The sequence below is a fragment of the Peromyscus eremicus genome, chromosome 15 (assembly GCF_949786415.1).
Source record: "Peromyscus eremicus chromosome 15, PerEre_H2_v1, whole genome shotgun sequence".
NCBI classification, from domain to species: domain Eukaryota; kingdom Metazoa; phylum Chordata; class Mammalia; order Rodentia; family Cricetidae; genus Peromyscus; species Peromyscus eremicus.
Genome location: NC_081431.1, coordinates 2,344,005 through 2,632,362, shown reverse-complemented (window position 1 = coordinate 2,632,362; position 288,358 = coordinate 2,344,005). Strand labels below are relative to the sequence as shown.

The 288,358-nt window shown below is 41.2% G+C and overlaps 2 protein-coding genes and 1 long non-coding RNA gene across 4 annotated transcripts; all 3 read right to left on the bottom strand.

Annotated features, from left to right (window-relative positions):
• Window positions 1–17,567: 17,567 nt before the first annotated feature.
• Sertad4 (SERTA domain containing 4) lies at window positions 17,568–28,518 on the bottom strand. Its single transcript, XM_059280306.1, has 4 exons — window positions 28,248–28,518; window positions 23,863–24,054; window positions 22,744–22,859; window positions 17,568–20,272 (listed from the first exon to the last, which is right to left on the bottom strand). The coding sequence occupies exons 2-4, from the start codon at window positions 24,035–24,037 to the stop codon at window positions 19,424–19,426; spliced, it is 1,140 nt and encodes a 379-aa protein (XP_059136289.1). The 5' UTR covers window positions 24,038–24,054; window positions 28,248–28,518; the 3' UTR covers window positions 17,568–19,423.
• A 25,411-nt stretch (window positions 28,519–53,929) lies between these two features.
• Window positions 53,930–58,467, bottom strand: LOC131925454 (uncharacterized). The gene is made up of 3 exons (XR_009383255.1): window positions 57,322–58,467; window positions 55,121–55,249; window positions 53,930–54,179 (listed from the first exon to the last, which is right to left on the bottom strand). It is a non-coding gene; the product is annotated as an uncharacterized LOC131925454 (long non-coding RNA).
• Window positions 58,468–78,411: 19,944 nt separating this feature from the next.
• Window positions 78,412–239,850, bottom strand: Syt14 (synaptotagmin 14). 2 transcript variants are annotated; one of them, XM_059280149.1, is made up of 8 exons: window positions 239,708–239,850; window positions 227,171–227,218; window positions 176,307–176,471; window positions 169,562–169,777; window positions 118,655–118,926; window positions 113,424–113,873; window positions 84,145–84,334; window positions 78,412–80,158 (listed from the first exon to the last, which is right to left on the bottom strand). In XM_059280149.1, exons 1-8 carry the CDS (start codon window positions 239,718–239,720, stop codon window positions 79,845–79,847), a joined length of 1,668 nt encoding a protein of 555 aa, XP_059136132.1. In that variant the 5' UTR covers window positions 239,721–239,850; the 3' UTR covers window positions 78,412–79,844. The 2 variants fall into 2 exon arrangements, with proteins under 2 accessions (XP_059136132.1, XP_059136131.1); XM_059280148.1 differs by lacking the exons at window positions 227,171–227,218; window positions 239,708–239,850 and adding an exon at window positions 172,956–174,339 and having other exon boundaries at window positions 176,307–176,404.
• Window positions 239,851–288,358: the final 48,508 nt, after the last annotated feature.

Here is a 288,358-nt window from a genome sequence, read left to right as displayed (position 1 = left end):
GAGTGAAAGTCTCAGACAGTGACCTGGGGACAGGGTGTGGCAGGAAGGAGCCCTGTGGGCAGAGCTGGCAGAGGCCGCGGCTGATTGGCTGTGTGGTTCTGGGTGTCTTCTGCAGCTCAGCCTGGAGTGTTTCCACTCCTCCCAAAGCCTAATGAATCACTTTGTGCCTAGACCCAATGGGGGCTGGTTTTGTGGAGAAAGGCCCTGGCTAATTCAAACGAAGAGGTGCAGAGCTTGAGAAGACTCATTCTCTGGGGGGCACTGAGAACAGGAAACAGATCTCTGAGCTTCCCAGGGTGCAGCTCTGGCCTCTAACCCTGACCATTTGCTTACCCATTGACTTTCCCATTGTCACCCACTGTGTGGGACTCTGCAGCTCCTATCCCTCCTCTCCACTGTCCTCAGAAGCAGAGAAGTCAGGGAAGGGGTGTTGTGTGTATTGTTTAGTGAAATGATGCCCAGAGAGGTGGCATCCTGGCCATGGCAGATGACTAACATTGGAGCTGGGAGACCATGTCCATTCCATCCTCCCTCTCTCTCCCTCCCTCCCTCCCTCCCTCCATGAACAGTTCTGAGCTTCCTAAGAGACTCCCTGGAGTCCTGAGCTGTCTGGGCTGCTGCACAGAGGTCGAAGGGCAGCCCTCCTCGGCTCTTTAGCCACTGTTACTGAGGCTTCAGTATCCTCATGTGTCAAATGAAAGACTTGGACCAGGCTTGTCTTTTTTTAACGATCCCTTGTGCTATTTGTTTACTTTATTTGCTGTGGACTGAACACAGGGCTTTGTGCAATGTGAGGCAACCACTTATCTGCTGAGCTAAATCGCTAATCCAGATCAATAATTCTTTTCTCTTTAATGTGTGAGAGTGTTTGTGTGTGAGTTTGTTATTTGCACGCGTACATGTGTATATCTGCATGTGTGTGTGTTCGTGTACATGTGTGGAGGCCAGAGGAGGATACCAGGTGTCCTGCTCTATTACTCTGTCTTTATCCTTTGGAGACAGGATCTTTCACTGAACCTGGAGCTAAGCGGCGACTAGCAAACCGCAGAGCTCCCCCTGTGTTGGGTATAAGCATTGCAGCTCAGATGGGAAGGGATCCTGGCAGTGGGGAGGGAGCCAAGGAATACCACAAAGTCACCTGCTCCAGGGAAAGGTTTCCCCAGTGTAACAGCTCTGCTCTGGCAAGGGAGGGTTTCCCCAGCAAAGCTGTTACAGTTCTGCTCAAGTCCCTCAGAGTGTAACAACTCTGCTCTGCTAGGGGAGGGTTTCCCCAGGGAAAGTGTTACAGTTCTGTTCTGCTCTGCTCAGTTGAAAGATGTTAGTTCTCTTCTCTGCTCCATTCCAGTGAAGGCCTCACCCAAACTTCATTCAAGAGATTTATTGGGAGGGAGGAATCCAAGAAACTGGCTGCCTCTGCCAGGGTGGGAAAAGGCAGCAGCAAACTGAACAGGCTCAGGGCTTATATAGGGCTTCTTAGGAGCAAAGTTTTTCCAGGGTGAAGATTTTCAGGGTGAGGAATTGGTCAGATTTCAATCCCTGAGTTTGGACAAGCTCAGAGATTGGCTGGATTTTGTGCTCAGGGACTGGTTGGTTTTCTTGCTCAGGGATTGGTTGGTTTTCCTGCTCAGGGATTGGTTGGTTTCTGTGCTGAGTTGGTCAGGGGCAGAGTGTGTTTCTTTGGCTCTGGTTTCAGGGTCAGGATGTGTTTCTTTGGCCCTTTTTCCCTACATTGTGGGCACAAGGGTCCTTGCACCCACAGAGCACTAAGGAAACCAAGAATGTTAAGCATGCAGGAGCCTCTCCTCAAAGGAGGAAATACCTGCTTTCCTCTCAGAAAGCTGAGCGTGGTTATTATCGATGACCTGGTGACATTTTGTTATCTGTAGAGGCAGATCTCACCCACTTTTTGATATCTATGGGGCAAACCTCATCCAAATCCCAGAATGTCTGTCCCAAACTCTCCCTCCTTAGACCTTTATCTTTAGCTCCCAGTCAGAAGAATCCACCCCTAGGAGATGTTACATGTACTTTATAGCCTACTGACCTCTCTGTGGCCAGAGACCACACCAGATTCTAGGCCTTTTAGCCATAGAACCCATCTTCATAGTCACATGTACTTTATAGCCTACTAACTTCTATGCTATCTCAGTCAGAGACCACACCAGATTCTAGGCCTTTTAGCTATAGAATCCATCTTCATAGTCACGTGTACTTTGTAAAGGAGTTTCTCTGTATCACACCTTTGACTGACGAATCTATTTTCTCCATTGTGTCTTCAACGTCAGAGATTCTCTGTTCCGTCTCTTGCATTTGGTTGGTTATGCTTGCATCTGTAGTTCCTGTTCGTTTAGTCAGAATTTCTAGTTCAAGCATTCCCTCAGTTTGTGTCTTCTTTATTGTCTTGATTTCAATTTTCAAATCTTGAACTGTTTCCTTCATTTGTTTAATTACTTTTTCTTGGCTTTCTTTGATTTCTTCCAATTTTTTGTTTGTTTTTTCTTCCATTTCTTTAAGGGAATTTTTTATTTCCCCTTTAAGGGAGGTTTTTTTTTTTTTTTTTTTTTTTTCCTCTTTAAGGGCCTCTATCATCTTCTTAAAGTCATTTTTTAGGATTGATTTCTTCTGCTTCTTCTACATTGGTATGTTCAGGTCTTTCAGATGTAGAATCTCTAGGTTCTGATGGTGTCATATAGGTCTTTATGTTGTTGCCTGTATTTTTGCACTGGTGTCTACTCATCTCCTCCTCTGCTAGGTGCAGGCGGTATCTGTGTCTGAAGGTGCCTCTCTTGTTCTAATTGATAGTCTTGGCCCACTAGGAGTTCTTGGTTGAATCGATGCTGTTGGATTCTGTTTCTCTGGGAGCAGCTTAGTCCAATCAGTGTTAGTGGAGTCTGTCTTAGGGAGCAGCTGTTCTCAATTGGTGCAGGGTGGGCTTATGGCTCCAGTGGTTGTTGGGTTCGCAGGGGCAGTTTTTTGTTTTTTGTTGTTTTTTTTTTGGTGAGGGAGCAGGGAAAGGTAGCTGCCTGGTCGCTGGGGCTCTGATGGCTGGGGCCTAGGGGCTAAAGACCTGATCTGCTGGTCCAGAGATGGGGCTTTACCTGTTCCCAGTCGGTGTAGGATGGGTTTATAACTCTTGAGATCTGGTTCGGTGGCTGGATGGCTCCTTCTCTTGTGTTCTTGGGTCGCATTTTGCTCGCTTGCCAACTCCTCAGCTGATCTTGTTTCCTCAGACTGCAGGCTTCTGAAACCTCTCCCAAATGGATCTCAGCTGAGCAGGTTGATCAGTAGGGCAATCTCACCAACATCTTCAAGTTGTTGGGCTTCGCAGGATTGGCAGCTGGGCCCCGGGTCGGCCTCGGGCAGAATGTTCGGTCCATTCTGGTCTCGTCCCACCCCAACGTAAGTTAAATGAAGTTAAAATATGTTAATAGTACTTTGTCTTCAATGCAGAAATTCTGTATCACACCTTAAACTTTATTATGCACCTGGAATTGGAATGATTGTTGCTTGGGAACCCTTTTCCAAATTCTACTGTGTTTCAATATGCCTATAACAAACTGCCTGGCATCAGACTCTTCAGAAGTTTGATCTAGGTTGATGAAGTCAATCTGAAGCAAGTTTTCATTCTCATCTCTTTGATGATCACTTGTCTGCCTGACTTAAAACCTGCAGAGATCTCCCTCAACCCTATCTTCATACCACCTGCCCAGTGCTGGGGTCATAGCCATGGCTAGCTTTTTATGTGGGTGCTGGGATTCAAACACAGGTCCATATGCTTGTATAACAAATCTCTTTCCCACTGAGCATCTTTCCAGGTAATTCTCAACATTTTGGGTTCACATACTCCACTAAGAATTAGGTCCTCTTTCTCCTTGTCCCTAGCCCCATCAAAAAGATGGTCTTTTCTATGAAACTGCAAGGTTTAAACATTTGTTTTGTTTGTTTTAAATGAGCTCTGTGTCTTTCAAATGATTAGAGTCTGTGCTGTGTCCTCATGTGATGACCTGGGTAACTCTGCTGGAAAGCCTGTATCTGTTCTTTCCAAGTTTTCCCCTTGGTAGGGCTTCTGTTTGTCTAACCTGTGAACTAAGGACCTCAGGGGCTGTCCAGAGAGTTGTCACCTAATGCAGGTGAGGGAGTTGTGTAAGCCTTGAAGAGCTTCTTGTGGGTGAGGGGTTTATTGTTTGTTTGTGGATACAGGGTCTCAGTATGTAGACCTCAAACTCAGAGCTCTGCCTGCTTCTGCCTCCTGAGTGCTGGCATTAAAGGCGTGCACCACCCTCCCCTCCCCAGCTAATGTATTTTATTTTTAGTTGTGTGTATGTGTCTATGTACACGTGTGGGTGGGTGTCTGTGGAAGCCAGAGGCACTGGAGTCCCTGAGCTGGAGGTACAAGTGGTTGTGAGCCACCAGATGTGGGTGCTGAGAACAGAACTTGAGTATTCTGCAAAAGCAGCCCACACTTGCTCTTTTCTAAGTCTAGGGTAGTAGTGATAGCACTACTTAACTGAATAGGTAGGCGAGAGCATCAAGAAGAAGGGCCAGTGTGCTGCTAGCAGTGTCATGTGTCCCACGTCATGCTCCTCCTTAGGCTGCTCATAAGTATGTGAACCCAGGAGTCCTTCCTCTTGGGATGCTCTGATGTGGGACATGCAGAGACAGCACAACTGATTGTATCAAAGGAGTCAAACAGCAGGGGCAGTGATGGCTCAGCGTCTGTTGCTGCTTGGCTAGGCTCGATGGCACTGAGGCACTGTGTCAGAGGGAAGCAGTAGAGGCAGGCATTGGTGACAGGGCATGCCAGGAGGCTCCCCTTCCTGCAGATATTTTCCCTGACAAGACTTGACTTGCTGCCCACATTCTCCTGCTCTGCTAACAGAGGATTAAAAGCTCCTGTCTGTTCCTAACAATGGTTTTCACCACCTAGGGAACACCACAGTCTGCTGCCAACACCTCTGCCCTCAGTGGTCCCAAGCCTGCTCTGCTCACTCTAGCATAGCCCTGTCATATGCAGTGGGGACGATGCAGGTGGGCATGGGCTAGAGCTGGCCCAGCCCAACATGTTGACCCCTGGACAACACGGGACAGTCACTGAGAACAACATCAGTTTCCAATGCCTTTCTAGGCTTCCATGGCCTCAAACTAGAGGGCTAGGCTGAGGGGTCCTGAGAAGTAAATTCATGATGGTACCCAGAGGAGAGATGGGAGGAGGATTATAGTTGGAGCTACATGACCCCATATCAGGGATTGTAGTGTTACACAGTGACCTTGTCCAGTGTAGGAGCCACTGCCTCCTTGTCATGCTCTAATTTATATGCATTGCAAAACAGACAGCAGGAGGCTGGAGAGATGGCTCAATGGTTAAGAGCACTGGTTGTTCTTCCAAAGGACCTAGGTTCGTACCCTAGCACCTTCATGTTAGCTCCCAACCTGTTCCAGGGGATCTGATGCTCTCTTCTGACCTCTGTGGGCACGACACATATGTAGTGCACAGCTACACATGTAAACAAAACATTAAAAATATAAAATAATAAATAAAAATGTTTTTAAAAAATACACAGCAGATTTCAGATTCTGGGAACCAAAAACAATACAACATATCTTATTTGTAGATACTGATTGTGTCTAAGTGAAGACATCTGGTGGATGTTTGGGTGAAATAAAATATATAATTAAAATTAATGTCACCTCCTTCTTGGAGCTTCTTTTAAAATGGAATTACTAGACAATTTAAAATTATGTCTGTCTTAGGATTTCTATTGCTGTGAAGAGACACCATGACCACGGCAGCTCTTACAAAGGAAAGCAGTTAATTGAGGCTGACTTACAGTTCAGAGGTTTAGTCCATTGTCATCAAGGGGAGAAGCATGATGGTGCACAGCTGGAGAGGTAGCTGAGATTTCTACCTCCAGATTGGCAGGCAGCAGGAAGAGAGTGCCTTACTGGGTCTGGCTTGAACATCTGAAACCTCCAAGCCCACCCCCATAGTGACACACTTCCTCCAACAAGGCCACACCTCCTAACTAAGCCATTTTCACTCAAATCACCGCAATATCTGTGGTCCAAATTGTCTTTCCACTGAACAGAGCTGGCTGACCTAGCAAAAGCAGAAAGCCCACTCAGAGGTCAGCTACGGAGTAAGAGCTGCTTCTCACTATGAAAAGGGCAAGAGCAGGGGTCTCTGAACACCTCATGGGAAAATGAGTCAGACCTAGAATTGAGCCAAGGCTGCTAACCCATCCTAAGGCTCTCCCCCATCCTCTCAACCCTGACAGGGTTTCTCTGTGTAGCAGCCCTGGCTGTCCTGGAACTCACTTTGTAAATCAGGTTGGCCTCAAACTCACAGAGATCCTCCTGCCTCTGCCTCCTGAGTGCTGGGATTAAAGGTGTGCACCATCACACCCAGCCTAAGGCTGTTTCCTATTTCCAGGGCCCCCGACCTCTCATCCCTAGGGCTTATTGATAAGAGTGGTTCCTGGGGGTGGGAGGCATGTGCCTCTCAGGGACCTTCACTGCGAGACTCACAGAGCAGGGGTTATGGTGCCCGTGTTTTCTGCAGGGAGTGCTGTCTTGGTCTCCAAGCTTGCCACAGACAGGCTCTTTCAGATACAGGGCATGTTCTATTATTTATTAACCCCGAGGAGGCCTGCCCACGCTAGCCTTCCAGCTGGTTAATTGGATTTCATGACAACTTTGTTAAAAGGAGCATTCTGAGGAGCCTGTGTCCCGCCCCAGGGGTCCTGTACAGGTTTTTCTAGCTCCTTGAAAGTGAAGTCACTGTCGTGTAACTCGGGCTTTAATCATGCCAGCCAGAGTAGCTCCAGCCCCAGTGGACGCTACGGTGGACAGACACTGCAGGTAATACTCAGGGATGGAAACATGGCTCTTTTGTGCCCGTGATGGAGAAAAATGACCACTGTGCTTGGTGCGCGGGGCATGCATGTGCTGATTATTTTTGTGGCATTTCTGCTCCAGGTACAGCCCTGGAGAAGGTCAGAGTATACACCGGTCAGAATCCAAATGCCACCGGCTTGCCTTTTCCTCTAGTGAGCATCCCCTACTAAACATTTTCTGGTGACAGCAGCTGCCATGGAGGCCAAAGCCTCTAATTTAACGATTGCTTTGAGAATTGGCAGCTAAACGCTTAGCCTGGACCGCTTTGCCACTGCTCAGGTTTCGGCCAGAGAATTCTGGAGGGTGGGATGGGGTGAAAGAAAGGACCCCCCCCCCGCTCATGTCTGGGGCCCCCAAGCAACACCTAAGGAGAAACACAAGGTTTGGCTTGCAAAGTCCACCAAACTGGATTTCTAAGGATAGGCAAGAATTCTGGGGGTTGTAGGGTATTTTCTAGGGAGCACTTAGAAGTGGGGGCATCTTGCGAGAACGAATCCTTTACAAGGAGGTCCTCAATGGAAGGAGGTTGGAAAACCTTAAACAAGGAGGCAAGGGGGCTGGAGAGGACTGTTTTTCTGGAGAACCTGAGTTTGGTTCCCCTCACCCACATCAGGTAGTTCACAACAGCCTGTAACTCCAGCTCCAAGGGATCAGCTCTTCTGGCCTATATAGGCACCCACAAACACAAGGCTCACACATACACATTGTTTTAAAGCTTAAAAATGAAAGCAAGGAACCAAAACCCTGCCCTGTGGCTTTTTTGCAGAGTTCTGACATGAGATGTGGACAGAGTGTGCCACTATAAACACATAAACTGGACCCCTGAAGAGTCTGTCCAGGCGTTTGGAAAGAGGACTGGAGAAAAGGGATGGAAGGCAGGCCTTGAGGATCTCTAGAGATGAGACTGGATGGAGCCAGTTCAGATGCTCTTCCCTGTGGACTCACACTTCCTAAACTGTCCTGAAACCGCTTACGACAGTGAGTGTCTGCACTGTGGAGAGGTGTGTCTGCATGGCGGCCCCACACTCCAGCAACAACGGGGTATGCTGTACAGATATCCTCCTGAGATGAGCCTCCTCTACTGATGAAGACCAGAGTTCAGAGAAGACGAGGCCTTGCTTCAGTCTTTAAAGTCATGTGAAGGCAGGGCTGGAGTGAGGTCTCTGGATCCCCAAAGTTATAGTTATATAATGCTTTTCTAAAATGACAGCCACTTGAAGCAAAAACAGACAAACAGGACTGTAGCATTAGGTCATGGAAACATGCCTATAGAGACTGTAGAAAGCTCTGTAGGACATGAAGACCATGAGAGGAAGTGGTGTTTGTTTGTTTGTGATATGAAGGCTGGGAGAGGTTATCCCAGGCTAAGTGAAAAGCAAGGGGAAGGCCAAGGCCGAGGTCAGCAGAGGAGGATGTGCAGGTCCCCACAGCCAGCAGAAGGTTTGGTTGGGAAGAAACCTAGGCTAAGGTTTGGAGGACACAAAGCCAGGTCCAAGAGGTTCCAAGCACCTGGGAAGCTCGTGACACGGGGCAGTCACCCTACAATGGCTAGGAGGCAACACCAGATGGAGGTTGTGCGGCTGGGCAAGGGTGAGTCCTGGCATTCTCCAGCAGCTGGTGCAGTGGTAGGGGTGGAAAAAAGTGTCTTCTTTCTCAACAGGAAGATAACTCAGGAGGGAACTAACAGAGCAGGGAGGGAAGGGGAAGGGGAGGGTGGGTAGGTTGGATGTCTCTGAGATGCCACAAGGAAGATATGGGCAGAGGATCCCTTCTGCACTGTCCTCAGCTACACCTATATTTGGGATTCAGTTTACCGACTGGGTACCCCTGCCCCTCAGGCCTGCCTTGGGGTTAGGGACCTTTGCCAGCGTCTCCACGCACCCTCAGCACGGCAGCGAGAGGCATTTCCCATTTCTCTACCCTCTTGTTCCTCTAATTTTATGATTGTATGAAAATAAGGTTCCCAAATTGCCTTTAATTAGCTTTAATAAGACAGCCTTTTTGCTAATTAAAACGATTATTAAGAAACCATTTATTGAGAATAAACACAGTGGTTAGGACCCGCGAGAATTCTGAACTCAACAACAGCAGTAGCCGACACCAAGTCCTTGCAAAGCGCCCAGGTCACCTGCCTGGCGGCTAACCTCGGACGGGATTCGCCTCAAGTTGAGGGCCAGGGGTTCCATCTTCTCCCCTTTTCCGGACTATCTGACACGCTAAGCTGGGAGTTTATAAGGCAAAACAGTCCTGGGGACGTTAGCACCCAGCATTCTCTGGGCTCTGCCCGCAAGGGTAGCCACTTGAACTGTAGTGAACCCTGCTGAGTCCCTGACTCCCCTGAGCTTACATCCCTACGGTGAGGCCGGAACGTGGTCCTGGGTGGTGACCTCGGGGGCCCAGGCCCCTCTTGAAGCTGCGCGTTCTAAGGCATCTGGAGCTCATTCTCAGAACCCGGGCCTGAGGGTAACTCAGAGCTTCGGGATGGCGGGGCCGGGCAGCTGTTCTCAGTCTCTCTCCCCCTTCTGGGGAGCCACCCAGTCAGCCTGTGGCAGTGGGGTTCACAGACGCCTGGCTCCGGAGCCAGGAGGAAGCGCGAGGCTGGGTAAGGCCGGAGGCGCCCCGGTTCCCGCGGCGGCGCTTCCTCCCCACCTTCCTGGGGCAGCGCAGCTGCGGGAGGCCGGTGGGGGGCTCGCCCCTTCGTCTTTCCCCGCGGGGAGATGGAGTTTGGAGAGGACTGGGACCCGCGAGGCCGGGGTCACCAAGGTCGAACGAAAGTGGCACAGCTTCCGCATCTGGGCAGTGTCCTCTTCGTGAGTTGCGGGTCCTGATGAGCCTGACTCCTACCTACAGTCCCCACAGGAGACCTCCAAGGGACCCGGAGGCCTGGCAGTAGCCTAAAAACAGTGCTTTGGTTTTTGTCAGTCTGTCCGTCCGTCCGTCTGTCTACCTAGTCTGTCCGTCCTTCTGTCTGTCTACCTAGTTCAGTTGAGCTTTCCCATCCGGACAGCTTTCTTCCTCCCGACTGTAGCAAGGCTCTAAGCAATAAGCGAGGTGAAGCGGGCTAGTGGGAAGCTTGTGAAGCGCTAGTCAGGAATGTGTCCTTGACCCCCCAGCCAGCGGAGGCGAAGGCCAAGCTCTAAGGCCTCAAACCCCACGGCTCGAGCCCCTGCTCTGACGCTGGCCTCTCGCTTTGGGTTAGGGTCGGGGTCAGGGCGCGCCCCGTGGTGTCCAGCTCTGCTGCGGATGCTTCAGTCAACAACGTTGGGGACCTTGGTCAGGCCAAATAGTCTGGAGTATGAAGGAAAGCCGGGCCTGGAGCTGGGGAAAGCTCCCTAGGTGGTTCCGAGGTGCGGACCCCGCTGAGAACAGGCGGTGAAAGTCAAAAGACTACGTTTGGAAAGGAAGGCACAACAAGGCCCACTTGGGCGCCAGGATGCCGAGTGGGTCAGTACCCAGTGTCTGCAGGTGAGGTTGAGGCACAGACATCCACATCCCAGGCCTGGGATGCGGTTCCAGGCAGGCGCGCACCCGCATGCATGTGCATGCACACGCGTCAGGGACACACGCCTGCACCCACTGTCTGCGCCCCGCGTGGCTGGCTGCTCCGGTACCCGACAGCAGGCGACCGCGCGCTCCTCCAGCCCGGGGCGCTTCGCAGAGCCCCCGCCCGGCCGCGCGGTGCTTGCTCTGGCTCTTTGTTATGTTAATTCCCTTCCCAGCTGGTGCCAGCTGCCTGCACAATGGGCGCCCTGAGCCCCGCCAGCCCTCGCCAGTCCTCACCAGCCCGTGAGTGGGGGCGGGGCGGACCCTGCGCCCTGTGTAGATGGGGCGGGCGCGTCCTGATGAGTGAGCGCTGCGGAGCGAGCAGCACCTCCCCCCACTCCGGCAAGACCGCGCCTCCGGGGCCTGCGGGGCGAGCTCTGATTCTTTCCAGTCGCCCGGGCTGCCTGCCCTCTAGGTGCCAGGGCTAGATGGAAAGTAAAAGGCTTCTGGGCGGCTCCGGAGCCATGAGGATGAAAGAGGACAGCCGCCTCCAGACCACACAGCTAATCCCGCCATAAACCTCGAGCAAATACCGGGAGAGGAGGAGCAGGCCCGCTACAGATGTGGAGTGCAGCCTCCGGGGATCCCCAAATTAAAACCCGAGCAGGAGAGGCACTTGGACCACCACCAAATGACACTAATTGGGTTATGGGACCATAATCTTAGCTGGTAAGGAAAAATCCAGTTACAGTCACAGCTGCAAGGACTGTCTTCATAAAGCAGCAGAGGGAACGTGGGCTATTTTATTACGCATAAACATGAGGAAGAGGCTCAGGGTCCCCTGCCTGCCTGGTGCAAGGAGGCGAAGAAGCTCTTGTGCCAGGAGCAGCAGCGCTGTGCCTGGCTGGCTCCGGGTGTGCCGGGCTAATGGGCGGGGGGAGGGTGGGGTAACGCATTGAGCTGGGGCGAGCGAATCCGCCTGCAGGAATGTAGTGCTACGACCGGAGAATAGTCATGGGCAGTGTGTACACACACACACACACACACACAGAGAGAGAGAGAGAGAGAGAGAGAGAGAGAGAGAGAGAGAGAGAGAGAGAGAGAGAGAGAGAGAGAGAGAATTCTAGAATAATGAATTAAGCTTAGAGCTATAACAATTGGAGTTGTAAATGAATTAATTCTTATAACGCTCACAGCAGGGGTCATCTCACTGTGCATCTACTTATTCCGTCACTGAACACCCAGATGGACAAACGACCAGTGGTTCCTTTAGGATTCTTTCTGCAGTTAACTTTCAGAGAGTGACCTATGCCACCCCCATTTTGTGTAGCCACCTTGACTAAAACCAGTGAAGGCTGAGCTGGCTACAGGTTCTTACTAGTTGGAGTTCTAGCCATTGGAAAATGGAATTTTTTTTCATTAGTTGTTGGTTTTCCAAACAGCGAGAAGACAGAGCTTGGAGATGGCCATCCTGGCTTCCCTGAGTGTCTTCTGCCTGCCACCCTCCATTGCTGGCTCCAGCCACTCTCAGGAGACACAAGATCCAGCCTACAACATTCCCTTACAGAAGAAAGGTTAGCAGACCCTTACCCAAGACTCAGCCACCCTTGGCCCCTAGCTGCACACGGCCTTTGGGGTTGACTAGGGATGGAGACTCCAGTGATGCTGTATAGCCACCTGTCCAGGATGGGACCTTTAGTCACAGGGCTGCCTGAGCCACCTGTGCTCCGGTAAAGCACCCCCAATAAATCCATTGATTCGGCCAGCTGGACGTTCCCCGAGGCATTGTTTCCTTGACTTGTTGAAGAGGCATTTCTGCAGGACTCTTCCAGGAAAACCTGCAACTGAATGAGTAGTGTTCTGGCTCCTCAATGTCTCCCAGCAGACACAAATTGCAGGTATTCGGCATGCCATTCCTGAGGCTAGTGGTGCAGGCAGAGGTCTGGCTTCTTGCTGAGCAGTCCCAGGGCTATCATGCTGTAGTATCACTGAACTCTTGTTGCTCTCAGGTCCTACCAATCAAGTGGTATACCCACCTTAGGGAAAACTAGATATCTGAGAAACAGGTGAAAATGTGATTTTGTGAATAGCATACTATTCTGACACCATCAGATGAATTTAAAGGTTACATAAAAAAGGGTTGAGAGTCTGAAGTAGGACCAATCTACTTGATCTGATATTGAAACTTCCCTCTTACAAGCAGAAAACACAGGGTTGGGGGTGTAGCTCAGTTGGTAGAGTGCTTGCCTAGCATGCATGGAGACCTGGGTTTGATTCTCAGCATGGCATAAACCATAAACCAAGTGTGGTGGTGAATGCCTGTCATCTCGGAGACAGGAGGATCATCTTCAGATACATAGTGAGTTTCAGTCTGGGTTATAAAAGACTGTCTCAAAAAGGAAAAAAGAAGAGTCACCACCAACAAACCAAAACAAACAGAAAATCAGACAATGCAGAATAGATCCTAGTTGCTTCCTAATAAGGCAGGACCCCAGAGTTGTTTTTTTTCTTCTTCTCCATGTAGCCCTGGCTGTCTGGAACTCAGTCTGTAGACCAGGCCGGCCTCTTGGCCACCATTGCCCGGCTGTTTTGACTTTTAGCATGCTGCTTTGGTTTCTCCTGTGAGGTCGGGCACACAGGAGAGTGACTGAGCTTAAATCATCTGAAGTGTTTAATTTAGCACCATGTTTTGGTGGGATTTTTTCTTCCTGAATAAAGACTATGTCTAAGGGAACCAACCATTTGATGTGGTAACAGAATTAACTTGAACTTTGGCAAACTATGTGACAAGTTAGGAATTAGGAGATTGTATCTTTTCCCTTGTAAGGGGCCCCTCTTGGCTGTAGTGGCGGAGTGTGGCTCTGCATCCAGGCTGTCAGGCCCCAAACTCTGCCTTACACTTCTGGCCTCTGCTCTATTCCAGCCTTACATGAAAGCCACTGCCTCTCCTCTGTGCCTGAACTGAGTGGGAAGGTGTCTTGGGGTGACACCTCCATCTCAGCACTGAGAGGTTTGGGGACATCTGCAGACTTGGTGAATGGCGTGAGCAGCTTTCCCAGCTCTGGAGAAGGAAGGCATGGGAAGAAAACCTAGTCCTCTGATGTTTTTTCCTGTCTCCTGAGATGTCTTCAGTTTCCTTCTGGGCACACGGGGAGCCTGTTTCTCAACTTCTTGTAGAGATGTTTGAATGCTGCCCCAGGTACACTTTAGAACAAGCCGTTCACCCCTGGACAGCAAGGAGACCAGAGAGAGTCACAAAGAACAGCTCACACACTTCACTTTGGTCACCGTGGAGGGCACCTGCAGATGTTCCCACAACCATCCAAGCAGGGTTCAAGTGACAGCCACATGTCTGATGCCAGGACTCAGCTGCTCCCGTGGAATGGCCTGGATGGAGCCCAGCCTAGCCTGGGCAAGCACAAGCCAAAGCGTGCTTGTGTGGTCCTTCCCACAAAGCGGACACCTGCCTATGCTCTTCACAACCAACATCTGTAACAATTCTTTTCCATGTGTGTTCTCCCTGGCCCCCAAAGATAAAAGCATCTAATCAGATTTTTGTTACTTTAAATCATGGTAATAGTTAAAAAAAAAAAAAAAAAAGATTGAGAAGTAGGGAAATTACATGAGAAAAGATTCATTCATCTTCATATTTTTATCAGTTTCATTGTGGTCAAATGCAGGTGTTTCGAGCTAGAATAAGTAGTTTGCATTTTCAAAATTAACAAATTAGGGGTGGGGGGAAACCATAGCCCAGCAGAGAGCTGTTTACAAGAGCTCAGCCACTTTTGGAAGGTTTGCGACCAGCAGCAGACTCGGCTGTGAGTCCCTCCTTCGTTTAGTCATCGTTCTGCGGCCCGTCACAGATACCAAAGGGAAATGCAGAGACAGGAAATTACAGGCTATTTTAGACGGCATGTTTTATTAAACTCACTTGCTGATGCACTTCATGGCAGGATGTGAGACTCAAGTGCTCATAACTTCATCTTTGCAAGTACTCTTCCTGAGTGAGTTCTCCCACTGATAAACAAGCAGTTTCTAAACAGTCCCACCCCGGGTCCTGGAGCACATCACTTCAAACAGGGAGATTTTAGTAATGCGAGGAGGAGAACACACCTTGCTCACACAATGCAACTGTAACTCCAGGAAAGCAGCCTGGCGCCTGGTGGTAAATAACTATGGCATCGGGCCGCAGCAGTGGGGCTGCGGAGACGGGGAAAGGCTCACCACACAAGCATGACAGTCCAGTTAGGGATACCGGCTCCCTATCAAAAGCCAGGTGTGGTGGTGTGTGGTGGTGCATACCTGCAATGCCAGTGCTGGGAGAGAGTGCAGACGGGAAACCCTGGGGCTGGCCGGAAATGGGAAGCTCCAGGTTCAGAGAGACACCACCTCAAAAATTAGAGGATCTTGGGATGATGGTCCAGTCAGTAATGTGCTTGCTGCACACACATACAGATCTGAGCACCCATGTGACAGCTAGGCATGGCAACACATGCTGGTAACCCCAGTACTGGGGAGGCAGAGACGGGGGGCCCTGGAGCTCACTGGCCAGCCAGTCTAACCAAATCAGTAAGCTTCAAGTTCAGTGACAGACCCTGTCCCAAAAAGTAAAATGGAGAGTGACTGGGACGAGACCACCTTAGGTGGCCCTGTAAATTCCCTGTGTGTATGTGACCTGCACACACATGTATACACACACACACACACACACACAGCACATGCACAGCAATCTTAAAAGGGGATTACCGAAAGTCATCCATTATAGCTTCTTCTCCACCTAACACCGATTTCATTGTTCTCTTTGCTGGATTGTTCTGTGGGACAGAGACTCCATCATTATACCGCCGACCCTTGGGTCAGCAGGGATGTGGTAACCTTAACTACAAGATCATTTAAGGATCTGTCATAGACATGGGTTTGAACAGCTCATTTCCTCGTCTGCTCTCAGCTGCATGAGGGAGATGGACACCTAACCGCAGGGGAACCCGTCTGCTGTTCAACCCTGACACTGGCATCTCCTAGTGCCCGGGTCTCCTTCAAGCTTTGCGAGTCTCAGAAAGGAAGCAATTTGTGCAGCCAATTGGTGCTACATGTTTCTGACTGGAGAGATAGTGGCCATGCTCTGCTGGAGTCTGCTTCCTGTAGGCTCCTGGTACCCAGCACTGCCACATCTGAAAACGGACATCCTCATTTGCATGCTTGAATCCTTGCGTGACAAAGTAGTGAGGAGAACCTCCTAAGTATCTATTGACTTGAAAGATCACATCAAAGATGCTTTGCTAGTAACGACAGGTTATTAAATGGTTCGTTCCACTGGTTTTAAGCTTTTCCACATCTTCCATGTTCCCCGCACCTGCAGCCTAAGACTGTTTCAAGGTGTAGTGCAGGTAACAGGGTTTTAAGAGTGGGGCAGTTGCTGGGGGTGGAGCGCTCCTTTAAAGCCAGCACTTGGAAGGCAGAGGCAGGAGGATCTCTGTGGGCTTGAGGCCAGCCTGTCTGCATAGAGAATTCCTTAAAAAAAAAAAAAAAAAAAAGTCGGGGCAGACAGTGCCTTTGTGGGATCATCTTCTACAACTACCCACTGTTGGAAAGGAAGGGACAGGAAGGACTGGGCTACAAACAGGAAGCCTGAGTTGCAGGAGAGTAATGCTGGGGAGCGGGATTTCTAGACCAGGTCTTGAGTATCCCAGGCTGGCTTCACACTGGCGTGCCGTTGCACTGCCGACCCTCTGGCCTCTGCCTCCCCAGCTGGGATTACAGGTGTGTGGGCCATGCTGTTGTGCAGTGATGGGGATGGAACCCAGAGCTGTGGACATACTGGGTGAGTTCTCTTCTGACCCAACAGCCCAGGACCACTTCGGTTATTTGGTTGGTTGGATTTTTCAATGTATCTTTTTTGTGATCTCATGCCTGTGTTCACGTGTGTACACATGCACATGTAGGTGGATGGTGGTGTGTGCACATGCATGTCTGCACGTGGAGGCCAGAGGTCAACCTCATGTTGTGCTTCAGGAGCTGTCCCCTTGGTTTTTGGGACAGAGTCTCTCAGTGGCTCAAAGCTCACCAATTAGATGAGGGGGACTCATCAAAAAATATTCCAGGGATCTTTAATACCAGCACTCAGGAGGCAGAGCCAGGTGGATCTCTGTGAGTTCAAGGCCAGCCTGGTCTACAGAGTGAGATACAGGACAGGCTCCAAAGCTACACAGAGAAACCCTGTCTCGAAAAACCAAAAAGTGAACACCACATCCAGCTTATTTATGTGGGAGATGGTGTAAGCTTCACAAAGAACCCAGTTAAGGGGTTCACTCACTATGGGGAGTGCCTTGGACACCTGGGAGATCTAGTTAGTGCTGCCTGGGTAGATCAACAGCGCGGACTCTCAGGAGCCACACAGGCAACGCGCATACACTCAAACTGACCACAAAATATCTGTAATCTGGGTGCCTGTATAGGGTCTTCTGGCTTTGTTTTGTTTGTTTTAGAAAAGGAGTTTCTCTTATTATTCTGGAAATGTCCTAAAACAAAACCCAGAAGACTAATAGTAACTGATTCTCATGCTGTGAAGGAGAGATTCTGCTGAGCAGAGCCTGCTCAGGTGAGCACTGACGGACACAGCCAACTCAAAGGGCTTTGTGAACAGCATCTGAGATCCCAACACTTGGGAGGCAGAGGCAGAAGCTGAGGGGCTTGGGGTCAGCCTGGGCCACATAGGAAGAGCCTGTCTTAAAATCCCACATAACACAGGATGGAAACACCCAGATCATCACACTGTCTGGAAATGCTGGGGTTAAAAAAGCAAAAGGGCAAATCTATTCTTTCATATTTAAATCTCTGCACAGCACTACACTTTTAATACAGTTGATATGTTTGACAAATTAATTTGCCTTCAACTAGACCTCCCCCTTTATCAAATAAAACGTTAGCTTCTAAGAAACATGGATGCAGGATTGAAGGGGAAACCACTCTCAATCCCCTGGCTGCTAAAACGGCTTATAGACGAGTCTTCGTAATCTGACATGTCACAAAGCTCGGGACTGGGCTCATTCTTAATGAGCTTTTCTATTTAAACACCCGTGTGGTCACCATGCACTGTTTCTAGACATTTTGAGGGGGTTTTGTTTTGTTTTAAATAGAGAGAAATATGGAAAGGGGAAGTAGCCATTAAAATAAAATTTGTAAAAACTTAATGATTTTTTATCATTTTAATAAATATATATCAAGAAAACCTCACTTTATTACAACACAGTCATGTACTAGCATCTATCACCTAAAATTTCAACACCAAAATGTTCATCAAATATTGAAAATAAAGGACAAAACATTACTAGACTATTCAGCCATAACACAGGAACATGTTTTAAAAATTGGTCCTTGCGGACAATTTCCCAAATGATCTACTCATACACTGTATGAATGAGACCTATTTAATATTAATAGCAATAATTAAAAAAGCTTCATCTTGGAGAAAGTGGGAGAACTTACCTATTTCCTCCATTTGGCATTTGGTTCCTGTGAATAACCGTTTTAAAAGGCCCAAGTCCTTGGCCTTGGAAATGGGAATACATTTTATGAAGAGGAGCTGGCTGGACTGGGCCAGAGTGCCACTGAGGACACGCAGCAATGTGCAAATTCAAGGTATTGTTTGAATAGTGTGTTGGCCAAATACACATCAACAATGACGAGCGAGTCCCATTTCTCCAAAATAACGTTCCGCAACCTACAATCTTTACATTCTTTAAGATAAAACATATTGATCACCACGTCATCTATTAACATTGTGCTTCTCAATCAACAGCGAAAGTCACATATAGAAACCACATGCTCTTAAGAGTCTAAACGCATGAAATGATGCAAAACAGGGCAAAGTATAACGTATGTAACGCATGCCACGGGCTGTGAACGTCACTGGACAAGAAAACAAAACAACCCAAAGCTCAGAAAGCCCAGACCCAGCAACAGTGCGTTGCCATGGAAAAGCCCAGGCAGCTTTCACTGTCCCAATGGCCTTCCCTACTGTCTCCTCCATCTCTACCCAAAATCTCAGATCCACAGCCACTGGGCGTCAAAAACAAAGGAGGAAGAGGATGGTGAATCAAAAGTTGAACACAATAGTTCAAAGTTAAGTTTCCAAACCGAATGGATCCACCCTGTGTGTTTTTTTCCTATGTGTTAAATCCCTGCTGTAGCTCTGATTTATCCTTAATTTTCACACTGGCAAAAATTAAGATAAAGTAAGGCACCCAAGATCGCCCTGTACACCACACCTCCCTATCAGCCCATCATCAAACTGGCCCTGTACACCACTTTCCTTGTCCTCCCATTAAGACCACCCTCTGCACCACCTCCCTACTCATCCCATCAAAGACAGCCCTGTACACCTCCCTACTCACCCCATCAAAGACGGCCCTGTACGCTACCTCTCTACTCACCCCATCAAAGACAGCCCTGTACACCACCTCTCTAGTCATCCATTACCATCATACGGAAGCTAGGAGCTCGCAGGGTATGGTAGGTGTGTTTCATTTCGTCTCATCCTGTCCAATACAAACATGTCACAACTCATGAAACCATGTCATCTGTTTTTCGGTCTTCAGTCTTCTACTCAGAAAGAAATACTGTATCACATTGAAGAAGCAGACAGCTCTGCTGGTTATAATGATTTGTTTACCAAGTAACTACCTAATTAACTGGCAAACAAGTTGAACTTGTCTTGGCTATCGGTGGGCTTTTTGGAGGGGCGGTGGGAATATAACAGGGGCATGTTGTCCTCAACCTAATCTACTGATTTTTTTTTTTTTTTTAAGAAAACTAAGCTATACTTTCAAACATGAAGTTGGCTTTCCTTGGCAAAATCACATTAGTAAGTGGCTTGTGGATGCCTATTGTACAGATGTTTTGTGCAATCTGCTCTCCAGGCAGTGAAACACCACAGTGTGTTCACTGCATAATTTTATCAGTTGTACAAAACTACAAAATCCATTCAAAATAAAACTTGGTCATGCTGTGTGTGCGTGCGTCCAGGTGCCGGTGGGAGGAAGGTCGGTCACATCTTACTTCCTTTGCTGCAGCACAGTTTGTTGCTTGGGGAAAGCTCCTTTTTCCTCAAAGACTTTTTCCAAGACTCACTCACGTGGTTTTTCTCGTTATATCCGGTCTCAAAATAATCATAAAATTGGCCTTTGCACTCAAAATCAAGGTCGCTCCCAAGAGGTTCTCGGCTGATGGCATCACCGTCTCTGTGGCTGTCGTGACTTACTTTCCCATCGTTGGATTTGGCCTTTTCCTGGACACCAAGGGACCTAACATTAGTGACAAAGATCTCACTGGCAGGTATCTGGCCATCGCTCTTATAAACAGGTGCACTGCCTATATCAAAGTCTACATGGTGGGAGCAACTAGCCAAGGGCAGAGGGGAAGAGGAGGAGGAGGAGGGAGAGGAGGGTGGGGAGGAAGTGGGTGGGGAGGAGGTGGGTGAGGAAGAAGAGGAGGATGGGGAGGAGGTGGGTGGGGAGGAGGAGGGGGGTGTGGCTGTGGCAGCAGCTGAAGCGCTCCCAACATCAGCATTGACAGAAAGGGGCAGATCCAGGCAGTGACCCCCACACTCCTGATAAAAACAGCAAGTGTGGAACTTTTCCCACTCCTCTTTGGCCACGCGGGGCCGTTTCCGGTAAGGACAGTCTTGAGCCAGGAACCACTCTTGGGCGGAGGTGCCACCAAGGGAGCAGGCAGGGAGGCACCAGCTGTTCTGCATGAGGATCTCCCCATGGATCCTCTTCATCAGGTTGTTGATAAGGACGGATCTCCGCAGGTACACTTCCGGGTCATCGATGAACCTGAGCTTCTCCAAAGACATGTACAGGATGTGCGCTCGCTCCTCAAAAATGGAGATGGTCTAAAAATCAGAGACAGGAGGAAGCTTAGGAAACGAAGTTGGTGAAAGTATCATCGCCCAGTTAGAGGCTAGCCACACTGCTGTGCACATCCCATAGCCCCGTTTCCTGACTCCCGGGTATGTCAGAGAGGATCCAGTCACTAGGTGGACCTCAGCAGGGCCCAGCCAGGAGGCTCGTCCAGTGAAGGAGATGCTGAGACAGTCGACCAGAGCTGTCAGAAGTCAGTCTGGCAGCTGCTGTGGGGTAAGGGGCAGATGACCTGAGGCAGCACAGGGAGGACTCAGGTTAGCCTGACTATTGGTGACAAGGAGTGCTCTGGTTGAAATCCATCAAGCTGTATTTCACATGTCTGTGTGCAGAGGCACACTCATGCATCTCACAGCAGTATGTTTGAAAGTTATTATCTATTTTTTAAAAGATTTACATTACTATTATTTTATTTTTTTTGAGACAGGACCTCTCTATTATATATCCTTGGCTGTCCTGGAACTCACTATGTAGACCAAGCTTGCCTTGAACTCACAGAGATCTGCCTGCCTCTGCCACCTGAGTGCTGGGATTAAGGCCTGTGCCATCCCTACTGGCTGAAAGATTATTTTTATGTGTTTTGAGTGTTTGCTAGCATGTCTGTCTGGTACTATGTGAGTACCTGGTTCCCACTGAGAGAGGCCAGCAAAGGGCACTGGATGCCCTGGAATTAGAGTCATAGACAGTTTGAGCTGCCAAATGGATGCTAGGGAGAGAACTCAGGCCATCTGCAAAGGTCATCTGCCAGTGCTCTTAACTGCTGAGCCATTTCTCAGCCCCAGGACATGCTTTTTAAAGATTCGAGATGCAGGTTCTAATGGGCACATGTCAAAGTTTGGACTGGGATACTAAGGAACACTTTTGGGGTTTCACACCTGCAACACGCCCTGTTCCATTAAGAGGGCAACTGCAGTTAATGAGGCTAGGTTAGGTAGGACCTGTTGGCTTGTGGAGCTGACAGGAAAGACAGATGCAGACAGAAACTAGGGATGGGGATGCAGTCCTGGGCTGTGTGGGGCTGTCACTGGGTGAAGGATGGTCCTTTAGAAATTGTTGCTATTGTTAACTTAAAACATGGCCATGCTATGCAGCCTAGGCTGCCCCAGAACTCACAATGTAGCCCAAGTAGGCTTTGAACTTTCTGAACTTGCTCTGCCTTTCAAGAGCTGGAATTACAGGATGTGCCACGCATCTGGCACATCCCAGTAGCAAATGGAAAGCTGATACAGACACAGCACAGAAACTAAACGCATCAACACGGCTGCCTCCTTACAAACAGGCAAAAGCAACTTCTAAAGGCTGAGGAGGGCTGGGGCCAGGGACCTGGCAGAAGCTGAACTGAAGAGCTCAGCATCTGGCCACCAGGCTCTAGCTACTCCTCACTGATAAGGTCAGTGGGGTTCTGAAGGGAAGGTATCACAGAGGAAAAAGAACCAACACTTAGATGCCCACTTCTCACCATTTCCCCACTGTGTTATTTTCTTACTTTGGTCCTTCCTTAGGAATTAATTCTGAACTTTAGCAAACTTGACCTGTGTCAGGATGTATCACAAACAGCATGCCTGTTCTATGCACATATCCAAGCGACAAGACACTGACCCTCAGGAGGTCAGGAAAACCCCTGGACAACCACCCTAACCAGCACACAGCAGCAGCCTCATGGCAGAGCTCAGACTAGGGTCAGGAAAGCCAAGCGCATCTTCCAACACATGATACCACAGAGCAGCCCTAGTCCTCAATGCAGCCCAGGAATATTAAACCACAGGCAAAAAGATGTGTGCTTCCTTACAGACTTTTTATTATTTCTGGGCAGAGAATCTCTTTTTAGTTCTTTCTTCAAGTACTTGTGAAAAGTAACACAGGCCCTGTCCTAGTTAGGGTTATTATTGCTTTGATGAAACACATGACCAAAGCAAGTCGGGGAAGAAAGGGTTTATTCAGCTTATACTTCCACACTGTAGTCCATCACTAAAGGAAGTCAGGACAGGAACTCAAGCAGGTCAGGAACCTGGAGGCAGGAGCTGATGCAGAGGCCGTAGAGGGGTGCTGCTCTACGTAGAGCCAGTGCTTGCTCCTCATGGCTTGCTCAGCATGCTTTCTTAATAGAACCCAGGGCCACAGCCCAAGGATGACACCACCCATAATGGGCTGGGCCCTCCCCCATTGACCATTAATTAAGAAAATACCCTACAGACTTGTGTACAGCCAGCTCTTACATGGAGGCATTTTGTTAATTGAGGCTCCTTCCTCTGAGATGACTGTGGCTTGTGACAATTGACATAAAACTATCCAGTACAGGCTCCCCCAAAAGTGATGTAGCGCCTCACAAAGAAGTTGCTCTCTTCTACTGCTTAGGTGGAACAATTTAATGTCTGAAAATGGTTCAAGCAAGTGCTACGAGGCATTGTAACTGTTAATAAAATAACTACTATTTAAAACGTACTTTATGGCTGCAGCTGCTGAGTGGTGGGTGAAGATCCTCCTCTTCTGCATACTTCCTCTTGAAGTATGTGACCTTGGATGTGCTTATAGGATTTGGAATTCCCCTGTAATGTGATCCTGCGGTAATAAATCAGATAGACAAATGACACCAGGCCTGCCAGAGGTGCGCCAAGCAAAATACTTTCATTTCCTTTCCCTCTAGTGGATAACTTGGCTACATCCCTGTCTGTACACGCAGTGATGAAAAACAAACATCTGTCTTCATAGTTGCTAGCAGACTGACTCCTGTGCGCCTGGGAAGGTAAAGATTTCTAGGCAGCCTTAGAGGGAAATGTCACCCACCTTTCGGTATTTACTAACTGCTTGGGATCTTAACTGTCTGTACAGGCAAACCGTAGACTCCAAGGATGGTAGGGGGAGTGTGGCCCACCTGAAGCGACACCAGCTTGACTCACACCTCACAGAGGTGGTGAAGCGTGCGCATGAATCACTTTCGGGGTTAATAAACAAACGCGCACACATACATTGAGTTATAATAGTTTTTCTTTTGAAACACAAAATTATAGATGAAAGCTTAAAATTTGTAGTAATTAAATTCTGTTTAACTCTGGAAATGTTAACACACCAACCAAGAACAGAGCAGGGCCTCCTCTGAGGGCTTTAAAATCTTTTCAGAAACTAGACTTTCATGAGGCTTTTACTTCAGTTTCTTTTTTAAAAGAAAAAAAGAAAGACCTATCACTGCATAAAAACTCAAAGGAACTTATTTGAGACCATTAGAATTAAAGCCCAGAAGAACATATTTCTATTTTCTTGTCAACCATGTGGTTCATGAAGAGCAGCAGCTTGAAGCTGTGGCAGGGGTGCAGACTCCTTTATGCCTCGTGGGACAGAGCTCTGCACGTGGGGCCTGTGAGCTGTACATCCCTGAGGACCACTCACTTCCACGGGACAGACCCTGAACCCCGACTCTTGGTATCTAGTTCAGTCCCTTATTAAGAAAAACACATTGTTTCAGGACCTCCACAGGACTGCAGAGCAGGTAAGGAGGCCTTCCCAAGGAGCCCAGCCCCGGGCCTGACTAGACACCACCTCCTAAGGAGAAGGCCAAAGGCAATACCTGCCAGTTGTGGGCTGGCTCCCCCGTCTCCCCGCAAAGGAACCTGCGCTGGCCCTGGGGGGCTTGCACCTCTGTAGCTGTCAGCCTCCCATAGCGTTTGGTACCCGGCAATTTCAGCAGCTCCTTCTGAGACAATGGGCTCACAGAATCTATTCATGGACAGAACCAGCGTCATCGCTGACAGCCCCGGATCTGGAAAAAAAAAGAGGGGTGTGTGAGGTGGGACAGACAAACAGCCCTGGTTAGGAGTCAGCCTGAGGATGGTCTCTGCATCACCCTGTGCTTGGGGAGGCTTTCACTTTCCATCCCGCCCCTTCATCCCAACCAGCAGATTGTTTTTCCAAGGACACTTAGCAAACTCTTGCTGCCATCAGCTAGGCCACCGCAACTGGCAGCCTGCATCTCAGGGAGGACCTCCAGAGCCCGCTCCTTATTGTTCTCAGCTCCCCTCCGCCCTCAGACAGTTGCTCTGCCTCCCAAACGCATTTTCCTCCTGACCTTACAAATGTACCTCTAAGAGGAAGGGCCAGGCCCCTGTGCCTCCTTTCTATTAATAAGGTGAAATCAATTTTCTATTCAAGCCCCTAGGAGTCCCCTTTGATGAAATCTGCTGATCAGTGGGGGGCGGGGGCAGGGCAGAAGTCCCTCGGGTCCTCCCAGCACTCTGCTCTCTTCCCAGTTCCTCGGCCACACTCTCTCCTCCCGGGGTGAAGCAGACACTCGGTAGTTGTTTCCACAGCCCCGATCGGCCTGAACTGGATCTGCCTCCAGTCAAAACACTGCGAGATGAAGACAGAAAATTGGCTCCCGTTTCCAGCCGTGAGTTGCAGTCCCACAGGAGCCAAGCACAACATCAACCAGGCAGCAGAATATTAAACAGGAGCCAGGGCTCCGGGCAGAGGCAGCCAGCAACTCTTTAAACTGCAAAGCCAGATGCAAGGCAGGAACTTTCCAAGAGTCAACACATCACCGCCCTACTCTCTGGTTCCCACCCTGACCTCAGAACTGCAGGGAGCCAGCCTAAGCCTCCGATGCTCTGTGGTACTCCCTGACCCTGTGTAATCCAGGCTACAGGGCCACTTCCATGGGACTCAGTGTTGACCCTCAAGATAGGGTCAAGAGTATGTTTCAGGGAGAAAAAGAGTGTGGGGCCACAGGCCGGAGAGCAGACCCAGCACCTCTGATTCCTGGTTCCTTTAGGGCAGTGGTTCTCAACCTTCCTCACTCTGTGACCTTTAACACAGTTCCTCAAGGTGTGGTGACCCCAACCATAAAATTATCTCATTGCTACTTCGTAACTACAATTTTGCTACTGTCATGAATTGTGATGTAAGTATCTATGTTTTCTGATGGTCTTAGGTGACCCCTGTGAAAAGGCTGATTGACTACCACTTAAGGGGTCGAGACCCACATGTTGAGAATCACTGTTATAGGCCCTCCAGCCCTGCATGGCTCACTTGTGTTATACAGGTCTGTCGCTGACGTGGGGATGTCAGGCCTGCTTGCTGAAGATGGATTTTCTTTTATAGCGAGAGCCCACTTCATTCCTCTGCCTTCAGGCTAGGGCAAGGGTGAACTTGTCCTTGTCTTACAGTCAAGTCCTCTGGCTACCAGAGCGACTACTGGCAGCAGACTCTCAGCCTCAGCCCTGCATCATGAGACAGGGCCGGGTCTCTACTCAATGGGTAGAACTAGGGTATAGCTGACTTGGGCTTTGGAGTTTACCTTTCCATTTTTCTTTCCAAAGAGATACCAGAAACACCTTAGAGAAAGAGGACGTGTGCACAGGACGTGTGTTGTGTTGTGTTGTGTTGTGTGAGTGTATGTATAAAACAACTCTCTATCAAGAAACGGTGGGCGATACCATTTATTTCATTCTTTTAGTCATCAACAAAGAAATGTGCCTTCATCAGTTTAACCAATTCAGCCCTTTGCTTTCTTCCCCCTCAAACTCTTCAGCCAAACAAAGAATCACTGAAACACTAGTTTCTTAACCTAGTCTAAAAGACATCTATATCCAGAGAAGCCAGAGCCGGGACAGACAACTTGGAATTCACACTCACTCCTGGGGTGGGTTCAGGAAAGAGGATCCAAGCCTTTCCCTGGTGGAACTTTTATTACATATAAACAAAAGCAGGTTGATAAACCCATGCCCCTAAAGAAGGAGAAGCCCTGCCAGGCTCCTGGCAGCAATTACCTTTGCTTAATAGGACATTAATGGGCCCTGGGCTGCTTTACCGTAGTCAGAGTTTGTTTATATTCTAATGACTTGGGGAGCAGCTTTTCCGTTGTTAAGACTCTCAGGGCTTCTATCTGTTAGCATTGTTCACAACATATGAAATCCATCGTTATGCATTTGAACTTGAAATGTGGCATAATAGTTTTTGGCGTGGCTGTTTCTTTTGTTTATAACATCTAATTTCAGCAAGTTTTTCTTTTTCAAATTAGAAACTGTTATACACAAGATCCTAAATGGGAGAGGCTGGGTTCTGCAAGTGATTTATTTAAGCTGGAATAAAACATGAATGAGCTGGGACTACTTGGGAGGGGGGAGGAGAGTCTGCAATTGAGCCTTCCTGGTCTATTTAGAACTCACACTGATGTTAACCAATTAGGGAGGCAAGAGTAGTGTGCATGAGACACTGGGCTGGATAGTGCTGGTTGAGCATGGGTCTTCTGCTATGGAACCCAGAAGTCCCAGTTCACAAGTTCATGCTGTTACTATGAAATACAGACACAATGGTGTATATGATAAAGATTGTGTTTTAAGATCAGAAATGAGAGGATTAAAATTGAGAGTGTTAATGCTCTAACTTGTAGCCCTCAGGCTGCTGTGCCCGTTTGGTCCCTGGGGTGATGCTGTGGAATGACCCCCCACCAAAGCACCCTCACAAGGCTGGAGGCCAAGAGTCAGTGTTTCTATCCAATGTTCCTCATACAGGCATTTCTATACCGTTTGGTTTTTCCGGGCGAAGCCATTATGGTGCTAAAAGGAGAGGCTGCCGTGGTTCAGTGGTGCCAGGAACCTCACAAGCTACGGAGAAACAAAACCGCACAGCAGAAGGATCATCCTTCCTCTTCCTGACACTGGGAATTACAGATCGTTTTATAAAGGAGCATGTAGACAGCTGGAAGACAGAGTCCAGCCCTGGATAGCATGGAGGGACCGCAGCTACGCAGGGCGGTCCATAGAACTGCAGAGCTCTGTCTTGGGGAGCCAAGAGATTTCCTCACCCACTGACTCCAAATCGTCCCAGACAGGATCTCAACAGTTTGTCCAATTCACCCAATGTTGGAGGTAGGAGCTGGATGGTTAGAACAAAACCCTTCAATGCTCCAAACCCGACAGGTGCCGCTTTTTGCAGGTCCCTGTGGTGATTCGGGAAGTGCACTGGCCAGCGGCGGTCCCAGGAGGCTAAGAGCTCTAGGTCCGGTGTTGGGGTTGGGAATGCAGGTGTGGGGAACTAAGGAGGTCAGAGGTTCCCTACTGGAAGCTTTAGGGTCAGCTCTCTCAGCCCAGGCCCAAGGTGGGGTGCTAGGGTGTGACGGGTCCCTTACCCAGGGTCTTACCCAGACGCACCCTGGAGACTGGTGCCATGCCCTTAAGCCCCTTTCCCGGACAGAGGGCACCGTCCGGCCAGACGCAGGCCGCAGGGAAAAGTAAACAGCCCAAGTGTCTGGGAACAAAGGCAAGTAGTCTTCCAAGGTACCGGAGCCCAGTGCCTCTCCTGAAGAATAAGGGCTATGATTATTCGCTCTCCTTCTAAAAACCAAGTTTCCTTCTATGGGAAATACTCGCCAAGGTGGGATTCCAAGGCTATGACTCACGGCGGCTGGCGGGGCCGCACTCCAGCCCGCAGCTGCCAGGGTCCTTCGCCGAGCCGCGGCCGCCTGCGCCGTGCGCGCCGCTGGGGCCAGGGTGGACCTTGGTGCCCCGTTCCTGCGGCCAGGCGCTCCGGAAAGTTGCGGGGCCAAGGAGGCTGGCAGAGGCGGGGGCGTGGGCCTCGTAGCCCGCGGGAAGGTGAGCCGAGGACAGCGCCGCCCGCAGCCGGGAGCAGGGCGGGCGCGGAGGTGGCGGGGGACACAAGGTGTCAGCTTCGGCAGCGGCGCCTTGTTCCACGGAGCGCGCGCCCCTGAGACCCGCAGGCCCTCCTCCCTACCCTCCCGGCCCCGGGCCGACCCTCCTGCCACCCGGGGACACCCGACTCGCCGATATGGGGGTCTCCGCCGACCGCCCGGGTCGCCTCGTGCACGCCGCTGCTCCGGGGAAGGGCGCGCGGCCCTGGAGAGCGCGCGCCGCCCCCGCGCCCCGCTGTGTCCAGCAGCGCCCCGGCCCCACGCGCGACCCTCCCTGCCCTCGCGCGCCCTGGGGTCGCGGCTCTTACCGCGCGCACCGCGCTCTAGCCGCCGCCGTCCTCCGCGCGGCCGCCGCTGCCCACGCGCCTCCCGGGCCCTGTCGGCGTGGCCCGGTGCGCGGCGGCCGAGGTCCCCGCAGGTCCCGCCGCCGCCGCCGCCGCAGACGGTTATGGAAATAAGCCGCTGTGTCTGGCGAGGAGCGCGAGAAACCCGTCAATCCTGTTTGCCATTTCCCCGCGGATTTCCGAGCCCGGCTCTGCTGGATGCCCCCGGGGCGAGAGGGAACCTGACAAGCGCGCTCCCCGCCTCCCTCCGCTCTGCCAGCTCGCAGGGCGCCGCGCCCCCGCCCGCCCTGCCTCCGCCCCCGCTCCGCCTCCGCCCTCGGGGCCGCGCGGGCTGCTCCCGCCAGCAGCCCGGACCCCACGCGCGCAGCCCGCCCGGGGCAGGGGCTGCAGTGCGCGAAGCATTCACCGCAAACTGCCCAGACGTCTTGTCTATTTTTTAAATTTCGGTTTAGTTTTCTTATTGTATGTGCATGTGATTAAAAAAAAAATTCTGTGCCTTTCCCACCCTTTGCTAAAGACTTTCTTCCCCTCTGTACAGCACTTGGAGATGAGAAACAGATGTCGGAGCTGGACTGAGCCTTTGCGCTCCCCCGCCCGCCCGCTCCCTTCCCCTGCAGCCCGGGTGTAACAAGGCAGTACTCGTCCTGCCTCCACGTGAACTGGCAGCTCCCGGGTGAGGATCCCCGCGGGGGAAACCTCCAAGAAAAACAAAAACAAAACTAGTGAAGAAGCTTGCCCTTGGTGGAGAGGCTGTGGCAGAAGTCACTTTATTTTGCAAATAGTGATTTCCCTAACCCCTTCTTGTGGTGGATTCAGTTAGAGCTGGCTTTTGTGTGGGGTTTTGTTGTTGTTTTGTTTTTGAAACAGGGTCTCACTGTGTAGACCAGGCTGGCCTTGAACTTATAGAGATCTGCTTGCCTCTGCCTCCCAAGTGCTAAGATGAAAGACATGCGCGACCAAGCGTGGCTCCCTTTTTTTCTTCAAAACAAAACAACAACACAAAACAAATTTAATTCATAAATCCTGTCTGGGGACCCTCCATGATGGAGAGGTCACTTGAGGTGCGAGGAATGTAGAGGCTTACAGGAGGTAGCCTAACAAAGCCTGGAAGGGCACTTGCGGAGGTGTTAGGAAGACTGGAGACTGCTGCTATGGCCAGATGCGCCTCTTTAAAACCGTGATCCTCCCGCCTGCAAGAGCCAGGCCTCTGACTGCAATCCAGGAGGTGCACCGACTGCAGGCCTGGGGAAGAAAGGCAGGAACCGGGATGAGGATCAGTGCCTGCAGATTGCACTCCGTCTGATTTGCATGTTTATTTCCTAGAATTGTAATTAAATTTGTGTAATAAATGTTTTCCATTTCATTTGTACACTCAAAATTTGGGTGACTGACATGCAGCTAAGTAAATTTTCTTTCTTTTTCTTTTTTTAAAGCAAATGTGCTTTATTTAATAAAGCAGCAAATATTAACCATCATTAGGACTGATCTATTTAGAAGGTGTTTCTATTGAACTTTGTGCATCAAAGACACAAAGATTCTTAGGGTATTGAGACGCCGAGAACAGTTCTGAAAACCGGAGGCTATGGCCAACTTATTTCAGTTTTTCTGAAACAGTCCAGGGTTGCACACCTGAAGCTGGGCATTGAGTATCCGTCTTGGCTTCATTCCAAACCATGTTAAATTACCCTGGCTCATGCCAATACAGACAGTTAGATGATGATTTCAGAATTTTAAAGATGATTTTTTTTTTTTCTTCAATCAGTGAGAGTCCCACCTCCAGGCTGAGGGTAGAGCCTACTTTCCATCTGAGTGAAGGGAGGCAAGGCAAGGCATAACTGCATTTAAAGCAGCGCAACATTTGGGAATCTAAATACGAACCTAAAACTGCTTATCCTGTTGCTCAAATAAAGAACTAAATGTGGGGCTTGGAGGCATGGCTTATTATTGTTTTTATCTCCCCATATTAAAGTTTTATAGCATTTAAAAGTCTATGGGGAATCCACTTATACACTTAGCTGTGTCAAAATACATAAAACCAAAAGGAGCAAATTAAGCTTAAAGTTGAGAAATAACATGAGACTAGGAACCAACATGAGCTGCCCTTCCTTCTTTGGAGCTTTGGCTCTGAAAAACAAGCCTTCCAGGGAAACTCCACAGCACCTTGGGGTGCAGAGACTCTTGGCTTTACTGGTCTAAGAATCAAACTCCTGCATTTAAACCCTGCACCCTGTGGATCTGCACATGAAGTTGACCCTGTCCCGTCCAGATCCCTGGGTTAGCATGTCTCACTGCCAGCTTTCTTGACTCACTTTTAATGCCAAGTTTAGTGTCTCTCAGTGTCCAACTGCTGTCAGCATGAACATGCGTACCACTGCAAAGGACAGTCAAGTGTCTATGGAATGTGAAACATCATTTTAAAATGTAAGTTGTGGCTATGGCCTAAGACCCACAAATCAATAGTGAAGTGTTTGGAATGAGTGAATGTGATATATAAACAACAGTCAACTGAACACTATGATGTCATCCTTTGGGGATATGTGTGCACATACATATGTTTGTGAACTTGCAAGAAAAATGTTTGAGTATAAAACTTAAAATACTTTGAGCTGCAAAGTCACTCACTGAGAGCTGTAGTTGTTTTTCAGTGTAAAGGTGTCAGTCTGGGAGTGTCCTGCCTTCTACAACACCCAACGATGCTGATGCTGGGGCCACATTCCCCTTTCCAGCACGGATTCCCAGTGCTCAGAGGCTGGCCCAAAGTTTCCACCTCAGAAGTGTGTTAAGTGGCTTCGAAGAACTCTGTCATTTCTTGGCAAAGCTGCCCTCGAAGCAGCCAGAGGTGTGGAAGAGATGAGCAGGACACCATCCCAGACTTACGGAGTTGCCAGTATGGTCAGCAGTAAAGAGGAGTGTATAATGGTGGAACTATTTAGTCCTCCAGGCATAGTAGATGCATGGGAGTTCAGTGACGGAGCTTGTAAGTGCTCAGGTTTTACTAGAGGGTACGAAAGAGTGAGCAGCAGATGAAACCAGATTACACTGTGCACTGGAGGATGGAATGGGTGTTAGTTCAACAGGCAGTGAGTGCCTTAAAGGGTTATGTCCAGGGGACAGCGATGTTGGAACACTCACCTGCTCTCAACAGTATAGCAAGGAAGACTGGGCATGCATTAGAGCTGTGGCCCCGGAAGGAGAAGAAGGGTGTGAAATGTCCCAGAGTGTGAACACCTAGCCTGTCACCACTGATTGTGAGGACAAGACGTACAGAGGATAGCTGAAGTTACTGGTCAAGTCACCACATGGCTAAAAGCAATGCCATGAGGAAGAACAAGAGACCGGATGGAAAGGATGTGTAACATGAGCTGTCCAGGGAGCAGACAGACGGAGGCGCACAGGGATAGCTGGTGTTCATCTAACTGAGATACTATGAGAGAAGGAGGTAAGAATGATGTGTGCTGGGCAGGGCGGTAGTGGCACACACCTTTAATCCCAGCACTCAGGAAGCAGAGGCAGGCAGATCTCTGTGAGTTCAAAGCCAGCCTGGTATACAAAGTGAGTTCCAGGACAGCCAGGACTGTTACACAGAGTAACCCTGTCTGGAAAAACAAAACAAAAACAAACAAACAAAAAAAGGATGATAAACACTTTTCTGTCTATTGGACATAATGAGTCAACTAAAGGTATTTTCTGAGAATTAGAGAAAGGCTTCGGTCAGCTTTTTAAAGACTCTGGCAAATGTATTTATTCAGAGTTGAAAATGGCAGTTCAGGTTTAATGAGTAAACGCTCTTAAGGGATGTTTATCTCGAAGTATACAAAGACCCCTTTGGCTTAGGCTAGGTGGTAGAATTTGGCAGCAGGCGGCCTCTCCTCCATGTCCTGTTAGCACAATACAGAAGCCATTCTGCGCTGTCTTGTTCAGAAGCCATCCTTACTCCTGTACCTTCACAAGCAGAAAGTGATTCATTTCATCAGATAATCCTGAAATAATCCCTGCAAAGATGGAAACTGTAGATAATGAGCTTTGCATGTTATCTCCCTCAGGGATATTTGTATTTTAATGGGAGTGTCATAACATTACAAAAACTTTAATCAAAGCAACTGATAATTAATTAATGGCATGATTTCAGATGTAAGCTGGTGAGGTGTTATTTCTGAATGCTAATCTTGTAACATAGATGGTCCCTTGCTCAGGATGTTGCTTTAGGAGACCTACATTAGTGATTACTCAGGAATGGTTTACAGTAAATACACTGATTAGCTGCAGAGAGCTGTTCTTCTAACATACTCAGTAACTTTTTTAGTGAAAAATATTCTATGGCACTTTTTTTTCTTTCTTTGATGTTATCAACACTATATTAGTTAGAGTGTGGTAACTGGGAACACCAACGTTCACCCCAAGACTTTAGGGGAACAGTGAGTCATCGGCCACGCCAGTCATTTGGGTGGGAGCTGGATGGCCAAGGAGATGGGAAGGAACCTTGCACCCCTTTAATCTCAGGACCTATGAGACAGAAACCAGTCTGGTCTGCAAAAGAAGTTCCCAGCCAGCCAGGGCTACACAGTGAGACTTAGTTTTAGAACAAACAAGATCAGCTCAGTGGAGGGCTAGGAATGCAGCAGTGTAGAGATCTTTGTAGAGTGGGTGAGGCCCTGGGTTCAAGCCTTAGTCTTGTCCCAAATGGCAGGGATAAAGATTGTGTGTGCATGAGCTTGTGTGTGTGTGTGTGTGTGTGTGTGTGTATGTGTGTGTGTGTGTGTGTGTGCGCACTTTGTGTTCTATATATGTGTGCACCTGTGTGCTCCAGTGTTTATGTGTTTATGTATGTTTATATGACACTGCACCAACAATTCTTTCAGGAGCTAGAGGACCTGTACATACCAACACTATTTTCTTGAACTCATAACCTTAAACATAGGTGATTGTTGAAGTCTTTATATTTGTTTCTTTCTTTCTTTTTTATTTTTTGAGATAAAATCCCAGAAAAGAGTTTTGGTAGTTTAAAAGAATATATGTTCGAATGAAGTAATAATTTCAGCTATGTGAAAATGTTTAGAAAACAAGTGTGGGCCTAATTATATTTATTAAATATTAAGTTATTGAATTTAAGTAGTGTGTTCTTTATTTACTAAAATAATTACTACCGGGCTTATTGAAATACATCTAACTTTTCACAAGCAGGTGCAAGGAAATTATTTTAATAAAATCATACAGGAATTTGCAAATTCATGCTCCTTCCTCTTCAATGAAGATATTAGCCTGGACTTGGAGCTCTTGATACAATGTGTGTGTGTGTGTGTGTGTGTGTGTGTGTGTGTGTGTGTAACACACATGTGCTGAACTGTGCCAATGACTAGCACTGGAGAGAAAGTGGGGGGGTGGGGGGGTGTACCTGGAGACAGCTTCATTTCAGAGTTTCTTTGTACTCCTAGCTTATGAGTAGCAGAAAATGTGCAGGCAAAGTTCAAAACAAAACCTGCTTATGCCACTGGGAAGATATATTTATTTCCACCATGTAAAAGGAAAAAAGCATAAAATCAGGGTAGAAAGATGGAGAGGGAGGAAGGCGGGGGTGGGGAGAGAGAACCTGGCGCAGACATCACCTGAGTGGGAAATCACACATCCTGCACACACACAGGCGCTCTGCACACATATGCACAGATTCATCTCTGACAATTTAATTGTTTAATGGTAGGACTAACAAGGAATCCTTTCTGAAGTAATGGCATATAAAGGCTTCCCAGAGAAGTTAATATCCTGCTGCATTTGATGGGTGTTTCCCATTTGTGCGGTTCTGCCTTAACAGACTCTCCGTGCTTGTGGAGGGGGTGGGCAGGAGGGGTGGCGGTGTCTGCATTCAGTAGCAGAATCTGGAGACCAACTTAGCCTGTCAACTTAGCCATTAAGGCAATAAATCCGAGGCCCCAGCTGACCCCAGATCATTGCTTGCATCGGTTGTAAGGTCCTGGCTTGCAGGTCTGAGATCTGACTTCCAGCCTAGGGCTGGGTGCTGCGTATACCAGCTATTATTGCCTGCTTGCATAGTTGTCTCTTGAGTTCTTGGTTCCCAGACTCAGGGTTTGGCAGCTGTCTGTACTGAGGTGGCAGGGCTTCATTGTGGTTAGTCAGGATGCCTCAGATGCTGTGGCTTGTGTTTGTGTCTTTCCTTGGGTTTGACCTTGCTCAGTGAGTGCCTGGGGAGGCAGGGAACAACAGGCATCAGTTGGAAGAGTATGCACCTGAGGAAAGGTTCTCACTGCAGACTCTGCATCAACCATGCTGCAGTTTCCACTCTTAACTATACTCTTTATTAATTACATTTTGACTCTGGTTACTTGGCGTGGGATTAGGTTGTTCTCCATCAGAAAAAATACCAGTAGAGGAGCTTGTGTGGTGGCTTGGTGCCCTGACCCTCCAGCCCTGTGCTGGCTCCTCTCGCTGAAGCCCTGTCTGTGTCTCTCAGTCAAGGAGAAGGCTTAGTAGGCAGAGTTGGAAGTGGCAGACTATTTATAACATGAGCTTTCTATCCCACAGTTCTGGCTTTTACTTCTATTATCATTACTTATTCATAGACTTTTATTCCCAAATATCATTACCCTTTACAGTAATAGGATCAGGAAAGCAACCACTTAAAACAAAACAAACAAATGTGGGCATCTAGTCTGCATGTAACGGGCGCATTTTCTCTGCTCCCTCAGCTCCCTCTCTCCCCGCCACCTGGGGAGTAGTTCTCACCAGCCACCAGCAGCTCCCTCACTGACTGACAGGGGGCTGGTGTAGGGAAGGCATGGCAACGGTGACAGTCTAAGAGAGCAGGAGGGAGCAATGAAATCTAGGAGAAAAATGGGGGAAAAGGGAGTGGAGGAAGGTGAGAAAGATAGGAAATTCACATTCTGAAACTGTCAGCAGAGGAAGACGCTTCTAGTCAGACCCATTCAGTAAATGGAAGGTGCAACCACATAGCCATTCCCTATCTGTTAATGTTAGCTGAAGATGCTATGTGCCATTGATAGTTACTATGTACCCAAGGTCTACTGCATATCACCAATAGCTACCATGTACCAAAGGCCCACTATGTGCTATCAGTGTCTGCAATGTCTTGAAGACCTACTGTATGCAACTGATAGCTATCATGTACCGAAAGACCTACCGTGCCATGGGTAACTATCATGTACCAAAGACCTATGGCATAGAGTCATAGTTACCAGGTGCAAAGATCTATTATGTACTAGTGATAGCTATCATGTACTGAAGACCTCTTGTGTAGCATTGTTTTTGTTTTTTGACACAGGGGCTCATGTAGCTCAGGCTGGCTTTATACTTGCTATATAACTTAAGATGACCTTAAACTTCTTATCCTCTTGTTTCCCCTCCCTGAGTGCTAAGCATAAGGGCATGTGCCACCACCCCACTTTATGCAGTGCTGGGGATCAAATCCAGAGCTTTGTGCATACTAGGTAAGCACTCAACAACTGAGCTACATCCCTAGTCTCCTATAAGTTATTTGATTTGCATAACTTTTAACAGTATGTATAGCTGTCTCCACTTACAGTTCAGAAAACTGAAGTTTAGGAAGGCTAAGTGGCTTATCCAAACTTGTATGTTTTAATTCAAGGGACCTGGAATGTTAACTTAGACCATACATTGCCTTGCATTTCACTACACCTCGTGGATTACTTATGTGTATGCCATCATCAGAAATGATTCAAATGTGACAGTGCCATGGAGCTATACACCTGTGCCTGTGGTTAGTGTGTGTTCTGCCTTGCTTTGCTTAGTTGACTAAGTACAAAGCCTTGGCTGTCAAGAGTTCAGAGTATTTTCATGGTGCAAACCACTTGCTTTTTTTCATTTTTTAAACCTTTGACAGACAGAAACTCTTCTGTGGGTTGGCTACTGGGACAAGAGACTGGAGTAAACACTCTCTCTAAATCTCTGGTAGACCTATGCCTCTGTAAAGGAGCAGGTTCTCGTGCATAATACGAAGATGTGTAAGAAGTAAACTGTCAGGGAAAAGCATGAATTTACCAAAGAGAAACATGACTACTGCACGCACATGGCTGTGGGTAAAGTCAGCAGTAGTGACCCCAGTTGTGGCATGGATGCTTCATGCTTTTATCCCTACGGCCTTCTCCCCTAAACTCATGACTTCATTCTAATCCCAAGAAGGACATTAGACAAGTCCCAGCTGAGGACTTTCCACAAAGTACCTGGAAGTCCTCCTCAAAACAGGTGAGTTGGAGGCCTGCCAGGCAAGAGCAGTCCAAGGAGACAGGATGAGTAAATGCCAGCCAGTGTCCCTGGAACAGGGAACATATGTCATGCTAATGTAAGATGTGAATAACAATAGAAACTGCCTGTACTCTCTTCTTGGTATTTCTGTAAATCTCAAACTGTTAAAGATTTTTAAAACATGATGCCACAAAAACATGCAAAAATGCATGATCACATGCTCGCATACACATACATACTAGACAGAACATATGAAAAGCCCATTCAATCAAAATCAGTAGCTTTTCTTCAATCAACAGCATTTTGTTTCTGTTTTATCTCTGCGATTTTATGACTGCTTTTCAAGTCTGGAGGCAGGACCAAGGGGAAAGCATCAAGTAATTCCCAACAGACAATTCTTGTTGAATAAATGGATGCCATGGCACTTTCTTGGCCCTAGGATGCACAAAGGATCCTCCGGTTTCAGACCTTCACTCTTACCAGAGTCCAAACTCAAGCCACTCACTCCAAGGACTGAGTCATATTCTTCAGAACCCAACAAGAGGTGCTGAATCGCTCCAGAATCCGATCAAATGGTTAGCTCATGGCCACACCCTGTCTGGACTGGGATTCGTGGGAAACTCCTGACCTTTTATACGCAGCAGCAGTGGCTTTGTCACCAGCAGAAATCTCATGTGGGTGCATGTTCTTGTCGACACTGCAGTTTGAATATGAAAGGTCTTCCACAGGCTCAGGGGCTTGACTGAATGGCTGGTCCCCAGCTGGTGTGCTGTGTGGAAGATAAAGCCTCACTGGAGGACATAAAGCATCTGGGGCAGGCATTGAAACTGAAGCTCTACAGCAGGGCTTTGGTCCTGATTCCTTGGGCTGTCTCTTCTTGCTCTTGCCACCACCCCTTCCCCACCTTCCCTGACACGACAGATTGCACCCTCAAACTGTAACCCAAAATAAATTCTTGTCAGGTATTCTGTCTCAGAAATAAGAAAAGTAACTAACACCATTATCTTGAGATTTGTTTACATGCATCACTACTCTCAGATTATAGCAGTTGTAGTAATTTTCTCTGTGTTGAGATAAAAGACTTAATAAAAGCAATTATATAAGTAAGGGTTTGGTTGGAACAAAGTTAAGGGGACAGTCCATTGTTGCAGAATATTTGTTTAACTATGTAAAGATGTGTTGCATTTGTTTAATTATGTAAAGATGTATTGCTCTTTACCTTGCCTGCCTAAGGCACTTGATTGGTCTAATAAAAAGCTGAACAGCCAATAGTGAGGGAGGAGGTATAGATGGGACTCCCAGGCAGGGAGAGAAGGTAGGAGGGGGAATTTAGGCTGGGGATGGGGAGAAAGAAAAAGAGAAGCCAGGGAGATACCAGGGGCCAGCCAGACACAGAGAAAGTAGGAAAGTAGGACATACAGAAGGAAAGAAAGGTAAAAAGCCCTGAAGCAAAACATAGATGAATAGAAAAAGGTTAAATTAAGTTAAAAGAGCTAGTGGGACAAGCCTAAGGTAAAGCTGAGCATTCATAATTAATAGTAAGTCTCCGTATCTTTATTTGGGAGCTAGTTGGCAGCTAAAAGAAATTCTGACTCCAGTCCATCATGGTGGCAGAAGCTTGATATCTGGTTGCATTGCATCCTCAGTCAGGAAGATGGGCACCGTTGCACAAGGACACCGCACGCTCTTCTTGCAGTCTCTTTCTTTTCTTTCTCTCTTTCTTTCTTTCTTTCTTTCTTTCTTTCTTTCTTTCTTTCTTCCTTCCTTCCTTCCTTCCTTCCTTTCTTTCTTTCTTTCTTTCTCTTTCTTTCTTCCTTCCTTTCTTTCTTTCTTCATGCTCTTCTTGCATTCTCTTTTTCTTTTTCCTTTTTTTTTGTTTTTTCAAAACAGGGTTTCTCTGTTTAGAACAGGCTATCCTGGAACTTGCTCTATAGACCAGGCTGGCCTTGAACTCACAGAGATCTGCCTGCCTCCACCTCCTGAGTGCTGGGATTAAAAGCTTGAGCCACCATCGTCTGACCTCTTTGCTCAGTCTCTTTTTCTAATGCAGTTTGGGACCCCAACCCATCGAACAGTACTGCCTATCCAGACATTCCAGGCTGGCAGGACTTCCCACCTCAATTAACCTAATCTAGAAAGTCCCTCACAAACATGCCCAGAGGCTTGTTTCCATGGCGATTCTAAATCCTGTCAAGTTGACGAGACAAAACATCACAGTGATTAAAGTATTCACCATTGCATATTGATATTTAATATGTCAATAGTGAGATACACATGCTATGGGATCACAAATTTAAAAATATTTCAGTAATTGCATTTTAATCTGATTGGCTTCCTTCCTTTAGCCTTCTATACTTTTTGTTTTAACACATTTGAAAACTTTTCAAATAAGGACTTCATAGTTTCTCTGGATTCCTGAGGAGGATCACAACACAGGACAGGCTGAAAGCCTCTGGTGTTGAGGAAAGAACTTAGCCTCCTCCTAACCTATGTGCTGTCCACCACATGGCTTCTCCCAACAGTGCCAATCCCATATGTAGTCACTGTTGTGATGTTATGCATGGCCATTAGATAAAGGTGACCTTTTAACAAAAGTTTTAAATGCAGCTTATTGCAAGGGGTATTTTTTTATCTAATGGATTTGACCATGCTTATATGAGCAAAGTGAAATGGAAAATTGAATCAATTTTATGGGTAATAATTTATGCTCATAGATTCCTGTTTTGCCTCCATCACCAAGATTATCAAAGAAAAGTTGTCTTTCATCTTGAATTATCAGTATAGATGCATCACAATGCCCAACTTTGTTTTGAACACTGGGAAGAAGAAGAAAAAGGTTCTTTCAGGTCTTCAGGGTAGGCATTTCAATTGTGCACGGAAATGGTCCCTAGATCCTAAAGATGTGTAGCCTATGGTAAGACATACCTCACTATTGATTGACATCTGTTGTTTAGTGCAAGATACAGTCACTGTTGATTGATATCTGTGGTTTAATGTGCACAACACATACACACCATCAACTGATATCTGTAGTTTACTGTGCATGAGACACACTCATTGTTGATTGACATCTGGTTTACTATGTGCATGAGGACACACCACTGATTGACATGTGTGGTTTACTGTGTATATGACACATTCATCATGGAGTGACATCTAGTTTACTGTGCACGATATACAAACTGATTAAAATTTCTTCCGTGTTATATAGACATTCTAAATTCTGTTTGTATCCACTGAGCCCTAAACCAATTGGACTTCTGCACAATCCTCAGGTCTTAGGACAGTGTTGCCTAGCTCAGAATCCTGGCACTCTAGCAGCAGGGACTATTTATATGACTCAAAGGCAGGCTTACTTTTGCCTGGAAGCAGAGAGCCTAGGGAATCCATATACAGTTGTGTGCCTTTCGTGGACTTTTAAAAAAACTTACAAACTGCTATGGCTTGGTTATTTTTTCTCTTTCCAGGGTCCATATAGCAGTGTCTTGGTCCCAGTATAGCAACATTAAGAAGTGGGAGGAGGAGCAGGGGAGATGCCTCAGTTGGTAGAGTGTTTGCTGACAGCATAACGACCTGAGTTCAATCCCCTATAACTCATGTAAATCCAGGTCTGATGTTGCATGGTTGGAATTCCAGAACTGGGGTGGCAGAGACCAGGAGGCTCTCTAGAGTTCACTAGTCAGTCTAGCTGAATGACCAAGCCTCAGTCCCAGTAGGAGACCCTATCTCATAAAAGAAGGTAGTTGTCTCCTGAGAAATAATATTTGAGTTTGACTATCTTCTGCACATATACACACTTGTATGCATTCTGTCTGTCTGTCCAAGAAGGGAGTTAGTTCTCATGAAAAGTTGGATGAGTTATAAAGAAAGATTTATCTTACAGCTCTGTATATTAGAGCAAGATGCCTGTGTCTGCTCACTCTGGTGAGGGCCAGAGTAAATTTGACTCCCAAATGTTCAAACTCCTTGCCATATATCTGGTCTCTCCTTTGGATATACATTTGTTCCTCCATTAAGTCACCTGCCTTCCCCCAACACAGGAGGCCTTCACCAGAGTGAGCAGATCTGAGATAAATCGTTTTTCTTTATAAGTTTCCCATCTTTGGTATTTTGTTGTAGTGATAGAACACGGATGAACACACAAACTAAATTTGAAGAGGAAAGACTGGAGCTTGTTAGAAACCAAGCAAGGAATGCAACTGGGCAATCTAAACGAGTCTTATCCTTTTCACCCCTAGTAGATAAGCAAATGTATTCAGTCCAAATAAACCAGTAAACACATTTTCTTCATATTATCTTCCCACATAACTTTTCATAATAACTACATGCACATGCACGATGCTGTAAAGAAGAATCTCATTCAGTAGAGGTGCACTATAACTATCTTGATTCTGGATAATATGTGCAACAAAGAAAGTTCTGTGGGGAGTGGATAGTCACTTAAAACAACCATGCATTGCCAGGACCGCTGTCATCTCACAGCTCTGGAGGCAGGTTGGGTCCTTTCGAGGACTGTCAGGAAGAAAAGCTACTCCACACCCTTCCTTGTGGTGGCTTGCTGCCAACTGTTAGTGCTCTTGGGGTTATAGAGGCAACATCAACCTCTGCCTCCATCTTCACAGGGTCGCAGTATCTGTCTGTCCCGCCGTCCTCACTCTGAGGAACCCTCCTGGAGTCCTCTGTGTTCCTGCCTAACCAGAGTCCTACTTGCTCCAGCTTTTGCTGGATCTTCCTTTATCATCATTCTGGAATTTACCTCACCTTAGTCCTGCCATTAGTCTCTGTTCTCTCCTACCTTTCCTTCTCTGACTCTTTCTCTTGTCTTAGTTAGGGCTTGTATTGCTGTGATAAAGCACCATGACCAAAAACAATTGGGGAGGAAAGGGTTTATTCCATCTTATACCTTGTAGTCCACCATCTAAGGAAGTCAGGGCAAGAACTGAAGTAGGGACCATGGAGGAGTGTTGCTTCTTGGCTTTCTCAGTTGGCTTTCTTTCTTTTCTTTTTTTTTCTTTTTTGGTTTTTTGAGACAGGGTTTCTCTGTGTAGCTTTGGAGCCTGTCCTGGAACTCAGTCTGTAGACAAGGCTGGCCTCGAACTCACAGAGATCTGCCTGCCTCTGCCTCCCGAGTGCTGGGATTAAAGGCATGCGCCACCACCGCCCGGCTCAGTCAGCTTTCTTATAGCATCCAGGACCACCAGCCCAGGGATGGCGCTGCCCACAGTGATCTGGGCCCTTCCAAATCAATCATCAACGATGAAAATGTACCACAGGCATGCCCACAGGCTAATCTAGTGGAGCATTTTCTCAATTGTGGGTCCCTCTTCCCAAATACTCTATCGTATGCCAAGTTGACAGCGAACTAGCCAGCATACCTTGTATCCTTCTTTTCTTTTTTGATAGTCTTATGTAGCCTAGGCTGGTCTCAGACTTGCTAAATAGCAGAGGATGATCCTAAACTTTTGTTCTCCCTGCTTCTACTCATTGAGTACTGGGATGACCAGAGTTTATCACCACATTCATTTGATGTGATGCTGGACATGTAAGTCAGGCCATGCCAGGCAAGCCCCCTACGAACTGAGCTATATCCCAATCCTATCTCTAGAATCTTGTTTGTTCTTCTTGCCTAGTTTACTTCCTTTTGGTGGATCACTATCTGTACTAGCTTCTCTAAGGACAGGCTTGTGTACTGGAACTGGATCCTGTGAACATTCTCCTTTGCCAGCTGGTTTAATGTTAGGCTTGTTAGGGAAGGGCTCTGAAAGGACACTGCAAAGCATAGCAGGGAAAAGGGCTTCTCTTCATAGGTGCCTGGGTAATACTTTCCCCATCAGTTCCTCCATCTCAATCCAGAGGGGCTCCACATCACCACACTCCAGTGGGTGGTCTCCTGTGGGCCTGCTGTGGCCCCAGGTACCCAACTGTCTCCGTTTTCTTTTCCTGTTGCTGTGATACACACCCTGGCAAAAGGAACACACAGGAGAAAGGGCTTATTTTAGCTCACAATTCCAGGTTGGGAAGCTTGAGGAGTTGTTACGGACATTAGTACCCAGGAACAGAGATCAAAGAATATCTGCCTGTGTTCAGTTTGCTTTCCTTACTCTTACACAGTTTGGGACACCCTGCATAGGGAATGGTGCCACTCACAGTAGGCAGATCTTCCAACTTCAATTAACATAATCATGAAAATCCCCACAGACATGCCCACAGGCAATCTTGGTCTAAACAATTGCTCATGGAAGCTCTCTTCCCATGTGACTCTAGTGTGTCAATTTAGACTAACCATCACAGCCTGTCAACTCTTCCACTGTCCATGGGTGGCATCACATCCTCTGAAATGAGGTCAGAACTCCAGCCTTTGCTGGGGGCTCTTCCAAATTCACTCCTTCCTTGTTTATATATTCTCATTTTCTCTCCCCTCCTCTCTTCTCTCCCCTCCTCTCTTCCTCACTGTCCTTCTCTCTCCCTCCCTCCTTTGATCTTCTCCAGAGAAAGCAGTTTCTCCCTACAGCTAACATTCCCATACTCCTTAGGGTTCCCTTATACATCTTAGTAATGAATCTCTGTTAACAGAGGCAGTGTTTTCTGTGTCAGTCAGGATACTCATTCTGGCTGCTACACTTTGTCTATCTGAAAATGTCATTATTCCATCTTTCCCCTGTTTGAATGCTTGGCTAGGTAGACATTTTTTGGGAAAAAATAATTTCCCCCCAAATTTGAATACTGTTGCATTTTTCTAGTTTCATTGTGTTACTGAGAAATTTGATATTGTTTTGATTTCTGATTCATTGTGCATTCCTTTTTTTTTTTTAATTCCTGCAAGCCTTTTGGATCCCTTCTTCAAAGGGTGCTGACATTTCACCATAGACCCAAAGGACTTTGATTCTCAGCCTAGAAACATCTGGAAATGCGTGTCACTCTTGAAGGTGGAGAATGCTCTCAAATCATTTCTTTAATAACTCTCTCCTTTTATTTTCTCTCCTTACTCTTTCTGGAATCCTAGTACATAAATATTAGGCTGCCAGTACTGGTTGTCTGATTTTCTAAATTTCCTCTCTATCTTTTTTTTTCTCCTAAGAGATTAACTTAATATTATTACACAATCCTCTGCTATTGTGTATTTAAGAGTGAGGCACAAGCCAGGCAGGGGGTCTACACAGCTAGTTCTAGGACAGCCAAGGCTACACACACACACACACACACACACACACACACACACACACACAAACTCTGCCTCGAAAAGCCAGAGGGGGGGTGAGGGAGGGAGAGGCACTGAGAAGGTGGTTGGAATCTGTGGTGGATTGAAAGAAAATGGCCCTCAAAGGGAGTGGCACTATTAGGGGATGTGGTTTTTGTTGGAGGAAGTTTGTGTTGAAGTGGGTGTGGCCTTTTTGGAGTGTGTCACTGTGGAAGAAGGCTTTGAGGTCTCATATATGCTCAAGCCACATCCAGTATCTCAGTCCACTTCCTGTTGCCTTCTGATCAAGATGTAGCTAGCATCATGTCTGCCTGCATGCCACCATGTCCCACCATGATGATAATGGACTAAATCTCTGAAAATGTAAGCCATCCCAATTAAATGTTTTCCTTTATAAGAATTGCTGTGGTCATGGTGTTTCTTCACAGCAACAGAAATCCTAACAAAGACAGAGCCTTTGAGTAATGGTGGAGCTTTGGAGAGGGTAGTCTTCATCCCAGTGTAGTCTGGGCAGGACAGGCCTAGTGCCCTCCACAGTAGGTATCTGTGTCTTTTCTCCTACATTGGTCAGTTTCCTCAAGATGAATCTTCCACTCTGCTGGAAGGTTTCAGACTGCGCATTGTGGTTGATATATTGTGCACCCCAATAAACTTATCTGGGAGTCAGAGAACAGAACAGTCACTATATTAAATATAGGTTTAGGCATTGGTAACACACACCTTTAACCCTAGCATTCAGGAGGCAGAGATCCATCTGGATCTCTGTGAGTTCAAGGCCACACTGAGAACAAAGCCAGATGTGGTGGCACACGCCTTTAATCCCAGCACTTGAGATCTCATATCTTGCTTGGGAAAGATACATCCTACATCCTACGAAGTGATGGCAGGAAGCAAAAAGATATATAAGGCCCGAGGACCAGGAACTAGAGGCTTTTAAACTTTTAGGCTTTTTAGCAGCAGTTCAGCTGAGATCCATTTTGGTGAGGACACAGAAGCTTCCAGTTTGAGAAAACAAGATCAGCTGAGGAATTGGCGAGGTGAGGCAGCTGTGGCTTATTCTGCTTCTCTGATCTTCAGCATTCACCCCAATACCTGGCTCTGGGTTTGTTTTTATTAATAAGACCTGTTAAGATTTGTGCCACAGAGCATCATCACTCACAGGAACCAGACAGACAAGGATTGTGAGGCCCTCTCCTTTGTTATTTGACTCTCATGGGCTGGTTGCACATTCTGGAAGCTATCAAACATTAGCAGTTGGGCATTAGCTGTTGATTGATGTTGAGATCAAGGTATTTCCTACTTTACTTATTCCACATTGTATAAAACAATGATTTGGGGTTGGAGGGATGGCTCAGCAGTTAAGAGCACTTGTTGCTCTTGCAGAGAATGTTGGTTTGGTTCTCAGCACACATGTAGTGGTTCACAACCATCCTTAATTCCAGTTCCAGGTTATCCAACACCTTCTTCTGACCTCCATGGGTACCAGCCATGAATGTTGCACTATAGTCGGACTTTTCTTTGTGTCACCAGCTCACAAATAATGAAACAAAGACTTATTATTAATTATGAAAGCTCAGCCTTAGCTTAGGCTTGTTCTCAACTAGCTCTTATAACTTAAATTAACCCATTTATATTAATCTACGTTCTGCCACATGGTGTTACCTCATCTCTGTACTGCCATTCTGCTCCCTCCAAGTCTGCCTGGTGACTCTGTGCACCTAGATTTCTTCTCCTCTTCCTCTCTCTCCCCAGAAATCCCACCTAGCCTCTCCTGCCTAGCTATTGGCCATTCAGCTCTTTATTACATCAATCACAGCAATACACCTTCACACAGTGTACAAATATCCCACAACATTGCACACATGTGGTCATGCACACATTCATACTTAAACAGAAAACAGTGGCTTTTTGGGCTAACCTGACCTAGGAGATTCCATTTTAAATGCAACTTTTGGCTCCATTTTGAGAGAGAAAGATGATTGCATTCCCTGGGTAGACCCAGAAACTGCACCATCTGTCAGACACCACAATTCACTAGAGAGTGATACATGACTTATTCATGGGAATAGAAAGGCATCTACCCTTGTAAGTTTACTGGGATAAGTTAGAACTGTATGGGCACATGGGTATATTAAAGCTGTATCATGGAAACCAGGCCCAAGAACTTTTCAGACCTGCACCAACCTGTCTTCTGATACCTGGTGTATGCATCAAGGATTGACAAGCAGTGGATTCCCTGACTGTCTCTGGAGTTCTGGCTTGGCTCAGTCCTCTGCTGCTGCTGCATCCTATTCGATTGCCCATCCACTCCCAGTTTCCTGCTCTGAATCTTGTTCTTTTACCTCACAACTGAAGTCTGTGGTTTCCCTCTCATAGCCTGCCCCCAGCTTCAGCAGCAGCTCCCTCTTGACACTAGTCTTATTTGTTATCAATATAGACTTACCTCTGAAACCCTTTTAACTCAATAGCCTCTCTAACTTGTATACATTCTGTAAACCAAATGTACATTCATATATATATATATATATATACATACATATATATATTTACTGTGTGTTCTGTGATAAGAGGTAATATTATCAATTAAAATTGAGATAAAAGAACCTGCATTCATCTTGCCCAGGTTCATTACCTAAGGTAAGCAGGTTATATAACAAATTGCTTTCATTAAAACTGCTAAATACTGTGAATTTATGTTATTCAATAAATGTGGAAACTATAGAAAGACACAAACATCTTTGTCTGTATTTCAAGCACAGCATATTTATGAGAGGGGATACTACAGGCAGGACCTTGAAGGTAATACTCAGCCACTAATTACTACTACTTTCAGCTTCTTGGTCTGTGGTAACACAGTGTCCTCCACATGCTCCTACTGCCATGATCTGAGCTGCTCTGCCCTGCCTTCCCCACTGTGGCAGATGGAAGCCCTCTGAAACCATGGTCCCAAATCTTTTCTCCTTTGTCTCCTTCAGGTACTCTGTCCCAGGAACATGAAAAGGACTAAAATCTTTCAGACCCAGACCTTCATTTTCATCATGGCCTCTCTATCCTTGGCTTCCTGGTGTTGACCTCAGTTGCTGGAACATGCTAAGAGATTCTGCTAACTGCAGAAAGGTTCTCTTTATTGGTGGAGGAGAAGGGAGTCTGATGTCCTAACTGCTCCTATACAGACTAATCCCATCCTTCCATCTGGACCGCACTCAGATATGATGCCAGGCATCTCCGAGCTTCTGTCCCTTCTCCTCACGGCTGGGTTGTCTTGGCTTTTATTAGTAAGCACCTCTCCTTATGTATCTACATCCTAAATTCTATGACACTGCTGCCCTCCTTCTCGTTGCTCTTACAGGGTTATGTCTTTTAGGCAATCTCTACTTTTGCAAACACATGAGTTCAGTCTGGCATGCTTGATCAGAAGTTCTTTTGTTTCTTAAAGTTTCCTCCCATGAGTCATGTAATAAAAAAACCCAATCTCCCACTTGGCCTGTGGGGTAGATCTAGATGAAAATGAAATGTTTTCTACATGCAAAACTTACTCTTGTGTTTTTGTTTGTCTTGATTCAAATCTTCTGTTCTCCCAAGATTCCCAAAGGTAAAAGATGTACATATTTTATAACATCTTTTTGGGGGTTTTGCAAGGTGGCTTAGGGATTAAGAGAGTGCGTAGATGAATTATTCTGTGTCCTGAAAGGTAACAGTTGGAAAGAAAAAGCTATGTATGCCCTTGATGACTCTCAGGGCATCGACCTTATACTAGTATGCACTGTTATTTATGGAGGAGAAAGTCATTCATCAATGTTTTCCCTGTTTAGAGAATCCCCACCAGCTGTCACTTCTGTAGTGTTCAGAGAGAAAGAGAAAGGCCTGGAAAGAGGTGTGGAGAGAGACAGACTATGGTTGGAACAGACATCAATTTGAACTGTTAGGTTTGGCTGTTCAGTTAGTTTCTGAACCATCTACAGTATGTGAATTTCTTACTCACCAGAGTCTAAAATAATTTTAAATCTCTCAATTATTTTTTATTTACAATGTTTTTTTTCTTGGCACATATTCCCATTTTTATGTGTGCATGTATGTATACATGTTTATGCATGGGGGGCATTGATGTCAGAAATCATCCGTGGTCACTCTTCTGCTTTATTCATTGAGACAGCCTCTCACAAACAAACCAAGCTAGCTTGCTCTCAGGATCTCATGTCCACCTTTTAAGGCTGGAATTTCAGGAAGGTCACTTCACCTACCCAGCATTTACATAAATTCTGGGGATCCTAAGTCGCATTTTCAGGTTTGTGAGCAAGCATGTTAACCACTGAGCTGCCTTCCCACCTTTCTTTGTGTACTTACAACAAATATAACAATTTTGAAAACTAAAACCAACATTAAAGTGTGCTGCTCTGCCACCTGAATCAGTATTTTATTGCTTCGAAGAGATGCAGATACCAGCTGACACAACACTTACTACTCAGTTCTGCCAAATGGTTTTTCTTTTTTTCACCCTGAATAAAAGTGGGCTTCAATGTCCAGAGAGAGCACGTCACCTTTCTATGGTTCCCTTCCCCCAATACCCAAGTGTGGTGCTTTGACTAACAACTGTCTCCTGTAGGCTCCAATATTGAGTCCTTGGTCTCCGGTTGTTGGCACTGTCTGGGAATCTTCTGGAGGTGCAGCCTCCTGGAGGAAGTTGTCACTAGGGTTAGGATTTGAGTATTTATAGTCTCACCTTACTTCTGGTTTGCGTTCTGCTTGTAGTTGAGATGTGAGCGTTCATCTTCCTCCTCCTGCCACCATGCCTGTCACTTTCTTCCTGCCATGATGGACTCTTATCCCTTCCAGATCCCAAGGCCAAAATAAATTCTTTCTTCCATAAATTGTTTGTGGTCATGTTGTTTTATCACAGCAATGATACCAACATTGGAGACCTGAACGCAGAACTCTGGACCAGAGGCCTTAATACACGACAAAACTATACCCCTTGCCTGGAGAGGAAGTATATAGTGCTTCTGGCTTAGAATGGATCAGGTATCAGGAGATTCCAGTGAGGAGCAAGACTTGACTCCCCAAAGGGACCCCTCTGTCAGTCCAGGAGCTGAAGAAGACTGTTAGTATCCAGGCTTGCACTGAGGTTAGGAAGGATAAAGATGAACTCTTCCCAGCTGACAGTAAATCAGAAGTCCCATTTGCAAATTTTGCAAATTAGCGGCACCTTGCAGTTTTGTCTTCTATGTAAAAACTGCTGTTTTAAATAATAATAGGTTATTTAAAAACTCTCTATGGCCTGGCAGTATGCTAAGTACTTGCCTAGATTATCTTTTTGTTCTGTTTCCACATTAGTGTTATGCAAAGACACTATTTCAGAGAGGTAATGGAGATTCCAGGAAGATAAACGCCTTGCTCCTGATGACCTGTTCAGAGTGTAGGAGGACAGGAGTCAAGATCAGCTAAGATCCCAGCCTCTGCAAGGCTGTCTCGCCCTTGAGGCGTTGTCTCTGTTCTGTTCTCCCATCTTTCTGTTATCCTCACCTGCTCCCTAAGCAGAAGGGAATAAACTATGTACAAACCATTTACCCTAGTTCAGAGATTTGCAATGTACTTGAAACTCATTCACTTTAAACTACTTCCAAAGCAGGAGAATGGAATGAGAGAGACAGAGGTCTGAGAAGGCTTCACACAAAGGCTGCAGAATATATGCCAAAAACCTGTTGGCAGAAAGGAATACTGGAAATCCCCTGGACAAACCAGCTGAAGCCATCTGTACAAGTGCAGAGGCATTCCAGTGTGTCTGATGGTGACCTGTGGCTCATCCTGATACTAAAATACACACCTTTGGGTGGAGACTTAAGATGCTAAAAAGATAGGTGATACATGAAGTTGTATGCTGAACTACATTTAACAGAACATGTATGGAAAAGCACAGGTTATGTAAATGAGCCAAAGGCCTCAAGCCTTTGTATAGCACCTGCTGTATGAACTGCCAAACTACTCCAGCCCATCCTCTCCCTGCATGTGTCTTCCTAACAAACAGTCTCTGCTAGTTCTAGGTGTCATCTAGTTGTCTGTCTCTATGACACAAGAGCCTGGGGGAACCTCTGGAGATGTTCATAAGCCCCAACATCTGCTGATAGCATCATGGTTACCAGAGTGCTGAGTAAAACCCTGGGTCCCTGCACCCAACAGGCTGGGCTCACCTACCATGACCGATAGCCCAATAACAACAAAAAGCAGAGTGAGATTTACAGAATGTGGCCATATTAGTAAGAGGAACAAATATAGGGATGTAGTGATGTAAACTCAATTTTCAGGGGATTGATATGAAGTTTGGTTTTAAATAGAAGAATCAGGGTAGGGGCAGAGGTCTACAGAATCAAGCAGTCCTGGTCAAGTTGGGTGGGTTGACTGTTCCTTAGCTCTGGTTCTGCAAGATAGTCTAAAAAATCCTGCCATTCCTCAGCGATCAGTCTGGTTTCTGCACAATGATTACCTCTACTTAGGAGCTCAGTCTCACAATCATGGATAATTGACCTCAGGTGTGCGTGTGTGCATGCATCTGTCTGTCTGTTTGTCCTGGGAGGGTCTGCTGTTCTGGAAATGCCAGGTGACTCAGGAATGAAAATGACTTACCTCTTTGCCTTCAGCCAGGGTAAAGGAGGTAGACACAAAATGAAGGCAGATGCCAGGCTTTCTTCCTGCTTTGGATCCTGTAGGCCCAAGTGAGGATTCAGTGTTTTTCAGCATAAGCAGCTTCTCAATGCCCATTTCCCTACCTCAATTAGGCATCTGAACTTTAAAAATGTTATTAAAATATAATTTATATAAGAGCCAACCCATGGAAGCATATGGTTTGATGACGACTTTTAGTAAACGAACTGAGTTCTGTATTCACCCCTGTATCCACTTGTGGAAGGTCCCCCCACCCCTAGCATCTTCCCACATGCTCTGTGAGTGTGGCCATGTTCTTGCTCTCAGCCCTAGACCATCCTTACAGCTTATGTGTACTCATTTGCCTGTTTAAGATGCTGCATGCCAACAAACTCAGGAAGGCTGTGGCATTACTTTACAACTGGCTTCTTTCCTGTTACTCCCCATTGGTCAACAAAGCTAAAGGCTCTCTCTGTAATTTCAAGGCTTACTACCACAGAAGTGTAGTATCTGGCAGGCTTGCAGCTCAACTGGAAAAAATAGAGTCCAGTAATCCACCTTCTCTTATGTAGTCATTCAATTTTTGATATAGGCAGAGACAACATAATGGGAGTCTTTTCAAGAAATGGTTTTAGAAGAATTGGACACTTGTATTCACCAGCCCCCCCCCCCCCCCCCCCGCCATTCCCCCCTCAAAGAGCTGAAAAGCCCTGCTCTCTAAACCACTCTAAACCCCTGCTCCAAACAAGAGCTTTAAACCACTGTTGGGAAAACAATGGAGCCACAGACTGGAAGAAGGTATTTGCAAGCCACACATTCCCCAAAGGACTAGCAACCACATTACATACATAAAGACTGTCTTAAAACCACAATTGTAAGGAAACAACCCAGTAAGAAAATGGGCAGAAGGTCTGAACATACAGTACACCAAACATCAACATGCTCAACACTGTTAGTCATCAGAGAAACGCAAACCAAATCCATAATGTGTTGCTGATGTGCTAGGCTGGCTAACATTAAAAACCAGCAGAGAACGACCTTCAAGATCAAGTGCTTCCAGGAAGGCAAAGAATTTGACACCCCTACACTGTATGGCAATGCAGTGGTATTGCTTGTGATGGCTAATCTTGACTGTCAACTTGATGGGACTTAGAATCACCATGGATACAAATTTCTAGGCATGTCTGTAAAGGACTTCCTAGATTGGGTTAATTGAGGTGGGAACACCTACCCTAAATGTGGGCAGCACCCTTTCCATTGGCAGGGTCTAGGACTAAAGGAACAGAAGGCAAGCTCATCACCAGCATCCATCTCTGCTTCCTGTGGAGGCAGTGTGACCAGCTACACCATGCTCCTTCTGCCATGATACTTAGAGCTGTGAGCCAAGACACAGTCTTCCTTTCTTACCATGCTTTTGTCAGCATTTGTCACAGCAGAAGAGAAATGACTAATACAGAGAGAAATAACTAATACTCTTTGGAAGTCTGGCCTTTTGTGATAAAGTTAAACATATACTTAGCACATGACCCACCAATTCTACTCCTATTTCTCTAAGAGAAATGAAAACTTATGTCCCCTTAGAATTGTAGGTGATTGTTTATATTTTATCTATAATTCTCTCAAGCTGGAAACAAGTGTCCATTAAATGGTAGTGGCTGCACACTCTGATATACCTATTACAGTGAATACTACTCAACAACAAAAAGGAACAAGCTTTTGTGTACGACCCAGATGAATTTCAAATGCCCAATGTGAAGAAAAAAGAAACCAGACTTAGAAGGTCATATGTTGTTTAATTCCATTTATATGGCATTCTTCAGAATAGGTTTTAAGATAGATTTATCTATCTATCTATCTATCTATTTATGTATGTATGTATGTATGTATGTATGTATATATTTATTGTCTGCATGGCCAGCATTCTTCAGAATAGGTTTTTTTAAAAGATTTATTTATGTATTTATGTATGTATGTATGTATGTATGTATGTATGTATGTATGTATGTATTTATTTATTTATTTATTATGTGTACAGTGCTTTGTCTGCATGGCCAGAAGAGGGCACCAGATCTCATTACAGATGGTTGTGGGCCACCATGTGGGTGCTGGGAATTGAACTCAGAACCGCTGGAAGAACAGCCAGTACTTTTAACTGCTAAGCCATCTCTCCAGCCCTATATGACATTCTTAAGAAGGGAAATCACTTAAAAAAGACCAGTGGGCTAGGGAGATAGCTTATGCAAACAGGAGGACACAAATTTACAAGTTTGATAACCAGAATCCATGTAAAAGAGTCGAGTACGGTGGAGTGTCTGGAGAGGCAGAGACAGGCAGAGCCCTGGGGCTTGTAGGCCAGCCAGTCCAGCCTTCTTGGAGTGCTCCAGGCCAGTGCCTAAGGAATGACACCTGAGGTCAACCTCTGGCCTTCACGTGTCTATGTACTTACATGCATAGGCACCTGCACACAAATGTATGTACACACACACAAGACTGGAGGTCACTGAGGGTTGAAACTGGAGAAAGAGGTTGAAAAAGGCACAAAGGAAACTGAGAGAAGCTGTCCTGTGTCTTGATTGCAGAGGACAATGACTGGAGTTGGGGCATTGGCTGACCTCAAAGAACTGGACACTGCCTTTAAGTCACCCTGTGATAGCCTGAAAGGATAACCTCAGGACTCTGCTCAACAGGAGCATTTACCAGTTAGCAACCCTACATTCCGGTAACCTTGACATATGGAGAAAGTATCTCTCTTTAGCTAATTATTAAGTATTCAATATAAGAAAAGGCAGCTTACCAAATTTAGCTTGCTTAGAAGACACATACAATTGTATTCCTCCAGCACAAATCTAAATACAGCCTTTCTGGCCATGTTTCTGGGCATGCTCACATTTCTTTCCCTCTCTAATATAGCTGTTAAGCATATGAGGTCCTTAGTCTTTGCTTCAGCTATGAGCACTTTTCACTCAAGCTTTCTGGTGTGCATATAGTATAATTCTGTTGCCTCACTTTACACCTTTTGTTGTGCCTGAGTGCAGCGTTTTGCAAATCATGTTAAATTTTGTTTGCCCAGAATAACAATAGAATGCTGAATATACATGTATATTCTATTCACATGCTCCCCCTAACTCTTATAGTAACAGAAGAGTCTAATGCACTCTGTCCTCCAAGGAAGCTTCTGGTAAAACAGGAGAAGCATTATGAATAATTAAAAATGTGATATTTACTCCAGGAGAAGGATAAATCTTTGAAAAGTCTCTGCCAGTGGAAAGCTTCACAGTCATATCTTATAACCTTCCAAATACATCAGCAGTCGTCTCTGTGTCAGGGGATTCCAGTCAACTGTTAATGAGATAAAGATGTTCAACCTGATCATTAGGGTGAGATGGGCTGAAGATTTCCTGTTGTATCTCATCATTCACCGTTGTGAGCAGCAAGTAGGTACCAGATGCCTAGCTAGTGCCCAAGCCAGAGATATTAAAAAAAAAAAAAATAAGAAAATTCAGGCTAAGGAACATATTATGAGATTTGACTTAAAAATTGTCAGACCTTAGGCAATTAACAGTTTTTTATTAGAGACAGATTTGTGATGCGATTGGTTATCTAACCTACCATTAGTTTACAATTGTGTATGTGTTTGTGTGAGTGGAGGCCAGAGGCTGATGCTGAATATCTTCCATCTATTGTTTCTGCCTTTGGTTTTGGAGACAGGATCTCTCACTGAATCTGAAGCTCGTTGATTTGGTGAGGCTGGTCCACCAGTGAACTTCAAGGATCTGACTGGCTCTCCTGGGGACTCCTCAAGTTCCAGGTTTTCAGGCACAAGCTGTGTACTGGGGAGGGTGGTGAAGTATGTACGGATACTGTGATCACCCAGCACGACAAGGCCCTGAGTTCTGCCCCCAGCATGGCAGGAAAACAAACAAACAACAAACAAATGCTACACACATGGATCCAACCTTTATCCCTGATAAAGCATCTGAGTATGAGGCAGACTCAGCTCCTAGTGCATACACCTTAGGCTGTCAGGATTACTGTGGCCTTTTGGTTTGGTGAGATGACTCTTTTGTCTTTATGCAAAATCCTGCTTTCTCCCTAACAGTGAGGGTGAACTACCATCTGACAAATACATAAACTACCTGCTCTAAGAAGTGGCAAATTGGAAAACTATTCATTCACACACTATTGAAAAGTTGCTTGGCTTCTCTATGAGGCTGAGCAGGTACGTGGTACATGTGAGTGATCAGACATGTAGCTGAAGAAAGAGCTTTCTGTTATTAATAGTCTGAGATGCATGACTCCAATTAGGCCTGAAACAAACACACAAACCTTTCCCATTATTCATAATCGCATTAGCAGTTTATTGCCATATAAATAGTTTGTGTAAACTCCATGATTTGCTATGATCCCACTGGACAAATTTTATAGCTTTCCTATGGTTTTGCACTTTGTCTTAATATCATTTTTGAGTACCCCTTTGAGCTTCTATTACAGCACTTAAAAATCCTCAGCACTTCTGAGCAGGCAGAATTCCTAACACAACAGAGACCTGCCATTATTCTGCTCTTTCTGCTCTTTCTCATTGGTTTTCTGGAGAGTTAATTAAGCTAGGAGCTGTGCTGACTGACACCTTATGTTTAAGTACATGGAGAGACTTTTGGATTGGACAGATCTCCATCTACCTCTAGCACGTATCTGTATCACAGGACTCTACACTGACCTCCAATATGTAACTATATCCCTCAAGTCTAATGTGCATCCATATCAACTTCACCATTCTGTGGAGTTGAGCTTTTCCTAGTTGTCTTCAGTTTTCCATTACACTGTTCAGTGGCTCTCACCCTTTTGCTACATGGAAACATGTCCATGTTTCAAGTCCTATGATCATACTGCATAGATCTTCCTAAAACAAAAGGAGTTAAAATGCTTCACTTTTTTCTGTTTACCTTTAACTCATTAAATATTTAGAAACTGAGACTAGGAACCACACCTTTTACTAGAATTCTGTGTAAGATTTAGCAATTCGAAGGTAGTTTTGTGTGTGTAAGTGGGGTATACGTGAGTACATACATCTGTGAGGAGGATGCTGGTGCCCCACACTTACATTCTATAGACAAATTTCTAAACAGTCTTATTAAATAAGAAACACAAAGTCAAATACAGAGGTAATAGCCAAAGAGATCAGAGAACTAGCGAAGAGCCACGACTACCTTAACTTACCACCTCACCGCTGTCGCTTCTCCAGAGAGAGCTTCTCCCTGTCTAACTTGTGTTTTTATTGTCTTCCTGTTCTGCCTTCTCATTGGCTCTAAGCCCAGCCACATCACTTCCTCATCACTGCCTGTCTATACAGACCTCCAGGTCTCTATGGTTGGTACTGGGATTAAAGGCTCATGTCACCACACTTGGCTATGTCCTTGACCACACAGAGACTCTGCCTGCCATGTGATCGGATTAAGGGCATGTGCTACTAGAGCCTGACTCCTGTTTATGGCTATGTGACCTCACTATGTGACCTCTGATCTCCAGGCAAACTTTATTTATTAACATACAAATAAAATCACATTTCAGCACACCTGACCAGTCTGAGATTTTTGGCACTACCCCGTCTTTGACAAGGGTTCCTGCATTAGTTGCTTCTCTTACTGTGATAAAATAACAGAGGCAAGTTTCCTTGTGAGAAAAACAGGTTAATTTAGCCCAGAGTTCTGGAGGTTCAAGGACACTAGCAATAGCTGAGCTTTAGTAAAGGCCTCAGGAAGGAAACACTGTCATGGCAAGAGTATATGTAGGAGGGTGAGGCCACAGTAAAGCTGTGCTTCCCAAACCCTCCCTCCCACGAGGATGCCCTCCACTGGCTGCAGGACCTCCAGCTCCTTTTCTATTTATTAATGTGTGTGTGCATGTGTGCGTGTCACATGCCACACATGCTACAATACATGTGGAGAACAACTCTTAGGAGTTAGTTCTCTCTTTCCACTGTGGATTCTGGAGATTGAACTCAAGTTGCCAGGCAAGTGCCTTTAAGTGCTGAGCTATCTTACCAGCCCAGAACCTCCAACTCTTAAAGGTCCTACCCACCTTCCCACATTGCCTCACTAAGGACCATGTATCCAATATACAAACTTTTGAGGGAAAATACTCAAATTGTATGTGAAGCAGAAGAGGACACTTAAGAATATATACATTGCCGGGCAGTGGTGGTGCACAACTTTAATTCCAGCACTTAAGAAACGGAGGCAGGTAGATCTCTGAGTTTGAGGCCAGCCTCGTCTACAGAGTAAGTTCTAGGACAGCCAGTGCTACACAGAGAAACCCTGTCTTAAAAACAAAAACAAAACAAACAAAACAGAATACATACATAAATACATATACATACACATACACTTATAGAAACATGCACACACACTTACACACACATGTACACACACATAATATACAATCTTCTATTTGCTCTTAGGTTTCACTGATCTGTGTGTAGAGGGAGAATGTCAGTCTTTCTCTTTTTGGACCCTCTATCTTTGCATCTATTACCCATTTGATGCCACTTCTAAGGCCACTGGTTATGCAGAATTTAGTACAGTTCTGTCAATGTCCACTGTCTCTGGGACATTGGTAGTCCATGAGGTAAGGGGTAGATTGCTCTGTTTTGTTATGTTACAGCTGTTTCTTGTACCTAAGATGCCTCTACTCTGAAGGATGTTTTTATACATATTCATAAATACATAGTTTCCACAGAATGGTTCAAGTTCAAAGGCAATTGGGTTGGGATGAATTATTCCTTTATAGCTGTTGAAGCCAATCACCTTTCTCCTGGACTTTATAGTTCTTGGTAGACAGCATGGCTTGCAGATTCATAAAATATTAAAATTGGGGCTTAGGAGATGCTCAGTTAGGAAAGTGCCTGCTGTTGAAAGTATGAGGACTTATGTTTGATCTCAGCATATATAAAACACCAGGTATAGTGATACACACCTGTCATCCCAGTGCTGAGGAGGTAGAGACAGGAGGTCCCATGGGGCTTGCAGGCCAGTCTAGCTCCAGGTTCAGAAAGAAGGAGGCCTTTCTGGAAGAAAAAAGAAAAAAAAAAGGTAGGATCAATAGAGGAGACACCTGACATTGACCTCTGGCTTCCACACTACATTTACATATGTACACACACACACACCCCCGTAAATGCTGAAGGCAGAACTTACTCTTGCTTTTGGAACCTGTGGTGGTTTGAATAGTTATGGCTCCCATGGACTCATGTGTTTGAATGTTTGGCCCATAGGGAGTGGCACCTATAGGAGGTATTACCTTGTTGGAGGGAGTGTGTCACTGTGGGGTGGGCTTTGAGGTCTCAAATATGCTCAAGCTACACCCAGTGTGGTAGACAGTTTACTTCCTGTTGACTACAGATCAAGATGTAAAACTCTCAGCTCCTTTTCCAGTACCATGTCTTCCTCAATGTCCCACCACAATGACAATGGACTAAACCTCTGAACTGTAAGCCATCCCAGTTAAGTGTTTTCCTTTATAAGAGTTGCCATTGTCACAGTGTTTTCTTCCCAGCATAGAAACCCTAACTAAGAATCCTTGGGAAAAAAGAAGAGACTCTATCTCAGCTGCACCAGGCTTTTTCTTTTGGGGCTAACAACCAGCTCCCAAATCATGACATGGAGACTCATTGTTAGTTTTGAATGCTTGGCCTAGCTTAGGCATGTTTCTGGCTAGCTCTTTACACTTAAATTAACTTGTTTCTCTTTATTTACCTTTTGCCTTGGGGCATTTTACCTTTTCTTTCTGTATATCTTACTTTCACTGCTTCTGTGTCTGACTGGCTGGAGGCTGCCAGGCTTCTTGCCCTGGGCATGTCTCTCATTCTCTCCTCCTTCTGTTGTTCCTCTCTTCTCTTCTCTTTTTGAACCTAGATTTCTCTTCCTATTTATTCTCTCTGCCTGATAGCCATACCTATCCCTCTCCTGTCTAGCTTTTGAACATTCAGCTCTTTATTAGATCAATCAAGTGCCTTAGGCAGGCAAGGTGAAACAGATGCAACATATCTTTACATAACTAAATACATATCCTTACATCGTTAAACAAATGCAGCATAAACAAACATAATACACCTTTACACCGTTAAAGTAATATTCCACAAAATGTAATACATCTTCACCCAGTGAAAATAATATTGCACAACATTCTGCTTCAGAAATTACCATGAAACTCATGGCCAGCCTGAGTCATGACCAAAATGAAGAACTAGGAACTTCTTCTTGCACCCCCTGGCTCAAGATTTTAGTGTGCAATGTCACAAACCACACTGCTACCTGTAGCTGAAAGTTTTCCTGTGTCCTGCCTGGCCCACAGTCAAGACAAATCTCTCTTACCCGCTGGTCCTGCAGCCGCTTGGACCCAAATAAACACACACAAGCTAATATATATTATAATAATATATATTAATAATAATTTTTAAACTATGGCCATGGCAGGTTTCTTGTTATCTAGCTCTTACATCTTAAATTAACCCATTTCTATAAATCTATACTTTGCCATATGCCTCATGGCTTACTGGTACCTTTATATCTTGCTTCTTCTTCTGGCAGCTAGCAGCGTCTCCCCCGCTCTGTCTTGTTCCTTCCTCTCTTTCTCTTTAGAATGTCCTGCCTAACCTTCTTCTGCCTCATCATTGGCCAAACAGCTTTATTTATCAACCAATCAGAGCAACACATTTTCACAACATATAGAATGGTATCACCCATAAGCTATCTATATTAACTTTCTGCTGCCGTATACTATGCTAGGGACCTAGCCCTGACAGACATCTTTGGTGACATCATCTTGGGCTCCTCAATATCTAGAATGTGATACACTTGCTTCTTTCTTTCTTTCTTTCTTTCTTTCTTTCGTTTAGTTTTTCGAGACAGGGTTGTGGAGGTATTGTGTTCCCCAAAATATTGTGCATCCTAATAAACTTATCTGGGGTCAGAGAACAGAAAAGCCACAAGATACTTAGGCTAGAAAATGTTAGCACACGCCTTTAATCCTAGCATTCCAGAGACAGAAATCCCTCTGGATCTCTGTGAGTTCAAGGCCGCATTGGAAACAGCCAGGCATGGTGACTCACACGCCTTTAATCCCAGGGAGTGGTGGTAGAAAGCAGAAAGGTTTATAAGGCGTGAGGACCAGAAACTAGAAGCATTTGGCCTGGTTAAGCATTTTGGCTGGTTAAGCACTCAGGCTTCTAGCAGCAGTTCAGCTGAGAGCCATTGGGATGAGGACACAGAGCATTCAGTCAGAGGAAACAGGACCACCTGAGGAATTGGCAAGGTGAGATAGCTGTGGCTTGTTCTGTCTCTCTGATCATCCAGTGTTCACCCCAATAACTGGCTTCAGGTTTGATTTTATTAATAAGAACTTTTAAGATTCATGCTACACAGGGTTTCTCTGTGTAGTTTTGGTGCCTGTCCTGGAACTCACTTTGTAGACCAGGTTGGCCTGGAACTCACGGAGATCTGCCTGCCTCTGCCTCTCGAGTGCTGGGATTAAAGGTGTGTACCACCACCACCCGGCTTACACTTGTTTCTTTTGTTTATAAGTTCCTCAGTCAAATGTACTTTGTTACAGCTCCTCGTTAGATGAGATATTACGTGACAAAATACCAGAAACTTCGTGTCTTAAAACAATACCCACTTGCTTTCCTGGAGTTGTATGGATCTGCAGCCAGTTTATGGGTAGAACAGTTAACTACACTGTTTTCAGGGTACTATGGGAAGGAGAGTGAGCCTCTGACTCTGACCCCACCTTTGGAATAGCAGTCCAATACTCATCCTATTCCTGGGCCTCCACACTGGATGTTGGGAACTATTCTCTGCATAGCAGAGTCTTCAGATAAACTGTCTTCAATGAACTACATCAAGGAGCCTCCCTCTGCCCTACATGATGAACTGCTAGACTTCACACCACTGACGAAATAGGCTGAGACTTTGGGAGCTCTGAGAGGAGGCAAATGTATTTTGCATGTGGAATATATGTAGATAATTTATGGGCAGAAGACAAGCTGTAGAAAATTGAAGATGGCTGTACATTTCTTGCTACTTTCCCATTGATATAGTTAGAATCTGTTTTCTTTCTGTTTGAGCTGAGCTGGTCCAGCTTATCTGACCGCTGCAATGCTGCAGAAGTGATGTTCTGGGCTTGTGAGTTTAGATCATGACACATGTTACAGCTTCCACCAAATGTATCAGACACTTGCTCCTGGAGCCCCATCTGTTGCCTTGTTAACAACAGCAAAACTGCCATGTTCTAAGGTGGCTCAAGATACTTGTGAAGAGCAGCTTTGTGTGGAGAGTGGGATGGGGTATCTGAGAAGGCTCAGGTGTTATGGTCGAAGTAGTGGGATCATTTCATCATGGAGCACAAGTAACGTAATTCCTTTCTCATCCTGCCCCAACTTCTGACTTACAGATACATAAGCAAAACAAATGGTTGTTTTTCTTTTAAGCCAATACATCTTGGGGTTTATTAATCAATAGATAATTAAGATTCAGCTCCCTTTCCTGTTGAGATCTCACTGCTGTTTTCTGGGATTAAGAAAAGTTCAACAGAAATGCTACTTCACTCTTAAGCCTCACTGGATTGTACAGGAGTATTCTCTCTTCTTCCCCCACTAAGGGGCTCCTCTGCCCATGTGTAGAGCAACAGGCACAAAGGGGCAGAATGGAAGCTTAGCTACCCAACTCCATGCTTTCATACCTATGAACTGCAGTTCAGCTGAAGAAGATTCTAGCAGTAACAGTGATAAAGAGAAACTTCTGCCCAAATGAAACATTCCATTATAAACAACTATGTTCAGTGAACACATAAAAATACTGAATTTAAATGTTCGTGTGTACACATGCTACAAGGGATGTAAGTATGTTCAGTTGTGTAGAGGCCAGAGGCCAATGTTGGATGTCTTCCTTAACTGCTGTCAGCCTTAATTTTTGGGAGTGTCCTTCACTGAATCTGGAGCTTACCAACTTAGCTAGACTGGTTGGGCAGCAAGTCCCTGGGATGCACCTGTTTCTGCCTCCTCAGCGCTAGAATTACAGCCTGTGCTTGTATCTGGCTTCTGTTTGAGTACTGGGGATCTAACTCAGGCCATTGTGGGTATGTAGCAAGCATTTACTGACTAAGGCATCTCTCCAAACTTTCACTGAAATGATTTTAGAGAATATTTAATGTATTGATAAACATTTCAATCTTCAGTAAATAGGAAAGCTAGGCAATGTTTTTTAGGCCTGTGGAGGTCACATAGTCCTTCAGTGCCTGAGGACACTAGACTGGATTTGGTACCATGTGTTTCTTGGTGACATCCATCTCTGGCCTTCAGTTCATGGTACTTTAGCAGGAGTTCTTCCTCTGAAAGAGACCAGGAAAGGATATACTAGGTTTGTATCACTGCAACAGTTACCTGGGAGAAGCCACTTAAGAAGGGACAGTTCCAGAGGCTTTAGGTCTTCATCAGTTGGGGCCATTACTTTGGGTGCATGGAAGCAAAACATCATGGTGGTAGCCCGGTAGTAAGGATAGAGGGAGGGGCTGAGGATCCCAATTTCCCATATCAAACTCAGCCTCTAACAACCTATCTTCTTTTTGCTAGGTCCCACTTCTTAGAAGCTTCAAAAACTCCCAGCAGCACTAGCAACCAAGCTTTTCATGGGTCTTTAGAGGACATTAAAACCTAAACAAGGGGATCTGATGAAGTGAAAGATGAGCCCTGCACAGATCCAATCAGAACTGCCGTTTGGAATGTTTTGGGATACATCTATGAGGCCGAGGCCTGAAAAGTCTGTGCACATACATTTTGAAGTGATTTTTGAGGGAAAACATTTTAAGACAAGCTCACAGTCTAATCTTCCATGGCCCACACACTCACACTCAGTTGGAAGGGGATGGGTCCTTTCCACACCGTACTTTCCTACTGCTCTGTGTGCAGACAGTAGTTTTCAATGTGTCCTTTCCCATGCAGTTGCACACAAAAGTCTGAGATCACCCACAGAACCAAGAAGCTGCAGTCTTCTTGGGTCCTCAGCACCTGACCTCCCAGATGCTTAAGACACTGCACTCTGCTGCTGCCAGGGGCAAAATCCAAATCAAGAAGAGATCAGACAAACTTCACTGGGAACACAGTGTGCTTGAAGTGGCAATGACAGTGATCCACCAATTGGCTTTGAGAAATGAAGACCGAGAACCACTGGCTTGCCCACAAGATTTTTCTTCTAAGCCCTAGGCATAGCTCCATTTCTTAGGGTGCTTTTCTTGAGGCAGGGTCTCAGGTACCCTGGGCTGGTCTTTAACTCACGTGCAGCAGAACTCTTGGTCTTCCAGCTCCCATCTCCCCAGTGCTGGGTTACGGGTGTGCACCACCTCCAGGGTTACTTTCATTTTGGTTAGCATTTCATTTTCCTATCATGATCCCCCACCTGACATCCTGAAATACAGACTATGAGTCATGTATGATTTCAGAGGTTTTTGGAATATAATCCTTCACTTAATATCAACACTGCTGCATTCAGAGCTCCAATCAATCCAGTCTGGCAGGCATTGTATTTCAAAACTATCACACAAAGACATTTCCCTTTCAAGACATTTCACTCTGTTGCTGTCAAAGAGAAACCCATTTAGAGCAAAATCAAAATCAAGGGAGCAGAAATAACTCTATTGGGAAGAAAATGAGTGTGTTTGTAGTGAGAATGAGAAGACAATGAAAGCATCCATTTGGAGTCAAGTGAAGACCAGAACACTGAGTAAAGCAGAACCAAAACCACTTTTACCTATTAAGGCTTCCTGCAGACTACTGACAACAAGGATAAGTCAAAGGATTTTTGTCTTGGCAATATTCTCAGTAACAGAACAGTCAATCAAAGACTCACAAAATCCCATAAGAATTTGAAAAATGGGTCAATGCCTAAAGCAAGGAGAGAAGGCTTAGGAGCTGAGGGATTGAACATAGCGTAAGAGAAGGGACTCCTGCCTGTTCTCTAAAAATGGACCCATGAACTGTGTCTTGTGCTTCTACTTGCAAGTTGGACACTCAAATGATTGATTCCTTTCTTCTGTCATGAGGGGAGAAAACACTTGGTGACAGGGAGGACAGGGAAGCCCTGGTCATAACCCCTGGGCCCATCTGGAGGCAGCCATTCTAGGCATATTTCTTTGCCATGTAAGTATGTGAAATTTTCTTTTAATATTAAAAGTTAAGTTTTTAAAGTTAAGGCTGTAACTGTGACTGGCAATTTACCTACATAGCAACTATGTAAGGAGAAACATTCTAGCAAAACATGCTGATTTTTCAGTAATGTGGGTAATTGCTTATTAATCAACTTTGTTGTAACTCATTCTTCTTTTACCTAGAAGTGAAGTGCCCGATTTGGAGTGAGTACAATGCCCTAGGTGTCTGAAGCTATCTGACCACTTACCTCCTGGTGCTCATGTGGTTTTTACTCCCTTAGCAAGTGAGACTGCTCTTCTGTGTGCTTTCAACCATAACACTGGTTACAGCTGACATTTCTATCTATTGTTTCATGTCCTTTATACTGTGAGGTAGGGAGCTGACAAGAAGGGAAAAAACTCAGTAAGTAGAGATAATAATAATAATAATAATAATAATAATAAATAATATAGAATTGTATATTAAGCACTTCTCAGTTTCTTAAAAGTCTATATTTGAAGCTGGGCATGGTAGTACACACCTGTAATTCCAGTTCCCAGGAGGCTGAGGCTGAAGGACTGCAAGTGTTAGGCCAATCTAGGCTACACAGAGAGATTCTGTTAAAAAAAATCAAGAGACTGGAGAGATGGCTCAAGTGGTTAAGAGCACTTGCAGGAGATCTGGGGTCAGTTTCCAGCACACATTCCAGGTGTCTCGAACCTGAATGTTAACTCAAGCCCCAGAGGATCTGACTCCCTCTTCTGGCCTCTACAGGCACCTGTACACACATGGTTCATATGCAGACAAGCAGATATATGTGTGCTCATGCACATGCCCACACATATATAGATACAATAAGTAAAATTAGAAAGACAGTCTTTGAAAAAGTCAAGTCTGTACCTTTTGGATACAGAGCTTGGCAAAAGAGATCCTTACTAGAGTAGTTCTTATAAGAATTATGTGTATAATTAATGTCATACTCTGGTTAATTCATGAGAAGTGTATGAGTTGATTTTCTTCACAGTGATGTTCAATCAAGCATACTAGCATTAATAATTAACAGCACCAAGGTCTCATAAGATTGCTGGCAGGTGCTAGAGCGCTTGAGAAACACTAATTCCTACCCCTTGCCAGCAAATTTTAATTTTCTTCTTGATTGTGGTAATCTAAGCATTGTAACTGATAGTTAAAGTAGACAATGCATTCAATTACATATATAATAATGTTTAAGGGGCTGGTGATTAGAATTACATACAGATTCAAACAATATTTCAAGAGCTGATTTGTTCAAAATATTGTTAAAGAACTCTTTAGGGGGCTGGAGAGATGGCTCAGCAGTTAAGAGTACTCTCTGCTCTTGCAGATGACCTGGGTTCGGTTCCCAGCATCCACATCGGGTGACTTATGACTGCTTGTAACTCCAGTTGCCCTAGGGAACCAATGCCCTCTTATGGCCACTGTAGGCACATACATATATATTTAAAATAAATGACACTGAAGAACTCTTTAAGGACTTGCAAGTTTCTATTGCTTCTTTCCCAATATTTCAGTCACAGTCCCTTGAAATGGTTTAGATCATTGGCAATACAAAAATCTCTTTTGGAATCTAGGCTTGTGAACAAGACATGCATTAGGCCAGGCAGGGGTGGTGCACGCCTTTAATCCCGGCACTCGGGAGGCAGAGGCAGGTGGATGTCTATGAGTTCAAGGCCAGCCTGGTCTACAGAGCGAGATCCAGGACAGTCAGGGCTACACAGAGAAACTTGGTCTCAAAAAAACAAAAACAAAAACAAAAACAAAACTATAGGTTAAAACTAAATAACTCAATGTGCGAGACTTCACTTTCCCCTTAATAGCACCATTTTGAACACCTACATTCCCTTATCTTGTACTTGGAGAGAACTTTGTGACTATGTCAATGTGCAGAGAATATGCAGACTTATGCAGACTTATGCAGATTCTGGGCTGAGGAACATCCCATACTTCTGCGGTTCTTCTGAGAACTTCTCTTGGAAATGCAGGCACAAAGAGTTTACACACAGAAGTACTACCATGGACTGCCTGCAGAATGAGGAATGCTGGACTTCTAAGCCTCTGCACTGGGGAGTATGTACTTGGCAGTATGGAGCTGGAGCAGTTTGATATATGGAGATAGGGTGCTGCTGAAACAAACCCTAAAACCCACAGCTCTGACTTTGGGACTGGGCATGGGAGAAGATGTAAGGCCTGAGCAGGCAATGCCTTAGTTGGACCCCAAGGACCTTTTAGAGTCCAGGAATGAGAACTGGAAAGAAAGTAAGGAACATGTTACTGGAGACAGCAAATCTTCATCATGTTAGTGGTGCAGATTTGTCCCTAAAGTCAACGTTACATTGTTCAAAGCAGTCACCAACCCAGGCCAGGAGATCTGCAGGCAGAATGCTGAATGGCTATGCATAAGATGAGGAATAAGGGAGAGACTGGTTAAACATGAGGGTCAGGACTCACTGGACACAAACATTACACTTCTTTTCATTCATAGTCTCTCCAGATGGTCAACGAAGTTGAAATGGAGCTGTGAGGCTACAGCAGCCACACTAAAGGCCAAGGATATGACTGCAGATCTGTTAAGAGCTCACACAGTCTTACCATGGTACACTCTAAACCTTTTCAGACATAACAAATCAAAGGAAGACCCTTTCTATTAAATAGCAGGACACCTGGACCTGCAGATGGCCATGTCTCATAGGTGTCCTGAAAGTCCCAGGCAGAAAGCTGCTGAGTGATTTGTGAATGTGGTTTTTGTCTGATAAAGTAGGATGGAATTGAGCACACAAATTCCCTATGGCTTTAAACGGTTTGTAGCTTGGACCAAGAAGAACACAGAATAACACGGAAAGAGGTCACTGCCTCCCTCCACCCTCAACTTGTACAGTCAGGAAGCTGACTTGATGTCGTTGTGCCACTACAAAGGTGGACAGCACGATATGGGAAGCAGGGACTTGCTGGGAGCCAGTCTTTTTGAGGAGGGCTTACCCAGGTCACTCTCTACTTGCCCTACTTTTGCATACGAGGTGTACATCAACAAACATGTAATTTGTCTCTCCAGATTACAGCTCCTCAGAACACCTCTCACGGAGCCTCATCCATACTTGGCTCTGACAGGAAATGCCAGTGTAGTCAAAGACCAGTAGTCCTGAAAAGGGGCTTAGGTGCATTTTGTGAGGACAAATGAACTGTTGTGGCCGGAAGGGAGACAGGCAGAGCACATTAAACACGGTGACTTGTGCAGTCTCTGCACTGTTCCTCTGGACCTGGATGGGACTCTGTAGTGACTGACAGTGTGAAAAGAACACTGCATTGAAACAAGGTGTAGGAATGCCACACACCCCTGCTTTGTTCTCTTGGGATGCTTATTCCTGGAGCTCCACTTCCGGAAGTGAGCAGACCAAGCAGCCATATGCTCAGCTACAGTCATCACCAACCACTGGACATGTGGGATACTCTCAAGATGAGGCCAGTCTAGTCATCAAGGTACCTCTAGCCTTTGAGCAGCCCCAGGTGATGCCATGTAAACTGAGAAACTGTTTCTGTTATACCATGCACAAAATGGAAGACTGGTTAGTCTCCTAGAGCCACTTAGCTTCTGGCAGCTAGATATGCAGCAACAGAAAACCAGAAAAGAGAATGGAAAAGATATTACAGTATGATAGCCACAAGGGAATACTGCTTAGCCACAAAAATGAATGAGGCAGAAAAAAATGCAACAAAACAGATGAATCTTCAAGGCCTTAGCTTAGTGGAAGTAGCTAGAGACAGAGCACAGACTACATGTTTCCACTAGAACAAGTAAGAACAGTCCAAGGTGAGCATGTACAGCAAGGCTGCCTCCTGGTAACCCAGGGACACAGGAACTGTCTTGTAGGTGGAATGGTGTGATTGTGCATTACCAAGGGGCTCATTTGTCAAAGGAGCAGAGGTAACACTGGTACCTGCCAATGCATGTGACATTTAGTTACTGTCAAGTCACTCAACACCAGAGAAACACCAAACAGCACAAATTAAAGGGATGAAACAAGAGTAAGGACAACAACAAATAGCAAACAGTTACTTATAATCTTCCCGTTGGCAGTGGGGAGGGGCAGCTTGCATAAGCACAGTATTCATCATGGAAGATCTTTATACTCGAAGAGAATTCTTGAGGTGTCAGTTTAGTTGATTCTTTCTTTGGTACTGGAGATTGAATTCAGAGGCTCACATATTCCAGGCAAGTGCTCCACAATGAGGTTGGTGTCTTCTAATTATTTTATAGGTGTTGGATATGTACTATGACATTTTCCTACTGAGCTTCATCCCTAAAATGTGTTTTTCAAAGCTACCTTTGTAACTTGTATCAGTTAAGCTTTATGCTTCAAGTATGTAACAAATCCCATTCAGACTCCAGAAAATATGAAATTTGGTGAAATCTAAATTCCTATCACTGGCCCATCCTTTTCTTGTGGGTTCTGGACCTACATACTCAACGTCTGCCATCATGCCTGAGATGTCAAAGTCTCCCAAAGCTGGTGACATGGTCTCAAAGAGGCTCACTGTCTCAAGAGAAACTGACACTCTGAACCTAATTGCCCAAACCTGGAACAGTTTTTGCTCAGATATTGCCCTCCTTGTACCCTAAATGCTACCAGCTACCCACACCAGGTTAGTTCTCTGATTCTTTCTCCTTCTCCCTTAGTTCCAGCCCTCAACAGTTTGCATGATGTGACTCAAAGGTCTTCCTTCCTGTGTTTCCTTTCTTCCAGTGTTTCTCTGACCCATCCTCCAAACTACAGGGGTGGGCTACCACAGCAACAAGTCTCCTCACACTGCTATCTAAACTCTTGAGGAATTTTCCTTTCCCCACTGCTCATGTGAAACAAAGCCCTGCACACACTGTTCTTGGCAATTTCTACAGCAGTTTCTCATCCTACCATTTTCAGTGGTTGATAAATGACTTATGGTGCCCATCAGTCAGTCAATCTCATATCTGCATGTCTGTGTTCAAACACTGTCTCATCCAAATTCCCTAGAAATTACACAGCTCTCTCTCTAGGTAACGTTCTTGCTACAGACCCTTGCTTAAACAATTCGTATGTGCCCCTCCCAAAGAACAACCCCACATCTGTGAAGATGGAGTGCCATTCACAGAACTGTTGATATTTTCCCTTGTTTGGCTTTCAAGACAATGAAACCACACACTTCTTTTGGAAGGAAATGTATCTCATTTTTGTTTAAATACCCAAGCCAAAACATAGTTCCTAACACACAGGATATGCTTAATAGTTATTTGTAGGACAGATTGAAACTCAAACAAAAATGGTTTTAAACAGTAGTATTTCATTGAAAATGGAAGTGATAAAAAGCTAGGGCTAGGGACCTAGGCACATAGCTCAGTGGTAGAGTACTTGTCTAGCATATGCAAGGCCCTGGGTTAGATCCTAGTAATAAACAAACCAAACAACAAGCAATCGAACAAAAACAAACACAAACCAACCAAACTAAATTGACAGCATAGATTGACATTTTAAATGATTAAAGTCTTCCAAAGGTTAGAACCAAAAGGTTTTAACCTGTCAGTCAAAAACCAAAAGGAAAAATATTCATAATGAGGGACCTAAAGGATGGGAAACTTGGGCAGTAGGATTTGTGGAAGGCACCAGTGTTGTACAGCACAGATATACAAAGAGGATACACTGAAAATGAGCATCCTTTCATCAAGCAGGAAAAGATGGAACTAAAACTACACAGATGCATATTAGAAAAGTGCTAGGTAATGTGCCCAGCCCACCCATCTAGTGTCGTAATTTCATGCTCATTCAGTTGCATTCTCAGGGGAAAACAGGCCTCAAAGCTTAAAACCTTACCGAGCACCCTGGCTTCTGTTTCAACATGGCCAGAACTTGGATATTTTTACTCATGCTTAAAAAGGAACAACAAGCCAGGCATGGAGACTTAGGTGGAGATGTGCAGATTCTTGGGGCCTGCTGGCCAGCCACCTAACCTGCTTGGTTAGCTCCAGGCATGAGACCCTCAAAGGACAGGAAAGAGAGTGGATAGCACCAAAGGAGCAATTTCCAGGGTTGTCATCTGGTCTTCAAAGACACATGCACACACGTGCACATAGATATATGTGTACCTGTACACACATGCATGCACAAAAATACACACAAAAGAACAACAACAATAACAAAAGCTTAACAAAATGGAAATAAACCATTACTTGATTTGGAAGTTAAACAACACATTTATAAATAATACATGTGCCACACAAGCCTCAGGAAAAAAAAATATCTGAACTAAATAAAAACTAAAACAGACATCAAAATCAGCAGGTTTGTGGGATGCAGTGAAGTAGTGCTTGCAGGCAGAGTTGCAGCTGCACATGCATCAGGAGAGAGGGAAGAGCCAACACCAGTCACAAATTCCCATCTTAGGACGGGAGAGAAAGAATAACAATTTAAGTCTACAGCAAACCAAAGAAAGAAAAATTAAAGCTGAAATAAATGACATTAAAATAAAGACATCAGTAGTAAAAAAATCAACAAAATGAAAAAAATTATTGTATGAAAAATATGTAGCTAGGCAAGGGAGGAGGGAGAGGAGGGAACAGGAGAGAAGCAGCAGGCACTGATGTTAGAACAGTGAGGTAATGTTAACAGTTACAGTTTCAAGAGTTTGATACTGGGAGGAAACGGATCAATTCCTTTCAGACACACATGATTAAAATTGGCACAAAAGGGGTAGGTAATGGGAACAAGCCTGCATGTACTAAAAACTGAGTAACAGCCTCCAAGAAGAAAAAACATCAGGCAAAAATGGTTTCACAGGTAATTTTTTTTTTTTTTTTTTTTTTTTTTTGGTTTTTTGAGACAGGGTTTCTCCATGTAGCTTTGCGCCTTTCCTGGAACTCACTTGGTAGCCCAGGCTGGCCTCGAACTCCCGAGTGCTGGGATTAAAGGCGTGCGCCACCACCGCCTGGCTTCACAGTTAATTTTACCAAACATTAAAAAGACAAATTGCTGTCTTATCAGTGAGCTCTCCGCACATTCTTCCAGACTCAGAAGTGGAGGAATCTGTCTCCACCCAGTCTCTGAGGTCCAGCACCGAAGCCAGACAAAGACATTACAAAGGACCAGGCACATCTCCAGAACACAGATGTGAAACCCTCAGCAATGTTAGTGTACTGACTCAGGTAATGTATAACAAGAACAGTTGACCACAACCAAATGAGATTTACTCTAGGCCTGCAAGGCCAGGTCAACACAGCAAATCTATCAATAGAATCTACTACTTCTATGGGCTAAAGAAGGAAACCCCATGTGACCATTAGCATCAGATATAGAAACAGCCTTTGTCAAAACCCAACAGCCATTCACGATGAAATTCATCAGCAAGCCAGGTTCCACATATGTGTCACTGTGCAATTAGTGAATCTTGTAAATACTTAAATAAATGGGAAGATATACATTATGTTCTACATATGTATAACCTTGTAACTAATGAAATCCTGTAAACAAATAAATGGGAATATATTTTATGTTCCTAGTTTCAAAGACTTGGTACTAGAAGTTACCAATTTTCTTTCATGTTCAATAAACTCCAATGGAAACTGCAAGAAACCACTTCATAGAGATCAGCAAACTGTTTCTAAATTTTATACAGAAGAGGCAAAACAAAAACAAAACAAAAAACCCACCTATAACAGAGAAGACAATACTGAAGGACAAAGAGTTCTGGACAGAAAAGCAAGATTTACTGAGAGCCCACTGTGAAGACGGCATGGTAAGGTACTAGGGAGGACAGGCACCCAGACACAGAAACAGTGGAGAGCACAAAAAGACACTGGAATGAAAGCAGTTCTTTGGAGGAGGGACACTGTCTCTAACATATGGCACGAGAAAAAAAACTGCACACCTATATGAAAAAAAGAAAATCAGGCAGACACAGTCAAACCTTTTATCTTCCCAAGTGGATGATAGACATAAACATAAAAAGTGGAAATAAAAGTAAACATAGGAGACAATCTATGTGACTGTGATTTGGTTGTGAATTTTAAGATACAGCATCAGAAGTACAACTCATGAAAGAAAAACAGGGATATAGTGAACTTGATTAAAGTTAGCACTTCTGCTCAGTGAAGACACCGCTGAGAATATGAGCTATATACCACCACCCAAGCAAAGGCACTTTCTGAGCACTGTGCCTAGTGAAGGTCCTGAGTCCAAAGTACACAGAGAACTGTTACAATTCAGCACCACAGCACTCAACACACACACACACACACACACACACACACACACACACACCCCTGTGTCTCCCTGTCAGGGAACTGCAGATAACAGTGAGATCTACTACTCAACTATTAGAATGGCTAAAATCTAAAAAACTGGCAAAATCAATGGCGTTCAGAGGTGTACAGCTACAGACTCTTAGGACTTTGGAGATTTCTCCACACAATGACAAAATCACTCAACAGTGCCTTTCTCAGACACCCAACCTGTTAAAGCAATTCATGGCTGTTATCTGTCCCCTGTTGTGTAGTTTTAATTACTTCCCATTTAGTGATTTATGCTTTTTTATAATTCATTCTCATGTACCAGCCAAACAAATATTTCACATTTTTACTAAGGTCTCATAATTTAAAGTTAGCAATGACTTTATTTTCAAATAAGAAACATTATGGAATATTTCGATAATCTTGGGAATGAAGAGTTGATTTAAATATTGTGTGGCATGCTGGAGGTCAAAGAAGTTACAAGCAACTTGCAATTAAAATGTAACCTTTAGAATAACATATTATAATGATAAATGTATCTTTTAATAGCAGAAAATGATAACTTACCGACTTTCTAGCAAGATCGCAGAAGTGCCAATTTTCTGCTGGAATTTCACCTTTTATCAATTGTAATTCTCTGAAAACAAGAAGTCATGACCCATACGCATATTTTTTCAAGTACCAAATAACTAATAAATCATCCCTAATTGAGGCATTGTTAGAATTCAGAAACTTTTTTTTTTTTTTAGAACATTGATAAGCAAATCTTTGGGGTGGGAGAATTAATCAGTGGATACTAGGAAAAGATACAAAGTACTTTGCTGTGGCTGAAGAGCATGTTATGAATACATTTGTTTTGTGCAGAAATGATTTTCCATTGTGTTTAATAGAGATGACTCCTTACAAAAAAAAAAAAAAAAGAAAAAAGAAACCAGACCTAGTAGGTATTGGTGCTCCACTATCTCAAAATGCCAAAGAAAAAAGAAAGGCTGGGGCTGGAGAGATGGCTCAGAGAGATTAAGAGCACTGACTGCTCTTCCAGAGGCCCTGAGTTCAATTCCCAGCAACCACATGGTGGCTCACAACCATCTGTAATGAGATCTGGTGCCCTCTTCTGGCCTGTAGTCTTACATGCTGTATACACAATTAATAAATCTTAAAAGAAAAGAAAAAGGAAAGGCTGGTCAATTGATGGAACTCAGGATTCAAAGACAATCAAACAGAAATGAGGTGATGTAGCAATTTGAATTTCTGTCAGACTGAAGCACCAAATGCTTGAGTGTTTGTTAAGCCAGTTGTTATTCCTCCTGGAAACAAAACAGACTCGGTAATGTAGCATGTAAAGAACCTAAACACAAGGTCTGTGGTAGACAATATACTTTATACTGCTGCCTTTAGAAAAAGGACTTGTTAACAGGAATCCAATGACAGGCTCACAGCCAAGGAAAGACAAAGCTGGGTAATGGGATCCATGCCACATTCCAGCTGAGGAGTTTAGCCCGTTAAAGCACTTATTCCATTCTTGATTTATAACAACTTTCAAGGAATCATTTTAAAATGTTTGCCTGGAGTCTTCTTTTCTTTGGAGGTCAGATTTGACTCACAGTGAAAAAAATATGATCCAAATATTTTGACAACAGTATTTGATAGCATATGTGATTCTTTTCAAACCTGATCTTGGGGACACACAGACCCACTTATGTATGTAACTGACATTAGCCCATTCTGCCTAACAGTCACGTTAACACTTGGATGGGAGTGAGAATTTGAGATGAGTTTTATGTATCATCATAGGAGAAGTGGGATGTTTATCCTTCCACGAGAGTGCTAAAACTGGAACACTTTTTTTTTTTTTACATAAATGTGAAGAAAAGTAACTTTTAATGCACACAAAAATTTATTCTCTGGAAAATTGAACTGCCATTAAAATCTCCTTGGACTGGTGTAATTTTAACATTTTTACACACAAGTCAGCAATTTCTTTATGTAATACAATTATACAAAAGGAAAAAGGCACCGCGATAGTCGGTGTAGAGAGTACAAAAGAAGGTATGAGAGTTAAAGGCAACGGACGCACAGCGCAACTCCAGCGACACGAAGGTGGTTCAGCCGTTCACTCTACAAAATGATGGCTCACACAGTTGTCAGCTTCTATTTTTGATCAAGTGCATATAAATATGTGACAACAACACAACACTGTTGATGACCGACCACATGGACATACTATGTACATGAGCGAAGTTCACTCACGGGTGAGAGTCACTAGCAAACGTGTTAGAGACAGCTGAGACCAAAGGAAACACCAGTAGGCAGCACACTTCTTCAGTTTGGTTGAGACAATTCTGCTCACAGAGCAGTTAAATGTCATCATTCGGTTACACCTATTATTAGAAAAATAAGTAAGAAAGCTCCGTAGAAACTAGACTATTAAGGAAGCTTCTTGCCTCAAAAACTGAAAGAAAGGGGAGGAAGAAAGAGAGGGATACTGAGTAAAAAGATCCACTGATTGAGTTTTTTTCTATAAAAATTACATTATTTTGAGAAGCAAAGTCCCAGGGCAGAAGTACCAAGCAGTGATGAACCTCTTGAGTTTTAGAAAAAGACTAGGTCCCAACAATTATCAGACTCTTAAAATTCATAACTCAAGCACTGGGTACAGTTCTGATACCTATCTTATTTCGGAAGTCAGGTACAAGTCCAGCCAACTTGCTGGGACATGGCAGTCACTGCCAGCTAAGGCAAAAGCTGTCCCCTCTGTATCAGTTTGAAAGTGCCTCAGAATTGCTGTACTGTTTTCACCAGAAAGTTATTGTAGTAAAACTATGTAGAAACAGAATAAGTAAAGTTTTAAACTACATTACTACTATAGTTTTTCTCTTGGTAAACTCAAATTATTTGGGGCACATTTCTATCTGTGCTTGAAATAACACTTCAATACCACGTCAGCATATTTGTCAAAGATGCCAGTGCGTTACAGTACATATCAGTATCCTCAGTTATTTATCCAACAAAACTGCCAAAATGTCATCCTCACCTTTAAAAAGGCCTTCCTCTAACTTTATGGTATTAGCTTCAGTTCTGTAATTTTGGAAATCATTTTCTTAAAGCAACTTGAGAGAGATCAGAAGGAGAGAATATGATACAATGGCCTAAGATTCTTCATTCCCAAGAAGCTGGCTTCCTTACAATTACCTGGAAACTACAAATCTTACCACTTCCACACTAAGACTTAATCTCTGGGTACTGAAACTGCTGCCAATAATTACAGATAAGAAACAAAGTATTATACCCCAGTACTGCCCAGGTAGGATTTCCTGGGAAGCTCATTCAGACCTAGACTCTTAGGCTTTCCTCTACACCAAATGGAACAGAATCTCCAGATAGAACCTAGAGAGAAATCTTAGGTACATTACAAATTAGGAGCCACTGTCTGTGGTTTTTTGGGAGTTTGCTGGGAGTCCAACCCATGTTTTCTCATCTTCTAGTAGTACTGCTGAATTCACAGTTTACTTTCCTACTCAACCCCAGTGCCCTGCACACACCTTTCTCTACACCTTGTATCTTATGAAAAGACACCATCCAATGCCAGTCTCAAGAGAACACAAGATCATGGGGGAAGACTTGTCCATCCAATTTGTAGCCCCTACAACAGCACATGGCACACAGCTGGGATTCTTATACATATATACTAAATGGAGAAAAGGAAACCCAGTCAGTGAACAAGGCTCACAACAGAAGACTTTCACAACGTAGTGCTGATTCTACCAGAGATTTCATTCACCAGCATTTGCTGTGTGCCTCCTATTAGCAAATGGGCTCCTAAAGTCTCTAGAACATAGCAATTACTAACAACAAAGGGGAGGGAAGCTAGGTGTGAGTTTTGTCTAATATTAACGAACTTTAACAAAAGAACATGAATGTGCACAGGAAGGCAGCAGTCTCTCCTCTACTCTGATATGACAGGTTAGTAGATAGTCTGTCATTTCACAGGGTAGAAAGGTGTATACAGATAATGAAAATACCTTGGTCAAGAAGAACAACTGAATTAATATATTTTCAGAATCAAGTACAATGTAGACACTGTACAAATCTCAAGTCCTTAAAAATTAAAATCACCCCAATTATGATACCAAAGTACCATTTGTGTCCTGAGAGGGCAAGCCTCCTCAACTGTCTTTTTGCTTTCTAAGCTCTACTCTTATCTCTGCCATTCAGATAAGCTGGGCAGGACTTCCCAGTACAATGCTGCTCTTTTCACCCATGATAAAGAGGGTGAAGATGCGATGTGCATGAGTGGGCTTGGAGTGATCCCAGTTCTACTGTGGTTTACTTAAAAGAGGGGCACCCTTAGGGGGACAGCTCGGCTTCTCCAGACAACAGCTTCTTCACAGATTAAAACACTGGTGATGTTACTTGCCTCTTACATATTGTGAGAGTCAAATAAAACAATACATTATTGTCTCAGTTCCTTACTAAGTTGTAGCCGTAACCATCATCAGTATTGCAGCTTTGGAGGGCACAAGTGATGTTTTAAGTGCTTTACTGCATGCCTCACCTTCTTTCAGTATCAGACTGGCTGGTGACAATGACACAGATGGCCACTTTCAACTGACAGATGAAGAGGAAGAAATGTATTATAAAGAAAGATGAAGAAACTTATAACAACTAGCAATGCCAATTTTTTTCTATGAATTCTCCAGTCTATGGAGCTAAATGGCAGCTTTCTGCAAATGAACTTTGTGTCCTGTCTACTGATACTTGAACAAGGATTTTGAGAAACCGGTTGGTGACCACTGGCCTTCTACCATTTATACTTCAAAAGCTCACCTATTTCTTAGTTTCCTCAAAAAGCTGTGATATCATTTGTATTCCTCATTGTCAAGAACAGCCTGGACTCTGTTTCTGCTTGCCTATTGATGCAAGTCAGACTCCCAAGCACTGGTCATGCTCCCAACTCAGGGAGGAAGAAGTAATGTAACACACAGAGCTGTGTTTTGCACAGATCAGATCAGACCCCCCCACCAACACCCAACTTCACAGCAGCAGCATAGTCATCCAGACAGTTTAAGTATTTTTTCTTTTTCTTAAAACATGGTCTAATGAATTACTTTTGTTAGTGAACACAACACTACTGAGAATTCACCAATGTGCAATGAGATAATATGCAATCGTATTTCAAATCAAAGGCAGCTGGTACTTAGGCTCCAAAATTACAGAAGCTTCTGAGAGATCAAATAATACTGTACTCCTGGACAGCAATCAACAGCCACATTGGGAAGGCTGAGAATACCCCATATTCCAGTCAACTGTTGAGTCTGGACATTTCATTTGATTTTAGCCGAACAGTAAGAGTGTAGACTGTCGTTTTCAAGTTCCCAAGTCAACATCTGTGGCCCAGATAATTTGGGGAAGTATTTGTGTTAAGTCACAGGAGAGAAAAGGATGCATATTTGTGTATATGTGGCAGAATGGCAGCATCTAGCTCCAAACCTAATATCACATTTAGAAATTTTACAGAGGAGGAAAAAGCAATCCATGACCTGGAGAAATGCCTTTCTATTCAGTTATGTGAAAAGGCAAGGCACCTTTACCTTTGCATGTACACAGCATGTTATGTTGTGTATGTAGTTATGTGCACACAATTTATAATCATTGAGGACTTGGAAAATGGGATGGAGGGAGGGCTGTTCCTGATGTTAAAAAAAGACTGAGATCATTTCCAGGCCATACATGGAGTGACACTTACACCAGACACCCCTGAGGATCTTTGGGGGGTACACACAGTTCTGGGCAGTCTCCAGAAAGGAGGTTTAACAAACAACAGGTTTTCCTCTCCACACAGTGAAAGCACCAAGCTGGTCTTATAGTGTCCAACTGAACTTTGTTACAAAGAAGACCAGTGACTTTATTAGGAAGACAGCAGTTGTTAGTCATGCAGGTGATTGTTTCAAAGCCAGCAAAAGCTCCCTGTAGCATGGAATGCCTGTACCCAGTCTTCAGTGTAATCTATAGCCTTCTTCACATTTTGCCTTACTATGTTCTTCATTCAATAACTTAAAAAAAGAACTATTTTGCTTCTTGTTCATGGTTTAATTTCTAACCTGACTCACTTTATTTAAAACAACAACAACAACAACAACAACAACAACAACAACTAAACCAAAAACCAATCCTGGAAAACTCACTAATAGAATGATAGAAGGACTTTTTTTTTTTTTTTTTTTAATTTTTGGTTGTGAACCTAGCCTTTAAGTGGCTGAGCCAACTCCTCAGCCCTGACACTTTTTTTTGAATGCAACTTTTTTTTTCACTCTGTAGTCCAGGATGGTCTGGAACTATATAGCCCAGGCTAGCCTCAAACTCACAGCAATCCTTCTGCCTCAGCCTCTCAAGTGCTAGGATTATAGAGATGAGCCACCATGCTGGGCTCTGAAATTTCTGCTTTTAAACTAACTCCACATTTCCTATTTGTATTTTTTTCCTCTTAAAATGCTGTGTTTGAAAGAATAGAGATGCCTTCTTTTAAGCTAAAAATGTAGAAGTTCATGGTCTTCTCTCTCTGTGTGTGTGTGTGTGTGTGTGTGTGTGTGTGTGTGTGTGTGTGTGTGTTTAAGGCCTTTCATACTGCCACATTTTAATAAATCAGTGTGTGGCTCTGCTAGTATGGTACTGATGAGTTCTAGTTCACAGTAACAGTCCAGAGTGCTCAGCTGGGATTGGAACCATGATACAGCTTTTCACTAATTGGTAAATAATACATTTTTGTCTAGTTTAACTAGAAATGAGAAAGAGCAAAAAGAAAATAATTTTATGTACACAAACATACTCTAGTACAGTATATGCATAGAATTTTATGTTAGGTAAGAAGAAAAATTAGAAGAAAATAGCTTATATTATATCCAATTGGCGTATGGTTTCTAAATATGAAAACAAGACAGGAAACTGCTCAGTCACATGTAGGCCAGCACAGTGCACAGCCTCACACGCTGCAGAGTGGGGTAACAACATGGCATTGCCAAGGACCTTCACATCTATGAGTGCTGAAGTCCAAATTTGCAAATACGGCTTCCCAGCTGTGTAAGCAAGGTCAACTTGCATGAAAAGGCACAGAGTGACATCACGCTGAAGATGTCACAAAACACAACACAAATCACTAGAGCACAAGGGATTCCAGAATGATCTTAACTGGATTAAAGCTGAGAACCACAAAGAAATGGTAGTGAGTGAGGACTCCAGGAGCTTCTGTTTTGGTGCTATCTGCTTTACTCCTGTTGAAGACTGGACACTTGGAACAGATAGTCAAAATTCCTTTTAACTAGAATGTCTTCCATTTTCAACAGCTATCTACAGTGTCTGCCACTTCACACAGCTGTAAAGACTGACCACTGAAAGCAATTCCAAATGAGAGCTTTGCTCTACCATTTTCTACACTAGAACACACAGTGTACAAAGGGCTTGAACATAAAGTTTCTGCAGTACAGTCAGAAAAGTTTATAAGGGACCAACGGGACATGGTCTCTTTGGATCAGAAAAAAGAAGGAAATAAAGAAATAAACTTCAAAGAAACCAGCCTTACACTTCCCTTCAGGGAATTTTGCACTTGGGTTTAGAACTATAAAGAAAGGCTGAGGCACAGAGAACATATCTGCAATGAAACTGTCATCAGTGTGAATGACCTTGAGATATGACTGTGATCACTGAGATCTGCCCAAGGACTGGCCATCATAATGCTTTGTGGATAGCATGTGGGTGATGATACATACTGCTGCAATGGAATTTCTGGTTTTAAAATCACAATGTCCATGAGATTCCTAGCTCTTTCACTAAATAAACTTTGAATCAAAAGCTGTTGTTCAGTCTCTGGAGGACTGCTGAGCACTACTGACACCTCCCCCCCTCAGCTCAGCACTGGACGGTCCTTCCTTTTGCAAGGGTGAAGCACTGTGGCAGGGTGCTGACAGGACTCTCCAGGGATGGCTCTTCTGATGGCGACCAGGAAACAACAGCAGTGCTGGTTTACAGCTGCCTTCCTCAGGACTCCAGCAGGGCATGCCACCTGCACACTTGTTGTCCCTTGGACTCCTTCATTGCAGTCCAGTGTCGGAGCTCCTCCTCCCCAGAGCTGTTCAGACCTAAGGAAATCCAGCCTATCATCTCCTTTCTTTTCATGCTGCGCTTGTTATACACAGACAGTATCAGAGTCACATCGGAAAGTTGAAACAAGGCCACTTGAAAAACAAAAGTTTCCTTGTACACCGGGTTTGGCTGCCCTCTGCGGGTGGATGTCTTGCATTTGGACATCTCTTGGCCCATGGAATTCAGCAGTGTTAACTTAACATATGTATCTGAAGGAAGAAAACCAACACACCACAAATATCATTTGAAATAAACTGACAATTTTCTTATGATAAATGCCACCATTAGGTAGTCACGCTTTATAAGGATATGGTGTATACCATGTTTGATGGAAACTGAACTAACTCAATTTTGATGTTAATGCTTATTAAATACATAACAAGTATAGAGAACGCTAAGTTGGATGAAATACTTGGATAGTAGTAACGGCTTAGCCTCACTATTTCTAGGAATGGAATTTAAAGGTATACCTCATAATCCTTCCTTCACCCTCCCACCCCTCACTGGCCTCCCACAACCTCCCCTGCCCATCACCACCCTATTTCACTCCACTAAGCAGGACATCATAGCATTAATAGACACTTAGCAAGCTCAATTAGCCACAACACTACAGCATTCCACTGTTTTCAGAGAGTAGGAATAAACAAACAAATAGAAATGAAGGCAGATGGAAGAGGAAAGGAGGAAGACAAGAATGCAAAGGTGACACCGAAACAGCTTAAGATGAAATGTCAAAAAAATCTCTGCATGGATGTGGTTTTTAAATATATATTGAAAACATTTAAGGGCCCAAATGAAGCCAAATGCTTTAAGGGGTCAATGTTTAGCAAACCAAATAAAACTTTCTTCCAGTTTCATGCAAGAGTACATTTAATGTGCTTTTTTGGGGGTATGGGGGTAGTTAAATACTATTGGGTTTCTTTCAGGCATAATTTAATGTAAAATTTTAAGAATGATATTTAATTATTTTCATCAATTACAAAAACACTGGCATGATGTTTAGTGTACAAAGTGAAATGTAACATTTCAAGGCCTTTTTATATAGGAGATATAGTCTCTCTTTAAAAGACTTTTCAAGTCTGTTAGACTCATGCAAATGATCTCAGCATGTTGATCCATCATGTGTACTTCATATCAAAATTTCAAAGATAATTGCAAAGTTCTCATGAGATCTATTTCTATCATAAATCAAAATACAAAGAAATAAAAAAACTTTTATCTTAAAAAGTTTTGCTCATTTGTTGATATTCTGAATACCACCATCCATAATCAGAGATAAAGTCTAAGTTAGTTTTGTTTAAAATACCACAGATAAAAATGTGCATTGTTTTGGAAACCAACATGGTGGACAGTCTCACTGCTGGCAAGTTTTAGGGCATTTCGTTTTTGCATGAAAAGACAACATCCAATTAGCCTCTACAGGAACTCACCTCGGATTATATAAACCTGTCCACCTATCAAGTGTTTTAGACAACAGAACAGTCCATCTGACAACAGGGGGTGGAAAGCAGTAAAAGAAATAATGACCAGATGTCAATCGTTGGGTGAAAGAGGGTCAAAGGTCAGAATTAAAGAGGAAAACTGCACTTGAGTGGAAAAACACAAAACTTTAGCATTCTTATTCAAGTAGAGGGTTGAACAAAGGGCTGTTTTATAAATTTCATGGAATGAAAAAAATTTAACATCATTGTGTAATCTTAAACAAAAATTACACTGTTTTAAGAGTGGGACATATTTATAATGGTATCTTCTTGGTCTAAAGCACATTGAACATATAGAATCATGCAAATTATCAGGCTATAAAAGATCAAATACAATCATTATAGGATCACTATTATTGTGTTACATTTTAGTTTTACCCATGCAATATTTAGTATTTCAAATAGTCTGATTACTTCCAATATAATCAAGAACTAAATTGTGCAAAATGAAATACAACTGTCAGAATATTTGCTCTTGTGGGTTGCTCCTGTTTCTTGTGGGGGTGGGGGTGGGGGGTTGGGGGTTGATCTGAGGTTACCTGGTTTATAGCAGTTCACAACTTAGACCCTGAGTATCAATGATGGAATAATCTTACAGTTTAGGACATAATGACATAATTGTCTTCAATTTTGCTTTGCAAATATCTTACACGTCTTTTATAAATGCTTTACCTTCATATCATTATTTTAAAAGTTGGCTTTATTTACTTACTAGTGACTTCTTAGCTAACATCACCAACCAACTTGAGGCTGAAGATCTCATTCTAAAGTAATGCCAATTGCTGTCACCCTTTTGCCCCGAGGACAGACTCCATGTTGTAGGTGCCCAACATTCTTAACATGTTTACTATCTCACCTTGCCTTGTGCTCCTTTTGCTCTGAATCTCTGCTCTCTATTTCTATATCACACTATCATTTCATTCTGCTACTTTTTGACATGTCCAATTAAGTATTTGTCAAAATTTATTGAACTGCCAGCTTAAGCGTGAGGCACAGACTAACGCCTGTCTCCTGGTGCAATGTTACACTGTCTTTGGGTCTGTGTCTTGTAGTCAGACAAGCACAGCTGTGGTTGTCATGGCCTCACAAGCTCACATGTCCAGCTGCAAACCTCATTCAGGTTCTCTCCAGCCCTTGGTGGGAAGATTCTTAGTGTATCTACATGAAGACAATCAAGTCAGACTCCCCAGCCTGCTTGTTCTTAGCATGTTCTTTCACACACTCAGTTTTCCTTTTGAAATGAGAAAGTGGATGGTACTAATTCTACTTTTATGTACCTCTGTCAGATCTGATTCTCACAATCACCCTGTTAAGAGACAGAAACTTAACTTTACCTATTAAGAAACAGACTTGTAGGATCAGGCCATTTGTCTATGGAGATCATAATTTTTCTTTTAAAATTTTTAATTACTATTTTATGTGTATGGGCATTTAGCCTGCATGTATGTCTGTGCACCATGTGTGTATCTGGTACCTGCAGAGGCCATAAAAATGAATGGGATTCCCTGGAACTAGAGTTATAGATGGTTGTGAGCTACCTTTCAGGGAAGGTACCTTTCAGGGAATTGAACCTGAGTTCTCTGGAAGAATAACCAGGGCTCTTCACTGCTGAGCTATCTCCTTAGCCTTGCCCTCCAGACTTCTCAATTTAGGGACAGATGTATTCTATGATGTATGAAGTAAGCTTCCCAACATTTCTTGGCACAAACTATTATCTTTTTATGATGTCTCACCTGCATTGAACAATGAATTTTTATGGCATTTAAAAAGTTCCCCTCTGCCTGGCACCCTGATTAGAGTATATTAAGGATGTCTGTGGGAAATCTGTAAACAAATTTAAGCTATTAATCATTCACAATTTCCTTTCAGAGTTTTAGTCCAGGGCACAAACAAGTTTAATTTATAAAAATTTAGAGGAGTTGTTCTGTCCCCATTGAGATCTGGCTCACAGACATCAACAGTTCTGGAGTAGGGGAGGGACAGTTTCTCTGCATTCCCAAACCTACTCCTGTCGTCAGTAGATGGAGAGAGGGCAGAGGAGAGAACACAGTCAGAGCAGACAGATGCCCTTCGCTCCCACTCAGTCCACCTAGGGCAAGCGCTGTCTTGACTTCATTTGTACAGGGAAGGAAAGGGCCTGCTGACTGTGTAGGGTGATGGTTTTTGTGTGTGTTTGTTTTTTGTTTTTGTGTGGTGCTGGTGCTAAAACCTAGGCCTATACATGCTAAGTACATGCTGTATCACTCAACTATATATATCCTTAACACCTATAATTTCAAAGAAGGAGAAAATACTTTCTTCATGAGGTGTTAACAGTAAAAGAAGGGAAATACAGAAGTAGATACATTAGTTCAGAGTACTGCACACAGACAGAAAACACAACATTAACCATTAGCTAACAAAAGCTACACACTTTTCTTAAATACTGCGAAGAGTAGTTACTTTTTAAAACCCTGTAACTTTTTCTGGCATTAAAAGATAATGGCTATAACAGGGATAAATTATTCTTCAGACACTATGAAAACTTAAAATTCCTGTCACCATACAATTAATATTTTGAATTTCACATTTTCTACTTCTCAAATGACTGGAAACAGAAAACATGAAACAGATTGGCTGATGATTCAGTGTTTCATTGTGATTGGTTAAGACTAAAATGATGCGACTCCCCTAAATGCAGAAAGCATTAGGATAAAAATCTTTCTTTCACTCACTGGGTGGTCTGTTTGCTGCCAGGTTTTTGAAGTGGCTGCCTTTGATGACTTCTGCGGACAGTCTTCCAGTGGTGGCGTTGTAAAGGAGCCCAATAAGGATCTCTGGAACGGAGCCATGCTCCAGAGATTGACAGGAGGATGTGCTTTCACCACAGGAGACCTCTGACAAGCTCACCTGTGAGTCACAGCCCTGTAGAGCAAATGTAAAACTGTTACAGTACTTTACAAAACACAGATTACAAAATGTATTGTTGGCTGGGTGTGGTGGTGTGTGCCTTTATTTCCAGAACTCAGGATGCAGAGGCAGGTGGATCTCACTGGTCTACATAACGAATTGCAGGCCAGTCAAAGCTACAGTGAGACCCTGTCTCAAACACCACCACCGACAACTACAACAAACAAAAGAAATAAAATGGCAATGCTGTATGTATTGAAATTACATCATGAAAAAGGGTGCAGGTGCACACCATACTCCCAAACACTCAATTAAAAATAGTCTGCAGACATTTTAGTCAAGTAATAGATGAAGAAATTTTTATATTACTGCATATTTGTAGGCAAATCAGAGACACTTCTTTTAAAACTCTATTTATTGTGTGCACGTGTACATACAAATGCACATGGCCAATATGTATTGAAAGTTACAGAGCAGCTACCAGGGCTGGTCTCTCTTTCCATCATGTGGGTCAAGGGATTGAATGAAAGTCATCAGAGTTGGCAGCAAGAGCCTTTACCCACTTAGCCATCTCAACAACAAGTTTCTTCAACTTATGCATGGTAATGAGATATTTCCTGAAGCTAAAAGATTATTTTCTAAAGAGTTATCAACCTCAAAACATAGGCCACTCTTGGCTGCACAGTGAATTCCAGGCCATCCTGGCTTACATGAGACCTGGCCTCAAAAAATCCTATAACTGATTTCCCTTTTGAAACTGTCATCACCATGGTGGAAATCACAGCCAGTGAAAGCCCTAGTCTTAATAAACAACAATAAAATAATTAGTCATCATAATTTAGAAGAGGAATGGGTAAGATTATCCATTAGATAATCAAATACAAAGGAAATTTGAACAAATTCACAGAACAACTGCAGTTGCACAAAAGTAAAATTTGAAAATATTCACATTGTAAACATATCAGCAACACACCTGAAAATGAAATTTATAAAAAGCAGCATTTGCCGGACAGTGGTGGTGCAAGCCTTTAATCCCAGCACTAGCAAGGCAGAGCCAGGCGGATCTCTGTGAATTCGAGGCCAGCCTGGGCTACCAAGTGAGTTCCAGGAAAGGTGCAAAGCTACACAGAGAAACCATGTCTCGAAAAACCAAAAAAAAAAAAAAAGCAGCATTTATAGACTAGGGCATGGTGGCTCATGCCTGCACCCCAGCACTGCTGAGAAGGCTGAAGAAGGCAGACTGCAAGCTTCAGACTAGCCTGGTCTACACAGTGAGTTCTGTGGTAGGCAAGGCTACATTGTGAGATCTTGTCTCAAACAAACAAACAAACTAGAAGCAAAAGCATTTGCTACAGCATAAAACATAAAATATCTAGAATAAATATAATAAACAACATGCTAGCCTGCAAGGCATCTGCAGAAAACATGAGCATTGCTGAGAAAATGAAAAGTACTCTACCAGATAAGCTCAGCAAATGTGTTAGAGGGCTGGTTTACAACATTCTCCCCTTATCATCTATAGATTAAATGTAATTCCAATAAAAATCTCAACAGATTTCTTTGCATTTTCTTGGCTTCATTAGCAATCAAGGGAATGGAAGTTCAAATCCTGGGATGACAATAAACAGATGAGCAAAAAGAATACCTATTGTGGTGTGGACACAGAGAAGGAGGAACTGTCCCATCCTTGATGGGAGTGTAAGAAGATGCTACTTTCAAAAATGCCAAAGATACATACCCCTGGCTTTGAAATCCTAAAATATATATCCTATATATCTGAAATTTGGATGAAATGGATACATTCTTAGAAAATGACATTTACACACACACACACATCTCCACTGAAGATGTATGCAGTATCACCAAGAGACAAGAAGGAATAATGCCCAGAGAGACACTCCTCACCCCAGACCCAAATGGCAGAACAGATAGATTTTTGGTAAGCTCATACAGTGGTGTATCTCATAGCAGTAAAAACCATTATAATGTTACAAATGTAATTGAAATGTTGGCCCTAGAAGGTCATCCATTAACGTAATTCCATTTGTATGCATTAAAAACAAGCCCAAACCAAACAACCTGGAGGACAACTAGCAAACTAAACCTAGTGCTTCATTAGTATGATGGGTGGTAAGACAAAGAAAAGCAAGAAAGTGATTAATATACACGCAAATTGTGGTTAATTCTAGAGGGGTGTGTTAGACCATCCCAGGGCAATGGCTTTGTTTTTATTTTACCTGTATATATTTGTGATAAATAAGTGATATCATTTCTGTTTTTTTTTTTTACCCATTTTGAAGTGTACTGAGTTTTCATAAGAAAAAAGGTTTAGAAAGGATTGCTTGATATAAGGAAACACACACACACACACACACACACAAAATGGTAAAATTAATATTCAGAATTTTATTTGAAGATTCCCAAAGAAATCCCATGAGTTAGAATAACAGAAATAGAGGAAGGAAATAATGGATGAAAAGATGAAAGAAAGGAAGACAGGAAGGGAGGGAGTAAAAAAGGAAGGGATGGAGGGAGAAGGAAAAGAGGAAGGCTACTCCATATAACAAAGTCATTACAGAAATTTTAAATTTCAAGCCATCTCTCTCTAAGCCAGAGAGATACCTCAGCTGGTAGAGACTTGTGTATGGGAGCTCAGTAACCTGAGTTTGACTCATGAATCCTATATAGTGGCAGGAGAGAATGACTTATGACAGTATGCAGCACACCCACACACAACTGTACGTACACACACACACACACACACACACACACACACACACAAATTTTTTAATCCTAAATTTTTTAATGTTTTGGATAAATCTTCAAATTTAAATCTACTCTTGGCTATGTAAGTGATAGAAAAGAATGAGCACATATCTGAACTACTTGGTCTAGCCTTCAGGAAGATAAAATATCATTTTTTAAATATACCTCAAAATTACAGAATAGGAGGAAAAGGAATACATACCTTATATTCCTAAATCATGGGTAAAGCCCCCATGGTTGGATATGTTTTTCTGACAGTTGGAGAAGAAAATACAATTTTAGTTTCAATCAGGCTATATCATCACTTCTGAAAATGGTGTCAAAAAACATGCTTGAACACACTTGCTGAATTTGTTACACTAGGCTGCATCTGTTACACCCGCAGCATCTGTTAGAACAAAATGTGAACCTAATAGGAAATGTGAACCTATAGCTGCCTGTCAGCCTGACCACAATGTCACCAGGAATGCTTCTGAAGGAGATAAACACCTCTCTGGCCATGTTATTGCCTTGAAAATTCCTACTGCTGAGCCCAACAGGATGAGTGATAAGATCCTCAATGATCACATTTTATTTGAGTCAGCCTTAGCGTAACACAACAGCACTTACATCGCAAAAAAGCTGTACTCTATAAGAGTTCATTCTGCATTCCACCTTAGAGAAAGTGGTAAGTTGATGGCTTCTGTATCAGTGCCTATCTGAGATGGGGAGTCTCCAAGGAGCCCACTGAGACTGAAAAATGGAGAAGCAGCACACAGAGTGAGGGGCAAGAGCAGACTTCACACTGCTCCTCATTCATTCTACCTTTGGTAATCTCTACAGACCCTGTCATGAATTTAGAACAGGGCTTTGCCTAGGTCCCAGTAACTGTAGGTGATTAATCCAGAGCCACACAAATTTGAACCAATACTAAGCTGGTGTAAATGAATGGTACCATAGGCTCCCAAAAGTAAAAAATCCCCCATCTTGCATAAGACTTTATTTTTAATATTTCCTCTTCTTCCTGGAATCTTTTTGCCAGAGGGTGAAGGATTATTATCAGTTCCATGAGGAGAGGAAAAAAAATCTTAAAATTTCAGACAGATAAGTGAACTCTATAAAGTATTAACTTTATCCAGAATCAATGCCCATGGCCTTAATGGTGCTTATATAGGTTTAAATCAAGTAAACATCTAGAATAGCCATTTGATGAACAATACAATTCCTACAGAGTAAACATACTGGGATTCCCATTGACACTAAGTAGATTCTAGCTTACTTGTAACTACTTACACTCAAAATTTTAAGGTTGAAACTGAACTGTATAATAATTAATGTAAATTTGAATAATCTCTGTTGAATTTATTCTCACTATGGCTGGAAGACAGCATTCAGATTCCAATTTTATTTATATATGAAAATTTTTCATTACACTGAAAATGGGTGATGGGGGCACCAAGGGCAATGCCAAGTAAGACAAGCGTGTCACCTGTGACAACCAGAGATGATTTCAGGAAAGAGTGAGCAGGCAGGCCTGCTGGGGAAACACCCACGGGAGCTGCAAAGGAGAGCAGCAGAAGGTGGTCTAAGCCTGAGTGGGGCTGGAAGCCAGTATGCCTAAAACTGGGCTGTATTGGTGTAATTCAGGTTGTAAGTGACCAAATGCCTAGACTCAAGAAACTCAGCTGGTCCAGGCTTCAACTTCCATCACAGGACCCAGTTTTCCCTCCTCTCTTCCTCAGGCTTGTCCCCTACACTTGGTTTCATTTTCAGGCACTCTCCTTATTGGTTGTCAGGTGGTTTCTGGCAGTTCTGTGAGTTCTGTTCAAAAGTGAACAGCTTTTGGAGAGCTTGAGACTTGCAGGACTGGATATTCAGGGACAGGAAGTCACTCCAAGAGTTTGGAAGAAAGTGTGTTATGGGTTGAACATGGTCCCCACTCCCAACTTATGCAGGAGTTTAAACTCCAATGTTATAAATTAATGATATAAGAGTGTGGTGTTTAGGGGTGATTATAATAGGTCATTCGGGTAAAACCCTCAAGACTAAATTCTAGTGTCTTTGTAAGGAGAGGAAAAAGACACTCCCTTCCCCACAAAACACACAAATTTGAACCATGATGTACTGTAGCCAAGAGGGACCCTCACGGAGCCTGGACCATGCTGATTGGTCTTTCCATCTCCAAAATTATGAGCTAAACACATCGCTTTTCTATACTAATGCCGTGAGCATTTTATTATAGTAACAAAATTGGACCAATGCAGTTGCAGACTGGTACCTCAAATTAAAATCTGGGTACTATGGCTATAAGAGAAAGATATGGATGCTTGACCACTAAAGCATGTTCAACTGAGTCATCTGCCCCTGCTTCCCTCTCACTTTGTGGGGACCATTACCCATACTCTGAGGAGGGTGATGCTCCAGTTGGGATGACCTCCTTCAGGCTCCTTGCTGGGCTGAGTGTGTGTGTGTTATTAGCCAAGCAAGAGGAAAAGATGGAAAAGAGCCTAGTGGTTCAGGGCTGTCATCCCAGCTTCTCAGGAGGCTGAAGCAGGGGGATAGCAAGTTCAAGGTCTGCCTGAGTTAAAGTGGGGCCAAGGCTTACTTGGGCAGTTTAGACCCCATCTTAAATGGTGGCATACTCCTTTAATCCCCAGCACTCATTATCCTCTACCTTACCAGTGCTGAGATTAGAATTGTGTACCACCATGTCTGGCTTTTCTAGTACTACTATAAATAAATTTAAGACCAAACATTTGGGTATAGTATTGTTAGAAGTATACTCCACAAGATGAACAATGCTTTTACTTTTCATTATAAATATTCTGAACTTCTGCCATGTCTTATTCTCTAATCCAGGGTTAACTCAAAATGCTTTTAATTTGTGTGTGTTGGGAAACATAGGTCTGGGTGGGGAATGGCCTCTTTTTTTTTTTTTTTTTTACCTCATCTCTACCCTGCAATTGCGATGTTTTAGCTTTCTGATCTGTCACTCAGCACACATGCTCCATGCCTGGGTGGGCTGCTCCTGCTGTATGCAGTGTTCCTCCCCAGGCTATACATGGTAATCCCTCTACCTATTCCAGGACTTAATGCACAATCACACTCCTGACCCTTATCTTGAACTTCCATTTAAACAGTACCTTGTCCCACATGCCTTTCCTATTGCTTCTCCCCCTTCCCCAGTACTTTCCAATGCTTGCACACCACATACCCACTGCAATATTGTTACATGCCCTCTCCCTTTCTTGGAGATACATTCCATATAGGATAAAATTCCTTTCTCATTAATGTATACCAAAAACCTAGAACATCTGGCAAATATGCTTGGCACTTTAGAGGTTTTTGTTGAACAATTTTCTAATTTCATTACAATGTTGTCAAAGAGTGAAGTTTTTACGATAGTGGTTCATGATATTTGGAGAATTCCCTGTGGAGTAGCATATGCTTGGCTTTTATGAATGTTCTGTGGCTATTTAAAGAAAACACATATTTTAGACTATTGGCAGAGGTTGGACAAGTGTACATTAAGTTGAATCTATTCTGTTGCTGAAATCATGTGTCCTTGCCAGTGCTTTCCTGCCTAACCCACCTCTGCTTATACAGACTTTTCTACACATTTAATAGTCTCTTGGCTCACCACTGTCTCTTCTATTTCATTCCTTCGTTTGAACTTAATGTGTTCCTTACAAAGGTATGCTATAGTCATTATTTGAACAATGATCTATGAGTGGAAAATCTCTTGGTTGCCTGGAAATACTTGGACTTTCCTCTCCATGTTGAGTGATGATTTAGATGGCATGAGAATGGGAGTTTCTAGTTACTCTGCACCCCTGCATGGTCTTTGCCTTCCTCAAGGCTGTTGAGAAGCCCGTGGTAGTAACTGCTGTTCCCTCACATGTTCCCTGTACTATTTTTCTTCTGTCTTTGGAGTTTCATTATTTGACTGCTGTTTTCCTGGATGTGGAGCAATTTCAATATTCCTACTTGGGCTCATGTTTTCTCCATCTAATGATCTGTCCATTTTCATATCTTGTTTCTCATTCTGAAGTTCTTCTCAGAAAATATGCTCAGCATTTTCATTCTACCCTTCAAATTCCTTAAGCCTTCTAATTCCTTAAAATGTACTCTTTTCATTTAATATGTGTGCATGTGTGTTCCTGTATGAGTGCACAGCCACAGTATATATGTAGAGGTTAGAGTACATACAACCCTGATGTCAGTCTGATCTTCCACTTACAAAGTCAGGGTCTCTTGTTCATTGCTCTATATGCCAGGCCATTTTCCCTCTCTACTTCCCATGTCACTGTGGGAGTACTGAGGATCTGAACTCAAGTCCTCACGCTTGCATGGCAGCACTCTACCCACTGAGCCATCTGATTGGGTTTTAAGGACTTACTCATTCTTGAGGTTCCAGTTGCTCATTGGTTGAGTCTCTTCTCACAATACTGTCATCTTCTCTCCATTTCTTCTCTTATCTCTTTATTCCTTCCTTGATGGCCTGCTGTTTTCTAGAAATGTCCCCAGAGTGTTAGGTGAATTATAGAGTGCCCAAACACTGTTCTTCTGGAGTTGCTGCTGTCATTCAGTAGGTCATTTCTTCAGGCTTAAACTTTTCAAAGTGTAAATTCACTTCCCATGGACTTACTTCTACGGGAATTTTGTATATCGTAAGTTTGGCTTCTTTAATGGCAATAAAAACAACTTTACTCAGGAATAAAAGCAGTGGGGACAGTACCCATCACAAAAACCAATTCATCAATTACACTGCAGCAATTAATACAATATTTATATTCTCAGGCTGTTCAGTAAATTTTTTGTTTTGCTTTGACTACATAGCTCAGGTTGGCCTGGAACTCACTATTAAAGGTCAGGCTCCTCAAACTCAAAAGGACCGGCCTTCCTCTGCCTCCCCAGTGCTGGGATTAGAGGTGTGCGCCATCATGCCCAGCTGTTCAATAAAAACATCCCATAATTCCAATTTATTTGTGAATGAATTTTATTTGTGACTTGTAGTAGAATATTATTTTAAGGTATGTTACTTTTATTTGTTGCATTTGTTTAACTCTGTGAAGCTGTATTACTGCGCCTGTGTAAAACACCTGATGGTCTAATAAAGAACTGGCCAACAGCAAGGCAGGAGAAAGAATAGGTGGGGCCAGCAGGCAGAGAGAATATATAGAGAGAAATCTGGGAGATCTAGGAGCCAGAGAAGGAGGGCAGCCACCCAGGAACACAGCAAGCCATGGAGTAAGAAACAAAGAATGGCATACAGGAATAGAAATGGAAAAGCCCAGAGGCAAATGGTAAAGAGGATAAGTTAAGAAAACCTGGCTAGAAACTAAGCCAAGCTAAGGCTGGGCATTTATAATTAAGAATAAGCCTCCATGTATGAATTTATTTGGGAGCTGGGTGGCAGGCCCCCCAAAAGAGTAAAAACCAACAACAGTGACTGCATTCTCATAGTTGCTGAAACAATAAAGTAACAACAAAATAGCTATTTGGAAATGCTCAGCCAGAAGCCTGTGGAGAGCCTGTTCTGTGCATGACACAATAATGTGGAGATGGGCTAGTTTCAAGGCAGAATAGGACCAAATGCTCGGGGGGGGGGGGGGGGGGGACCGGGGTTATGCAGGAAAAATCAATGTGTGAGAGAAATTCTGGCTTACAAAAGTATATCTCTGAGAATTTGAGGTTGGCTTTAGAGGGACATCAAAAGGAACAAGAAAGGCATGTCAAACAAGGACAGTTAAGCCTCAGAGTAGGTAGGTGAGCACTTCCACCAGACTCTGCACTGTAGCCTAAGTGCTGTTCTCACTGCTTCTTCACAGGCCAAGACTCTCAGGCAGATCCCATGTTACTTACAGCATCTGAACCTCACTAGGCACTTCTTAAGCTGAAGACTGGAGGGTGTGAATGCTGATGGACAGAGCATGGAGAGAAAGCTGTATGCATGTGCAGGAGCAAGAGAAGCATTCTGACTTGGCCTGGAACACTCAGATCTGTCATGAGAAACAGAGGAGGTTCACACAGCAAGGCTGAGTGTCCAGACAGGGATCCCAAGTCCTTAGCTATGCTATTAACAGATGCCTTCACTACAGAGGGTCCCCAAGGCCTACCTTCACATATATTTTACACCTCAAGGAAAAAAACCCTGCAACTTTTATTTAGTAGTAAAACAAACAATCTGTGTTTTGCACTTGTGAGGTGGCAGTAAGAGGATCAGAAGCTCAAGGTCATCTTCAGCTATACACTGAGTTCAGGGATACATGAGACCCATCTCAAAACAAAACAAAACAAAATAGAAAAAAATGTATTACAATTAGCCTTGAAGATCTGGACATGGTATAGCAGAAATAATCATACAGGATTCCTGTCACTAGCAGTTCTAGCATATTCAGGAACTAAGATTCTTGCTCTAAGGTTAGAATACTAGACTTGACTTCCTGTCCTATATGGTCCATTATATTCCTAAATGAAAAAGCTTCCTTTCTGAGATTTGCAACACAGGCTGGCTACTAAGTTAGTATAGCTCTGTCCTCCAGACATGACTTCATGGACACAATGGAGGGTGAACTCATTTAAACTGGGCACTGAATTTATACAGTGGGCTACAATTGGTTATTCCTGTACAGGTTGGTATATTCTTTTAAAATTTTATTTTTATTTTTAATTATGTGTGTTTGATATATGAATGTAAGTGCCTCAAGCTGGAGCTATAGGTGGTTATGAGCCACCTGACATGGTTGCTGGGAGCCAAACTTTGGTCCCCTGCAAGAGCAGTGTGTGTTGTTAGCTGCTAAGTCACATCTCCAGACTTTAGGTGGTATATTTTAAATGCACAGAGTATTTCTATTAATGAATGTTTTAAATGAGATTATCTGAATCCGTGTGATATGTTTTTAATATTATAAAGTGAATTCAAATGGCAATTAGACTATGATGTCTCTGGACAACTCCCAAACATTATTTATATTTTAGATGATACTGTTAACCGTAACTGTACTTTCTGGACTCTACTGGATTTCATTTTTAAAATATGACTTTAGTTATTTAAAATAGAAGATACAAGCAATATGGGACATGAGTGAATAATAGGAGAAGCAGCATAGTGTAAGGTAAGCAAATGTAGGACACAGGTTTCTAAGTCTACACATTGCACACTGGGACTCTAGTGAGTAATTAGCATCTTCATGCTTCAGTTTACCTGAAAGGTGTGGAACAGCGGTATCTACTGCCTTTGTCATTACACTACTTGCCAACATACTAGAAAGTAGCAAAACATTTGTATCAGATTCAATATGCTACCCTTTCTACCATGGAATAAACATTTTCCTGACATTTACTTAACTAACAAATATTTGGAGGCTGCAGAATAAGGAGTTGAAATTATCATTTCTAATCCACCAGTGTAAATCAGCATTTCCTCTAAGTTGCACAATGAAAATTAAAGGAGTGGACAGGATTAAATATCAGTGGTGCAATGACACTAAAGTGCACTACTCACAGTTGTGCAATGGCAAGCTCCCAAGAGACTGAGCTTTTGTGCAAGCTCTAAAACTCTGCCTGTGTGACCTTGGTATGTTGTAAGATTTCACCAAGGTTCAATTTTCTCATCTGTAAATGCAAGGCAGCCATAGTACTTTCTGGAAATTTTTCTTCTAAATTTTTTTGTTTGTTTAAAGTAAGCCCATTATTTTCAGCGTTTAATATACATAAATACTATAAAGTACTATTTCTTTTAGTAAAATATCACTTTATTTGCTTTACACAGTTGGGTTATAAATCATATCTCATTTGACATAAAGGGATTTTATGCTTGAAAATGCCCCTACCACAGGAAATTGATATCTTGTTTCTGAATGGTCAAGTGATCAAAATTTAAATATTCTAAGATTGTGCTGCCCCCTGTTGACCCAGTCTCTTTAAAATATGTAGAGTCTTCTGAGAATGGAGCACTTTTGTTCCTTAGTATTATTATAGGTAAGTAACCCCATAGATGATCATCATAATAAAATGTAGATGGTAAAATCCTGAATACAGCTCTAGACAGCATGTGGTATTACTGCAATCAGTGGTGGATGGTGAGAACAAAGGAGCAGTAGTCATAGCTGCCCCATCCACAGAAGCCCATGGTCGCTGTTTAAAGTAATGCTGACACCTGCTGGAAAACAGGTGGTAGGCTCAACTCTGCAATGATCAATTCTCAATTCTTCCAGTAAACTGGCAGCATATGGATCTTGAGCTCCCCACATTAGAAGAACATTTGTATTTTTGGTGTTGCAAAGTGTTTGTAATGGTCTGAAAGAAAATGGTCCCCATAGGGAGTGGCACTATTGGGAGGTGTGGCTTTGTTAGAGGAAGTATGTCACTGTGGGGGTGGGCTTTAAGGTCTCTTATGCTCAAGCTACAGAGAGTGTGGACAGAGTCCACTTCTGCTGCCTGCAGATCAAGATGTAGGTCTCTCAGCTTTCTCCAGCACCATGTCTGCCTGCGCACCACCATGTCCCACCATGATGATAATGGACTGAACCTCTGAAACTGTAAGCCAACCCCAATGAAATGTTTTCCTCTATAAGAGTTGCCATGGTCACGGTGTCTTTTCACAGCAATAAAATCCTGAGACAGTGTTAAAATTGTATTTTCTATGAATTAGCTTGCAAATCTTGGGCATCCTCTTTCACTTGCACCCAATTGAAATTGGGGAAATTTCAATTTCAATGCAAGTGAAAATTGGGGAAATTTTCCTCTAGGAATCATTTTTTGAAAAGCAAACACATTTTTATTTATTTACTTTTCATTAGTTAAACCCATGAGGAGTATAGCATCACACAGATTCTGTGTCCACTGGTCTGTGTAGGAATGCTGTTTCAGAATTGGGCACGATCTGTTACACGGGCCTGAGTTACATTTCCCCATATCACTTGGGCTTTTTCTGCTTTACTACCTTTGGTCACTGTGCTGTTTTTTGTTTTGTTTTGTTTTTATCTACAGCAGCACATCTTTGCCCACATAGAACTGGGTTTCATCTCCAGCATAACCTTTATTTTAAGAAGAGCTGTGTGCTTTCTTTGGTTCCACTGCCATGCCCCACAACCTTCTAGGCATGCCTACTTTCTAGAAGTTCTGTTTTCAGCAGGCCTACACATGCTCTAAGATGGTGGAAAGAGTCTAGAAAGTATTTTAAAGCCAGGTGTGATGACATATACCTGCAATCCCAGCATTTGGGAGGCTGAGGAAGCAAGACTGTGTAGTTGAGGTCACAGTGACACTGTCCCAAGAAGCAAACACAAAGGGAGGAAAGCATCACAAACTCTTTGGTAGGCTTCACCTGCTAGTGAGAGACGAGAATAGCTTCATAGAAGTTCTATCTGTTATGGAGTCCTACTGAGCATTTGCCTACTATGGAGCACTAGGGAGTCCTGAAAGCACTTGCCTAATGAAGGTCTAGCTGCCTGCCGTCCTAACTTCGAATCCTTGTTCCTATCTTGCCCAGTTGTAAGATTATATGAGGCAACATATAGTGACTTCAAAATACATAACTATATGATTTTATTTCCATAATATATTGGCATCATAGCTATCTTTGCCTCATTCTATGCTTCTTGTGTACCATACTATGCATCCTCCCATGGGTGTATACGGAGGAAGTGGGGGGAGGTGTTTAGAAAGCAGACATGACAGAATTCTTCTATGCTCAGTCAGGCTTCCTCCATGGCCATACCATCTGTTATTTCTGATTCTCTGAATTTTTTGCCTTGGTTGGCTCCTCTGATCATCTCAGGTCTTCCTTAACGGGATAACTGGGGGGATCAGATTATTACATCCTACTTGCCAATCCCCATGCCAAAGTGAAAAGACTAGACATGAGTAAACTATACTTCCACAAAACTGGCCTTGATAGTGACACATCTCTACTCAAAATACTTGATGCCAGAACAGTAAAGTAAGCACTTCTCAAAGTACTCTGCTCTACACAAGCATCTTAAGCATCAGCAAAAAACTGTGAAATAAACTTTTTCAGCAATCTGAGCTAACAAAAAACTAGCAGTCTGAGAAGTGTTTTCACAAGGAAAATAACTGATTACCATAAGAACAATAAGCTTCACAGCACTTAAAATTTAGTTCCCTAGTTTGCCATCTTAAAAAGTGGGAGCCTCCCAAGCTGGGAAGACACTGAGCAGGAGAGATGGGTTGGAAAGACCAGCAGCCTTCTCAGAGAACTGTCCTGACTCAACTTGCTTCACAGTTTCCAGAAAGGGTCTATGCTCAAGGTTTGGTCTCTATCTTACTTGGCTTTGAGTTTGAGCTATATGACTCAAAAGCTGTATCCTTCAGGCAAAGGCTGGTTACAATTCCTGGGACTGTTTAAAGCTGTAACTACCAAGGGGGTATTTCCAGCTGAAGGTAATAGGAGGCACATGAAAATAAGAGGAAAATTTGTGGAATGAACTATTTTAACAAGCTCTAAAATCTTCAACACCTTTTTAGGGATCCAGAGGTCAATGTACACAGGTAAGGCTGTGCACATGCCCAAACCAAGGAAAGGTCCTCACTTCCAGCTGACCTGAGGCACTGTGCATTCAGGAAGTGAAAGCTAAGGCAGTTATAAACTGGCCTTAGGAACATTAAAGGTATATTACAACACACGTAGCTCCATAAAATGCTTGGAGAATTAATGATTCAAGGATTTTAGGAAATATCAGTCCAATCATTAGCTGACTACCAATGTAACCAGAGTCCAGCAAATGCACATGATAAACAATAGACTTTACAGAATTAATCTGTCTTCAAACAAAAAGTAGCAATAATGAGGGAAAAAAGCAACAATAAACTGGGAGATACATTTATAGATGTAGTCTTTTTTGTTTGTTTGTTTGTTTTTCGAGACAGGGTTTCTCTGTGTAGCTTTGCGCCTTTCCTGGAACTCACTTGGTAGCCTAGGTTGGCCTCGAACTCACAGAGATCCGCCTGGCTCTGCCTCCCGAGTGCTGGGATTAAAGAAAGGCGTGTGCCACCACCGCCCGGCTTTGTAGTCTTTTTATAACACTTAAATTTCCATTTTTTTTTTAAACAAGAAAAAGGTTACAAGACATAAAAACGAAACAAAACACCAAAACCTCAGCAGAAACTGTGGAAGACCAGAAATAGGCTTCAGAAGAGAAGTATATATCAGAAATTTTATTTTTCTTTTGTAAATAAAAAAATTAAATTATGTACATATTTGCGGGTTTGTGTACATGAGTGCAGTGCCCATGGAGGGTACAGGATCCCCTCAAGCTTTAGTAACAGGTGATTGTTAGCCACCCTGTGTAGGTGCTAGGAACTGAACTTGCATCCTCTACAAACACAGCCCGCACTTTCAACTTCTGAGCCATCTCTCCAGCTCCTAAATCAGATCTTTTAATCATGTTAAAAAAAAACGAAAATAGCTAACAGAAACCACATAAATACAGAACATTTATAAAGAGATGTAAATGACTTAAAAAAAAAAAGCCAAATGAAAACTTTGGATTTGAAAAGTATAACTGAGATGAGAAATTCAATAAAGAGATCAACAGCATTGAATTGGAAGGTTACATAATTGAGAATTTCCAGCCTAAGACTGAGAAAAAACAAGAGATTACTGCTTTAAAGGCCTGTGAGAGACATCATCAAGCATAACATATCCGAATTCTGGGAGGAAGGAAGAGAAGGTACAGAAGACATCTCAAAAAAATATGATTGAAAACATCCCAATTTGATGAAACGCATCTGTGATGGTTTGAATGATAATGGCCTCATAGGCTCCTCATATATTTGAGTACTTGGTCCCTAGTTAGTGGAACTGTTTGAGAAGGATTAGGAGTTATGGCCTTGTTGGAGGAGCTGTGTCACAGAGCAGGCTTGGAGGCTTCAAAAGATCCCCACCATTCTCAGTGTCTCTCTATTCACCTTATGCTTATGGATCAAGCTCTTATCCAGCACCAGCCTGTTTGCCTGCTGCCATGCTCCCCACCATGATGGTCATGAACTCTAACCCTGAAACTATAAGCTTCAAATAAACTTCTTCTCCTATAATTTGCCTTGGTCATGGTGACTTATCACAGCAACAGAAAAGTAACTAAGACAGAAGTTGGTGTCAGGAGTGGGGACTATGATAGGCCTGATCATGGTGTTTTTGGAGGAATATGGACAATTTTGGGATTTTGACTAGAAAAGTGGTTGAATGCTGTTAGCAGGGGATTAATGGGACATCCTAGTAGGAGCTTGGAAGTCAATACTGTTAAGAGAAATGTAGACTCTGGAGGTCCAATTTAAGAGGTTTCAGAGGGAACAATATTAGCAACTGGGCTAACATTCTTACAATATTTTGGCAAAGAATGTGGCTGCTTTTTTTGCCCTTGTCATGAGAATACATATGCTTGAGGCTAAAATGAAGCATTCTGGACTAATTTGTTGGCAGAGGTGATTTCAAGACGTCTATATAGACTCTGTTGCATGGTCATTAGAAGTCACTCTTATGCAGGTCTACAATGAAAAAGAGCAAGCAGGGCAAAAAGAACATACAAAATGTATAGTTTTAAGGAAAAGGAGCATCAAGAAATTTGATGGAGCCAAGGCCTGTGCTTCAGAAGAGAAGATTAAAGAAAAGGCCTGATGTGAAATGGAATTAAGAGAGTGGCACCCTCAGGGCAAGACTCCACCAAGCTAAGCTTCCAATTTGTAAAAAGGAAATGCCTGAGGAATTTTCTGCAACTAAAAAACACCAACAAATTGAAGTTTATATAAATGTGATTCAAGGAGGGGGCCAGCCTCTATTCCAAGCAGTCAGCCCAAACTGGCAGCATTGGCTATGTGGTTCTGGCTTTAGAATCAAGAAGGATAAAGGAAAGGGGTTATGGAATCTTCTTCTTTGGTTAGGAAAAGCAGCTAAGGCTGGGCACGTGGCAGAGGAGTCCCTGAATGGAGGTCCTGAGAGGTCACTGCATGAAACTGTGAAAGCAAAGTCTGCTTTGTGTTGGAGACTCCAAGATGTTAAAGGTGCCAGAATATTGAGATATCTGCCAAGTAGAGCTGCAGATATAGAGTAGAACTAGCCCACAAGAGAGAAGTGCATTGTATTCAGCAAATCTGGAAGGTTGGAGCCATCTAAGCCCTTCAATATCAGACATAGAACTACAGGACTTGGAGTTTGCCTTACTGGGTTCTGGTCTTGTTTTAGTACAGTATTTCCTCACTATGCCTCCTTTCCTCCCTTTTGGGAATGGTAACATATATTCTGTGCCATTGTATGTTGGAAGTCTGTAATTTGCTTTTACAGGGGGTTACAATTAAGAGATTACCTTGAGCCTCAGAAGAGGCTTTGGACTTTTAAATTGTATTGAGACTGTGAAAAAATATGGGGACTTTAGAAGTTTGACTAAACGTATTTTGCATTATGATATGGAGGCCAGGAGTGGGATGAGTTGGTTTGAATGAGAATGGCCCTATAGGCTCACATATTTGAATACTTGGTCCCCAGTTGGCAGAACTGTTTGGGAAGGATTAGGAACTGTGGCCTTGTTGGAGAAGTTGTGTCACAGGGGCAGGCTTGGAGGCCTCAAAAGCCTCAGAACCTATCAATGTTACCTTATATGGAAAAACAACTTTATAGACCTGATGAGAGATCTTTAAAAGGAGAACGTTTTCAATATTAGAGTGGGCCAGCATAGCACCTTTGTATGAGGCACACTGCTTTTCCTCCCTCCCCTTTGTAAGAGAGAGTCAGGAAACAAAGGCAAGGAGAGAATGAGGTCAAAATGCCATTGCTATTGGCTTGGAAGATGGAGAAAGGGAGCATGAGCCAAGAAATAGGTGGTTTTTAGAAGAAAGAAAAGGAAACACAAAGCAAGGTCCTTTCTTGCCATTTCCAGAAGGAATCTATTCCTGGCTCACAATTTGGGACTAATGTTCAAACTTACAAGGTAAGAAATTTTATGTTTTTCATAATTTGTTAAGGCAGGAATGGGAAAACAATATATAACTCTTTACTATCCAATTTAAAAGACATTGAATAAAGCAATAAATCTAGACATTTGTTAATAAACTTCTAATATATACAGATGTAATTTGTATGATAATAACAGCAAAAATGGAGAAGGAAAATTGATGGGGCACACACTAAGCACATTTTATATACTACTGAAATTAGGTTGGTGCTCACTTGAATTAGATTATTTTAAATTAAGATGTTAATTGTAATTCCCAGAAAATCCACTAAGAAAATAACTTGAAAAACAGAGTAGTAGAAAGGTAAATAAGACAGCATATTAGAAAATACCTAATACAAAATAAATCTGTAATGGAGAAGCAGAGAGACAAGGAGCAAGACACAGAAAACAAATGGTAATATGGCACTTTGGTAAACAGTAACCACACTGAATGTAGATGAACTAAACATCCCAAGCCCAAATCAAGGATTGGCAGAATATATTTCAAACAATAGGTCACAATAACATTACATCTATAAGAGCTCTTTGTTAGATTTAAGGACACAAATGAGGTGACAGTAAAAAATGATTGAAAATAAAGATATATCATGCAAGCATAAACAAAAAAGAGAACCAAAGTGGCTATGCCAGTATCAGCCCAAATACATACTGAGAAAATTTAATATGAAACATCTTATAATGATAAAAATGTCACTTAATGATGTAGCCCCCAAATAAAAGCAATCATTGAAAAACTGAAAAAACATTAGAGCCAATTCTATAGTAACAGTTGAAGCCAACAATGCTTCTTCTTTCTTACAAGAAAAGCAATAAGGCATGAGAAGACCTGAGCATTGTATACCAACTGTGGCTAACAGCTATCTGCAGAACACTGGAGAGACTTCTTTTCAAGTGCATATGGAATGTTTTCTGTGGGCAAATGAGGATAGAGAATTGGTTAGGCAAAAAAAAGAGTCTCAGTTAAATTTTAAGACAATTAAATTAGAAATCATTAACAGAAGGAAACTTGAGAAATTCACAAACATGTAAATTAACTAGCAAATCTGTAAATAACTATAATGGTTCAAAGGTGAAATAAAAAATAAATTCATATTTTGAGACAAATGAAAATGAAAACAAAACATATCATATGAGATGCCGCAAAAACTAGTTCAGAGGTTTATAGCCATGTGTGCCTTTATTAAGAAAGTCAGTTCTCAAATCATCAAAACTCTTTAACAACACAAAACACAACTTAGAAAATGAGTACACTAAGCCCAAAGCATAAGACAAGGATTTAAACAAAGATGGGAGTGAACAACTTTATAGGGACAACAGAGAAAAAAATAACAAAATAAAAACTGATTCTTTGAAAAGGCCAAGAAAACTGACAAACATCTAGCTGGAGTGGCCAAGAAAATAAGGGACAAAATTCCAACTACTACAATCAACTATGAAAAAAAGGGCCATTATTATGGACCTCTAGAAGTAAAAAGGTTAGTAAGAGACTACTACTTGAAATTCAATGAATTAGATGACTTAAATTGCAGAAATTCCTATAAGTGCATAAACTTCTGAAGTGGCTTAAAGGGAACGGAAAAATCTGAATACATGAGTAACAAAACTGAATTACTAAACCATACCAGAGGAAATCCAAATTTCCCAAGAAGCAAACCCCCATTCTAGACTTCACAAATAGCTCTAGCCATTGCAGAGTAAAGGCATTTCCCACAAAGAAACATTCAAATTGTAACACTGCTATAGCTGGTGTGAACTTATCTGAAAATAAGGTCTTTGCAGACTTATGAAGATATGTTTCAAAAGGTCAACATCAAAGAAGTTAGGATCCTGATCCAATATGACTAGCACTCTTGTTGGAAGAGAAAACATACAAAGGCATACAGGGAGAGTGCCATCTGAAGACACAATAAAGACTGGGATGACACATCTACAGGCTAGTGGTCACCAGGGATGCAGCCATTGCCAGCTGACTTCCGATAGAATCAGCACATGCCAGCACCAATTTCAAACTTCTAGAAAGAAAAAGGTTGTTGCTATAAGCTGATTGCATTTTGGTCTTTTGTGACAGCTGCACTAATATATCAGCAAACACTTAAAAATATTAAAAAACAAAACACAAGAGGAGAAAACATTTTCTAGTTCATTCCTTGAAAGTAAAATACCAGAACATGGCAAAGGCATCAGAAGAAAAGCATACTAAACACTTGTATCTTTTATGAGTACCAAAAAAAATCCTTAAAATACTAGCAAGCTGTCACGACAACATAGGATTTATTCAGGAATATAAGGTGAAACTAACAAATAGAAAACAGCAATAGGCCGAGAGACAGCTCAGTTGGTAAAGTACTTGCCTTACAAATGTTATGACCTCATTTTGATCACCAGAACCTACATAAAAAGCCATCATACTAGTATGTGCCTATGATCTCAGTGATGGTAAGATGAGAGGTAGAGATAGGCAAATCTCTCATAGCTTGAGATCCAGCTAGCCTGGCCTATAAAGCAAACTTTCAAACAAACAGGGGTAGCACTTGAGTACCAACACCAGTTGTCCACATGCTCACCACACACACATGCGCACTCCCCCATACAAACACTCAGTAGATTTAATACACCACCACAACAGAACAAAGGACAAAATCTGTATCTCAATAGATACAGACAATGCTTATGACAAAATGCTGTAACAACAGCAATCAGGAACCAAAGGGACCTTCCTCAACTTGTAATGGGCATGTATGAAAACCTCACAGCTAATATTCTTAGTCTTAAAAGAGTGAATGGTTCCCCCCTAAGATCAGGAACAAGACAGGGACATCTGCTCTTACTAATTCTATTCAGCACTGTACTGTAAGACTAGTCAAGGCACTGAATATGAAAAGAAGACAAAAGGTTGCAAAAAATATATAGATATTCTGCCCGAGACCAACCTGGGACCCAGCTGCTGATCCTGCAAAGCCCAACACCTTGGAGGTGTTCGTGAGATTGCCTTACTGATCAACCTGTTCAGCTGAGACCCATTCGGGAGAGGTTTCAGAAATTGGCAGCCTTCAGTCTGAGGAAACAAGATCATCTGAGAAGTTGGTGAGCAAGCAAAACTCGACCTGAGAAGGCAAGAGAGGGAGCCAGCCAGCCACCAAACCAGATCACCAACATCATAAGTCCACCCTACACCGACTAGGGAGGGACAGGTAGGGCCCCATCTCCGGACCAGAAGACTAGGTCTCTAGCCCCTAGGCCCCAGCCATCAGAGCCCCAGGGACCAGGCAGCTACCTTTCCCTGCTCCCTCACCAAAACAAAACAAAACGACAAAAACAAACAAAAAACAAAAACAAACAAACCAAAAACAAAACAAAACAAAAAACAGCCTCTGCAAACCCAACAACCACTGGAGCCATAAGCCCACCCTGCACCCATTGGGAACAACTGCTCCCTGAGACGGAACCCACTAACACTGATTGGACTAAGCTGCTCCCAGAGAAACAGAATCCAACAGCACCAATTCGACCAAGAACTCCTAGTGGACCAAAACTATCAATCAAAACAAGAGAAGCACCTTCAGACACAGACACCGCCTGTACCGAGTAGAGGAAGAGATGAGTAGACACCAGTGCAAAAATACAGGCAACATAAAGACCTATATGACAACATCAGAACCTAGTGATTCTACATCTGAAAGACCTGAACATACCAATGTAGAAGAAGCAGAAGAAATCAATCCTAAAAATGACTTTAAGAAGATGACAGAGGCCCTTAAAGAGGAAATGAAAAACTCCCTTAAAGAGGAGATAAACATTCTCTTAAAGAAATGGAAGAAAAAACAAACAAACAAAAAAATTGGAAGAAATGAAAGAAAGCCAAGAAAAAGTAATTAAACAGATGACGCAGTTCAAGATTTGAAAATTGAAATCAAGACAATAAAGAAGACACAAACTGAGGGAATGCTGGAAATAGAAATTCTGACTAAACGAACAGGAACTACAGATACAAACATAACCAACCGAATGCAAGAGATGAAGCAGAGAATCTCTGACGTTGAAGACACAATAGAGAAAATAGATTCGTCAGTCAAAGAAAACACTAAAGCCAAAAAAGTGGTAACACAAAACGTCCAAGAAATTTGGGACACCATTAAAAAAAAAAATCGAGTCTGGCAATTGTTAGAAGAGTATGGAAGACATTATTTTATTCAAGACTATCTCAAAAGGGGAGTATAAGAAACATTATATTGAAAAGTTCAGATGCTGTTTAACCTTGTTCAAAGGAAACTCTGGGAGTGAAGAGGCTTTGCCTTGTCTCCTTCAAAACACGCCAGGAGGAGCAAGTCAATAAACAGCATTCTTCCATGGCCTTCTCATCTGTTCCTGCCTCCAGGTTCTTGTCTTGAGTTCCTGCCCTGGGTTCCCTTCATTATGGACTGTTACATGGAAGTGTAAGATAAACCCTTTCCTCCCCAAGTTGCTTTTAGTCATGGTATTTTATCACAGCAATAGAAACTCTAACCAAGACAGCCACAAAACAGACTATTTGAAAATTAGTTCTGATTCAAATTTTGTTATATATGTTACTGACAAACAAAATGGCAAAATATGATTCATACATTTATTAAAACATGAATAAAGAAGGATATTTCTGAGAACCGTAATGAAGCTTCATAGGGAATCCTCCAGTTCCCTCAATTATTTCATAAGATGTAATTTAAACAAGTCTTCCTAGAGCACTAAAAGAAGTTGCAAGGAAATGAAAAGCAACTACCTACAGAAGCTTTTTAGTTCATGAAGTGCTGTTCTGGACAAATCTGTTAATATTTTCTTCTCACTTCATGTCATTTCACAGTGTAAGCTCCAGGACAGCCAAGTGGGACTATGAGATAAACACATCCTTGAACACAGGTAATAGGCCACTTGGTATATTTCCCCAAATTTCTGTTCCTAAAGGACCAATGAAATTGGAGATATTATTTGTCAGTTTCTGAAAATTTAGTTCTCATGTCTTTGGTAACACAATCTGTTTAAATAAACCAAATCAAAAGAAAACCTAATCTACTGAACACTGGTTAAAAAATTTTTTCATTGCCACAATGATATCAGCCCCTCTTAACATGTTTTTATTTTTCTCTTCTCAAAATATTCTCAGCTTCTAACTAATGCCATAATTTTAATATTTAAAGTAAATCTAAAATGTAAAAATTTGAAAGTTGCCAAAGGTAATGAAACAGTTAAGACTTTTTTTAAAGTACATATAACCACTTTCCATTCATACCCATCTCAAAATATTCAAGAGTGAATTTCACTACAAGTATTTTAGGTAAAATTATTTTTAGTAAAGGTGATTTTTAATAGTTTAATTGGTTGTAATTTGAGTAGGTAATTCTGGAAAGATACTTTACTCGGTTAGTGAATCTTTAAAGTTTTCTTAATTATGTCATTTGTTTCATATTAAATATTATGATCAGATACAACCAATGTTTTAGGACTCGCAATGACACAATGTAGTCCTGGATACCCAAGAAATAACAGAGAAAAACCATGATATGAGAAAAGGCAGATCCTGTGGAACAAGAACAAACCACAGCTATCCAGCCTTTAGACTCATGGTGTTAAAAAGACAGGCACTCAGGTCCGAACAAAACTGGTGTTAGGTCCTATCTTTATTTTCAACAGATTTAAATAAATACTACATCATGCCACTAGCTGGTGTCTTCTGGGCTCCCAGGTGTTATTTTTTCTAGTGTTGGTATCTTAAATTCACCTTTCCAATGCTTACCTGATATGACCTGGGGGGTGACCCCCCCACCCTCCACCCCCACCCCCCCCCCCAGCTCCTGAGCCTGAATTAATATCATTGTCTTTGTAGCCACAATGTCTGGTTCTGCACAGGGCCGGAAGCCTAGTGAGACAGGAGTTTCAAGGCTGCAGGGTAGGGTGAGCAGCAGAAGGAGAAAGCAGTACTGTACTGACATTATCTTAATTATTCTGAAGAAAAGCATGCTCTCTGGGTCTTTCATTACACTTAGGGTGTTCCTTGCTGAATATTCACTTGAAATTGGACTTTGGACAGATGTAAATGCCATTCTACACAACCTCTGGCTCTTCATGAGTAATGTTAACTGATGCTGAAGGATTTTCCTAAAAATGAAAGACATCTTCACATCTTTTCAATAATTTCATTCATGTGTTTATAAATTCTGCTCATGATCTTGATTTTAGGGATTCTGGGAAATATTTTTAACTACGAGAAACAAATTACTTGAAAGAAAAAACAGGTTCATACACTAAAGTTGTTTCCATTAACATTTCTTGATAACTCAAATCCCCTTTAGGCCAAATTTAGTATTGTTAGATATAATTTAGTATTGTTAGATATAATGACAATACACAACATGCTGAAGACAGACTATCAGGGCAGGTGCTGCATGTACTACTCTGGGTAAACTGAAGCCACAGCATCCATCTCAGAGAGTAAATAAGCTAATATATACATACTTAAAATTGTATCCAGCATATAGAACACAATTTGGGTTAAAGAAAATTAAAGAATTTGCCTTTCTTAGTCTTTTTCTACTACTATAATTTTCAGAAGTGGTGTTTAAGAAAAAATCTACTACAACCAAACCCTAGTTTTGACTGACAATGTCTTAGTATAGCATGAACTGCCCAAGATGCCTCTACTTTGAACTGTGAACTGTGCTGAAAAGGTTTAGTGAGGGAAACAACCTGTTTGAGTATTTTAAAAAAGATATATTTAACAGAGAAACGAGGAGCTTACAGCATTATTGGAAAAGTGGAGGGATTAGCTCTAGATGGTCCTGCAGGAATGGCCCCAGAACATGAAGAAACAGAACCATGTTGCTCTGCTTCCCAAGTAGGTGCTACCATGAACTGAACACACACTAGGGCAGTCATCACCCCTGCTGCTACCACTGAAGCTTAAGAACAGCTACTAGTATGTAGATAGAAAGAAGACAACTTTCCTTGGACTTGCTGGAGGAGTGAGAAGAGGGCACCTGCCTTACTTTTCCTTTGCCAACCATGGACAGATGCATGGTTTAGTTGCAGAATCTGATTAGCATCTAGAACTCTAGGGAATCTCAGACATGAGCCTCCTCCTAAGTTTAGGAAATAAACTAGAAAGAGCTAGGAAGATTGCCCACTGCCAAGCAATCTAATGTGACTGTGACTTTGGGAGAATCACGGTTATACTTGTCTACTTTGCCATCTGCAAAACGGGTATAAATGCTTTGAATATGCAATGTCTTTCATAGGCTTTGTATTAGGGGCTTTGGGTAAGCAAGCAACTGGATCATGAGGACTCTGACCTAATGAATGGATCAATTCCTTGATGGATTTTTATGATGGCTTTACTGGAAGGTGGTAAAAAGAAGGCTGGCTCTAGTTGGAGGAAGTAGGTCACTGGAAGTGGGCAAAGGAAAAATGTTCCCTGACCTTTTTTACTTCTGCATGCTGGCAGCCATGAGGTGAGCAACCTATGCAACATGCTCTTGCCTCATACCTCAATGGAGCCAGATGACTCTGGGTTGAAATATCTGAAACCATTATTCAATGTGGGATGTTCTGTATGGCAAATGTGTTGTTCTGATTGGTTAGTAAATAAAACACTGATTGGCCAGTAGTCAGGCAGGAGGAAGTATAGGTGGGACAAGGAGGAAAAGAATTCTGGGAAGTGGAAGGCTGAGTCAGAGACACTGCCAGCTGCCGCGATGACAAACAGCATGTGAAGATGCCGGTAAGCCATGAGCCACGGGGCAAGGTATAGATGTATAGAAATGGGTTAATTTAAGATATAAGAACAGTTAGCAAGAAGCCTGGTACGGCTATACAGTTTGTAACCAATATAAGTCTCTGTGTTTACTTGGTTGGGTCTGAGCAGCTGTGGGACTGGCAGGTGAGAGAGATTTGTCCTGACTGTGGGCCAGGCAGGAAAACTCTAGCTACAAATGTAAGTTCTTCAGTTGTCTTCTCAGGCACTGTCACCACAAAAGAACTGGAATAGACCTAACAAAGGGTTGTGCTGAGGACATATGAAACACATAATAGAGAAATAAGTTTCTCTTGCAATTTTGAAGCCTTGGTTTTAGTATGGGAAGTCTGATACCTTTCTGACCCTCATTTGTTTTGTTACCTGTGATCTTTTAGGATTTTTTTTAACCCTCAGGCCCTGGTAGAAATCTCCCTTTCAAGATATCTTTGACTTTATATGTATAAAAATGAAGAGAGTATGTGTGCTCTTTGGTAAATCATGATACTATCATTTCAACGACAAGTAAAGGAAGAAGAAGTATCACTATTTAGCTGTCATAGTAAACAAACTATTACTTTCATTCTTGTTTTGGCCAACTTGCCTGATTTGTATCAAGACTTCCCATGTTGTTAACCATCTCAGGTTCACTGATATTCAGTGATAACAGGCTAGAGCTGGGTTATTTAGGAAAGGCTTGGTTATAAAACATAGTATTTAAATAAGATTTAAAAGAGAATGTCCCAAGAGAGTAAATTTTCATGTTATAAAAGCCTAAATCTACTTAAGAACTCCTGATGAGCAAGTTATATGGAACATTAACCTATAGGTAACATTGATCCTTTAAAGTGAAGTAAACAAATATAGAAATATGAAGATACAGCTTTCCTAAACAAATTATATATTTGATTATACGATATCAGGTAATTTTATAATAGAATAAAACCCAAATTCTAGGCCTAAGAAAGAAAATAAAATAATCATTATATTTGCAATGGTTAGCAACACCAGAAAATATTAGGTATAATAAATCGGCATAAAAATGTTAGAATTATTCAAACTAAGTAGGGATACTGTTTAATCACAGGATAGCAACTCCTATTTACAGTAACTATAAAGGTTCCACACTCACTGTTTGTCACACTCAGCATCATCACAACCTTGCAAAGTGCCCAGAATGGGTAGCACGCCCACCTGGACTGCTAACAAGGAGGTAAGGGTGACTTAGCCTTTCCAACGGAGGAACACTGCACACCTAACACCTGTGAATGTGCATTTTCCTTCAATAGATCCAAGAATGGAATAAACACATGGGAAGACTTGCAGGAACATGTGCACGTCCAGTGATAGAAATTTAAATCTTCTTGAAACAAACAGGAAATGTAAAGACTAATTTATTATCTACAATATTCTTATGAACATGATTATTCTTTACCTGGAATAGGCAACAGGCATTTTCCTGGATTATTACAAGTCCTATGGAGTCTATAGCATGAAGAAGACAAAGACTGAACATCTACTAAATTTTTTTCTTTACTTCTAACCTTTAAAAATGAGATTCCCTTTGTACTTTTCTGGCTCATATTTTATAACAAAACAAACATCAAATGTAAATCTAGACCTCAATGCCTTGCTCTAAACACATATAAGCCTGGGAAAGTGATTATTACAGAGTGTCTAAAGGAGGTGGACTCCCTCAAGCTTTAGAAAGTGGAAAAGGTATGGAAAAACTAGAAAACAGTACATGTCCACTGTAAAAATGAAAGTGTAAACACTTAAAATTTATCCCATTTCTGGCTCAATGGATAAAGGCACTTGCCACCAAGGCTGATGACCTGAGTTGGATCCCCAGGACCCATATGGTGAAGGAGAAAATCAAGTCCTGGAAACTGTCCTCTTGACTACCACACAAGCGTTGTGGCACATATGCATCCACCTCACCTACCCACTCATATAAAAATACATACCATTAAATAAACAAATGTAATAAAGTTTATCCCATTTCTGTTCTTATCTAACTTCTTTCATAATGTTAGTAGAATCAGAATATCAGAGACAAACACAGCCTAAAGGTCACTGGTCTAAATCCTTTCATTTTAGTTATCAGAAACTTGATGTTCAAAATACTTTAGAAAGCTTATATAGCTGGTTGAAAAGGAAGTCACATCTTTCAACTTTCAACATATTTTCTATGTGCATTGGTCAAGGAGGCAAACTCAAGCTATAGCCACATCTCAATGCTGTTTTAATCTTTCCAGTAGCAAAAACTATCACAGAGTTATTAAAAAGTCATTTTTGTGTGTCCTGACTCAAGTTCTGAAAAACTATTTATGAAACTAAATACTATGTGTGTATTATGTTAATATCTATGAAATAAACTGTAAACTTTAAGCACATTTTAAAAGTAATTTGTAAGTTCAGGTGCTGGATTAAAACTTCTTTGGTGAAAGGTTAATATTCTTACAATAATAACAATAAACAATGAATGACTAAATATGGAAGTAATCTTTTTTCCCCCACAAATGTACCTCATAAACATGTCTTACAGAATCAAAGACCTCTCTCAAGTAAATTACAATAACAAGAATTCTCCATTTAGCTTATATTAAAAGTAAGCAAAGAGAACATTAGTATTATGGCACATACAGAAAATACATGAGTTCTATCGATACTATATTTTTACATTCAGTATAATAGTGTTATAAGTTGGCCTAAAAACTTAAATGTGCCCAGTTCTAAGATTCTGAAAGGTGGGAAGGGGAAAGCAAGGCTAAAGAGCAATGAGATGCAGCTACTAAATATGACAGGCACACTGGTACCTTCTAAGAGCAGAAGATAGACACCTTTCCATAGATGTACATTGTATGTTTTAGAAGCTACTTACCTAGCACTTTCTTGTAAGTAGCGCTTAGGAACTTACTGTACTGCCTGGCCAAAAATATTATAGAATCCATGACTACAGAGTAAATACACGCAATGAAGGAGACATTTAGTTTGAGCAGAGATAAAACTGTACTATTGTTTATGGCAAAGAATACAATTAATATAGAACTGGGAACAGATGACATCATCAAAGTAATATGAACACATAGTTTTTGATGCCAGTCTTTCTCTTCTCATTTAACTCAGTTATTATATAAGAGCCTGTTCTCCATAGAAAACTACTACTTATCCATACTAGATAGTAAAAAATTTTAAAAACTGGATTAATAATAGCAGAATATTTCATGTTTATAAAAATGTATACCCCTAAAATATTGTCTGCATGGTCCTCCTTTGTTTCTTCTTATAAAGCACTCTTATTTAAAAAGGCATTTACACAGTGAAATACAACTCAACTGTAAAGAAAAATGAAATTATTAAATATGCAGGCCACTGGTAGGAGTCCTATGCTCCAGTGATGGCCCCACATCCATATGCACATGTGAGCAGCACTAACTGGAATTAGTGGGTCATTTAAAAGAAGACATGCAGTTGGGATGGGGATATGTTGAGGGAGACATGGGAGGAAATTGGGGAAATACGATCATATTTTATTGTATAAATGTATGGAATTCTCAAGAACAAAAAATGTTTTAAAAGGCATTTCCCCAAAATTGCTTATTCTAAAATTTTTAAGTGATGTGTTAATTCTGTCAATAAAACTGAAATATTAAACCTACCATCATCTTTTCCTTATAAAAATCCTGCAAGGATCTGGTTGAAGTAGCTTGGCTGCATGGTGAATGGAAGCTGGCAGGTTCAGATATTGCCTGGTATGATGCAATGGGCCAGAGCCCAGGCTTCTGTCTCACATGGTCAAAGCTTAGAAACAACCGTGAAACATCAGACCTCTAATTTAAAATTTAAATCTATTCTAAAGTCTGCATATTTACATTATAAAATGTTTCTTTTCCAATATAACACAGAAAGGAATAAATATAAGTCATAATTTACACTTACCCAAGTCACAGATTTTCTCATACTGAAATAACTATGTGACATAATGCATCTCCCTGGTTTAAATAAACAATGCGGTCATTACTATCCTGTAATCTGCAATGCCTTGTGGGAATTTTGTTAATATATATATATATATATATATATATATATATATATATATATATAAATAAATATATAGTGTATGAATATAATTTGCAAAAAAATTAAAAAGCTTGAGGTCATAATTTTTCACTGAAAAATACTTCAGTCTTTCCTCAAAAAGGATGAAAAGTATAACAAGGACTTTTTTTTTTACTTTTAAATTAATTTTATGGTAGTTCTAGAAAAATAATTCTGTCTTGGGCAGCAGTATACACTCTTTTTAAGATGGGCTAGACAGCTCCTCCTGTGCGTCTAGTTTAACCTGGAAGGAAAAGGGTAACTTCTGTAGTGAGTCTGGACAATGCACAATCAACCATTTAATGCAGTCAACAGGAATGAATGCAAAGACCTGCATGAGAGCATAGAAGGAGAAAACGAAGCACATGGAGTAAATTGACACAAAACAAAAGGGCTCAGATAGATGTGTCTGGTTGCTACGGAAATGACACAGTATGGAAGAAGTGGGGTTGGTTATAGACTTCTGTGGCATGTGCTACATGCCATAAACAGAAACTGTATCCGGGTCATTTGATGAGATACTCACAGAAGGATTGTAAGAAGGTTCCAGTATCACCGGTAATGACATTTTCCCTTGAAGATTCAATTTTGTTAAATAAAAAATCTTTTCCCCCACAATCTTTTCTTTCTTCATACGATGGACACCATACAGTCTAAACCTAACTGCATAGTTTCCGATCATCTCCGATTCAACGTGGTTAAATTTGAATGTTTCTGTGAAGACAGGGCATGGTCCTCTCTGGATGCTGGTTTTGGCTCTCTGTTTCTTTATAGGTAGAAGAACAAGATGTACCTGCCACGAGTTGCCACCTGTCCTGTTATATGTTGGAATGTCTGTGACAGCTGTCACCGTTACCAGAAGCTTCTGTCTTTGTGAGTCATAGTCAAAAGTCACATCCAGTGTGCCATATTTAGCTTCTGGCTCTGGATCAAAAGGTTTAGGAAGCTGTGAGGAAGATCCTTGAGCTGACATGTCCTAAGAAAAGCAAATTTAAATGTTTTTAGTTTTTAACCCTATTACTTAATCTAGCATGTAAATAAATGCCCATTTCTTTTAGAGTATGATATAAAAACAATTTTCATTTGTTGTCATAGAGAAAGCATAAGTATCAGTCAACTAAAGGCCAAAGTTACCTTACTGGGCAGCATAATTTAAGTGGTAAAATACTTCATAATGAAGACATCTTTTGAGTGGAATATTCACTATTACAGTTTTGAAAAAATTGGATGTATATTTGTACAAACTAGAGTTTAATGTGCATATTAATGTCTTTGCTCCTGATGGAGGAGTCTTTAGAGAAGAGCAAAGTTCAATGCTACAGAAAAATGTGGCTCCATTTTCAAGGATGTCTAAGATGATTCCATCTAAAATAGAATATATACAGTAAAACTTAAGTCAGTAGAAAAAGGAAACCTGAATAGAAATGCAAAGGGCTTAAGACATTGTGCATCCAAATAGTCACTCTCCATACTATAGACCATGTTTATCTCAATTCAAAACAGAATTCAAAACAACTGTATTTTTCTCCATATTAATTGCCAATGACATGGCTAAATACACATTTCAAAAACTGAAGAAAGGCTAAAACTACACATGTTACTTATGACATGGTCAGAAACTGAGACTATTTTAACAGCAACTGTCTCAAATTCCTGCTAGTCTGAATTCCTGAGATGTCTGAGGATCTTATCTAGTTACTGACAATGCCTAAACCAGGGTTCTGACCTTGGAGCTAAACACTTTGACCTTTCAAGTACTGAATAAGATATAAGTGACTTTGGATTCAGAGCTACTGTGGCACTGAACAATGCTGACCTTGGTCTTCCTTCTCCTACTAGCTCAAAGGACACCCCACCCAGAAGCACACTGCACCCCAGAGGCTCTCTTGGATGTGCTTATGGTACACCATGGGCAGATGGAGGCACACAGAGCTCCTATGAGAAACATCTATCTCAACCTTGAAATGGAAGTTCTTGCTTTCCATTCTCTCTCCACAAGCAGCCACACAGGTACTATGTGGAATCAGTTTGAACCAAAAGAACAACAGGGCTTGAGGGAATGGTAGATTCACATAAGCAGCTGGCCCTGAATGAGGCCATTATGCAAAGCCTTGCTTATCTGATTGAGTGAAAGAGAAAGAAGCTTCTGAGTTTTTCAGTCAACTTAGCACTATGTTCCAAGCCCTCTGTTAGCTTGGAGTAGAAGGCTCTTCTTTAAGCAGAAAACAAGACAGGAGCCTCTGATACTGTAAGTCTTACACAATCTTTAGTATCACTTGTGGAAAACAGGACAAACTTTTACCGAAGATGTTTTTTAAATTCCTGTGTTTGGTATATGTTGTATGTGTTTGTGTATGCTGCATGTGTTTGATGACTGCTGTATGTGTTTGGTGTATGCTATATAAATTTTCTGTATGCTAAACATGTTTGTCTTAGGTTACATGTGTCTGGTGTATGCACGTGCATGCTGGGATGACCTCCAGTACACACAAATACAGAGAGAGGCCAGAGGAGGATGTTAGACAGAGGCCTGCTCTACCATTCTCCACTTTATCACTTTGAGACAGGGTCCTCCACCAAGCCTAGAGCTTGTCACTTTTTGATTAGGCTGGCTGGCCAGCAAGCCTCAGCAAGCTTCCTTTTTCTGTCCTCAGCAATGTGGTTGCAGGCACATGTAGCCATATATAGCTTTAAGTGGGTGCTAGAAATACAAACCCATTTCATAATTGTTAATTATAGATTACCAATGTATCTTTTGTATTTCAATTTAATGTTTTAAAAATAGTATCATGGTAACAAGGGTTTTTAGAAAAATAAAAACTGTATATTGTCCTAAACAGCTATTTCTAGGTTTTTGTTTTTGTTTTTTTTTCTGACACAGTCTAACAATTCTTAGAAACACAGGTAGAACCTTTACATACTATAGCTACTATTTACATTCTTCAAAGAGGCACTAAGAAAACAATCCTTCCCTTTCAGGGTGTTGGGGCTCCATTAGTTGCAGGAACCCTTCAATAAAGCTAGCTGATGAACCTGTTATATGAATCCTCTGATGCATGATAGATATTACAAGGATATGAAACAAACTTGGAAAAATACAAGTTTTATAGTAGCTTAGGCTATCAGAATTTCCACAACTAAACATTCATGTAATGTATACCTGATGTACTATATGAATTTATAAGAGACACAAGAGTGGGAAAAAACTGTATAGTGTTAACACAGCATGTACATTGCTTCTGAAATACACACAGTTGTGGTTACCTACAGATAAGCAAGCAGCTTGAGAGATACAGGCATAAGTCCTAAGGTAGCAACCTATAAGATATGCCAAAGATCCATGGACTACAAAGACTATGTGATAGAGTAAATGAGTACTAGGCTCACAGAGATGGAAAGCCCATGCTCTGCCATGTATCATCTATAGGTTCTACTTAGGAAATACAGAGGAAAATCCTAACCGTTTCTTTGGTAGCAAGTTTCTCTGATTGGCAAGTTCCAGTGGTGGACAGGTATATTTTCCCCTTTATCTCTCCCACAAACAAGAGTTCACTGCCAGCTGTGGGTACCTCTTTTCAAATCTCAATGCTGGTCCTGGCTTTCAGGTGATAAACAGAACTGCTGATGGGCAGACAGTGAGAAAGATGCATAGGCCCATACAAATCAGTGTGGGCTTGCCACCTAACCTATCTGTTCTGACATCCTATGCCAAGTTGTGTTAACCTACCTTATCTTAATTTGCTTAACTTCTGTTTTGTATCTGAAGTAGATGAAAATATACACACACACACTTAGGCATCTGGTTGTCATTTGAACATTTTACTTTAGTGATTAAGGCTTCTGGGACAGTTTGCCTTGTAGTATGTCCAGATGGCACTACTGCAACAAAGAAACCCTCAAACAACAACTCAGGTCAACAAGAATGTACAGAGTAATGTGGCTGTTACTAACTCACAGGGACCTAGGTTGGAACAGAGCTACCTGCTTCTCTCTGAAACTAGCATTTTTTTTTTAACTTCCTGAAGTAACTGTGAACAATGAATAAGATGACTAGGTGTCAGACACTATTGTGGTCACTGTTATAATCCACAGTCATTGTTAAGTCAGTGGCTACCTATATGGTTTTCAAACACACAAGTTCTCAAATGTGTCTAGGTGATAGCACACAAGAAAACTGGTGGCATCATGACACATTAGGCTTAAAGTATCAATTCAACATTTTACTCTAGGTTAGATACTATACAACAGTACTAAAACTACTAGAAAAGTAGTTATAGTGTTTTTTAAATTATAGGAGAAAACCCCAAACTGAGAAATTCTGTCCACAGCTTAATCACACTGTGTATTAGAAAACTACCTTCATTATTTAGACAGCAGATACAAAGCTATCAGCACAGACCATGTCAGAGTGATAGCATTGGTGGGAGGAGGGAGGGGGAAGCTGTAGAAGCTTGCAATGTAAAACTTGTAAAGAAAGCAAATCCTACAGATAGTTGCTGCATGTGAGGCTTGGGTTACCTTAGTCTTCATCCTAAGAATGAATGAGACAAATTCTTGTATTACAAAAAGGCTTTGAAACTACAATTATTTTGTTGCCATTTTCACATCAGAAAAGTAACAAACAAAAGCAGCTAGCCACACTAAATTTAGGAAACTGTGAAATTTCACCAGTAAAGCTAACCAGCATTTGTTCCTTTCATACACTATGAAATGAAAATACAGTAAGATTTGAAAGGCTTGTGAAACACTGAATAAAATATATTTTTTAAATTTTTATACACGTTTTAATCTGCATGTGTAATAGTTTGAAAGTAGAAAAATGAGCAGATTTGCTTGCTAACTATGAATAATACAGGCACGTCCATTATTATAGGTTACACCAAACTCATCAACAAATAATCGCGACAAATAAAATTCCCGTCAGTCAATGACCTCACAGGAACATGAAATGAGTCAAGTTGCACAATTTTCTGCATGCAAAACTGCATAATTTGTGTTTTTGTTTTCATTTTCCTGTTTTATAATGAGCATAATATTTTCTCATTAGTTTTAGGAGTTATTTTGTACTGCATCTTCAGTGAATTGTATGAAATTGTTGTCATTTTTTTGCTCAACTTGTGGTCATTATTCATTATGCGCTCCGAAAATATTCCAAGCTCTGCTTAGTCTGTCGACATCGTACATGTTATATGTAGCTAATAAACACAAATTCCATCGGAGACTGATTATTGTGAATCAAGTTAGGCAGAATCATATTGTTAGCCTTGAAGAACAAGGTGTTTGTATTTGGAGGGAAATATACTCTTCCCTTTGAAATAACTTGTAACTCCAACAATTTAATTATGATTTATGTTTTATCTTAATGTTTTACATGAAAAAGTTGTGCTTAATACTCCAAATTCAGGAAAGGATGATGTAGGTGGAGGACTAACAAAATCTTAACAAATAAAATAACAAAAATAACAAAAAGTTAGATAATAAAAAATCCAAAATAAAATGATAATAAAAAGCATGAAACATGAACAAAAAGGTGAATCATTCCAGAAGGTTCTCTATACAGTATTTAAGAAACAACAACCATCCTTAGCTCCCATCTCTTTGTTGTGGGAAGGGTGTGGGATATAGGCTGCAGCAGCCTCAGTGAGTTTGTTTCAGTAGGAGAAGCTACAGGGGCTGAGACACCATAGACCATTGTCATCAAGAGGCAAGTAACCCCCAGAGAACTCTTACTGGCAACCGCAGGCTGCTTCTGCTTACTTCAGGGCTGAGGACTGCGGTGCTGTCACTAGGGACATCATCTTCATATCCTTTATTGTGAAAACTCTCTGCCTCGTGTCCTGTGCTTCCTTCACTGGGGCACTTGTTGAAAGAACACCGTGGGCTATTGCTGCAGTGGGAAATTTCACACTTCCCATCCCCGATTTCAGAGGGTGTGCATGAGAGGTGAGGAGAACCACTGTCGTCTTGGTAAGGTGGTGGCTGCAGCTCATCCAATGGAGGTGTCCTTCTCATTCTCTGAATGCAGTTTCCTGACAAGGAGAAGAGTGTGGTCACTGTTTCCAATCAGCATCAGTCCAAAGTAACTGCAAATAACTTTAAAAAGTAAAATAAAAGCTTAACAGCATAACTGTTAAAATTCCTAAATGAGTTTTCTCTTTCCTTAGTCCAGGCACAGAAATAAAATCACCAGCTCCCCACTCTCCTCTGACCCAGTAAGATCAGGAAAAATAAAAGCCATTGATTGTTATGAAACATACAAACACATCTGGTTCAAACTGTTTACTGGATCCTCTCTCCCCAAACATTTCCAGTGCCATGTATAAGTCATCAATTCCCTTGTAACCTCTCAAAAGGGCATGAAAGCACGGTGGATAAAACATAAGAATGCGAGCCAGGCGGTGGTGGCACATGCCTTTAATCCAGCACTTGGGAGGCAGAGCCAGGCAGATCTCTGTGAGTTCAAGGCTAGCCTGGGCTACAGAGTGAGTTCCAGGAAAAGTGCAAAGCTACACAGAGAAACCTTGTGTCGAAAAACCAAAACCAAAACAAACCAAAACAAACCAAAACAAAAACAAAACAACAAAAACAAAAAACATAAGAACGCTGTTACTTTCTCACTTATGGGGATAAATCCTAATCAGCAGTCAACTCGGCATTTTTCCACATCTAATTGGTTTTAGAACCTAAATGAGCCATGTTCAGTTCCTGCTTGTTGTCTCTAAGCCTACCTGAATGCCCAGCTCTTCCCAGCCCACAGGAAGAACCACTTCTAGCAATGCCGTGAAGCCACATTTTCCCCCCTCTTTTAAATTATCTTTTAAATCTTTTGCTTCAATAATCTGTCTCACTCTTCAACTGAGAGTAAACATACCTATGAATGGTTGGGATGAAGGGATAAGGGAATCACATATAATACAAAATTTTTAAATAATCGAATAAACTTTGTTTTAAAAATATGGCCATTTTCTATTTTCTTTCTAAGAAATTAAATCCCTTTAATTCTTACCTGTCATCTACATAATGCCTATTGAACACTCCACTATATATTAAGTCTAGATGTTATGGTTCATGCATACACTGTCATCATACACATAAACGAGGGAGAACTATGAAACTGTATAGGACTATAGATATACTGGCTCGGCTTCCAATTTAAGCAGACAAGACTATAGACAGATCCAGAATTCAGTGCTGAATATTAAACAATGCTCCTACAAAAGAGACTCTGAAAAAGGTAGTTTAAAATAAAATTGCTATGGAGTGACGTCAGTTCAAATACTCAATACAGCATTTCCTTGAAATTTTCATAAAAATTAAAGCCCTCATTTAAAAAATATCAAATCCGTCATTCAAAAGAAAAAATTAATGCCTTAATTTTGAATTTACATAGCTGATCAAAGGCCTTAATTTTAAATAAAGTGTCTTACCTATGAGTCTAGTACAAACTTTCAAAAGTCATCAAAACAATGCAGTTGAAGTTAAGCTAGAGAGGATGTATTAATAACAGCCATGTGGCAGCCAAGAAACTAAAACAACTGCATGGCACAGTCCACACAGGGGAGCCCTGACCCCCCAGCAGTGCCCCAGCTACCCCTGCCAACAGGTTCAAGTGGAAGGTTTCAGCCTGGATGCCAGAAACACTTTGGTTTTCCTGATAAAAGCAGGGACACTCAATTGACATCTCTTTCTTCCTTCCTTCTGCTTGAGGTTCAGTAGCCACCTTGGGCCTGAGAAGTGAGAAGCATGAGAATAAAATCTGAGGATGGAGAAGCAAAAGCAAAACACAAAAACAAACAAACAACAGCAGCAAAAAACCTGAAAACCAAACAATAATAAAAAAAACACCAAGAGAGTCTGAGTATCAGAAATACTACTCCCAACTTTGATGACCAAGGAAGACAAATTAAAACACCAAAGTAAACATGATAGCTTCATTTTCTGCATATAGCTGCAAATGCAGCCTCAACTGACATAGTTTAACTCATTAAACAACTTTCCTCTCTCCTCTTTCTTGTACTTCATCTGCCAATGAGTTAAATTAGATAGTAACTATATACCCACTGGCACATAGTGGATCAAGAATTCCCCAGGTTTAAGTGCATATTCTAGGATGTGTGGGAACGTCAAGAAAATAAAATAAAAACTGAAAAAAGATGGGATAAATAATAAAAAACAGAAAAATAAATTTAAAAATATGTATAGATCAGAAAGCTTTAGCAAATGAAAATATGATTCACTAAAAACAGAAATAAAATTGATAAAATTGTTAGAACAGACTAGTTAGAAAAACTGGCAATGTAAGCTATTAATGTCAGGAATGAAAGAGTCCAGGATTTCCATTCCTACAGGCAATCACATGAGCAGGATAAAGTGTATACTAGAAGATGTTAGAAGACTATGGGGAGAGTGTCCAGGAAAATGGTGCACACAGGCAGTTTAGCTGAGAAAGAGCCCTGACCATGGTGCTGAAGAGCAGAAGGAAGCTAGCGTCTGTAGGATGGGTGGTGAGCATCCACTGGAGTCCATGTTGGGGGCCACTTGTAAGTAGGAAATAAAACAAACAGATGCATGAAGCCAGAGGAGAAAGCCTGTGTACAGCCTGATGATCAAAGAGAAAAATTCCCAGGTTAATGTAGTCACGTCTCTTACTGTAAGGTAAAGGAGTTAGAATATGGAAAGGGAAAAGACTAGAGACAACTCTTATGAGTTGGATAAGAATTAAAGAGAAAATGCATAGATACTGTGCTGGCTAGTTTTATGTTAACTTGACATAAGCTAGAGTCATTTGAGAGAAGGAAGCTTCAATTGAGAAAAATACCCCAATTAGACTGGTCTGTGGGCAAGCCAGTTGTGTATTTTCTTGATTGATTTCTTGATTGATTTCTGATGTGGGAGGGCCCAGTTCATAGTAGCTGAGGTTTTCCTGTTCCTGCCCGGCTCCCACTACCTGTGGTCCTGCTCAGACCCAAATAAACACACAGAGGCTTATATTAATTAAAACTGCTGTAGCTAAAAGTTTTCTCCAGTCCTGCCCAGCCTCACAGACCCTGCAGGTGCTGTGGGATGTTCTGTATGCTGTGAATGTGTTGCTCTGATTGGTTCATAAATAAAACACTGATTGGCCAGTAGCCAGGCAGGAAGTATAGGTGGGATAAGCAGAGAGGAGAATTCTGGGAAGAGGAAGGCTGAGTCAGGAGAGCCGCCAGCGAGCCGCCAAAGGAGCAACATGTAATGGGACACAGGTAAAGCCATGGAACATGTAGCAGCATATAGATTAACAGAAGCGGGCTGAGTTTAAGTGTAAGAGCTAGTCAATAGTTAGTCTAAGCTAATGGCCAAGCAGTTTTAATTAATTTAAGTTTCTGAGTGATTATTTTATAAGTGGGCTGTGGGACTGTAGGGGCTTGATGGGACCTGAAGAAAAACTTTCCAGCTACACATGTGCTGGTGGTTCTGGGTGCTATAAGAAAGCAGGCTGAGCAAGCCAGGTGATAGAACTCCTCCATGGCCTCTGCATAAGTTCCTGTGTCCAGGTTCCTGCCTGGCTTGAGTTCCTGTCCTGACTTCTCTGGATGATGGACTACATCACTCAGTTGTAAGATGGAATAAACCCTTTCCTCCCCAAGCTGCTTTTGGACATGGTATTTGGGTTTTTTGTTTGTTTGTTTGTTTGTTTTGTTTTGTTTTTAAAGATTTATTTATAGGGGTTGGGGATTTAGCTCAGTGGTAGAGTGCTTGCCCAGCAAGCACAAGGCCCTGGGTTCGGTCCTCAGCTCCGGGTAGGGTGGGGGGGGGTGGGGAATTTATTTATTTATTTATTTATTTATTTATTTATTTATTTATTTGTTTGTTTATTATGTATACAGTGTTCTGCCTGCATGTATGCCTGCAGGCCAGAAGAGGGCACCAGATCTCATTACGGATGGTTGTAAGCCACCATATGGTTGCTGGGAATTGAACTCAAGACTCTTGGAAGAGCAGCCAGTGTTCTTAAGCCCTGAACCATCTCTCCAGCCCTGGACATGGTATTTTATCACAGCACTAGAAACCCTAATTAAGACATGTACTCAGTTAACACAGTATAGATGTATGTATGTGTACATGCTTACATACACAGCCATGCAATAAACATTTTAAGGTTTTCCCTTGAAATTTGAAGAGTGTCAGTGAATCCAGTACCCAGATCTTGGCTTTTACCTCCTAGCTCAGGAATGACACAAAGGTACCTGTTATCACTATTTCTATTCAACAATGCACTGGAGGTCCTTCCTAACCAATGCAATAAGGCAGGTAGAAAACTATTGGAAAGAAATAAAACTGTCAGTACTTTCAGGTAACTATCATTACATAAAGCAAAAAAAAAAAAAACAAAAAAAAAAAAAACAAAAAAAACCAAAAAAAAAAAAAAAAGAGAAAGAGAAAGACAGAGGAAGAGAGGATTTATTATACTAAGTCAATTTAACAAGGTCTCAGCATAAGAGATCAGTAAGTGAGAAAGCAATTGGATTTCTACACACATGCAAAGGACAATTGGAAAGTAAAAATTTAAAGCAATCCCATATTTAATAGCACCAGAAAACATCAAATGTCTAAAACACAGAAATTGCATTGCTGTTATTCTTCCAATCATTGAGTACATAATTAGAATGTGTTCTTTCAACAACTGGTGGACTCCAAGCTTCAAATCTCTCAGCAGAGGCTAAACTGATTTAGGAGGGGCTAGTTACAACCAAGCAAAGCTTCATTTCTTCAGCAAGGCATCCCAAAAAAGAACAGAGACTTGAAACATGTTTAGTAAATGCTTTCACTAGTTTTGCTACTGCAAAAACTAATAGATTTGAAAATGGCAAAAAATTAAAATAAAAAAGGAAAGAAGAGCCATGGCAGATTATCATAACTTAATTAGAAGATGATTTCAACTGCAGTTGCCACTCCAGATGGAAGCTCCTTCTTGAGAAAATTAAGACAGCCCTGGCATTTGATATGCTGCACTAGCTAGCAAGTGCTTTTCTTTCACAACAACACAGAGATAACAAAAATTAACAGGTTGTTCCACTTGGCAAGACCAGCAACACCTCTACTGTCCCATTTCAGTTAGAATATTCTTTCTCCATGCATCCTCCACTCCACAGAGATCCTGAATGTGTGAACACCTCACACTCATCATACAGATGACAACAAAGCATTAGATAGAGAAGTAGAAGAGCCACTAATGGAGTGCCTTAAATGCCTGTGCTTGGCAGAATTCAGCACCAAATCTGTTTTTATTATTATTATTAAGAAATTTTCTATTCATTTTACATACCAACCACAGATCCCCCCTCCTCCCTCTTCCCACCCCCCCAGGTCTTCTCCCCCAACTCTCCTCCAAGGCAAGGTCTCCCATGGGGAGTCAGCAGAGCCTGGTACATTCAGTTGAGGCAGGTCCAAGCCCCTCCCCCCTGCACCAAGGCTGCACAAGGTGTCACACCTTAGGCACTAGGCTCCCAAAAGCCCGCTCATGCACCAGGAATGGATCCTGATCCCCCTGCCTGGGAGCCCCCCAAACAGTTCAAGCTAAACAACTGTCTCGCCTATCCAGAGGGCCTAGCCCAGTTCCATGGGGGCTCCATAGCTATTGGTCCACAGTTCCTGAGTTTCCACTAGTTTGGCTTCAGCACCAAATCTTAAGAAACAATGTGCTTGCCCGTTAAGTTCACAAGATCAAAGTGATGCAATGGAGTATTCCTCCAGTCAGAGAAGATTCCCTGAAGCTTGTGTTGTAGCCCACTAGCTTTCCTAGTGGCTGTACCCAGCAGGACTGCATAAGAGGTTGATTGGACCATGGGCCTGGATACCAGGTGTTTGTAAGGGTCTACACTTGACTGTAACTAGCAAGGGGGAGGACTTTTGCTCCACCCGTTGGCATTGTTATAAATAGATCTTTGGAATAAAGTTCTGGGCCTGTTTGGATAAGTATCTAGGCCCACTCGAGTCTATTCTGTGTTTTCTCTGTTTCTCTCCCCTCTATTTCTAACTAAGTCTCTTATCCCTCATTTCTCAAGAGTCCCAGAGGTAAATAAGTGTGAAGGCTGGTCCCCTACAAGCTTGTCTGTTTCTTCAGAGGACAACCAAGCATCCAGTCACCATCCATTTTGAAAGTGGAGTGATATATATTTGAACATACAACTCTGGCATAGTCATAAAAGAAACTAAAAAGCTGTTAGCTTTGAATAGTGTCCAAAGCAGGAAAATCTGTCCAGATGGCTGAGGGAAGAGTGGAGTAAGTCTATATTTGACCTTTGCAACCTAGACAACCAGTACACCACAGTACAGTAAGTATCACTGGAGAACCCTGACAGCAAAACTGCAGTAAAAACTATGGGTTTAAATTACCTTTTTACTTCTTGCACCTTTAAATAAATTTTACTAGAATATATTATGGATTATTTTTGTACTACATCTTAAAGCTCTAATTCCTTGTTGAGCTTATTTTCTTGATGGTCTGAGATAATCCCTCAGACCATCCTCTATACACAAAAAAGCTAATAACTAGACATGGTGGCATACACCTTTAATCTCAGAACTCCGAAGTCAGAGGCAGGTGGATCTCCATGAATTTGAGGCCAGCCTGGTCTACATAGCGAGTTACAGGCCAGCCAGGGATACATGGTGAGAATATGTCTTGGAAAAGAAAAAGAAAGAAGGGAGAAGGGAGGAGGAGGAGAAAGAGGAAGAGGAGGACGAGGAGGAGGAGGACGAGGAAGATGATGATGAGGAAGTAGTAGTAGTAGTAGTAGTAGTAGTAGTAGTAGTAGTAGTAGTAGCAGCAGCAGCAGCAGCAGCAGCTAATTTATCCTTACTCAACAAGACATCTCTTTGAGTGGAAAGAGATTCAATTCGCTGCCTCACTTCTCTGAAACAAGACAAACAGTCCTGGCTCTCAGCAAGTACAGTAGAAAATGCTTCTTTTACTGAGGAAGAACACAGGGTGTAGAATTAGAATCAGACAGACAGACCAGGCAGCAAAGTGACCTAATGTGTCTAGTACAAGGCAGACAGCATGTGCTCACTCACACATGAGATGGGGGTGTCAGCTGATCTTGTCAAGAGCAGATGCAGGTGGGTGCTGGAGTGACACTTTTTTTGCACTCACAGCCTCAGCAGGAATAACTGTGACTAGCCAACTGAGGGTAAGAAATCAACCAAGGTAATGATATATATGTCAACATCAATGAAAGTAGAATGCTCTGGTATTACAGCCCTTTTCAGAGGCGATCCTCAAAGACAACAGAGAAATTTAGATTTAAATCTTAGTTGTAGAATTTGTAACCATCCATTTGATTTTCAACTTCGATCAGAGTAAGAATGGTTTTCATTTCCTGAGTAGTATCTGACAAGGGTCTGACTGAGCATAAGGACTAGGACAGGAGTTCAGGGGTAAGGTTAAGACTGGACCATCTCCTGAAAATATTTACAAACCCAACAACTCACATCAGAAGTGTGCACCAAATAGGAACACTTCTAAAATTGACCCATACACAGCAAGACAAATAGAAAGTTTCTAAATTCTGTAACACCTCTATTTCTCTGCTTTGATTTATAATAAATAACTGTTTCATTGTTGAGTTTTCTATTGATTCCAGAAATAACATCTAAGGATTTCAACAACTGAGTTCAACATGACCCTTCTCCCACTCTAATACATAACCTGGTCATAATACATAACCTGGTCATGCTACTTCTCAGCCAAGAGCATTTCCTAGGGATCATTATCATGTACCCCTCAGGATCTAATTCAAACTTCCTATATGCTACAGCATCATGATTACAGTATTCATAAGGATGATTGTTTACTGTGTTCCATAAAAAGCATTTTGAAGAAGTTATCCTGTGACTAAGTGCAGGTTAATATATTTGGCTAAGGCCATATATTCATTTCATTCTATGACATATTAAACATATCCTTAAGTATATGCCTGGAAGATGTCTCATCTTATTGAGGTCATTGTAATCACTCAGAAACCTTCCCAAAATCAAGCTAAAAGAAACCTTTGAGCTAAAAAAATCTAGGGATGGGTTGAAGAGACATGATGATGCATGCTTATAACCCCAGTGTTGAAGAGATGGAAACTGGAGACCTTGGAGTTCCTTGTTGGTCAGCCAAATTGATAAGACCAGACCAGTGAGAAACCTTGTCTCAAAAAACAAAGTAGATTGCACCTGAGGGTTCCACATGAACACATACATGCACCTGCCCTCACATAAACATGCACACATACATACACATCTAGGGTAAAACTAAAAACTACATTTTAACATCTTCAAATAACACAAAGACAACTCAGTATCAATAGTGGCAATCATTTCTTTATTTTATTCAACTAGAATGAAACTGACAAATTTTTCCTTAAATTTAAGGGAGGATTGCTGTAAAATCACATCTGTGAATTTCATTCAATTTTTATCATTTACACTAATATATCTGTTTATCATTTTAGCTTTATGATCAAAACTCAAATTCATCCTGAAGATCATATAATAAATGATTAACAACATCAAGGGATTTCTGTTTTTGTTCAAGAAGAAAGTGGTACTGGATTTACCTTCCAGCTATATACAACCATAAAACTGGATTAAATGGGGGCTGTGGAGATGGATCACTGGTTAAAAAGCAGAGGACCCAGGTTTGAGTCTCAGCATTCACATGGTTGCTCACAACTGTCTCTAATTCCATTTCCAGATGATTCAATGTTCTCTCCTGGCCTCTGAAGGCATCAGACATGCAAGGGGTGCACAGGCACACATGCAGGCAAAAAACGCCCATGCATGTAATATAAAAAACTGGATAAAATGTATAAAGCAACTTTTTTTCTTTTTTCGAGACAGGGTTTCTCTGTGTAGTTTTGGTGCCTGTCCCCGATCTTGCTCTGTAGAACAGGCTGGCCTCGAACTCACAGAGATCCACCTGGCTCTGACTCCTGAGTGCTGGGATTAAAGGCATGCACCACCACTGCCCAGTTAACACAACTATTTTAAATCAAGAAACAGCATGCAGCAAGCTGGGAATAAGCCAAAGCTTTGCATTGGGCATCCTAATACATGAAATCTGGGAGGGTAACAGTATTGCTGTGCTCAGGAGACTCTGGGCCAGAGAGCTAATGGACAGGACACTCAAGTGGACCTTAGCAATCTATGAGGATGACCAAAAGTCTATGCCCTACCACAGATTGTACATGAAGCAGCACTCAAGGCTCACCAAGGAGCAAGTGTTATACATGCAGAGAGAATAAGAGCCAATAAGTCCTGCAGGCTTCAGAGTTTCTTCCAGTGACTGCTAGCTAAGCATGTCAATAAGTTAGGGTCTAAAATGTGTGTGCTGACTAGTTTTTTTTTTTTTTTTTTAGTTTTTGTTTTGTTTTGTTTTGTTTTTGTTAATGATACAAGCTAGAGTCATCTGAGAGAGGGAACCTCAATTGAAAAAAATGCCTCCATAAAATTGGCCCATAGACAAGTCTGTAGGGCATTTTCTTGATTGATGATTGGATGTGAAAAGGCCCAGCTCACTGTGGGTGGTGCTACCCCTGGACAGGTGTTCTGGATGGTATAAGAAATCAGGCTGAGTCATGGAGAGCAAGCCAGGAAGAAGCACTTCTTCATGGCCTCTGTTTCAGATTCTGCTTCCAGGTTTCTGCCTTGAGTTCTTGCTCTAACTTTCCTCGGTGAAGGAGTATGGCCTGAAAGTTGTGAGCTGAAATGAACCCTTTCCTTCCCAAGTTGCTTTTGATCATGATATTTTATCAGAGTGACGGAAATCCTAAACAAGACAATATGTTTTCCTGAGATACAACCTACTGAAAATAAAATCCAGCTCCTTCAGTGAGTTTTGATAAATCCCTTCAGTTGGGTAACCACCACCACATTGGAGATAAAGAATAAGTCCTCGTCCCTGACTGCTCCTGTTCATTCCTTTGTCTCCAACAAATCCATCCTCAGACCAATTTCTGCTTTTTATCACTATTTCTACACCGTTTCTAGGATATCACAGAATCAAAACCACTCTGAATAGCTGTATCTGATTTCTTTCCCTTTCATAAACACTGCTTCTGTAATTCAATTACATTGTTACATTTGTCCAGTTTATAAATTTTAATTGAGTAGTATTCCACTATAGGAAGTCCACAATTCATTTGTAGATGTAACCGTCTTATTAAATAAGAAACACAGAGCCAAATACAGAGTTAAAAGCCCAAAAGGTCAGAGCAGTAGCTAAGAGCTGAGACTTAAAAACCACTTTTCTTACCCTTCGCTGCTGCTATAGTCCTTCCGCTCAGAAAGAGACCTACTTCCTGTGTATCTGTCTTTTTATTGACTTTCTGTTCTGCCTTCTCCTTGGTTGTAAACCCAACCACACGACCTTCTCGTCATTGCCTGTCTATACAGACCTCCAGGTCTTCTATGGTTGGTATTGAGATTAAAGGCGTGTGTCTCCATGCTGGCTGTACCCTTGAACACACAGAGATTTGTCTGTCATATGATCTGGATTAAAGGTGTGCGACACCACCGCCCGGCTTCTGCTATGGCTTGCTATTAGCTCTGACCCCCAGGCAACTTTATTTATTAACATACAAATAAAATCACATTTCAGTACAAATAAATTATCACCATATTCATCTACTTAAAAATTTTCCAAGTGACTGTACCACTCTGTCTTCAAACTAGCCACATGTAAAAGGGCCACCCACTTCCTTTCTTCTTTAATACTGGCACTGGCAATATGCTCAATTTTGCTCCTTCCAGCTTGTTTAATGGAACCTCATTGCTTGACTATACACTTCCCTGGGCGACTAATGGCTTGAGCATCTTCTCTGTGCTAACTGTCCATTCACAAGTCTTCTTTGGTAATGCATCTTTCCGAATCCTGCACATCTTAGAGACAAGTTGATGACTTCTCCTTACTGATTAGGAAGAGGTCTTTGTGTGAGTCAGGGTTTCTCCGTTTAGCTTTGGAGGCCGTCCTGGAACTTACTCTGCAGAATAAGCTGGCCTCAAACTCAGAGATTCACTTGCCTCTGCCTCCTGAATGCTGGGATTAAAGGTGTGCACCACCACTGCCCAGTGTAAAAAGAAATCTTTATGAAAATCACTTACTGTAGACTACTATGTAACCCAGGCAGGCTGATATCCTAGGAGTCCTCCTGCCTCAGGTACTGATTCCATGATTACATGTATCTGAACCACCATACCATCCTTTTCAGAGAGTTTATAGCTCCCTGAAATAGATGTGTACTTTCGATACCTCACTGACACCATATATGGTATTTCCTAGAATTATACTTTTGTTTCTACTGCTCCAGCCCTGACATAAAACCTCTCTAGTCTATTAACAATTCCTTCCTTTGTGTCAACATTTTGCACCTAGTTCCCTAGTACTTAGCACATTTTGTAATTATTTTTAAAAGCAATTTTTCCAAATTTTGGAAAGACACCATTCACACTCATGGTTGTCCATAATTACAAATACAAGAGTGTTGATAGGGTGTGTATAAACTAGAATCTCTCATACTGATAAGAATGCACAGTGGCACAACTTGTCAATATTTTAAGACACCTACATGACCCAGCAATTTTATTTTCACGATATATGGAAATATACACCCGAATAAGGTTCTGTATACAGATATTCCAGCAGCTTATTCAAGGTGACCAAACAGTAGAAGGAACTGAAGTGTCTACCAAATGATGAGATAATCAACAGAAGGTAGGGCATCTACACAACAGAATCTCACTCAGCAACACAGAGAAATGAAGGCAAGAGCTGGTACATTATGCTAAGTGACAGAAGGTGTCACAAGAAGCTGCTTGCTGTGTTATTCCATCTATATGTAAGGTGAGGAAGGGGAACACATACAAAGACAGAAAGCAGACTGCTGGTTATCAGGTCTGGGTAGTGGATCTGATACCAAACATGGTTTTTGCTAGAACTGTACTTTTGTTTGAATGACTACTAGTGGTCATTAAGAATGTCCTGAAGATTGTACCATTCTCTAAGAATATTAAAATAAACGAGTGAATTTCATGACATGAAGACTGCACCTCAAAAATCTCTTAGAATATATATGTCTATTTGTATTAGGGTCTGAGGAGCGAAAACAATGCAATATTCTCACAATAGAGTCTCAACAGATAAAATTATGAAACACGTGCTAGTTTCAGGCAATATAAAGTAAGTAAGACAGAATCTTGCTATCACAAAGCTGAAAAATTGTTCAACTAAGGTGGGGGGACCCAACTGAAAGGAAATTATATAAAACACGACATTATATAGTATTGAAAAATAAATCCATCATGTGGGTACTACTTACATACAGATTCAAATCCCATATGAATATGAAAAACAAACTTTGGGTACCATAAGTCTATATAAAGGAGGCACCAAGGAGAGTTAGAAATGGATTGTTTCCTAGAGGGTGATTTCTTCCGATAGATCTTCTAGAACTTGGACCACAGTCATCCATGAGCAGCCTAGTTCAAATCTTTAAAACTGTGACATACATTTTGTCCAACATTAACAACAATGTAAGATAGGACCCAGACAAAGTAAAAACTGATAAAAAGATGTCAACCATGCACCCACACTACCTGTTTTATTTATTATTGTGTGTGTGCGTGTGTGTGCGCTTGTGCCATGTGTGCATGCCATGGCACTCACGTAAAGGTCAGAGGGATAACTTTTGAGAGTCAGTTCTCTCCTTCAACCCTGGGTTCTGGGGATTGAACTAGGGTTGCCAGGCTTGCTTGGCCAGTACTTTTACCTGCTGAGCCATCTCACTGAATCTATCAGAGCATCTTAAATTGCAGCTTTTACTGTGGCTCTATCTCATAATCAGTATTCATCATGACTCAGGATTATCATTAAAGGTTAAGTATAAAATGGCAAATCACAAAGATTTCTATATAATAATAATAATGAGACTAGTAATAGCAATTATTATTATCATTATTATATTATTATTCTCAGGCTTAAGGAATGAATACCCAGTACGTTGAGGCATACAGATAAATGAAAGGTAAAAGAATTAATAGAATATTATTATTAAATTATATGTAGTTCTTTTACTCTGTGTGTGTGTGTGTGTGTGTGTGTGTGTGTGTGTGTGTTTTACGAAATAAAGGTATTTTTTCACATCAGAGTTCCCAATAAAGCCAATCAATATTTTGCTATAATAAAGTTCAATTTTACTTGATCTAAATCAGAAAATAAAATCTGGTAAATAACAGAATATGAAAGTTCACACTGTAACTAATATTATAAAACATACCAAAGACTGAATATAGATCAGCTTAAGCCTGACTGAGCTATGTTTAGGTGAATGTATGTTCAAAGACAGAATTTTTTTGCTATAAATGAATTAGTTATGACTTTATGCTTGTTATTACATAAAATGAAAAACAATGTTCTTAGAGAAAAAAACATAGTTGCTCTGCCCTGTGAAATACACTTAGATTTACATGGGATGAAATCAACAGTGTGGCCTGTTGGAAGGTACACACTAATAAAGATAAAATGAGAACAACAAATTAGCTTCTGCTCACTACATTAACTATGGATGCAATCTCAATACTGAGAGGATTAAAATAATGAAGTTCCATTTACATTTTATATGAAAAAACTTCAGACATTCTGAGGACCTTTTATTTCTTCATTTTTATAACACCAAATAACCAGACATCTCAAAAATAGATGTTGAAATAGCAATTTAGGGTTATGAAGCAGCTAAGTGCCTCACAATGTTGATGTAATACAGCAATTATAGATCTTTGAAATTCAGCAAAAGGCTTTGTTTTCTTGTTATTCATAGAAAAACTATGCAACAAGAATATTTCTGTATTTTCAAATAAAAGGGCCCAAATTTTAGAAGATCTTTGCATTAATGTTTTGACCACTGAACTCAGCATTGAAATTTATTATTTTGTAACTAAAAATAAAATGAAGCACTAGGGGAGAAAAGGTTGGATAATGTTAGAATTTTGATTAGCAATCACAGCTGCACCAGAATTAGTTTCTATAGCAACAGGAAGAAATAATGTGTTGAATTGTGATGAAACACAAGATGATTCTTTATAGATTGCAACTCAAAAGAAAAGCTTTGAAGAATTTTGTCTTAAAAGTTATTAATCTTTTATCCACCATAATTTTCTAACAGAAAATAATCATTCCTGTCTATTTTTCCTAAACTGTTTTAACTCATTCAAATTTAATATGCTCCAAAATTGATTGAAAATATAATATACCTCAACAGTTAATAACTTGGGCAATTGTCTCATTTGCATTTAAAACAAAACCACATGTAACCACTGCTGGACCCTATGATGGTGCATTTCCTCCATAATCAATCCCTACCAGGAAAGGCTAAAAGTGAATAAACGATGGTGCTGTGGGGACATCAGAATGACAAGCAAACCCTATATTTTCAACATTAAGAGGCTAGGCCTCCTTTATGTCAATGGTACCTTATATCCATAGTGTGATTAAGAAACTACCCCTCTGTGAGTATTCCCTACTCCTCTCCTCTCCATCTTGAGAGTTCAAAAGCCTATTTCTAACAGTGTAAAGTATTATTTCATGGTACATTCTCTAGTTCTAGCTGGCTTTGGCAACTAATTAAAAGTATATGCTTGAACCTTTTATGTCCTTTGCCCTTTTAATGAGACCTATTACTGTGGCTTATTCCAGCCTCTGAGTTCCAGAGTAACTTGGAAGTTACCATGGATACCAGTGACAAGCATTCTCCCCAACTGCTTTCTGTGTCTCATCAGACACAAGAAAACTGACGTGGTACCAAGTCATCCAGACACCATGAATTTTTAATTCTCTCACTACTCATGCTTTAAAATAATATACTATATACATCTTTTAAATTAACTAAATCAGCAAATTAGTAAATTATTTTTTAATCTGAATAGGCATCAAATCAGAGTAGAAAATATAAGCTGTTATTAGTAAGGCTTTAAAATATAAGCATTAGAGTAACATTCTATATCCAAAATGAAATCTGAAAGTCAATAAATTTCAGTGGTGAAAACTTCTAACTCTGCTAAAGTCAACATCCCACAGGAGAGTGATGTGGCCAGGCTACACATCAAGAGAGCTCCCATATGAATGGATGGTTTCTCAGGGCTAGGTAACTGGCTTACAACAAAAATATCACTACATCTGGGCATGGTGGCTCACACCTTTAATCCCAGCACTCAGGAGGCAGAGGCCAGCCTGGTCTACAAAATGAGTTCCAGAACAGCCAGGGCTGTTACACAAAGAAACCCTTTCTTGAAAAAAACAAAAACAAACAAACAAAATATCACTGCAAAATGGAATAAATGTGTCTGAAAGTCTTTTTAAAATGTCAATACGACAGCATGGAAAGGTAAGGTAAAAAAGTAAAAATTTACTTTTGAAGTTAAATGAACACATTTAAGTCATAGTTTAAACTCCCATGAGACCTAACATTTACAATTTCAACACAGCAAGAGTTACCAAAATAATAAAGAAACAAAGACATCAACAAAGTATTATATATATCATTCTCTATACAAGGATATGTGACTAAGGGTAATATAGACAGGGTAAACAGAAATGTTCTTACTACCCTGTCTATGAACAGGAGAGCTCTTCATTCATAAGAATACGCAAATCCAAGAGTTGGGTGGGAATAGTGGCTAAGGTAAAGTGCTTTGCTTGCCTATAAAAGCTTGAGGTCCAGAGGGCAGGTCCTCAGCACCCATGTAAAAAGTTAAATATAGCAACCTTATGCGGGTAAGGCAAAGTCAGGAGGATCCTTGAGGATTCCTGGCCAGCTAGTCTAGCCCAAACTGTAAGTTCCAGGTTTAGGGAGAGACCTTATCTCAAATAATAAGGTGAAGAGCAATCGAGGAAAGCATCCAATTCTAATTTCTGTCCCCAACACATACATACATACACACATGCATGCAACTACCCTATATGCACACACATAAAAACTCTATACACTCACATATACAAGAAAAGGATACAAAGATTCAGTCTGACACTATGTATTCCACAGAGGTTCTAAGTCAAGCCTCTTAATGCCTCAGTTTCTTCATCTGACAGGGGAGAACATTTTTATCAAGGGATCTATCACATTACTAAAGAGAAACTGTAAGAATAGTGGTATCAGATCACCCAACCTGAATGAGAATTAGTTCAGCAAAAAATAATGTATATCCTATATTCTTATCAGGACCCACAAGCAATGGTTAATATGCACTATTTTCCATTACAGAAAACTGTATAGAGCAAGTCTGGAAAAATAAATGAATCCAACTATTCTTACTGAATTGACAAGCAGAGGAAATCTAGCAAAATCAGTTCTCTCATGATCATTCCTGGAGACCCAGCTACATACACAAACTAGGCACTGGGAAGAGTGCTTGGGAAGGCAGTGAAGGGACCTGTGCTAACTAGCCCCACATGACTTCAGTGGCCTAGGCTGTGCCCCATATTAAGTAGTACAATCCGTGTAAACTGAACAATCTCACTGTTCCCTGCCTTTTCCTCCTGTTGTTTCTTTAAATAGGCATTTACTTTTATATTAGGCATTACACAAGTCATTCAAACTCCACTTCAGAAGAGTAACCATTTGTAAGGATTTTCTAGGGCAATAAGAACCAATAAAGAACCCAGAGGAGGCTGGGTAGTGGTAGTGCACACCTTTAATCCCAGCACTCAGGAGGCAGAGGCAGGTGGATCTCTGAGAGTTCAAGGCCAGCCTGGGCTATAGAGTGAGTTCCAGGACAGGCTCCAAAGCTACACAGAGAAATCTGTCTTGAAAAAAAACACAAAAAAACAACAACAAAAGAACCCAAAGGAACCCACCCACAGTCAGCTCTGAAGCTAAATGTACCTTTAAGCATCCTGGGCCCTTGTTTATAAAATAAAGACAAAAGACAAAACACTGAGTAATTTTAACTACCATGAACTCCTAACACTAAAAAGGTTCATAGCCTTCTCAAAGAACATTACCAGCTGGGACTGAGTGTTCAAATACATGGACCTATGGAGCACATTTCTCATTTAAATCACAACATACACACACTCATTCTCAGCACAGACTTGCCACAAACCTTTGGGTGGGTGGAAGAGCAATACTGTTAAGAGTGGTGAGGTGAAGCACAGGGAAATGGTCTGTCTGCATTTGTCATATAATCTAAAATGTATCAGCTGTGAGCAGATGTAGTTGGATTGTGTTTATTTTGTTTGTTATTTAGACAATACTACTTTAGGTATTAATTTTATTCTCAATGGGAAAAAATGAGAAAGTATTCTAATTTACTTTATTGCAATGTTTGCTTTACTTCAGTGGCCTGGATCAACACCTATAAGACATCCATAGTGTATCTGAAAACAGAAAGTAAAAGGTTCAAGAAGGCACATTTATCAAATAGCAACAGGAAGAAAACAGGAGTGACTATACCATTATCAGAAAAATGGATTTAAAAAATTAACTACAGGTATGAAGAGATGGCTCAGGGGTTAATAGTGCTTGCTGCTCTTCCAGAGCAATAGAGTTTGGCTTTCAGCACCACACTGGGTAGCTTACAACCACCTGTAATTCCACCTCTCTGATCTGATGCCCTCTTTTGGCCTCCATGGCCACTCATACATAGATACACCCATACATATAAATAATTTTAAAAATGAACCATGCATAATAAGAGGCGTTGTCAAACATAAAGGGCCAATCCATTTGAAATGATATGACATTCATAAATACACATGCGCTTAGTGATAATGCATCAACAGTCACAAAAAAAAACCTGCCATAATCGAGGAATTTCTCTTCTAGGAAGACACCTAGATCTGAAAGCAAGAGCTCCAAAAGGTCCATAGCAACATCCATAGACGCATCAGCCACAACAAATGGTAGAAATCATCTAAATGTTCATCAACAGATAAATGAAATGCAATATTTTCTATAGGATGGATCAATATCATAAGAAGCAAAATTTTGACATATGATTAAAAAATAAATGAATTAAAACATCTAAAAACTAAGGCACAGCTGGGAAGAAATTAAAGATCTAAATGACTGGACAAACATTTTGTATTCATAGATCAAACAGTTTCAGCACTATTAAAATGGCTGTATTTTTCCAAGCCAATGTACAGAATCAACATAAATGGCATATTAATTTAACATGAACTCTTTGGAGAAATTGTCAAGCTGATCCTAAAAGCCACATGTTATTGTTTCGTGACAACCAGGATAGCTAAAACAAACATAAGAATGAAGACAAAAATAGAAAGACTCAACTTCACAAATTTTCATGAAGACAGTATGGTACTGGCATGGCAGACATTCAGACCAATGAAAGTTCAGAAAAAGACTGTATGCGTGCAGCCAGTTGGTAGACAAGGGTGCCAAGACATGCCAACAAGGAAACAGCAATCACTAACTGTGGTGTTGGAAAACAATGGAGCTGGAGACTTAGTGCTCATCCACCACATGTGGAAATTACAATACAAACCAAAGACCTAACCATAACAGCCTAAATTACAAAACAAAGAAAATACAGGGAAAGCTTCACTCCCTGATTTTGGGTGTTACATGTTGGGTATGACACACACAGCATAGGCAGCAGAAGAAAAAAGAGATAAAACTGAACTAACTTATCACAATTAAAAAATTTTAGGCATCAGACCAAAAAAAGGGGTGTGTGTGTTGGGGGGGAATATCAAATAACTCAAAAAGAACCCAACTGGCCAATAAGCACATGAAAAAATACTCATTAATATTGTTAGAAAAACACAATCAAACCCAGAAAGATGCTACTTCATACCATTACAATGGCTACTATTAAGAACAAGACAATGTCATAAAATAGAAAACAATGAGCCATGCAGAATATGTAGCCCTCATGCACTGATAGTAGGAGCGGAAAGTTGTTCAACTAATGTAGAAAGTTCTACAAAATGTTAAACACAGACTCACTACATGACCAGCCATGCCTTGGGAGAAAGCAGAAACTTAACCAGATCATTGTAGGCCAATGTCCACAGTTCATGTCAGCAAAGAGGGAAACACAGCACAGGTAGAGGAATGGATAAAAAGCAAAATGTGGTATGTACATACAGTGAACTATTAACTAGGTGTAAAAGGTAATAAAGTTCTATACATGCCACAACATGGGTGAACCCTGAAGACATTATGTTAATGAAATAAAATGGGTGCAATAGAATACATTATATATACTCTTTATTCTATGCGAATTCATTGAGACAGAAAGTAGCATAGTAGTTGCCAGTAACTGAGACAAGGGGAACACAAGGAGTTACTTATTTATTTATTTATTTATTTATTTATTTATTTATTAGAAAGTTCTGGAAATAGATGGTGGTAATAGTTGTACAACAATGTGAAGGCACTCAGGGTTACAATGTCAAATTTCTATATTTTGAATACTATACCACAATTATAAGAAACAAATAACTAATTAGAAAATAATGCAATTCTCATACATGCTGCAACTTGGGTAAACCCTGAAAAATCATTCTATTTCACTTAGATACAAAGACACAAAAGGATAAACAATAGATAGTTCCCAGGAGGGCCTATTAAATGAGATAAATTTATGTTATGTGCATTTTGCCATAATGAAAAATCAAAATAAGATCTTCTCACTAAAAAGACTTAAAATAAAATCCAGCTTTTAAGAGATTTGGTAGGAAAATGGAGACATCTGCCAAACTAGCATTTAAACAGAACTTGTACAGGAGTGAAGGGAGATGCTAATTCAGAGAAACTGAGTACTAGGAAAACATTATATCTCAAATATGTAGAAATGAAAAAACACAAACAAAACAGATTCAAAAAAAAGTGGAGGATTAGAGGCAGGGTACTTTTTATGGAGGGAACAGTGTTTGAAGAAGGAATTCTCTCCTTATGGAGAAGAAGGCATGAAGTCGCATGATAAAAACACAAAGTGGGTTTCATACATAACCGCTCTGGCTAATGCCAGCTGAGGTCAAATGAACAAGCAAAAAATACAAGAAAGCTACAGGACTGTCATGATACAAAGGAGAGGGGATGAATAAAAACCAAAGCTATTCTGAAATGAGAAGAAGTACTGTGAAACCACGTGGATCAAAATCAGCACTAAAAGGTAGTTAGGAAACAGTCCATGAAAGGTCACTGAGATCTCAACCAAAATAGCTTGAGCATTGCTTTAAAATTCATCTCTAAGGATTGGTGTATAAGAAGAACCACAAATCAGGCTGGAGAGATGGCTCAGAGGTTAAGAGCACTGGCTGCTCTTCCAGAGGTCCTGGGTTCAATTCCCAGCAACCACATGGTGGCATGGTGGCTCACAACCATCTATACTGAGATCTGGTGCCCTCTTCTGGCATGCATGTATACATGCAGGCAGAACTGCATAAATAATAAACAAACAACTAGATAAATAAATAAATAAATAAATAAATAAATAAATCCATTTTTTAAAAAAAGAAGAACCACCAAAAATCTGAAAAATTCTACAATATTAGACACTGCAACTGGGAAATAAATTAGAACCAAGTTAAAAAATAGACATAATCTCAAATGGGAACTTAGCAAAATACAAAAAAATAGTATTTAAATCAGCAATTAAAAATGAGAATGTTCAGCATATAATATAGTACAAATGGCAAACAATTTGGAAAATATAGCTAAATATCCATGTATATCCTGAATGTGAAACAAATCAGAGCTAGATCAAAGATGTACTGTCAGGAAGTTTAAAATTCTTAAGGTCAAATTTTTAGATTAGTATTTTTAATTGGAGTACCTGTAGAATCCAGGAAACTAGAAGACCATTGGTGGGGAGGGAAAAGAAAGATTGCAAGGGAGATGGGATAATAGAACACAGATATAGCATGAAGGGAAAAGGTAGACTAATGGGAGAAAAATGTAAGGGTATGGCAGAGGAGGGTAGAGTGGGGAGAACTAATCTAAGGATTTTGAAAAAGCTATATGGAACCCTACCACTTTAGAAGCTGTGTGTGTGTGTGTGTGTGTGTGTGTGTGTGTGTGTGTGTGTGTGTGTTTGTGTCTATCTGTCTGTCTGTATGTGCATATATACACATATTCAAGCAAGCATTTAATTGGAGTTGTTCATCCCAGAAGGTTTAAGTTGCTAAATAAAAAGCACAATGAAAAGTATCATATATCTCTCTTCTAGTTGCTGATCAGAGGCATCTTGGAGACCTTCAAAACAACCCAGACTATTACCGCTGTTCTTGATTGCCCATCAGAAATTGATGGTAAGACCCTATTGCCAATGGCATCACATATACTGATCACAGGACATGGAGACCAGGAAGATTCCTCTCTCTGGCTAGATTTTATAGTACTGGATGGTACTATGTGGTTATCAACAGCTGTGAATCCCATGAACTGCAATAGTGACCAATATGGCAAGATATGTTGGTGGGAGCAATAGTGGCACAAATGTTATGTGGGTAGCCAACCACTTTTTAGTTCAATTTTAGGTCCACTTCAGAGGAGGAAACACATTCCTGGTATTTCTGATCTGGCCAAGAACCCATGATTGGAGAGCTTAGAGCCCCTAAAGGTATACCTACTACTATTATTTTGCTAAATGAACACATTATCAGTCATCTCCCTACCATGAATTAGTGTAGTTCTCGGATTTTATTGAAAAGTTTCTTTGTGTGAAAATGATGGTGGTTAATGCAAAAACTGACAATTGCTCAAAGTGCGTAGCATAAGTTACGATGAAGTGCTCAGCTACAAATCTGACATCTATAACACACCCACTTCAGAAAGTTTAGGGACCACCTTGGAAAAGGAGGCAGACAGATTGTAAGAGACAGAGGTCAGAGAGGACAGAGCAAAACAGTGTCTTCAGGATATTACAGAACTGCTACATTCATGAATCCAAAGCAGCTGTGGTTACTTGCACAAGACCTACACATGTTCAAGCCAGTCAACATTCTAGCAGGGGGTGGGAAGGGGCTCATGGTCCTCACCCACAATCTGAGGAGCTATGGATAGTTGATGGCTTCTAGTGGAAGGAGAGGGAGAGTCAGTTTTCTAGCTCTTGGTAGGCTGACCCCACGCCAAAGGATGTTCCCGCCTTAGAAGTACACAGACAAACTGGAATCCATGGGGTCAATGGGTTATTAAAACAAAGAAAACATGAAGTTGGAGGCAGTAGGGAGGTGGTAGAGGATCTGGAAGCGTTAAGGGCTGAAGTTGGGGGTAATCTGCTCAAAATACATTGTCTAAAATTCTCAAAGAATTAATAAAAACATTTTTAAAATCAATGAAATAAAGTACAGTAAAAAGAAAACCAAGTATATGTGGCAGAAAAGGAAGAAAAACTTAAAAATTTTAAAATGACTAAAGTTTCAAAAGTTGAAATCATGAAAATGCTGAAGTCAGCTGTGGTAGCACAGTCTGTGAGCCTAGTACTTGGGAGATGAAGAGAAGAGATGCATGAGTTTCAGGCCAGGCTAAGCTAGATGTACATATAATTTCTAGGCCAGTCTCCAAAAGATGTTGGGACTCTTTCTTTAAAAAAATCAAAATAAAAATATCTATTATAGATAATAAAAACTAATATTTTTAGTATCCATGATCTCTTGTGAATCAATAAAATTACTATGAATTCAAAGGAAAATGGATCAAATTTGCTAAATCACAAATAAACAAATATACACATATTACTTATCAGCCCATAAACTATAAAAATTACAACACCCAGTACCAAACTCTAGAACTAGCTATTATTTCATAATCAAACAGCTATTACAGCTTTAAAGACAATGTATAGCTAGAATTATGTAAAATATGTCAAAGATAAGAACTGTACATAGAATTGTTTGTTTTTCCCCACTTAAAATGAGAAAGATACAGAATTTTATGAGACCAGAATGTCAAATATCATTTGAAACACTGCAATTCTAGAATAAAGGTGATTTTAAAAATGGGTTAGAAAATGCCTGAGCAATCAGCTACAGCCTGTGAAAGGCAATCCTTATCTACTTGTACACTGTTATGTTACATTTTTGTTTTCTCCCAGAAGTTCATAAAATGAGAAAAAATATCATTGACCTAGTACACCTACCAGAAAGCATCTTTTAGTTTTATGGAGTACAAAACAGCTTATTATACTGGCAGCCAACCATGTGCAGAGATCACCCCTGTACTGTTTCACACTGTAAACATCAAATCTCCTTATAAGCAGTTGGTTATTGTTTCTGTCTTTAACCTGCACTCATACACTGACAGATACTTAACATTCAGAACACACTCACATTCCTTACCCACAGGCTAACACAGCGCACACACACACACACACACACACACACACACACACACACACAGAGCCATGCATCATTCAAACCACTGTCCTCAAGCTGTAGCTCTAAGTCAGAGTTGCCACTAAAATGCCAGAGTCAGACCTGAAGACAAATAAAGTATATCTCATTTTTCTTTCTAAGTAACAGGTTGATATTTTCTGCCACATTTTGCCAAAAACATAAAGCTATTATAGTACAGATCTTTATACTACTGCAAAGGAAGAAACAAATAAGACAACAGTAGTCTGAGAAAACAAATTCTAAACAGTTAAAGAGACAAAGCAGAATGAGGTCCAAATAGCAAAGTTCACAGATAACACTAGATTATATGACATTTTGCCAACAACCAAGTGAACATAAAATTACAAATCCAAGCTGTGTGTCATACTGAGAACTGAGATTTTTTTTTGTTTAAGATTAAATTTTGATTATGGTTTTATACAACTAAGTATTTTCATTTAAATCTCTGGACTATAAGTTCTATTACTAAATTTCTAAAACTGATATTAATTCTAGAAAATGTCCCAGGTTTATAAAGGTGTGAATCCACCACACAGATCCTGGATGTCTGTCTCCTTCACAGTGGATGTTTGTTTTTAAAGAAATCGGGAAGACAACAGGTCAGTCTATTGAGATCTATCCTGAGGCAACTAAAAACATACATGTTTATCAATGGTTTGAAATGTGATACACATTGATGAGCCTCTGGTTAAAACTCTCAGAAGCAAGGTTAACTGTATATTCTGTTAATTCTTCACAGAAGAAGTCTCAAACCACTTATTTAATGAAACACTCTAGATATGAACAAAATCAGTGCTCACAAGGCCAAACTACTCAATCATGAAATTTTTTTTTTTTTTTTTTTTTTTTTTGGTTTTTCAAGACAGGGTTTCTCTGTGTAGCTTTGCGCCTTTCCTGGAACTCACTTGGTAGCCCAGGCTGGCCTCGAACTCACAAAGATCCACCTGGCTCTGCCTCCCAAGTGCTGGGATTAAAGGCGTGCGCCACCACCGCCCGGCTCAATCATGAAATTTTTGAATCAGAACGACTCGGTACACCAAATCTTCAATGATTACAGGTACATTCATTAACATGAATGTGTAATATAAATGGAGAAATTAACGAGGTAGAGGTTTCAACAGTATCTGAGATAATGAAAAAGATTCATTTAGCAGGCTTTGGGGAGATTATGTGAAGACATGAAGGCCATTTTGTGAAGAAAGAAATGAATTCAGGGACACAAAAAAGATTCCTTCTGGCTTTTGAGGAAAAAGAATACTTAAATATTCAAATGGCAGAATAGATAAAAGATATCTTCATCAACTGAAACCTTTATTGAACTAGGAGCTTACAAAAAGCACTGTTAGACAAAAGTGTTAGTAAGTATTCTGTAAGAAAACAGCAAGGAAACAACCACCAAGTAAAGTTAGAAAAACTAACACAGAGACATTTAAGTCACACCAGCAGTAGCAGGATGAAAAATGCCCAGAAGCCAGGCTCATGGGGTAATGGCTCTAACACGTTCAATTGCATAGAATGCATATTTCCCTTTCTTAAGATAACTTATTGTTCTTTAAATTTCCATACTGTCTGTATGCGTGTGCACAAATGGAGTCCAGAGAACAATCTTGGATGTCATTCCTCAGGTGTGGTTGGCTTGCCTGCCTGCCTGCCCTGCCTGTCTACCTGCCTGTCTGCCTGTCTGTCTGCCTGCCTGCCTGCCTCGTTCCCTCCCTCCCTCCCTTTCTCCCCTCCCTCCCTCCCTTTCTCCCTCCCTCTCTCCCTCCCTCCTTCCTCCCTCCCTCCCTCCCCCCTCCCTCCATCCCTTTCTCTCTCCCTCCCTTCCTAAAACATGTTCCCCCACTGGTCTGGGACTCATCAAATAGGCAAGACTGGCTAGCCAGCAAGCCCTAGGGATTCATCTGTCTCTGCATCCCAGCGCTACAATTACAAGTATGAGCCAATATGCCTGACTTCTTAAATGTAGTTCCAAAATCAAACATAAGTTTTCAAGCAATTTATACATTGAACTATTTTCTCAAACCCCAAATTTCCATACTTCTTACTTATAATTATAAACAGATAACACTCTAAAACTCTATAAAAATAATTATTAGCTAAAAGTTGTCTTCTTTTGCTTATGTATATCTGCATATAGCACCAAAGTTAAAAAAGAATAGTTATTTTCAAGTCAATTTTGATAGAAAAATTTTGTTTTAGAAAAATTAAAACTAAAAAAAAAATCACAAAATATAAATTACACACCTAGTCTATTTAATTAATTGTTTTAGACAGAGATTGGTTCACTTTGCTCTAGCTTTAAACTGGTGATAACCTTGGTCCCAGCCTTGAATGTGTTATTGAAAGTATGTATTACTATGCTCATAGTAAATATGAGCTTTTTTTTTTTTTTTTTTTGTAGTGCTAAGGATCAAACCTTGTACATGCTAAGCACATACTTTTTCCATTATGACCCAACTAGATTTTGTGCAACTAACTTCACACATTATGTCAGAAGTTATAATAGCAACAAAATGAAACTTCAAACATTCTACTTAAGAACATACCCTCTCAGAACATGAGAACTGGAGTGAGCCTTAGATCACACTGCCTAATCTGGCCTGCAAAAATAAATAAATAAATAAATAACAGAGAGCCTGTGCCACATTAAAAATAACAGTTTATAGAAAGTCATGTCTGCCAGATTGCTCAGTGCAGAGCAGCACAACTGTACACAGGAGGTCCAGCTACTCACCTGTGTTAAGAAAAGGGAGAAGAGGAAGATGTTTACAAAGTTTCCATGGTGATTCAAATGCAGCAGGAGTCAAAGCTAGGCTCAAACAGAGCTTCAGATCCCTCTCCCACCCTGTGGTGGCTTGAAAGAAAATGGCCCCTAAAGGGAGTGGCACTATTACGAGGTGTGGCCTCATTGGAAGAAGTGTATCACCATAGGGGAAGGCTTTGAGGTCTCTTTTTCTCAAGCTCAATGTGACAGTCAGTGAACTTCCTGCTGCCTTCTGGTCCAGATGTAGCCAGCACCACATCTGCCGTGCTCCCTGTTATAATGATAAATGGACTGTACCTCTGAAACTGTAAGCCATCATCTCAATTAATTGTTTTCTTTGTAAGAGTTGCCATGGTCATGGTGTTTTTTCACAGGAATAAAAACCCTAAAACACACATGTAACTGGATAGCACCCCCATCATTCTTCTTCCTACCTCTCAGTTGCCAACTCCCTCTTCTCCATCATGAACTGGATCTACTTGTATCCATTACTATATATGGCAGAGTGAGGAGCCCCCAGTGAAAGCATTGTAAGCTAAAACCATTTGCAAAAATATCTGAGCGTTAATTTCACAATAGAAGGAAGGCATTCCAGGGAGTTGAGGTCAGAGAAAAGTGGTAACCTGGTGCACGCAGATGGGAAAAAAATCTATCCCAGAAACTATGCTGGCAAGGTATTTTCTCCTCCTCAAAAACCATGCTGCACATGGTTGAAAGAACATGCTCTTAGAATTGTTAAAACTTCAGAGCTTAAAACTCTGAGAGGAATCCCCAAACAAGGTGTGATATAAACCCAGAATTCTTCCTTTCTCTTGTAGAAGTGTTATGCCACTGCAATAACTGCCTATCAGTGCAATTCAGAAGGAGGCTGACAACACAACTTGGCTTGCAGAACCAGAGAGAGAACAACTGGAAACAGAAGCCACACAAAGAATAGTGCTCTGACCTGATTGGAGGGACAAATTAGTCACTCTTGAGTCTCTTTGACATCAACAGAACAGAGTCTATGTGAGCATTATTTACACCATCAAGATTACCTGGAAACAGGTACCCAAACATCATGAGAAAAAGGGTAATTTGTATGTTCCATGGAACTGTCATGGACTATATTCATAATAACCTACTCTATTTTTTTCAATAAGTACAAAGAGCAGATCAAAGGCTACAAACCTAAAACAATAACAGGGAAATAAGATTGCTAACCACTCTCATTAATACATACTGTGCACATGTATTAACACATCACGGTGCATTCCAAAATGCCCTATTTTTTCATGTTAATAAAATTTTTTTAATCTTGGAGATAGAAATTTCAACTACCTTGGTTTGCTTTTCTGTTGCTGTAATAAAGCACCACAACCAAGGCAGCTTACAGCAGGAATTTATTTGGACCACCATTCCAAAGGATAAGAGTCCATTACGTTAGGGGGCCATGACAGCAAGGCCAAGCATTTCAGCAGGAGCAGAAAGCTAAGAGATCACATCCTGAACTAAAGAGTGCATGAAGCAGAATGGTGTTTTAAACTCTCAAAACTTATCTCCAGAACAAGGCCATGTCTCCTAAGCATCCCCAAACAGCCCCACCAACTTGGGACCAAGAGTTCAAATGCCTGAGACTTCAGGGGACATCTTTTCAAACCATCACAAACACTGTATACATGTATCAAATTATTATACTGTACTCATACATATCTTTAATTTAATAATAAAAATTTAAATAATTACTTATACTTTTAAACTGGGAACCAACATTTACATGAGTCTATTTTTGTCCATAAGCTGAAGAAACATGGCAATATTTATGCTGTATCTCTCTCTCTCTCTCTCTCTCTCTCTCTCTCTCTCTCTCTCTCTCTCTGTCTTTCTCTCTCTGTCTCTCTCTCTTGATCAGTGGTTCTCAATCTTCCTAATGTTGTGACCCTTTAACACAATTCTTCATATTGTGGTAACCAACAATTATAAAATTATTTTCACTGCTATTTCATAATTGTAATTTTGTTGCTGTTATGAGTCAGAATGTAAATACCTATGTTTTCCAATGGTCTTAGATAACCCCTGTGAAAGGGTCATTTGACCCCCCAAATGGGTTGCAACCAGACATATGCACATTCTTTATTGCTGGCATGCATATTCATTTGTCTTAGGTTAGCAAGGGTGATTTTATGAATTCTTGGCTTCCATATCATTTTGCCAATCACTAAGCAGTACAAAGCCTATGGAACTTCACATTGGTACTTATTAATTATAAATACTCTAGTCAGGTTGGCTTTGGCAGCCTTTGCCACTATTTATAGTGGTTTCTTTACAAATGTCTTAAAATCCTGTGGGTGAAGTTCAGTGTCATCTCAAGCTCTCTAGTTACCAAACTTTTCAGAACAAGACCTCTCACCCTATGGCCAGCAGCCCATGTTTCCAGGCCTCTACTTTGTATGTACCTCTAGAAAGAGACTCAAAAAAATCCTTCTGCCCTCCAGGAGTTCCAAACACTTACCAAGAAGTAGGATGTGGTAAGCTAAGGTTCCAGCTCCCTGTCTTGCTTTATGGACATGGGTGGCAGTGGAACACTTAAGAACATTAGAAGCAGTTCAGGCTCTGTGATGATTAGTGCTGTCCGCTTGACAGACCTAAAATCACCTGCAAGACATGCCCCTGGCCGTGCCTCTGGGAGATTATCATGACTGGGCTAACTGGAGTGGAAAGACCAGCCCAAGGTGGTAGGACTTGTCCCTGGCAGAGATCCTGGAGTATGTAAGTAGAGAAAGGGAACTGAGCAATAGCAAGCATGCCTTCACCGCTCTGATTCTTGACTGTGGGCATAAATGTGACTAGCTCTCTCAAGCTCCTACTGCTGCGACTTCCCCATTATGAGAGCTGCACCTTGGAACTGTGAGCCAAACTAAACTCTTTCTCCATTAAGATGCTTTTGCCAGAGTATTTTATAACAGCCACAGAAAAAGAAACCAAGTAGGCTCTCTCATAATATATACCCAGACATAGGTTAGATCTAGACTGTGCCTGGTAGCTCAACATTTTAGACAGAGGAGGAGAGGGAGAGGCATGCCTTTCATATTCCAGTCATAGTCCTGAGTCACCAAATCCAGAATAACAAAAGCCTCCAAGAACTCCCATTTGACATCTCAGTAAAAATACAGTAATATAGGGATAACTCATCTTCCCAAGACATTATTGTAATCTGCTATAGGTACAGATCTTGATAAATACTCCAAATCAAATGCCTACACAGAAACAGACATGTCAGAATATCTATGTGTTCTATATATTCTGAAGGATGACTGTATTCACAGTCTCTCTCTCTCTCTCTCTCTCTCTCTCTCTCTCTCTCTCTCTCTCACACACACACACACACACACACACACACACACACACACACACACACACGGCATGTGTGACAGATTCTGTTTTTAGGCTACAGGGAATTAGGAACACAACTGTCAAATAGAAATAATTGATTATCCCTTTTGTGGGCAAATCAGGATGAACAGAAAATTAAGGAATGCACAAAGCACATTAAAGACTCAAACTCAAGAAATTCTAAAACAAGAAATCAGAGAGGTTTTAATCAGAAAAATGAGATGCATAATTGTTTCAATTAAATATAAGATTTACCAATTTATTAAATTTGGGATTGATAAGCAATGTGCGAGATACTGGAAATTCACAATAAGTGCAATTATGTACTTATTCAGGAGTGGACCCTGTAAACATACAAAAGAAGGAAGATCTCTAGACATGGAGTGAGTTCCAAGATATAATAAATGAGGAAAGCAAAATGCACAAGAAAATACATATGTGTACATACATATACTAAACACAATATATAACTTTTCTATCTTATATATAGTAGAGAAGGGAAATAACAAAACACACACATGAATTTTGTAAGGAAGGATCAACCAGAAACTAACACAAGTAGACATCAGCACACCTGAATAAAATGTAGTGGAATTAGTTAAAACAACAACAACAAACGGGCCATTTCTAATATGTATTTTTACTTAGCTTTTATTTTTAAACTATACTAATGTTTTATATTGAAACACAGGACTGTTGATAAAGATAGAAAACAAACCCAACATGACTATAACAAAGGCATAAATTTAACTCTATTTATATCAAATGTAACAAAGCACAATGAAAGAAAAAATTATTTAGGTAGCCTTTAAGGAAAAAAGAAAGAAAGAAAAAGAGGAACCATCTCAAGTCCATAACCCAGGCTGGCCTTGAAGTTGTGCTCCTCCTGCTTCTGCCTCTTTAGTGCTGAGATTTTTAATAGTACACTTAGCTCTAATTTAGGCAATTACATTTTTAAAAGATTTATCTTTACATGTATGAGTATTTTGCTTATATGTACAATGTGGACCACATGTGTGCAGTGACCATGGAGACCCAAAGAGGGTGTCAGGTCTCTTGGAGCTGGAGTTACAGATGGTTGTTATCTGCTATGCAGGTGCTGGGAATCAAACTTAGAACTCTGGAAGAACAGCCAGTGCTTCTAATTGTGGAGCCATCTCCTTGGCCCCACACTAAAACCTTTATTTATTATCATTATCATTATTATCATTTATTACATTTGCCACAACTTGTGACATCAGTTCTCTCCTTCGAGCTTTCTGAGAACTCCAGGGACTGAATATAGACTGCCAAGCTTTCAAGGCAAGCATCCTTCCTTGCTGAGCTTTCTTGCCACTCCTAATTTAGGTAACTTTTGAACACAAATCTATTACAAATCCTTAGTAAGTTACCTTTTAATGACAGAATACCAAAAAATATTTCACTATCTTTAATGGTTTGTTGATGTTGACTGGCCCTTACATAACAATTCACAAACTACTTAGGATGGATAGCAGAAATGAGAAAAATCACTAAATACACACATTTTGAGGATAATGGTTTTATGGGTGAAGGTAGATACAAATATAGAGTGAGTAAAGAAGAATTCTTTGGTAATGGATTTGAATTGTAGTATTAAAATGAGCTCTTTCATTCACAGTTGTCAGAAGTAGTGACAGGTACACCCAGGCTTCGATACATTGCTACCTGCCCTCACAAAAAGCTTTGATGGTTCCTGAAAAATGGCTGATATTTGGGATCCAGAAGGAAAATATATTTTTTTATGAGAACACAATTTTTTCCTGCTAAAGAAAAAAATAAAGTAATGAAGTACTCAAAATTTGATGGGGTCATGTCAAAGGTAACAGGTGTCAGCATGAACAAACTTGTCAAAAGCCAAGACAATCTTAAGTTACGAATGAACACTAAAAAGAACAAGTAACACTAATTTAAAGAACAGATGAGCATGACATGAAATAAAAAGTGCTAATATATTTAGGCAAGAGTTGTCAGTGAATGCTAAAACAAAGAGGGGGACTTGAAAACAAACTATTCAGTCTCTAGTATTGCCTAGGAACTGTTTATTCCTGAGAATGTGGAAAGGGGTCTGTAAAATAAAGTAGTTTAATGGTCTATCACACACTTGAATCCCAAAGTCAATAGCACCAATAATAACTGATCAAATGGCCCCTGGTGTAGCACACTGTGGAACCTGTCATCCATCTAGAACTAACGTCAAGTTGTTCACTTCAAAAAGGTGAGCATCTTTGTCATTTATAGTATATAATATGCAATTTGAGTTCCTAGTTCTCAAGTTATCATCAATCAAGATACCTTAAAACTTCTATAATCCTCAGGAAATTTAACCATAATAGCATCCGCAGTAGAATGTACATTAAATTCTCCAAGTCAGGATAGGGAAAAGATGAATAAGCAACAAGGGGGTAAAGCTATACCTAACATCACAGGCCATGACATAAATACAACAGATGGCAATTAATAATGCAGGTTTTAACCCACCAGATGAATAACCCTCTGATAGAGGAATCTAATTAAGCAAGGCTTATGGGACCACAGACTATAAAAACCAGTTGCTTGTCTGTAATTTTTCTCATGTGCTGTCACAGTTCCTTGTAGCTAGAGTTCTGCCTGGCCCACAGTCAGGACAAATCTCTCAGACCCGCCAGTCCTACAGCCACGCAGACCCAACCAAGTAAACACATAGAGACATATTACTTATAAACTGTATGGCCGTGGCAGGCTTCTTGCTAACTGTTCTTATATCTAAAATTAACCCATTTCTATTAATCTGTAAGTTGCCACGTGGCTTGTGCCTTACCGGTATCTTACCATCTGCTTCTCATCGTGATGGCTGGCAGCGTCTCTCTGCCTCAGCCTTTCACCTCCCAGAATTCTCCTCTCTCCTTATCCCGCCTACATTATACTTTTTGTCTGGCTATTGGCCAATCAGCGTTTTATTTATCAGTCAATCAGAGCAACACATTCACAGCATCCCCAGCAATTTCTCCCAAAAAAGAACAGCTGTGGGGTTCTTTCCACAGCCTGTTGGTGGTGTGTTCTGTACTTTTTTTTTTTTTTCGAGACAGGGTTTCTCTGTGTAGCTTTGCGCCTTTCCTGGAACTCACTTGGTAGACCAGGCTGGCCTCGAACTCACAAAGATCCGCCTGGCTCTGCCTCCCGAGTGCTGGGATTAAAGGGTGTTCTGTACTTTTTGGGCACATACACCTGTAGATGATCAGAAAGATGATTTCTTCTTAAGCTGTACAATTTTGATGAATAGAAATATTAGGGCCGGGCGGTGGTGGCGCACGCCTTTAATCCCAGCACTTGGGAGGCAGAGCCAGGCGGATCTCTGTGAGTTCGAGGCCAGCCTGGGCTAACAAGTGAGTCCCAGGAAAGGCGCAAAGCTACACAGAGAAACCCTGTCTTGAAAAACCAAAAAAAAAAAAAAATATTAGGATACTTTTCATAACTCAGACTGACATAAGAAAATGACAATATTCTCAGCTACAAAGACAGCCTTTTACACATTTAGATGACTTTAGACTTTAGTGCAAATCCAAAATAGACTAGTTGCCCCTAGAGATGAATTGCCAGAGGGCAAGTTCTCAGGTGTCTCTTTGTTGAACCAAGGTCAGGCTAATAACATTAAGACATAACTCCCGGCCTGGGCAGTGGTGGTGCATGCCTTTATTCCCAGCACTCGGGAGGCAGAGCCAGGCGGATCTCTATGAGTTCAAGGCCAGCCTGGTCTACGGAGCGAGATCCAGGACAGGCTCCAAAGCTACACAGAGGAACCCTGTCTCAAAAGAGAGAGAGAGAGAGACATAATTCCCTGCAGCAATTGACTTTCTGCACATACTCCTAACCTAAGTTTATGATACAAGACTCAAGGTTCAGCCAACTAACTGTTTATTGTTGAAGTCCTGAATTTCAATGTCACTCTCTGTCAGGGAACACTGACCACTTAGAGCTATGTGCTTGCTTACTCACTAGCCAGTCAGTGTGACATTTCAAGCCTGAGAGAAATCATGTGATTCCTTATGTGTATCAGAAAAGCTCTGTCTCTTATTGTTTACTCAAGAAATGCTATGTGACCCTGAAAATATAACTCATATTTGTCCAGAGTTTTGCTGTTGAGGGAGATGCGTGCAGAGTGATGTGTACAGAGAGAGCTGTGTAGAGAAGATGTGTAGCTATGTAGAAGAGATGTGTAGAGAGATAGAGTAGTAGCTGTATAAAGATGTATGTAGGAAGAGATATGTAGAAGAGAGATGTGTGAAAGAGATGTGTGCAGAGAGAGATGTGTAGCTATGTAGAAAAGAGATATAACTGTGTGTAGAGATGTGTAGCTGTGTAGATGTGTGGCCTGTACAGAAGAGAGATGTAGCTGTATGGAGACAGATTTTTTTTTTTTAAAGATGCAGTAATTAAAAAAGTTACCAACAGAATGTGTGTACTTTCTTCCTAATATCCCTGATACAGAAAAAGTTTAGCCCTTGCCACATCTGTGGATGTTTTTGCATACCCTGGGTGTGGTCTTGGAGCAGATACTCCCTAAGGCCACCCAAATTAAAATAAAAGAAAACTGGCTATATTAATTCAAGAGGCAATTACTGGATACCTTTCCATGTGCCACTTTCTTGGATCAACTCTAGGAAAACAAAGATAAATAAGGCAAAGTATCTGTCATCTTCATTCTTCCCACAAAAAAAAAATGTAAGCACAATAAGCCCAATAACAAAGTAGCATGTACTAAATTCTGGTGTAGAAGATTATATAGTATTGGAGGTGGATCCAAATTAGTGGGAATCACCCCTTATATATGCAGATCCATATGATAAAGACACATTCATATGAAACAGGAATTATTTACATCAGACTGCCTGGTTTGAATCTTGGGTATATTGTGTTGGCTTCCTCATGTGAAGAATGGACATAACATAACAAGGGTATGAGGATTATATGTATCCCACTAAACACAAACATCTCATTAGAATACTTACTTTAGGACACATAAAGACTTTCATATAAGAGTTCATGGCATCATTTGTAACAGTAAAAAAACTAGAAGTACCAACAGGTGAATAGATAGACAATATGTATTTGCATTAAATGAAATACTAATTGAATAAGAAAGAACATTAAAAGCTGGCCCTCAAAAACATTATACTAAGTAAATGTAGCCAGACATGACAGGATTCATAGCATATAGCTTTCATTACATGGAATGTCTCCAACTAGCAAACTTATGAACAGTAGGTTTATGGCTCCAAATGTTAAAGATAAGAACAGGAAATAAGTATTCATGGGTGTGAGAGCCCTGATTAGTACCACATGCTGCAAAACCAGAATGATGCTGTAACACAGTAAAGTTATCCTGAATCATACACTTGAAATGGACACATTTTATATACATAATATAAAGCAGTTAAGTTGTTTTTAAAAATACTTTGTGAAAAATGTGTTTATGACAAGTTAGCAATTAGGGACTAGGGTAGATCAATGGTAGAGTATTTACCTAGCATTCATGAGTACCATGGCCAATAAACATAAATTAAGTAATTTTAAGACAAACTAGACAAATTTCCTTGTACTATACAATTTAATTATCAACTATAATCAAGATAAAATAAGTTTATCAGGAACGAACAAACATAAAATTTTCTAAATACGTGATAATTAATGAAGAAAGAATGTCCTAAAGATTTAGAAATTCTAAAGTCATGTAGAAAACGGTCTACCTCAAATGGGATTTAAAAGTAGGATAACTCCACATGCAACTCTGCATGGACTTCCACATTCTATATCCAAATGCTACCTCCAGTTAGCCAGGTAGTTAGTGGACTCCAAACGCTACTTCAACCACAACACTAAAAGATGAGAATCTGCATGTCATTTCAACTTTTTCTTGTTCCTGTTAATGTGATTTTTATGTGCAATACAAAAACATTTTTATTTTTAAAAACAAGTATCTTCATAAATGAACTATAAGAGTAGAGATATGCTATGTCTTTTTTCATTTTCCATTAGAATAGATCTTTGCTTATTGGTATTTACAAGCCAGTGAAGTGGCTCAGCAGGCAAAAGTACTTGGCCTTGCAAGACTTACTTGACTTTAATACTTGGAACCACACTAGAGGAAGAAAACTGACTCTCAAAAGTTGCCCTCTGGAGCCGGGCGGTGGTGGCGCACGCCTTTAATCCCAGCACTTGGGAGGCAGAGCCAGGTGGATCTCTGTGAGTTCGAGGCCAGCCTGGGCTACCAAGTGAGTTCCAGGAAAAGGCGCAAAGCTACACAGAGAAACCCTGTCTCGAAAAACAAACAAACAAACAAACAAACAAACAAAACAAACAAACAAAAAAAGTTGCCCTCTGATCACCACACACATAATGTGGCAGGCACACACACACACACACACACACACACACACACACAATAAATAAGTAAATAAATAAAATTTAAATTATTTTATTGTAATGAACATGTATTGACTGTACATATTAATGAGGTTCAGTATGATTTGCACTGATCAAACTCCTTGTTTGTCAATGTAAATTTACTGTCACTTCACAGACAGACAATGATCAAAAGGAAGTTTTTTTCAAAGCCTTCACTTCACAGGAAAAAACATTCCTTCAGAAGTGTTGGTAGTATTACTCTGGTTTTAAATTTCATTTAATCTGAAAGGGGGAGAATGGAAATAAATAAGAACAAGGAAGAATATGTCTTTCTTTCAAGTATACTAAACTTATAAAAATGTAATATGTTAACTTCAAAGTAAAGAGGATCCAAAATAAATGAACTCTCAATTAATTACAAAGTATCATATATAATATATATATATACTTTTTTACTTATATATACATATATTTTTTACAGAAATTTAATTAATTTAGATAAAGCATTTACTTTGCATTCACAACTGTTCTGAACAAATTTTGGTTTGACAAGGTCTTTACAATTCATTAGGGAACATAGTCTATTGACTAATTTATACTGTTAAAATTAAATTCCAAATTTTCACCATAATAGATATTTGTATGTGTTTTTATCTTTTTAAAAACATTTTTATTAATTCTTAGAGGATTTCATATATTTTTATCATATTTATCCTAATCCCTCCCCTTAACTCTTCCTGGATCCACTCTCACCTTCTTACCACTCCCCAACTTTATGTCCTCTTTTTAAAAGGTCTTTAAATTTAACAGCCCACTTACTCCAATTTGTACATCCATATACTTGTGGATATGGGGCCAACAACCCATTTAAAAAGTGGGCTATGGGATTCAACAGAGAGTATTCAAAAGAAGAAATACAAATGGCTAAGGACTATTTTTAAATATGTTCCTATTGTTAGCCACCTGAGGAATGCAAATTAAAACTACTTTGAGATTTCATCTTAACCCATTCATAATGACCAAAATTAAGAAAATAAAAGAGAGGTTGGAGAAATGGCTCGGTGGTTAAGAGCACTTGTTGCTCTTGCAGAGGACCCAGGTTCAACTCCTAGCTCTGACATAGTACATAGTAGCTTACAATCATCCATAACTCCAGTTCCTGTAGTGGGTAGCCATTCCAGCTTTGATCTGGAAGTTCCAACCCCCATTGAGGCTTCGGTAACTATCACCGCCTACAAGGCGGGGCCAAGAGAGGGCCCTGAAGACCTGAGATCTGGATGCACCGCTTTCTCTTGTTTCCTGGACCCTGGACACTGGACGTAGACCGAGCAAAGTTCTCCAGAGAACACTGCCGGACTGCGCTGTGTCTTTCCCAGACCCTGTTACCTATCCCTTCATTTGTAAGTTACGCCACTAAATAAATCTCCCTTTTAACTACGTGGAGTGGCCTTAATAATTTCACCAATAAGTTCCAGCATATCCAATGCCCTCCACAGGCACTAGGTACAACATAGTATATATACACACATGCAGGCAAAACACTGATGCCTTCAATTACTTAACAGCATTTTCTGACTAGCTTAACTTACACTTCATTTTCTCAAATGAAACATCTCTGAATGATTATGGATCTCAGTACCTAGATAGGGTTTAATTGTTTTATTGCATATTTCTGTTTCAGGGAACATATGTTTAACATTTACTTCAGTTTTATTATTACATAAAACAAGAGTTACCAGAAGTACAGCTTCCATCCCAGTCTCTACAAAAGGGGACAGATCCCTGATTTGCTATGGCTTTTAATCTTATGTGTATATGTGTTTGCTTGAATATATGTATGTGCACAATATGCATGCTGAGGCCAGACGAGGATTGGAGTTATGGACGTTATGAACCACCAGTTACGGAGGTTCAGTTGGGTGCTGGGAACTGAACCCAGATCCTCAAGAGTAGTATGTGCTCTTAACCACTGAGCCATCTCTCCAGCCCAAGATTTATTTACTTATTTGAGACAGAGTCTGACTATATAGCCTTGTTTGGCCTGGAATTCACTATACAGACCAGGCTAGCCTTGAACTAACAGAGATTGGCCTGCCTTTGCCTCCCAAGTGCTGGGATTAAAGGTGTGTACTACTATGTCCAGTCTCCAACTCTTGACTATCTAGAAAATATGCATAGCAGAATGCTGCACCCTCTAAAGAGAACTGTTGAGAACAATCTGGGCTATGTTATCATTGCTTTAAAACAGTGTGATCTATAGTGCTCTGATTCAGTAATTCCTCTAGCACAAAGGTATAAAACTCAGAGAGTGTGCTTCCTAGAAGACCTTAGCTAAGGTGTAATGTACCACAGTGCTAAGTTGACTGTCTCTACACTGGACATAGACCTGAGCCCTGTAGACTCGCTGACCATGGACCCTAGAGTTTTTACCTAGCCGCTTGTAAGTTTCTCTGCCTCACTTATCAGTGCTCTATCTTATCAGGCACAGAGTGCTGGAGATAGAGTGCTGTGGATAGCTTCTACCCCGTCCCCTCCCTTCCTCACAGGTCACTATCTTCTTAAGAGATTTTGTAGCTTCTCAATATGAGCAAATACAAATGCACTTCTTTCTCTTTCCTTGATTAAGAGTGACACAGTAGACCTATTCTACACCTTGATTTTCTCACCTAACATATACCAGGCAACTCTCAATGCAGTGTAGTCATTAAGTCATTCATGTACTACACACTGTTGCCTCCTGTTCTACACTCACATTCCCTCTAGGAAAAGACATTTGTTAATATAATTTGTGTTAGTTACTTTCTGTTGCTGTGATAAAATATTATGATCAAGGCAACTTACAGAAGGCTGAAAGACATAGAATTGGAGTCCATAATGGCAAACTGGAGGCAGCAGCAGGCATGGTGGCTGGAACAGGACACTAAGAGCTCACATCCTGAACCACAAACACAAAACAGGGAGCAAACTAGAAGTGGCTCATGTCATTAGACTCTCAAATCCCACCTTCAGGTAGTTCTTTCCTCTAGTCAGGCCACACCTTCTAAACTCCCTAAATATCACTACCAACTACGGACCAAATGTTCAAATACATGAGTCGACAGGGGACATTTTCATTCAAACCGCCACATAATTTACAGGACCTCCCTTGTTTTTCTAACAAGCAACCCAAAATCAGTGATTAGCTAAGGGGCTGAGCCAGCAAGTACTGCTTTACTTTCATTGTTTGTAAACCCTCTTTGGGGCTGTGTGGCAGCTAAGCAAGGAGCCACAACAAATCCCACTCTTATATACAATGAAGACTCAAGAGTTGGCCTTCTTATTAGCTCCTGCAGGTGCCTTGGGGAGGGGCTGCCTTCATGCTCAGGCCTTCCACAGATGTGGTCCCTGGCTGCTTCCTAACCCTAACCCTCCAGTAGCTCCTTGGTCCACTGCAGCCAGAACAGAACTATGCTGTGGGATGGTCTGTATGTCAAATCTGTTGCTCTGATTGGTCAATAAATAAAATATTGATTGGCCAGTGGCCAGGCAAGAAGTATAGGTGGGACTAACAGAGAGGAGAATTGAGAGAAGAGGAAGGCGGGAGGAGACACTGCCTGTTGCCACCACGACAAGCAGCATGTGAAGATGCCAGTAAGCCATGAGCCACAGGGCAAGGTATAGATTTATAGAAAAGGATTAATTTAAGATATAAGAACAGTTAGCAAGAAGCCTGCCATGGACATACAGTTTGTAAGCAATATAAGTTTCTGTGTTTACTTGGTTGGGTCTGAGCGGCTGTGGGACTGGCGGATGAGAGAGATTTGTCCTGACTGTGGGCCAGGCAGGAAAACTCTAGCTACAGAACTAAATAAAAGAAAGAAGATGAGGTAGAGGCTCCCAAATCTCTGTTTCCATGGTACCAGCAGGCACTCCCATAAAAAGGAAGATCAACTATGGAGCATAGAGATTTGGGGTTGGGAACATGCCCTGAATAGGGAACTTTTATTTGAAGCTCTTAGTTTCACAGACTCTTTGAATGCTCAGCCAATACCAGAAAAGAATATTAATCTTACTTATAAAAATAAGAGCTTTTAGTGAACATTTTTCAATGACTGGCAATATAAATGGTATCAGTGTGCTTGGGGAATCACATAATCATTGTATTTACTTACCATGTGAAAAAACTTGAGCATTAAAGCAACAGAGCTCAACTCTGACCCAGGCAACACAGCAACAGAGCCAAGTTCCCCTTCCTTTTCATTTTGGCAATTTGTGTGTTTCTCTTGCACATCTATCCAAATACATCCTTATGCCACACACACAGTCATGCACACACATGAGCACACACATACACTTACATACATGCACACATGCACTCACTCATACATATATACATGCACTCATATATACCCACATACACTCTCTCTCTCACACACACACAGAAATAAATATATTTAAGTGGGGTTGCAGAGTTGGCTTGGTAAGAGCACTTAAATGTGCAAACATACGATAGTAAGTTCAAATTTCCATCATGCACATAAAAGGTTAGGTGTAGTTAAATGTGCACCTGCAACCCCAGTGCTTTGAGAGCAGAGACAAAATTGCTTGGGCTTGCTGACTATCAGCATGGCTGCCATTCAGTGAAAGACCCTATCCCAAGGGAATATAGTGGAGAGTGATAAGAGCAAGATACCTTGGTGTCTTAGTAAAGGTTCTCTTCTGACCTCCACAACGTGCAAGGGGACATGCACTCCCCCAACATGTGCACATACATCACCACTCCCACATACATACACAAAGAATTAACAGGAAATATAGCAGAGTGGGCAAAACTTTACTCTGCCATGGTGATCCCTCCCTTCCTCCTAGGCTAGCATCAACCTCTGGGTGGACTTCTAGGCAGACATTTTCTGCTAGTTGCACAGAACCTTCATTAATGAATTTCTGTCAAACATTTAAAGAAGATTTAACATTAATCATTCTCAAACTTTTCCAGAAAATTGAAAAGGTAAGAACAATCCATCATTCTGTTATGTAATCATTATTTTAGATCAAACCAGAAAAGGACACATACACTACAACCCTGTAGGCTAGCACCCTTTGTGAACACTGGTACTAAAATCTTCATCAAAACCAGCCAATAGAATTCAGAAATATATTAAAAGAATTTAACTTAACAAGCAAGTTCCTATGATGCAAAGATAGTTCAATCAATATAATAATCCATACTAACATGTAGTGATATGTTGTGTACCCTAATAAACTTGCATGGGGATCGGAGGAAAGAGCCAGCCACTAGATTAGACATAGAGGCCAGACAGTGGTGGCACACACCTTTAATCCTGTCACTCAGGAGGCAGAGATCCATCTGGATCTCTGTAAGTTTAAGGCCACATTAGAAACAGACCCAGGCAGTGGTGGCACACACCTTTAATCCCAGTACTGGGAAGCACACACACCTTTAATCCCAGGAAGTGACATGGCACGGCAGAGAAAGGTACATAAGGCATGAGGAAACAGGAAATCTCTCTCTTTAGGCTGAGGATTTCCTAGAGGTAAGAACTAGTGGCTGGCTGCTCTGCATCTCTGATCTTTCAGCTTTTACCCTGATATATGGTTCTGGGTTTTTTATTAAAAGACCATCTAAGATTCAAACAACACTAACAGAAGTTATGATTTGTATAAGGCTCACAGATACTATGATTAGGTGCCATATGATGGACTTTTGGACAGCAATTGGCTCATAAGTGCTCTAACCTCATCAGTCAGTTTATAATTTGAGGCCATCATAGGGGTTCGATACTAGAAGTGAGTCACTGGGGTGTGCCTTGGAAGGGTGTATCTTGTCACCAGTGTTGTGATGAGGCTATGCCTTCTCCCTCATGTTGCTCTACCTCAAGACAAACCCAGAGATAGAGCCAAGTAATGACAGGGGCAAAATGAATCTTCCCTTCTTCAAGTTGCTTTATAGGTATTTTATCACAGCAATGGAAGGATAACACAACTACATCTCAAAACAGATTATCTCAATTGATTCAGAAAAAGCATTTGACAAAATTCAGCACCTTTTCATGATAAAAACACTCAACAAACTAGGAACAGTAAAAAACTATCTCAACATAATAAAGTCAAGCAGAAAATGCCCACATCAAACATTACACTCAGTAATAGAGACTAAAAGCTCTGAGCATAAAAAAAGATAAAGATGCCCACTTTTTGCCACATCTAGTCAATGTGGAAGGACTACCTAAATCTATTGAGCAAGAAAAAAAGTAAGTACCGAACATCTACAAAGGAAAGGAAGAAGTAAAATGCTTTCTTTGCAAATGGTACTATAGTCTATATAAAAACCCTGCAGGTTCCACACATTAGAAAATACAATTAGAATGAATAAATTCAGTAATAAAACAGAGTATAAGACCAACACTCAAAAAAAATGCAACTCTATACACCAATGATGAGCAACTAGAAAAGAAAATCGAGAAAACAATTCTATTTACAATAGTATAAGGAAGGATAAAATACTCAGGAATTAATTTAAGAGGTAAAAATCTTATAGTAAAAACTATAAAAATTTCTCAAATGAAATTAAGGACATAAATAAATGGGAAGACACACCACATTTAGAGGATTTAATTTTGTTAAGATGCTAATAAAACCCAAGGCAATCTGCAGATAATACCATTTCTATAAACTGCAAATGATGGCTTTCATACACACACACACACACACACACACACACACACACACACACACACACACACACCTAAACTTTGCATAGAATCCTAAATGACCTTCATTTCTGAAAAATAAAAGCAAAACTGAAGGATTTCGGATTTCTGGTTTCAAAACACACTATAAAGCTACAGAAATCAAATAGTGTGGTGCTGGAGTAAAGACAACCACAAATACTAATGGAATAAAATGATGGGTTCAGAAATCAGCCCTTATATATATGGCCAAATAATTTTTGACACACGTACCAACATCATTTAATGGGGATATGAGTGTTTTCAACACATGGTGATGGAACACCATGTCATGTAATACAATATGTAAAAACTAACTGAAAATAAATTATGTCCTAAATATAAGACCTAAAACCATTAAATTCTTAGACAAAAAGAGGGGTAGATACTGGCAATTCTGGATTTGACATGTCTCTTAAATATTACTGTAGTCAGAAGGTTTCTCCGGTCCTGCCTGACCTGCAGTCTCACAGCTGCTTATAAAATAATTACCCAGAGGCTTATATTAATTGCCAATTGCATGGCATATGGCAGGCTTCTTGCTAGCTAGCTCTTATAACTTAAATTAACCCACTTCTATTAATCTATGTTTTGCCATAGGTTCCATGGCTTACCAGTCTGCTGGCCTGTTGTTCCTTGGGCGGCAGGCTGGCATCTCCCCTCCCTGCCTTTCTTCTTCCTGTCTCTCTCTTCAATTTCCCATCTACCTATAATCTGACTTGCCATAGGCCAAATGGCTTTATTTATCAACAAATCAGAGCAACACATATTCTCAGCATACAGAAAGACATTCCACAGCATATTACAGCAAAGGCAAAGGCAACAGAAGGGAAAAAAGAGACACACCAGATATCATCAAAATCAAAAGATGTGGTGGTGGTGCACGCCTTTAATCCCAGCACTCAGGAGGCAGAGGCAGGCAGATCTCTGTGAGTTCGAGGCCAGCCTGGACTACAGAGCGAGTTCCAGGAAAGGCGCAAAGCTACACAGAGAAACTCTGTCTCAAAAAACCAAAAAAGAAACCTACTGGATAAGATATTTGCACAATTTTACTATAGAATCAATACCCAGAATATAGTGAGACTTCCTAATAACCCAAAAGGGTAAAGAACATGAATAGACATATCTCCAAAGAAGACATATGAGTAATTAATATGCATATGCAAAGGTGTTCAACCTCACTCACCTTTAGGAAAATGCAAATCAAATCTCAATGACATACCACCCCACACCCACCAGGATAGCTACTACCATTTGTGGTGGTTTGAAAGAAAATGCCCTCCAAAGGGAGTGGCACTATTGGGAGGTGAGGCTTTGTTGAAGTAGGTGTGGCCTTGTTGGAGGAAGTGTGCCACTGTGGAGGCAGGCTTTGAGGTCTCATATGTGCTCAAGCTTCGCTCAGTGTGCTACTCACACCATTTCCCACTGCCTGCAAGATGTAGGATTCTCAGCCTCTTTTCCAGTACCATAGCTGCCTGCACATCGCCATGACCCACCATGATGATAATGGACTGAACCTCTGAACTATAAGCAAGCCACCCCAATTAAATGGTTTCCTTTATAAGAGTTGCTATGGTCATGGTGTCTCTTCATAGCAATAGAACCCTGACTAAGACACCATACAAATGGAAATGAAAAGTATTGGTGAGGTTATAGAGAAACTGGAATCTTTTGCACATTGTGGGAGGAAATGTAAAATGGTTAGGCCACCATAGAAAACAACATAGTAGTTACTCAAAATCTTAAAAAGTAGAACTACCGTATTATCTACCAGTTTCCCTTCTGGGTATACTCAAAATAATGGAAAGCCAGGTCTCTTAATAGATATTTATTTTCTTCTGTTCATAGCACTGTTAGTCATAACCACTAAATGTAGAAGCAACTGAAGTATCTACCCACAGATGAATGGATAAGCAAAATGTGGCACACACATATAATAGAATGTTACTGAGTCAGAAAGAAATTCTGCAAGGGAAATAAACTAGTCACAAAACGTGGAACTATGTATATTTCCATTTGTATGAGACACTTGGGGCAGACAGTAGAATGGTGGTTTCCAGGAAATAAGGAAAGGGTCAATGGAGAGTGGCTGAAATGTTACAAAAGAAGAGTTCTGGGAAGGAATGCTGATGAGAACAGTGTGAACTTAACCACTAAACTGACTGAACAGCAAAAATGGTTAGGAAAATAAATTTTATGCTACAATACACAAATTAGACATTGGGAAGGAATGAAATTCTGATGCATGCTACAACATGGATGAACCAGGAAGACACCATCCTGGGCGAAATATTCCAGAAGTCCCTCTAGCACTCAAACTCCAAGACACAGAGAGTGGAAAATACTGATTGGTCATCAGGGCTGGAAGAGGAAAAGGGAGAGATATGTTTTAATGGTGCAGAGTTTCACTTTCTGAAGAGGAAAAGGTCCTGAAGAGGCAAAGAGATGATGGTTGTTGAACTGCATACTTGAAAACAAAGGGCTGGAGAGACTGCTCTGTGGTTAAGAGCACATTCATCTAGGAAGAGAACCTGGGTTTCTTTCCCAGCAGCTCACAATGATCTGAAACTCCAGTTCCACAGATCTGACACTTTCTTCTGGCCTCCAAGGGCACTGCACACATGTAGTGTACATACATGTGGGCAAATACTCAGACATTTTATTTTATATAAAATAAAATCTTCTTTCCCAAAAGGCTAAAGTGGTAAGTTTTAGATTATATAAGTTTTATCACAAGAAAAATAAGAAAAGCTTTACAAAGAATCCTACATTATTGGGAACAATCAATCTCAATACATAAGATTTCCAAAACAGTAACAATGCAGTAAAAACTTTTGAAGACTTTAAAACTGGTCGGTTTCCCCTATACCCCCTGAGACAGGGTTTCCCTGTGTAGCCTTGACTGTCCTGGAACTATGTAGACTAGGCTGACCTAGAACTCAGAGATCTGCCTACCTCTGCCCACCAAGAACTGGAATTAAATGCATGTGCCACCATGCTTGGCTAAATTGGTCATGTTTTTAAATATATAGATACAATAAAGTATTCTTCAGAAGAAAAATATTCATGAACAAAAACTTGAAATCAAATGTTTACAAGAAATCTAAGAAAACATGGTAATACATGCCCCTTTCACTATTCTAAGTTATAAATGTATTTATTTTTAATCATTAACTTGGTTGGGGACAGTGCTAGGTACTAACCAGGGCACTCTACCACTGAGCTATATCCCCATCCCTCTAAACATATTTTACTTTAAAGATTTCTTGAAAATACAGATACATATTTATTTTTACTTATCTTCTGTAGCATGAATCTTAAAAGTTCTTATTAATAAAATCAAACCCGAGGCCAGTTATTGGGGTCAATGCTGGTAGATCAGAGAGACAGAACAAGCCACAGCTATTTCACCTTGCCAGATCCTCAGCTGGTCTTGTTTCCTCAGACTGGATGCTTCTGTGTCCTCATCCCAATGGCTCTCAGCTGAACTGTGCTCCAAAGCCTGAAAGCTTAACCAGCCAAATGCTTAACCAGCCAAATGCTTCTAGTTTCTGGTCCTCACGCCTTATATACCTTTCTGCTTTCTACCACTACTCCCTGGGATTAAAGGCTTGCTTTCTGGGATTAAAGGCGTGATGAGTCACGATGCCTGTCTGTATCATTGAACACAAGGATTTTTGCCTCTGGAATGCTAGGATTAAAGGCGTGTGCTACCACTGCCTATCCTTTATGTTTAATATTGTGGCTGCTCTGTCTCTGACCCCAGATAAGTTTATTAGCATGCACAATATTTGGGGGAATACAATACCACAATGTTCTTGACAAAGAAATTGCAAAAATTAATAAAATAATCTTTATGAAATGTTCAAATGCATGCAGAAAATATGAGGTTATTTTACTTAAGTTTTAAACTATTTCAAACATAAACTTTATTAAATTATTACATTTTTATTTATTGAGTGTAGTGGGTTATGTGTGCATGTGCCACAGTATGCCCATGGCGGTCAGAGGACAAGTGGCAAGAGTGAGTTCTCTCTACTATGAGGGTCCCAGGGGTTGAACTCAGGGTAGCAGGCACCATTACCCACTGAGTCATCTTACCAACCCTCGAAACAAATGTTTAAGAGGAATAAAATAGCTATGCTTTAGTGTACCTATTTTTAAAACATTACATTTAACTGCACGAAGCTTCTGATGTAGCAATAAAGGAAAAGAATGGCAAATTTGTGCTTGTTTATAAACCGAACACACACTCAGGCTGGAAATTGTCTTTAATAGTTTTAAATTAATCTGCCCCCAAGATAATATGTAAACTTAATAATAGAGCTTTTTATCGTATATGGGTATGGTAATCTCAATGGTGAACTAAGAATGAAAAGCATAAATAAATCTTTTTAAATAGAATTCTACTATTCAATATAAAAATGGAAAGAATGTATTTTGAGTAGAACTCCAGGTGTTGGTTCATATCACTAAATGAATCACACATCCAAAAACTGGATTTGAATCTGATCCTTTTAAAATAAGCCAGATTACTTATAACATGCTTTTAGCTTGAAGAACATAGTAAAAGTAAAATTGGGAACAAAAGGAATTTAATAAATGATTTTAATGTTTACTTTTCCTAGAAAATTTTCTTAAAGATATCACTTCTCTTTTGTTAAAAATAGAAGATTAAAGCCGGGCGGTGGCGGCGCACGCCTTTAATCCCAGCACTCGGGAGGTAGAGCCAGGCGGATCTCTGTGAGTTCGAGGCCAGCCTGGTCTACCAAGTGAGTTCCAGGAAAGGCGCAAAGCTACACAGAGAAACCCTGTCTCGAAAACCAAAAAAAAAAAAAAAAAAAAAAAAGATTAATACAGCCATCTAGAGAAAAAAACTTGATCAACAAATGTACCACTGGATTTTCGTTTGTTATTTTCTAGAGTATCTGTCTTGCAGTTTTTCCATCTTGAAGGGGATCATAACACTAGAGCAGGAGATTAATTTGGGAGTAGATCTAACTGGATCAATTTTCAGTAACTTACTATGTGATTTTAGGTTAAAAATCAGTTACATCTATAAAAACGGAATAATCTTAGCTACTACTACTAAGTTGTGGTAAATGTTAAACACTAATGAATAATACTACTATGTCACATAAAAAATGTACATGTTAAATTTTTTCCCTTTCTCCTTGCCATTCTTTTTGGTTATTATTTCCACCCACACTAGTCAAAGCCCAGCCTTCATAAATGTGTGGAATAGCAACATGCAGAATAAAAGGGTCAGGGCTGAGAGCAGGCAAGAGCAACCCACTGTTCATACCTTCCTTGTGCTTATGAAAATGAGCTGCATCATTTCCAGAGTACATCCCTAGCACTGTCCCATGGAACCACCAGACCGTGAAGAGTTCCTTGAGCAGTGCAGTGTGTTTTACAACAAGCTCTTCCTTCCAATACATACAACAGAGGAGAACTGGACAGATACGGGCTGGAGGGAGAAGGTCCACAGTACACTACAAACCGTCTACCTTCTTCTCTTTCAAGCCAGCGAGTGGTAACGATAGGCAGGCAGAGATGCAGACTTTCTACCATGCACCCTCCTCTTACCAACAAACATTCTGACTTATTATGCTAGCCTAATTAGTACTTCAACTGAAAGTGAAATTTCTATTAGAAAAGGGGTTTGTTTGAATTCTCACCATGTTGATTGCTCCCCTCTCCCTAAAATTCATGTCTTTTCTACCATCTTTTCTCTGCCTCTTTATGTGACATTTTCTCTCCATATAGTCTCTATCAGCTTAATTCACTCTCAGGATTTCTAAGCATACATATTCTGAAAACCTCTTGATCTAAGTCTACTCACAACTGCAAGTTCAATAACCATTTTCAGTTGCTCTAACATCCTGCCTTGTTACAGGTATAAACACCAGACATTGCTATCCCTACTCTCTACTTCCAACAAAAAGTAGATCCCTCCCTGGATTCTACATTCACAGCAATGACCCCACTATTCTCTCTCACACATGATAAAAAAAAAAAAACCACAGCGTTTTTTGATGCTTTCTTCTCTTCTCCTGATGTTCAAAATATACTATGGTCCCACTTCTATACTCCTGTCCTCCAAATTCCTATTGCCACTACAGTGATTCAGGTTTTCTCCATTTTCTGCAGACATCTCTTAAGTCTCAAGTCTCTCTTCACTGCTTTTTCCTATAGTCTCCCTGCTGTCAGTCTTTCTACAGATGCCGTCTTAAAGCAAAGCATTCAGTGAGTTCTCTCTGGCTACCAAATTGGGCAGGTTCAGTCCTCATCTCCCTTCCCATTGGTGCCTCCTATTCCCTTATATACTACACACACTCCAGTATTTAAGACAAACAGCCTTCTCTTTGTTCCTGAAATATTTCCTCCATTATATACTTTACAGCTTGTATATAACTACAAAGTCTGCCCTAACATTGTCCTGTCTAAAAACTTATGGCAGTTGTTAAGGTGATGGCAAGTGTAAGAGCAACCAAAGCCTTGCTCCTCATTAGGAGGAGGCTACTAGGCATCTAAAATAAAAGGACCATAGAGGGCAATCAAGTATAAGAAGGGAAAAGAAAATAAAGAAAAAGATACTAAATTCCATCAGGAGAATGGAAGTATCCACGGTCACAGACTCAAACTCAGGCTTACTTAAGGCTATTCATGCCCATAACCATCGTGATTTTCATTACATCTCACCTTCAGCAATGCTGACTGGCCGTGTACTATCTATCAACTGATATTCATGACAACTCGAACAGGTTGATACTATCCACATTTTAGACACAATGAAGTATACTCCTTAGGTTTTCATGGCTAACAGATGACAAGATATGGGGAGAATGTCAGCCAGGATCAGATTCACAACCATTCTTCTTCAGCTCTATTGTTCATGTGCCAGAGGTGCATATAAATTGCAGGCTAGCTTTACTGGTTTGCATTATTTAGTTACCTCTGTAGGCACATATCTTGTGTGTACTACTACAAAGGCACTGTTTTCGAGTGGAGTCTATATCTAATATTTCTCTCTTTATACCTATAATGAGCCTTCTCTATATTGTAAAAATGCAGTATTTGGTTCATTCATTGTTACATCTGTATACTAACAGAAATAAAAATTGATAGACATCTTTAGTTAGCATGAAGCCAAACACAAATATACATCATTTTGCTCCTTTGACTACTTACAAATCGGGATAATACTTAAATCATCAATAGGAAAAGGCCCTAAAAGACAAATTCCAACTACAAAATCAAAGATAGTTGGATGTTTATTGATAATCAGTTTCATTAAACTGATGCCTATAAGATTTTTCTCTTCTGGCTATAAAGACAGGAGTCACTATGGGAAGCCATTCTATCAAGCAAATAAACAATGTGTTTAAATGTAAAAATAAATATGTTTTAACTAATGGTATAACCTTTTGTCTTTCTGTTATGGAAAGATATGAATGGACTTATACCTTCTGCCCAGATTTTGTTCTGAAGTCAACATCAACAAATAAAGTGAAACCAATTAATAACAAAATATTGAAATTACTGAAACCCTTGAAAAATCCCTCGAATTGCTTTTAAAGCATAGTATAATACTGTTCCCATTTTCAGAAAGTACATTGCACAGAGAGACCACCACATCATTCTTCGTGTGTCATCTAAGGCACCGAGTTTTTGTTGGAGACCAGCTCAGAGTCACAGCAACAGTCATATTCAGACCCTACCTGTTTCTGTAACAGGTGTAATGAGAACTGCCTGCACCTGAGGAACAGCGCGTTCTTACCCGAATCTCATTCGTGTCAGCACTGTGCACTGTGAGTAAGGACTCCAGTTACCAATCCAGAAAAAAGGTGGTCGTTTGGCATTTTGCTTTTGTGTGTTGGATTATGCTCAAATACAGAACCCTAAACTGTATCTCTCAGTGTGCAACCACAGATGCCTAGAATTTCATGCACATATCATCTAACATAATAGTGTTTCATTTAAAAAAAAAAAACAACAACTAACTTTCTTACCGTCCTCTATGGATGCTTCACTGCTGTACCCATCATACTCTGCAGACAAAGGGCTGTATTTTTGCCTTGTTTCCCAGGCATAGTTCTTTTGTCTAGAATCCACCAATGGCCACCTGGAAGTGTGTGTTCTGGATAAGGCCTCATGATATTTACCCAGCGCTTCATCTTCACTTTCAGAGGATGAACCAGGCTCATCTCTGTCCATGTAGGAATTATCTATTTTGATAACAGTGAGAGGAAATTATAATTTTAATATACTTACATATGACAAATTTATTTAAAACATATATGCACATATACACACAAACGCAAATGTGTGTGTTTGTGTGGGCATACACACAGGGTTAAACTAATTAGAACAATCTTTAAAATTACTGAAATGATTGATCATCCCTTACACTGAATTTAAAGTATATTGTAACACTCATGTGTGTATATATATGTATGTATGTAATGACACAAAATTTCAGCTTTAGAAAATATATTTTTCATGTAAGAATACCAACAGTTAGATTATTATGTGTTTATAGGAAATATCACATTGTATATTCTAATTATATAAATAATCTTAGTCACAGGGGTTTATAACCTTTTTAGGTACAAAGCAAAGTATAGTTGTCATGTTGTACAATTTTGTAAAGGATATGTTATATATAAATGAAATTATAAGTGCTGTCAATGAGTAAGACAATTAATGTCATAAGACAAATTTCTGGTTTTCATTTGGCCTATATTTTCAGAACTAGCAATACTCCATGCTAACAGGAAGCAGAGAAATGGGCAGACACAGACACATTGGAATTGCAACTGGTACAAGTTTTATACAGAGCACAAAACAAATCCAACATCAAACTCTGTGGACTTTGAAAATTCCATTTCTGCCGGGTGGTGGTGGCACATGCCTTTAATCCCAGCACTTGGGAGGCAGAGACAGGCGGATCTCTGTGAGTTTGAGGCCAGCCTGGGCTACAGAGTGAGTTCCAGGAAAGGCGCAAAGCTACACAGAGAAACCCTGTCTCAAAAAAAAAAAAAAAAAAGAAAGAAAGAAAGAAAGAAAATTCCATTTCTAGGAACTTGCCAAGTACATTTCTAATTAGATGAACATAGATAATATATATTTGTGAAGTTATGTTATAGGAAAAGAAAACAAAATATATAACCAACATGCCTATCAATGGGCCTTGGTTAGGCAAGTGATGACACATCCATTCAACATACGTACTAGGATTATGCAACCCTTTTAACATAAGTGGGTAAGCTTATAGTTCACAAGGAAAGGATAGAAGGTGCAGTTATATTTTTATTTAATAGATACTATACAGACTTCAACATGCAGTCTATATTATATATATAAATATATAAGTATATATACATATATATGTATGTGTGTGTGTATATATATATATATATATATATATATATATATAGAGAGAGAGAGAGAGAGAGAGAGAGAGAGAGAGCGCCAAGGATATACACCAAACTTGTAACAATACCAGTGAAAAGTTGAATACTAGGACAATTTTACTTAATCATACCTAAATTTTAAGAGGTATAACATTTATATTCTCTAACGAACAGTAGAGCAGTTAAGAGTTCATTACTGTCTGAATAGATATCACCAAACCTCTCTAATCCGCCAGCCACACTTACAGTGTGTAGAGCTATATATATAGCTGGACATTCCAACTTCACCATCATCAAGAATCTGACTAGACAGTGCTATGATAACTAGACCAAGCCCTTCTGACACCAGCTCAGAGCATGATGTCTTGTGAAATACCAGAGTGAGGCCTAAAGGCAAAGCATGCTGTGAGCCCCTCATGGATGTACCCTCATGCAGACCCTTTGCAGTCAAACTTCCTCTATTCCAGAATGCCTTCCATGAAAATCAGAGAAATTCTTCTTTCTTAGCCTCCATCTTCCATGTGAGAGCCTACTACACTGGTTCTAGGAATACAAGTTAACCTATGAGCCAAAAACACCTGCAATCTGTTCAAGGGACTAGTTAAGGTCAATATTTGACTCTTCTTTGGGATATTTGAGAGCCTTTGGTTTCTTAAGATGCCAGAGTGCTCCTCAATAAAAACAAAGCAAAACAAACAGAAAAGTGTACAGTGCTACTGTAACTGTATTTATTCCTGGGAGCCATCCTATTGTCACTTTCTAAATCACCTGTTACTTTATTTCTTCCTAAGTAATGAGGCTGCCAGAACTAAACAAGGCCACCAAAGCCCAATGAATCACAGCTGCTATGAGAATGGACTCTACAATGAACACATCTTCACAAACTGTATTTCTTTTTAAATAGCCTATGAGTCTAGGGTCAGCTTCTCCTATGCCATTAAAAACCTACTGTTCAATATAGAGCAGACCCCTTACAGATGAGTCATATAGCAAAATTGAAAAGTCTTCCATTATTTTCCAGGCTACTCAGGTTTTGCTATCTTATGAGAATCTAAATTTATAGAAAAACTACAGGTGTACATTTTATAAACAAAAGCCAGTATTTGGGGGGGGGGAGGGCTTCTGATCAGATCAGCAATAAAGAAGTGATGAAGGAGTGCTAGAAGCAATTATCGGAAGTATGCACAGCAAAGATGTTTTGAAAACTGTCACAAATATTGTAGCTGAACACTGTAAATACTTACTCAGAATCTTAATTCTATATAAAGAACTCATGAATAATAATATATTGCTCATGTACAGTCATTATGAACTAGAGCAGTCTCATGAAAGTTATAAGGTAAAGCTAAATGAATAAAAACATTCAGAAGCATGTTATTTAACAATATAGGAGCTACTGATTTCAAGAAACATATAAAATATTTTACATAGATCTTTATTGGGATATATAACCAACTCAAGACTTGGTTATAAAAGTAAAACAAAATTTTAAATATATGAGTATCACACCAAATAAGTTCTAATTAAAGTCTGAATAAATTTTCTAGTATTAAAATAAATTGTAATTAAAATTAGGAAATGGGTGTGGTGGTTCACACCTGTAATCTCAATAAGCGGAGGCTCTGGCAGAAGTACTTCAGGCTCAAGGCCAGCCTGGGTTATATAGTGAGTTTCAGGCCAACTGGAGCCACACAGTGAAACTCTACTCATAAGAACACAAAAAAGAAATATCAGGACTGCTGGAAATTGCTCAGATAGTGTAGGGATCACAAGCAATATCTGGTGGTATAAAATAACATGAATTATCTAAAAATGACTGAAAAAAATTTAAATGTCTCTAAAAATATCTCCAAGCAAGAAGATCAAGGAAAAAATTAAATTAGATATATAGACATGAAAAGGAAAGTTGAGAAATTTGAATGTTTTTCTAGTTTTAAAAAAAAAATCAAGAGAATATTTAATCACTCAAACCAACGTTAGGAGACCTCACCTTTTTCTGGTAATATCTTAGAATATTTGCCAACTTTACTCTTGGCTGTTCCTCTCTTAGCAGAATTAGCTTCATTTTTCTTTGTTTTTATGTCTCCTTTAACTTTGTAGGATTTTGTTGGATTTATTTTTTCTTTGATTTTCCCAGGAAACTTAATTTTACAATTTGTTGATGGAGCTGAACGTGTGTATTCCTTCACAACGGATTTTTGCGCCCTGTGTCTATGGTTTCTTGTGTTATCTTCTGGAGAACATTCGTTTCCTGAACATTCATTCCCTCTGACTCCATCACGTTTACTATGTTTTTTCGCTTTTTGTAAGTGATCAGAATGCCCGACATTAGGAAGATGTTTACTTTTAGTGACGTTCCCTGATTTCTCTTGCTCTCTTCCCACAGGCACATGCTGCAGTCTGCCTTTAGAGTCACCTGTAGCCACGTACTTCTGCTCAGACACAACACTTTGTCCACTGGGGTTCAGACGTCCTTTCACTTCTAGATAACTTACCTCCTTTAAAGCATTCTGGTCATTCCTGGAGCTTCCTACTCCAGCTATCTCACCTTTGTCAGGATGTTCCAGTTCATGACCCGTGGGTGCATCCCCCACTTTCTGCTTGACAGCTGACATCCCATCATTCACGAAGCCTTGCAAAGCAGAGTTACCAGCCTCTCCAGTTTCTGAGGCTGTCCACTGCCCATCACGCATATAATATCCCTGTTCATGCGTTTCTTGGTCTTGCTTTGGTGGAGCTGAAGTGTCACAACAGGTTATTTGCTTTGCTTTGTGCTCTATATCAGACTGTGTTTTCTGACAAGCATTGTTTTTGGAAGTATCCCACAAAACTGCACTTTTGGCTCTAGAAGACCCTGCAGCCTCTTCCACTGTGCAGCTTTCCTCCTCTGGGCACAAGCCATGCATCATACTTGCTACCTGCCCAGCAACTGAGTCAGTTAATGCATAGCTGACTTCCCCAACTGCAGTGCTCAAATCTTCTACAGCACTACTGATTGTGTCTACCAGGGAGGATACTGAAGGTAGATTCTGCTGAAAACTTTTGAAAAATGCCATTTTCCAGTTCCTTGTTCCTAAAAGGTGCAATAATGGAATTTTCTCTTCTTAAAATATCAACTACTTTGGAATGTGAATTTAACATTTATGTAAATGTTGCTATCATTAGCATGATAGTATTTCACACTGTGTCTTTTAATCTTTCTGTAAATGCAATATGCATTGGAAGAAATACGTTGAAGTAAAGACTCCTCCGGAAAAAATAAAAATCAAATCACTTGGCTTAAGTGTAATGACATCTTTTCCCACTCCATAGCTATCAAAACAGCAGCAAGACATTATTTTTCCCTCAAATACTATTGGGTATTTAGTCTATACCTGAAAGAAGAAGTATAAAAAGGATTTTTATTATGTACTTTAGTTTACTTACTAAGAGTCAGTATAAGGGAATAACCCTGTTAACAGACTATCGATATTTCAAATTAAGAACTGTATTTAGAAGACAATAACTAAACAGTTTTGCAAGGTGGTAAAAACAGGAGAACAGGTGAGAGCATCTGCTGAATGGCATTTCCAAGACACTGTAATGGACATATTTAATCTTATTTGATGTATGGTAGCTTTATAAGATGAATGCCATCTTTACTTTAACAAGTCAAAGAAAAATAATAGGATGTCTCTGAGATCTCAAGGTCACACTACTTGTACAGTGACAGTGAGGGGTTGTTTAACATTTTCACTCTCCCTGTGAGAGATAGACCTAATAGGGAAGCAGACACCAGAATCAAGTTGCTTCCTATTGTGCCAGTCCTAACAGACCTATATGAAATGTATATGGCAATGTCACTCTTCTCTACAAATTTTTCTTTTGGCTTGAAAAATTCTTTTAAGAGCCAGGCGGATCTCTGTGAGTTCAAGGCCAACCTGGGCTACCAAGTGAGTTCCAGGAAAGGCACAAAGCTACACAGAGAAACCCTGTCTCGAAAAACCAAAAAAAAAAAAAAAAATTCTTTAAAAAAATTTTAAAATGTTACATATATTCACAAATAATAACCTTATTGCTAGTACTTTTTTTTTTTTTTAAATTCATAGAGGCTGAAAATGGAGCTCACCAACAGAGTACATGTATAACATATGTAAAGGCCTGGGTTCAATCCTCAGCAAAAACCTTTCCACTCAAAATAAAAAGAAAAGTAAGTTCGTAAGAAATAATTTAATTTTCTCAGTTTACTATCTAATACAGTACATATTAATAAATGTAACTCACACCAACAAAAGCTTTTTGGAATTTGAAGACGTAAAAGAAAATCCAGGAGAGCTGAACCAGAGAATTACAGAAAACTGATGGGGGCTTGGTGGAGAGGGAGGGAGGAAGGAACAGAGGAAGAAGGGAAAGAAGGAGAGTATGAGGGAGAGACAGACAGAGAGAGACAGACAGGCAGATGAGAGACAATCAGACAGAGACAGACAGACAGACAGACACACAGATTTTTAAGCAGTAAAATTAAGTTGTATGTCACACAAATGAGTGACATTCAGGGCTGGAGTGGAATATGAGAAACACAAAACCAAGTCAGAACCACATCAGGTACCACAGTTTCTAACACACAAACCAAAATAATAATCTAGGTTATCAGAAAAGAAAAGCATTCTCTGGGATCTGTGCATAGAGAAGCCTGGCTCCTCTGCTCTCATTCTTTAAAACTCTCCAAAATTAACACCTTGGTTTTATCATTCTCAACATCCTCCATTTATATCAGCCACTATTTGAAACAACAAATAAAGAACTCTTACAACAATATTTTTAAAAGCTTCTCTAAAATAGGAAAATACAGTTTTAGAATCTTCAAGTTTCCTAGGATCTAGTAACACTAGAACACAATCCCTATGTGGTTCTGGGACAGAGCATGGTATGGAAAAATACCTCCTCCCAGCAACAATAGCATTCCTCAGCTGAGAATGAACAGACAGGTAAGACAAAGAAAGGGTTAGTGGCATCAAAAGCCTGATGAGGACACTGTGAAAGCTCTCCTGACAGCCAGGTTCACAATAGACCAGGCATTTTCTTTTCTGAAAGCAGCATCTACTCAAAGCATAAGCTCAAGACCATGCCTTATCAATGAAAATTAAAAACATTATTTTGCAATAATAGACAACCACCTTTATGTAGTAGCTTAACAATCTGTAGGCAACAGAAGACCTAAACATAATTACTTAACAGATATTTCATTCTTACAAAGTAGAGGTTCAAATGTTATATTTATCATGTACCAAAGTCAACCTTCTCACAGAACCTATTAAAACAAGAAATAGTACAGATAAAGAAGTGGCGATGTAATACTTACACATTTTATCTTGTGAATTCTTCTGTGTGTTGTATCCTGAACCAAGATCTGGAAACCCTCCAACATTTTCAAAACAGAACTTCTTATTAATATAGAGAAAAAGGAGCAGCATCAAGACAATAAACACCCCAACCGCTGACAAAAATCCAACTGCCTCTGGAGAGACTAGAGAAAAGAAAGTCACAGCTGTCAGCATCTGTTTTCTTAAGCTGCAAACAAGAAGGAAATTCCCAATATACACTAGATAGATTGCTATCTAATTCCAATTACTTTTAAACTGTCATAATTTAAGATAGTTTGTAAGAAAACCCACAAAATTTAGAAATAATTTTTCAATATATTCAACAGCATTCATTCAAAAATTTTTTAAATATTTCTAAATAAATATATTGAAAGAATTTTAAAAGAAAAAAAGTCTAAAACATAGGTAGTTAACAAATTTTAAATCCACGAAGAAAACATAGGTAGTTAACAGATTTTAAGACCATGAAGAATGTTATAAAAGTTTTAGTACTGAATTAAAAAATATTTCTCACGTATAAAATTATTAAATTCATGAGAGCATGGACGATTATTATTTCTCATAGCTTTTCTGAACCTTTCTTATTAAACACTGGATTCCCTATCTGGCATTTACATTCCAGTCTCTCCTTCCAATACACACCTCAGTCAAATGGGTCTAGTCTGCTGTCTCATGCTGAACATACAGTTTGGGGTTTGGCTTGTCTTCTCCCTCTTGCCTGGAATGCCCATCTTGTCTCTCATATCATTCCACTATACAATGGAATTCCTGAACTATATGCCACACACCAAGCATTGTTCTACACATAGCTCCTGTTTTTTTCACACATATGATGGAGGCAGTTAGAACCCACCCCATACAGGCTATGACTGGAAAAGAACAGGATCTCCACTTAGGAACACCAAGATCCAGCACTGAAGGGTCAAATGTGCTTCTCTGAAAGGTATGGCTTCTGTGACTATATCTTATGAACTAAGAGGACTTAGACAAGTTAAGGAGCATGAGATTTTGTTATGATAAGCTGTCAGACTAAATAGAATTTAGTATCAAGAGAATATACGTCACCACCCAAGAAGACCTGGACTCCCACCTCCAGCAATCTCACTGTCCTTTCACATCTCCATTGCCCAGCACAGTACCAGTCATCTGGAGTTAAACAAGAACTATGTGTTTGCATGCCTAGTATCTTACAAGTATGAGTAGATGGATCTTAAACATCTCAAACATTACCTGTGAAGAATGACCTACTTCCCCTCCACTGCTCAAAGTAGGATCTACCATGCGATCTCCCCCAAGATTCTTTAAGCAGAGCTCATTTGTTTAAAATGAGGTCACAAACAGATGAGTGATTAGTGCTTTTATCTGTTAGCTTTTCATTATTCATGAAAGTCAGGCGTACCATAAGTAGAACAGAGTATGACATTACAGTCTACTCAAAGCTGGGTCAGAGTGTTGCAGACATGACATTGTAAAGGAGGGGCAATGAAAATGGAGGGGCTGGCAGCAGCAAGTACATACAGTATATATCTTGTGACTAACTCAGTCTTCACAAAGATCCAATGACCATCCCCATCATAAACTGATCTGTAGAGACATGAACCACGTGTGCAGCTAGAATTTAAAGCTGCTAGAAGCTGTGCTTTCTACCAGTGCTCACACTGTCTCTCCTGTCTCCTCAACTCCTCTTCAGTCCTTTCCTATCCCCTGCCCCCAACTTACTCCTATATTGCTCTTTTATTTTCCTCCTTCCATTCTGTGAAATTAAACCTCGTGGGAAATTCAAGTCTAAACAACTAAGCATAACAAAAAGCAGTGAGCTCTGTAATAAAGACAGGAATATAAACTGCTGGGGTAGACCTGTGAGAGTCAGAGAACAAAAAGATGCATTTGAGTGTAGGTGAAAAGACTAATAAAAACTCTATAAATGGAAAATGGCAGATGGCCACTGAAGAATAACAGTCTTGGCTGTTGTATTGACCTCTCTGTCCTCATGTACCTAAGGGGGGGGGGGATGGATGAATGAGTGAATGGATGGATGAACAAGTAAGAGAATATGTGCTTTGGAACAATCAGAAATATATTATGAGAATAAAAAGTAAAGAAGAAAGAAAGCTTTAGATTGTCAAAGAGTCTTGGGTATCACCCTAAAGATTTTGAATTTGGAAAGCAACAGGGTTATAACAGGCATGTCTTGAAAAATTACACTGGTAATGAAAAAAATGGGATAAAGTAGGGACTGAATAATTGCATGATTATGATGAGCTCTTTTTTTTTTTTTTTTAAAGATTTATTTATTTATTATGTATGCCAGAAGAGGGCGCCAGAGCTCATTACAGGTGGTTGTGAGCCACCATGTGGTTGCTGGGAATTGAACTCAGGACCTCTGGAAGAACAACCAGTGCTCTTAACCGCTGAGCCATCTCTCCAGCCCCATGATGAGCTCTTAATGAAGCAGTAGCAGTGGTGGCAGAGAAAAGGGATGAATTCTAATTTTTGTTTGAAGAAAATAAGTAATGACCCAATCAACAGAACATAGAAGATGAGTAAGAGCTGAGGATAATTCTAATTCCATACTGAATGGTCAGGTAAGACAGTAGTGCCATTAACCAAAATGAAAAATATGAGAGGAAAGGCATTTGGTTTAACAGCATGGGGTAAAGAGGCATGTAGAAGAAGAAATTTTAGGGAAAATACTGGGTATGGTTTTGACATGATATATTAGAAATCTCAGCAGAATACTTCAGAGGAGAATATGAGCATGCTATTCTTGTGAAGGTAAGGTTAGTTATAAAAGACCCGGGGCTTCCCCCATTTGTTCCTCTTATACTGTATTAAGACCTTCAATCACAAAGTAAAACTAAGCCAACAAACTCAGATGTGAGGCTTTCTTAATCGTTAATCTATTCATTACAAATTTATTGATAAATACATGCTGTATATTTAGACAAATTAAAAAAAAATACTTTTCTCTAATAAGAAAAGGAAAAATAGGCCTGCTACAAATATTGCTACTCATACAACCCTAATTTTATATATTACTTTATTAAATGCCCATTTTCCTACACAGAAAATAATTTTAAATATTAATGTGGTTGTAGAAAAAACAAGTAACATTTTCTAATAGCAAATACTATAAATCTCCTGATTCCTATTTTTGTCATTATATCAAGGCCAAAATATTTATTATTTCAAATGAACAATACTAGCTCTGAGTGTATTAACATTTGCTAAATCTCACCTAAGCATAAAACTGCAATAGAAGATACACTAAAATCAGACTACAAACATGAATATTGTACATAATCAATAAAAAATTATACTTAGATCTCACTAATAATATTTTTCATTCAACTGGAATTTCCCCCTAAAATCTTATACTATGAATCTGACTGTAGACATTCTGCATATTTCTAAGAATATGGTCAATTAATGTATGCATAGATGTATCCTTTTCAAGGCTTCTAGATTGTCCATCAAAGGCAAGTAAACCTATTAAAAATGCCTGTTGGGAGCTGGATAGATGGCTCAACAGTTAAAAGCACAGGCTGCTCTTCCAGAAGACCCAGGTTCAGTTCCCAGCACCCACATAGTGGCTCGCAACTGTTTGTAACTCCAGTTCCAGAGAATTCAATATCTTTTTATGGCATCCATGAACACTGCATGGATAAAATCATGCATATAGTGCACAGATATACATACAGGTGAAACTCCTATAAACATAAAATAAATAAATAAAAATATTTTAAATTCCTGCTGCAGGGCTGGAGAGAGTGTTGTCAGTAAACCTGCTATGAAAGCATGAAGGCCTGAGTTCAATCCCCAACACCACATAAAAGGCTGGACATGTGGTACAAACTTGTAATCCCAGTGTTGGTGAGGTAGAGATAGGAGAATCCCTGGGACTTGCTAGTTGCTCCACCTAACCAAATCAGGGAGCCCCAGGTTTATTGATAGACCCTGCTCAAAGAACAAGGTGGACAGCTCCTAGAGAACAAATGACACCAGAGGCTGACCTCTGACTGTCCACATGTAGGCACACACACACATACACACACATAAAATGCTTTTAAAATGCCTGTTTCTCCTAAGGAAAACCTTCAAAATCTCTAAAGTACACAGTCAACAACTCATGCACGTTGGTATTATATATTTAAAGAAATAAATTTACTGACTGTAGTCAATGAATAAAAATTCATAAGTGCACTGTTTTCCCATAATTGAAACTTTCAATATTTTAATGTGTCAAACAATAAGCCCAAGACACATGATGAACAATGTTAGCAATTACTCAACACTTTTAGTAGACTTTCACTAGTATTGTCTCCTTTAATGTTCAATAAACACATTTGATAAGTATCACTAGTGGGACCCCAAAATAATCTTAAGTTTTTGAGGTTTCAATATTATTGGTCAGTAACAGACCTGGATTTGAGTTTGGTCAGGCACTGAGAATCCAAACTCTTAACCCAGCAGTTCTCAACCTTTGAGTCATGACCCCTTTCACAGAGGTCGCCTGAGACCATCAGAAAACACAGATATTTACATTACAATTCATAACTAGCAAAATTACAGTTATGAAGTAGCAATGAAAATAATTTTATAGTTGGTGGTCACCACAACATGAGGAACTGTTAAAGGGTTGCAGCATTAGGAAGGTTGAGAACCACTATTAACTAGAAGTCTCTTTGCTTGACATTTACCAAGCATGATGAAAATTGCTTTCATTTTAAAATAATTAGAATAATTTTAATGATAATTTAGCATAAAACAATCATTTTAGTCTCAGATTAGACAGTTGAGGTACAGGGCTTGCCAATATCACAAAATCCATGAAGTGGAAGAACCAGGGTTTAAACACAGACATTCTGACATTCTTGAATCTCTTGTCTTAAGCACCAGACAGTACTGCTCCCTAAATGCCAATCTGCATATAAAAGTAAGGGAAAGCTATTGCCCGAAACTACAAAGCTAACTACATATACGTATAGTTTAGTTTTTATGAAGGTTAAAAAATAGCAAAGAAGCTCAGCTTTTTCAAAATGAACATGCAAATTATAAAACCAAAATCAAGATACATTTTTAAATATTTAAAAATTAACTTTAGGACTATGCTTATCAACAGTGTATGTTTATGTCATATACCACACATTTAGTTAATAAAATAAATAAGAATTGATGGCACATATCTCAGCTTTCAGGCTGAGGCAAGAAGATCATGAGGTCAAAGCAGCCTTGCCTGAAGAGTGAGACCCTGAAATTGGCTAATTGATATAGGATTGATTGATTGATGAGAAAAAAATTTAAACTAAAGATATTCTATCAAAAAGGAAGATTATCATCATGGCACTTTAGCAGAGACTATAACTAAACTCACTGAGCTATCTGACCCTATGAATTTCTAAAACCCACAATGCAAAATAAATATTACAAAGTAAAGTGATTCTGCATGAGGAAAACCCAGAGAATTGGCATCATCCAAGTTTACATTACATATGCTAAACTCCTTTGGACAATTATCATTATATTTAGAAACAAACATATACTTAGAAAAAGCAAACTTTAAATAGATGGCACTTTCGCCCATTTTTAAGTTGCAATAATAGTGGTTAAAAGTCATGTTAATTTCTAGAGATAAGTTGGTCATTCAAAAAAAGATAAAGATTGTCTATGACAGTCAAAGCAAAGGTAAATCCATTCTGACTTACGAATACTTAATTTCTGTACTACACTATGCCACAAATGGACATTTTCTAGGTAGTTTCTGAGAAAAAAAAACTGAAATTGACATACAAATAATTAAGTATGAGGAAAGTAGCTGCTATACAAATGTTTCCAGTTTTCATTTACCTGTCACCACCATCATTCTCTGCTCTAAATAAAATTTGTTTATATCAAAGCAACAAATTCTAACTTTACAGACACATTTTACACCACTATTCTGCTTATTCATTGTATTTGCAATGCAAAATTAGACAAACAGTAACTATGATTTATGATTCAAATAAATTAAAAACAGAAGAGATAAGAACACAACTTACAACCTGCATGACAGGGTATTCGGTGAGTTGCCCACTGAGCATGGAACCTGAGCTCAACTCTGCACCATCGTGTATGCTTTAATAATTCATTTCATAGATGCCATTCTATCTCCTGACCAAAATGTCAACTGGTTAAGAAGCCAATTTTCACTTTAAAAAAATAACTGTTTTCTATTTATTTAAGTCTAAAATCTTTTACCATATTTTAATCATTTCTTCCTACTTTGGGCATAAAATAGACAATTACTGGAACATCAAGAAATAATTCAGGGCTAGAAAAAATTAATGTGTTTAAATTACCTTTGTAACATCTCAATTACAAAAATAATACATCCCTTGAAATGCTTATGATATAAATGATGCCAGGCTGGAATGGTGATACATAAGTCTACAAAATGAATATAATATATAGGCAACAACTCTGGACTTTGTTTTTTTTTAAAACTGTAAGCACTAAAAAGAATATTATTAATTATATAATCCATTGTAAACAACTAAAGACAAGAAAGATCCAGAGAGCATCCCTGTGAACTCTAAAACTTCAGGGAAAAAAAATGCCCTCTGCCAAAACAGCTACCTGGATAGTAGATCAACAGGAGCCACTCAATATATTTCATATGTCAAACTTTCAGAAGACTGAGCTATATTTCCTACAAGTACAGTAAAATAAATTGGAATTTCAATTCAACAAACTACTCAATTTCATCTTTAAAATTTCATAACAACAAAATACTCAAATATTTTGGAAAAAACCAGAAACCCAAACATTAATTATGGCCAGTTACTTAAGATTCAGATTTAATATTATACAATGCACTAATAACAACATATGTAAACAAAACAATTAATATACAAACTCTGTCCAACACTTTTTGGAAGAAATTTTCCTCTAAGGATTGTCAAATGTGATGCCAATCAAATTTATACTACAACAACCTACCTTCCTAACAATTGCATCTCTCTTATGAACAAATTAGGGCTAACTGTCCCAATTTTCTTCACTGTCTAGTAGCACAAATCTTAAAAGGTCTTATTAATAAAAACAAACTGGAGCCAGGTATTGGGGTGAATGCTGAAAGATCAGAGAAGCAGAACAAGCCACAGCTACCTCACCTTGCCAATTCCTCAGCTAATCCTGTTTCCTCAGACTGGATGCCTCTCAGCTGAACTGTGCTGCTCCAAAGCCTAAAAGCTTAACTAGCTCTACTTCTGGTCCTCATGCCTTATATACCTTTCTGCTTTCTGCCATCACTTCCTGGGATTAAAGGCGTGAGTCACCATGCCTGGCTGTTTCCAGTGTAGCTTTGAACTCACAGAGATCCGCATGGATCTCTGCCTCCAGAAGGCTAGGATTAAAGGTGTGTGTGCCACCATTTTCTGGCCTCTATGTCTGTCTAGTGGCTGTTCTGTTCTCTGACCCTAGATAAATTTATTAGGATGCACGATATATTGGGGAACACAATATCACCACAGTGATCTAAAGGACATCACAGGGCACCAGCTAAGGCTTCACCTCTCTGTTTTCCTCCATAGCTGATCCTCTAAAATAGGGTTTTGAAAACTCAATACCAACTGCAGGAGAATCTTCTACTTAGAGACAATTCCTAATGTCACTCACAGTTTCAGATAGGCTTATTTCAGGATTTAGTTTAAAACCACTAAATTATGGTAAACAGTAGGCAGTTTCTTTCAAGTCTCATAGAAATGCCATCTTCTTAAAAGTGAATGCTATGCCAGAGTTCTCTTCCTCAAGTGATCAAAGCATCTCTGCCTATCTGAAAGTGTATTTTCCACAAGTTGATGTGTTTTGAAGAAAGGCAGCTGTCTTAGTTACTTTTCTATGGCTGTGATAAGACACCATAACCAAGGCAACTGATAGAAGGATGAGTTTACTGGGGGCTTTCAGTTTCAGAGGGTAAGTCCACGACCATCATAGCAGGAAGGACAGCAGTAGGCAGATAGGCATGACATTGGAACAGTAGCTGAGAGCTTACCACTTTATTCACAAGTAGAAGGGAGAGAAGGAGGGAGGGAGGCAAGGAGGGAAGGGGGAAGGGGGGGTTGATTGATTGATTGATTTACTCCCAGTGACATGCCTCCTCCAACAAGGCTTATACATCTTAATTCTTCCCAAACATCTCTACCAACTGTGGACCAAGTATTCATATGGGGCCATTCTCATTCAAGACACACCTGATATTACACCAAGCTTTCTAACCTGGTGAGCTTTAGTTTGCCATGACACAGGCTCAGCATTCCATGGTGCTTCCTCTTAAATGCAGCAAGTTAAATGTAAACATTGTTTCCTTATATTCCCAGGGCACACAGGATAAAAACTGTGGTGCTCAGTTTGGGAAATATCTTTATCCCTTTTCCATTGGTATAATATCTATACCAAACACACTAAAGGCAAAAGTATTTAATTTTAAAGAAATATTACTCTAAAAGTTTTTCCAAAAGAGATGTAATCTTCCAATTCAGAAGCAGACAGCTGCCCAGCAAACACTGACAAGCATGTTAAGAGGAATGGTCAGTGCAAAGCACTGTGCCCTGGTCCTAGAGGCTACAAATATGCCACTAAAGCACTAAGAGCTTTACCAGAGCAATGCTGCACATTCAGGATAACCTGCAACCAAATCAGCATTAACCACATGCCTAAAGAGAAAAGACAAGCAATGACTCAGTGGAGTTGAGAAAGAGGGAATTTGGTGGAACACTATAACAGATCTCATTAGTATCCAGTGTAACTGTGATTCAGAGAAACATTACATAATTTATCATCAAGGAAGCTTTTAAGCATTTTTAATTAAAATAAAATGGGAGTGGGGGTATAGTTCAGTGGTGAAGCACATGTTTAGTATGCACAAGGCTCTGACTTGGATCCCTGACATCAAAATTAAGTAAGAAACTACTGAATTTGAAACCTAAGACTTTTAAGAAACTTTCATATTATGAACAGATACCTTCCTGCTTCCATGGGGATAGGTGTTTTCTGTTGATTTGAACCTCTGAGAAGTGCTAACTGTATACTAATTTATTCAAAACATCCACAGCAATAGAAAACTAGAGACAATGAATTTGATCCTGAACAGAGATTTAATAAAGGACTAGATAACTAATCCTGACTACTTGGAAGAGGTAACTGCTGAACTATGAAGGATATAGAATCTAAAAATATGAAGAACTTAGAATAAAAAAGAGAAAGAGAGCAAAGAAAGTGCAAAAATCTTTACAGTTAGGAAGTGATAGTGACTCACTAAGAGGGAGGAATAAATAGTGGGGAGTAGAAAGGACAAAGCAGAGGGCACTGGGGACAAATGGAAGTGGTAAGATCTCGGTGGTGTGAACAGACCAGGAGTGTCTGAGAAGCAGTATGAAAGTCACTGCAGAACCTGAGCAGGGAATGATGATGGAGGCAAGAGGTTCTTTCTGGAGCCCACCTTCCAGGCCCTTTCACATATCAACTGCTGAATGCACACTGTGTCCCACACTGATCTTTATTTTATTTTACTTTATTTTATTTTTTGTTTTTTTCAAGATAGGGTTGCTCCGTGTAGTTTTGGAGCCTGTCCTGGATCTCGCTCTGTAGACCAAGCTGGCCTCACAGAGATCCTCCTAGCTCTGCCTCCCAAGTGCTGGGATTAAAGGCATACGCCACCGCCGCCCAGCCCACACTGATCTTTAAATGCTCTTTCTTCATGTGTTTCACTAGTGCTACTGTTTCCAATGATAAAAACTACAATTTCCAATCATTGGCATTTTATCACAATCATTTAACGAAACATATGTTATTTATTCTACAAATACATAAAAAGGCTGCCATGCATGCAATACTTTACCAAATGATCTTCCCACAAAGAGTCATGCTGATATGCAAGTAAATGAAATATCAACTGTGAGATGTTACATGGATGCTTTTTTAAAAAAGCATGTGTAGGGGGGCACTGGAGAAATGACTTAGCAGTTAATAACATTGGCTGTTCTTCCAGAGGACTTAAGTTTAAGTCCCAGCACCCAAATGGTAGCTCACAAACATCTGTAATTCCAGTTTTGAGGGATCTAACAGCCTCTTCTGCCCTCCTCAGGCACCAGGCATACATGTTTAGAACAGACATACACACAGGCAAGACAGCCACAGACATAAAACAAAAAGCATGGCAGCTGTGTGGGAAAATATTAGTACAGGTTATTAAACACCACCTTCCAACTATATACAAAAAGATGCACCTTCAAAGAACAATCTTTATGTCTCATAAAGTAAAGATAACTAATTTTTCTCTTTGAAATGACCAGTTTTCTAAACAAGAAAACACATACTATGTCTGTCTTAAATAAAGCTTACAATGTCCTCAAACTTTCCTTTTATCAGTTAAGTTGGAGGTAGGAACTAGGTTGGAAATGAAGACCTGGAAGCCAAGCATAGCACCAGGACTCATGACTCAAGGCTCCTGGCATGTCATGGTCACACACCAGCATCAGTGCATTCCGCCTTGTGCCAGCATCTCTAGATCATATTTGCTCTTAATAGTGACAGATCTAAGCCAGAAGCTATAGAATTATTCTCTTTTTCTAGGCAGATACTGTTCTTTTGGCTCTGCATCTTGAAGTCAGGAAATAGCAATAGTTGGATACCTAAATGAGTTAAAATGGACAAAGAATGTAAGATTGTACCCCAAATTCAATGGCTTCCACTTTCGTTTAAAGAAAGCAACTCTACAGAGCTACGTTATTTAATACCTATACCAAGAGCCTGAAGGAAGGAACTGAGAATGTTCTCATTAATTTTGTAGAAAGTCAAATGAATACCAGGTTGGGCACTATGGCTAATTCACTGACTGAAAAAAAGATACTCTAGTTGCAATGTATTAACAAGATAATACACAAAAATGAAACAACCATCAATGTGGATGACTGCGAGCTTGTACTACCTGACCAGTACCCAAACACTGGTAAATATTAGTGAAGTTGTTGGCTCAATAAAATGTATCTGAACAAACCTTAAAATAAATATATAATACAAGTCAAATAGGTATCAGAAGTGTACCGTTTCTAATAGGTAATGAAATTCAAATTAGAGCAATAATGGAATTATATTTCAAAATAAAACTGAGAAAATAGGGGCTGGAGAGATGGCTCAGAGGTTAAGAACACTGGCTGTTTTTCCAGAGGTCCTGAGTTCAATTCCCAGCACCCATATGGTGGCTCACAACCATCTGTAATGAGATCTGGCTCCCTCTTCTGGCCTGTAGGAATACATGCAAACAGAACACTGTATACATAATAAATAAATAAATCTTTTAAAAAAAAAAACTGAGAAAATAAAAATGTCCAGTGAGCAACAATCAGAACACACACAAAAGGCACTGAACTAAAGGTGAATTTACACTCAAGAAGAAATGGTGAAAGCATTCAATTTTAGTTTGTATCAATCAGTAAGGTTCTTAGTGTGAAATGTTCAGATTAGAAAAGACAGAAAATGATCTGCCATCCAAAAGCTTGTGTAGCTAGAGTTTTTCTCTCTGGGTCCCGCCAAGCCCCGGCAGTCCCTTAGCCCACTTATAAAATAAACATACAGACGCTTATATTATTTAAACTGCTCAGCCATTAGCTCTGGCCTACCACTGTCTAGCTCTTACTCTTATACTCAGCCCATTTCTGTTAATCTATATGTCACCACGTGTTCTGTGGCTTTACCTGCTGCATCTACATGATGCTCCCTGGACGGCAGGCTGGTGTCTCCTCCTCTCCGCTAGTCCCGCCTATACTTCCTGCCTGACTACTGGCCAATCAGTGTTTTATTTATCAATCAATCATCCACAGCAAGCTTGATTGCAGCAATATTTAACTGTGGAGATTAAAAAGTAAAACATGGCCAGTCGGTGGTGGTGCACACCTAACTGCATCACTTAGGAGGCAGAGGCAGGCAGATCTCTGTGACTTCAAGGACAGCCTGGTCTACAGAGTTCCAGGACAGCCAGGGCTACACAGAGAAACCCTTCTAAAAACAAACAAACCAAAAACAAAACAACAACAACAACAAAAAGTAAAACATGAACATAAAAGGGAAAGGTGAAGATCCAATTTCAAGCAAATCCCCAAAAGCTAAATAACTGTAATGAGCACATTATAAAGTTCAAATTTACAAAGAAATTTTGAACATTTTTAAAACTGGAAAACACAATCATAACTACACAAAACCTCTAGACTCAGTAACTCACAAAAATTAAAAAACAAGGGATAGATGTGAATAATACAATGAGGAACAAATCAGACAGCAGAAGAAATAGAGAAAAGACACTTGTTGATGGACTGAGTTGATAAAGAAAAACATACTAGAAATTAGTCAGACTGACAGTCTATACATCTCAAAGAATTTCTATATAGTTGGAATAGCCATTCTAAAGTTGTGGAGCTTCACACTGGATTTTACACTCACACTACTGAATAGATTTTTATGTACCTACCCACCACCAAAAATGAAACATCCATGACAGAGTTACAACTAGAAAAACAATTAGCTTTATATTCTCTTTCATAACTCATGTTCACTATTTACATTCAGTCCTTCCTTGTCCCCTAATATTTAGTCTTTCTTACTCTCTTTCCTATATGTTACACTGTACCCACAAGTGTATTTTCTTACATATATTTTCTTACATATATACATATATTAGCTAGATTTCACTTACGAGGGAGAATATGCAGAATTTTTCTCTCTGAGATTGAGCATACAAATAAAAACATAAATTCATTCAGCCTTTTATATATATCCAAAGCCAGCCTGGGCTGTAAGAGACTCTATTTCAAAAAAACAAAAACATAGAAATAGCTGCCAAGTGTGGGGACAAAGCCTGTAATCTTGGCACTAAGAGATGGAGGAAGAATGATCTGGAGTTCAAGGTCATGCTTGACTACAAAACAATTCACAGACAAATTGGGCTACATAGACCTTCTAAAACAAACAACAAAGGTGTTGAGATGTCATGGGGAGGAAATGTTAGGCAAGAATAATTACAAATAGCTGAAAGGACCAAGCAGATGCCGTAACAGGCTGCTCAGTCTTCTCTCAGAGATCAGGCCTCAATTTCAGTTTCCTGAGACTTGAGCAAGCAGTTTCTGGGAGGGCCATGAACAAAAGACATAGTCCTTGTAGTAGCTCCCTTTCTGCATGCACTCTGACTGCTCAAAGTTCAGCCAGATGTTTACTGTCTGGGGCCCCTCACCAACGTAGAGTTATGTGCAGTACGTGCTTGGCCAGCCAGCCCCCATGGTGGCTGAAGGACAAAGCCTGGGACTTGTGCTGGACTGCCCCCAAAGTGATAAATTGTAACCACCAACCAGTAAATTCAAAGGTTACATACCCTCACCCAATTAAAAGAGAACAGAGATAAAAATAAACCAATCCGAGTTGCAACCGTGCAAAACTCCCCCAACCCTCCTGAAGGGCTTGTGGTTTTTGCCTTTAAAAAGCTAGCCACACAAAGAAAAAGCAAGTTCCTCCTGGCCTCACGACTACAAGTGAGTGCTTTGGATTGAGCTTCCCTGCCCACGGCTTGTAAACAAACAGAAATAAACCATGCTATCGCATTCTGTACCTAAGGTCTGTGGTGATGTCTTTGGGGCCCCAATCTGGGCATAACAATAGCCTGTCTTATAGTTAGGACTACTTTTTCTTCTAGGCAACTGTGAACAGAACTGCAAGTTATGACTCTAATACAGCTTTGTGCAGCAAGCCTCAAGAATTTATTATAGAGATCCAGCTGTATATAATAAGCTATACATTGAATGACCAAGGAGTCCTTCAAGAGGAAGCCATTTATCAAGGAATATTTGGTGTTATTTAGCATATTAATATTTATCAGCTGTCTTCTGCTATGAAATTCTTGTGCAGCCATATACTACTAGGCCATATGGAAAACAGTGTAAGCTTCTCAGACCTGTTGCTGATCCACTAGGTAACACTCCTGCAGGGCCTAGGAGACAGGCAGGCTGTAGATGCATAGCTTTGTTTCTTGTGCAAATGAAGCTCAGACCATCCCTTGCCTTCAGGCCTTGTAGCATCCCAGAGCTATTGACTCAGGACAATAGGGTTTTTTGCATAACCAGGTGCAGTAAAGACTGGAGCAGGATTCCTGGCCAGAGTGGAGTTGCACGGCTTGGACAGAAAGAACAAGGCAGTTTCTGTATATGGTAGACAGAGTCACATGGCCCAAGAGAAGAGAAAAGGGTAGAGATTCTGTAGATGGTAAGGCAGATCTTTTGTAGAGTTTTCTCAGAGCCAGGAGTAAGGAGCAAGGAAAGAAAGATGGAAGATGAAGGAACAGGGGACGAAGATGAGATAGAAAGCATAGGAGCTTAATTATTACTAGGGCTATGAAGAGACAGAAAAAGAAGGGACAAAGAGGAACTGAGTGTCAGGATGGAACTGAAGCTGTACAGACATAATTTTGTCTTAGAGAAATGAAGTTAATGGATGAAAAAGCACAGTGTACATAGATTCTTTTTCCTCAGATAACTCCCCTTCTGGGTGTAGTGTCTTCCCCAGGATCCTAGAAGGGATTTTCTCAGGGCAAGCCCTTAGAAAAGCTCTGTTAGCTTTGCCCTCTCCTTGACATATTACTCACCAACTACAATTCTGTCCTAATGACTCCCAATGATGTCTGTGTTCTACAGAGACAGTGAAGCCACTAACACCTTGCCACATGTACAGCTCTGGTTGCAATCTTGTTCTTTTCTCCCAAATAGAAGTTGTTTTACTGGAGATTTGGCTTTATTTTTGTTTAACTTCAACAGGTGACTAAAGCAGTTGTTAATGGAGTTGGCCACACTGTCCCCCTAGACTTTTTAGAATTGAGCTATCAGAGAGATAGATGGAAGAACAAAATAGGATGGAAATTCTGTGGGAAGTTTAATATGCAAAGACTTTTACAATTAGAGCAAGGGAATCAGTGCTCCTAAAACTCATCACTAACTAGAAATGGCTTTCACTTCTGTCCAAGATAAGATACACACATCCTCTACATACAGGACTGGTAATGTCTACAAGTGTTAACCCCTTTCTGTCTCAACTCTTCTTTCACTTCAAGTTTTCTTGAGAGCTATTTATAGGTTCTAGGAGGGGAGTGCAGCTACTCATGTATCCTTGATGGAAAAATGGTCCACGACTACCAGGCAAGGCACACAACTTTGGAAGAAAAACACATGAAGTGGTGAGGCAGGAAGGGCACACTGCCTAGCTAGTCAGATCAGCTGATCTACCACAGAAGATCAATGGGGTGACAAACATGGTGGACAAACAGCCCTAACATCCACCCCTCCAGGTCTTGGTATGTTACTTCACTGACCCACTCTTCTCTGCCTCCCTGCTATCCGGTATGTGTGTGCAGTTGTACTTGTTCATGTGTACATGTTGGTGGCCAGAGGTTGATGTAAGGTGTAATACGTCCTCCTCTATTGTTCTTTATCTTATTTTTTGAGACAGGCTCTGTAATGATATGGCAAGGGAGGCCCTGGCTGGCCCGGCCAAGGTGTCCCGAGGGTCACTGAAACCTGCGTGCAGATGCAGTGGCCATAGAAAGTCATTCACACCCCAGGCACTGCATCCATGTGGAAATGAGTTTATTCTAATAAAAAGATAGAAAGATAAGGGAAAAGAGCAACAGAAAGAAAAGGGGGGCAGGGTGCACACCTCATGGCAGGGAAGGGAAGAAGTGTGGAAGAGAGAGAAGGAGGGAGGGTTTTTTCCTTAAAAAGGACACAGGGCAGGTCCCTAAGGGACAGGTCAGAATACTTACAGGCTCTCTCACTGAACCCAAAGCTTGTGACTTGAACTAGACTGGCTGACCAGAGAACCCCAAAAATATGCCGATTTCTGCTCCCTCAGTGCTAGGGTTACAGTTGCTAGTTTTTAAATTTTGCTGGAGACCCAAACTCAGGTTCTCATGCTTACACAAAAGCACTTTACTCACTAAGCTGTCTCCCCAACCTTCTCTGTCCCTGACCTTGATAGTCTTTACCTTTCAAGACTGCTCAGGTGTGGACTTCTGGGATTTTAAGGTTGGATACAAACCTCTCCACTATGTGCGGTCATAGTGTTCAGTATAAGCTTTCTTTACAGGCTCCACCGCACTGGAACAAAATGGCCAATTTACATGGCTACCACCCTAAAAGGTAGCTCATAATGACGGGGCCCACAAACACATCCGAGTTCCTTTCCTGATGTATGACACAGAGTAGAATAATAGAGCACTTAACACATTTGTCATAATTTAGAAATAACTTTATTTCACTTTTAAAAAGTTTATAGAGCTGGGGAGATAGCTCAATTTGTAAAGTACTTGTACAAGCATGAAGATCTGAATTTAATTTCTCAGAACCCGTATCAAAAGGAGATGCTATAATCTCAGTGCTAAGACAGCAAAAGCAGGAAAATCCCTGCTGCTTGCTTGGCAGACAGCCTATCCTAATAGATGAGACCCAATCTCAATAATCAAGGTAGATGGTTCCTAAGGAGCAATCTGAGATTGATCTCTGGTCTTCATGTACACATCTGCACAAGCACCACAAACATGCCCACCTGCATGCACACACACAAACACGCACACTATAATCTATACCCCCAAATTTCACATAAAGGCAATTCCAAACCAATATCACACAGAGTCGCTGGGACTGTGTAGTGATATATTGTGTACCCTAATAAACTTGCCTGGGGATCTGAGGACAGAGCTAGCCACTAGATTAGACATAGAGGTCAGGCAGTGGTGGTATACACCCTTAATCCTATTACTGGAGAGGCAGAGATCTGTCTGGATCTCTATGAGTTCAAGGCCACACTGGAAACAGCCAGGTAGTGGCAGCACACACCTTTAATCCCAGTGCTGGGAAGCACACATGCCTTTACTTCCAGGAAGTGATGTCTGGGAGGAGAAAAGTATATAAGGCGTGAGGAAACAGGAAGTCTCTTTAGGCTGAGGATTTCCTAGAGGTAAGAACTAGTGGCTAGTTGCTCTACTAGTTGCTCTGAACTAGTGGTTAGTTGCTCTGCTTCTCTGATCTTTCAGCTTTCACCCTGATATCTGGCTCTGGGTTTTTTATTATAAGACCGTTTAAGATTTGAACAACAGGACTGACCTAGGTACTCTGCAAATATGTTAAAGTTGTGTAGCTTGGTCTACTTCTGGGATGCCTAACAGTGAGAACAGGGGCTGTCTCTGACTCTTTTAATGGCTTTTGGGACACTACTTCTCATACTGGGTCACCTTGCCCACCTTAATATATGGGGAGGTAGTCTTACTCCAACTTGATATGCCATGTTTTGTTGATACTCATGGGAGGCCTGCCCTTTGCTAAACAGAAACAGGAATATATTGGGTGGAGGGATCGGGTTGGGGACTGGGAGAAGAGGAGGAAGGGGAAACTGCAGCTGAGATGTAAAATAAATAAATTTATTAAAATAAAATGAGTGAGTCACAAAATGAAACAAAAAGATATGAATATGGTAAAAGAACTTACTGTGGTTAAAGACAGGGGTAGAAGGGAGATAATAGAGGGTAGGAGTAATCACAATGTATTATATACATGTATGAAATGGCCAAGGTAAAATTTTAATTAATAAAAATATTAAGAAGATTGTAACTGTAAGCATTACACCTTGGTTGGAAAGGTATCCTGGCAGTCAGGAGCCAAGGAATATCACAAAGTCACATCACACAACAAACCTCACATAAGAGATTTATTGCGAGGGAAAAACCCAGGAGGGTGGCTACCTCTGCTTGGGCAAGAAACAGCAGCAAACTGAACAGGATAGAGAGCTTATATAGAGTTTCTGTGGGAAGGGGTGGAACTTTTCAGGGTGGAGCTTTCCAGGGTGGAGATTGGTGGGATTCCATGTCCAGAGACTGGGCTTTTTACTCTGTAGGGTGGGGACAGAGTCCAGCAATTAGTTCAGTTAAAGTATTCTGTGGGTGGAACCTGGCAGTTAGAGGTCCTTGGAGGAGGGGCCTGGCCACTCCTGTGGCTTGAGGGGCTTACAGTAACTATGAACCATTCAATTTAAAGAAGTTTTTTTTTTTAAGTACATAAAACAGTTCAAAAACCACACTGTCATTAAGCATCCTCAACATCATCAGATAAATTTTTAAAAGATGCTTCATAACAAAATACTCTCAACAGGGAGATATTAGGTATGTACACTTCAGACAAGAAACTACAGATTGTGAACTCCTCTGTCCACACAAAGAGGCTACCTACTGATATTTTAAAATATTAATAGCTATCAACTATGGGAGATGGCATTATATGTCATTTCTTTTGAGAATAATTTTTCATATTCACTAAAGGGTTTTGGCTTTTTTGTTTTGTTTTGTTGTGTGTCTAACAACAACAACAACAAAAAACTACCAAAAGAATATTTATTTATTTATTTATTCATTTATTTATTTATTTATTTATTTATTTGTGGCGGGGGATGAGGCACACCTGCTACAGTGGACATGTGGAGGTAAGAGGACAACTGAAGGGAGTTGATTTTCTCCTTCCACTATATGTGGGCCATGAGGATCTAACTCAGGATATCATGGCCAACCCAAGCTAAGGCCCAGAGGCCCAGAGAGCTCCACACCTCAGGACAGAAGCTGGATTCAGACCCAGGGACAGGGTCAAGGCTGACCCAAGATAAGGAGCAATGTAATAGAGGAGGGGTTCCCATAAAGCAAGCATCTGGCCAGAGCTAACTCAGGATAGGGTATCTAGGTATGGAGAACAACAACAGATGGAGGTGGCAGGAGACCAGCCAGGGATGTCACTTGCATCATGACTGTTACTGCAGATTGTAGTAGACTCTCAGATGAATAAGGATAGCACCTGCAGACATCAATACTAGTATAAAGAGGAAAATGACATTTCAACCCTCAATTCATCAAGCCTGGTGACAAATACCTGCTGAATTATCTTGCTGGCCTAGCTATCAATTTTTTTTTTTTTTGTCAAAAAAATTAAGAATTTCTCATTGCTCAAAAAGAAAATGCCTCAAGCCTCATTTTGGCATTGCTTTGCATTTTCTTTTTATACTTGCTGGCTACCCAGCCTAGCCTATTTGTTGAGCTCCAGGCCAATGAGATACTCTGTTTTTAAAAGCAAAGCAAAGGGCTTCTAAGGAATGACATCCATGGTTTACTTCTGGCCTCCACGTGCATGGGCACTCACCTGTATCTGCACATACACACAGAACTGAGAGTCTACAGGTATACTCATTCATGACTACATATTGGGATTAGGATGGGGGAACATAAACTTAAAGAGACAATAGATGTGAAAAATGATTCATTTACTAAAACTGCTTTATAAGCAAAATTTGTATCAAATATGCCTCCAAGTAAGCGAGCTACAGGCGGCTGTAGTACACGCCTTTAATCCCAGCCACCGAGAGGCAGAGCCAGGAGGATCTCTGTGAGTTCGAGGGCAGCTTGGTCTACAGAGTAAGATCCAGGACAGGCACCAAAACTACACAGAGAAACCCTGTCTCGAAAAACAAAACAAAACAAAACAAAACAAAAAAATCATTAATTGTTTGGCAGCTGTAGTAAGCGAGCTACATATACATGTTTTGAGATGACAAAAAACACTGGTATCACTGAATATGAAAAAAAAAACACTGTAAATTAAAGTGAAAACATAAGCAAATCTTAGTGTTTAATAAAATCTGTACTTCAGACATTTAAAACAGCAGATTTTGCAAAGCAGTATGCAGAACACTGAACAGTCTTCACCTTAGCCATTAGATGGCACCATGTATCTTGTAGTCAACAGGACTTTGCTAATTTTCCCACATGCTTAGAATGAAATAAAATATATAGTATGTTTAACCTTTAAGTAAATATAATATACATATTTTATCAGTGTTAGGATTTGTTTTAAAGAATAATATAAGTAACTACATTTCAATTATCATTTTCAGAAGGTAAATGTCACCTATCCAGCAGATACCTTTCCTAAAGTAAACCTAAGGCAAAACTTTCCATATGAATACGTTTATTACTCATAAGCCTACACTGACTTCTAATTTTTAACTCTCAGGTTTCTCTGTCTTTTCTCTTTAGCTAAATTTTACCAAATCCCCTACTTTAATGCAGAACTATCATTTCCTAGATAGTTTTCCAATCTCTATTCTAAAATTTCTGCTCCAGATGACCCCATTCTGGTCATTACTTTCTCCATGTCCAATTAAGAGTCCTAAAGATCAGATGCAGCCTGGTACCCAATAATGTTGTAACAGCAGAGAAATACATGAAACGACACTCCTTAGGACACTGAACACAGGCAGTGAGGGCAGTGACCACACAACTAAGATGAACAGTAGGCTGTGATTCAGCAAGCTTCCTGTCTGGAGCGAGGACAATACTGTAGTGCACAGAGTGGAGTAACCCAAGAACACATTGACTTTTCTGAGCTGAGGGGATCAAAGGAGGCTGAAGCACACATGTCTGAGAATGGCCAGCAAAAAACTCTGCACATCAGGGCATGGTGCCAGTAAGTCCAACTCTCAGGAGGCTGAGGCAGGAGGATCACACATTCAATGCCAGCCTAGACTACAGAGCAAGGCCTTGTCTCAAAAACAGGATGAGGATATAGTTCAGTTAGCAGTGTGCTTGCCTAGTGAGCATAAATAAAGCCCTGAGTTCATTTCCACATAAATTGGACATAGTAGTTCATGCCTTTAAGCCAGAACTAAGGAGATGAAGCAAGAAGAGCAGCCTGAGAAATATGAGACCCTGTCTCAAACAAAAACCAAACCAAACCAACAACAGCAAATTACAAGGGGGTGGATACTCAGCTCAGTAGTTAAAAGCAAGGATCTTCACTCAGTTCTAACAATCATGTTAGACGGCTTACACTGCCTGTAACTCTAACCCCATTGAATCCAACATCATATTTCTAGAACCCATGTACACCCACACACATTTTATATATTCACACAGGCAAATGCACATAACATAAATAAAAATAAATCTTTTTTTTAAAGAAACAAAATGCTATCTAGATGTGTGAACTGAGTCACAAATAATATATAGTACAGTGCCTCTTAGTACATACTATATAAAGAAACAGAAACAGACTGGGAAAATAACTGCTTAAGTAGAGGGAAGAACTACCAACCAAATCTAGCACACAAGAAACAGTGACTACACCCCTGATTCAGAATTGTACGCAATCTCTAGATCTTATGACCAGTGTTTAAAAGCATCCTGCCTTGGAAAGTTAGGCTATGTGTTAGTAAACATCCCATCAATGTGGCAAATTATCTGAAATAATCAATTAAAAGGAAGACAGGTTTACTTTGGCTCACAGTTTCAGAGGCCTCAGTCCACAGTTACTTGACCATGCTGCTCTAGGCCTAGAATGGCAAACACAGCATGCCAGAGTACATGGCAATGGAGCTATGCTCACCTCATGGCAGCCAGGAATCAAAAACAGACTCAGGTAGGGATCAGGGTCTCATTATCTCCTTTATGGGCGTGTTTGCAATGATCTAACTTTTTTCCCACCAGCCTCAACCCACAGGGCTACAGGCTAGGCAATAAGCCTTTAATATGGAAACTCTTAAAGGACAGTTCCAATCAAACTATAGCAGACTATATGCAGATTTCACTTTTCATGGTTTCAAGTAACTATGATCAGCAATCTGTAGCATCAAACGAAATATCCAGGAAATAAACAATTCCTAGGTTTCAAATGGTACAACACTGTAAGCAGTAGGAAAAAGTTCTGTACCATCATCTGAAATGTCAATCACACCTATCTAGTGAGAAACAGCCTGCAATGAAGCACATGACCTGCTGGTGTTTTACAGGAAAAGACATCTCAATGTACTCAGGGTAGCCTTTTCAACAGCAATAATGAAATCATCACTAGCCATAGACAAAAAAGTGAACTGTAATTCATGTACCAAATTACTCAAAATAAGTATAAAGATGAACTTTATATATGCAAAAATAATAGGATTTTAAAGCCCCATTCACCACAGCGATGAAATACATTAACATGCAATGGGAATACTTAATAAAAATGTGTAAAGCTGTGGAACGTTATCAACACACAATAGAAAACAGAGAACTAACATTCTGAATGAGAAACAAATACACTTGGAAATTTAACTCATTCAGTCAAGATCCTCTTGGAGTCAGGGAAGAGGACATAAATTGCACAAAGGGATGCTTGGCGAAATTATTGCAAAGGTTGTCTAGAAAAATGGCCACCTAGAAAGATATCAGTCCTAAGACCAGAAGATTTGAACAGTATAAATGAGGAAAGCTATATTGTAACTCCAGATTTTACATCCTGACAGAAAACTGAGCTTCTTCACAGAGAGACTGTAAAAACTGTGACACATTACACATTGTATTTATCTACTCAGGAGGTTTATGCTAATCACGGTCTCAAAAATTTATCATTTTTTTCCAATAAAAGCCAAGAGTGGTGCTGCACACTTGTAATCCCAGCCCAAGGAAGGCTGGGATGTGAAGGTCATAATTTCTAGGCCAGTCTAGCCCATAGAATAAGACCTCCAAAACCCAAAATATGCAAAATACAATATATATTATATATAATATAAATATATATAAAAGAATGAATGCAAGATAACAGCCACAAAAACAAAAGCACTGTAACAATGGTTCTAGAAAATATCTACAGATCTATGCACTTTAGAAGCTAGCCCAAGAGCATATAATAATTTAGTGACAATAATGATGTTGGAAGCCAAGAGGAAATGGGCAAGTCACCCCATAACCCCCTTCTGGACAGCTGGCTGCCATTTCTCCTGCCTTGCTTCTAATACAAAAATATCAGGGGAGAGAAAACAAACCTGCCTTGGTAATGAGAACACTGTATAAAACACTCAGCCCTATATTATTGACAGATAACAACATTGGGCTGGCTATACATGGTAACAGTTCTGTAAGGATTCAATAACCCATCCCTGTTCCTCTTCTCTCCAAGGATCAAGACATTGACAGATGTAGATGTCTGTCAGTCAGAGGAGGAGTTTGCCTGGAGCTCCTCCCTCAGAGAAGGCCTGGGCAGGTAACAGCATCCTAATCTTTTGTTCAAGCAGCAATGTGTAGACCTGCTCCTTTTCAAAGCATGTTACAAAAGAGTGCACAGCAGATGGATAATGCAGATGGGTTGGAAAGCTCAAACAGGCTTCCAGTTTCTAAAGTTGATCTACAGTCTCATTCTCCCAAACACATAGTTATTAAACTCACAAAACTCACAAATAATCCATCCTTAGAAAAGGACAGAAGGGAAGGAGAAAGCAGTCCTTTCTGACAGTAGTACTTCAGAAAAAGTAGAATGTGATGGGGATAGGGGAGGTGTGCAGTCTTCATCACACTTGCTTCCAGTTTTACTTTTACTGGGATTACTGCAAAGTCTGCTATTCCTAAAACCTTCATGGTATGTTCTTCTTCTGCCCAATCTTGCACCCCACCTTCACATGCTAGAATAACTTACAGCAGCCTCGATCTGGAATATAAAATTAAAAATAACAGGCATGAGTCAATGAGAGAGACTCTCCCTCTGTGCTCACACACCAGTTCAAAGAATGAATCAAAGGGAAGAAGAGCCCATTACTCCTACTTTCTGTTAAACTGTAAATGGAAGAGCTATTTTAATTATAGGAGCAAAGGCTTTTTCTTTGCTAATATCAGATCTCTATAAATTCACAACCTAATCAAAATTCCTTGAAATAGGATTTTACAAAAAAAAAAAAAAAAAAAAAAAAGCAGCTTAAAATACATTCCAACAGCTGGGCATTGTTGCACATGCCTTTACTCCTAGTACTTGAGAGGCAGGTGGAGCTCTGTGAATTAGAAATCAACCTGGCATGGCCAGGCGGTGGTAGCGCATGCCTTTAATCCCAGCACTCGGGAGGCAGAGCCAGGAGGATCTCTGTGAGTTTAAGGCCAGCCTGGTCTACAGAGTGAGATCCAGGAAAGGCACTAAAACTGTAGCTAGAGTTTTCCTGCCTGGCCCACGGTCAGGGCAAATCTTTGTCACCCGCCAGTCCCACAGCTGCTCAGGCCCGACCAAATAAACACAGAGACTTATATTGGTTACAAACTGTATGGCCGTGGCAGGCTTCTTGCTAGCTATTCTTATAGCTTAAATTAATCCATTTTCATTAATCTATATCTTGCCACATGGCTCGTGGCTTACCGGGATCTTCCCATGCGGCTTGTCATGGCGGTGGCTGGCAGTCTCTCTGACTCAGCCTTCCACTTCCCAGAATTCTTCTCCTTGTCCCGCCTATACTTCCTAGTGCTGTGGGATGGTCTGTATGTCAAGTGTGTTGTTGATTGGTCAGTAAATAAATCACTGATTGGCCATTGGCTAGGCAGGAAGTATAGGCGGGACAAGGAGAAGAATTCTGGGAAGTGGAAGGCTGAGTCAGAGAGACTGCCAGCCACCGCCATGACAAGCCGCATGGGAAGATCCCGGTAAGCCACGAGCCACGTGGCAAGATATAGATTAATGAAAATGGATTAATTTAAGCTGTAAGAACAGTTAGCAAGAAGCCTGCCACGGCCATACAGTTTGTAAGCAATATAAGTCTCTGTGTTTACTTGGTCGGGTCTGAGCGGCTGTGGGACTGGCGGGTGAGAGAGATTTGTCCTGACTGTGGGCCAGTCAGGAAAACTCTAGCTACAAATGGCGCCCAACGTGTTGGCAAGAGTTTCCACCGAAAACCTGAGTAAAAAGATTCTAAAACGGAGCTAAAAACATCTCCTAGTTGTCTCTTTTAAGCTAGCGGCAGCCTGTGTGTTTGAGCTACTATGGCAGGTTCCTGGCATGCATGCTCGACCTGCAGTAAGGCAGGAATGAGGCCTCTGCAAGTGACACATTAAGTTGTATGATGGATTTAGCCTTTGCTAGTACAAAACAAAACAAAACAAAAAAAAAGAGGTTTCTGGGCTACACGCTGCTTTGATAGAAGCATAGACCCACTATTTCTGAGAGTTGATGGCTCCCAGAGCTGGCGGAAAACGTACTACCGCCATGTTGGGAAGCTGAAGTGGGCGGAACCAGCAGCCACAGCGCCAGCGCTGTTTCAGGCTTAGAAGGCTGCAGTTTAAAGCAATAGGCTCAAGCTAATATAAAGAAATAAGCCACATAAAGATGGCTACCACACAGAGAATCTGGATTATGTTCTCTCTGATATTCGTAACTAAAGAAAAACATTTGATTACAAAAGCTGTTGAGTTATGCCAAAATGTATATTTTAAAGGTACCTTGACTTCAAAATTTGGATATAAGGATATGTTGCTTTGGAAAGGAGGCTCTGATTTTGTTTCCACAGAAAGCCAGAGGCTATGGATTTGTTCAAGATTAAGATACATCAGGTTTGACCAGCCAAGACCCCCTGAAAGGTCTCCGATGACACTATGGCCCTGATGATCCAACATCCAGAATGGTTTCAAGGCAACTGGCTCAGACAACATACCCTCATGGACTATTCCATAATTCTAAAATTTTCTTTGTATCCCCATAAGATACAGCGCCCCCCTCCAGCAGGAAGTAGTAAGAGAAACTACGCCCAAATTCCCAAATATACCAAGCTGACTTTGGAGATATGTAAAGGTTAAAACCTTCCTTTTTAAGAAAAGAAAAGGAGAAGTGCTGTGGGATGGTCTGTATGTCAAGTGTGTTGCTGATTGGTCAGTAAATAAATCACTGATTGGCCATTGGCTAGGCAGGAAGTATAGGCGGGACAAGGAGAAGAATTCTGGGAAGTGGAAGGCTGAGTCAGAGAGACTGCCAGCCACCGCCATGACAAGCCGCATGGGAAGATCCCGGTAAGCCACGAGCCATGTGGCAAGATATAGATTAATGAAAATGGATTAATTTAAGCTGTAAGAACAGTTAGCAAGAAGCCTGCCACGGCCATACAGTTTGTAAGCAATATAAGTCTCTGTGTTTACTTGGTCGGGTCTGAGCGGCTGCGGGACTGGCGGGTGAGAGAGATTTGTCCTGACTGTGGGCCAGGCAGGAAAACTCTAGCAACAACTACACAGAGAAACCCTGTCTCAAAAAAAAAAGAAAGAAAGAAAGAAAGAAAGAAAAAAAGAAAGAAAGAAAAGAAAAGAAAGAGGGGGGAGGGAGGAAGAGAGGGAGGGAGGAAGGAGAGAAAGAGAGGAAGAGGAAAAGAGGGAAAGGAAAAGAGGGGAAGTACAAGAAAGAAAGAAAGAAAGAAAGAAAGAAAGAAAGAAAGAAAGAAAGAAAGAAAGAAAGAAAGAATGAAAGAAAGAATGAAAGAAAGAATGAAAGAAAGAAAGAGAAAGAGAGAGAACCACAAAAATTTACATTTTAACAGAGCAGTTAGAAAAAATCTGCTGGTCACTCAATATCTGTTATTAGCACTGTCTAGAAGTCACAAGACATATTGACAGAAAGATATCAGCCCTAAGACCCAGAAATTTAGAAAACAGTATAAATAGGAAAGGTATACTAAAACTCTAGATTTTGCATTTTGACAGAAAGCCAGGCTTCTTCACAGAGACAGTGTGAAGATGTGGCATATTTACACACTATATTCATTGACTCGGGAGCTTTACATTATCAACTTTCTCAAAAACATGTCATTTCTTTCCAAGAAAATCCTCTTCTTGCTACTTTGGATTCTAGCACAGTATGCTGTAACTACAATCATCTTCCATGTCACAGATGGAAGTCCTCCAACACCAGTCCTCCAAGTCACTGTGATTATTAGGAAATGGTACTCTTTGTCCCTCACTTCTGGTACTCACTAACTGAAAGACTTAGCTCTATAAATTTCCCCATACAAGTGAAATCAGGAGGCATCTGTCTTGAGACTGCCTCAATTTTCCAGGCTTAAGCCATATTCTCACTTCAGCCTCTCACATAGCTAGAACTACAGGTGTACAACACTACTACTGGCTTAAATATTTTTAAAAAGTAAACACTTTCTTCATTACATACTGCTTAGCCACAAGAAGGAAAGGAGGATAATACAATAAACTAACTTTTACATAATTTTGGTAAAACTTAAGAACATATTCTAAGACCCAAAGGATGCCTAGAGGCACAGACAATACCCAAACTTGTATATACTATGTCTTTCCGACATATGCTAAGAGGAAGCACAGTAAGAGATGAGCAATAACTAGCAATAAACACAACTATAGTATATAATAGTAAGACTGTAGCATTGTTCTCTTGAACACTGGGGCCATTGTTGAGTAAAAAGTGCAGACATTGCAAAACTGAAACCAATCTGAAATCTAGACTACTGGCTGGGCAGCATACAGTATGGACACCTTGGATGTGACGGCTATTCTTGGTTGCCAACTTGAATATATCCAGAATGAACTACAATCCAGAATTGGAGGGCATACCTATGAGATTTTTTTTTTTTTTTTGGCTTGGTTTTAAGTGGATGAATCCACTTCTAGTCCAGACCTGTGGGGTAGGAAGACACAAACCTTTGATCCAGATCTTGAGGTGGGAAGACACAGGCCTTTAATCTGGATCCTGAGGTAGAAAGACATACATTTAATTTGGGTCACACCTTCTGCTGGAAACCTGTATAAGAACATGGAAGAAGGAAGCTTTTGCTCTTTGCCTGCTTGTTCTCATCTTGCTGGCAAGTCTATTCCTTCACTGGCATTAGAGCCTACTTCTAGATTCCAGCATCTACTGAAGACCAACTGAGACATCCAAACTGAGCAACTTCTGGATTCTTAAACTTTCCATTCATAGCCAGCTATTGTTGGACTGGATCACAGCCTGTAAGTTATTCCAAATATATATATATATATATATATATATATATATATATATATATATATTCATATATGAGAGCAGTAGCTAGAGAGATATAATAGTAATATATCTATATGAGTGCATACACACATACACACACACACACACACATATATATATATATATATATATATATATATATATATATATATATATATATATATATGAGGGAGAGAGATATATTCATTCTATAAGTTCTGTTTCTCTAAAGGACTCTGACAAATAAAGATTTTGGTACCAGAAGTGGTTCTAGAGCAACAAAAGTATAAGAATGAATCTTCTAAGTGTCTGGAACAGGTTTTCCAATTTACCAGAAGCTACCAATACTAAACCTTCTCCAGTTACTGAAGCCTCTCCTGGGAGCTCGGGGACCACTAAAAACTCACGGTGAGAACTGTTTTACAAACTTAAGGACATAAATGCTTTTGATTACCCTATAGTTTGATCCACCAACTGTAGGTGGTAATGGATTTGGTGAGTCTGTAATAAAACTTTTGACAGTTTGGGAAAAATAAGGGAAATGATGATGCTGGTTGGTTGCTCTTAGCATCTCTGGATAGATTGACAAAGGATAGGAATAGGTTCAATAATAAAATTAGCCAACTTCTAGCATCTTGAATTCAGTGATAAAACCGATCAGCTCCAGATGCATATAAACAGTCTAAAGGTTTCTAAGGGTGCCCTGGAAGGGAATCTTCTCTCCAGCAGCCACAGGGCTCGAGTTGTGGAAAATCAAACTGAAGCCCTCATTATAAAGTTGGCTGAATTACAGAGAAAATCCAAGTCCCTGCCTCAGGGTGTTGGTGGTTAAAGTAAGGGCATTAATTGGTAAAGAATGGGATCCTATAATCTGGGATGTGGATCTGTGGGAGGATCCTATAGAACTGAGAACTTGGAACACTCAGATTCTCAAGGCTTTATTTCACCTGAGGAAGTAGCCTTGGCCACCTTCAGCAGAAAATGTACTCACACCTCCACCCCCTGAAATATTGCCTTTTTCACCTTTGATGGAGGAAATTAACCTTTCATTGTCTGCTAAACCAGCAGTGACCTCTGAAGGAAATGCCAGGCAAGACAATACTGATGTTCCTCAGGACCCAACAATAGTTTCCTCTAGACATCTAACCAGACTTAAGGAAAAGCTGGCTCCTGGGGGAGGTAGAAAGTGAAGTCCATGACAATGTATGCTACACTACTAAAAAGCTTAATGAGTTTGCTAATTCATTTAAGCAGAAGTCTGGGGAATATGTGTGTGAATGGATTTTAAGAGTGTGGGATAATGGTGGAAGGAACATAAAACTGGATCAGGCTGAGTTTATGGATATGGGCTCTCTGAGTGGAGATTCTAGTTTTAATATGAAAGCTCACACAGTTTAAAAAAAAAAGTCAAAAGTTTGTTTGAATGGTTGGCTGAAGTATTTGTCAAACCAATAGTCATGTTTAAATAGAGCTCAGTGGAAAGGTATTAGGTTTCATATCACTACTTACTGGTGCACAATTTATAATTTTCTTATAAATACATTTATTAACTGTTTACTTCTAGAATTTGCCATTTAATATTTTCTGATCTTATAATGGAAACTGCAGAAAGCAAAACTGAAAATAAAGGAGGACTACAGTATTTTACATTAAGTATTGATCTTAGGTGGAAGGCTTTCACTGGATTGCACATAAAGTGAACATAGAGGTTGATTTCTTTGCCAATATCCAAAGATTAATGATCAGATGTTCTCCTACTAGATGTCATTTGTTCAGAGATCTGTAAGAGGCTTCCCATAAACATACACTATCACTTAAATGAATGACTAAAAGTTAGAAGGCTCATGTTACCAACTTAGTTCTCATACATTCAAACTTGTAGCTCTCACATTACTGGTGAATAATAGAAACAATCAGTATATCTTCTAGAACTGGTGTACATAGACTACATGCATCTCATGCCTAGGAGTCTGTAAGTCCCTATCATCTCCCATAAAAATGCTAACATAAGAAAGATGCATTGGAATGCTAAGATTTGAAGTTTCCCCCATAGGCACACGCTCCAAATTCTTGTTATTTAGCTTGTGGCACTGCTGAAAGCTGTGGAGCCCTGGAGAAGTGGGCTTGACTCGAAGGAGTGAGACCCAGAGGGTAGGCCTTTGAAAGTTAATCTTGCTTCTGTTTAAGACCCATCATCTCCACCCACTCACTACTCTATTGCTGTATGAACAAGCTGCTGCTGAATGTTCCCACCACCACAGACTAAGAAGCTCTGCTCGGGCCTTCTCAAACATGGGAAAAGAAAGCCTCTGAAACCATGAACTAAAATGAATTTTTCCTCTCTCAAACTGTTATGTTTTGTTTATAGCAATGAGAAAAGTTACTAATAAAGAAAATTGGTACTGAAGTAGGGTTGTCACTGTGATTAACCCTAGCCATGTGATTTGTATGCCTCTGGAACAAAGGCTAGACAAGCCCTAGAGTGCTGTTACAGAGTTTAGTGGGTGATTCTGCTGAATCTGGAAGTCCAGAATGCCAATAGTTACAGAGACAGCAAAAACTATATTCAGGGGATTTCAAATGGGGACAAAAAAAAAAATCTGTCGGGAATGGGACTAGAGGCCATTCATGTCACATTCCAGCAAAGAATGTGGCTCTATTTGGCTTATGTTCTGGAATTGTGAGTAAGACTTAACTTTAAAATAATGAACTAATACAGCTGATGGAAGAAATTTCAAGACAGCCTAGTATCAGTCTGAAGCATGGTTAATGTTGGTTGCTCTTCGCTAGATTTATGTGAAGAGCTGCAGAAAGCAAAAAGTAGAGCAGAAGCAATTTGCTGTTGGAGGTTTTTACTCTTTTATGGGGGGCCCACCACCCAGCTCCCAAATAAATCACACATGGAGGCTTATTCTTCATTATGAATGCCCGGCCTCAGCTTGGTTTATTTTCTTGCCAGCTTTCCTTAATGTATCCCATCTAGCTTTTGCCTCTGGGGCTTTTGCCATTCTCTTACTTACGTAAATCTCACTCTGACTACATGACTTGCTGTATAGCTGGGTGGCTGGCCCCTGGAGTCCTCCTCCTTTGCTGCTCCTTTTACAATCCCTCTTCCCAGATTTCTCCTTCTATATATTCTCTCTGCCTGCCAGCCCTGCCTATCCTTTCTCCTGACTTGCTATTGACTGTTCAATTCTTTATTAGAACATCAGGTGTTTTACACAGGCACAGTAACACAGCTTCACAAGGTTAAACAAATGCAACATAAACAAAAGTAACACACCTTAAAATAATATTCTACAACAGCAATTTGAAAAAATATGCACTTTGGTGAGCAAAAGAGCTAGAAAGCATTTAAAGTTGTGAACAAAGAGGTGGTGGTTACTAAGGAGATTATCATCATTAGAGAAATCAAACACTTGGTTCTAGAACAAAAGAAAGATGACCCAAGGGAAAGCCCCTAGCTACTCCCTAAAGGCTCCAAAGGCATAAAAATTGAGTCACCTGAAAAAAAACTTTCATTCTGAAGAAGAGTTGCCTGAGAAAGCTAAGGCGTTCCCTTCATAAAAAGAGCCATCCAAAGGAACTAAGGTTAAGCTGCACAAGCTCTCAGAGATTGCTGCAGCAATGGTCAAAGAGGTTCCTGTTACATTTCAAGTTACCAGCAGAACTTAGCACAGTCCACTTTTGCAGTTAGGCAGATGTAAGAATGAAAGGGTCAACTGAGGCATGCACCAAGGATCCAGGAAAATGTCTGAGCTCAGGCAGTGTGGTACAGGAGCAGACCTACAAAGTGTAGTTGACAGGGCAATGAATGAAGCTGTGAAGGTGAAACCTAAGTTGCAATAGAGCCAGGATGTTGGAAATGCTAGAAATATGGCACATTTGCTGAGAAAAGCTGTAGGCACTAAGTACAGGTGGCCCAAGAGAGGGGCCAGGTGTGCCACAAATGAAAGTGCCATAGAGGCCAGGGCTTCCCAGTATGTTGGAGGTCAGAGCATTCCACTTTGTACATTAGATTCCAGACATGGTGCTAAAGGAGTTAATGTTTACCCTGCTAGGTTTTAGTCTTGCTATCCCACTGTTCCTCTCTATTAAAATGGGATTGTTTATTTTGTGCCATTGAATATTGGAAGGTGCAACTTTCTCTGATTTTACAGGGACTCACAATGAAGAAAGAAAGAAATATATATATATATATGTGTGTGTGTGTGTGTGTGTGTGTGTGTGTGTGTGTGTGTGTGTGTGTGTATACACATATACTAACTTATTGGCTACTTTATTTTATTTGGTCCTCACAGAAGTCTGTGAAATTGGTACAGATGGCATTAATAGTACTATGGTGTGGATGCTAACTATCTACCAAAGGCCTATGTGTTAAAGATTTGATACTTAGAAGAGCCCTCTGGAAAGTGTCAGAGACTTTGAATTATGAGACTTGTGGAGGTCCTTACATCACTGGGGAGGAGCATACCCTTACAGAGGACTATGTGGCCTGTCTGTATGTCCTTTCTTTCTGCTCTTATCAGATGTGTGGCCACACACTGCAAAGTACTCTCTAGCCAGAGGCCAATGGGCCAGTCTGACCCTGGACTTTGAACCTCCTGAACTGTGAACTAGCTAAAGCTTTTGCCTTTGAAAATTAGTTGAGCCGGGCGGTGGTGGCGCATGCCTTTAATCCTAGCACTCAGGAGGCACAGCCAGGGGGATCTCTGTGAGTTCGAGGCCAGCCAGGTCTACAGAGCGAGACCCAGGACAGTCACCAAAACTACATGATTCCAGTACTGGCTTGTTCGTTGTCTAGCTTGGATGAAGCACATTGGACACTTAATCCATATACCCTCAATTCTAATTTCCATAATTTGCTTCCTAGTAAATAATAGAAAGAAAGAAAAGCTGTTTCTTACTCTTTTCTCTGGATAACTGAGAATATAGCAAAAGTCAAGCTCAATCACTAAGCACAAAATTATAATATAGCTGCATAGGGCTAGCAAGGTGGCTCAGCAGATAAAACGCACATGTACAGCAAGCCTGACAACCTGAGGTTAGTCCCCAGAACCTACAGTGGCAAGAGAAAACCAATCATCTGTTGTCTTCTGACCTCCACACATATGCTATGGCACATACACATTCTCTCTCATACTCACTCTCTCACACACACAAATAATAATAAATGCTTTGAAAAATAATATCAATGTATAATTTTCAAACTGGCTATGAAAATGTATATATTTTCAGATACTTACCTAATTCCCCCCAAAAAAGAGACAGCTAAGAATAGCATCAAAAGAAGAAAGGACACAGGATCCACCTGAGGGGCAGAAGAAAGACAGGATCTGTCTACTTAGCTGAGAAGAGAATCTGAGGATAGAGATGGTAAAAGATGAAAACCTCATTTTCAACAAAATAGAGATGGTAAAACATGAAAACTGGATTCCTATTTGTGGTGGTTTGAAAGAAAATGGCCCACAAAGGGAGTGTCACTATTAGGAGGTGTGGCTTTGTTGGAGTGGATATGGCCTTGTTGGGGGAAGTGTGTCACTGTGGGGACAGGCTTTGAGGTTTCATATGCTCAGGATACTACCCCGTGAGTGAGTTGACCTCCTATTGCATGCAAGCCAAGATGTAGCCAGCAACACATCTGCCTGCATGCTGCCATGTTCCCTGCCATGATGAGAATGGTCTGAAACTGTAAATAAGCCACCTCAATTAAATGTTTTCTTTATAAGGGTTGCCATGATCATGATGTCTCTTCACGGCAATAGAAAACCCTAACTAAAACACTATTTATAAGGCAATAGCCATCAGCTTATTGTAAAAAAGGACAATGCACAGAAATGTCTTTTGTGGCTATAAACCTGGACAAGCAATACTTGGTTAAGCCTCTTCTGGAACTCTAATAAGGACAACCATTCCAGCTACTGTCTCCAAATTCTCTTCTCCTCTATGCTTACTCCTCTCTTATAGCTGCTTATCTCAATACAGTTGTGTATAAGCATAAGAAGGTAAAAGATCTGGACAGATGTGCTGTGGGATGGTCTGTATGTCAAATGTGTTGCTCTGATTGGTCAATAAATAAAACACTGATTGGCCAGTAGCCAGGCAGGAAGTATAGGCGGGACTAACAGAGAGGAGAATTGAGAGAACAAGAAGGCAGAGGGAGACACTGCCAGCTGCCGCCATGACAAGCAGCATGTGAAGATGCCGGTAAGCCATGAGCCACGTGGCAAGGTATAGATTTATAGAAATGGATTAATTTAAGATGTAAGAACTAGATAGCTAGAAGCCAAACAATTTAGATAATATAAGCGTCTGTGTGTTTATTTTATAAGTGGGCTGTCGAACTGCCAGGGCTTGGTGGGACCCGGAGAGAAAACTCTCCAGCAACACAGATGCAGTATCTAATCCAACAAACAAATTATAAACCTTCCACTCCCATGCTCAATTCTTTATCAATGGTTGCTCTCGGGTAGACAACATACTCACAATAAAGTGTTAACTGATAAGATTTTTAGTTATTTATATTCACATTTAAAAGAAACTGTAAATATTACTTAGACTTAAGAGGAAGCCAAGAATGGTGGTTCATGTTTCTATTCCTAGCATTTTTGAGACTAAGGCAGGACAGCCCTAAGTTTGAGGCCAGCCTGGTTTACATAGTGAGTTCTAGGCCAGTCAGTGCTACATAGAGAAATATTGTTTCAACAAAATTGAAAAAATTGTTGAAAAAGACCACCTAGAGAAGTTAAGAACAACATGAAAAGAATCACCACAAATGGTGCTGTGAAGTAATGAAGTACAAAGCACTTGACTAGTACACAGAACTTGTTCCATCCCTATAACACAACAACAGCGATAAAAAACCCAGGTGATCAATCTAAGTTTCATAAAATCTTGGTCCAAATAGAACTGATTAGAAAGCTTATCTGTACCATCATTTCCAAGCATGCCCAAAAGTTTATATTCAGTGACTTAAACAAATGACTTCTCTCTGATGAAGAAAAACTATAGCAGATAATAAATCTATAGATTTTAGTTAAGACAGTGTAGTGGTTTGAATGAGAAATGTCCCCCACAGTCTCAGACATTTGAACACTTGGTCCTCAACTGGTGGCACTGCTTAGGAGGTTTAGGAGGTGCAGCCTTGCTAGAGGTTGTATGTCACTGGGGGAGGGCTTTGAAAGTTCAAGGCCTTGTCCTACACTCAGTTTGCTCTCTTCTTTACATTGGTAGCAAAGCATGTAAGCTCTCAGCTTCCTGTTCCTGCCTTCATGCCTGCTACTTGCTACCACGTCTCCACTCTACCATCCTGGACTCATATCCCTCTGGAACCGCAAGACAAAATAAACTCTCTCTCTTCTTTAAGTTGCCTCTCATCATGATATTTTTATTACAGCAACAGAAAAATACTAAGTCTTTGGGCTTTCTTTCTTTTGTGTTTGACAGGGTATCACAGTGTAGCTTAGGCTGCCCTCAAATTTGCAAAAAATCTTCCTGCTCTAGCCTCCCAAGTGGAGAAATTACAGGCATGAACCACGACATGGAGCAAGTAGAATCAATTTTTTAAAACATTTAGTAGTGTTGGTTTTTCCCATTGAGTCATTTCCCAATGAGCCCTGTGCTCCATTTTTTTTTTATTCATTTCTTTATTTTTGTGGTACTAGCAATCAAAGCCATGACCTCACTCATGCTAGACAAGTGCTAAATTCATGCTAGACACTGAGCTAAATTCTCAATCCCCATTTTTTTTTTTGCGGGGGTGGGGGTAGAGTACGTTTCAAGACAGAGTTTCTTTGTATACCCCTAGCTGTTATGAAACTTGCTCTGTAGAACAGGCTGGTCTGAAACTTAAGAGATCTACCTGCCTCAGTCTCCCAAGTGCTAAGACTAAAGGTGTGTATTACCATACCTGCTCAATTCCCATTTTTATTTTTAGAGCATTTTTTAAAAGTTCTCCACTGATATCTTCTGTCTTAGTCACTGTTCTATTGCTGTGAAGAGACACCATGACCACAGCAACTCTTAGAAAAGAAACATTTAGTTGGAGGTTTGCTTATAGTTTTAGAGATTTAGCCATTATCATCATGGTGGGGAGCATGGGGACATGCAGGCAGATGCTGGAGCAGTAGCTGAGAGGTACACCCTGATCCACAGGCAGCAGGCAAAGAAAGACTTGGCCTGGCATAGGCTTTTGGAACCTCAAAGCCCACCCCCAGTGACACACTTCCTCCACCAAGGTCACACCTCCTAATCCTTCTCAAATAGTGTCATTCCCTGATGGCTAAGCATTCAAATATATGGGCCCATGGGAACCATTCTTATTCAAACCACCATATCTTCTATTCTCTAACTACTACAAAGATCTTTTGTCTTCTAGAGTTTCCAAAGGACTCTCATTCACACTGAAACATATGCTGCTAATATGCATAGATACCAGGTAAATGATGAACTACATAAAGATGGATTTGGTACACAGAAGAAACTAACAGAGCAGGAGTCCTGTGACAAAAAACTAGAGTAAGTCTCAAAAGTATTAACACTTATTAGCCTATAGTAACCTACCTGAGGTCTATTATTTTAATTTGGGGTTCATAAAATATCTGAACATCAAAGAAACAGAACACAAGGTGATGGGATACTCTTGAATAAAGAGAGGAACCTACAAGACAAAAATGATACTACATAAAAAGCACTTTTCAAAATGCATGTGTGTATGTTAGAATGTGCACATGTGTGCAGAACTCATAACACATCGAATGATATATACAAGTGGGGGAATAACTATGAACACAACTAATATAGGGAATTTTTCAGCTGTATGTCAGGCTGTACTACCTATCAAAAGTACTAGCACAGGAGAAAAGCCTACCAATGTCTAAAATCTGTCTTAAGGACACCCTCGCTATAAATCAGATAATTTACACAGGAAAGAAACTCTATGAGTGTAATGACTATTAAAAAGCCTTTAACAGAAGTCAAACCTCAGCAGGTGTCAAGGAACTCACAGGAGAGATGTAAGAACATCTTTGGTATGAGATCACACCTCAGAAAATATCAGTGATCTCATCTGGGAGAAAAAGACCTGTTTTGTATTCCAAAATCCACTCTTTTCTCTGAAGGAAAATACTTCATCTCCCTTTATGATAGGTGGTATAAAATAACTCAATCCTACACCCACCTGGCTAAAAAGGCTTTGCTATAAGCAAAAGAAGAAACTAAGGAAAATAGAAAATTAACAAGGGTCCTCACATAGATCTAAAACTGTTGTCAAAAAAAAATCAATCCAAATAAAGAAAAAGATCAGTCCATACATAAATGCACATGCGCGCGCGCACGCACACACACACACACACACACACACACACACTCTTAAAACAGTTGATCAAGACACAAAGCACAGGGAAAGAATTTGAAATTACAAGATAGCTTAAGCACTGATTCTCAACCTGTGGGTCACAACTCACTATCTCCAAAGATATTTACATTACGATTCATAACTAACAAAAAAATAATTTTATGGTTGGAGGTCTCTACAACATGAGGAACTATATTAAAGAGTTGCATTAGGAAGGTTGAGAACCACTGAACTGTCAAGAATATTGACAGTTTTTGTAAATCACAGCTTGTGAAGAGGAAAACAGAAGGTTGTTCATAGTTTAGGTAGCAAAAAGAGAAAAAAACAAAATGGGGTAGAATCCTGCAGGATGAGTAAAAAAAAAAAAAATCAGAACATTTCCAACTCCTCCCCTACAAAAACAAAACATATCAAAATCCCTATTATGTATTTTTACAAGCCCTTAAATTTATGCTGAAGTCATGTCTTTAAATTATTCAACTACCAGTACAGGGAACTTGTCCATTGAGTCATCATTAACAGATACACAGCACAAAAGACAATAACCAATAGGAATTTCATGTTAAGGTGGACTGGTGTAAATAGTAGAATACAACCTGGTGTACTTCCCAGGCTCACTGGCTTCCTAACATTCTCAGCCTGCTATAAAGAAGCCTCTAGCCATGTAACTGAATTACTGAGGGCAAAAGAATATTAAGGAATGTACACTGCCTCCAGGGTCCATAAAAGGCTCTGAGAAACAACCCTTTCCCTTTCTTTCCTTCACATTCCCTGCTTGATGAGGAACATAGTAGCCTTCAAAGCCACATGCTGGAGATGCCAGAGCCACAGATGCCAAGAACCTAGACCTGCACTACCATTGAAGCAGTATCCTATAGTCACTACAAACAGCTGGCTTGACTTTCTCAGAAGAATAATCCTCTCTCCTGCTTGAGTCTCTGGGGTTTGCTAAGTATACCAGCTAACTATACATGATATAATAAGCTGACTAGTTCCTAATGTTCTTGCTTAAATGAGAAATGTCTCTTCCAAGAGTTGAACACTTGGTCCCCATTTGGTAGCTCTGTTTAGAGATGTTACAGAACTTTTAGGACATGGAGCCTTGCTTGAGGAAGTGAGTCACTGGAAACGGGACCTGAAAATTTAAAACTTGACCCTGTTAGAATCCTAGCCACTCCCCCAGCTACATGACCACGAGCATTTGCTGGCAAGATGCTTAGTCATCCAAGGGCCTTATGACCTACTTATAATGCGCTGTGTGATCATGTAATTTGTGCGCAGCATGATCATGTAATCTATGCGCATGTGTAGTGTAGCTACGTAAGCCCATGTGTACTTGTGTGTGGGGAACCTATAAAAGTGGGTTTCACCTATTCCTCCCCCCTCTTCCTGCACGGTCATTCCATAGGCCTATGCACATTCCCTCTGTTCCCTTCCCTTAATAAATTTTTAGAGTGAGTTTTGTTGTACCTCGTGGCTTTTCTCGCACGGTAAACAGTGCCGCTTAATGAATAACATTGCGTCACTTAATAGATAACACACCCTACTTCCACTTCTCTTTCTTTGCTTCCTATATGCAGCTGAGATGTGCTCTCTTAACTTCCTGTTCCTGCAGCCATGCCTTCCCCACGATTATGGACATCTTGCCCTCTGAAACCATAAGCCAAAATAAACTCTTCCTTAGGCGCCTATGGTCATAGTAGTATTTTATCACAGTAACCAAAACACTCAGGGAAGCAAAACAGCCTAAGGATACCTGCTACTGAAGAAGAGTAGGGTGGCAAGAGAAAAAAAAAATCTGAATGACAAAAAACAACACGGATTCTAAGCTCTGATAAAAATGGATTTGAGCTAGAACCTGCATGTGGATTGTCAGGAGCCAAGTAGCCTAACTGATTCTCATGGGAAAAAGCTGTGTACCCAACCTTCCGTTAACAGTTTCAATAGCAACCATTTTTCAACAAGACCACAGTATGTACATTTTAATCTACTCCCTGAAACATAATGGTTTGCTGTGTGGTCCGTTGATCAGGCCCTGGAACAAAGAGACCTTTTCCTGAACCCTACCTTACCCTAACTTCCTCCTAGTAACTTTCCATACCCCTATCTACTTCTCCTAGCTCCTAGCATATATAAGCTTAATTCCCCTTGCAATAAACGAGACCTTGACGCAACTCAGACTGACTTTGTCTTCCTTTACGCGCCTGGTCTCCTTTCTCTCTCACCCCCATTGATCTTACAGGAGGTGCCTCCTCGGGTCTCATCAAATAACGTGGCCCGCGGGATGGGTCAGTGGATAGAAAAGAAAAGGTACCTTAAGAAAAGTGAAGTTATACAAAAATATAATTGAAGTGTAAACAGCTTTATTACAAAAACTATTAATCACAAAAATGTAACTTCTGAAACTCAACCAAAACTTAAATGTAACTATACTAGGACAAAGAAATTTGTGGAGGATAAAACAATGCTTTATTATTTTATTGTTACTATACTAAATTGTTATTATAACCTTGTTAATAATTTTCTGATTTGTACTTTTTCAGGCATTTATAGTCATTAGCTAATTTATGCATTCATATATATTAACTAGTTTACACTCACAAACCAGATGAGAAAGACAACACTGTCATCCATTCTACAACCAGATGAGAACTGTGAGGTACAAAGGGCCAAGCAACCTGGTGAGGTCACCCAGTCTAGGAAGCAGCAAGGAGCATTATGGGCACCCACTCCAAAGCCACTCATGAAATCACCTTTCACAGCCAAGAAAATGATGTCTAAATATTTTAAAAACCAAAGGAACAGGAGAGAACCCTTAGAATATACCTTAGAACATAAAGGCAGACAGAAAAAAAGAGACAGATAACACACTTAATTTTGTTTCTCAGTCTGGATCTGTTGTAGCTTTACATTTGAAAGTTCGTCTAACACAAACCAATCCTTATAAGGCTCCTGACCAAAAGAACACTTTCAGATGAAATTAAACTACCACTTCTGCTACAGCTCAGAGCACATAATATACCTTGCTTACTCTGTCAAAACCTCAACTCCCAATCTCAGAAAAAAACAAAAACAAACAAACAAAAAAACAACAACAAAAACACCACCTTCTATTAGAAACAATTGAGAAGATATATTTTATAAGAAAATATCCTTTTGGTTAAGTCATTGAAAAATCAAATCATTATCCCTAATGCAACCATTAATTGTCTCTGGGATGGCTGGTCCTGCCCCTCTCTGGATACCGCAGCAGGAGAGCTGGCCCTACCCCCTCAGGGGAGAGGCATCAACAGCAGTCCCCCTCCCTAAACACATACCCAGGAAAGATGGCCTCACCCCTTACCCTAGGCATGTACCTCACATGGGAAGCACACTAGAGCTGACCCTGTGATCAGGACACAGGTGAGTAGACCCTGCCCCACCATTGTCTGCCACATGGTGGCATGGGTGAGGGAAAGATGTCCTCCTCACCTCACCCACTACCACCTGCAGCAGGTGAAAGAGCTGGCCCTCAGGTCACAAGAATAGGAAAGCTAGCCCTGCCCTCACCGGCTGTAGCATGTAAGAAAGCTGCCTCTGCATCTTGTCTGGGCAGCACATTAGAGCTGACCCTGTTGTCCAGATGCAGGTGAGCCAGCCCTGAGGTAGTTAAAGTGACAGAGCTGATCTCCCACCCCACCCCCTCATCTGCCATGCAGTAGCATGGATTAGGGAAAGATGCCTTTCCCCTCTACCCCTTGCTACATGCACCCTGCCTGTGTAGTACACTAGAGCTGGCCTGTTGTGGGAATGGGGTAGCAGGTGAGCCAGCCCAGAGGGTGTGGGAGTAGGAGAGCTGACCCCACCTTCGAATGTCTACACACACACACACACACACACACACACACACACACACACACAGAGCAATCAGGAGAGAGGTCCCTACACCTTGCCTGGACAAAACAGTAGAGCTGGCCCTAGCAATAAGAGTGAGGGGGAACTGGATCAGAGGGTCTGAGGGTCAGAGAGCAGATGAACTGGCCCCTGCTCCTTGTTGTAGGCTGCATTGGGTTAGCTAGCCAAGGCAGTGTGAGCTGATCAACCCATCTACCACCAAGGCCCAGAACTAGGGCTATGAGTTGGCCCACTCCAACATCCACCAATCTATGAACCATTGGAGCATGTGAAGGGGATGAACCTACAGATCCAAAGCAGCAGGATCTCCATGACACAGGATAACAGGATATTCAAGAGGAGCCCCAGTGAGAGCATATTATTGGTGGTGTAGCAGAAACCAGAGGCCTTGAGCCAGACCAATGACTCCTGGCAATGAACAGTTGCAAGTAAAAATGAATGGACTAAAGGGTAAACTGTGTCTTAACGGGCCACACTACAGCTTCTACAAGATTCTTCTCTTTTTGGTTTTGTTTTGTTTTGTTTGGTTTGGTTTTTCTTTTAAATTTGGTTTTGATTTCAGGGGGAGGTTGCAAGGGCAGAGGGAAGATTCGAGGAGACTGGGAAATAAATGGGATCAAAATGCATGACATGAAATCCACAAAGAATCACAAAAGTTAAAAAAGAAAGAAAGGAAGGAAGGAAGGAAGGAAGAAAGGAAGGAAGGAAGGAAGCAAGGAAGGAAGGAAGCAAGGAAGGAAGAAAAGAAAATATACTTTTGGCTAAGTCACTGAAAAATCAAATAATTATCTCTAATAATTATCCCTAATGCAACCATTGTCTTTTTAAATTAGGTTCACTAAGGCAATTAACTGTTGTCTTCAGAGTTGGACTACACAATAATATGTTTTCATTTTTAGATTTAAATCTATAGTCATGTATGCACTTGGCCATCTTCGCCTTTCTACATAACTCAATTTCAGCGTGACCTCAACTGGCTCTCAATACCATATCCCCCCAATTTCCCATTTCCTATCCTAATTTCCAGATTTTGATATCCAAATGCTTTCTTGAGACATCATCAATCAATGTTTAGTGAGCACTTAGAACTCAACATGTCCAAAACGGAACAAGTGATTTCTGTGTACCCCATGTAGTCCACTTCTTCTTCCCTCAGTCTGCCCCATTTTAGTCAGCGGCATCACTATTCAGAGTGCTCCCAAAGCACAGGTCTTAGTCACTTATTGCACATTTCAACATGAATCCATGTTCAAGTTTTGTGGATTCTACCTTTAAAAACCACTCTGAGCCAAGCACTTCTCAGCACATGTACAGTTACCAATGGAATCCAAGCCTCATCATTTCTTGCCTGGAATCAAGAGCTTCCTAATGGTCTTCCAACATCGACTTTCATCCCCTTACTGGCCATGTATTAAGAGTAAATCATGGTACTGGAAGGATGGCTCAGTAGTTAACAGCAGATACTGTTCTTGTAGAGGATCATGTGGGGCAGTTCTGTGGGAGCCCATTCTCGGGTTCCTCGTGGCTTTACCCAGCAGGTCCGCGTAGAGGATGATTAGACCATGGGCCTGAGTGCAGGTGTCTGAGATGGCTGTGCTAAGGAAGGAGGTCTTTTGCTCCACCCCTTGGCGTCTCCATAAAAACCCTGGGGCAGAGACAGTCGGGGCCCGTTGGAATAGGTTCCAGGCCCTCTCGAGGCTATCCTTTATTTTCTATCTGTTTATCTCCGCAAGATTCTCCGCAATAAATCCTTCTATCTAATATTTCCTGCTGCTCGCACTCAAGAAAACTCTGGGGAACTGTGGGGTTGGTGGGTAAACGCCCCACACAGTTCATAACTTCTTATAACTCTAGCTCAATGCCACTGGCCTCTACAGGCACCTGATTGTGGTATATGTTTGCAACACACACACACACACACACACACACACACACACAATTTAAAAAATAACTATCAAGAGTAAGTCACTTCGATTCCCTGCCTAATTCCCCATTTTGCACCTCACTGTGTGCAGTTAAATACAAACCTTTGTAAGACGAATTGCTAAACCGTCTTATGAATAAAAAAAAAAAAACCCGGAGCCAGATACTGGCGCAAAAACTGAGAGATCAGAGAAGCAGAAAGAAGCCAGCCATGTTCTTACCACTTGGAAATCCTCAGCCAAAGAGAGAACTACTTCCCATATACCCATGCCTATATGCCTTTCTGTTCTGCATCTCACTTCCTCTCTTCACCCAGCTACATCACTTCCTCTTTCTGCCCAGCTCTGTGACTTTCTGTACAGACCTCCAGACCTCCATGGTTAACTACTGCTGGGATTAAAGGCGTGTGCCACCAGGCCTGGCTCTGTTCCCAGTGTGGCCTTGAACTCACAGAGATGCAGATAAATCTCTGCCTCCCGAATGCTAGAATTAAAGGCGTGTGTTACCACTGCCTGACCTCTATGTTTAATATAGTGGCTGGCTTTTTCCTCTGATCCTCAGATAAATGTTATTAGGGTGCACAAATAAAATATTACCACATTTCCCTTTTTTGTCTAAAATTATAACTAATATAAGAAAAACTATATACAATAAGTACAATAACTATATATAATATATGCAGGCAGTAAATACATCAACAATGTCTAGTCCATTTGCATTTGACAAATTCAGTGAAAATATTCCATTATCTATCCTATTTTGGTGAAGCCAAAATGTACCTAATTCACTTTCTATTCTAACTTGTATTACCAACCGATAACTATCTTTTGATGTCTTTCAAACTTACACACTTTACACCTCTAAGTGAGTTTCTTTTCTGCATTTCGTAACAAGGAAAACTATAACTATAGCTATCTAATCTTCAACTTCCTCAGAGACCTGAGAAGGAAATAATATTACCTAGTAAAACAGGAAGTGCAAAGCGACTTCAAAAAAAATGTGAGTTATGACAGAAACAGCCAACTGCCTGGACAGTCACCCGAGGTTTCTCTGCAACACTGGGGCATCCGTTCTTTGTCCTACAGGCCTAGCATATCTGACAGACTCATCTATGAAGCAGGAATTTCTAAAGAGCCTTCCTACTTTGTCTTTGTTTCATGTCCTGATTGTCCATTTTGGACAGCATACTGTCAGCAGTTGAGGCAAGGGCAATTTCTTGCCCAGTGGCTAACTTTTGCCACAGTGAAAGTAAACTCCATATGGAGTTTCTTCAATGCTCATCATCTTCTCTAAAGTAGATTGGTGCTGCCAGGAGCAGGCATGTCTCATTGTCATAAAAAAAGAAAAAATCTGTTATTAAAACATCTTAAATGCCATATTCTGAAGGTCTCTGAAGTGTTTGAAGGTGACCTGTCTATCTAAAATATATCTCTGCTTGACCTTGAAAACATACCTAATATGACTACAAGTTCAATTGTAATGGCTAACTATTAACTTACATTTCTTTATATCCTAAATAGTTGGTAATAACTTTTAAGGATTAGCAAATTGCATTACATTGTTAAATGAACTGTATAGGTACAATGCCTTGAAAAAGATTAGAAATATATGTACAGTATTTCCTAACAAAATCAATCTCAAATTTGTATCAATATACAAAATTTGTATACCATATACAAAAATCCAATCCAATGTAAAATATTTAAAACTAGTAGTTGCCTTTTAAAAGTAGATTCAATAATCTGCCTTTTTATCTTATCAAATCTTTAGCACAGGTCACAAGTCTTATACAATACAGACATCACAGACCTCCCCCACTTTATTTCATGAACCTTCCTGTGCTCACTCACTACTTAGCCATTAACCACACTTCTTTTAGGTCCTTAAAGAGTCACAGACCAGTTCTTGCCTCAGAGCATTTGTACTTTCCTGCTCAGTACCTGTGACTTTCCCCTATCCTTGTGTTTCTTCCTCAACAGGGAGACCTGTTCCTCAGCTTAAATGTTATCTTCTCAGGGGCTAGAGAAATGGCTCAAGGAGTAAAAGCATTTGTTGCTCTTGCAGAGAACCTGGGTTTGATTCCCAGCATTCATGTGGTGACTCACCACCACCTCTAACTCCATTTTCAAAGGAACTGATGCCTTCTTCTGACATCATGGGCATGAGACATGCACATTGTATACATACATACACACAGGCAAAACATTTATATTATAAAATAAAATTATAAAATCTAAAACAAAATTTTTAAGTTTATTTTCTCAGAAAGATCTCACCTGACTGAACTGTACTATCTGAAGTCAGTGAGTCTCTCTCTCTCTCTTCCTAGTCTCCTCTTCTCTCTCTCTCTCTCTCTCTCTCTCTCTCTCTCTCTCTCTCTCTCTCTCTCTCTCACACACACACACACACACACACACACACACACCATTGTATTCTACTGTTTTTACAGCAATTACAGATATTTTGAATTATTTGATTTGTTTATTGTCTATATCCTGTTATCCCAAACATTGTAAGCCACAAGAGACCATAACATTTGTCATTTATTAACCACAAAATTCCCAGCACTTAGAACAGTGCCTACAATTAGACAAATGCTAAAATATTAAATATGTATCAACACATGCAAGACAAGTAACACAAGAAACCCATCCTCTACTTCATAACCTTCAGGCTTTCAACACACTCTTGGTTTCCATCTACTACAGAAGGAAATTGTTGGATATATACAGCAAGCTTCTAAAACTGGCTGTCTTCCACTGCTGCCTTTCATAGGGCACTGGAATCCAATTCCACTATCTCTTTCACCAAAAAGTAAATGGCTATCAGAATGAAGAAGATACAATAAAGTGGACATACAAGTCAAAAAAAAAAAAAAAAGAAATTTAAAAGAAAAAAAAAAAGAGGGGTTGGGGAGATAGCTAAGTTAGTAAAATTCCTACCATGCCAGACACAAGGACATACATTCAGATCCCCAGTGCCCATGTGAAAACTAGAAATGGTAGGAAGGAGGTAGAGACAGGCAAAATCTCCAGGGCTTGCTGTCCAGCTATCTTAGACAAATCAGCAAGCTCCATGTTCAGTAAGAGATCTTGTCTCAAAAAATAAAGCACACAGCAACACAAGAAGATACCCAACATGGACTTCTGTCCTTCACATATACCTGCACACACACATGTACATACATACATACACACACACACACACACACACACACACACACACACTGATAACGCGCACACAATACACACATACACACACACACACACACACACACACACACACACACACACGAATGAGAGAAAGAGAGAGAGAGAGAGAGAAAGAGAGACCCAACTTACAATTACAAGGTCTTATACTAAGAGATGTAAGGGTTTACATTCTGCATATACAGCAGACTGTATTACTAAATAGCCTTTCTCTTCATATCTAAGCCTCCTTTGTTTATCCTACCTCAGAAGAAGGATAGGGTGGGGCTGGAGTCTTCTCTACACTTGGGAGAAAACAGAACACCACACAGCTCACAGCTATACTATAAATAGCCTGCCCTTGGCAACTCGGATCTGCCTATTCTGGACACTGTCCTAGATTGTCCTATGTCAGCTTTTCACCACTCTCCCTTCCTTGTCTACAAAACACCTTTCATCCTGAGTCTCACACTTCAGGCCCATAATTCTTGTTTCCCATGATGGAAGCAAAATAATCTGATATACTGTGGTGATATGTTTAGATGACAATGCTGGAAGATCTTTCTCTTTCAATGTAATATATTTGAAATGAATTTCAAAGATTAAATGGACCCTAATTTAGCAAATATTAAAGGGTGAGAAGCTATAGAGCAGTAGGCAGACATTTCTGAAACAGCACGTTCTTATAGTATCCTTCAGATCATTGGTATACTCTACAAACAGCTCAGACAACGCATTCTCCTAAGAAAAATGAAAATCCAAATGACACTGAACTACATTTTTCTACCACCAGATAAACAGCAGCAAAAAAAAAACCCAAAAATATCCAAAAGACACTGCTGACAGGGCAAGGAGTTCATTTATTTCTGGTAGGAATGCAAAAAGAGTATTGAGAACAATGTGGCTATTGTTCATTGTCAACTTGACAGAATATAGAATCAGCTAGGACGTAAGACTCCAAACATACACACCTGTGGGGATTATTTATTTTAGTTTATTTTGAGGTTGAAAATAGTTTATTATAGGTTGATAAGTGGGAGCTTAAGAGAAAGCAAGCAAGCAGAGCTCCTATACAGCAGGAATGTACCCCAGAGGCAGGGAACCTGGATTATTTAGGTCAGCCTCTGGACAGATCTGTGAAATATAATCTTGACTGGGTTACAGATGTAGGAAGACCCACCCTAATCATAGGTATCACCATTCCTTAAGCTTGGGTCTCCACCTGCATAAAAAGGAGCAAGCCAGCTGACTGCAGATGCAATGTGACCAGCTGTCTCAAGCTCCTGCCACCATGACTGCCCAGCCTTGATGGAATATACATGGAACTGTGAACCAAAATAAAGCATTTTTCCCTTAAGTTGCTTTTGCCAAGAGTATTTTATCACCATAACAAAAAATAACTAAGACAAATATATACAAGCTAAGTAATTTTACAATTTCTAACAGGTACATAATTATGACCTTTTAATCTTAAAAGCAATATTCCTCTTCAGAGTCTCCCTACCCACAGGTCTCCAGTAGTAAGTTCTCATACACATTTTTATAGAATGGTTTATACCTCTAAGCTGATGATATGTAGATGACATTCTGGACTCAAAGTTGCTGCTCTGTGGATTAAGTGAAGCACTTCGATTTTATTCCAGGTACAATGGAAATTGACAGAGCAATTCCAACCATCAAAGTGATATAGTCTAATTTACAATTGTAAAAATCATTGATGCTTATTATAAGAAGTAAAGCATGTAAGAAAAAAACAGAAAACTACTCTAGTGGTTCAAGACTACAATACCAACAACAGAACAGGGCAGGGGAAGACGGATTCAAAACACACTACAAGTGCAACTGACAACTACATATTACAAGTGGGAGACAAAAGACTGAAACATAGAAGATTCTTAAGTTAGGACCTACACAAGGAGGTAGTGCTACTTATCAGCTGAGATGAGCAGGGCTCATTAGAAAGTGAAGGCTCACTTAAGAAATTAAGGCATGTCTTTTAGATGAATCCATCTGCTATTCTATTGACATCCAAATAAAAATATCAAGAAGTTCGATAAAGGAGCAAGGACTTAAAGGCCATCCACATTAGCTTTAACCAAGGAACATGTAAAACTGGATAAAAACCAATAGAAGGAAAAGATGGTGAAGTGAAATTAGTCAGGTGCTACTCTCTCTTATATTCTGTGTTACAGATAAAGAGAACAGCCAGCAAAAGACAAAATACCCAAGTAAAAAGAAATTCACCATTGAGCAGGGCATGGTAGACACTCTTGAAATCCCAGCACTGGGAGGTGGAAGTAGAAATTTCAGAAATTTAATGCCAGCCTCAAACACCCAGTAAGTTGAAGGCCAGCATGGGATATATGAAAGCCTACCTTAAAAAAACAAAACAAAAGGGGAGGGTTGATTTGATATCGTTTTATCAGAATAACTGGTACTAATTTCCATGGTTCTAGTTTATATAACCTTCATATGTTCTGGTCTATGTAAGTCTAGCTTAAAATGCAAAGTGTTAGCCTTCAGTCTTAAATGTTTAAACATTTATGAAACATTTAGAATAGGATACTATTAAATGCTGAGGAAATAAAGATCTAAATATTTTTTTTTTTCATGAAGTGACTATAGTGTGAATAGGTTGTAGCTCAGTAGTTGAGTACTTGATTAGCACACATAGGAAGCCCTAGGCTCAGTCCTCAGTAAGCGTAAAATCAGGCATGGCACCAGCACACACCTGTAATCCTAACACTTGGCCAGTAGATGTAGAAGATCAGGAGTTCAAAAATCTTTCTCTGCTACACAGAAAATTCAAGGCAACCCTGAGCCACCTAAGACCTTATCTCAAAAGAAAATAAATAATCACAGAATGAAGATTCCACAGCACAAAGAAAAATGGAAAGGCTAGTTAAATACAAAGTAATGTGAGCAAGACTCTACATAGGACCCTAGCTAAGAGGAAGACCATTCAACCAAGTTAAGTGGTCTATTAAGATCACCAGCTATCCTGATAGCCTTTCCCCAGTGTTCCCACTCAGTTTCCTTCTAGCTATCTCTAGTCTTGTCTTGAATCCTTTTTCACCTGAGTACTGCTTCAGTTGCTTTTGATTCCAACTGAATTGCTTCTCAGCCTTTGAGTTATGATGAAGTGTGATTCCAAATGATCTGTATAGCAATTTCTGCTGTCTCATCAAGTAAAAACTTTTCAAAAATTTTAGTGAGACAAGATAACTATACAATTATTTAAAACTCTCAATAGGATTAAAATAATGTAATGCACAAAAATAAATAAAATACAACATAAGAGAAAATATTTACATAAAAATATACAAATTTGATAGTCATTATTTTTGATAAGATATACAAATCAAGAAAACTGACTTCAATTTCTCCCTTTCCAGTACCAAAGGAAAGACACAATAACCTACATGTTAATGAAAAAAGTAGATTGTCTTTAAATGACAGCACTACAGGCAGTGACCCACAAACTAATTAGCATAACCACATCAGTGATAATCACATGGATTCATCTAAGAAGGTTTAAAAAACTTTTTTTTTTCAATTCCAGAGCAGCTAAGGATTTTCCAGAGCTGTCAAAACTGAAAATAACTGACATTTTGCTGGCATGTCAGTCATACCATATGTCACAAACACTGCTCCAACCTCCTCAAGGTGAAAGGTCAGGGTAGGCTTTGGGTTTCTGGCCAAAGTCAGGAGTGCCAGCTCAGCTGAAGAGAGAAAAGAAAGAAATGCTCCTTGCTGAGACACAGGTAGGAGTGATCAGGGAATGAAGGTTCTTTTCTCACTCTCTCCGGGTCTGCTTCTTTCTTCACAGCACTTCAGAGCTATGATGACTCCTAATGAATTGGAATCTCTCCACATTTCTTAAAACCTAGAGAAAACCAGGTTCCTTGCCTTCCACCTAATATCTGAATTACCTTTCCTGGGCTACCTTGTTGAGCTACCTAGTTGCCAGCTGGCTCCTTCTAAGAAAGCACAGGCAGTTGTTGGTGTCATGTGGTTGTGTGGTCTTTGTATATGTTCCCAATATGAATTTCAACCAACTGTTCACATTACACTGATGGGGTACAGTAACAGAACAGAAGCCAGTTAGAAGCCAATATGCACCCAGTATCCAGATTCCAGAAGAGGACAAAAATCAAGCCCTCTGTTCTCTGCCTACTCACACCAAAAAAAAAAAAAAAAAAAAAAAAAAAAAAAAAAAAAAGATAAAAACCAGACTTTACTTTATTAATCCATCAAAATGAAATATGCATCCCTCGCCCGGCGGTGGTGGCACACGCCTTTAATCCCAGCACTCGGGAGGCAGAGGCAGGTGGATCTCTGGGAGTTCGAGGCCAGCCTGGTCTACAAAGCGAGATCCAGGAAAGGCACACAAAAGCTACACAGAGAAACCCTGTCTCAAAAAAACAAAAAAAAGAAATATGCAACGCTCAGTACCACATAGTAAACAATATGGACTCCAGTGTGCTCGAGTCCATAATATAGATAATGAGTGCTAATATCTACTAAATTATATGCCTTATATATTCAAATTATCATACTAAAATTTACTATATCCTAGGAAGTATTCATTTAGTATTAAAAACCCATGCAGAGCGTTGGCCTACCTTTCCTAATACAGATAAGTTCATGTACTCCACAGGTTCTCTCTCCACCTATAAAATGAAAAAGTTTATTAGCAACTAAAAATGCAGACAATGGCCTAAATTTTACTGTTACAAAGAATCATGCTAAATAAGCACCTAGAAATGATCTTAGGAAAAAGTTCCCTAATTATTTTCTTCAAGGTTAATGAAACTAAATATAACAGCCTTAATTTTTATGAATAATCCAGAAATTAAGGCTTTATAATTTTTGGAATGATGACTCTTCCTTTATTTGGTAGGCTATTCCAGTTGGAAAGCTTCTGGAAGGGGGAGACTATATCACCATTTCCTATGTGCCCCCTTCCTATCATCTGGAAAGAAACATTACAGGGGAGGACCCACTTTGTACCCAAGGCCTAGCATACACAGGTCAGATACTCTAAATGTCAACCCCATAGAAGCACCAGTTATATTACCACATAAGCTATAAGTGTGGCCCTTGCCCCATTCTCAGCTACCCATTCTTATAAATTTGTAAGAAAACCAAGTTAATAGATTACATGATAAAAATAATAATAATATAGCCCCACACCCCCCAAAAAACTGTTACTTCTTCGGAAGACTTTTTTTTTCCTAATTTCATTTTTCAACTTGGTGGTCAGCAAAACACAAATACAGGAATGTACACACATTTATAAAGCCCCATGCAAACAGTTATCACAAAGCATGCATCTGAGTTACAGCAAACTAAGGCCAGACACAGCAAGTAACCATCAACTCTGAAGTCTACTCATCTTCACAAATCTACACAAGGAACTACTCTCCTGAGTTCTGATAGAAAAGCTGTTTCATCTGCTTATAAAATTTATACAAATGGGGTTGCTGAGTAGACATTTTGAGTCTTACTATTTTCAGTACATTTGTGAAATCAACCCAATGTATTACTTGTGATTTATTCATTTTCATTGCTATACAAAATTCTACTGTGTTTAAATATACATAAATATGTATACAAGCCTATATATAGTTATATATACATAAACTTGAGTTCATAAGCATTTGGATTGGCTTGAGTTTGAGTTTGTATTAATTTTGCTATAAGCCATTTAAAGTATGTCTCTTTAATACACATATGTGTGGTGATATTTTATTTGTGCTGAAATGTGATATTTTATTTGTACGTTATATAAAATAAAGTTTGCCTGGAGATCGGAGGTCATAGTGAGCCATAAAACAGAAGTCAGGCGGTGGTAGCACATGCCCTTAATCCGATCACATGGCAGGCAGAGTCTCTGTGTGGTCAAGGACACAGCCAAACATGGTGACACATGCCTTTAATGCCAGTACCAACCATAGAGACCTGGAGGTCTGTATAGACAGGCAGTGATGAGGAAGTGATGTGGCTGGGCTTTGAGCCAATGAGAAGGCAGAACAGAAAGGTAATAAAAGTGCAGGTTAGACAGGAAGAAGCTTTCTCTGGGGAAGCTACGGTGTGGTGGTAAGCTAAGGCTAATCATGGCTATTCACTATTTCTCAGATCTCTTCGGCTATTACCCCTGTATCTGGCTCTGTGTTTCTTATTTAATAAGACTGTTTAGAAATTCGTCTACGCATATGCATGCCTTTCTCCTGGTTATATACCCAGAAGAACTGCTGGGTATATCTGGCAAGATAATAGCAAGTGATGGAACTTTATGGTATGCATACACAATGGAATGCTATAGAGTCTCTACAAAAACTACTTTGATATTTGGAAGAGTAGTGATAAGTGGTAAAAAAAACACTAATCTGAGTGAAAAAAAACCAGACACAGAAGACAAATTAAACCCAATTGGAGAAAGGCGTTTCAGTGATCTCCTGCACAGTATTATGGTTTTATGATAATTTATTACAGTCTTAAAAACTGATGAGACAGAAGATTTTAAACGTTCTCCACCACAAAAAAAAATAAGTAGGAAAAGTGGCAGATATGTCTTGATACAATATGTGTATATATAAAAACACAACATTATAGCTCATAAATATACTGATTACTCTTACTTAAGAGTAATTTTATTAATCACTATAAGTATGTATTTATTTCCCTCAAAAACATAATGCCACTACTCTAATGTAAGCTCAATAAAATTTTGTAGTGTTCTCTGTATGTTTAACCTTATCAACTATACTATGAATTATCTAATTTTTACATAATAATATTAAATTGTATAATCATTTTAGTTCATTATAGAAGCTTATTATGAACAGTTCAGTTACAAGAGACAGAATTCCTACAGCAATTATTTGAGAAATAAAAAGTGATATTGATTTAAAAAAAATGGGTCATCTAAGAAACAAGCAAAAAAAAAAAAAAACTAGAAAACAGTATTTCTATCACCAAAGTAGGTTAAATCTATAGTCTAATCTGGTTGTAAAAATGTCCCTGCTTCCTTGATCAATAACAATAATACTAAGCATCAGGAACACAGTCTTAGCAAGGAAAAAGAAACTAAACACAAAGCTAAAACTAAAGAATTATTATTCAACAAAACTCCACTGTCAAATATAGTATTAATTGTAATATTACCAATGAACTACAACAGATCACTTGCTGAAGAGCCAGAATGAAATATACCTGTGAATGCATCTTTTAAAACTAACATTAGTCAAACAAGTAGGTATTCACTCAATTTTAATGGGTTGTTTTCAAGATACTAGAAAAACCACGTGATAACAAGAACCATAATTTATATTGAGGTCTACGATGTTTTCATAGGTTACTTGAAGTATTTCTTCTATACAATAATAAAGCCACATCCTCTAAATGTCAACATTTGTAACTTAAATTTGAGTTACATACTTTACTCATGGAACCAGACTGCACCTTTTTAACATCTATTATTAAAGCAAGATTCTCTTGGGCTGAAGAGATGGCTCAGCAGGTAAAAACACATACTGCTCTTGCAGAGGACCAAAATTTAGTTCCTGGTACTCATGTCTGGCATCTCATAATTACCTTTAACAGTTCCAGGGATCTGATGCCCTCTTCTGGCCTATGTGGGCATCTACATTCAAATTTACACACACACACACACACACACACACACACACACACACACACACACAGTCTCTCTCTCTCTCTCTCACACACACACACACACACACACAAACACACACACACACACACCACACACACACGTGCACTCTACATATTATTTCAAAATAAATAAGCAAAACTAAATCCTTAAAACTAAACTCTCCACATACTTAATATAAATTGGTCGTTTTATTTCATGCACCTAGTCCTAAGTATAAAACAGTAATTTTTACAATGCTTAGTATTAACAATAACAACAAAACAAAACCCTACGGAATGACATGAAAAACTATCTTTTTAAAAAAATATATATATATATACATATATACACACATATACATATATATATACATACATATATATATATTTTTTACATTTATTTATTATGTGTGTATGTGTGTCCATGATCATGCATTTTTGCCACAGGACACATGTGAAAGCCAGAGGACAACATGAGGAGTGGGTACTCTCATGCCACCATTTGGGTTCTAGAAATTGAACTAAGGTTGTTAAGCATGGCAACAAGCCCTTACCCAATGAGCCATTTCTCACCTGCCCCTATCTTTGGTAAGTATTTGCTTTACCTATATTAAATAAAAGAACTTCAGTTTTTAAAAGCTGGTCAAATAATTACCACATCTTAAACTTAGTGAATTGACAACTGTCAAATCTGTCAAAATATTTATTTAAAAAAAAATCACACAACTAACATAAGAGACTAGAATTTGGAAATAAACTTAGCTAGCTCATTTTTGTTTGTTTGTTTTTCTTTTTTTTAAGATTTATTTATTTATTATGTATACAGTGTTCTGCCGGCATGTGTCGCTGCAGACCAGAAAAGGGCACCAGATCTCATCACAAGTGGTTGTGAGCCACCTTGTGGTTGCTGGGAATTGAACTCAGGGCCTCTGGAAGAGCAGTCGGTGCTCTTAACCACTGAGCCATCTCTCCAGGCCCTGCTAGCTCATTATTTTACAGTACAAACCTTAATGGCTAAAGTTTCCCAAGAGTGCTAATTAGTGTTTTAAAAAATTTAATCCCAGCACTCGGGAGGCAGAGCCAGGCGGATCTCTGTGAGTTCAAGGCCAGCCTGGGCTACCAAGTGAGTTCTAGGAAAGGCACAAAGCTACACAGAGAAACCCTGTCTCGAAAAACCAAAAAAAAAAAAAAAAAAAAATCAAATATTGTAGTTAATAATCAATGAAGTTAATTAAGAAGTTAAAATGGCTGGGCAATGGTGGCGCATGCCTTTAATCCCAGCACTCAGGAGGCAGAGGCAAGCGGATCTCTGTGAGTTCAAGGCCAACCTGGACTATAGAGTGAGTTCCAGGACAGGCTCCAAAGCTACACAGAGAAACCCTGTCTCGAAAAACCAAAAAAAAAGAAAAGTTAAAATGAACTTTTTTCATTTGTACAAAAAATAGGAAATTATGGAATTGCTTTTGAGTGCTGTAAGGTAATTTAAATAAAGTACATTTCAAGAAAACTGTCTTTGGAGGTAATATGAGCACTGGTCTTGAAATAATCATCTTAGCAACATGAAATTAAGACACACTGGATGACACTTCAGTCTTTAGTATCATTCTCCTCAGGCAAATCCATGTAGGAACAAGAGAAATAGGGTACAGTCCTCAACAGTGGCAAAGATAAGGGAGATAAGAAAGCAGGTGTGTCGGGGGCACATATGTGCTGATTGTGTACCTTCATGTGTTTGTATATGAATGGGCACACAACTGTGAATGTGCCTAATAAGTAACTAGGATATTTTTGAGAGGGGGATGAAAATCATTACAGATTACCTACTTATTTTCCTACATGTTTACAGAAGGGAAAATGTACCATCAAGTACATGCAGGTGTCAAAGATGGAACTAAAGCTGCAATTTACTTCTTGTAAGAGTTCTCTTTAAAATTCACTTTATAGGGTTCTGATCACTAGCCTAAATCACCTCCACATACAAGCTTCACCAATTTTTTTCATGGTCAGACACTGAAAAACTAGTGTCTTACGTTACATCTTATCTAAAGATTTTTTCCTAAGTTCATCCAAAAAAGTAGTCATAACCTTTAAGTTCTGTAAGTTCTTCTACTTCCTGTATATAAGCAAAAACTTTAAACGTTTCCAGTTTATGCTGCCAACTGCCCCAAATCACCTTAACCTATTTAGACCTCTGACTTTGAGATGTATTTTTAGACTAGTCCCCAATTTAAGCCATCCACTCATACTAGTTTTGGTCTCTGATCTTAAAAGCACAGTGTTATAAAAGATCATTCTTGATGGATTGAGGCAGGCTTCCATTCTAAGTCAACATCATCTATCTAGTACTGTCTTTATAAGCCTGTGTTTGTTTATATGGAAGGGTAGGTGAGAAAATGTAGTTATTGTAAAGTGGTAATAACCATCATCCCAGAACAAAAAATAGCTTTCATGTTGCATGCTCACTCTGCTAAGTTGGAATAGCTGCTGGAGGCAGATCAATGGCAATTCTGAAAATTTCCAAAACCAAATCCACAACTAATAGAAAAAATGACACCATAGCACAGCAGGTTTGTCTGTGACAGTCATAAGAGGGAGAAGTTGGGTATCTATGACAGAAATTCAATATTATGATGAGCTGCCCACAGTGAATACCAAAAACATGAAGTTCAAAGAGAATGTCAGCGTTTAGGCCTAGGAAACAGAGAAGACTCCTGAATGGTTTCAGCACCTGTTTTCACTGAATTTCAAAAACCTGCTTGCGTAAATATTCCAAAATAAATGGTAGCCTCTTTACACATGCTGTTCTTTAAAATTTTTTCTTAATGAAAAAAAGTAAAACCATTAGGCCTCTAAACTTCTAAAAGTTACCCTCCTAAATTAGCATTGCTGCTATATAATTACAGTAGAATTAAAACAATCTGAACAAGTTAAGTCCTTTCTACCCTTAACTCCTAGCCTAAACTTTGGGAAGCATACTCACCACTACCACAAAATCACACAGAATAGCCAAGACTCTTTTTATAGCAATAGCTTGTCAGGCCAACAAGACAGCTCAGTGAACAAAAGTACTTGCAGTACAAGCCTGACTAGCTGAGTCTAGTCACCAGAGCCTACAGTAGCAGGGATGAAAAAAAGTATAGCAGGGATGAACTATACCCACGTGTCCTTTGCCCCAAAGGTGTGTTCGTCTGCTCTCCCTCTCCCTCCTTTCTTCTCTCCCGAATACCCACATGCTAAATTTGAAAAATGGAGAAACAAAAGTTTGTTCAACATAGTATCTCATTTGACCACATAAATCCTTATGCATTTAATAATTTTTCTAAATATAAATTTTTCCTTATGAAATTAAATTTACTGACAAATTAATCCACTTTTCCAGCCACTGAACTACTCTTTAAATTTTAGTTTTAGTTAATGTTTTTGACTATTAGAAAGCTACTAACACAACACAGGAAATCCCTAATAAGTGTGTGTGCACAAAAAGCATGGTCTAGTAAATGAATTTTCTAGTTAACTGAAAATAAAACAAAATCCTTCTGAGTTGACTATGCCAGATCAAAATTTTTTTAAAACTATAAGTATGCATTACTGTATAGTAAGGTACAATGAAAATAATTTAACATTTCATTAATCTCTATCTCATGATAAGCTCAAAATACTTTTGAAATACAATATTTTTTGAAATACAAAATCTCAAAATATTTTGAAGATTAAGTCTACCATGGTCCTAAAATCATGAAAATAAGAAATTGTTCTGAATATATGTATGGCTCTTAGAAGTTTGTTAATGAATAACACCTTGCTAAATTATCATTACTTCTTCCTTCTTAAAAAAATAATAAATCAAAGGTTACAACTTATTAGATTCAAGTAAGGTATTACTAAGGGTGTGTGTGTGGGGAGGTGTCTATAATCTCAAAAATGTGAACTGAGGAGGTAAAACTAGTTAAGAAACTAAACAAATCATTTCTTTTGGCAGGGGGAGTGAGTTTTTTGTGTTTTTGGATTTTTGTTGTTGCTGTTTTTGAGACAGGGTTTCACTGTGTAACAGCCCTGGCTGTCCTGGAACTAGCTCTAGACCAGGCTGGCCTTGAACTCACAGAGATCCACCTGCCTCTGCCTCCCAAGTGCTGACAAATCATTTTTTAATAAGTGTATGAGCAGAAGTGTAAACACTAAGCAAAATAAATTTGTTTAAGATGCAGACATTAAAGGATTTAGGGAACTATATGATGGAATTAACATCCAGGTTTCTAACCTCAATGTCCAGCTAATGTTAAATGCCACTCAGCCAGTGAATCTGCATAAAATAAGGAGGTGTGGGAAGTATGAAGGGTAGATCTGAGGGACAGGTGACAACTTAAGGCCATTCTGAATGTTTTAAGGTGGACATTTTGGATTGCTTTGGTACATCCAAGTGAGGATCTCTAGCTACTACTTTAAAATGTAAGTGAAGATATCTATCTACTACAGAAAATTCTGCTAGAGACAGGCATCAAGACAATGGGTGTAATCTATGAAGACTATGTACAGAATTCCATGAAATAATTCAAGAAATGTGGATTGAGGATGTAAGATGCTCAGGTGCTACTTGAAAAAGACTTCATCCTCTACGAATTTATAATTGGACTACAAGTGTTAGAAAATTGTTCAATATGAGAAGTATGAATAGACTAGATAATAGCAACAGAGTTGAAAACAGAAACACAAAGAACTTAAGTTTAGATAAGCAGAGAAAACTAAGCAGTCAGGAGAAAATTTTAAAATTAGAAAATAGTCAACAAGAGATGGCTCAGCAGTTAAGAATACTGGCTGTTCTTCCAGAGGACCTGGGTTCAATTCCCAGTAGCCACACGGCAACTTACAATTGCCTATAACTCTACCTTCAGGGGATCTGACATCCTCACACAGACATACATGCAGGCAAAACACCAATGCACACAAAATAAAAGTAAATAATTTGAAAGAAAGAAAGAAAGAAAGAAAGAAAGAAAGAAAGAAAGAAAGAAAGAAAGAAAGGAAGAAAGGAAGAAAGGAAAGGAGGGAGGAAGGAAGGGAGGGAGGGGGAGGGAGAGCCGGGAAGGGAGAGAGGGAGAGGGAGAGGGAGAGGGAGGGAGAGAGAGAGAGAGAGAGAGAGAGAGAGAGGAGGGAGGGAAGGAAGGAGGGAGGGAGGGAGAGAGAGAGAGAGAGAGAGGAGAGAGAGAGAGGGAGGGAGGGAGGGAGGGAGAGAGAGAGAAAAAGAGAGAGAGGGGGAGAGAGAGAGAGGGAGGGAGGGAGGGAGAGAGAGAGAGAGAGAGAGAGAGAGAGGGAGAGAGAGAGAGAGAGAGTAGTTGACAAAGTTGGATTGATAGAGAAGTCTATGTCCTGGATAGCCAATGTCATGACAGGACAGCTTAAGTAAAACAATGATTCCAACCAGGAACCACCAGAGAGCTAGGACCTATAAGCTGCCCATTTTTGGAAATGCCTTTTAGAAAATGTACTTGTAGGACTAAAGCTCAGCAATTAAGAGCATCAGCCTCTCTTCCAGAAAACCCAGGTGTGATTCCCAGAAGGTACATGATTACTAATGACCATCTATTACTCTAGTTCCAGGGCATCTGATGCCCACTTCTGACCTTATGGGCACCAGACTCTCTCACATGGTATGAAAACACACATGCAGGCAAAACACCTATACATATAAAATAATACTAAAAAAAAAAATACCTTTAAGAGTACTTCCACTTAGAGGTAACTTCTTCACCTCCCAGTAGAATTTTCTTTGCTCAGTAAAGTATTACCATCAACCTAACTTTCTATGAAGACCTGCTTAGTAGTCATACCTCTGGCTGGTAAAGGAGGAGATGGTTACTTAGAAATAATTTGGGATTATAAAGTAAAGAGTTTTGTACAGAAGAGAAAATCAAAGTAACTGTTGGTACTAAACACAAGGTTAAACCACTGAATAGAGCTACTAAAAGCATGCCTAACTGCTACAACACCTATTGTCAATTCACAACACAATTTGGTTATGCAAAGGACTGAAGACACAAATAGAATGAGTAATCCAAGTAAAACAGTCTATAGTTTTGGTTGAATACAATCTCATTTGAGCCAACAAGAAGTTACACAAAAGGTTATTCTAATACTAAGCTACATTCATAGAATTAAGTACAAGCAAAGTAAAGTTATAAAAACTTCAGTACACAAGTGGAATGAAATTTTCTGCTATGGGATGGTCTGTATGTCAAATTGCTCTGATTGGTCAATAAATAAAACACTGATTGGCCAGTGGCCAGGCAGGAAGTATAGGCGGAACTAACAGAGAAGAGAACACAGAAAACAGGAAGGCAGAAGGAGACACTGCCTGCCGCTGCCATGACAAGCAGCATGTGAAGATGCCGGTAAGCCATGAGCCACGTGGCAAGATATAGATTTATAGAAATGGATTAATTTAAGATATAAGAACAGTTAGCAAGAAGCCTGCCACAGCCATACAGTTTGTAAGCAATGTAAGTCTCTATGTTTACTTGGTTGGGTCTGAGCAGCTGTGGGACTGGCGATAGACAGAGATTTGTCCTGACTGTGGGCCAGGCAGGAAAACTCTAGCTACAATTTTCCATCACTACATTTCAAATTTTAAAACAAGGAGCTTACAGTTGTTATCTGCAAATGGAAGAGAAGGTGTTACACACACACACACACACACACACACACACTTACAGTTGTTATCTGCAAATGGAAGAGGTGTTACACACACACACACACACACACACACACACACACACACACACACAAAGAGTGTATTCTAAGTATTGCTTAAGAAAGCAAAACTAGGATGGAGTTATGGGGTTAGACCAAAATTGCTGAATAGCAGACTTGGCAATACAAAACTTCAGGCCAAATATAAAGACCTTAAAACTATGACATTTATTACCTCAAAATTAGTTTTGAAGTTATCACCATTGAATGTTTTTACACAAAGGAAGCATGCATAGTTTATCTCTTAGTATACACACTATATTGTAACCATATACTTAAAATTATTTGTCCCATCAGAACATAAATTGTAAGAGGGAAGATCCCACAAAGTCTACTTCAGAACATTGTGTATACCTGGTATTCAATAAATGTTAGTTGAATTAACAGGTGAATGAAATGGATGTTTTAAGAACCATTTCATAAAGAAGACTGTTGAATGAAATACCCTCAGGACTCCTAAACTTCTAATCCAACCATAATACAGTCTTTATCTCTAGCTTTGTCTGCAGTCCTTTGCTAAGCCTTGTTGTGAACTGAAGAACTGGTGTTTGTAGTACTTAGGCATGCTCTTAGTAGCTGTGTTCAGTGGTTTCACCACCTCTGAGTCTAATACTAAATTATTGATTTCCTCCTCTGTATAAAACTTTTATCTTATAGTAAATTATTTTTACTAAGTAACTATGTCATCCTTTTATCAGTTAGAGGTATGATTACCAAGCAGGTCTTTAAAAGAAATATTAGCTTATGGTATTATCATACCAAGCAAATAAGATTCTACTCAGAGGTGAAAAAATTAAGGATGGTACGTATAAATAGCACCTATTTTAGTAAGTACTAAGAAGCATAATAAGACTGGCTTAACATGACACCTTGAAATGTATTAACTACAGTTTCCTTGCCAAATTAGAGAAGGCCTAAGTGCTGATATTTATATCATGGAAACTTTAAACAAATGTATAGGTATAAGAATAGGCTGGGAGAATAGCCCAGCACCAAAAAACTAGAGAATCTTTAGAAAATCTTATTATTTAAAGATACAAAAGACAGAGCAAAATGCTGTAACATTTAACTGCCAGAGGAAGGTATGCATGATTGAAGAAAAACTGGACAATAAGAAGTTACAAGTTATGAGATCATATTAGAATCCTGTCTGGGCCAATACTTCATTTTCTGCATAAAATTTTATTTTTATGACTTTACAAGAAATTCTCCCACAAAGTTGTTGGCAAAATAAAGCATTCTACATCAATCAGTAGATTCTGCTCCCTGACTTTCCAGCTCTAGTAAACTGTACTGGGAAGAAAATGAGTTGAATATGCTGTCCTGAATAACAGGAATACCAAAGATTACAAATAGATTTTATTCTCCATCATCTTAGCAAACGCAAGTACTTGAGATCATGTCAATGTGTCCTGTACTTAATCTCTAAAATGAAGAAAACATGCAACACACAGCTAAATCAATTCTGTACTTCAATGGCTGTGTCCCAGGTATGTATACTACCAGGGACCAGTCACCTATATGAATTACCGTGCCAAGTTTTACCCAAGAGGAACACATGAAATGTAGACAAGTGATGATTAGGCTATTGGTACCCTGCACATGAATGTACACGTCCCAGAGGCAAGTTTTGGAAATCTTTCTGCACTGAGTTCATCTGACATGGGAAACAAAATTCTGTGGGCACTCTACCTGTGTGATACTAACTGCACAATATTCTCTTTAAAAGCAAGGCAAATACACGCCACTCCAGCCCCATGTTCTCAGAAGAAAGGGAAATCACACATCAGTACCACCTACTTTATCCAGGAACTTAATTGGAATCAAGCTACTTGTGAAATATTTCTGTTGGAGTCTTCTGGGTGCGTCTGTCATAAAGAGACATTTACTTCTCCCTGGAGACGAGCAATTTTGAGGGTCAGATGAGAGGGTTAACCTCACGCAGATGTCCTGCTCCCCGACATCCTCAATAGAAGGGGATAGCGCGGATATCACCAGCCCAGAACGCCCGCTCCGCACCGACAGCAGCAGCACCTTGAGCGGGTCCGCCTGTCCCACTGTCAACGGCAGCCTCCGGTGGGTCCCCACGCCGCCTCAGTGCCTCAGTACCTCAGCATCTCAGCACCTCAGCGCCTCAGTACCTGAGTCTCCTCAGTACCTCAGCATCTCAGCACCTCAGCGCCTCAGTACCTCAGCATCTCAGCACCTCAGCGTCTCAGAACCTCAGCGCCTTAGTACCTGAGTCTCCTCAGTACCTCAGCGTCTCGGCGCCTCAGCGTCTCTCTCGGTACCTCAGCGTCTTAGTACCTGAGTCTCCTCAGCACCTCAGCGCCTTAGTACCTGAGTCTCCTCAGCACCTCAGCGTCTCAGTACCTCAGCGCCTCAGTACCTGAGTCTCCTCAGCACCTCAGCGCCTTAGTACCTGAGTCTCCTCAGCACCTCAGCGTCTCAGTACCTCAGCGCCTCAGTACCTGAGTCTCCTCAGCACCTCAGCGTCTCAGTACCTCAGCGCCTTAGTACCTGAGTCTCCTCAGCACCTCAGCGTCTCAGTACCTCAGCGCCTCAGTACCTGAGTCTCCTCAGCGCCTCAATCGCGTAGGCCAGTGCCCCGCGGGGACCGCACGCCGCGCCTAGGCCGGTGTCCCGCATCCGCCGCCTCCCTCACGGTCCGGACCCACAGCCCGCGTGCGCCTCGGCCTCCCAGGCCCTGCGCTCGCCCGCGGGGCGTCTTCTCGGCGCGTCGCTTGGCCTCCACTTACCTTCGATCGCCATGATGCGCTCGCCATGGACCGCACCAACAGCACGGAGAGCGCGGGGGTGGGGGGTGCGGGAGGAGGCGCCTAGGCCTCGGCCGAGAGGGGCGGGAGCGCCCCGGGGCCAGGCTGCTGGGCCTCGGGGAGCCGGGGCGGGGCGGCGGGGTGGGGTCGGAGCTCCGGAGCGGGCAGCGCAGGAAGCGGAACCTTCCACAGAGGCGCACCGTCAGCACGTGACACCGCCCCGCCCCCGGGCCCTCTAGGCCCCGCCCCTCTCGATAACCTAGCTTGGCCCACAACCGGGACTTAACCCACTCCCACCTACCTCCTCAGGCCCCGCCCCCGAAGTAACCCCCCCACAACCCCGCCCACTTCCCTTACCCAACCCCTCCCACCTCGCACAGGCCCCGCCTCCAGCCCTGGCCCAGGCCGGCCCCCAACCCTAGCAGGGTCTCTGTCAGGATTCCAAACAGGTGCAGGAGCTGAGCTTCGGAGAGCGGCCGGCCACCTCTGCAGCCAACCTCCACCCAGCTTCCCTTGGCGAGAGCCGCAGAACAGGCTGTCAGGACCACGGATAGGTCCCGGCATGGGAGATGCGCAGGATTCCCGCCCAGCGAAAGACTAGTTGATTTTGTTTGGTTTTGCCTGAACACTCACCTCTGATCTCCGCTTTGGAGTAGAGACGACTTCTTGGCACAAAAAAAAAAAAAAAAAACGGAAAGAGGGTCCTGGAGACGGCCTCTGTCTCTCCCTTCCTCCCTCTTTCCAACCTCATTCCTTGGTGCCCCCTTGGAAGTACAGGTTGGCATTTGTCTATACATGGCAAGCACACCTTTGAAGCCACACAAATGTAGGTGTTGGGCAGACATCGTGACAAAGGGCCTGATAAGCTTGTCACACATTTTTAAGTTTGCAAGCCCATGAGCATGTGAACAGGCAAAGGCCAACCCCGAACAACCAATAGCTAGCTACCTAATTTTCAGCCCCTCCTCTTTGCACGACTTCCCACTTCATTTGGTACTTTAAAGGCATGGAAAACAAAGCTGCAATAAGGGATAGGGGCTTGGTGGTTCTCCCTTGTGGAGAAAATGTTCACTCTGGAGCAGGTGGCTATATTAAGGCCTGACACAAAGAAGAACATATTTCCCACTTATTATGTAAGTGAGGTTGGACTGTAATCTAGAGCAGAAACTGTCTTTCACTGCTTTTATATAACCTGTCCCTCAGTCAGTTTATGCTCAATAGACATCATCCTTTAACAATTTTTACATTGCTTATTTACTGGGGCAGGACAAGCATGCAAAGGCCAGAGGACAGCTTGCAGAAATGTGTTCTCACCACCATACGGGCTCCAGGGATCAAACTCGGATTGTCAGGCAGGATTGGTGGCAAACAACTTTATCCTCTGGGACATTTCCCTGGCCCCATTTTTTAGCGTTTTGACTACTTCAGTGACTATTGATCCAGGCATTGTGCTGAGAGCTGGCTGCAAGGGTTGGAGAGGTGGATCCGTTGATTAAGGGTTCATTGAAGAAGCAAGAGAACTTGAGTTCAATTCCCAACACACACACACACACACACACACACACACACACACACACACAAAGTAATATGCCTGTTATCCTAGCTCTCAATCCTTAGAATTCATTGGCAAGCCAGCGTAGACTAGTTGATGAGCTCCAAGTTCCATTGGAGAGCCTATTTCAAAAACTAAGATGGATGGAAGCTCACAACTGTCTGTAACTCTAGTTCCAGGAGATCTGATGCCCTCTTCCAGCCTCCATGGGCACCAGGCATGCATGCAGTACATTATGTGTGTGTGTGTGTGTGTGTGTGTGTGTGTGTGTTCACACATTTGAGCAAAACATTCATATACATAAAATAAATAGATAAGTAAGGTGGTGAGTAACTGAAGAAACCACTCAACGTGTCTATCTTACACACACCTGTGCATGCTTCTACATATACATGAGGACACATGCACAGAAACACACACACACCAAAAATATCTATCTATAAGCAAGAATTGTTATTGAAGTATCAAACTAAACAACTGTTCTGCTAAAATAACTATAGGTTAATCTAAGAGCTCTCTCTCTCTCTCTCTCTCTCTCTCTCTCTCAAGTGAACATAAATTTCCTTGGAGTCCAAATAAAATAGCTTTAATTAATGATATTTTCTCCAGGAAACTACTTAAAACAGACTTGAACTTCAGGACATTAAACTTGAAACCACAGCTCTTGGTTTGTGGTCTCTGGCTGGCTCTAATTGTTTAGCCTTTTCAAGAATTTCATGTTGAAAGTCAAAAATCTTAGTAATCACTTCATCACCAATTTTACACAGGTATCAGCATATATAACCATGTTTTGTGAATCTGCATAAATCATGTTATCTCACCATAGTTTTCTCAGAAAGTGTGGATGTGTGTGTGTGTGTGTGTGTGTGTGTGTGTGTGTGTGTGTGTTAAACTTGAGCCAAAGCCACTTATTACTAACATTTTTCCCTCAGTTAAAATTCATAATTCCCAAGCCGGAGGGGGTGGGGGGGTGGGGGGGGTGGCGAATGCCTTTAATCCCAGAACTTGGGAGGCAGAGGCAGGTGAATCTCTGTGAGTTCGAGGCCAGCCTGGCCTACAAAGTAAGTTTCAGGACAGCCAGGGCTGTTACACAGAGGAAACCCTGTCTTGAAATATAAACAAACAAAAAAAAATCATAATTCCCTCTACCAACATTACCTTTTGTTTTTTTTTAAACCACTATGTTCTCCAAACACTTGTTGTAAAACATCTGAGATAGGGGCCTGAAGAAATGGCTCAGTAGTTAAGAGCACTGGCTGTCCTTCCAAAGAACCAAGGTTCAGTTCCCAGCACCCACAGAGCAGCTCACAACTGTCTGTAATTCCAAGATCTGACACCCTCACACATACATGGAGGCAAAACACCAACGCACATAAAATTTTTAAAAATTAATTTTAAAAAAGACCCTTTATAAGAAAAATAACCTTCTGAGATAGATAATAGAAAATACCAGCCTGGCAGTGGTGACGCATGCCTTTAATCCCAGCACTTGGGAAAAAGAGGCAGGTTGATTTCCAAGTCTGAGGCCAGCCTGGTCTACAGAATGAGTTCCAGGACAGTCAGGGCTACAAAGAGAAAGCCTGTCTAAAAAAGAAAAGAAAGAAAATATCTTTTAAATCTTAAAATAAGAAGTATTGCCTCAATTTCTGCCCAATGTTTCATTAGCTTCTGAGTTTGCTTAAGAGTTGTGATTGCTTGGATGTGCTTTGCCCCCACCAAACACAGTTGAAAATTTAGTCACCAACATAATGGTATTGTGAGGTTGAGACCTTTAAAGGAGTATGACCAGAAGGGTAGAGCCTCCATAATGAGATCAGTATAGTCCCTACCAACTCAGGTTAGTCATTGGTTATTCTAAGGACATACTCTTACAAACTGAGTTGATTCTTTTGTTCCTTTTCTCTGTTCCGATGTACCAGCTGACTGCTCTCACACATTGTCCCACCACGTGACAGAACATAAGGTCCTCACCAGATGTGACTACTGAAACTTACACACCCCAACCCTCAGAACCCATGATTCAAATTAAACCATTTTCTTTATAAATTACTCAGTCTCGGATGTTTGACTATTGCACAGACTATGAACTAAGACACAATCACTTAGGATTAGTGGCTTAACTTAGCTTCTTTCTATATTTTATAAAAAACAAAAAGTATGTGATGAATCAACGGTTCTAATTTCAAGAAGTATCATTTTTTAATTAAAAGTTTTACATTTTATTATAGATCTTGCCTAAAGACAATAGTTATTTTTAATTTTGACTGTGTACCTCCAAAATATTTAGACTATACACTTTAATACACTTGGACTTCTCATGAGCCTCTTTACTTTTATTATAATTTTAACTATTTTTATTTTTTGTTTTTGTTTTGCTTTGCTTTACAAGACTGGGTTTCTCTTAGCCCTGGCTGTCCTGAAACTCTGAGATCCGCCTGCCTCTGCCTCGCAGTGCTGGGATTAAAGGTGTGTACTACCACTGCCTGGCTCGCTTCTTTATTTTTAATTCTTTGCTTCTATAATGAATTATTTGTAAAATAGTTTAAAACATATCACTCAAGCAATTTTTCATCATGTGTTGGGAAAATAGTTAGAAACTAAGATCAAAAAGAAAATTAAAAGAAGCCAAAGCAATTTCTTTTCTTATGACGCTGAAACAGAGATGTTTTGGTATTGTAATTTTTAATCAGTCTTTCCATAAAAATATTTAAGATGATAGTTTAAGTTTCCAGTAACACCATAAAGTTTCATCACTCAGTAGTGTGACTGAAATACTGGTGGAAAAATTAAACATTAAAGATGAAACATGTGGGAATACCAGATCAAACAGAAGTGAAAAATGACCCAACCAATATTAAAGGAAGTTCCATGTGCTCAACTAAATAACCACTGTTCACAGCAGTATAACCTTGGTGGAAAAATATACTCCAAATACAAAAGTTCCCCACAAACTTTTAAAAAACAACCCCTGGAATCTTTGTTTATATAAATTATTCAACTGAAGTAAAAAATTGTAAATTATACACGTAGAAGTAAAGGCTACATGTGATAACATATAGACACATTTGGAAGGATGTAATTCATGTCACTATTCAGTGCTTTTGAGGCTGGATTTGCATGAAGGATACTTTGTAAAGATTTATTTTAATTTTATTTTTAATCATGCCTAGGTATGTGTGTCTGTGTGTGGGTTTGTGCATGTGAATGCAGGTGGCCTCTGAGGCCAGAGACACCATGATCCCCTGGAGCTGGAGTAACAGGCAGTTATGAGGCACCTGATATGGGTGCTGGGAACCAAACTCTGATCCTCTGGAAGGGCAGCAAGTGCTCTTAGCAGCTAAGCCATCTCTCCATCCCTGAGGGAGACATTTTTAAACTGAGCTTTTTTAGTTGCAGCTGTCTGTGAAGATGTGTAAGAGCCTAATGAAAAGCCAAGTAAAAACTACTAACTCCTTTGCTTCTTGGCTCACAATACCATGGAAACAGTTAGAATTCTGGTTACTAATCTGAATAACATTGTCTTTTTTCCAATGTTTCATAAGGTAAGAAAGCAGCAAACTCATCTTTACAAAATAATATTACCACTTTATATTAATTTTAAAATCAGTTCTTATAAATAAAAATAATTATCAGAGCTTTATCAATATGTCCAGATTATTTTGATTATATTTATGTTACAAACTTGAAATTTATTTGCCACTCTGAAACCATATGCTTTAACAGAATGCTCTCTCATGAATTAATTCTGGATTATGTGCTATTGTGTTGGTTGTGAATGAGAACAGCTCTCCTTTAACAAGCTTAAAGAAAATGGAAAGTTAACTTTAAATATGTAAGTATGAAAATATGGCTGAGCCTCATATCAGCTAGACTTGGGAGCCTGGATGATATTATTAGGACTTCACACCTCGAATCTTGATTTCTGTCTACATGTCGGCTTCATGTTGACTGATCACCACACACTAACTGCCTCTCAGTGGCTGAAAAAGAGATATTAAAAGAGTTACCACAAGTAAGTTTAGCCAACTTTCTGAGTCCCAAGACCATAAATTCCTCTAAGTAAGTGGGGAGTCATTATTTCAACTTAAGTGGGCTGCCCTGTTAAATATTTGATGTTCCAGAACAGTCCCCCATGGTCATGGAAGGGTGAGGACAGAAGATGTTATACCTGTATTAGGCACTTTTTTAAATCATCATGACCAAAATATCTGATATGAACAAGAGAATATAGTTTTATTTTGGCTCAAGAATTCATAGGTTTCAACCGGTAGTTACTTGGTCACAAAACCTCATGCTGAAGAAGTTCTCTACTTGTGACACACAAGAAGCAGAGACACAAACAAGAAGGGACCAGGGACAAAATACCATTAAGGACCTGTCTCCAGTTACCTACTTCCTCCAACTAGATCTCACTACCTGAAGTTCTCAGAACATCCCAAGATAGCCCCATCAAGCTGGGCACTAAACATGTAACACATGAGTCTGTGGGAGACATTTCATACTCACTCTGTATAAGATCTGTGTGACCCATCTTGCTGAACTCTTTAAGAAAGAAGAGAGCAGCCAGAAAGAAGCTGTTGGATAGAAAAGGCTTAAATGGTGACTAACAAGGTACTCTTTAGACATCCATCCCAACACGCACAACCTTCAAATTCTTCCAAGAACTTTCCTCTCAGCATACTTCATAGAAGTTTCCTTAGAGCAGAGACAGCCAAAAGAATTATCTACAACAATGAAAATAGTCTGTACTTATAGCCACATAGTAGCCAGGAGCCATTGGTGAATGAACACTTGAAATGTAGCTGGAACAAATGAAAAAAAAAAAAAAGGAACTTAGTTTTATTTAATTTTATTAAATGAAAAAGCCACATATAAATAGTATGTTATTCAAGGTTCTCTAGAAGAACAGAATAGATTGATGTGTATGTATATATCTATCTGTGGATTGATGGATAGATAGATGATAGATAGATAGATAGATAGATGATAGATAGATAGATAGATAGATAGATAGATAGATAGATAGATAGATGGAAAATAGGTAGGTATATAGACAGACAGAGAGACAGACAGACAGATAATTAAAGAGAATTGTGGTGATATATTGTGTACCTTAATAAAATTTGCCTGAAGATCAGAGACCAGAACAAGCCACTAGATTAAACATAGAGGCCAGGCAGTGATGGCACACACCTTTAATCCTAGCACTTGGGAGGCAGAGATTCATCTAGATCTCTTTGAGTTCAAAGCCACCCTGGACTACACGGGATTGTTAGGAAATGATATGGCTGGGCAGAGAAAAGTATATAAGGCTGAGGAGTCCTAGAGTTAAGAGGTGGCTTGTTCCTTGGTTTCTCTGATCTTTCACCATTCACCCCAATATCTGGTCTGTGTGGTTTTTTTTTTAATTAAAAGACTATTTAACATTCGAGCTACAGAGGATTCATTAGATTGGCTTATTTGATAGGGGCTGGGTAGTCCAAAAACTGCTGTCTATGCACTGTAGAAGCTGAGAAGCTGGTAGCTGCTCAGCTCACAAAGCTAGAGGCCTCAGCAGTCCCACCCTGCTGCCAAAAGCCTGAAAAGTTCCTGGAGAGTCACTGGTATTTAGTCCACATTGGAAGACCAGAGACACTGGAGGCTGATGCTGAGGGTGGTCGCAGTAGAGACAGGTGCACTCAGTCAGGAAGATGGGCAAGCAGACAAACAACACTTTTTTCTTAGACTTCTTCATATCTGGATCATCTTTTGAAAGGGGCTGCATCTTCTAAAGAAATATCTTCCCCGCTGGGTTATTCTTTTTGGAAACACCCTCACAGACACATCCAAAAGTGTGTCTCTTAGTTGATTCCTGATCCAGTCAAGTTGGCAATCAAGGCTAGCCACCACAATTAATGTACACTTTATTCTACAGTATAGTCACAAAGCAACATAAATGCCATTGTAGTATTCAGACATGCTTCCAAAGGTTATTTAGGTGGAACTGGTAGAAAGAGAGCAGTAATAATTTCCCATGTGTGGCAGTGCTGCCTGGTGACTTAGTACCCAAGGATTAATGCTGTGTGGAGGTAAAGACTGGGAAAGAAAAGAAAAATTAAATTAAATTAGAATAATTATTTCTTCCCTTCTGTTGCCTCTAGGAAGTGGTTTTTTTTTTTGTTTGTTTGTTTGTTTGTTTTGGTTTTGGTTTTGGTTTTTTTTTTTTTTGGTTGTTTTTTTTTTTTGGTTTTTTGAGACAGGGTTTCTCTGTGTAGCTTTGCGCCTTTCCTGGGACTCACTTGGTAGTCCAGGCTGGCCAGGAACTCACAGAGATCCGCCTGGCTCTGCCTCCCGAGTGCTGGGATTAAAGGCGTGCGCCACCACCGCCCGGCACCTCTAGGAAGTGTTTTTGTCAAGAACTGTCACCATTCTATAGACAGCACAGTAATAACCAAAACGAAGCATGGAACATTCTAGAATTATTTTATTAATTTAGATAAAACGGTAGGTTTTTTTTCAGTTAGTTTTCTGTTTTGTTTTGAGGCAGGGTCATGCTGTGTATCTAAAAGCAGCCTAGAACTCACTCATCAACCCAGGCTGGTCTCGAATGTTCAATCCTCCTGCCTCAGCCTCCTGAATGATGGGATGATAGATTTGGACATCACACTAGGTTTAAAGTGATAGTCTTTCCTCTAGCCCAGTGTAGTTGTAGCGGCATCACATAGGTTCTACCAAAGAAAGATGAGCTGGCTCAGGAAGTTACTTGCTACCCTCCGCTCCCTTCCGTTCTGCCTTCCAAGCCTTTCATGCAGACAGAAGGACCACCCACACTGCTCCTCCTGTTCCGCTGTAAACATGGTGTTATTCCTGTACAATCTTGGTTACAATGTTCTCATGGCTCAAGGAAGTGATTGCTGTTGGATAACTGCAGAGCAGAACACTGCAGGTTGGTTTGTCTGTCTGTCTGTCTGTCCTTTAGTTTGCTTTCCCCGTGATAGTGACAGTGTGGCACTAAGCCACAACCGTGGCCTCTATACTGTAGCTTTCTGAGAGAACAATAGCCCAGCATGGTCTATCCTGTGAGCGTGGAAGCATGAACAGAACTTCTAGACCAATTTAACACAAAGTGATCAAGAAACACATGCTTAGTGGGATATAGGATCCAGCAGCTAAATGTTCTTATTCATAACAAAGTACATTATCTTGTTCTAGGCAGGATATTTAAAGATTTTTCCCACAGCTGAATGTTTCTATGATAATGACAAGTGACATTTATATAATGATTTTCACTGAAAGGCCAAAAAAATGTACCATCAACCTTTAAAAATCATATAAATATGTCACCCACAGTAAATGTAGCCATCTATCACACAGTATGCAAGAATCAACTTTTAGAAGCCCCCAAGAGCATATGTATAGAAAGGAAATTGAATTCTATGCCTAAAATAAATTGTTAGATGAGAAAAAATTATCTGTTATTATGGAACAGTCATTCATTCTCTTTGGTTTATGTAACTACCGTGTGTGGGTCTCTCTTCATGAAGGTCATAGAAAGCAAGAAGAGCTTATTGTTTGTATCCAACACAAAATGTGAACCATTATTCTTTATATGAAAATAGATATTTGCGGGTTGGAGAGATGGCTCAGCAGTTAAGAACATTTACTGCTCTTGCGAAAAGACTGGAGATTGGTTCCCAGAACCTACATCAAGCAACTCACAACCTCCTGTAATTCCAGCTGTAGGGGATCTAATGCCCTCTTCTGGACTCCACAGGCACCTGTCCTCACACATGTATAAATTTACAGGCGCGCGCGCACACACACACACACACACACACGCATGCATAATTTTTAAGTCATTAACAATTGGATGCTCGGTGTATTTTAATATTTGTTTTTGTGCCTACGTAGGCATACATGTTTGTATCATGGGGCACATACATGCCTGTGTGTCTTCAGAGAACAACCTGGAGCGATGGTCCTCAACTTCTACCTTGTCTCTCTTGCTGTTTGTTGGGATTATAGACATGTGCCACATCATCTGGCTTTTACATGACTTCCAGGGATCCAGACTCAGGCTGTCAGGCTTGAGTGGCAAGTCTTGAATCTCTCCAACCCTCAATATAGTTTTGCTAAAAGATTGAATGAATCATAAAAGCCCAGGATACCATGGACCCTTCACATTAGTATTTATTAAGCTTTAATGTGGATACTGCACAACAATCAGATAAAATAGATGTTGAAATTGTAATAAAGAAGGGCCTGGAGAGATGGCTCATCAGTTAAGAGCACTGGCTGCTCTTTCAGAGGATCCAGGTTCAATTCCCAGCCCCCACATGGCAGCTCACAACTGTCTGTAACTCCAGTTCCAGGGGATCTGGCACCCTCACATATACATGCAGGCAAAACCCCAGTGCACATCCTCCCCCTCTTTCCTACTCACCAAACTTCATGTTCTTCCTCTGCCTCCCTTGCAAAAAAGAAAGAAAGAAAAAGAAAAGAAAAAGGAAAGAAAGAAAGAAAAGAAAGGAATCAAAACAAAACAAAAATAAGATTTAAAAAAACAATCTAGGGGGAAAGTGGGTAGCACAGAAAAAACATGAAGTTCGTTTTTGTGCTGGCCCGCTCCTCCTCCTGGGCATGGACCCTGCCCTGGAGCATGGCTGATGTACCCACACTCTGCTCTCCTAACACATAAACCAGTGCCTTTTATTTCAAGGGAAGACAACCTATTACAGGACTGTGGCACTTCCTAAGGACTCAAAGACTCAATTTACACAATCTTATGGTTGGAGTCTCCTCTATAAGATCAGGATTTGAATGTTTGGTACCCAGATAGGGGTACTTTGTGGAAACTTGGGAGAGGGGAACCAAGCTGTCGGTTACCAGGGCATGATTCTTGGCAGTGTATGTCCATGCCCACCTCTCTCTCTCTTTCTCCTCCCTCCTTTCCTCTCTCTTCCCTCTTCTTCCCTCTCTCAGCTCCCTCTCCTTCCTAGTTGGCCATGTAGCTTCTCCTTTACCACATACCCTACAGCCATGGTGTCCTGACCTGACAGAGACAAAATAAAACTCTTCTAAACTGTGTCAAGCATTTTCATCACAGTGTTATGGAAATAAATAACAGACATGCAATTTCAGAATTTTAAATTATGTGCTAAGACTTGGAAGTAAATTGTGAGACACTTAAGCAAAATTTATTTTCAATAACTGTGGTAAGTTTTCACTTCATGAAAATGCTCACTAAATTTAAGAAATGCTGCAAAACCTTATTTTTAAAAATGACACTTAGGGGCTAGGGAGATAGTTCAGTGGGTAAAATGATTGCTATGTAAGGTGTGGACCTGAGTTCAAATCTCCAGAATCACAAAAAGTCAGATACAGTAGCACCTATCTACTCTAATCCCAGTGCCCCCACAGTGAAATGGGAGATGCAGACAGGAGAGTCCCCAGATGCTTTGGGGTGGGCTAGCCTGACATACGCAGTGGCAAATAATAAGAGACCCTGTCTCAAGTCAAAGTCAAGATTGACACCAGAGTTTGCCCTATAACCTCCACATGCACTGTGGTATATGTATGACTGCATTCATACACAGGAACACACAGACACAGACATACAGACCACACACACACACACACACACACACACACACACACACACACACATTTTGAGAAATCATAAACGTCATTTTCTAGTAAGTACTTAAGTAATCTAGTGAGTACTCAAGTAATATTTAATCCCAAAATTACATATTTGGTTTAGCTTTTAATAGAAAAGGTGACAAACAAAGCAATAGATACTGCTATTACAGGCCTGTGTGTGTGTGTGTGTGTGTGTGTGTGTGTGTGTGTGTGTGTGTGTGTGTAGGGTTTGTAAGTGTGAGCCAACACTCATGGATAGCCTGCGGTAAGGGGGCACGTAATAGCAAAGTGTGCATGGAGGGGCTCACTGAAAGAAAAGAGAACTCTAAGAACGAGGAAGATTTATTGAAATTTAAAATATGATGTTGAAACAAATCATTCCTTAGAAGGGATGGAAGTGGTGCCAACACTCTGGGAAACAGTTTGGCAGTTTCATAAAAAGTTAAACACTCCACCTACCATATAATCTTGTCATTCTTTGTCTAGACATTTAGCCAAGAAAAAGCATATGCCCATGCAGAGACTGGTGCATGAGTATTCAGAGCTGCGGTGTTTGAGATTGTCCCACATGCTCACCAAGTGACTGAGCTGTGTTCACACAGTGGAACCACTTCCTAGAACGAACTGCCGGTACAGCCAGCATGATAGTACCTCAGCATAACTAAGCTAAGAGAAATAAAACAGGGAGAAAAACAAGTAACTTCATAATTCCCCTTAAAAAGGGCTAAAACACAAATTACACAATCCACAGCAACAGAGTCATTAGTGGTCACCTGGTGGGGGGAGGAGTAACCCAGACCACGGCACAGGAGAGAGGTCACTAAAGGACAGACGTGTTTGGGGGAAAGTGTTTGGTGGCTTGGATGAGAATGGTCCCCACAGGCGCTTATGTTTGAATGCTTGGTCACCAGGAAGTGAAACCCGAGGGTTAGGAGGTGTGGCCTTGTTGGAGGAGGTGTGTCACTGGGCAGTGGGCTTTAAGGTTCCAAAAGCCCATGTGAAGCCCAGTCTCTCCCTCTCCTTCCCTCCCCCTCCCCCTCTGCCTACTGCCTATGGATCAGGATCTAGAGCTCTCCACCCCACACTTGCCTGCCTGCTGCCATGCTCCTCACCATGATAATAATGGATTAAACCTCTAAAACTTTAAGCAGGGGCCGAATTACATGCTTTCTTTTGTAAGAGTTACCTTGTCGTAGTGTCTCTTCACAGCAGTAAGTAACTAAGACAGAAGTTGGTACCAGTGGTACACTGGGGTGTTTCTGTGACAGGCCTGACTGTGTTGTCTGGGGGAGGATTGTGGAAGGACTTTGGAACACTAGGCTAGCACAGTCATTGAGTGTTGAGAGCTCAGTGGGCTGTTCTGTAGGTGCTTGGAAGATAGGAATGTTGAAAAGAGACCAGACAATGGAGGCCTGCCTTGTGAAGGTTCAGAGGGAAGCAGACTATCAGGCCATTTGTGTGAAGAATCTGCAGTGTCTGGTCAGCTGGGGCTGAAGAATCAGCTGTGATTAGGAAGTGACCAGCATCATCGAGGTGAAGTCCTCTGGGAAGTGTTTCCTGAGAGTCAGGTGTGGTCCAGAGGTGCCCAAGGTTGTACCTCACACTGGCAGTAGAACTTGCTGGTCTGAGAGTCACCCTGGTGGTGAAGGCATGAAGGGGTCATGGAAAAGAGCTGAGGCTTAGCATTGTGCAGCAGGACTGGAGTCCCTGAAGAGTGCCCAGGAGAGGCTATTGGTGAAAGTGCAGCCCAGCTGCAGCAAGAGACCCTGGCAATTTGGGGTGCCAGTACCATGAATAACCACCAAAAATAGCAGTAGCCATGGAGTGGAGCCAAGCAGAGTCTGGAAGACAAGCTGTGTGTGCTGCAGAGGGAAGAGTGTAGACAAGACCCAAGCCCCTCGAAGCCCAGAGATGGTGCGTGGATCCCAGACAATGGACACTGAGTACTTTACACAGTTGGGTTTGGTTTTGCTTTGACTGGGACTGTGTTCTGCTTCTTTCCTCTTGAAGTCAGAAAGTATTTAACTTATTTTTGATTTTATCGGAGCCCACAGCCGAGAGACTTAAGATTTTTAAAGAGACTGAACTTTTTAAAGGGGTGAATTTGTAAGACCTGTGGGACTTTTTAAGATTGAAAATATTTTTATAATGTGAAAATATTTATATATTGTGTCAATATAAATGTGTGATCTTGAGGATGAACAAGAAAGGAAAGGTTGTGACTTAACAGTGTTGTGTTTGTGTGTCAAGTTGGCAAAGGGTGAGTTGTGGTTTTATGTTAACATAGCACAAGCTAGAGTCATCAAAGAGGGAACCTCAGCTGAGAAAATGTTTCCATAAGATCTGTTTGTAGGCAAGTCTGTAGGTCATTTTCTTAATCAGTGAATGATGGGGGAAGGCCCAGCCCATTATGAGTGGTGCCACCCCTGGGCTAGTGGTCCTGGGTTCTATAAGACAGCAGACTGAGCAAGCAGCAAGCAGCACTCCTCCACGGTCTCTGCATCAGCTCCTGCCTCCAGGCTCCTGTCCTGCTTGAGTCTCTGTCCTGACTTCTTTTGATGATGAAAATGATATGGCAGGGTAAGTGAAATAAACCCTTTCCTCCTCAAGTTGCTTTGGTCATTGTATTTCCACATAGCAAAAGTAATCCTAAAACAGTGTGTTATGTTTGGTTGGTTTATGGTTTTTTGGTTTTGTGGTATTATTATTATTATTTTGGCTTTTTGAGACATTTTGTAGAAGGCACAGCTTATAGATAACCCTAGAGAAACCAGAACTGTTAGACATGCAGGCTTTTCTCTTCAATGAAAGGGATGCCTGTTTTCCATCCAGAAGGCTGTGAATGGAAGTGTTAGTACCTGGTGACATCTGCTAGTCTGTAAAGCCAGCCTTCATCAAGTCCCCCAGGATTCTGAGCATTGTCTCTCAGTCAATAGAACCTATCTCTATGCTCATTACGAAACCTTCCTACATAGGCCCTTATCCTGAGCACTGTTTGTCTGTGGTAAAGGTCACAGGTGCTTTGCTAAAGAGATATGCTTTATAAGGGAGTTTTGATGTAGCCTTACCTAAAGTTTTGTTGTGATAATTGTCATATGGAAACTTTTACTGTATTTAAATGTGTAAGAAAAATAAACTGCTTGAAGAGTTTGTGACCTGGCACTGGCTAAGTCATGCTGATCTGAGTTTCATTTTTACCTCATGCAGATTGTTTCTCTGCCAGTTCTGATGCTTGCAGAGATCCCCACAAAGTTTTTGGGTAATGTACTCCAGCATAGAACTCACTATGTAGCCCAGACTGGCCTGGGACTGTTAACCTTCCTCCCTCAGTCTCCTGAGTCTTGAAACTGAGGCCTGTGCTTCCACACCTACGTGGCTTAAACATGTAAAACCTTGATTGTGGCAGTGGTTCATGGGTGTATACCTCTTTTAAACATATCAAATCACATACTTAAATAAATGCAAATTATTTTTAATTTTGCTTCAATAAACTAGCTGTTCTTTAAAAAATGAAAGAAGAGGCCAGGTGTAGTGGCACATGCCTTTAGTCCCAGCACTAAGGAGGCAGAAGCAGGTGGATCTCTGTGAGTTCAAGAGCAGCCTGTTCTACAGAGCAAGTTCCATGCCAGCCAGGGCCACATAGTGAGACCCTGTCTCAAAAAGAATGAGGAAAGAAAGGAAGGAAGGAAGAAACCAGTATTCCTAATTGCCTTAGTTCCCTCAACTTGACAATATTCTTTATAATGACCACATTTTCCCAATGCATATTATAAGAAATATATAATATACATTTTGTGTGTGTGTGTGTGTGTGTGTGTGTGTGTGTGTATGTGTGTGTGTCTGAAATGGCCAGCACCTACACTAACCTAGTTGATCAGTTCTCAGCTTACACAAGAAATCAGTTGGAGGACTGGGTAAGAACTCTGCCATATTGCATAGACTAGAGAATGTGCCTCCCTTCTTCTGCCTTAGTACTGATACTGATCTGAGCCATCTCTGACTTCTCCACTGTGCAAAGGGCTCCCAGTAGTGCATACCTCTCCCCACCTGCAGTTCTAGGCCCACCGTGATCTCTCATTAGTGACCAAAGCCCTCCACTCAGCGAATGAAAACACAGTCAAAGACCTAGGACAGAACATCCCAGGTGGGATGGACCTGGAGTTTCACTAAGATCAGTACGTGTAGTGTGCCTACTCCAGTTAATAAGATTCTAGGCTGCAATTTTACATACCTATTATCTATCACAAAGCAAACAGTGATTCTACTCATCTCTGCCCTGGAAGGAAACACCTGGAGTGAACTCAGCAGCAAGATGTTTCCAATTATATTCTATGAGGAAAAAAAGGTTAAAATGCTGATATTTAGTCTGAAAAAGAAATGACTCAGGGATTCTATGATAATTGCTTTTCAAATAATGGCTGTCAGATGAAAAGGGGTCAGGTTCTGTGTGGTCACAAGGTTAGAGACCAAACCAGTTGGTAGCTGGTGTATACAGCAGATCTGGACTCCTTGTAAGTGCCGGAACCCAGACCGGTACTGTTAGAAGTAGTATCTTTTGGGACAGTGTATATAATAATTGGAGGCTTTATCACAATAAACTAGATTGTGCTAATACTCTCTACTCTGCCTGTATTGGAACAGACTTCTAACAGACATAGTCAAGAAAGCATTCGGTGGATGGCAGATTTGGGAAGCAGCCACACTTTCTTCTCCCTTTACTTGGTGGGGGGGGGGTATGAGTGTGTGTTTTCAGCTCCCCAACTCATGCCTCATTTATCCTTTTACTCTACTCCCCAAATGTAACATACTTCTTGTCTCCTAATGGTCACAAAGTGAAGTGAAGAGCAATCAATGTCTGTCTGGGACTTTCTACCTCTAACTCTGGTTCTAAGACAAGCTAGAATTGGCCTCCATCTTGAAAAGGCTTGCAGGAATAAAGGAGCAGGACCGTGGAAAATGAAATGTGTTTCAAGGTTGTAAGGGCTAGATGAGGGGCGACTGTTCCCCAAATCTTGTGAGGTGTTTAGAAACGACATACTCAACGTGATGATCCGGGCAGAAGGCTGTAGGGTGGAGTATAGAGCTGGCTGAACCCTGAGGAGAAGATGCTGTGGTAATCCAAGAGTAAGAGAGAAAGCATGGGCAGAGGAAGCAACATGAGATGGGAGGAAGGGGTAGGCATGTAAGAGGAGCTTTGAAAACACTGCTGGATGTTATAGCTTCACCAGTTTGGGGAGCTACTTGTCCCACTCTAGCCATATGACTCTGAAAGGGACCGACGTTCCAATGTGTCTGCCCATTAGCCCTGATATCATGAAGAACACAGCTAACCTTTAGAAAGATTACCAACATCTCTCCAAGAAAACCAGTCAGGCTAGCAGGTGAGGAGGCCGTGGTAACACCAGGTGCCATGCTCCCTTTGATGCAGTCTCTCAGTTTGCATTTGCACTAAGAACTTCCAGGCACAAGTTCTTAACCTTTGCCAAGTAGGCCATCCAAACAGGAAGTGAAGCCAGGTGCCCCCTTCAGTGGGTTAAGCATGTAGGTCTTCTCCATAAACTCCTGTGTTAGAATGACCATGTGTTTTCTTTGCTCCTGAAATAAAATGTTTTAATTTTATTTAATCAGATGTTTCTTAAATATAAGCAAGGTCAAATTCAAAATAATGATTAAATAGCACAATTCTAATAGTCATAGCCAAATCATCATCATGTATCTAAATATTCTTTTATGCACAGGTATTTCTCAAAGTGTGGTCCTTAAAACTGCCTCTAGCTGGGCGGTGGTAGTGCACACCTTTAATCCCAGCACTTAAGGAGGCAAAAGCAGGCAGATTTCTGAGAGTTTAAGGCCAGCCTGGTCTATAATGTGAGTTCCAGGACAGCCAAGGCTACACAGAGAAACCCTGTCTCGAAAAACCAAAAAAAAAAAAAAAAATCCAAATTCATAGAAAATGTATTAGAACCTCTGGAGCGGAGACTTGAGGATCCATGTTTTAAAGACGGTCAGCTGTTAACAATGGGAAGGGAACACGAGCTTTGTTTTCAAAATATAATTGGAAAAAAATGTGTGGCATAAAAAGCATAATCTTCATAATGACTCTTGTACAGCTTAAGCTTAGGTCCCTCTCCATAAAGACCCATTTTAAGGGCCATAACCCTGGTGTTGGGAAGCAGAGACAGGTGTATCCCAGGAACTCAATGGTCAGCTGGGCTAGCCAAAAAGGTGAGCTTTGGGTTCAGCAAGAGACACGTGCACACTCACCACATGTGAAAATTATTAAAGTAATAACTGAAAGTAGGACATAATAAAGACATTTGTGAAAATATATGTTCTAAAAGAAAGAAAAGAAACCACTTCCTTTGTATCCTTTCTCCGTAGCTGTTCAGTAACTATCTCTTTCCAACACAGTAAGGAACCCTAGAGGAAAGGCAGATTTTAGGAAACAGGTGCTCAGTGTACAAGAGAAACCCTTGGGAGCCTAACAGTGAGAAAGGAAGAACCAGGGTCACCTGTTAATAGACACTGAGCACGGAAGGCAGAGTTCTGTGGCCAATCAGGAAGCTCCACAAGGAAGACTAGGCCGGACATACCTGCATGTAGATGCTGAGTAGTGATAGACACAGAAGAAAAGTTTTAAAAGTTATATTTTAGATTTATTATTTCCTATGTATGAGTGTTTTGCCTGCATTGTGTATGTGCACTACGTTTGTGACCGCAGAGGTCAGAAAAGGGGAATCTAGTTGCTTGGAACCAGAGTTCTGAATGTCTGTGAGCCACCAAGTGTGTCCTGGGAACTGAACCTGGGGCTGTTAACCACTGAGCCATCTCTCCAGCACCTCTAAGAATTTTTTTTAAAAGAAATAAAAAGTACAAGACAATGATCCACTTCTGTTTGCAAGAAAGGAAACACAGTCATGGCTTACAACACTGAGCTCTGGAAAGCACTCACTTTGTCATCTGATTGTGAATACTGAATAATGACCTAACAAAGACACAGTTCAGTGTTTCAAGGAGGATAACTGTGTGTGTGTGTGTGTGTGTGTGTGTGTGTGTGTGTGTGTGTGTGTGTGTTTGGTAGAGGATAAGCCAACCCCACCACAAGTAAAATAGATTATGACTAAAACTGAAAATTCACATAGTAATTACAAGTAAGTTATAATGTAAATACCAACACGACCAGGTGAGCAAGGGGTATGGTGGCCCTTAGGAGAAAGAAAATAAGGCTAGAAGAATAGAATGATGTTACGTATCTGTACAGCAAATCTTGCTTCTTTTTTTAAACTCTGTGTATATGTGACTTTGATTCTTCTTAAAAAGTGGGGATCTGTTAGCCTGAGTGAAAGAAATGCACAAGCTGAGATGTCTTACACTTGGTGTGTCAAAATTTGTACTCTCAAAATGCAAAACCAAGACAACACTAGAAAGGCACGAGAGGTTTATATGGTTGGTGATCAAACCCCCTGTGAGGAAAAGGGAAAGGAAATAAGCCCTCCACTCTCTGTGCAGGGCTGGCCTTGTGAGGAAGAAGTAGTAGTAACAGGGCCTCTGTCTATTATACAACTGAGAGAGTTCCGCTAGTCTGTTACAAAGCTCCAGAACAAAGATGGAGAAATGACCAGACCCTCCCCACCATCCCACAACCCCCTTCCTCTGTCTTTATCTTGGTCTCTGTCTAGAGAGAGCATTTCCTGTCTTGTCCATGTCTGCAAGTCCTCCAGCAGCCCATGGTGCACACCGTCTCCCTTCATGAGAGGGAAAGTAAAGGAAGAGCTCAGCAGAGTGAACCGCAGCACCCTTCTCCACCGTGGATCAGAGAGCACACCCGGCAGCCACTGTCTTCCTCTTGTACTCTCCAGATTTTACCCACACTGAGCTCTTACTGGACCTCCCCATGTCCTGCCTGGTGGCTTGGCCAAGCCTACTTTTGTCGGCAGCCTGAGCCCCTGACTCAGACTAGAGTGGCTTCTCTCATCCATAACGTCACATGAAAACTGGCATGGTTCCAAGAGGTCTGCTAGTAGCATAGGCCTGTAATCACAGCAGCTCAGGAGGCCAAGGTAGGAAGACTGCTGGTTAGAGACCACTCTAGGCTATGAAATGAGTTCAAGGCCTGCACAGACAACTTAGTAAGACCTTGTCCCATCCCCCCCCACACATGCCCCACCAAAAAAATAAATACAAGTCAAAACGGGGCTGGAGATAGAGCCTAACAGCACAGCATGCCTGGTATGCATGAGGTCCTGGATTTAATTTTTAAGCACTGTGTTGAGCTGGATTCCAGTGCCTCTTTCATGCTGGCTGCATTCTGATGATCATTTCAGTCACACACCACAGCTGTAACAGCAGGGCCACAGGACCCGATAGATTTCTAGGTCAACCTGGTTCTTGCATGCAAGTGTATTCAAAATGGCTGAGCATTCTCCTGGCTTTTATGCAGTCACTTGACTAAATGACGATTGGTCACCCTGGAAAGCTTCAGGAATCTCTACTGTGTCTATTTTCTAGGAATCTATTCACATTTTTAATCAGTAGGTTTGGAGTCTGAACATTGGTTTCATTTCCATTTAGTTTAGGGATTGAGGCAACTGCACACAGCTTTCTGCTCACACTTGCTTCCTTCCATAGACAAAGCACCTCTCTCTTCCTTCTCTGTCTCTGTCTCTCTCTCCCCTGCTCCCCGCCCAGAGGAGCCATACTACTTGACTTCCACAGCTCCCTTTTGGATCAAGTCCCCTTGGCAGACCCTACAATTCAACAATATGATGCTTGTGAGCTTTTTCCTCTCAGGCTCTGGCAGTTAGGGGTCAATAGGTGGCCTTTTTTTGCTTCAGAACTGTTATCTCATTGCTCCTGATGAGCATAACTCTGTGATGTAACCTCCTACCATCAGTCCCAGCTAACAAAGGAGAGCACATCCGATGTCCCTAGCTGTGCCAGGGTTCTAAGTCACACATCCCTTAAATTCTGGTAAAGAACGTGGCTTTCAGACCCTCCATTCTGCTGAACTTATTCCCACGGCCCATCTCCCTCAGCTTTGAGCTGCTCTGCCACCATCTGTCTTAATCCTTCAGGCATTTCTACCATGCCTAGTGTGGACAGTCCCTCCCTATGGGTTTCTGAAAGCCACCCCTGAGCCATGTCCCTGAATCAAAGAAGCCCTGCTTATTTAGCCTTATTTTCTAGCCTCATTGGTCAAGCTCCCTGGTCCCTGCTAGCACATTCTAGCTAGTTCTTGCAGCTGCTCTGGGGCATGATCTTTCTTCATTTTGTGGGGACGTGTTTATGTCTGTTTAGGGAGGTTGTTAGTTGTTGTATTCTAGGCTGGCCTGGAATTTGTGTCAATCCTCCTGTCTCAACAGATGTGAGTCACCACGCCTGGATATTTTTCCCCCAAGTATAACATGTCTCTAACTGGGCATCTAGGATTTAAGTCAAGAAAGCAGCTTTCTTAGTGGGGGCAGCACCTCTTGTCTTGTTGGAGAAAGAACTCTGGTCTTCCCACACTGAGGACCTGATGTTAGGTCCTAAAAGATGAAGTCAGCTACTGCAGCAGACCAGACTCCTCAGTTCTCTTCATGAGGTCCTTCTGACCACAGAAATTCTCTAAAAGTTCTGTCCATGAACCTACTTAGTTACATACCTTTTATAAAAAGAAAATTCTTTTAAATATAAAAAAAACTGTTGGGCTCAGCAATGGTCTTTGTAAAGGGTACAGACATATTCTGTGTTGATCAAGGTTTTTCCAGTTCCCTACATGCCGTTACCCACCGTCATCACACACTGCAGCTGACATGTTCAGATCTGGAAGGAAGATCTCCATCTCCCTTCCTTGGCAATTTATACTACAACTCTGAGAAAAGCAGAGTATGTTGGTGCCAAGCATTCCCTCCCCTCCTCTACTGATTTTCACAGCTCTCTAGCAAATATGCATATAAATAGAAGACCTACAAATAAGATGTTTTGCCATAGAAATAATGAACCAAAAGCACCCCACTGTGCAGTCACAGGGGATCCTGACAATCTGTCTTCCAAATGTGTGCAGAGTGTTCTAAGTCAAGAATAAAATATTAGAACAGCTTTACTCTGTATTATTGGCTCTGCCTCCAAGGACTTAAATTGCACCTTGCTTTTCGGTGACAGGGACCTAACAACAACAGTAGACCACATGCTTCCTACTGGCCGGAATCTCTCTACTGTTATGAGCCCTGGGCCTTGTGGAGATAGGCTCTGAAGTTTCATTTGAAGTTGGACATAGTACTGTCACTTATCGACTGACCTAGGTCAGATTCTCTCTCTACTTCTCACGGGCATTCTTAAATCCACAGCACCAACAAGGAGGTAAATGCTCAGAGAGGCAGACTCACTGACTTTTGTGATCATAATTTCAATTCATTGCCAACACCAACTTGGCCTGCTCATTTCTCTCTGAGTTTTGTCCTGATGGGAATGAGCTTTCCCAAGGCCAGCAACAAATCAGTTACAGTTTCTCTTTTCTTTTACATTTTTGGGGAGGGGAGTATTGAGACAAGATCGCACCATGCAGCCCAGACTGCCCTGAAACATCCATCTGACTCAGCTTCCAACGTGCTGGGATTAAAAGTATTAAAAGCACTATAGGTTCTAACTCTTAAATACACAGGTGAAAAGTGAAGAGGTGGGAGAAAAAAAGGAAAATCAGTTACAGCTGAAGATTTTCGTCTGGTGAATGGATGCCCTCACTGTAGAAGGTAGCAATATGACTGGACATAGAGATCAAAGTGGCATATTTGCTGATTATAAACAGACATAAGGGCAAAGAAAAACAACAAGGCTGAACTGGGCTGAAAATGATTCTGAGTGGTAACTTGAATCTGTAGGAAGAAATAATTAAGTACAAGAAAGTTAACAAAAGCTATTAATATCTTTTAAAAAAGATTTATTTATTATGTGTACAGCATTCTGCCTGCATGTTTGTCTGCATGCCAGAAGAGGACACTAGATCTCATTATAGATGGTTGTGAGCCACCATGGGTTGCTGGGAATTGAATTCAATACCTCTGGAAGAGCAGCTAGTGCTCTTAACCTCTGAGCCAGATCTCCTGTCCTAAAAGCTATTAATATCTTAACGCATTCATTTTTAGGGGAATGTGTGTGCATCTGCTTGTCTGTATGAACACTACACACATGCAGTGCACACAGAAGCCTGAAGAGGGCACCACATTCCCTGAAACTGGAGTTACAGGTGGTTATGAGTCACCTGACATAGATGCTGGGAACCAAACCCAGGTTCTCTGCTAGAACAGTAAATGCTCTTAACCTCTGAGCCATCTCTCTAGTCCCTTTACATTTACATTTATTCTTACATGCCATTATTCTCAGGTTCTATAGACATAAAATTATATAGAGTAATATATCGCTGGGCACGTTTTAGAACAATATAGGAATAACATTTCCATATCTCATTGAAATAGTTATTATAAATACGAAGATGATTATGATAAGTATGGTAGGCAGTAAAGCAACCACTAAATACAGATAATAGGTAGATTAGAGAAGTACATAGATAACTAGAGAGAGAAATATCAAATCAAATAAAAACAAGTATCATTAAGAAATATGTTCATTAGAGAATATCCCTGCAGAAGAAAACAGGACAGAATGAGTAAGGAGTCAGAAAGGTCATGTGACCTACAAAGGCAAAGCTAAAATGACATGAATCCAGGCATAGTGTCCACAAATCACATCAGAGATCAAACCAAAATGTTAAATAGTCACATTTGTTTATATGTGACACATAATCTGTATAGTTAGCTATAATAATATATATTCATACTACCAAATAAGTCAATAACATTAAATGTAAATGGGTAACAAATAAAATAGACAAAGATGAGATATAAAATTAGATAAAGATGAGATATAAAAGCAAGATATAGGCTAGTGAGATGGCTCAGCAGGGGATGGTACTTGTTGACAAGTCTGCGGACCTGAGTTTGATTCCAGGAGCCCAGATGGTGGGAGGAGAGAACCAACTCCTGAAAGTTGTCCTCTGACCACCACATGTGTGCTGTGGCATGCACACACACACACCACACCGCACCACACACACCACGACACATACACCGCACTACACACACCGCACCACACACACCATACCATACATACCACAAACCCACACATCACTGATGGGGGAATGTCTGTACACTGTGAAAATGTGTTGCTCTGACTGGTTGAGAAATAAAGCTGTTTGGCCATTAATCAAGAAAATGCTCCAACAGGCTGGTCTACATGTCGATCTGATGGAGGCAATTCCTCAAACGAGGTTCCCTTTTCCTAGTCATCTCTAGTTTGTGTGAAGTTGGCAAATATTAACTGGTACAGTCTATAACATGGTAAGAGAATGATTATTAAAAAAGAAAAAAGAAAGAAAAAGCTGCTTGCAAAGAAAAGCCTGTCAGTGATCTTCAATGAAACACTTAAAGATGAATTAAGATTCAGTCTTCATAAACACTTCCAAAAAGAAGATGGAATTATTTCCAGCTTATTCTATGAGACCAGTAATATTATCTTGCTATTAAAATCACCTAAGAACACCATTAGAGAAATATAGACCAGTATGAATTTAGATGAATGAAATCTAGCAGCATATATAAATGATATTCCTGTAAAAATGATAAGCCAAGTTTCAAGTGCTTTTCTACTTTAAAAATGCACAGAATAGCAGGAATAAAAGGGAATTTCCTGTCTTAGGGTTCTAGTGTTGTGAAGAGACACCATGACCATGACAACTTTTATAAAGGAAAAACATTTAATTGGGGCTGGCTTACAGTTTCAGAGGCTTAGTTCATTATTGTCATGGTGGGAAGCATGGCATTGTGCAGGCAGACATGGTGCTGGAGGAGGAGCTGAGAGTCCTACATCTTGACTTGTAGGCATCAGGAAGTGGTCTGTCTTACTGTGGGTGGCTTGAGAATATATGAGACCTCAAAGCTCTCCTCCATAGTGACACACTTCCTCCAACAAGACCACACCTGCTCCAACAAGATCATATCTCCACTCCTTTTGGAGGCCATTTTCTTTCAAACCACCATATTTCACTCCCTGGCCCCTAAAGGCTTGTAGCCATATCATAATGCAAAAATGCATTCAGTCCAACTTCAAAAGTCCCCATAGTCTGTAATAGTCTCAAACTTAATTAAGTCTAAAGTTCAAAGTCTCTTCTGGGATTCATATGAAATCTCTTAACTGTAATCCTCTGTAAAATTAAAATTAAAAAAGCAGATCACATACTTCCAACATATAATGGCACATGATACACATTACCATTCCAAAATGTAGGGAAGGGAGCATAGTGAGGAAATGCATGATCAAAGCAAGACTAAAAATCAGCTGGGCAAACTCCAAACTCTGCATCTCCAAGTCTGATGTTAACACACTCTTCAGATCTCAAACTTTCAGCTTTGTTGACTGCAACACACTTCTCTTTCTTGGGCTGGTTCCATTCCCTGTTAGCAGCTTTCCTCAGCAGGTATCCCATGACTCTGGAATCTTTAACATCTTGGGGGGCTTCAAAGCAATTCAGGCTTCAACTTCATAGCTTCACACAATGGCCTCTATGGGTCTCCATTCAGGGACACTCCTGACACATGCTTGGCCTCAGCGGCTGTCCTTAGTCACAGAAGGTTCCAAAACCCCTTTCTTCTATCCTTGACTCTAAAACCAGAACCACATGGCCAAAGCTGCCAAGTTCTTCTCCTTACTGGGGCTGGAACATGGACCCCTGTTTAATTACATCTTCACCAGCTTTCTGTCACTGCCTAATCTTGGCTGTCCTGAAACTAGATCTATAGGCCAGGCTGGCCTCAAACTCAGAGATCTGCCAGCCTCTGCCTCGGAGTGTTGGGATTAAAGGTGTGTACCACCACACCCAGCTCTAAGCTTTTCTTCAATTCCTTTTCACAAGTTGGAAACATAGCTGGGTGGGATCTAGCCCTGAGGTCACCACTCCCTTTATTCCATTTCTTAATCTGTTTATTTCCTTGAACACAGGACTTACCTCCATTCCACTTCCTGGTGCTTCTTTTCTCCTCAAATATTTTTCCTTGCTCAGCTTGCTCCTTTTCATCATAAATCTTCATTAGAGTTAACACTAATAACCACACAACAGAGTCTATACTAGGCTGTTTTAAGATTTCCTCTGCTAATTAAATTAATCCAAAACTCTTCACTTTAGCCTCAGGCAAACTTTTCAGACAAGGGCAAAAAGGAGCCACATTATTCACCAAAATATCAGAAGACCAGTCTCTAGGCCACATACTAACATTCTTCTCCTCTGAAACCCCTTGAGCCAACAGTTCAAATCATTATCAGCACCACTGTCTTCTATGCTCCTACTGGTGTGGCCCATCAAGCAGTGCTTAAAGCATTCCACTGCTTTCCTAACCCAAAGTAACAAAGTCCAAATTCCTCCAAAGAAAAACATGGTCAGGCCTATCACAGCAATACCCCAGTCCCTGGTACCAACTTCTATCTTAGTTAGGGTTTCCATTGCTGTGAAGAGACACCATGACCACAGAAACTCTTATAAAGGAAAAACATTTAATTGGGGTAGCTTACATTTTCAGAGGTTCAGTCATTAACATCATGGTGTAACATGGTGGTATGCAGGCAGACATGGTGCTGGAGAAATAACTGAGTATCCTACATCTTGGCTTACATGGTGTGTCTTACTGGGTGTAGCTTGAGAATATATGAAACCTCAAAGCCCAACTCACAATGACACATTTCCTCCAACAAGACCACACCTACTCCAATACTTCTCATTAGTGCCACTCCCTTTGGAGGCCATTTTCTTTCAAACTACCACATTTCCTCAACCTGATAAAAGGTAAAACTTACATAGAAAGCATCATCCTTAATGGCAAAAGATGGGATGCCCCGAGAGAGGGATAAACCATCCTTGCAACTGCTGTTCAGCATTGTGTGACAGCTTCCAGCCATGGTGATGAAGCAAGAACATCCTCTGGAATTAAAAAAGAAAAGCTTCATTACAGAGAACTTGACGAAGTCTTAAGGAGTTCACAAAAAAAAAAAAAACCCTAGTACTAATAAATAGTTCAGCAAGGTTACTGGATATAAGATCTATACACAAAAATTAATTATATTTCTGCACACCTCTAGTAAACCATGAAAAAATTTTAATTCCATCTGGGGCTGGAAAAATGGTTCCTTTGGTAAAGTACAAGGTCCCACATTTGATTCCTACAACCTGTGTAAAAGCTTGGCAGAGGCATGTGCTCCCTAGTGCTGGAGAGGCAGAAATCAAATGATCTCTGAGGCTTGGAAGTCAAGCCAATCAGCTCCAGGTTCAGGGAAAAACTCTTGTCTCAAAAATAACCCAATGTCAATCTCTGGGCTCCATACACACCATGTACATACATGTACACACATGTGCATACATGTGCAAACACATGAGTACACAGGAAGTTCTATATGCAGAAGCATTACAAAGAATCCAATATTTAGGAATTTTACCAAATAAGTGGTAAAACTTACAATTTTTTTTTTGAGATTTTTTTTTGTTTGTTTGTGTTTTGTTTTTTTTTTTTTTTTTTTCGAGACAGGGTTTCTCTGTGTAGCTTTGCACCTTTCCTGGAACTCACTTGGTAGCCCAGGCTGGCCTCGAACTCACAGAGATCCGCCTGGCTCTGCCTCCTGAGTGCTGGGATTAAAGGCGTGTGCCACCACCGCCCAGCAAAACTTACAATTTTAAATCTATATAATAGCATGGAAAGAAATTAAGAAACATCTCTACAAATGTAAAAACATCCCATGTTCATGAACTAGACAACTCAGTACTGTGAAAAGGGAATGTTTCCTCCTGTGTCTGTCTACTGTCAGTGACTTCACTAGCATGGTCTTTGTAGAAATAACATCCTAAGATCCATAAGGAATTGCAAGGAAGCCAAGAATACCTAGAACACTTCTAAAGGGGGAAAAAGGACAAAATTGGAGGATTTAAACTTTTCAATTATAAAAGTCAAATCAGTACAGTGTCCTGGCATAAAGGACAAATCAGTGGACTGAATTTGAGTTCAGGAAAAATATGTGTACATTTTTTGTAGACTGAGTTTTTGAGAATAGGGAAAGCAAAGCCTCTGCCCTCAGCCTTCTTGCCCTGGGATTGCCACTGCTTGCCATTACACTGAGCTTTCAATGATTTTTGACAGGATGGTAAGACCATCCAATGGAAAGGAAAATCTTTTTAACCAAGGTGTTGAGGGAATGGGTAGCTGTTTGGGGGGGGGCTACCCCCCCCCCCACATTTCCCCAGAGTACTCTTGAATAGGAACAGCAGGAAATATTAGAAGGATTTTGAGTAGGGAGAAACAGATAGAAAATACAGGATAGCCTCAAGAGGGCCTGGAACCTATTCTAACGGGCCCTGACTGTCGCTGCCCTAGGGTATTTACAGGAATGCTACAAGGTGGAGCAAAAGACCTCCCCTCAGCACAGCCAAGTGTAGACCATCTCAGACACCTGCACTCAAGCCTGTGGTCAAATCATCCTCTCTATGCAGACCTGCTGACCACTAGGAACCTGAAAATGGGCTCCCATAGGTAGCCACATGCAAAAAAAAAAAAAAAAATTAGATCTTTACAGTAGTTAATTCAAAATGGACAAATGGACAAGACCTAAATATAGGAGAGAAATTTGTAAAATTCTTAGAAGAAAGCATATTGAAAAACACGATAGATTCTTCGACATGATCTCAGAACTGAAGCAACAAAGAAAAAGCTATAAATTGGTTTTCGTCCAAATTAAAACATTCCATGCTTCAAATAACAGTACCAAGAAAGTAAAAACATAGTCACAAAAGAAAGAAAATACTCATAAGTTATATATAATAGAATACCTTTATAAGACTATACAAAGAACACTTGCAGTTCAGTAATTAAAATGCCAATATTCTAATTTTAAAATGGACAAGGATCTAAACAAGGATTTCTACAAAGGAGATATAAAAATAATGGATCTCTATGAGTCCTAGGCCAGGCTGGTCTACAGTGAATTTCAGAATAGCCAAGGCTTGTGGAGGCCCACAAAGGTTTTCTAGTGAGAGCTGAGCTTGCTTTACCTAGCAGGGCTGCATTAGAGGATTGTTTGACCACATGTGTGGTTACCAGGTGATTGGAAGGGTCTGCCCTTGACTGTGCTGGGGGGAGGTCTTTAGCTCCACCCGTTGGCATTACCATAAAAGGCACCTTAGAAGAGACAGAAGGGGCCGGTGGATATTGATCCAGACCCTCCTGAGGCTATCTTGTGTTTCTATCTGTTTCTCTTCCCTCTATATTTCTATCTAAATATTTCTCACTCCTCCCTCAAGAGTACCCTGGGGAAAAAGTGGGAGTGGGCCTCCCACAGAGAAATGGGTAGGCCTCCGACAGGGGCTATACAGTGAAAGCCTGTCTTTAAAATAAAAGATCAGTAAGCAAACAAAAGAATGTTGACCACTAGTTTTCAGTACAAATAAAATCCACTGGAAAAAAAACAGGTCCTAGGCACTGGTAAAGATATGAAGCCTCCGCAACTTGGTACCCTGCTATTGAGGGAGGGGTAAAAATGGAGCCATGCCTTTATAACACACCCGACAGCCCCGTTAGTGATTCAGTATAGTGTTACCATATGCTCCAGCAATTCCGAGAGCAATGAAAACACCCACTCAAAGTCTGTACACTAATGACAGCATTGTTTATGAAGGGCATAGGGCAGAAAGGAGCCAAATACTCACTGATGGGCAACTAAGTAGTGTGGTACGAACATATAATACATGGTTGTCCAGTCTTCAAAGGACCTAGATGTAGATACTTTTACTGGGTGAAATGTGAAAACATTGTGCTAAGAGAAGCAAACCAGAAGCAAAAAGGCAAACACTGTATAATTTTGCTTGTTGGGATTACTAAAAGTTGTCACACATATGGAGACAGAAAGTTAAGTAGTGTTGGCAAGCAGGTAGCCATGGGGAATGGGCACTTCTGTTTAGTGGGTTCAGTTTTGGTTGAAGGTAATTGAAAGTTCTGGAGATGAATAGTGCAATGTGAATGTACGTGAAGCTATATAGTTGACCTCAATTAATTAAAATTATAAATTTTATGCTATTTATGTTCAATCACAAATTTTTTAAAAATTTCAAAAAGGAATGAAATATGAATTAATCACATATGAGGTAGAAGCTTTAAAACATGTAACATAACTCCATTCATAGAAACTGTCCAGAACAAGGAAACCCATCATCTCAGTGTTCTACTGCTGTGAGGAGACACTACAACCACAGCCAAGTCTTATAAAGGAAAGAATGTAATTGGGGCGGCTTACAGTTTTAGAGGTTCAGTTCATTATTATCATGGTGGAGAGCATGGTGGCATGTGGGCTGATATGGTGCTGGAGAAGTAGCTCCGAGTTCTACATCTGGATATGAAGGCAGCAGGAAGAGAGAGACAGTGGGCCTGGTTTGGGCTTATGAAACCTCAAAGCCCATCCCCAGTGATATATTTTCTCCAACAAGGCCATACCTCCTAATCCTTCTCAAGTAGTGCTATTCCCTGATGACTAAACATTCAAATATATGAGCCTATGGGGGCCATTCTTAGACAAACCACCACACAGGTGGAGACAGGAAGTAGTACTTAGGGCAGAGGCAGGGGCTAAGGGAGAAAGATGATGGGTGTGATGAGTAAATGCTATGGAGCTTTGGGAGGTGGTGGAAATGCTCCAAAATTGAGTTTGGTGGCAGTTACACACACTGGGAAGATGCCAAGAACCATTTATAGTTATCTGACTGTGTCCCAATGCCTGAATTCATACATCAACGATGTAATCCCAATGGAACAGTATTGATTGACGGGACAGCTATGTCCCGAGGGCTCAGCTCTCTTGAGTGGATTAGCTGTGTCCTGTGTAATTGGATTCTTTGTTCTAGAATGAGTTTATTACAAAAGTGAGAGAGTTCAGCTCTCACTCTCCTTCTCGTTCTGTTTCCTCTCTCTCTCTCTCTCTCTCTCTCTCTCTCTCTCTCTCTCTCTCTCTCTCTCTCTCTCTCCAATGCGCATGTGTGCTTCTGTGCCCTTCAGCCTTCTGCCATGGGATGATACAACAAGAAAGCCCTTACTAGAAGCAAGTCCCCAACAGTGGACTCCCAGTCTCTAGAACTGTAGAGAAAAACTTGAATTTCTCATAAATCACACAGTCCCCATCATTCTGTAACAGTATCTCAGAGTGGGATAAGTCATTGTCACACTGGCGTACTTTATAGATTGGAATTATATTTAAGCAAAGCTTATTTTTTAAATTGACAGTAAGACAATTTCTACAGTGCAGTAAAAAAAAAAAAAGTGTCAATGATACCAGAAGGGGAAGTGTGTTTAGAAAACCCTTAAGACTTATTAATGCCCTATCCCCAGAGGAAAAAGAAATATTTTTATTCATGGTGAAGATGTCTTGAGAAGAGCAAGAAGCCAGCTATCTGTAAAAGTCTCACTCAGAGGACTCTGGAGGAGAAAGGGACCCACAATGGCACAGCCACGGATGCCTCCGCTGCTCCCAGGGAGAGGCTGAAACTCATGGTGAGGGGAGGACTGTGTTCCTCTTGCTGTCACGACAGAACACTCACACAGGGAAGCCAAAAGAGGGAGGGTCTATTCCGGCTCAAGGTTTCAGAGACTTCACACACAGTGTCTGGCCTCTGGGGATTCTGGGAGCATGGGGAAGCAGAACTACATGGCAGTAAGAGAAAGCTCACCTTGTGGAGAACAAGAAGCAGAGACATGAGGAAGGAACTGGGAGTGGGTACCACCTTCAAAGGCACACTCCCAGTGATCTACTTCCACCAGCTAGGACCCACCTTCTAGAGTTTCTAGAACCTTCCAAACTGCACCATCAGCTGGGGACCAAGCTTCAACACTTGAGCCTGTGAGGCACAATTCATATCAAAACATTACAGGTGCTGGGCGGTGGTGGCACACGCCTTTAATCCCAGCAATTGGGAGGCAGAGACAGGCGGATCTCTGTGAGTTCGAGGCCAGCCTGGGCTACAGAATGAGTTCTAGGAAAGGCGCAAAGCAACACAGAGAAACCCTGTCTCGAAAAACCAAACCAAACCAAACCAAACCAAAACAAAACAAAACAAAACAAAACAAAAACCCAAAACCAAAAACCAACCAAACAAACAAACAAAAAACATAACAGGTGTTTGACCACACCTGGAGTGTGAAGGAGACTTGAGGGAGGTGGGTCCAAGCCTCTGAGGGCATTTTCAGAGGATGAAGCTGGGGGCTGTTAGCAGCCAGTGTTCCCAGACGATGGGTGCTTTGCCTCCTGCAGATCTGAAAAGAGCAGCCTCAGGTCTAGTTGTTCCCTGCATCCCTCAGGTTCACTTTATTCCTGGGGTTAGTTTCTCATGGCAACAGCTTCCCAGACTTTTTAATGGAGTATGGAGTTGTCAACTAAATGCCTAAAAGGGTGGAAATAATTGAGTTATTAGCAGGGGAGCAACAGGAAGAAGCACCTGTTAGTGCCAGACTTCCTGTAGCAGAGCCAGGAGAATGTACATAATCATAAAAGGTATATTTGTTAGATAGCTTTGCATGATCAGAGACTGCACAGTCCAACTGTGGCTGTCTGCATGCTGCAGAGTCATACCCATCCCCTGCAACTGCTCAGTCCAGGAAGACAGAAGCCCCAGAACATGAGTGGTCAATGATGCAGTTCTCAGAAGGTGAAGGCCTGGAAGCCTCCTGCAGTCACTGGTGTGGATCACACTGCAAAGCTGAAGAGCTGCACTGGCTGTCCAGGGCAATGGTGGCAGCAGCAGCAGCTGTCCTGAGCTCAGGAATCCTGGAGTCTGGGCACGTGGACTGCTGTCCTCCCTTTCTGCTTTTGATTTGTTGCAATCCCCAGCCATTGGGTGGTGCTGCCTGCGCTTGGAGTAGGTCTTTCCCCCTCCTTTACTATCCTCACACATCGATCTTCTTTGCAAGTGTACTCCTAGACTTATCCAGAGGCATCTCTTAGGTCTCTCAGTCCAAAACATTGGTGATGGCTGACCCTCACACATCTAGTCAGGGGTACCAAAAGGAAGAAATTGGGATTATTTTGGAAGAGAAGGACAGTTCTGAGAAGCAAAGCTCAGACACATGGGGCCTGGGAGGAGGGGCTAGGTGGGTCTGGAATCCAGACCTCTAAAAAGGGTCATCAGCTGTCTGAGTGGGAGGTGGGAAGGGGGCAAAACATCTCCAAGTGTGGCAGGAAGCACAGCTGCACACGGAATGAGGCTCAACAGGAATGTAAGCAAATAGGAAGTCCTTTCCTTCTTCAGGCTTTCTAGCATCCCTAGTAAAAGCGTCCCACAGAGAGCCAGCTGGCAGTGCAGAATCAGGCTTGCAAGGGCCCTAAGTCTCCCATCACAGAGTACAGAGGGTGGGTTTGGCACAAAAACACAGTGGCTTAATAACAAGAACAGCAGTGCCTAGGAGGACAGGTAGGCTGAGCAGAGACGTAGTGCATTGGGGACACGGGCTTTGAAATCAGACTAGGGATAAGATTTTTTTTTCTACTTACTGGTTGTATAAACTCAGTGATTATCTTAATTTTCTGTGTTTCATTTCCCTTGTTTATAAAATGGAGTTGATATCTGCCTCATGAGGTTGTTTTGAAAGAATGATTTCTATACAAATCATAGTGGTCTATACAATTTTTAGTAGTTGCTCTGTGAGCTGAGATTATTCCTAGGTGGAAGACAGACGGCCAGGAGACGCAGCGGCGGACTACAGCAGTGGTGCAGGTCTAAGCCCTGTGCCGTGAGCTGTGGTGGTGGTAAAAGTCATTGGTGAGATGGAAGCTTCTGAAACACGCAGAACTCAGTAACTAGATAGTAGGTTGACTTCCAATCAGAGCCAATGTTACTGGTCATCTCCGTCTGGGCCAGGTGTTTCCACAGCCTTGGCATCTTGTTCAAAGAACTGAAGCACACACAAAGCAGAGCAGCCAAGGATTTTTATTCTGAAGCAAAGGGAAATATGGAGTAGATATGCTGCAAGAGAACAGAAGTTCCTCAGAAGCATGCATTCAGCAGCTGAACAGAGCTCACTAATCTGGCTAGCCAGTTTGCCCCAGGGATTCTGGCTCTGCCTCGCTGGGATTACAGGCAGGCTACCACCCCCATCTGGCTTTTACTAGGGTCTGAAGACTCCCAGTCCTCACACTTGCACCACAAGTCATCTTCCTAGTTCCGATGTTTATTACAGTGGAGCAGGTCATCTCAGATTGAAATTCATAGGGGCAAGTCAGTGAGGCAGTACTTCTGTGACCTTAGATGACAGTCTTAGAAACAGCAACTCCTGATCGATCCCGTGAAGCATCCTTTATACTTTGAACATTCTGGTTTGACCCAGTTTGCGATATTCTCGGTCTTATTTGTCAGTCTGAGTCCTACAGGTGCACCAACAGGCAATGTGCTAAATGCAGAGCTAGGCACTTAGCCAGCTGCAGGTCCCTAACTGGATGTGATTCATTGGGGAGGTAGGTGCTTAGCCTGCTGCAGCTCTCTGGCTGTGGGTAAGTGGGAGGTAGGTATGCACCTAGCTGCAGTGCTCTCTCTCTCTCTCTCTCTCTCTCTCTCTCTCTCTCTCTCTCTCTCTCTCTATGTGGGTAAATAGGGAGGTAGGTATGCACCCAGCTGCAGCTCTCTGGCTGTGGGTAAGTGGCAGGTAGGTATGCACCCAGCTGCAGCTCCCTGACTGTGTGGTTAATCACTGCCTTGAAATATACAAGCCATACAGCTTCTTCTCTTGGATTCCAGAAAAATCACAATGGAACTTTTAAAATTTTAAATTTCACTTTTTAAATTTTCTGAAGAGCTCTCCAGTTCTGGGTCTATCTGAGCTGCCTCCTCTTTTTGCCCTGCACATTTAGTGAACTTCTCTCTCTCATCTCAGCATCATGGCCTCTTACTGCCTCACCACATTTAAAACTCCTTACTGATGTATTGGGACCATGCTTTCAGATGTTGCTTGCAAACAGCTGTTGACATGTGGGAAGAAGCAGGTCAAAACGTAGAAACACATGCAGGAATCATTAAGTATGGGCCAAATAGTGCCACTGTGATAGCATGTTAAAATTAGTCCAGGAGTGATAGCATGGTTTACTGGGCAAAGTGAGGACTTGAATTTGAATCCCCAGCACTCACATAAAAGTTGGGCATGGTAGTGGGCATCTAAAACCCCAGCACTGGGAGGCAGACAGCAGATGTCAGGGGCTGGGTAGCCAGCCAGTCCAGCCAAAATGGGCAATTCATGGTTAGGTGAGAGACCATATATACATATGAAATTGGGAAGAAATGGAGGCAGGAGTATTCAGGGGAAGAATTGGAGGAGAAAGATGTGCTGAAAGTCACAGGAAAATGTAATGGAACCCAGCTACTATCACAAAAGCTACTACTTCGAAAAGTTAAGGACTTTTCCAAAGGTCAAGCCATGGCTTAAAAAGTCTTGGTGATATTTTAGCTTTTGTATATATATTAGCTGGTTCCTAAAATGATTTTCTTTTGTGCTTCCAAGAACTCCTAACAGTGTATTTATCTAAAATACCTATCAAGCATCCAAGGCCAAATGATCTTCTGAACTAAGGTAACACCCTTATGGAAATGATGCCTGTTCCCTAGGTCAGGAGGACAGCTTTATTTCTTGTGCAATCTGAGACCCTCCTTTTCTATTACTAACATTATAGACTCGTAACTTCTTACCTAACTACCTCTAGGAATGTAGCTGAGCACATAGATCCCGTTCTTGATATGCTAACTGATCATTAGCTCTCAGTTGACCTCCTCCTTTAATCACTCCGTTTTCAGGTTGTAAAAGAAAGCCTGATGGTCACTGCCTGAGGAAAACTCTTACCTGCCTTTATGACCATGTAGGAATTCAAGCCTGGTGACCTGGCTGGAGGGGGAGGATTGTTATTGCTTGGGTTTATAACTGAATACCCTAGAGAACTTGTGATGGAGAACTGGGAGGGAGAAGGAGGATTTTGACTAGAGAACAAGAGAGAATGGAAGGGGGGCTGGAGAGATGGCTCAGAGGTTAAGAGCACTGCTTGCTCTTCCAAAGGTCCTGAGTTCAATTCCCAGCAACCACATGGTGGCTCACAACCATCTGTAATGAGATCTGGTGCCCTCTTCTGGCTTGCAGGGATATGTGCAAACAGAACACTGTATAAAAAAAAAAAAGTGAGGGGTTGAGGAGAGAGCTGAGTATGTGAAAAAAAAATAAACTTAAAAAAAAAAAGAGAGAGAATGGAAGAACTAGATGGGTAAGAACTGGAGAGGAATGAACTGAGATGGGGAAGAACTAGATTGAAGGGCTAGAAGAGAGTACTGGAGGAATGAGATGGAATATGAGGAAGAGCCAGATGGGAAAGAACAAGAAGAGAAAGACAGAGATGAGAGAAGAGCTAAGATGAGAAGGAACTAGATGGATGAAAACCTAGACGGGGCAGAACTAAGATGAGAAAATTAAGGTAGAACTTAGAGGGGACAGCAGATAAATGCAGAGAGAAATCAGGCAAGAAAGGAGCTAGGCTTGAGAGCAGAATAGAAGCTGTGTAGAGAGAGAACTGACACAGAATAATAAAGTGTATGGACTAAGGAGTTTCATGTACATAGATTCATTCATCAAAGATTCAATTATCAGCTGGTTGTAGATTTTCTCCAGACCCTGGGAGGGGACTCCCCCCATAGTACTCAATAGGAATGAAAGGTGAACTTGATCAAAACATACTATATGCATGTATAAAATCCTCAAACAATAAAAAAATAAGGTGGATATAGAGGAAGACACCAGAGGTTGAATTCTGCCTTCCACACTAATGCATCCCCAACCAACACATACAAAACAAGTAAAAATTAAAATATCTTTAACAAATGGAACTTAAAAAAATAATTAAAAACAACTCCAAATTTGTTTTTTTGTTTTGTTTTGTTTTGTTTTTTGAGACAGGGTTTCTCTGTGTAGTTTTAGTGCCTGTCCTGGATCTCGCTCTGTAGACCAGGCTGGCCTCGAACTCACAGAGATCTGCCTGGCTCTGCCTCCTGAGTGCTGGGATTAAAGGAGTGCACCACTGTTGCCCAGCTACCCCAAATATTTTTATGATAAGGTTGAAATCTGAAGGTTTTATTTCTGTTTCAGTTTGCCTTGAATTTCATGTTTTCCATGTCCTGTCCCTTGTCCACGGGGCCTTCTCTGTCCTTGACAGACTGTCAGAGCACTGTCTCTGTCTCCTCAGCTTTTATAATTCTCACATAGTTGTAATGTAGCAATGACTCTTTGAAGTCACAATACGTGCATGGTTATGTTTTATTTTTATTACACTTTGAGGCAGGATCTTACTCTGTAGGCCACCCCTGGAGATCACTATGTAGTTCAGAAAAGCCTAGATCTTGTGGTGAGCAAGCTTTCCCTCCTGCATGCTGCAATTAGAGGCAGGAGCCACCCTGCCAGCTGCATACATAGTTTTGCCTGTTCTATGCCACGAACATCTCAAGGCAGCATATTGTGGATTTTGACAAGTGTCTGCTGGAAGAATATATCTTGCCTTGCAAATTTTAACAGTCAGCTTAGGACACTGTAAGATGATTGACAGTGCTGAACTCCAAGTCTCCTAATTCAAAGGCTTTTTGTGCCACACACCCACATACGAACAGGTAGGCAGCCGGAGAGCTTTCCAGGAAACATCAGCTGGCCCAGACTTGGGGTGGGTTACCCAGTCAAGGAGACCAAGGAGTTGATGTGGTAGAATTTGCTCTCAGAATGGTTTACCCTGGATAGCCTGAGACCCAGTGACTCCTGCTGTCACAGCTGCAAACAACACCTTCCCTGTGTTAAAAGTGCAGGCAGTTAGTTACACTGTGCCCCTGTTGACACCGGTTTAACACAAACATGCATGGAAGTAAGACTGCAAAGGTGGGTTGGCTTTTCCCTGGGCAGAGCTGTGGGGCTAGAGGACTGTGCTCAGGACTCCTCTGAGGGTGAAGGCGGCAGTGAGCGTGTATTAGCACAGGTGTGACTCACCTTCACAGGCTTTGTGGATTAGAGGCAGAAGAGACGAAGGAGAAAGTCCTTGAACAGAGTAGAGCTGACACCAGAGAGAGAGAGAGGAGGCTTAATGACCAAGGTGACCCCACATGGACTGGCCTTTCAGGTCTCAGGGAGGATGATCATAAGGCCACTTCTTAGGGACAAGCTTGCTTTGAAACCGGCACTAGTGGCAGCTGAAGTCCAGCCTACGCTTGAGTTTCATTTTCAGCACTAGGGGTTGAACTCAGCGCCTCATGCATGCTAGGCAAGCACTCCAACCCTGAGCTATAGCCCCATTTGACTTTATTTTGAGACGGGGTCTTACTTTATTGCCCAAACCAATCTTGAACTTGAAATCTTTCTGCCTCTGCTCTTGAGTAGTGAGATTACAGGCCTATATACTACCAAGTCTGGCTTTCTGATTGCAATCAAGATTTGTATTTGTTTGACTTCTTTTTAAGAGACATGGTCTCCCTATGTTACTGTGAGGGCCCACAGAGGCTCCCTAGTAAGGCCTTACTCAAGGTCAGAAAGTCTGAGCTTGCTTTACCCAGCAGGACTGCATAATAGGATAATTTGGCCAGGGGTGTGGTTACCAGGTGTTTTGAAGGGTCTACACTTGGCTGTACGTTGTGCTTTGATCTTAAAAGGGGGAGATCTTTTGCTGCTCCCCTTGGTAGTGTATAAAAAGCCCAGTAGAATAAAACTTGAGGCAACTGGGTATTGACCCTGAGCCCTCCCGAAGCTATCATGTGTCTCTGTCTTTCTCATTGTCTCTGCCTATATTTCTATCTAATACTTCCTCATTCCTCTCTCCTCTGCCCAAGAACCCTTCAACAAGTTGGAGCTGGACTCCAACATGTTGCCCAGGTTGGCTCTGAAATCCTAAGTAACCCTCCTGCCTCAGTCTTCCAAGTGACTGGGACCACATGCCATCCCTGGCTACTATCTATGATAATTTTCCAGCAGGAACTGTTACCTAACCAGGGTATGACGGCACATGTCTATAATCCCAACACCTAAGAGGATGAGGCAGGAAGGAGATCTACAAAGCAAAAGCCTCTTTAAAAATTAAAAACAACAACCTCCTCAAGTCCCTGTAATTCTCCACAGCAGAGGCATCTGGTTTGTTGATGGTGACATCCTTGTGCTTTGCTGACAAAACCTCTCTCAGGAGGCTGTCCTCCTCACGTTCAAGGAAAAGGACACTTTCTAGAACTAACCCACACTACTCGTTACATTTCAACCTTCCTGAAGGCACTTAACTTCTTAACGTTGGTATATTACTCAGGGTTTCCCAAAGAGACAGAGCCCATAGGGTACATGAGGAATGTAATAGTGTATGGGGACGGGGCAGAAGGAGAATAAGAGGAAGAGAAAGAGAGGAGGAGTGGGTCTGGAGACCCAGGCAGCTGCTGCTGTAGTTTGAATGTGAGGCTTCTCAATAGTCTTCCTTCTTCCCCCAGAAGCATCAGACTTTCCTCCACCTGACTGAACAGGGTCGACCCACACTACCGATTTGCTTCATTCAAATCCCACTCGTTGAAATCCCTCACTCCAACATCTAGGCTCATATTTATTTAAACAACTGGATACCACAACCTAGCAAGGTTGATACATAAAACCAGCCATGGCAAGGGCTATGGAGCTTAAGAGTTCTACATACTCCTCATTGTGCTCAGCTCAAGAACACTGTGTGCAATAGCCAATAAAGACTTCACTAGACAGGCATGGTGGCAAACACCTGTAATTCCAGCTCTCAGAAGTCTGAGGCAGGAGGATTGTGAGTTTGGGCTACACAGAGGGACCCTGATTCAAAAATTGACTAACGGGCTGTAACTGGCTGCACAGCCATTTATGCAGCAGGTGCTATCCTGATGAGCACGGCTTTGCCCCAGCTGCTGCTTCAGGTCTGGGAATCATCCTGAGCAAAGCTGGTGCTGACTAAGTCTGATTATCTTAGAGCTCCAGCTAGAAAGAGCATTTCTGTTGGTTTCTTTTCTTGTCTCCCTGGGTGGTGCTGAAAGTTATTGTAGCCATAATCATCACAGCTATCAAGAAACCAGAGCAATCAGATGACTGGTTAGTTGTGTTATGGAACAGGGACTGCAGAATTATAAAACATCATCCTTCAAGATTCTCTTTTTCCTCATTATTCAGCTGGACACCAATCTAGGTAATGAGAGAGAGAGAGAGAGAGAGAGAGAGAGAGAGAGAGAGAGAGAGAGAGAGAGAGAGAGATAGATTTCCTTTCAGATGTTATCAAAGTTCCATATCAGTTGTTTTTGTGACATGGAGGTAGCCAGATTATTTTTGCTGAACTAGCTCTGGGAGCAGAGTGACAAGGTCAGCCTGAGTGTCAAGGCATAGAAGGGATGCTGTTTAAAACTGACAGGCCCAGCCTGGATCACATGACAAGTATCAGACTATCCAGAGCTATTTAGTAATACCTGTCTCAAGAACAGGAAAGGACATGGGAGAGGGTGGTAATGGGGGAGGACAGCAAACCCTTGGAGCTCAGTTTTCCTCGGTCACCAGCAGGAGAAGACATGAAGCTTGAGAGATTCAGTGCCCATGGCTTCTGTGAAGAAGGAAGGGCCGGGGCTGTGGGGATGGCTCAGTAGTTAAGAACAGTGACTGCTCTTCCAGAGGATCCAGGCTTGATTCCCAACACCCACAGGGCAGCTCACAACCACCTGTAACTCCAGTTGCCCTCTTCTGGCCTCTGAGGGCACTGAACTCACATGATACATAGACAGAGGTGCAGGAAAAACACTCCACTACATCAAATGATTTCTAAAATCTGAAGGAGGAAGGGGCCATATGCTAAAGATATGAGTGACCTTTGGAAGCTAAGAGCACCTCTACACCACAGTGGTCAGCAAGGAAATAGAACCTCAGTCCTTGGACCATGGGATGCGATTCTGCCAAGAGTCTGGGGGAGGTGGGAAGCAGATTTCCCCAAATTCTTCCAAGAAAAGCCAGCTGGCCTTGTTGGATCCTCTACTGCATACAGCAACTCTCACAGGGACACCTGCTGCAGAGCTGAGAACTGACAAGCAGATGCGGCTCTAACCTCTGTGTGTTTTGGAGTTTTGCTCAGGACAGAAGACAGAACATAAAGCTGCCCCGTGATCTGGCTGCCTTAAGATCAGACCTACTAAGTGGCTGAAAATGTAAACTCTCATTCTTTGACATGTGTTTACATAGAAGGAGAATTTTTAAAAATATGATCAAGTGCTGTTTATTTATGAAATACTTCAGTTAGAGATGTCTAGGGAAAGGGAGTCACCTGGCAACGTGTTAAAAAAAAAGTATTAAATATTATTATCACGGAGAAAAATAAGAATGAGGGGTCACCAAGGCATCCCCACAGCCACTTGTAGGAAAATACTTCCTACATTCTCCTCATCACCTGTTGGAAGAAGCAGCTTGGGTGAACTCCTGCTGTGAATGCCCTGAGGACTGACTCCCAAGAGAAAGGCTGGTTTGTTAATGCTCCGGGAAGAGAGGACTTCAGGTAAACAGAACTACACTTCTTGCTCCCAATGTGGATGTATGTGCTTATAGATAATTTAATATAGCTGGATTAGCTCCTATTTTGCATTTAGCAAGTTTCTTCCTTTGTATTCATTAGATATTTCCTCCACATTCATTCATTCATCTCTCCAAATTCCCAGAACTCTCAAACTACACCCTGAAGCCAAACCAGACTCAACTACACAGCCTCTGAGTGTGAGCAGAATGTGGGGGCAGAAGAGTACAGGGGTTCATCTGGTCCAACACCTAATACTGAACTCCAGCATTCTAAAAAAGAATTAGCCAAGGCATCCCCATCATCCCACCTTTTTTTTTTTTTTCCCTGAGACAGGATCTCATGTAGGCCAGGCTAGGCTCAAATTTGATATCCTTGGTTAAGGATGACTTTGAACTTCCCATCCTCCTGCTTCCACCTCCCCAGTGCTGAGATTCCTGGTATGTGCCACCTCCAAGCCAAGTTCATACCGTGCTGGAGATTGAGCCAAAGTTTCATGTGTGCTAAGCCAGCACTCTACAAATTCCCATTCCTCCATCCTCCTACTTCCTCATCTGCAAAGTGGTGACATTCTAGTGGCTGTTATCTTCAAGGGTTTTTGACTGCTTTTATACACATGGATTGACAACACTCTGATCAGGCCAGCAGATCTATGCAAATGAAGGTTGATTTCATACGGGTCAGACCAAAAAGCAAGACACGCCTCACCTGGTCGTCAAGCCAGGGATTCCTTCGCATTCTTGTTATCTCTGTCAACTTGACTCAGTCTAGAGTCATCTGGGAAGGAAGCTAGAAATTGGGAGGAATTGCCTGTATTAGATTGGCCTCTGGGTACATCTGTCAGGAACTGTCTTGATTTAGTGATGCAAGCCCATCATGGACAGCCTCTTTCCAGGGCAGGTAGACCTGGGCTATGCATGAGCCTGGAGGAGTGAGCCAGCAGGCAGCATTCTTTTGTGATTTCTACTCATCCACTCATCATCACAGACAGCTTGAGGAGTGCTAACTTAACATGTGTAAAGTGCTAAAACAGCATTTAGTGCTTAATACACATTAGCTAATAAGAATGATAATGGTACTATGTTCTAATGAAATCAACTTTCTGTCCCAAAGACATATGTTCTTGAGATTTATCTTCTCTGTCATTTTAAGTACATCTTCAATTCTATTAAATCCCTTCACCACAGTATGAGTTATTAAGGGAGGCGCTGCTGCATTTGCTGCCCATTTGCCATCTACCCTCAGATGATGAATAACCTAACGGCCTGTCTGTCCTTGGTCTTATGGAGATTATAGCCAGCACCCTACATGGCTCATCTGGCTGGAACTCTGCCATAGAAGGTGGCCTAGGCTTCTGCATGCCCCAGCTGCTGAGGGCCAGTCTCGCTGCCTTGTGGTTGGTGGGCACTGCTTCCTCAACCCAGCTCACTGGCCTTTTCATGTCGCTCCCTGGAGAGGCCCAGCAGCCTTGGCTTAAGGAATACACTATTTGCCAGCCCAGGCATTGGATCAACCTAGTCTTCATCAGTGTCCCTCACTGAGGCACTGGAGGCCTGTGCTTCCAGTGCAGCAAATTCCTGTGTATCAGAAATACTATAATAGAAATAGTTGAACCTCTCTGAACTTACTAATTCCCTTTCATTTTGTGATCAGATGAAAGAGAAAACAGACCAACACAGGAAGATCAGCCCCCCAAAGAGGCCCTGAACGTCTATCTGCCTGCCTCCCTCTGACCTACTCCCTGCAACCTATTTTCTCTTCCTCCTCCTGAAGCAAGAACATTAGATTCTGGTCTAATGTCCTGAAGCTCCGGTGGTTTGAAATGGAAAGCAAGCGGGTCTTGATTCTAGCTAACACTATGCCCTCTGACTTGAAATCTCTTGGGGCTGGTGTGATAGCCCCAGGAAGACCCATAGCCCAATGGGTTGTTGGGTTTAGCAAACCCAGGCCCCGTTGGGGGTCCAGAAGACCAGCCTACCCTCCCAGGCCAGGTCCTAGACTGGAAGAGTATTATATGGGTCTCTTCTTCAGAGCTCTTTGAGAGGCAGGCAGCAGGGCACATACCATTTTTCCTTACTGGTGCTCTCAGGGAGGGCCTCTCATCCACTTAATCATTCACATCATTAAAAAACTCTCTCTGCCCCAGAGGAATGGGACTAGATTTCTTTTGTTAAAATCTCATTAAAGTCTGCTTCAGCCTGTAATAATTTCCTAATAGATGGCAGTGCTATTCGGCTGAGATTGGGTTTTCTTTCATTTATTCTTGGGTCCCATAATTGTCTTATCTCTGAGGCATTTTGGTTGTCAGTGAAGTGTGACGCATGCTTCAGCCTGAGAGCCACTAACTGAGCATTTTATAATATCCGAGGAGGATCCTCATTCTCTTGCCCGCTCTTCTCCTTTCTTATTGAAGCTGCCTCCTATTCAGGTGTGTTTAGGGAGGGGGTACCAATTCCCTGGTATTCTTCTGGCTGATGGTTTTCGTTATGCCTGCTTGCCAAAGATCTTTCCTCTGGTTGCACCTGCACAAACCCCCAAAGGCAAACAATTTAGATCAAAACAAAAAGGTGTTTTCTGAATGTGTATCCAAATAGCAGCAATTATAGCCTTTTCAGAGACACACACCAGTCTGTCTAGACTCTAGAGAAATATTTCTCAACCTGTGGGTCTCTACCCCTTTGGGGTCGACTAAAACCATCCAAACCCATAGGTATTTACATTACGATTCCTAAGTTATAAAATTACAGTTGAGAAGTAGCAACAGCAATAATTTTATGGTTGGGGTCACCACAACATAAGGAACTATATTAAAAGGGTCACAGCATTAGTAAGGTTGAGAATCATTGCTCTAGAACATCAGGTCTTGGTGGGACTCCATAACATCACAGAGGTGGCCGCACAGTGTGAACCCTGATTTGGGAAGTCCTGGGTTCCAGCTGGAGGCAGAAGGTTCCCTTGGCTTTAAGCCTAAGCAAGTACTTTGTTCCCCTTTTAAAATGGAATGCTTAGTAGGGCGGCAAGGAATGGGTTATGTGTCCTCATTTGCCAGCTGCCTTGTCCATCAGTTTCTGTCACCTTTGCAACAGCCATGAGGCAGAAATCTTCCTGCTCATTTGACAGAGAAAAGGAAGTTCTGTAAATACTGTACTATTAATAACATCTGTAGCCAACCCGACTCACCACTCATTGTTGGCAATGTTTAAGACTGCAAATCTTACTCCGCCACAGTGGTGAAACAGAAGAACAGGAAGCCCCAGGACAGCTTGGGCTACAAAGCAAAACCAAGTAAACCCAAAGGAAGAGCCTTAAGATCTTGTGTCCTTCTTACAACATAGGAGACAAGTATTATCATTATTGTATTATTATTATTATTCCCATTCTTAAAATTTGACAATGCTGGACATGGGACCCTGGGCCTCAAACTCACACTTTAGCCATTTGTGTGTGTGTGTGTGTGTGTAGGCTATATTTTGATGTCAAGTATCCTTCTTTATTATTCTCTACTGTATTTTTTGAGGCAAGGTCTCTCACTAGGACCTGGGACTAGCTGATCACGCCAGACTGACTAGTCAATGAGCCGCAGGGATTCACCCTGTCTCCTCTTCCCAACACTGGGATCACAGGAGCATGCCATCATGCCTGGCTTTTTATGTGGGTAGTGGGGATTGAACTCCAGGACTCGTGCACAGCAAGCACTCTACTGATAGGCTGTGCGGCAGTAAGCCATCTCTTCAGCCAGCTCCCATATTCTGGGTTTTAGAATGAGTGCATATTGGTGCTGGAGAGATGGTTCAATGGTTAAGAGCACTTACTTACTGCGCTTGCAGAGAACCCATGTTTGGTTCCCAATACCCACATCAGGTGGCTCACAGACACCTATATCTCCAGTTTCAGAGGATCTGACACCCTCTTTTGGCCTGCACAGACACTAACACACATGGGACACAGACAGACAGACACCCACCCACACATACATAAATAAATAAAACTAAAAGAAACTATCAAAGACAAGGTACTGGAGAAATGGCTCAGAATTTAAGTGTACTTGTGCTCTGGCAGAGGACCTGGTTTGTTTCCCAGAATCCATACGGCAGCTCATAATCATTCGTAATTCCAGTTACGGGGGTGCAACATACTCTCCTGAACTTGACACAGGCATCTGGCATGCACATGGTGCACATACATGAAACATTCATATATACAAAATAAAAATAAAATTTAAAAAGTGGTGATACTAAAGGGTAAGTGTGAATGGAGCGGAAGCTGAGAATACCAGCTCCAGGCGCTACCTCTCATCTGGTTAGACTCTCACATTAGCTCAGCTCAGCAGAAGGTGGGCCCACCTCCAACACGCCACACTATCCTAACAGTCCTCTCGCTGAGAAGGGCGTTATGTTGTTCTAATATCGTCTCTGTGATGCTGCCCCAAGTGTAACTCAGGGCAAGCTGTTTGAAGAGGGTGCTGTAATAACACTGTGGTCAGTGAGTGACAGAGAGTATAACGTAGACAAATCATGAGAGTGTGAAGTGTTCTGGCTTGGGGTGAAAGAGGTAGGCAGCTTCACTGCAGAATAGGTTGGGGAGTTAGGTAGATACTTTCTGGTCTTCCTCCCAGGTGGTGGTTTGAATGAAAATGGCCCCCATAGGCCTCTGGGGAATGGTACTATTAGGAGGGATGGCTTTGTTGGTGTAGGCGTGGCCTTTTTGGAGGAAGTATGTCACTGGAGGTGGGCTTTAAGGTTTCAGATGCTCAAGCCAGGCCCAGTGTCATTCTCTCTTCCCACTGCCTGCTAATCCAGATGTAGAACTCTTGGCTCTTTCTCTAGCACCATGTCTGCCTGCATGCTGCCATGTTTTCCTGCCATGATGACAGTGGACTAAATCTCTAAACTATAATGCAGCCCTTATTAAATACTTTCCTGTGGGGGCCTGCCCCCACTTTTCCCCCAGGGTACTCTTGAGCAGGGAGAAATGAGGAATATGTAAATGGAAATATAGAGGAGAGAGACAGACAGAAACACAGGATAGCTCAGAAGGTCCTGGGCCAGAACCCACCAGTCCCTTCTGTCTCTACTAAAGGGCTTTTAAAGGAATGCCAAGGGATGGAGCAAAAGATCTCCCCCCAGCACAGCCAAGTGCAGACCATCCAGGATACCTGGTGACCATGCACGTGGTCAAACCATCCCCTAATGCAGCCCTGCTGTGTAAAACAAGCTCGGATCTCACTGGGAAACCTTTGTGGGCTCCCACACTTTCCTTTATAAGAGTTGCCATGGTCAAGGTGTTTCTTCATAGCAACAGAAACCCTAACTAAGACACAGGTTAAGCTAAGCAAACTAGATTGTGTGCTGAGGACAAAGGGTATCCACTCTAGTATTTTAATGAGGAGGGCAATAATGACATCTGTGTCTTGGGAACTGTCTCTGTTCATTTCTATTCCTGTAACAGAATATTCAGGATTGGATCATTTATAAAGCAAAGAAGTTGAGGCTGGGGAGATGGCTCAGTGGGTAAAGTGCCTACTGCACCAAGACAAGAACCTGAGTTTGATCCCCAGCACCCACAAAAACCCATGTGTGTGGCAGTGACATCTGTAATCCCAGAACTGAGAAGGAGATAGGAAGATCTTACGAGATCACTGGCCGGTCAGTATAGTCTCATACATAGCCCATGCTCAGTGAAAGTTCCTATCTCAAAAAATAAGCTAATAAGTAAAGTAAATAACAATAAAGATGCCTGACACATGGCCTCCACACACAGGCAAGGATGCATGTACACACACACACACACACACACACACACACACACACACACACACCTTTTAAAAAGGGAAGTTGTGTACGTTAGCTTCCCCTACCATGACAAACTACCTAAAATAAAGAAGAGGTTTGTCCTCACGGCTTCAGTTTGTGGTAGAACTTTTGGGCCTGTAGTCAGGCAGAATATCACGGTGGGGAACACGAACATGAATATGAGGTGGAACATGTTACTTCCTTCCTGTTGGCCTGGAAGCAGAGAGGAAGGAGCCGGCTGGGGTCCCAATATGCCCATGAAAGGCATACCTCCAGTGACCTAACTTCATCTCAGTAGGTCCCTCCTATCAAATGTTCAAACTCTAGCAGAAGGCCCAATGGTTCTGGAGGCTGGGAAGTCCCAACGCCTGGCTTTGGCATCTGCTTTGCCTCTGGTGAGCACTGGCAACTAGAAGAACTGAGTCAAACTATGCTCACCCTGCGATCTAATTATATCTTTATATCCTGGGGGAAAGGAGGCAGCTATATTTGTCTTTTAGGAGAGCAAAGAAGGAACACAGCCGCTAACCTATTTGGAGGTTAGCCTGAGGACAGGGGTTCAAGAGGGATCTTTGGGGGCTTGGTGTGCTTGTTTGGTTTTGTTGACTTTTGTTTGTTTGAGGAAGTCCCACTGTGGAGTCCTGACTGTTCTCAAACTGACTATCATCCTGCTTTAGCTTCCTAAGCGTGAGATTACAGGTTTAATTAGAGAAGTTGAGTAGGCAGAGAGAAGATTTTTCAAGGGTAAGGAAGGCAAGCCGGTCCCTGGAGGGGAATCTGGGAAACGGCTGAAGGGAAGCAAGGCCAGTGGACCAGGGCTTGGCAAGAGGCCTTACTTTCTGAGCTGAAGACCGTACTGTCTTCCAGTGCACACAGAGAGTCTGACAAAGGCAAGAAAGACTGACAGCTCCACAGACTGAGTGGGCGGGCCAAAGAGGTGTGGGCACACCTGACCCACACAAGCAGGGGCCTCCTAACCTCTCTGCTTCTTCATGTCAGAAACTCCATCTCAGTCACTTGTCTCTCTGCCTTCCCAGCTGCAAAAGCACACTGCCAACCATGGCGGAGTTTATCGTGGTGGCTTCGTGGGAACAGTCGTCAAACTCCAAGACGGCAAATATTGAGACTTGTGCTGCTTAGGCTCTTCCCTGTGTGACTGTGTATGACTGGTGGCACAAGCCTGTAATCTCAGCATCTTGGGGAGCTGAGGCAGGAGGATTATAAATTCAAAGTCTGCATGGGCAATAAAAGATACAGAGTGCTGGGGTGCGCTCAGGGGAGGAGCGCACTCAGTTCAGTCCCCAACATAGAAAAATTGGTAAAGTGACTTCAGTTCTGATTTTCCTTATGAAATTTCTGGAACTTCTTCTGCCACTCCTATTTTCTTTCCCCACCACCAAAACTCTTCAGAAAAGTCTTCAGACCCTGCAACCAACTGTACTTCCCAGCGCCACCATCTACTACATGTTACCCAGAGGTTGATGGGACATATCTCGGTGGGAAGAGCCCATCTCAAGCCAAGAAATGAGTCTGGTGGGACTTCTGTCACAGTAGAGCTGCTGAGTGGCTTCAGTCCAGTGACTTAGAAGCCTGTTCTTGTTCCTGGTGTGACCTCACAGGCAGATACAGTCCATCCCATGTCACCCACTGACACAGTGGAAGAACATGAGCAGGCTATTTCTGCTGCCTTGTCCTTCCGCCACACTGCTGCCGTCCCTATCCACTAAGGTTGACTTTTACAAGGGGCCTTCATATAAGGTGGGTCACTGTCACTCACTGAGCTTTTCCAGTAAACACTCCTAGTGAACAGGCTGAGGTCTTTGGTATATAAACCCCGAGGTTTAGGTTGCTTGAGTGGGAATTTTTAACAAGCAATTCCTTCAGCTGCAGATTCACACAAAATGTGATTTTCTTAATGCACGTGTTCCCACAGAGGCTAATAGATGGCCATTACCCGCCTCTGGACACAGCCTACTACTCAGTTTGATCCCAACACCACTAGCAAAAGCCCCATTTGCAATACTAGCA

Bases quoted from the DNA above. Each gene is read 5' to 3' on its own strand.
- Sertad4 (XM_059280306.1), bottom strand. From the start codon at position 24,037: ATGACGCTGGTTCTGTCCATGAATAGATTCTGTGAGCCCATTGTCTCA. The intron at 22,860-23,862 runs GTATTGCCTTTG...TTATTACCGCAG, and splicing joins AGCCAGCCCACAACTGGCAG to GATCACATTACAGGGGAATT. The intron at 20,273-22,743 runs GTACGTTTTAAA...TCTGATTTTTAG, and splicing joins TCAGCAGCTGCAGCCATAAA to ACCATCTCCATTTTTGAGGA.
- Syt14 (XM_059280148.1), bottom strand. From the start codon at position 174,021: ATGGCATTTTTCAAAAGTTTTCAGCAGAATCTACCTTCAGTATCCTCC. The intron at 118,927-169,561 runs GTAAGAAAGTTA...TCTCCTTGTCAG, and splicing joins TGAAGCATCCATAGAGGACG to GAAACTGCATTCAGAGAATG. The intron at 80,159-84,144 runs GTGAGTGAAAGA...TTCTTCCTTCAG, and splicing joins GGCAGCAAACAGACCACCCA to ATACATATGTTAAGTTAACA.